General features: G+C 44.1%; 8 protein-coding genes, 3 long non-coding RNA genes and 1 pseudogene across 27 annotated transcripts; 5 read left to right on the top strand and 7 right to left on the bottom strand.

Annotated features, from left to right (window-relative positions):
• Positions 1-35,605: 35,605 nt before the first annotated feature.
• LOC101843204 lies at positions 35,606-36,199 on the bottom strand (annotated as a pseudogene).
• A 17,769-nt stretch (positions 36,200-53,968) lies between these two features.
• Commd4 (COMM domain containing 4) lies at positions 53,969-57,205 on the top strand. Of its 2 annotated transcripts, XM_005088302.4 has the most exons (8): positions 53,969-54,072; positions 55,084-55,155; positions 55,401-55,466; positions 55,664-55,703; positions 55,928-56,047; positions 56,226-56,306; positions 56,654-56,830; positions 56,963-57,205. In XM_005088302.4, exons 1-8 carry the CDS (start codon positions 54,070-54,072, stop codon positions 57,001-57,003), a joined length of 600 nt encoding a protein of 199 aa, XP_005088359.2. In that variant the 5' UTR covers positions 53,969-54,069; the 3' UTR covers positions 57,004-57,205. The 2 variants fall into 2 exon arrangements, with proteins under 2 accessions (XP_005088359.2, XP_040586028.1); XM_040730094.1 differs by lacking the exon at positions 55,401-55,466 and having other exon boundaries at positions 53,985-54,072.
• Positions 57,206-60,482: 3,277 nt separating this feature from the next.
• On the bottom strand, positions 60,483-61,757 carry LOC121133501. Its single transcript, XR_005870359.1, has 2 exons — positions 61,624-61,757; positions 60,483-60,603 (listed from the first exon to the last, which is right to left on the bottom strand). It is a non-coding gene; the product is annotated as an uncharacterized LOC121133501 (long non-coding RNA).
• Positions 61,357-67,180, top strand: Neil1 (nei like DNA glycosylase 1). Of its 7 annotated transcripts, none has more exons than XM_013113033.3 (11): positions 61,360-61,549; positions 62,574-62,694; positions 62,810-63,265; positions 64,932-65,051; positions 65,141-65,204; positions 65,401-65,500; positions 65,866-65,993; positions 66,277-66,304; positions 66,434-66,495; positions 66,712-66,868; positions 67,010-67,180. In XM_013113033.3, exons 3-11 carry the CDS (start codon positions 62,832-62,834, stop codon positions 67,078-67,080), a joined length of 1,164 nt encoding a protein of 387 aa, XP_012968487.1. In that variant the 5' UTR covers positions 61,360-61,549; positions 62,574-62,694; positions 62,810-62,831; the 3' UTR covers positions 67,081-67,180. The 7 variants fall into 7 exon arrangements, with proteins under 7 accessions (XP_021082517.1, XP_012968487.1, XP_005069640.1 ...); XM_013113032.3 differs by lacking the exon at positions 61,360-61,549 and adding an exon at positions 61,698-61,763; XM_013113031.3 differs by lacking the exon at positions 61,360-61,549 and adding an exon at positions 61,838-62,359.
• Positions 67,181-67,958: 778 nt separating this feature from the next.
• On the bottom strand, positions 67,959-78,804 carry Man2c1 (mannosidase alpha class 2C member 1). 3 transcript variants are annotated; one of them, XM_005069580.4, is made up of 26 exons: positions 78,623-78,804; positions 78,224-78,346; positions 77,745-77,868; positions 76,664-76,734; positions 75,180-75,357; positions 74,737-74,926; positions 73,392-73,498; positions 73,114-73,224; positions 72,831-72,923; positions 72,599-72,715; positions 72,293-72,388; positions 72,069-72,214; positions 71,596-71,719; positions 71,147-71,268; positions 70,969-71,054; positions 70,728-70,883; positions 70,422-70,519; positions 70,179-70,273; positions 69,824-69,928; positions 69,583-69,739; positions 69,345-69,488; positions 68,930-69,039; positions 68,760-68,839; positions 68,441-68,589; positions 68,251-68,360; positions 67,959-68,171 (listed from the first exon to the last, which is right to left on the bottom strand). In XM_005069580.4, exons 1-26 carry the CDS (start codon positions 78,802-78,804, stop codon positions 68,045-68,047), a joined length of 3,201 nt encoding a protein of 1,066 aa, XP_005069637.2. In that variant the 3' UTR covers positions 67,959-68,044. The 3 variants fall into 3 exon arrangements, with proteins under 3 accessions (XP_005069637.2, XP_040586100.1, XP_040586099.1); XM_040730166.1 differs by lacking the exons at positions 78,224-78,346; positions 78,623-78,804 and adding an exon at positions 78,045-78,182; XM_040730165.1 differs by lacking the exons at positions 73,392-73,498; positions 74,737-74,926.
• A 16-nt stretch (positions 78,805-78,820) lies between these two features.
• On the top strand, positions 78,821-80,150 carry LOC110340791. The gene is made up of 2 exons (XR_002382608.2): positions 78,821-78,952; positions 79,848-80,150. It is a non-coding gene; the product is annotated as an uncharacterized LOC110340791 (long non-coding RNA).
• Positions 80,151-81,315: 1,165 nt separating this feature from the next.
• Positions 81,316-141,223, bottom strand: Sin3a (SIN3 transcription regulator family member A). Of its 4 annotated transcripts, none has more exons than XM_040730161.1 (21): positions 141,147-141,223; positions 122,730-122,951; positions 120,167-120,343; positions 116,726-116,832; positions 115,721-116,003; positions 114,234-114,485; positions 113,408-113,560; positions 113,124-113,282; positions 111,126-111,215; positions 107,499-107,617; positions 106,771-106,981; positions 105,574-105,690; positions 103,551-103,789; positions 102,143-102,326; positions 100,198-100,771; positions 97,663-97,832; positions 92,378-92,551; positions 89,094-89,186; positions 87,829-87,923; positions 83,978-84,185; positions 81,316-82,387 (listed from the first exon to the last, which is right to left on the bottom strand). In XM_040730161.1, the coding sequence occupies exons 2-21, from the start codon at positions 122,916-122,918 to the stop codon at positions 82,157-82,159; spliced, it is 3,825 nt and encodes a 1,274-aa protein (XP_040586095.1). In that variant the 5' UTR covers positions 122,919-122,951; positions 141,147-141,223; the 3' UTR covers positions 81,316-82,156. The 4 variants fall into 4 exon arrangements, with proteins under 4 accessions (XP_040586095.1, XP_040586097.1, XP_040586094.1 ...); XM_040730163.1 differs by lacking the exon at positions 141,147-141,223 and adding an exon at positions 140,994-141,016; XM_040730160.1 differs by lacking the exon at positions 141,147-141,223 and adding an exon at positions 136,840-137,039.
• LOC110340790 lies at positions 138,969-142,392 on the top strand. The gene is made up of 3 exons (XR_005870358.1): positions 138,969-139,281; positions 141,387-141,583; positions 142,289-142,392. It is a non-coding gene; the product is annotated as an uncharacterized LOC110340790 (long non-coding RNA).
• A 7,997-nt stretch (positions 142,393-150,389) lies between these two features.
• On the bottom strand, positions 150,390-221,130 carry Ptpn9 (protein tyrosine phosphatase non-receptor type 9). Of its 2 annotated transcripts, none has more exons than XM_005069579.4 (13): positions 220,380-221,130; positions 188,996-189,139; positions 185,991-186,080; positions 185,274-185,398; positions 182,470-182,575; positions 176,943-177,053; positions 173,380-173,708; positions 167,439-167,532; positions 164,789-164,855; positions 156,695-156,773; positions 154,993-155,143; positions 153,272-153,479; positions 150,390-152,213 (listed from the first exon to the last, which is right to left on the bottom strand). In XM_005069579.4, exons 1-13 carry the CDS (start codon positions 220,440-220,442, stop codon positions 151,999-152,001), a joined length of 1,782 nt encoding a protein of 593 aa, XP_005069636.1. In that variant the 5' UTR covers positions 220,443-221,130; the 3' UTR covers positions 150,390-151,998. The 2 variants fall into 2 exon arrangements, with proteins under 2 accessions (XP_005069636.1, XP_040585736.1); XM_040729802.1 differs by lacking the exon at positions 220,380-221,130 and adding an exon at positions 220,118-220,264.
• An 8,465-nt stretch (positions 221,131-229,595) lies between these two features.
• Positions 229,596-258,825, bottom strand: Snupn (snurportin 1). Of its 4 annotated transcripts, none has more exons than XM_005069578.4 (9): positions 258,670-258,825; positions 253,656-253,818; positions 248,744-248,888; positions 242,455-242,559; positions 241,955-242,051; positions 237,905-238,002; positions 233,792-233,869; positions 231,933-232,013; positions 229,596-230,148 (listed from the first exon to the last, which is right to left on the bottom strand). In XM_005069578.4, the coding sequence occupies exons 2-9, from the start codon at positions 253,811-253,813 to the stop codon at positions 229,837-229,839; spliced, it is 1,074 nt and encodes a 357-aa protein (XP_005069635.1). In that variant the 5' UTR covers positions 253,814-253,818; positions 258,670-258,825; the 3' UTR covers positions 229,596-229,836. The 4 variants fall into 4 exon arrangements, with proteins under 4 accessions (XP_005069635.1, XP_012968241.1, XP_040585995.1 ...); XM_013112787.3 differs by lacking the exon at positions 258,670-258,825 and adding an exon at positions 258,376-258,647; XM_040730061.1 differs by lacking the exons at positions 231,933-232,013; positions 258,670-258,825.
• Positions 258,826-265,729: 6,904 nt separating this feature from the next.
• Imp3 (IMP U3 small nucleolar ribonucleoprotein 3) lies at positions 265,730-266,732 on the bottom strand. The gene has a single exon (XM_013112804.3). The coding sequence runs from the start codon at positions 266,664-266,666 to the stop codon at positions 266,112-266,114; it is 555 nt and encodes a 184-aa protein (XP_012968258.1). The 5' UTR covers positions 266,667-266,732; the 3' UTR covers positions 265,730-266,111.
• Positions 266,733-275,294: 8,562 nt separating this feature from the next.
• Positions 275,295-287,161, top strand: Snx33 (sorting nexin 33). The gene is made up of 2 exons (XM_005069576.4): positions 275,295-278,772; positions 285,660-287,161. Exons 1-2 carry the CDS (start codon positions 277,302-277,304, stop codon positions 285,911-285,913), a joined length of 1,725 nt encoding a protein of 574 aa, XP_005069633.1. The 5' UTR covers positions 275,295-277,301; the 3' UTR covers positions 285,914-287,161.
• Positions 287,162-288,358: the final 1,197 nt, after the last annotated feature.

Raw genomic sequence — 288,358 nt, 5'->3', positions numbered from 1 at the left:
CCAGTTGGAAAGGAATGAAGAGGGGCCCTTGCTTGATGTACCGGCAGGGCCTAGCATATAGACCTGGCTCTGACAAGGACTTCTCCCCTTCTGGCCATACTCCTATAGTAAATGCATGTCCCCTGGCTACACACACCAGAGGTGAGGAGGACTTCTCTATGACCCTGGGCAAATTAACTCACTATACTTACTTAGACACCATTCATGAGGGGTTATGGACAGGAGTGGCCCTAAAGTAGCCATGCTGGAAGCCTGCAGCCAGCATGGATCATGGCTCCCCTGTGGCTGCATAGATGGAGCTGTTAGGTTAAACTATCCAGCCTATATACTATATATAGGCCCTCTTCATTATCCCTGAGGCCACCTACCACTAAGACTAATTTTTATGCAAACGGCTGGAGGGGTGACTGGATTCTCAGTTGAGAGTTCAATAACTCCTGATGCCCTCACATTCCATGATAACATGTCTCCAAAGCCAGCCTTGATTTCCTCTTACAAACTGGTGATATTGCTGCATAACATGTATCCATTAATAATTATACTACCATCCTTGAGAAATGCTACAAGTGCCAGGCTGCTTGGGACCCGTGGTCAGCAATGCCCATGAGACCAGTGTAGTCATGGTGTCAGTCACAGAGACACTAAGTTGTTCTGATATGGCTGGTGGCAATGACCATCACTGGACGTGAAGGCCACACTGGGAAAGCACAAGACAGATTTGGGGAAAACCAGTACCTTAATAGTTGAAAACTTTTATTGCCTATTAAGCTCAGTGACACCAGAGTCCTAGAAGGCAGGCTATGGTAGCACCGGGCTCTGGAGGGAGACTGACACTGGGAATTGAAAGTGCGGGACTCTGAAATTGCTGATGACAACTGTGGAGGGACCAGGTGCTCTGACTGAGCCACACACAAGCACAGCAAAGTCCACAGACAGCACGGCTTCCCCTAATTCACTGAGAGGAGGAGCGCACACCTCCACGTGTCTCACCCGCTCCCCTGTTCCCTCAGCCTCTGAAGCACAGCGTGACCTGGCTGCTGCTGCTCCCACAGGGGTGCTCTGACTTTACCCCTTTCTCCTCCTCTCCCATCAGGGTCATTAGATCCCAACGTCCCATAACTGTCATCAAAAAAGAACAGGTGCTGGCTCCCCCGTTCCTGCCTGTGCCAGGTGAAGTCACTCAGTTCAACAGCTTTCCTCTGGTTCATGGTTTCCCTCCTGTTTCATCAATATCAACAGACAAAAATTCACTTGTCAAGTGTTTCTCATATTATTACATGTACACACTGTTTTGTTTCTCTGTTTCAAAGAATTAAGATTTTTATGCCTCTGTGAAGATGGTCTCACTCACAGAGGACACACTCAGGCAGCTTTCTAGAAAGCACATGCGTTACAGAAGCTAACAGACATATTCCTGAAGGCTGTGTGCAGAGGAAGTAAAGTTGTAGGCAGTTGATGCAAAGTGTGTGTGTGTGTGTGTGTGTGTGTGTGTGTGTGTGTGTGTGTGTGTCTGGTGCCCATATATGATGCAAGTGCTTGTATGTAGGTCAGGGGGTCACCTTGGGTGTCATTCTTCAGGCATTGTCCCCTATTTTCCCTTTTTTGAGAAAGGTGATCAGTGACCTGGAATATGACAAGTGGTCTATGCTGCCTGACAGAAGGGATTGAAAAGTACAACTGTTGCCATAGTGTGCAGCTTCTCACATGAGCTTGTAGGACTACAATCAGGGTCTCATGCCTGCAAGGCATGTACGTTACTAGCTGAGCTATCTCCCCAATGATACAAAAACATTCAGAGTTTTGGCCAACTGTTGGTTTATGGTGACGCCTGATCTTTTCACACAATGAATGACATTTTTTGCAGTGAATTTCTATGATTTCAGACATACAAATTCTTAAGGGTTCAGATTGTTTGTGTGAAATACTCTCCTTTTTTTCTCAACTGTCCATGTCAAAATATCCTTTTATCTCATGTGTGCTTTTTAAAAAATATGCAACATGTAACAAATGCTTACAAATGAAAGCAGAGGTAAGCAAACAGGCTTTTCTTTGGTTGCCTGAATGATTGGGGGGAAACATGAAAATGCTGAAAAGATGATTTAGCAGTTAAAAGCGCCTGCCAACTGTTGTGGAGCACTGGGGTTCAATGCCAGGCACCAACATAGCGGCTCAGCATCACCTGTAACTCTAGTCTCAGTGCATGCAACGCTCTGTTCTGGGTACCCTGTAAGTCATGATGCACAGATAGATATGAGGCAACACATATATAAAATAATAAATAAATGCTCAAACACATTTTAAACTATCTTAAATAGTTTAAGCAAATGAGGCTCAGTGGTTTAGAGCACTCACTGCTCTTGTCATTGACTTTGGTTCATTTCTGGGCACCCGCATGGTGGTTCACATCTATCTCTACCTCCTGTTCCAGGGCTCTGACACACTCTTCTGACCCCCATCGGGCACAGCCATACAAGTGGTACACTTACATTTACCAGGCAAACCATACACAAATAATATACATTTTTCTTTTATTTATTTCATTTAGAATCAATCTTATTTTACATATCAATCCCAGTTCCCTCTCCCTCCCATCCTCCCATGCCCCTCACCGACTCCCCCATCCCTCCCCTCATCCACTCCCCAGGGAGGGTGAGGCCTTTCATGGGCGATCATCAAAGTCTGTTACATTATTTGGGGGAGGGCGTAGACCCTCCTCTGTGTATCTGGGCTGAGAGACCTCTATGAAGAATGGGTTCCCAAATTCTATTTGTGCACTAGGAGTAAATACTGGTTCTACTGTCAAAAGGTCCCATAGATTTCCCAGGCCTCCTAGCTGGCACCCACATTCAGAGGGCTTGGTTTGGTCCAATGCTGGTTCCCCAGCTTTACGACTAGGGTCTGTGTACTCTCAACTTGGTCAGATCAGATGTTTCTGTGGGTTTCTCCAGCATGGTCTTGACCCCTTTGCTTATCCCTCCTCCCTCTCTATAACTGGATTCCAGGAGTATGGCTCAGTGCTTAGCTGTGGGTCCCTGCTTCTGCTTCCATCAGCTACTGGATGAAGGCTCTAGGATGGCAGTTAAGGTAGTCATCAATCTCATTATAGGGGAAGGGCATTTAAGGTAGTCTCTCCACTATTGCTTAGATTCTTACTTGGGTTCATCCTTGTAGATCTTTGAACACTACCCTAGTGCCAGATTTTTCTTTAACCCTATTATGGCTGCCTCTATTAAGGTATCTCTTTTCTTGCTCTCCTCTAGTCTTCCTCTGACTCAGTCTTCCTGATCCCTCATGTTCTCCTCCTCTTCCTCTTCTCCCCTTTTCTTTTTCCTATGTCCCTCCCGCTCCCTCCATTTTATGTGGAAAGTTTGTTGGGAGAAGGGAATGGAGTAAGAAAGAAAGAGAGAGAGAGAGAGAGAGAGAGAGAGAGAGAGAGAGAGAGAGAGAGAGAGAGAGAGAGAGATGCTTCCTCAGAGAAATGGCAGAAAGAGAGCCAGAGGCAGAAATAATTTTTAAGTTATAAAAAGATAAATATGTCAATTAAATAAGTCCCTGTAGGGTGCTACAAAAGTAAAAAACAAAAACAAAAACTAACAGTGAATACATCTGAGAAGTGAAGCTCATGTCAATTCACTAACTGACAACTTGAAAGCTAACCTTTGCCTTGGGGAAATGTGATAATTTGGAGAATAAGCTGTTGCTCTTTTCAGTTTGTATGGCTTTTGACATGCGAAATAATGGTGATGCCTCTCCTCCCCCAGTTTTACTTTCTTTGATATATGTGCATTCAGTGTGGCTTCCCTGATGCACCAAAAGATTTTGCTTTTCACAGTGTGCTTCCAACTAGATGTAACACACGTGAGATTACTGAAATACTTATTAATAAAAGCACCATGAGGATGAAGAGGCAGTTTGTACTTGAAACATACTCTCCTTTACAATAGAGGAAGGGTGATAAAATGTATCTTCTGAGAAAATAGGTCCTTGCATTTGCACTGAGAACCCATTACATGATGTGGGATGGTCAATCTATACAAGGTCATAGAACACATGGATTATGTTACCTGTAGAAGAGTGGCTCTCCTGAAGAACATGAGAACTGCAGGAAGAGCAGAGGTTAAATGGTGGAGCTTCAGGTCTGTTTGACCTCTGCTTCCTGCGCATGGATGAATTGTGACTACTCTGCTCCCTGGACTTCTTACCACACTTTCTATGCCCAGTGCCATGTCTTCATTGCCATGAAGAAATGACAGCCTGGAAGCACAGTTCAGAATAAATCCCATATAACTCAAATTGTTTCTTGTTGGGTCTTTGGTCATAGAGTCTCACCATTATTCTACCCCAACAATGGGGTCCATATAATTTACTTTCCCACTTCCTCTGCCTCTCTGGGAGGAGGAGACACCCAACTCCTTCTGCACTCTGTCCCACTTATCTGACTTGGATTGCCAGTACCTACTGATAACCCCTTCCTCCCTCTGGAGGCTCCTCACACTTGCCAGATCATCCTGATTATCGTCTTCCATCTTTCTGATGTCCTGCACCTCTTCAAGCTCTGGAAGAAAGTCAGTAGAGAGAATGGATCACATATTGCTGTCTACAGCAGTTGAAGCCACACCCCCTCCTATGAGAACAACCTCAGTTTTCCAATGCTTCTTAGCCTTCAATTAGATGCTAAATGAACATTTAAATGTTTTTGAGAAGATTTTGGTGTTACTATATCAGTGAGCTATGTAAAGTAACACTTTATCATATGGTAAAAAGGAGAGTTAGATATGCAGTACCATATAAAGATACTGTGTATGACTCCTGAGATCACTGCATTTTTAAGAACCTTCTCCAAAAATTCTACCATTAAATTCAAAGCACATATGTTCTTTGCCTTGCTTGATGTTGCTCCACCTACGTTTCCACGGAGGTGGGGCATCACATAAGCTAGGAGTGCTACTCTAGGACTGTTGTTTCACTGTCCTAGTTTGGATAGATCACTCAGCCTCAAAACTGCTTGGACACACTTATCTTGACTCCTAATGTTAATAACAGTCCTCACCATTACAAAAAGGCTTCAGAGCAGGTTTCAGAGATGACTCAGTGCTCACAGAGAATAATCATCCCAAATGCTGAGCATCAATACTGCAATCAGCATGGGTTTTATCTATGGGCTGTCCACATCAGTACTAAGATGAAAACCTAATATCCCAACAGCAACAGTCACACTGGGTTATTATAGCTGGGATTCTCCCTCATTACACGGAATTCAGTGACCTTCAGAAAGTCATCTATTTACACAGAACATGGACTTCCATGTATGTATCATGACTGTACAGGTGAAAATGAAAAATGAACAGAGATCAACGGGTTAGGACCTCAGAATCTTAGTCCAAATATCTGATGCTCAACATGCCCACTTTACCTGAGCATCATGAAATTGGTCTATTTATTGAGGCGTCTGTTTGATGACAACCAGTAAATGTGTATTACAAATAAAGGACACATTTTGTTGTTTCTTAGTGGCTTAATGAACATAAGGCATGTGTTATAAATGTTCAGGAGGTTCAGCTATTGGCAGAAGGTCTGTCATTTGCCTCACAGCTTAGCATTCTTCAAAGAATCACAAACACTCCAGTTTCAAATTTTCAAGCCAATGTTCCTGCTTCTCCTGAATCAATTCCAAAAGAGTCATATAAAGAAATTTAAATGATGTGTATGTTATCCTGTATTCATGCCAGTGTCCACTCCTAAAGTAAGGTCAGTATTATTCTTAAGAATGATCGATTTCCTTACTGTGGTGATATTTTTGTTTGTGCTCTAACAAATAAAGCTTGCCTGAAGATCAGAGGGTGGAGCTAGCCACTAGCTAACCATGGAGGTCTGGAGATTTGTACAGATAGACAGGAAGTGGTATGGTTGGGTGGAGGGAGGGATATAAGGTGAGAGGAGGCAGGCTCAGTGTCTTCAGCTGGGAAGTTGAGGAGGTAAGGTGTGGCTGTGGTTTGCTCTGTTGTCTCTCTGATCTTTCAGGATTTATCCTTATATCTGACCCCAAGCTTTTATTATTAAGACCTCGTGTTACATTTGGCACCCAATGTGTTAAGAGATGCCAATGGAAGATTCTCCCAGAGGGAATGTTAAATAGCCCCACACTGTGCCAATATTTTTAACAGACATTGGAAATGATACATAAGCAATTTCCAGAGTTCTGTGATAAAGACATGTGCCACCACACCCAGCCAATGTTTTCCCTAATAGTGTAAACATTATTTGAGGTAAACTAAAGCCCTGAGAAAAGCAACAGGTTACACATAAGAAATTTTAAGCAAAGTGTCTCAGATCCCTTATGATTCTGTCCAAAGGTCAGAGTTATATGCTATTCTCATGGCATTAATGGATTGTACAGACTCTCTCAACACAGTTACTGATTGGCACTATGCAGAAAGAGTTGTTTTACATATTGAAACCACTGGGTTTATATCAGATGATGCAGAATTGACCTTATTATTTATTCAGTTACAAGAAATGATCAGGAATATACCCTCTAGTACAAGGTAATATTGAAATTGATCAACTATTAATAAGAAATGTTCTGGAGGCTTCAGGATTTCATAAAAAAACATGTCAATAGCAAAGATTTGAAAAAAGATTTCTCCATCACTTGTCAGCAAGTCAAGGAAATCATAAGGAAATGTCCTACTTGTTCTTTACACAACCAAACTCCACTACCTGCAGGAAGTAACCCAAAGGGTACTCAGAGGAATGAAATTTGACAGATGGATGTGTTTCATTGTGTAGAATTTGGAAAATTAAAATATGTACACCACACCATTGATATTTATTCAGGATTTCAATGGGCAACTGCTTTGTGTTCTGAAAAGGCTGATTCTGCAATCACACAAATCACACATTTGTTAGAAGTTATGGCCATCATGGGAATACCTGCACAAATTAAGACTGATAATGCTCACTGGGTGTTGGTGGTGCATGCTTTTAATCCCTGAAATCTGGAGGCAGAGGCAGGTGGATCTCTGTGAGTCTGAAGCCAGCCTGGTCTACAAAGCGAGTTCCAGGACAGGCTGCAAAGCAATACAAAGAAACCCTGTCTCTAAAAACCAAAAAAAATAAAAGACTGGCAATGCTCCATCATGCGTCTCTAGTAAAATGAAACAATTTTTTGCTTATTACAATATAAAGTGTATCACAGGTATACCACACAATCATACAGGGCAGGCAGTTATAGAAAGATCAAATTGAACTCTAAGGGATATGCTAAATAAACAGAAAGGGATAATAAAGACCCCTCCAGAAATAGATTGTAAAATTCTTTATGAGAAGCTGTGCTACACTTTACCATGGTCCTTAGGTCTTGTTTGAAAGAAATGAAACCCGATCACCAACTTGACCATCCTGATCCCTCATGTTCCCATCCTGCCATCCCCTCCACTCCACTCCTGTCCCAGTTTACCTAGGACACCTCATCTATTTTCTCTTCTCAGGCCAAGTTGGGAACAGGAAGAGTAATGAAGGAGATGTCTTGATGTAGGTGGTGATTGTGGGGTTGGGGAGAAGCCTGGTGCCAGGGAAACTCCTGGGAATTCACAGGAATAACTCTAGTTGTGACTACTTGGAGGTACTGTAAAGGGTTCCTAAGCTGACCTTCCCCTGTGGTTAGATTGGTGATTACCCTAATTCTCATTGCAGAGCTTTTATCCAATGACTGGTGGAGGCAGATGCAGAGATCCACACCTAGGCACTGGGCCAACCTCTGGGAGTCCAGTTGAAAAGAGGGAGGCGTGATTATATGTATAAGAGGGCCAAGATCATGACAGGAAGACCTGAGCTTGCGGGAGCTCACAGACACTAGATCAACAGCTTGGGAGCTGGCATGAGATTAATCCAGGCCCTCTGCACCTGGGTGACAGTTATGTAATTTGGTGTTTTGGGGGCCCCTAGCATTGGAACCAGGACCTGTTTCTGATATATGAACCAGATCTTTAGAACCTATTCCCTATGGTGGGATGATTTGCCCAGTCTTGGTGCAAGAGGGAGGAGCTTGGTCCTGCTTGATACGCCATCCTTTGTTGATTCCCATGGGAGGCCCTACCCCATCTGAATGGAGACAGAGGAGAAGTAGTTGGGGGTGGAAGGAGGGTTTGGAGCGGGAATGGGAGAGGAGGAGGGAGGGAAACTGTGGTTTGTAAAATAATTTTAAAAAAGAAAGAAAGAGATGAACCCTAGAATGCTGGGTAGATTATGGCTGGATATTGAACAGCTTAATGAAATTACTGAACTACTTATTAATAAAAGCACTATGAGGGCCGGCCGTTGGTGGTGCATGCCTTTAATCCCAGCACTCGGGAGGCAGAGGCAGGCGGATCTCTGTGAGTTCGAGACCAGCCTGGACTACCAAGCGAGTTCCAGGACAGCCCCCAAAGCCACAGAGAAACCCTGTCTCGAAAAAAAAAAAACCAAAAAAAAAAAAAAAAGCACTACGAGGATAAAGAGGCAGTTTGTACTTGAAACATATTCCCTTCTTCAGTGCAGGAAGGATGATAAAATGTATCACATGAGGATTTGGATAGATATTTACACAGTAAAATTGGCAATTCTGGGAGCAACTTGGGTAAACTCTATGGTAATACATATGCTGATATACCTTTATAGTTTGCTCTAGCAAATATACTGTAACTGTCATTATAATGGCATCAGTTATTTTCTTTCCCTTTGCCAAGACTCCTGGTAATATGTAATGTGACCAAGTATGTGACAAATACCAGGGCTCAGTTCTTTAATTTAAGATGTTTTGCATTAAATGCATGGTATTGTAGATGATAAACTGGCTGAGAAAGAAATCAGAGAAACATCACCCTTCACAATAGCCACAAATAACATAAAATATCTTGAGGTAACTCTAACCAAACAAGTGAAAGACCTGTATGATAAGAACTTTAAGTCTTTCAAGAAAGAAATTAGAGAAGATATCAGAAAATGCAAAGATTTCCCATGTTCTTCAATAGATAGGATCAACATAGTAGAACTGGCAATCCTACTGAAAATAATCTATAGATTCAATGCAATGCCCTATCAAAATCCCGGCACAATTCTTCATAGACCTTGAAAGAACAATACTTAACTTTATATGGAAAAACAAAAAAACCAGGATAGCCAATACAACCCTGTACAATAAAGGGTCATCTGAGGGCATCACCATCCCTGACTTCAAGCTCTACTACAGAGCAATAGTGATGAAACAGCTTAAAACAGACAGGTTGACCAGTAGAATCAAATTGAAGACCCTGATATCACCCCACATACATATGAACACCTGATTTTTTGACAAAGAAGCTAAAATACAAAATGGAAAAAAGAAAGCATATTCAACAAATGGTGCTAGTATAACTGGCTGTTGACATTAGAAGAATGCAAATAGATCTGTATCTATCACAAATAGTCAAAGACTTCAATATAAATTCTTCTAAACTGAACCTCATAGAAGAGAAAGTAGGAAATACTCTTGAACGCATAAGCACCAGAGACCACTTCTGTGGGAACACCAGACCTTGAGCAGAGACCCACTTCCCCTTCTGTCTGGGAGTAGGCAGCTGTAAGACAATGTTTACTAAAAACATGTTTACTAAAAACAATACAATGCCCGGGGGCAATAAGTTCCTGGAAAAGGCCTGCCCATAGAAACCACCCTCGACCTTGTCCAAAGACTAACTGCCTCTTCTGCCACGCCCAGATCAGTTTTTGGTGTCAGAGCAGAACCAGCCAGGGTAGAGGAGAGAGCAGAAGCTTCTCTGGTGGGAGCTTTTCTTAGGAAGTTTTCCTGAACCTTTTTGGGGCCTGCTTAAAGTTTTCTTTACACCGTTGAACGAGTCTCTGTGTTGTCAATCCCCGACACCCTCCACACGTTCTCAGACACAGGCCGCGCAGCAGACACGACACACTTCCTAAATAGAATACCAATAACACAAACACTGAGAGCAACAATTAATAAATGGGACCTCCTGAAAATGAGAAGCTTCTGTAAAGTAAAGAAGACAAAATGGCTCCACACAGAATGGGAAAAGATCTTCATGAACCCCAATCTGACAGAGGGCTGATCTCCAAAACATACAAAGGACACAAGAAGCTAGACATCAAATTACCAAATAACCCAATTTAAAAATGGGGTACATATCTAAACAGAGAATTCTCAACAGAACAATCTCAAATGGCAGAAAGACACTTAAGGAAATGCTCAACATCCTTAGTCATCAGGGAAATGCAAATCAAAACAACTCAGATTCCATCTTATAGTCAATCAAAATGGTTAAGACCAAAAACACTGAGCACAGCTTATGCTGGAAAGGATGTGGAAAAAGGGGAACACTCCACTCCTCCATTGCTGGTAGAAGTTCAAACTTGTACAGCCACTGTGGAAATCAGTATGGCAATCTCTCAGAAAATTAGGGATCAACCTATCTCAAGACCCTACAATACTGCTGTTGGGCATATACCCAAAGGAGGCACATTCACACCACAAGGACATTTGCTCAACTGTGTTCATAGCAACATTATTTGTAATAGCCAGAACTTGGATGCCCCTCAACTGGAGAATGGACAAAGAAAATGTGGTACATTTACACAATGGAGTACTACTCAGCAGTAACAATAATACTCCTGGAGGGTAGGGTGCCATATGTAATGTGCATTCTTCCTGCCAGCTGCCTGGGTCCCATTGATGCTTTAGCCCCCAAATAACACACAAGACACTATGTTAATTATGAAGTTGTTGGCCATGTGCTATTGTTTCTTAATGGCTGGCTCTGACTTAATTATTGACCTATAATTACTAATATATATTTTTACAAGCACTTATCTTTCCAAGGACTCCCTCCTGACATGTCCTTTCCTCCTGGGAGATCACATGGTGACTACTCTCTTCACTATATTTTCCCAGAATCCTCCTAGACTCCTAGTCCCACCTATCTTGCTTCCCTATTGGCCAACAGTGCTTTATTTACATATACAAAGACGGACTTCCCCCATCACTGGAATAAAATCCAAGTGAGAGAAGAGTGATAATATGAATAAAGGAGTCAAGACCATGATGGGAAAACCCTCAGAATCAGCTGACCTGAGCTAGTGAGAGATCATTGACTCTGGTCTGACAAATGGGGAACCTGAATAAGACTGAACTAGACTCCCTTAATATAGGTGACAATGGTGCAGCTGAAGCAGTATATGAGGCCACTGGCAGTGGGTCCAAGATCTAACTCTAATGCACAAACTGACATAGTGGAGCCCATTCTATATGGAGATATACCTTGCTCAGCATAGACACAGGGTTATGAGGATGTACCTTGTTTCTCCTCAACAAGATGATGGGACAGACTTAGTAGACTTCCTAGGGAGGTCTTATCCTCTTCAAAGAGCAGATGGGAGGTGGAGGAGGAGTGGGGGAAGTAAGAGGAGAGGAGGGAGTGGGAACTGGGATTGGAATGTAAAAAATAACTTAATTTTAAAAAGAAAAAAAAGAGCATGATATTGGCTATTGGATTTAGGGAGTCCTTAACCCCTCAAGAATGCCAGCACTCAGCATATTGACTATCAGAAAAGATGCTGACAGGCTCATTTTGACATTCTAGTGGGATTTTAAAGAGTGCCAATAATTCCCCCAATGGTACAGAGGCAATGTTTAGAATTACATACATTTTGTCCTTCTCCCCTTTCTTTGAATTAGTACTCCATATTTTGTCTTATTGGCAACTGGGAAGGCTGTGGTTCCATAGCCTGTGGGCCTGGATGAGGGCATTGAATAACTTGATATATCTATTGGAGTGTTGGGAGCTCCAATTGAATCTTCCTTAGCAATGACAAACCCCAGAAATACAAATAGGGACACTGCTTGAATTTTGTCTGGGGCCACGAACAACTTCAATGAGACCATGTCTCAGAGCATTAATTTACCAATCCTGAATCAGGGTGGACCAGCAACAAGTCATCCATATAAGGTACCATGACAACATCCTCTGGACATTGACCAGAGCTTGTGCCACATATTATTGGCATATACAAGGACTATTCTTCATTATCTGTGGGAAGATGACCCATTGACATCTTTTCACTGATTTGTGCATACTGGACTCCCAGACAGTGAAGGCAAAATGGCCCCAATCTTGAGGTGCCAAGGGAATTTGAAAGAAGCAATCTTTAATGTCTAATATTGTTATGTAGTGGGAGGGAGGAATAGCACTGGGATAAGAGAGGCCTAGCTGCACTGAACTATTTCCTTCCATCTGTTCATTAATTTCACAGAGATCTTGGAATGAGCAGTATTTTCCTGATTTGGGGGTGGATAACAAATACAGGGGTTTTGTGTCTACGGGTGAGTGGTTCTATATGCCCCAGGTGCAATTGTTCTCCCACCAGCTGACTCAGAATGAACAATTTGGGCCACTGTGACACACATACTGCCACCCATACACCTCAATTAGTTAGCCAATTAATTTGAATGGGGTCAGGCTGCTTGATAGTCTCAGATCCCAAGATGGGGGACAGTGGCCCTTAGAATTGGGGGTGTGGCTCTTGTTCAGGATCCCAGCCTGAAACACCCATCTTATCATCAAAAAGGGCCCTGTCACCTCTCATAAGGACAACTCCCATATCTTCCAAGATGTCTCTGCCCCACAGATTTCCAGGCACAGTAGGCCTGCTGCCCTCCTGCTCCACTAATTGGGCATGTTTAAACTTCCAATGTGGGAAGCAGAGAGCCTCAGTGTTGGTTAGTATACTGGCGTCTGTACCCGTGTCTGCCAATCCCATGAAAGGCTGCCCATCAGAAAACGGCCATCATAAGGGAGTGAAGGAAGATGGGCAGTGTCCAGAAACTGTTTGGGTTTGCGGGGGCCCCCTCTGACTTGCGGGGCTGAGGAGTGCCCTGACTACAGTTTAAAGGGCCTCAGTCTCCTCCGGCTGGGAACGGCAGTCCTTGGCCCAGTGAAAACCCTTATTGCATCTCCAGAACCTAGATTTTAGTTTGACCCATGGACAATCCTTTCATAAGTGACCCAGCCTGCTACAGCACCAGCATGTTCTGTTAGCTGCTGTTGCTGGAACATACTCCTTTTTTTTGTCGGTCAGTGAGAAGGGCACCAAGGGAAGCTGTCAGAGCAGCTATGGGGATGTTGCTAGGATCAAAGTCTCTGTTATTATCCATTTATAACTATCTTCACTGTGAACAACAGCCACCACATTATGGATAGGGGCATTAAGCCCCTCCCATGCTAATGATTTAATCAACATTTCCCTTGTAGGGCCTGGGTCCACCCTCAATTCCTCTCCCTCATTAACCCAAGTGAGAAAGTAATGGGGTTGACATTCTGCCCACAGCCTGTGAGCATGTCATGAGTTACCCATAAGGTTATACCGTATATTAATATGAGCCTGTGATTCTGCTTGATCATCAGGCTGCAGCTCTAAGATAGCCTTTATTAAATGATATCAATCCTAATAGGTTTGTAAATGTATGGCCCATTGCTGTAATATCCATTCCAAGTATGGACAATTGGGACCGCACCCTTTGGCCACTTTGTGAATGAGGGAGAGATTTGTTAAAGGAGTGGGTACTCTTGGATGAATGGCTGAGTTAGGGCCTACATTCACTGGAAAGGCCATGGTTAAACCCTATGGTGTCACAGCTGAGATAGTTTGAGATATTGGCAAAGTGTTTGCTATGATGGGCAAACAGTGGTAGGTCCTCCATGGGGACTTCAGGGGAGCATAGCTATGCACAGCACAGAGGGACAGAGGCGAGAACTGACATGGACCAGGGTAGGGTGTTCCTTTCTCCTTTTTTCTATCTTTTGTTCACTCTGCCTCATGCTTCCTCATTTTTCCCCTTTCCTTTTCTTTTCCTTTCTCTTTCCCTGTGGCCTCTGTCCTGCGCTACCGTCTCACCAGCAAGAACGACGCGGCACACTAGGATCCTTCTGCAGAACAGCTTTAATGCGTCTTGAGAGGGAGAGCATAAGCTTACAGAGCGGAGACCCCGGGGGAGCGAAAAACCCAACCCTTATATAGCCCAGCAGTCCCCGCCTCGGACGTGTCATCTCCTGACTGGCTCCTGCTCGTCAGCCCATATGACGCCACGGGAGAGGCAGAGAGTAAGGGATGGAAAAGTAGCAGGCACGTGCGCACTCTACTTGTTTGCAGGGCATAACGGCCGGGTGTCGGCGCCATCTTGTAACGGAGAATGTGGGGGCGGCTCCCCATATCTCCCCCCTTTTTGTTTTAATAGCAAACAGGCTCTCCCAGGACATTAGAGGGTAGAGACAGTGGTTGAACTTCCCAAAGAACAAAATTAGTGAGACGTGTACGAAACCTATCCCTAGATTCATCAAAATCCGGGACGCTTCCGACCTGTCCTCTGCCTTTTTCTGGGAAAAGGGAAAAAATACAGCAGGTAACCCTTATGCAGGACAACATGTGTCTCAGAGGAAAATGACTCTCTGTGCAATGCCTTTGCTCAACACCCCTCTTGGGAGGCCAGACTAAACACTCTACCCTGTGCAATGAACCTAAATTCCGGGTGTGCAGGAGCTGTTCAGTCGGCAGCCTATTGCTTAAGCATAGTCAACCAGATATCGGTTGACGCCCCTTGCTCGAGCACAGTCAGTGCTTGTGCTATGACCACCTTATCTCTTTTGTTTTGGGTTCTGAGCTTGCAGACCAGCCAGAGAATAAACACTATTCCGCAGCATAGGACTGCTCCAAACAATCCCACCCCCACCCATTCTTTGAAATATGAAACAGCTGAAGAAATCCACGAAGACAATCCCTCCGTGAAGGACAGGTCAAGGTGGGTAGAATTAATCTGAACAATGGCAACCCTCAATTCGCGAAGCGTCTGCTCAAATTCATAGGTCCAATTCATTGCAATTAGTGCCATCAATGTCAAGTTGTTCCTCTTTGTCACGGGAATATGTCTCGCCATCCTTTTGCTCCATAACGGTTCTGGTGAGTCGTTCTGGGACCCAAAAGGGATTTTCTTCATTCTGTGGTAAAACACAAACAGCTCCCCTGGATCTTATTAGAATAGGATCCGGGCCTTTCCATTCATTAGTTAGCACATCTTTCCATTTTACAAATTCTTTGGGTCTTTGCGGATCCGAGCAATGCCTTGTCGCTGCATTTTGACCCTTATCATCCAGATTTTAAAAATTCATAGTAAACAATGCCATGGCAATAGCCACTCTTGGTGTTGGACATCGATGTCCCTTGAATAATTTTTGTGAGCTGATTATTTAATTCCCCCTTTTTTGAAAGAGCCTTCCATGCTCTGATGGCTGTATCAGCGATTTGCCGATAGGCACCCCAGTGATAATCTGTCTGATTGGCGGCAAACCGCCCCTGGCCTGTAAGTAAATCAAATGTCCATTGTTGTTGTTCTGGAGTTAATGCTATAGCATTAGCCCTGGCCTGCTCCTGGGCAGCCTCGTACCATAAGGCTTTCCACTCCATGTATTGACCCATGCTTGTTAGTGATGCCTTAGTGACTGTTTGCCAGTCAGCCGGGGTCATGGCCATCATGGCCAACCTATCCAATTGGGCCAGAGTGAAATTAGCTGTAACCCCTTATTTTCTAACTGATTCTGCCAATTCCTTAATTTGAGCATACTCCACAGGGGCATGTACTCGCCCTCCCTCTGCGCCTTCAAAGGCAGGGTAGGCAAGTCGCAATTTCCTCTTTACCTTCTCTGGAAGAAAAGAGAAAGCCTTCGGGCGCATCTCATAAGGGGGAGGTGCCGAAGGTACCTCCTGTGAGGAGGACATACCACGTGTCTTTGTTTGCCTTTTATTATTTTGTGGTAGGTAATCATCAGGATGATATCTCTCTTCCTCATACCTGGCCGCTTCTTCTTCCAAATCATATTCCTCTTCTGGATCTAGATCGTCCCCTTCTGTGTTCTCGCCACTACTAAGATTTAAAGCTTCCAGTTCCTGAAAAGGGTATAAGCCTTCTCCCCTTTTTTGTTTTTCTTTTAATGTCCCTCTTGGGGACTGTAAGGGCTCCCCCCTTATCCTTAGATTTACCGGGGGGGGGGTGTATCTTTCTTAGATACAACCGGTTTCTTTTCATGTGCACCTAACCTCTCACTACGCTCGGTTTCTGACATGCTATCCTGAACTTCTTCAAGGACATCTCGTCCCTCCGCTACAGCCCCTTGACAGTTTTCATCCTCTAGACAATTCTTAACAAGCTTCCAGATTGCCCTGGTCCCTTGTCTCAGGTTCCCTTCGATTAATTTCCTATCCAGATCTTTGCCTAATTTATTCCATGAAGCAATAGTCAAGGACCCTGAGCAGGCAAACCAAGGAGCTACCCGGTCTACCTCTTTAACAAAATTCTTTAATGTCCGGTGACCAATCTTTATGTCTCTTTGTTTAAGTACCGACTCCAGAGCAGTAATGACAGATTGAGAGGAGCCCTGCGGCTTATCTACATCCAACTTATGGGCGCAAATGAAACAAAAGTAACGACCGTGCACAGCTCTTTTATCTACAAGAGACTAAAGCACACAGTCAGGCACTGCCACTTATTTACGTCGGACTTAACGCGCCTAACAATTGTAACGATGAAAACACAGGCTCCCCAAAAGAAAAATCAGAAGCGCTCCCAAAACAAGTACCAAGGCCTCAACACTACCTTCCCAGGGTGGCGAAAGTTCCAATCCAAAGTCCCAGAATGACATACCTCTCCGAGCGTAGTTACCTGCAGTTCTGAATCCTCCTTGAGTCCAAGGGGTCTCCGGCAGTGCTGATGATGTTGAAGTAGTTCCCGGGTTTCAGCACCAGATGTCCCGCGCTACCGTCTCGCCAGCAAGAACGACGCAGCACACTTAGGATCCTTCTGCAGAACAGCTTTAATGCGTCTTGAGAGGGAGAGCATAAGCTTACAGAGCGGAGACCCCGGGGAGCGAAAAACCCAACACTTATATAGCCAAGCAGTCCCCGCCTCGGACATGTCAAATTTACCAGGCACATGCGCACTCTACTTGTTCGCAGGGCATAACGGTCGGATGTCAGCTCCTTCTTGTAATGGAGAATGTAGGGGCAGCTCCCCACAGGCGCCGAGGAGTGTAAGCCCGCCGGATTTATAGGCGGTGGCCTCACATTCATTTTTGTTTTCAGTGGCCGGTGTCTATCAGGGTGATATCTTTCTTCCTCATACCGTGCTGCCTCCTCCTCTAGATCAGCTTCTTCGCTAGAATCCAGAGTGTCAGAATCGGAATTATCTAGCTCCAAGGCTTCTAGCTCTACCGTTAGGGTATAGGCTAGATTCTGGCTTTTTCTTTTCCTTAGATTTGTTAGGGGGTGAATGATCACTCCCTTCTTTCTCTCCCCCTTTCTTAACTTCTTGGGGAGGGCCTTTTTTCTTAGACATGTCTTTCCTTTTGCGAGCTCCCATTCTCTCACTCCGTTCAGTTTCTGACATGCTATCCTGAACTTCCTCTAAGGTTCCCTGACTTTCTACTATAGCAGGGTGACAGGCCTCATCCTCCAAGCAGTTTTTAACTAGCTTCCAAATGGCTTTGGTACCTAAGCGGAGATCTCCTTCTGCATGCTTCCTGTCTAGGTCTTTACCTAGCTTGTTCCACGAGGCCACAGTGAGGGACCCGGAACAAGCATACCATGGTGCCACTCTATCTACCTCCTTCACAAAATTTTGAAGTGTTCGTGGTGCAATTTTAAGATCTCTTTGTTTTAGCACAGTCTGTAGGGCAGTAACCACTGACTGTGACGACCCCATTGCGCTGGCGGCTTATCTAATGGCGCGGCTGGAGGCAAAACAAAAGTAAAAAAAACGGCACTCGACTCCTTTATCAGACTGACGGCACCGTTCTGTTAGCACCAGCCACGATGAAGAAGAAGGACAAACAGGACTAGTACCAAAGCCTCCACTGACACGTCCCACGGTGGTGACAAATTAAGGCCAAAGTCGAAAAAGGGGGGGGTTCAGGATCAAGCATACCTCTCCAAACTTACCTCCCTGCAGTTCTGAATCCGCCCTGTCTTCCGAGGGGTCTCCCGCGGCGCCGGCGATGTTGAAGAGTTTCCGGGTTTCGGCACCAGATGTCCCGCCCCACAGTCTTGCCAGCAAGAACGACACAGGACACTCGGATCCTTCTGCAGTAAAGCTTTAATGCATCTTGAGAGACAGATGATCAGCTTCTGAGAGGGAGACCCCAAGCTAAGAAACCCAGCCCCTTATATAAGCCTAGGAGCTCCGAGTGAGACGTGTAGAGCCAGGATTGGTGGTTTGCTCATCACCCCAGATGACGCCACGGGAGAGGCAGAGCTTAAACGGTGGACTCCAACCGACAATGGATGTCGGCGCCATCTTGTAATGGCCATAGCGATAGCGAGGGCGGCTCCTCACAAATGTGTAGGAGGGATGTGTGTGAGGGAAGAAGTATATGCCTATGTGGAGAAGGTAACTAAGTGGAGAGCCATGTGGCTGTGTAAGTGAGAAGTGTGAACTGTGTACCTGTGAAGAGGATGTGTGGAGAATGTAACAGTGTGAAAATAGATGTAACTATGTATAGAGATGTCTGTCAGCGTAGGAGAGAGGTGTATGTGTGTAAAAAGAGGTGTAGCTGTATGTAAAGAGATGCAACTGTGTAGAGATACGGTCTAGAAGGAGAGATTATTCAAGATGAAGTAATAGAGGTTGCCATCAGAAAGAATAGGTGTTTCCTATTTTACCCTCCAAAAGAGGGGCTAGCCCTCAAATAAAAAAGAAACTTCTCTCAGTCCTCTTGCTCTGGCTGCATTTTTTCCTGCAAAACTGGGTAGAGCCCTGAGAACTGGCACTCAGACCGCAGCAGAGACTCTGTTAGTCTGTGTGATATTATACCAAAATCCTGTGATTGCATATTATGTGATGGCAAAAACTGTAGTTCACACATTTGCCTATCCTACCAGATCATGCAACACTGTGATGCTGGGTGTACCCACAGGTTTTCCCAGAGCTCAGTGAAAAATGACTCTGAAGCAGCTGGTCTTGTGATATGAATCCCTCTAAGGATGCTTCCTTGTCCCAATCATCTACACTAAGCTCCCCTCTTTAAAGGGCTCATGACCACAGTGTTCCACAGGGACACAGAAGTCACTGACTATCTTGACATTTAGGGAACACATCCTAAGTGCCTTATTCTTAGAATTCCACCAGAAGTGGGTTGTGCTCCCCTGCAAAAGAATGTTGTGACCACAGCATTAGACCCTGGAAACTTTATTGCTGGAGGGGGTGAGTATAATTAGATTATCCCATGGTTTGAGAAGCTGGGCTTCAAGGTAGTTGGTATGAAGATGTCCCAGACACCAGACACCAGACAGCAGCCTTGTTGACACTACTGGGACCTGAGGAGCAGGCTGTTTTTCCTAGACCTTACCAGCTACATGGGTCTTAGCCTGAGTTAACTATGGTTTGGTAAGGATGGTACAATGTGGTCCATGTCTTAAAGGCCATATAGGACATACACACTACACCATGTAAAGATTACAGTAGATGTATTTTCTAGGATCAGCAAGATTTTCATTCATGCTAGCGGATTTTGGAAGGAACCAAGGAGACACAGCTGTGGTTCCAGAGTGACAAACTGTTTATCTGACCAGAGAGTGGTCACCCATAGCAGCTGGTATCCAGCCTGGAGGTTAGAGCTGCCTTCTGCCCTCCAGAGTCCACCCAATACCAACTACATCTTCAAACCTGAGGTAAAGTCCACAAACTTCCCATTTCCCATATCCACTCCAGGATGTTAGAGCTCCAAATTCATGTACCTTTTTATATCCTAAGCCAGCACAATATTGGACCATATCCTTCTATACCAAAATCCAAGACTACCTTTGCATCACTGTGAAAGGTGACTCTTCCTGGCCCATATTAGACAGATTAAAATATTCTGCTTAAGATGGAAAAAAGAATAAGAAAAAAATTCCCTTGAGAAGCAAGGGTATTTACAAACAAAAACTTAAAGGTTACTGTTAATGTCCCTGTCAACTCTTGAGTGAAAATCACACACAAGGTTTAGTCAAACAGAAACAGTTGCTTCAGGAGAAAAAAACCAACTGACATGTAGTGTGGACCAGACACTGGCACTTAATATGAGGAGGTATCTATGTCCCGCTACAATTCCATTTCCTCATTGTCCCAAGTAAATATTCCAATGCCCACAGCGTACATTTCCAGCTTGATTCAAACACAACATGCAATGAATAAGGAAGGAGTCACGGGGTCACCTTCCTCTCTAGAAAAGGAGAAGGCCACCTTACCTTCATCACACATGGAGCTGCTCCTTCCTCTTCCCTTGTGCTCTTCACACTCTGTGCTGGCTCAGGGAGCACTAGGATGACACAAGATAACTCTCAGCAGACATTACGCATGGCTGGGATAATGTCTGCTGAGTAAACAGCAGGTTGGGCTACTGTGGACCATCGTCATTGCTAGGGAAAGAAATGTAGTGAAGAACTCGCGATGGACGAGACATGGAACTTCCTACAGGATGAGACTCTAAAGCCAAATAAAACAATGCATCTCTCATTGGGTCAGCCCTGAAAAATGTTATGACAACATTACTGTTATTCTATTCCTCCTGCCTACCATATTACAGTTGTGTAATTTGACTCTTCATTCTCCATAGTTGCCAAACCTATGTGAAATAAAACTGAACAGCATACACAGGTCCTCTATTAACCTTCAGCACAAATGATTTCATCTTGAAAATTTATCATCATTACCATCACCATCATCATCCTGTATCTATCTGTGCACAGGTCCAACTATCATGGCACAGTTCTCTGCACATCACATAACACCTTCATGGACTTGTTTCTATCCTACACTCTTTCCATGAGTTTCAGGAATACAACTTTGTTAAAGTCACAGCCCTGCCAAGGAAGTTCATTTCTAAACTGAATCCTCTCTTGTTCTTGTTCCTGAGAGTATGGACTTTAAGAAAAAGACTCATTCATGTTATATAAGTGTCTATGTGTTTTTGCATGCCAGTATGTATGTGCAACACATGCATGCTTGGTCCTTGAGTCTTTTTTGGTCTCCTAGTGCAGGAGTTAAAGATAACGGTGAGGGGCCACATGCATCCTCAGACACCAACCCAGGTCCCGTGCAAAAGCAAGTGCTTTTACTCGCTGTTGCATGGATCCAGCTCAAGTCTGTGAGATTTGAACCTCTATAATATACATGGATCTGAAGAAGGATTGGCATTGGTAGGTTTTTCCTTGAAATTCAATAACATGGTAGGTAAATGGAAATATCCATCCACATTTAATCTATATCTGCTTCTTATAGCCTTTGTATTCATCGTGTAAAGAAGATCTCCAGGTTCAAGCTTCCTATTCGCATTAAGGTCCATAAAGTAATGCTCATCCCTTGTTGACCACTGAGTTTCTGCACCACAGCTCCACGTGAGTTTCCACAGAGGTGAGGCATCAGGAAAATCCAGGAGCACTACTCTAGGACTCTTGTTTCACTATCCTAGGTTAGATAGATCACTCAGCCTCAAAACTTTTGGACACACTTATTTGACTCATATTGTCAATGATAGACCTCCCTATCATTAGTAGGCTTCAGGGCAGGTTTCATGGATGGCCCTGTTCCCCAGAGAATAGGCATCCCAAACACTTGGCATTAACACTGTGATCAGCATGGGTTATATGTAGGGGCTGTCCACATCGGTACTATGATGAAAACCCGACATCCCAGGAGCCATATTCCTTCTGGGTTATGGTAACTGGGATGGGCTTTAGAAAGTCAGGTATTTACACAGAAGTTGGACCTCCTTGTATGTATCATTGCTGCACAGATGGAATATGAACAGAGACCAGCAGTTTAATACCTCAGAATCTTAGTCCATTCCTCTGAGGCCCATGGAGCCTTTTTCCCTGAACATGATGAAACTGTGTCCACCTTCTTCTGTATCTGATGACAACCAGAAAATATGTATCTCAAGTAAGGTATGCATATTTTTGCTGTTTTTTAATGAATGTAAGTCTTGTGGTATACTTATTCAAAGAGGTTACATTATTGGCAGAAGGTACTGCCATAGACCTCACAGCTCAGCATTCTTCAAAAACCAGGACTGCATTTTCACAATTTCTCCAGCCATTGTTCTTCTATAATATATATGTATGTGCCTTCTCCGGGCTCAGGAACAACTGAATCTCATAAAGGGTTATAAATGATGATAGTGTTAACTTGCATGCACACCCAGTGTCCACTCCTAAAACAAGGTCAGCATTATTTTCAAGAATGTCCATTTCCACCACTAGGGAGGCAGAGGAAGGCAGATCTCTGTGAACCAGCCTGGTCTACAGAGTAGGTTCCAGGACAGGCTCTAAAACAATACAGACAAACTCTGTCTCAAGAAAACAAAAGAAAAAATGTTTTATTTCCAGACCATTGCCCTTAGCTCCTGTTTGAAGCATGAACCCCAGAACCAACACTGGGTAGACTAAGATTGGATATTGAAAGGTCTAGCATTAAAAGACCTACACAACCATCCCATGACTCTGGCATGTCTCTCATCTTAGGGTCTCCAAGGCAATTCAGGCTACTCCTTCACAGCTTCAAACAATGGCCCCTCTGGGCCTCCATTCAGGGACACCCCTGGCACATGCATGGCCTCAGGGTCTTTCCTTAGTCTCTATGATAAACAGACAAAAAGTATAGGCAGTTCAATCAAACTGAGGGTGCTGAGAGAAAGATGGGATTGTCAAAGAAAAGAGACAGAGACAGAGACAGAGATCAGTAAGCTACTGAGGAAGCATGTGTAGAAAAAAAAGGTAACAGGGTTGACATACCTACTGAAGCATAGATAAGAAATATTGGTAAATTTAAGAGGAAGAGTTACCTGATAACCAGTCTGAACAACTGCCCAAGAATTTATAATACATAAAAGCCCCTGTGTGTTAATTTGGAAGCAGCTGACGATATCTAGTAATAGACGCTTGGGACAGGTAAACTCAGCCTACTTCTCTCCTTGATGCTAAAGCAAGAATCACATGGGGGCAAACTGCCAAGTTCTATTGTTTTCTGAGGCTAGAACATGACCCCCTTGTTCAATTATGTCTGTTTTCCATGGTTTCCTTCACTGCCTAAATTGATGGTACTGGAATATGATCTGGAAACCAGTCTGGCCTTGAACTCAGGAGTCTTTCAAGTACATCTGCACCAGCTATCTTTCTGTTTTTGATGGTTTCCTTCACTTCCTAACCTTGGCTGTTCTGGAATTTGCTCTGTACTAGGCTGACCTCAAACTCAGAGATCCAATGTACTCTAATATTAGAGTGCAAGGATTAAGGCATAAACAACCACATCAGGTGACGCCCTTTTCTAACTCCTTTTCACAAGTTGGAAATTTAGCTGGGTGTGATCTTCCCTCAAAGTCACCAAACGTTTTATTCCATTTCTAATTCTGTGAATCTCTTTGAACATGGAATATAGTTCCAGTCTACTTTGCGGTGCTCCGTTTTTCAGCAAATTGTACATTTTGTATTTTTCCTTGCATAACATGTACTTTTCACTGTAAATCTTTATAAGCATGAACACTAGTAGCCACATGAAAGTCTATATCAGGCTCTTCTGAGCTTTCCACTGCCAATGGAATAATCCTTAGATGGACTCTTTGGACAAAGGGCAAAAGTAGGCACATTCTTCACCAAAATATAGCAAGAATGATCTCTAGGCCACATATAATATTCTTTTTCACTGAAGCCCCTTGACTTGCCCCACAGTTCATCAAATCATACTCAACAACACTGTCTTCCACATTCCTACTAGGATGGCCCAACAAGCATCAACTAGAGTGTTCAACTGCTTTTCTAACCCACAGTCCCAAGGTCCATATTCCTTCACACAAAAGCATGTCAGGCCTGTCACAGCAGTACTCCAGTCCTTAGCAACAACTTCTGTCCTACTCAGGAGTTCAATTGCTGTGAATAGACATCATCACCATAGCAATTTTTATACTGGAAAACATTTAATTGGGTGGGTTATACTTTCAGAGATTCATTCTAGTATCATCATGATAGGACATGGTTAAAGGCAGGAAGATACGGTACTGCAGAAGGAGCTGAGAGCTAATACATCTTGATGTGCAGGAAACAGGAAGTGCTGTGAGTGTCAAACTGAGGAAAGTTTGAGCATAGGAGACCTGCAGCCCAACCCCACAGTGACACTCTTCCTGAAACAAGGCCACACCTACTCCACCAAAACTATACCTCCTAACAATGCCACTTCCTATGGCCTTGTGAGGGCCAATTACAATCATACTACCAAACCTCACCAGCATAAGTACCTCTCCATGTAGGCAATGGCCAAGTCATGAAAATGCTTGTACTTGAAAGGCCAGTGTTGGGTGTCAGTGAGGAGGCCTAGGTAATCTATTGAGCCTTGGGCAGTAGATCGTATTTATCCCGGGTAAACAAATGGACTTTGGTCTCCCATCCAACAATGTGAGATGCACTCTCACCCTGAACTCTTGGGGGGAGGGTCTAGGCCCTGCCCTGGATGAAATGACAGACTATGGACACCCCTATGGAGGGCCTCATTCTCCCTGGGGAAATGAGGGGATATTGGGGGGATTTGGGGGAGGGCATGGGAGGAGGGGAGGGAAATGGAGAGGGACCTGGAACTGACTTGTGAAGCAACCTTGTTTCTAATTTAAATTTAAATTTAAAAATAAATAATTAAAAAAGGCCAGTATTGCATTACCTGAGGCTTTCCACCTGGCCTTTCTTGGGGATATAGAGGGAATAGGTTCAAGGGTTTATTGATGAATGCCTAATCTTTTCTCAAAACACAGTTGGAGTTTCCACTCAATTTGTGTGTCATTTAACATACAAAATAATTTTAAACTATCATCCCCATTTTTCTTCCTTTGATATATGTGCATTGTCTGTGGCTTCCCTGATGTTACAAAATATTGTGGATTTTACACTTGTTGTCCAACTAGAATTAACAATTGTGAAAGTAACAAATCACTTATTAATACAAGTGCCATGAGGATGAAAGGGTAGTAAGTACTGGGAATGTACTATCTTCTTCAATGGAAGAAAGATGATAAAAATGCATCCAAGGAGAAAATGATTCCTTGTATTTCTACCAAGATTCCTTTTTTATGATGTGAGATGATCAATACATACAAGGTCATAAAACACATAGCTTACGTTCTGGTTTTGAAGGAAGAGTGTCCCCTACAACCCTTGTGTCTGAACTCAGCTAGTGGTATTGTAAGGACAAGTTTGGAACCTTTAGAAGGTAGAGTCTACAAGAAGGCTAAAACAGTAGGGAAACTAGACGTTAAAGATTTGAGCTCCAGTTCTTTCTACTCTCTGCTTCCTGAATATGGATGCACTGTGACCAGTCTGCTCCTTAGACCTCTTGCCATGCTTTTTCTGCTCACTGCCATGTCTTTGCCACCACCAGGAAATGACAGCCTTAAGGCACAATCCAGAATAAACCCCACCTACCTCACATTGTTTTTTGTTGGCTCTTTGGTCATAGAGTCTCAATATCTCAAACAGGGAGTCCATGTAATTGACTTTCCCACTTCCTATCCCTCTCTGGGAGGAGGAGACATGCAACTCCTCCTACACTCTGTTCCCCTTATCTACTCGGAAGGACAGTACCTACCCTTAAACTCCTCCTCTCTCTGGAGACTCCTCACACTTGCCTGTTCACCCCGATCATCATCTTGGTTTTTGATGTGCTGTATCTTCTCATGGTCTGGAAGAAAGTTGGTAGAGAGAAAGGGGCTCACACACATGATGCTGTCTACAGCAGGTGAAGACAAACAACTTCCTATGAGAGCTCAGTTTTTTCTGCCTCATAGTATTCATTGAGAAGCTAAATGAACATTTAAATGCATTGGACAAGTCTTTGTTTGTTGTTCTATGATGAGCTAGGCAAAGTCACACTTTCATCCAGTGAAGGGCAGTGTTAGACAACATCTGTTTCACATGTGAGATTCAGGGTGCTCTACAACTACTGTGAGTGGCTCACGTGATCATGCCATTTTGAGAGTACCTTCTTCTTCCACGATGCTAAATTGCCGTTTTCTTTCAGGAGGATGTTGTGGTGTAGTGATGGCACGCCGGCTCAGATAATCTTTCCTGATAAGCTGTAGTCTCTTCATCATGGTCCAAACTGGAATGCCATCATAAAGAGAAAAAGTTAGTGGACTGAATCCCCTGAAGAAAAGCAGGAAAACTCACAACTGCTTTTCCTGTCTTTGAACACCGCTGTCATTACTTTCTTGAAGTATACTCATCTGTTTCCAGTGATGCTCTGTAAAATCACACTGTTCAGTGTACAATTCACATATAGGGAAGGGTTCAGTGTATGGGTGGAGCAGTAGACAGGGCAGAGCAGAGTGACTGTGGCTGTGGGCATGGTACCAGGTGACCACATGCAAATAGCTTTAACAGACACTTGAATACAGGTAAATTTGTGCAATTCCTCACTACTGCATCTGTCAAAGATGATACTTCTCCTGAGGACTCATTATTAACCCCAATGAACCAAAAAGACAACAACAGCAAATAAAAACAAAACAACAGAAAAACAGCAACTGAACCCGATGAATGTAAAGCCTTAATTAAAGGAACAAACTCCACAGATGTGCTCTGTGAAATCTGCCAAGTCAGGAAGACCTAAGTGGCAGGACCAGAGACGGTGTTGAGGTAGCGTTGGTGCAGGTCACACTGACTCTTCTCTTCATCCTTTACACAATCATGGTGTTTCCAGTTCAAGGAAAGCACATACTATCAACTGAAGGGAGGGAGAAATGTAGGGTGCTATCTATACCTGCTACTTCTCCCCTCAGGAAACATCCTCTATTAATTGCCTTCCTGCCACCTAACCATCTGACTGGGAAAAAATTAAGATGGGGATGGAGGTCCTATTTTTCCATCCATGACAGGGAAGTGGCTAAGTCCTCCAAAGTCATTGGTGCAAGGGAACTTGGGGAGTCCCATCTTCACACTGTCCGTCAGCTATCTCTCAGTGAATGTGCATAATGGCAATGTGACCACACTGGGAGGAGACCACACAATGACTAGGGCTTCAAGCCTGTTTAAATCAGCTGGCACATGGTGACTGAGACAAAATGACAGTTCCCTTCAGTTGAGAAACCTTGGCCAAACCCTGACAATAATTGAACAAGAGGCATGATGCTCTGGTCATTTAATGAACTGTGTCCTCAAACCTAATTCCTCATGACAATTACCTCAGAGCTGTCTGTGTAGCCTGGCTTGGGCCAGGTGAGAGAACTGCAGAGGCTGTGCCATTCTCTGTGTGTTCCTTCCATGTGTAACACCAGTTGGTTAGGAAATGTTGTCATGTGCCAGACTTTGGTCAGTTCTGAGTGTATGTATACAGTGATTGGATGTAGTTCTATATATCTGCTTCCTTGGCTCACCCTCTTCCAGCCAACACATAACCTGACACTGTGCTGGGAAATGTGTGTAAGCACAAGCCTAGCATGTCTTTGAAATGGTATGACAAAGTGTCCTGAGTGATAATCTGGCATGGACTATAGGCCTTAGTAGACAGGAGGTTTTAACAGAGTGTGTGGTAATGTGTGTGTATAATAACGGCCTTCAAAATGATGAAATACATACAGGATCTTCTGTTTTTAGACGGGACCTAAAATTAGAGAAAACACTCTTAGGCCAACATCTTTTGAATTCTGGTTGCTGATTTCTTTGTTTTCACTGATGATTTCCTTTTTAAAGGCTTATTCATTTGTATTATATATATGTATATATATATATATATATATATATGAACATTTTGCCTACAAGTGTGCAAGTATATCATGTTGTCTGCAAATCCTAGGGAGATAAGAAGCCACCATCTCCCAGGACTGGAATTACAGATTTGTGTGAGCCACCACGTCAGTGCTAGAACCTGAACCCAGGTCCTCTGCCACACCATTCAGTGCTCTTAACACCCAAGCTATCTCTCCAGCCCTCTCTGAAGATTTTGGCAATGGTGAACTATTTGTTAAGACTGCTCAAATTGAGACTCTGTATTACTCTGTTGTGTGATGTGGTCTCAAAGACCTGTGGTTATATACCATGTGAAAACAGAAAGTGCAGTTCACATTTTTGCCCTTCCTTATTGATCATGCAACTCTGTTATTTTGACTGTATTAATGGGTTCCCCCATTAACAAAACTGAAACAACCTGTTCTTGTTCTTGTTGTTAGGAGAGATGAACCCTTCCTAAGGGATGCTCCATGTCCCATTATCTTCTCTGAGCTCCATGCCTTAAAGGGCTCACTACCACCAGACCTTGAAACCACTTACTAGCTTGACATTTGGGGAACACAGCCCAAATGCCTTAATCTTAAAGTCCCCAGAAGAGTGGTGCACTCTAGTTCTGGAGAACCCTATGGCCCCAACAGTAGGCCCTGGCTGCTTTATTACTGAGTGGTTGCAGTAGAAGTTAGTAGGGACTGTTACATAAAGGTTTGAGAAGCTGGACTTCAAGTGGGTGGGGATGAAGATGTCCCAGGCACCAGAGAGCATCCTTGCTGACACTACTAGGACCTGAAGGGGAAGATGTTCTTCCTAGTCCTTACCAGCCACATGGGCTCGTGGCCTATGGTGGCCATGACCTGGGAGGGACAATGTGGTCCAGGTCTCCAGAGCCATGACAGGATATATTCACTAAACTGAGGTAGCCCCTGGGACCATCTGAGGAGATTTTGTGTTTATATCAGTATTGGATTATCATCCATTCTAGAGAATCCATGGAGGGGGCCCAGAAGGAAAACCATTCTGTGGTTCCAGAGTGGTGAACTGTTGATCTGACGAAAGGGGGGATTACCCACAGAAGCTGCTATCTACCCTGGAGGTTTGAACTGTCCTCTGTACTCAGGATCCACCCGAGACCAATTACGTCCGCCAGACAGAACTCAAGCCCACACATTTCTCATCTCCCAAACCATGCCCTGTAGACCTTTACCCAAGTCCACTCAGGATGTTTGAGCTCAACTTCATGTGTCTTTTTGTATCCTAAGCCAGCACAATACTGGACCATATCCTTCAGTACCAAATGCAATACAACCTTTGGGGCCTTTTCAAAATGACTTCACCTGCTCCAAAATAGAGATGTAATGTCTTCTGCTTAAAAATAAAGAAATCCCCTAAGTGGCAAGGGTATTTACAAAAAAATACATTATTGATAATGCGACTGTCAACAGTTGAAAGAAAAAAAAAGTACACAAGTTTTCGTCAAAACCACTTATCCCAGAGCAGGAGAAAACCCCCCTACCATACAGTGTGGACCTGACATCAGCACTTTATATGAGGTGGTATCAATACTCTGGTACAATTCCATTTCACCCCAAGTAAACACTACAATACATGTTCAGTTTGATCACACATAAAATGCAATGAATAAGGAAGGAGTCACAGGGTCACCTTACTCTCTAGAAAAGGAGAAGGCCACCTTACCTTCATCACACATGGAGCTCCTCCTTCCTCTCCCCTTGTGTTCTTCACACTCTGTGCTGGCTCAGGGAGCACTAGGAGGACACAAGATAACTCTCAGGTAGTGACAACCCACTGGGCCCTAACTGAGTCGCATGACTGCCATAATGGCTGCTGCTGAGTAAGCAACAGGGTGGGTTGCTGTGGACCATCGTCACGCTGGGGAAAGAAAAGCAGTGGAAGAGCTCACGACGCATGGGAAAAGCAGTGGAAGAGCTCACGACGCATGGGAAATGCAGTGGAAGAGCTCACGACACATGGGAAATGCAGTGGAAGAGCTCACGACGCATGGGAAAGGGAACATTTGTCCTCAAGCCAAATAAAACGACCCTTCTTTCACTGGGTCAGCATTGAAAAATGTTATGATAAAATGAAGGTTTCAATTCCTGTCAGCCATATTAGAGTCAGGTAATCTGACACTACTTTCTCCATAGCTGCCAAAACTATTTTAAAGAGCCCTGTTCAACAAACACAGATTCTTTATCCTTTTTAAGCATATATGATTTGATCTCGAACTTTTATCATCATCATCATCATCATCATTACAATCACCATCATCATCATGCTGTATCTATTGTGTCCAGGTCCACCTATCGTGGCTCATTTCTCTGCAAGTCAGATAACACCTTGATGGACTTGATTCTATCCTAAACTCTTTCCATGAATTGCAGGAATACAACTTGGAGCCATGCCAAGGAAGCTCGTTTATACACTGAATCACCTCTTGCTCCCTGAGAGTATGAACTTTAAGAAAAGGATTTATTCATTTTGTATAAGTGTCTATGCAGGCCAGTATGTATGTGCAACTCATACATGCCTGGTCCTTGAGTCTTGTTTGGTCTCCTAGTGCAGGAGTTAAAGATAGTGGTGAGAGGCCACCAGCATCCTCAGACACCAACTCAGATCCTGTGCAAAAGCAGCAAATGCTTTTACTTGCTGTTCCATGGATCCAGCTCAAGCTTGTGAGATTTGAACTTCTATAATATACATTGTTTTGAAGAAGGTTTGACATCGATTGGTTTTTCCTTTGACATGCAATAACATGGGTAGATAGATCAGTGGAAGATACTGCTATTATTACATTTTCTAAAAAGCTCCCTCTACATATCTGTATCTGCTTCTGATTTTCCTTTAGTAGACCATCCTTTGTGTTCATCCTGTGACGCGGATGTCCAGGCTCAGAGCATCCTACTTGAATTAAGTCTGTAAAATGATGCTTGTCCCTTGCTGACCACTGAGTTTCTGCACCACAGCTCCACACGAGTTTCTGCAGAGGTGAGCCATCAGGAGAATCCGGAGTGCTGTTCTGGGGTCTTATGTACTGTGATCTTAGGTTTCATAGATCATTCAGCCTTAGGTCTTCCTGGACACACTTGTCTTGACTCCTAATGTCAAAAACAGACCTTCCCATTACTGAAAGGCTTCAGGTCAGGTTTTGGGGATGATCCAGTGCCCACAGAATGTAGGTATCCCAAATGCTAAGCATCAACAGTGCTATCAGCACAGGCTCTATCTATGGGCTGCCCACACCGATAGCTGCCAACACTATTTTAAACTGCATTAATCAGCAAACACAGATTCTATAACCACATTAGACATAGATGATTCATATTTAAAATGCTCTTATGGTTATAGTGTTTGTCTTGGGCCTGAGTCATGTTTACTGTATGAAGCTCTGAATCCTACTTTGTCGTGTTCATTCACCATTTCTATCTCTTCATGAATTCTTCAAATGTATCTCAAATTGCCTGGCTTGGGAGACAAGTTAATTTTCACACTCACCCATCTTTCAACCCTTGCATATAGTTTTTTATCTTGATAACGTATATAATTTATCATAGAAGTAGATTTATTGTCAGAAATAGAATGTAACTACATCCATTTAATCTTTAATCTTATTTTATAATGAAATAGTGTTGTGATATTTTGAATGTGCATTAACTTTTCTCTCTTTTTTATTTACTGTGGTGTCATTTAAATTCATAGTTCAATTCAATTTTAGGCTGGTCTACTATCATTAATCTGGAGGAAGAATGATGATCTGGCCCCTTTGGACCACTTAAGTTTGGTAACACATTTTCACATGCATGTTTCCACTAGGGAGAGGAGTAGTCATGGTTATAAGTAAGACAATACCATGTCACTGTCCCAGAGTGTGAACCTCACAAAGCTCAGACCTTTGGCCATACTGTAGTTAAATATCAGTAAATGGTGCCATGCTTCAGAGCAGGTATGAGTAATGGTCCACTTCTCACGGGGTGTGGGCATCGTCAATGGTCATGATAAAAACTCCCTACAGCACTGTGTTCATCTATATGCTTCCGTAGCTCACATCCTCCCTGGTCATATGTTTTCCACAGGCTGCAAAGGTCAGGGATTTACAAACAAATTGAACCTCGCTGTATGGGGGCTAACAACTACATCCAAATGTTGAGCACAGCTCATAGTTTAAAGCTTCTCAGAAAAAAATCAAGAGTGTGGAAGTACGGTACATCTCATAACCAGTATTCAAGTGGCTTTAAAAGCCATACAAACACAGGGAAATTTGTGCAATTCCACCATTCTTTGTCTTTTTCATGACAATACTAACATTTTGTAATGACTCATTTTTAAGCCTAATTAGTCTTTAAAAAAAAACAAGGAAGTTAAAGTCTTGAGGAAAAGCATACTCGGAACAGAACGACCCTGTGATATTCACCAAGTGCCAGAAGAATCCACTAGATGATAGTGGCTGAATCTAGAGATGGTGTTTGTAGGCCCCATGACACTGCACAATGACGGTTTCTTTCCATTCTCCACCTAACCATCATGTTTATAGCTTATAGACAACATGTGATATCACCTTCAAGGAGGGTGGCAGGAAAGAGGCTATTTGTAGCTCCTACTTCTCATCTCTGAGGACTGCATAATTTATTTTCATGCCACTGTGACCAAATTATCTGGCAGCATAGGACAGTGAGGGATATTCTACTTTCCAATTCTAACACAAAGAAGTGACTGTTTAAAAGAAGTGGTGCTGAGGGGCCTTGCTTAGTTTAAATGTGTGGTCTTTCTCTTCCACTGCCTCAACTCTTTTAGTGAGTGCTTCTAGTAATCAAACAACCATCCTGGAGACCACACTGGCCGAGATTCTGTTCTCACCTACTTTCCACATGATGGTTGGAACAAAATACTTACTTCCTCCTTCAACTGACCTCGTTCTTTAGAGATTTAATGGACTGTGCCTATGCACACCACTTTGGTGGTGACAATTGACTTCAGCACTTGCCGTGCAGGCTGACTTAGGCCTAGCTGAGGGAAGGTGGAAACTGTGCTACCTCTGGGTATGTACCTTCCCTGCTAACTGCTTCATCATCTAAGTCCAGTTTCTAATCTGCAAAGCCTTCTTCATCCTGTGGATAACCTTAAAGTCATTATATCCCTAGGTGTCCCTACAGGCCTATGGGACTGCAAAGCCAAGGAACAAGTCAACCTAGGACCTCCTGCACAGTAGACCAGAATTCCCTGAAGTGACTTAAAAACTGCCAACATAGGTGGGCTTTCTCCTTCACGGTTACGAGGGGCTTCAGATGGAAATACTTATGTTATCTTGAGTTTGGGGCCACTATGGCAGTCATGGTAGTGTTTCAGTGTATGTTGCATTTACTGTGGTTTCTACTGGAAAAATATGACTTTTCCATGGTGAGTCTCATGTCTTAATAGGGTGAAAAGTGGAAGTTATAGGCAAAGCATCATCTTTATACCACGTTTGGTAACATATTTTCCTTTTACAACCTGTAGCTAGCCACTTGGTGATTTATTCGGTGTCCTGGTTGGCTCTTCCATGGTGTGGAATGCTGAGAAATAAATCTGTCATGCATGCCTGTGAATATAGGTAAAGGGTGAACTCTAATTTCTTTCCCTTGAGAAAGCTGATAATGGAAATTGAGTTAGATAATTGCATATCAATTAAAGGAAATACACACATATACCCATTTCCTGAATACAAATTACAAAGGTGAATGTAGAGACTATAGACACATGCCCTCAGTTTGTTACTTGGGGTATTTGTTGTTATTTTAGACTATACTAGATTGCTCATGGACAGCAGGTGGCTCAGAAACTAGGGGTGTACCAGGAAAAAGAGACAGTCAGTATGGGCACGATTCTTGTGCAAAATGTGTGCTAAGAAAGTCACTCCAGAATACATACGGGAGCTGCTCTTCTGAGGCTGCATCTGCAACTAGAGAAAACACTCTTAGGACAAGATCATGCAGAGACTGCTGGCACAGGTTTTGCTCTCCTTTGAATTAGGACTACAGCAAACAGGAGGGGAAGAGTGGTCAAGACAAGATCCAGTATTATTCTGTGTGTGATGCCGATACAAGAAAACAAGCAGTTTTCAGTTTTGCAGCCCATCAGGCAACCCTATCTTTTTGGGCTCTACCAATGGTTCCCTGAAGATATAGAGAAACATGGCAAAGAATGCTTTTTCTATATGCATTCTTACTTTAATTTGATCTGATTCCATTACATTCATGTTGCTTTCAAATCATTCCTCCAAATTAAACACTGTATCTGTATGCATCAAGTGCCTACATAAATTCACTGCAACCTTATTAATAGAATCAAATTAAGTTTCTGAGTTTGCAAATGTAATAGCTTTCAAATTTAAGAACTTAAAACATAGCATGACATTAACACAAACAGGAGTCTATGTACAAGAGTTCAACTCAGCATGGGTTTCTAGTGAGGGTGTCACTGTACATAATGCAGACACACACAGGAAGAGGGGTGGGTTACAAACCCAGCTTTCTTTATGAGATCTCCGATATGAGAACTGAAACTTTATAAAACGTCACAAACAAGCTAGCCTTATATATCCCACCCCATTCGTATGCACGTTGGAAGTGTGTACGGTGAGACAGTAGCACAGCTTTCACTTGTCAACATGGGGAGTGCAACGGTAGCAGCTCAGGGGGTCTGATAAAGTCAAACTATAGACCCCAAGTTGGGCCTAACACTACTGGAAAAGTTGGCTTCATTTTTCAAGTTCTCAAGGATGAATTTGTATCACTGAAAAGCTAAGTGGGGTCCTTTCACTAAGCCTGGAAATACTGTAATCTAAAGCACTTACTCTTTTTGTGAGGGAAATAGAACTGGCAGCCCCGTTTCTACATTTGTTACTTTTATAGGAACAACCTTTAAAAGTGAAGAACTCGAGGGAAACGTTCCCAACCTATGACCTAAGAATGGAACAAAGGACCCTGTTCCTCAGGAGATTTCTCCACCAAACACAGACAAATTTGTCATTAGACAAATTAATTGTGGAGGGTAACAGGGAAACGTAAGAGCCCCATGTGGACAAAAGGGCTCTGGATTGGTAACCATCTTTAAGTCTGGGTAAACCTCATTATCTAAGAACGTTCTAATTCTTCAAAGGGTGGCCATTTTAGCTCCCCATCCTAAAAGGCCAACACAAGCATGTATGTAAGTTCACAGTTAAAGAGGATCCGTGTTCTAACAGTAACAGGAGCTGTGGTGCACCGTAGCAACATGAACAGTCCTGAGACACAAGTGTCATCCTAGGTATTCAGCAAAACCCTGAAGCAAACTTGTTAGTGTTGTAGCGCTGCCACATGCCACCGTGCATGCTTTTCTCGAGGTTTTAGTTTACCTCAAATAATGTTTACACTATCGGGAAAAACATTGGCTGGGCGTGGGGGCACACATCTTTATCGCAGAACTCTGGAGGCTGAGACAGGCAGATCTCTGTGAATTCAAGCCCAGCCCGGTCTGTATAGTGAGATCCAAGTCAGCCAGGACATACATGGAGAGACCCTGTGTCCAACAAAACTAAATTATACCCTTCTTTAAATTTACAGTTAACTAGCTTTACTTACACCAGGGCTGTTTTTATTTTGTTTGTTTTGCAGTCTCCAATGGTGCTTAGACAGCATCATTAAGCAAGAATGCCAGTTTAAAAAAATTATGTAGAATCCTAAAATATTAGGGGTTAGTGCTCCTCAAGAACAGGCAAGTGTGACTAACTAGCAGCATCTCCTGTGCTTTAGTTTCTCAGAGGCCATTCCAATGCAGTCGTTGCATCCCATGATTTTGAAAGCAATGTCACTATTACTGCATTTCTATCAAAGCACATAGCATGTGGGTTTTCTTTATTCTCTTGGTGTATTCTGGACTAGAAACTGGTCCTCCAGCATACATGGGTCCCAACGTCAAACCGATTGAGTCTTTCAGGACTTCGTTTGTACCTACTTGATACTACTGCATCTTGGGGATCATCTGGTTCTGCGACTGCCAATGGTGCTTGCATTGACAATAATTCCCATGACAGAATTGTTGCTGCTGCCCATGTTCTATCAAGATCTTCAAATGAATAGCCCTAGTGATGGACCCACTATTAAGATGCCATAATTTAATGATAAACCACATTTTAGAAGCATTAAATGGATACATTTCTTGTATTTTTTATCTCTAGTTGATATCTCCCATTTTCATATGTTGCGTCTGAAGGTCATGATATTTCTTCTCTTAATTCTGTAAAATTCTCATCTACAAGATCTACTTTAATTGCCTTTGTCTCCTTGTTCTTGAGCCCATCCTTGAACTCTTGAGTAATTCCCTGCACCTCAAAGTTGGCCATATCTCTGTGGGCAGCTGATTCCTACCCACATCCTCTGCCATTACCATGACCACCACCCCTGCTGCTGCCTCTTCCCTCAGTGATTCAGACCCAAGTGCAGCAACATACCATAGTTGCCAATGACAGTGCTTTCCCCCTCAGTGGAGAGACAGGGAATTAAAAAAAAACTGCTTTATGAGTCAAATACCTTCTTAAGCATGTTTCTGTGTTTCAATCATCTACCCTAAGGTTCTTCCTTTACAGGTCTTACTTCTACAGCGTCTCACCAACATTGGGACTTCCCAACATATCCACGTTTGGGGAACCATTTCAACCAGTATTCCCAGTGTTAAACTTAGAATTCCCCAGATCAAAGAAGAGAAAGCCTTGGGGGGAAAATATACGTTTTTTTGGGTTTATTATTTTTTTTGCTTGTTTGTTTGTTTTCGAGACAGGGTTTCTCTGTGGCTTTGGAGGCTGTCCTGGAACTAGCTCTTGTAGAGCAGGCTGGTCTCGAACTCACAGAGATCCACCTGCCTCTTGTCTCCCGAGTGCTGGGATTAAAGGTGTGCGCCACCACTGCCCAGCAAGGTAATGTTGCTGTCAATTTTTGAGTGGAAACCACACAAAGATAATCTAACCTGGAAAACTGGTCAGAAAGAAAAGCCTCATAACAAACACTACGGACGCTGGCACTGGCATTTTCAATACCCTCTTCAGTCAAGGATAACTTGGTACAATTCCATTTCATCAACCTCCTAAATTAACACTCTACTAGCTATAGTGTACTTGATCAGTGTTATCTAAATGTTACATTGCCTAAAACAAAAAGGAATCATGGAAATATCCTACCTTGGGAAAGGGAAAGGCCATCTTACCTTGAAGAATGATGGATCTGCCTCCTCCTCTGGTACACTCAGCTCCTCTTCAGGTAAAACTAGGGAACACAAAGTAACTCAGTTCATGACAGTACTTAGCAAATATAATGGGAGCTCCTGGTTTGCTATGGGCTGTATTTTATGGATTCAATCTATTGGTCTGGCAGCCATGGACATGGTTGATCAGAAGCACATGGGCTGCTTCTGGACCATCCTCCTACTAGGAAAAGATAAGCAAGGGAAGAATCTGAAGACAAGGGGGGAACAGAATCTCTAAATGATGAGGATCTAAAGAGTAGGGAACAATCATCTTTGATTGGCAAGATAGTGAAAAACTGTTATCTTAAAATAACAAGTGTCAAGCGGGCGTTGGTGGTGCACGCCTTTAATCCCAGCACTCGGGAGGCAGAGGCAGGTGGATTTCTGTGAGTTCGAGGCCAGCCTGGTCTACAGAGCGAGTTCCAGGACAGCCTCCAAAGCCACAGAGAAACCCTGTCTCAAAAAACAAACAACAAAAAAAACAGGTGTCTATCATTTCCAACAATGTTTAAATGTTTCCCTTTAAGTCGGGCTCTCTATATGTAGCCCTGGCCATCCTGGAGCTCACTATCTAGACCAGGATGATTTTGAACTCAACAGAGATCCACTGCCTCTGACTCCCTCATGCTGGAATTAAAAGCGTGTGCCACCATGTCTGGCTCTTCCAACAATTTTGAAGTCAGGAAAGTGACACTGATTTCAAACAGTTTGATCCACCACAGATTGTTATGTGAAGATACTGTGTTCATCACAAAAGTAATTTTTAATACTATGTTACTAGTATTGTGTGTAGGTATGTATAATGTATACTGGTCTGCCTGCCATGGAACATTTCCAGAAATTCAGACATGATTTTGTAGAGTTTGATCTCTCCCTTTAACTTTTGTTGGTTCTATGAATCAAATTCAGTTGCCCAACTGAGGCAAGCTCATTTACCCACTCAGTCATCTCGCTGGCCTTACATATAGGTATTTAATTTTGATAATACAATAATTCTAGTAAAATAAATTTAATAAAGATGTAATATAATTATCCACCTTTTGCTATGGCATCATATCTTATTGACAAGTAAAAGCCACTGACGATCACTTTTTATATTTTATTTATCTTGTGTGTATATATATGTGTGTGGGCAGCCACGTGAAGATCAGACTGTCGCAGACAGTCGGTTCTCTCCTTCCACCATGTGGGACCACACGTTGATTAAGCTTAGGTCACCTGTCTTATATGTTGGCACCTTTACTCACTATCTACCCAGCTCCTTATACAAATACATTATTAATTAACCATTACACATTATTTATTTCTTCTTCTGGCTTTCCTTTGCTGTGCAAACTATCCGTGTTCACATTGTGATGTGGCTGTCTGGGTTCAGACCAGCCAACTCATGTTAAGGTGGGAAGAATGCTCATGTGGCCTCTGCAAAGGACTGAGTTTCCATTGGGATGAGCCACCATGGTAACACGGGAGTGCTACTCTGAGTGCTTGTATGTCACCACCCCAGCTTGTAAAGCTCACAGAGCCTCAAAACTTCGAGGTCACACTTATAATACCTTCAAATATCAAGAAAGGAACTTCCCCTCTTTAGTGCAGGTGTCAGGAAAGATCTAGAGCTTACAATATGTGGGTATCCCAGATAGTGAGCATCGATACTCCCTATCAACGCTGTTTCTTTCTATGTGCTGTCTACGTCATGGCAATGATGAACTCTGACATTCCTGTAGCAACCTGCCACAGGCTGTGTTACCATGGTATCTTCTTAAATGGAGTTCTATAGGCTTCAGAGACTCAGGAATTTACACAAAAGGCAATTGATTCCATAGCTGAGTGATGAGCCAAGTTCAACAGTTTAGAGTCTCAGAACAAGGGGTCACACATCAAACTTTCATGTTGGCTCTTTCACCTGAGCTACATTAACTTGGGTCCATTCATTGCCTTATAATTTTTTTAGTCACACTCTGTAGGGAATGTGCATCATAAATAAAGAAGGACACATGTTTGTGTTGTTCCTAAGTAACTTAATGAAAATAATGCTTGTATATGTCTTTGTCGTGTTCTATTGTTGTAAAGAGACACCATAACCACCACAACTCTTATAAAAGAAAACATTTAATTGGGTCTTGCTTACAGTTTTAGAGATTTAGTTCATTTTTAGCATGGCACCATGCAAGCAGACATGGAGAAGCTGAGAATTCTACATCTGGATCCATAGGCACACTAACTCCAACACCACATCTATTCCAACAAGGCCATGCCTCCTGATCCCTCTCAAGTAGTGACACTCCCTGATGGCTAAGCATTCAAACATATGACCTTATGGGAGCATTTGCCTTCAAACTACAACATTCCACTCCTTGGTCCCCATAGGGTTATAGCCATATCATAATGCAAAATGCATTTAGTCCAACTTCAAGAGTCCATATGGTCTGTCAGTCTCAACACTTTTAAAACTGCAAAAATGTAAAGTTCAAAGTCCCTTTTGAGACTCACCCTATCTCTTAACTGTAACCACCTATAAAATTAAAAGCAACATCATATCATATACTTTCAACATACAATGGCACAGAATACACATTACCACATCAAAAGGGAGACAACGGGCAAAGTGAGGAAATACTGGGCCAAAGCAAACATGAAAACCAGCAGGGAAAACTTCTAATTGTGCATCTGTGAGACTATGGACACAAGGCCAAGGATTTGTTACTTGGGCTGTCATTTGCTGTTTCCAATAAAATTGGCAATCATTGTTGCTAGCAATGATGATCATTCATAAAATAGTAGTGCACTGTACAAACCCAACAAGTATTTGCACAATTCTTATATAAAATGTGTCCTAAGAGTCATTCCAGAATACATACGGGATCTTTGTTTTCTCAACTGGACCTGCAATTTAGAGAAAACAGGCTTAAGCTAAGACAGTAATTCTCAACCTGTGGGTCATGACCCTTTTGGGGCTCCAATGACCCTTTCACAGGGGTCCTGTATCAGATATCCTGTATATCAGATATTTACATTAAATTCATGATAGTATCAAATTATAGTTATGAAGTAGCAACAAAAATTTTATGGTTGGAGGTCACCACAGCCTGGGGAACTGTATTAAAGGGTCACGGCATTAGGAATGTTGAGAAGCCCTGGGCTAAGGTCAAGCTGACCTCTGTTTCTGTGTTGTTGCACCCTTCCCCCATGAGGGTCTGCTGACCAGCTTGTGACTAGGAGCTTCTAGCAAATACCTCTTGTCTCCTCCTCCAGGGTAAGCCTGAATGCAAGTTCCTGTTTTCTGCCCATCCTTATTGTCTAAATTCAAGTACCTGTTGTTCCCCCATCCTTTTCTGGAGGACCCTGGGAACCTGAGCTCCTGACCTTGGTAGTTTTCCACCGTGCCCGCTTACTGGTATTTAATGCTCGGCTCTTGTTACAATAAATTCCATTCTCCTAGCAAGAATGAGCCGCTGTCTTTGTCTTCATTTAAATCATCAGCCCCTCGCCCAGATCATTGAGAAATGCTGTAGCCCCGAACCGTTCGATACACTGTGTGTCTCTGGTTCCCCTGCTAATTTATGGCAATGGTAACAGGAAGGGAAAGGGTGCTTAAGTTAAGATTTCATGTTACTCTGTTGTATGATATTGGAACCAAACATCCAATGCTGCATACCATGCCAAGAAAATAAGTACTTTTTACACTTGCTGACTCAGCCCACATCAAACAGCTCTATCTCTTTAGACTGTACTAAGTGTTCCCCCAAAGCCACACTGGAACATGGCAGAGGAACTTTATATCGGCCTGCTCTTGTGAGATGGATCCCTTCTAAGAGATGTGTTCATGTCCTAATCGTGTATCCCAAGTTTCTGGCTTTAAAGCTTTCACTTTAATGGACAGAGGAAACTTCCACCACAACAGCATTTGGGGAACATATTCTATCTGTCTTATCAACTAAAATGTCCCCAGAAGAAAGAGAACAAGACATGAAAAAAATAAAAGTTTTTTATCTATAGTGCTCCTGCTACCTTTGGAATGAAAATCACACAAGTTTTCACCAAAACAGCAAAATGACTGTTAGAAGAAAAGGCCTCCGAACACTGCAATCCTACACTAGCATTTGCATGCCCTCTTCAATAATGGACGGATACAATACATCCTCTTCCACGGTAAAGCCTGTAATTCCTATGACACATGATCAGCCTATTTTACTCAAATGTCATGTCTACTAAAGCATAAATGAATCAAGGAAGTAAGCTTTTCTTGTTTGTTTGTTTTTGTTTTTCGAGACAGGGTTTCTCTGTGGCTTTTGAGGCTGTCCTGGAACTCACTCTGTAGACCAGGCTGGTCTCAAGCTCACAGAGATCCACCTGCCTCTGCCTCCTGAGTGCTGGGATCAAAGGGGTGTGCCACCACCGCCCGGCGAAAGAAAGCTTTTGATCTTAGAAAAGTAAGTGCCATTGTACCTTAGCTAATGATGATGTTGCCTCCTCCTCTTGAGAGGTCTTCATTTGGTCTTCTTCAGATGACACTAAGAGAACACAAGTAACTCTCAACTCTTGATATTGCTTATTAAATACTAAGGGCTCCTGGCTTGAAATGGACAATGTTCTATAGATTTAGTTTGTGTGGCTAGCCTTAGGGGTGAAGATGATTAATAAGCATGGTTGTGTTGCTGCATTGAAGACAAATGAAGAAAAGAACTTTCCTGCTTTCTATACAGTGGGAATATATCTAAAGCAACATAAAACAATCCATCTTGGATTGGCTAAGCACTGGAATAAATGTTAGGTTAAAATGACATATTTCTGTCACTTATTCAGATAATTTTGAGGTCAAGAAAACTGACTCTACTTTGCAGATAGCTGTCAGACCAATTTTAGCCACCACAGATGGATATATGCATAGATTATAATCATTACTAAGCATGTAGGAGGTTTTATAAAATTACATTTATTTATTGTTCTATGTGTATACATTGTTATGTGTGTGGAGTACACACACTATGGCACATGTATAGAGGCCAAAGGACAATTTTGAAAGTTTTCTTTTAATATTTTAGATGTATGTGTATGAGTATTTGGCCTGCATGAATGTATGTGCACCACATGTATGCTGGTGCCCACAGAAGCCAGAAGAAAGCATCAGATCTCCTGGAATTGAAGTTTAGATAATCATGGAGATACTGGGAATTGAACCCAGGTCCTGCCAAAGAGCAGTAAATGCTCTCAACCACTGAGCTGTTGCTAGAGACAGTTGCTAAAGCTCTTGCCTTGAAAGCATAAGGACTTTCCTATGACTTGGCCACCGGCTAAATGGAGAGGTCCTCATGTTTGTGAGGCCTTAACATAAGATGTGTTTTCCAGGTCTTAACAATCAGAGACATCTTAATATAAAAGTGTTTATCAATCCAATGTTGTTCTGAGTCTGCCTGATTCTTTGGGTCTATGGACCATGGTCAGGTACCTGGAACATTCTAGAAAACAATGGCTTCCTTGCTTTAGAAATAGGCACTGAGTGCGCACTTGGGATAACACAGGCATCACTTTTAAACTTAAAGGATTTTTTTGATAACTTATTTTTATTTTGTCCTCATGAATGTTTTACCCTCATGGTAGAGTGTATACCACGTCGTGCTTTGTGCCCACTGAGCCAGAAGATGAAATCGAATCCCCTAGAACTGGAGTTTCAGAGAGTTGTGAACCTCTGTGGGTTGCTATAAATGGAGTCTTGGTCTTCTACAAAACTGCTTTTAACCACCGAGCCATCTTCCCAAACCCCCCACTTAAAACATTTTCATCTGACTCTGTCCAACCTGAGTCTGAAATTAAATCGGTGCACTTTGGATAAGTAGCCCTCCATCCTAGAACAGTGCCTTGTGAATTTAGAATCTAGGGATATGGATGAATCTGGGAAGAAGGCCAAGCTGTGAGTTCCAGGCAGCACAGTCTGCCAGTAACTAAGCTTGATGAGCAATCCCACAGCATTATGTTCATCCCGTCCCATCGATCACTCAGGAACAGCATTGCCATAAGTCCTTCTTCTGGTGCACACTTCCTGGGTATGGTCAAAGAGACACTGTGATGAATGTCTCTAAGCTCACGATTCTCTTAGGTGAACGGACCAAGCAGAGCATCGCACATGTGGCCTCTGATTCTGAGCACCACACTGTTACTTCCACCACTCAAGGGGATCCCTCTTCTGTTTAGGTTTCCGGATCTCTGACACTGATGGAAGTGCAGGTGATTAGGGACAGGCTACACTCCCATAGCCGGAGGGCAGTATTGGTGCAGAAATATCAGACTCCATACATGACTGCGATGAGGTTTGAACTACTCAATTTCTATTTCACTGAGAAAATAAACATCGGAAACTGGGGTTAGCTCTCAGCTTACCTATTTAGGAGAAACAGACAGACATGTCCTGATGTACAAAATCTCACAACCAGCTAAAATGATCACAACAGAATGCGGGAAAGTTATACAAAGGGCCATCAATTGCTACTTGAGATACCACTTTGTGGGCTTTTTTAAAAAATAAAGTCCCACGCCGGGCGTTGGTGGCGCACGCCTTTAATCCCAGCACTCGGGAGGCAGAGGCAGGCGGATCACTGTGAGTTCGAGACCAGCCTGGTCTACCGAGCGAGTTCCAGGACAGCCTCCAAAGCCACAGGGAAACCCTGTCTCGAAAAACCAAAAAAAAAAAAAAAATAAAGTCCCAATCATCATTTCCAACAGGTAGCTGAGACCACAGTGCAGAGAAAAGACAAGCAGGAGTTATACAATTCTAATCCCGAATATATCTTAGGAAGCCGACTCTGTGATACATACAAGTTCTTTTCTTCCTCGACACCACCTACAATTTAGAGAAAAGAAACACTCTTAGGCCCAGAACATGGCAAATCTGTCTGTGTCTTTGTTGGGTGAATTTTATGTTCTTTGGTTGCTGATAGCCATCCTGGATGCTGAGATAAGTGTGGCGGCTGCATGGTCCATGGCAGAGCATGTCTCTGTGGGTCATCAGCTAACAGAGGAGAGGAGGAGGGCTAGGAGGAAAGGCTGAGAGGGAACCTGGGTCTGCAGTGAGGCAGAGTGCCCAGGGAGCTGAGGCGGGTGGGAGGAGGAGGGGCTTCTGTTGGCAGGCTGACAAGATTAATTCTGGAGAGATCAGAACGGAGGACAGGTAGGACGGGAAGCATTGCCTGAGTCTTAGCCCAGTGTGCCCACTGGGGTTTCCTGGCATACTGCTTCTCCTGATACAAGGGGGTGGTATGGACTAGAAAGGAAATTGAGGGGGTTGCAGGGAAAGAACTAAGGGGGCCTTGGGTCCGCACCAAGAAAAACGGAGTCCCCAGGGAATGCAAAATGCAAGTGCTTCAAGAATAATGTCTGTTACTTTTTGACTGAACATTATACAATATTAAATCTAAAGAGGAACACTAATTCAAGAGGAAATGCCCTCCTAAAACACTTCTGAAACTGAATTTTGTATACCTTCGTGAGTCAGAGATGAGTTGGTCTAATTTTTTTTTTTTTTTTGGTTTTTTGAGACAAGATTTCTCTACATTGTTTTAGAGGTTGGTTGTTCTGGAAATTGCTCCGTAGACCAGGCTGGCCTCGAACTCACAGAGATCCGCCTGCCTCTGCCTCCCGAGTGCTGGGATTAAAGGCCTGTGCCACCAACGCCCAGCGAGTTGGTCTAATTTCTCTGCCTCTTCCTAAGTAAACACACTAATACCTATAGTATACACGTTTTTTATTATTCAAATGTGGTACCAATTAGAAATAACAGAATTATGAACGTAGCCTTTCTATCTTAGAAATTGTGATGGCTATCTTACCTTAGATGACTTTGCCTCCTCACCTCCTGAGGCTTTTATCTGGGTGTCACCTGGAAGAACTAGGAGAGCACAAAATAACGGTCAGAGCATGTACTGTTTGTAATTACCCAGAGCTCTTTGCTTCATACAGACAAAGACCTGTGGACTTAATCTATAAGGTTGGACTGAATGAATGTTGTTGATTAGCAAATACGGCTAGCTAGTATTGATGGGAAAAGGACAGTGAGAGTAGACTTGAATGGAAGTGAGGGACAGTATTTTTGGCGTTCTAAGTAATAGAAACCTTAAGCAGTGTAAAGCAATCCATCTCCAACTGGGTAAACACTAAAATAAGTTGTATGTTTAAATGAGAGCTCTAGCATTTTTCAATCATTGTAAAGATCAAGAGAATTGGCAATGCTTCCTAGATATCTTTCAACACATTTCAATACTCACAGACTCTCTGACTTTGTCTGTCTCTCTCTCTCTGGTCTCTCTCTCTCTCACACACAGTCTGTATTTATCATTATATATAGGAATTTAAACTTAATGGTATGCACATTGTAAAAGATGAATAGATTTGGTAGCAGGCAAAAGTTGTAATTATATTCATACACATCCTTTGACATACAATAAGAGATTACTGAATAGTGGAAGGGATTGGAATTCACATACAGAATCCATAACACATTTTGTTCTCTTCTAGTCTTCTTTTGCTATGTCATTCATTTGTGTACATTGTGTGAGTGGGTGTTCAGTTTCTGACCAATGAACTCTCTGAGATGGGTGAGAATGGGGATCTGTACCCCACTAACCACCATAGTTATTTAACCCAACTCTACATCAGACAGGCCATAAATTTGATATACTGTGTTAACAGTGTGGTGCTACTGTGGATTTTTACATATACTGTCATAGACTGTGTACTTATATAGTCTCAGACTTCTGGTATCACTAAAGGACATCCCAATCCAAACTGACTTTAGCACAGATGGGTGAGATGTTCCAAGACTCGTAAAAGTGCATGCCCAACCCCCAGTATATGTGAAATATGTGTGCTTTCTTCATAACTATGACCAAATTTGGCATTCATGTTGTAATACCTGCCCTGGAGCTTGTGAGCATGGGCTCTACCTCATGAAGTGGATACTGTACAGGATCTAAAGGCTGGCAGAGATGTAGACAGTTACACAGATTATAGACTTTCTTCTACAGTGACTAAAGACCCCACAGTTGAATGATGATCCAGGTCCACAGTCTATAGTGTCAGCATCAGGACCACAATCTGGGTTCTCACCTTGGCTCTTCCACAGAAGAGCAGAGGAGTTTGGGTACTTTCATCACTATCTGCTTTGATTCCACCCCTGGAATGTGAACAAACGGTAGACAAGGGCATATGTCTGTGCTGTTGGTGACTTAATGAACATGCAGCATGAAGTGTAAATGCTCAGGAAGGTTGCTTATGGGGAAGATGTACTGCCAAAGTCCTGCCAGCTCAGTCCGAGTCAGACTCATGAGAACCTTCTATTCCAAATTCCCAAGCCATTGTTCTTCTATGACATATGGCTGCTTGGAGTGAAAGCAGCCATTTTCATTTTATCCAGGCTCAGGCTAGTCAGTCAGAAGTTTAACAGGAATGTCTGAGTATATATTCAGTGTCCACTCCTAAAGTAAGGTCAGTATTCGATGTTCCTTGTCTGACTGTGATGGTCAGTGGATTTGTTTCAATGAGGTAAAGCCCAGAACACTGAGTGGATCAGCATTCTATAGTAAGGCATCTAGTATTGTAAGCACCAGAAATCCACTACCTTACATTATTAATGCCTCCCAAATATAAGAGCCTCTACATGTAACTATTGGCTATGAAAACAGGAAGCCTATGGTTCAACTTTTTGAAAGAGCTCAAAAGTGAAGGCTCAGGAGAGCTAAGCCATGTAACACATGAAAACATGTTTAGCCCTTAACATGTTTTCAGTGCTACAAATTTGAAGACTAACACAATTATTTCTGTGGACAGTTTGCATTGGTCATGATAAGACACATGTACATCATTTATTCGTTGCTGAATGTAAGTCATTATTAAGTACATCAATCTCTGTAACTGATCTCAATTCTCTACTTTTGAAATTGAAATAGTTACTTCTCATTGAAAAAGCAATTTCCATTTTTGAAAATGCTTACCTCTGGAGGGGAGATGGAAAATTACCTATAATTGAGATTTCTGGGCATTTACATAAGACCTAGAATGTGTTTTCAGTTCAGTTACATACAAAAAGTACAAATCCCTGTGAACTTTCACACAAATGGAAAACACATGTCCACAAGTCCCTGAATTTAATACTTCTCTCCAGAAGAAGACTATGTTTAAAAAAATAGGATGTAGATACATAATTATTCAAAATACCTCAGAACATCAACATTTTGGATTCCCTCCAGTTTTCTGAGATTAATTTCAATACATATAACCTAAATTATAAAATACATTAGCTGGGTATTGTGACACAAGCCTTTAATCCAAGCACTCAGGCCGCAGAGATGGTGAGATCTCTATGGAAGAACTTGATGAATCAATTAAATAAGTTATAGAATAAATAAATTGAAATTGTATGTATTATAAGGGAAATTTATTTGAACAAAATATGTTGAGAAATGACCAGTACAGTTGAGGGGATGACATTCAAAGATGAGTAGTACCATACCTTCACACGCAACCATTCACCATTTCTTAATCTATCTACTAAATCAATATATGTAATTCTCTACTCTGTGTGTGTATGTTGAGAAATCTCAAATCCCTCTGAAACTCAGGACTGAAGCATGCAATAATATATAATCATACAACCATGGCAACACTATGTCACAGAACTTTCAGAATGAATTCACAGTCCACATTGTGATATCCAGCATCTGCAAGGTCATTGAGCCAGCAATTGACTCAGCTCGTAAGAGCACTTTCCATATAAGCCCATGACTCAAGTTTGGTCTATTGAACCTATGGTGGAAGAAGAGAACCAATTCCCCAAAATACCCCCATCCATGTTCCATGGCATGAATGTGCCACACTAATATATACACCAAGCATGCACATAATAGTAATTTTAAAAGAACAGGTTATTATAAGTGATATTTTATGGATACTATTCAGTCCCCAAGAATATGCCTATCAAAATTACATATTTTGTCTCATCTTTTGATGTTACTATAAAGTTCTTTGAATTGTTGTGCCCAAGTTGCAAAGTCCCCAGAAACCACCAGGAAGACAGACCCACTAAACTGCAAAAGCAAGGTTTAATGATTGTTCATCTACCCATGACAGGGACCCCGTCTGGCTAGCTGTCGCTGCAGTCCCCAGAGGGAGTGAAGTTCCCTGTCTACTGCTAGGTTTTATAGACAAAAGTTTCAGGATTACATCAGTAGGTGTGGGTTGGTTTCTGATTGGTTGACATTTGGGAACAATTAGGAGCATTTCTCAAAGTCATATTTCGGCATGAAATACCTGTGTATCAATTATTTTCATTGGTCAGTGCTGAGAGGGAACATTCTGTGGTTTCTATGGCATTGTCTTGTTACTTGCAGGTGGCCTGTTGTACATAGATACCAGTAGTTTTCAGAACTATATCCTGGAGACGACAGGGGAAGTTTTGGTCCCCCCTGGAGTTTCTTTTGTGGCCAAACAGTTACCAGGAACCAAGCATCTAGGAGGCTTGGGGGTGGGGGTCTGGAGTTTCTTTGTGTGCAGTTTTGGCCCTAGACTCTGGGAGGCCAGAGGATCTGGAGTTTTCTTGTGTCAGAGGCCTACGTGTCTTTTCTGTAGCCTGTCATGCCTACTAAAGCAGGGGGCTGAGTGAGGGTCTGGTCCCTGTATTTCTAAATTATTAGAAGAGAAGCGTTTGAGTTTAGTTTACCCCTTTCATGAATATCACTATGTATTTATGCATTCACTGAGAAAATAGCAGGAAAAGTTGTTGTCTAAGATCCTTGTCCTGGGACATAAGCATAATTTTACTACTCTGTATAAAATTTGAAATAACCTTCAACATGAAGCTCCGCCTATAAAGTCTCATCAACATGGCTGCCTAGACATGAGCCAAACAAGGACAGCACTAATAGACATGCTAAAGTGAACAGGGCAAATTCCACACCCTTAAACCTACACAAAGAACTGTGAAAAACTAAGGAACTCTGACAGGAGAAATAGTCTTCCCCAGGGCAGAGTACACCAACTGAGTATCCAATACCAAGTGGTCAGCTCAGGAGAGCATAATACAATTAAAATGATATAGACCAAGCAGATTATATTTAAGGATGTATGTTTACCTATATGCATACAACAGAAATTAGTGAAAAAAGAGGCTGTGACTTCGAAAAGGAACAAGGAAGGGATGCATACAAGGGTTTGAAGAGAGGGATGGGAAGCAAGAAATGGTGTAATTATAATCTCAGAAATCTTTTTAAAAATCCATTTCAGAGGCAAAGAGGAAAAACGCCCAGCTACACTACTCCCCTGCTCCTCCTCCGCACAGACGCGGATGCAGACGCCTCTTCCATGGCACTGTGCTGATGCGAGCGGCCCCTGGCTCAGGATGCTGGGAAGAGTTTTTATTTCCGGCCTGTTTCATATGTATGTGAGAGGCGTGGTCACCCGTGTGTGTGCTTCTGACTGTTCTGAATGCCTGCATTCTGTATGTGTGTTTTGCAATCATGTGACCTGGTCTGTGGTCAGGTGCCATCTTTACTAAGGGTGAACACGTGAGCTGGCCGCCATCTTTACTAAGGTTAAAGACTACAATTCTTTATGCTAACGAGCTCTCCCTCTGCAGGCTGAGGGCGCTTTAATTCTCTGTGTCTATGTGTACATAACTTAAATTCTACTGTCGTATGTGTACATGCAGCTACAGTTCAGAAAAAGAAATGTTTTAAACAGTCACAATAATCTCTTAAACAGTCCTAATGAGCTGTTCTTTATATTTCCTTCTAAAACTAATAAGTCTCAAATACTTTTAAATTGGTATGTACTCTTATATGGTGATAAAAATTTAAAGTTATAAGGATCTATTCAGGTTAACAAAAGCAAACTTAAAGATTTACACTTAAGTACTTATGCCTTTGCCAAGGGTTCAACACCAAGCTTCTAGAGAATTTAGAAAATAACAATATATATTTGATACCCACAGGATGGCTATCTTGATTTCTTTCCTGAGCTCATTAACAGGTTTTATTTTGACATTAAAGGAGCTTCAACTCAAAATCATTATTTTAAGGCTAAACTTAACAGAAATGCAATGTAAAATCCTAATCTTATAACCTAACCTATTGTAGACTGTTAAGGAATAAAGATTAAGAGTCATCTTATAAATGATCAAGCTCTTTAATTGTGGTCATTCTGGGCAGTGATGCAATTAATTACAGGGATAAAGCCTTACCTAGCCCCCTGTGTGCTTAAGATAAGTAACTAAAGACAACTCAGATATATCCAATAGACATACAGTCTTCAAATGCTCAGAGAGCTGCAGAATATAGCATTTACAATGTTTTATTAAAAACTTTTTTAATAGAGAGACATGTTGGCTCCTGGAAGCACCCCTATTCCCTCCAAAGAAGATGTATGGGCTGAAGAAACTCCACCCAAACCTTGCTTCATAGGTGGCAGCGCTAGCCACTGAGCAAACCTGCCTTTCGCCTCAACTGCTGCAAAGACCTCTTCAAACTGTGGACAACAGGACACTGAAGAATTGATTGCCTGAAGTTGCTTAGGCCAAGGGTAGGCTGGTCTTCCTACAAACTCCTAATCCACAGAGACCCCAGAGCAAGCTGGGTACGGGAAGCTGGGAGATGGTTGAGGAGTATCTGTTTTCCCACCTGAACTACTGCAACCACCTGACAGAGAAGATAGACAAGGAACAGGCTGGGCACTACCTCAGCCTCTTTCTGCCATCTGGTGGCAACAAGGCAGAAAGACATGAGCGTATGACAAGCCATTGCTCCCATCATGTGTGAGTTAAGTTTGGCCACCAAGTGACCCTACCCCACCTCATCTGAGGGAGCCATCCATTCATCCCTTAAGCTCTTGTTTCTGCTCCTGCTCTCTTCCTGGGCAAGGGTTCAACCAGCCCCTCCAACCTGGGCCTAAGTCACCAAGCTGCCAAGATGGAAGGGCTGTGTAAGGCCCAGAGTCACAAGGAACACCATGGTACCACCGAGTCACAAGGGACACCATTGTATGGCAGAGTCCCGGTCTCCATTATGCAACCAGCCTGATCCACCCAGGTGAGCAGAGGGAGGACCGTGGGCTTTGGAGTGAGTAGACAAGGGCAGAGGAAACCTGAGGGACACTGAGACCTCGTTCTAACCATTAGTCTACAGAGCACCCCAAAGAACATGCTGGAGGAAGATAAGACCAAAGCCTGTGCCAGCCAGGAAGCCTGCCTTCCAGGAAGAGATTTCACACAGTTCTCACGACTTATGGGATCACCTTGCAAGAGAGACTGGGGCAGAGACAAGGGTGGGTCAGTGATGGGTGGGACCACACCTGTACCCAGACTGCTTAGTCATGTATACCTCTTACCCTCTTTTTAAAGCATCTTTATGCTAGTGCACTAAAGATGGGCTTAGAGGATTCACTGACCTCTTGCTGTTCCTCTCTCAATGTGGCCACACTGAATAATTCTCTTTTCTCTGCTTTTCATTATTACCCACATCTATAATTGGTGTGTTGGACACCAATGGCCAGGCCTACCGTGCTGGGGCTTCTAAAAACTCTGGTAACCTGATGGAATTAGATGCAGAGATCCACAGTCAAGCACTGAGCCAAGCTCCAGGAGAGGGTGGAGGGATTATATGAGGGGGGGTCCAGATTATAATGGGGAACCCAAAGACAACTGACCAGAGCTTATCCTCTGGACAGACAGCTAGGGAACTGACATGGGACCAAGCTAGGCCCTCTGCATCTGAGTGGCAGTTGTGTAGCTTGGCCTTTTGCGGGCCCTTAGCAGTGGGACCAGGACCTGTCCCTGACACATGAGCTGGTTCTTTGGGACCTATTCCCTATGGTGGATGCCTTGTTTAGCATTGATACAGAGGGGAGGAGCTTGGTCCTGCCTCAACTTGATATGCCATGCTTTGTTGATTCCCATAGGAGGCCCTACCCCATCTGAATGGAGACAGAAGAGGAGTTGGGGGTAGGAAGGAGGTAGGGGAGGAAACAGGAGAGGAGGGAGGGAAACAGTGGTTGGTATGTAAAATAGTTTTTAAATGATTTTTTAAAAAAAAAAGAATTAAAGGCTGGGCAGTGGTGGCACATGCCTTTAATCCCAGCATCCAGGAGTCAGAGGCAAGCAGACCTCTGTGAGTTTGAGGCCAATCTGGTCTACAGAGCCAGTTCCAGGACAGATTCCAAAGCTACAGAGAAACTCTGTTTTGAAAAACGAAAAAAATAAAAATAAAAAGGACAGTTTCTCAATGCCTGCTACATAGTTATGGGCAAGAAAATTCCATTGGTTCAAACAGGGTCTCATGGAGCCCAGGCTGACCTTCAACTTGCAGACATTCTGCCCATCCTCCCTCTTCAAATTGCTTTTCTAAGCCAGGTTAAATATTCTCATCTGAACAAATAGCATAGCAGCGCTTGGGGCACGCACTCTCATAAGTCTCAGGGATTAGGGTTAAAAGCATCTCTTGCTTTTCCAGGGCAACCATATCAGGTGACTTTAATTCCACTTCCAGGGGATTCGAAGCCACCTTCTGGCCTCTGAGAGCTATTGCATGCATGTGGGGCACATACACGAACACAGGCAAATACACACCCACAAAATCAAATACATAATAAGTATTTTTAAATTAAAACTAGTGTCTGGTGTTGGAAAACCTGCAGGAAATCTTTCCTGGGTACATAAAATTCTATGGCCCTCTGTGCTAAGCACTCACGAGTATTCAGGGAATTGAAATCAAATACACAGCCATACTTGAAGGAGATACGGGAGAAGGTATTAGTAACATTCTGTTTCCATTTTGGGGTACTGGTTATATGACTACATGGGGGAGTATAGTTTATGAAGTTCTGCTTTTACACTTATGTGCAATTTCCTGTATGTGCATCATTTTTCAGTAGGGTCTCATTTATTTTCATTAATATATTTTTAGTTTTGGGTATGGATATTTTACTTTGGGGTTTGTTTCGGTTTTTGTTTTTGGTGTGTGTCTGTGCATGCACACATGTATTCGTGAGAATACTCCAGTGTGCACGTGGGGGTCAGAGGTCGACATCTTTCGCCAGATGTCTTCGAACTCCACTTCCTGCCCCCACCTGAGTCTTACTGTACTAGGAGTTCACAGCTTACTTAGGCTAAGGTAGGCTGATGAGCTCTGGGGACCCACCTGTTTCTATACACACACACACACACACACACCCTCTGTCCAGCATTTTACAGGGAGCTGAGTACCTGAGCTTGGTTGGGTCCTCAGGTTTGCCCTGCAGACATTTTACCGACTGAGACATTCTCCCATATCCTGGATTTAGGATTCCTTCCCTTTTCGTTAAATATTTATTTATTTGTTTGTTTGTTTGTTTATTATTGTATTGCATGATGCATGTGTAGGCATACTTGTGCCACAGTAAGTATGTCGAGGACAATTTCTGTGAGTTCCTTCTCTCCTTCCACCTTTATAGGCAGGTTCCAGGATCAAACTTGGGCGCTTCTCTAAGCCATCTGGGCAGCTTTAGGTTTGGGAGAACAAGGTCTCTATAGTCCAGGCTGGCTTGAACCTGTGGTCCTGTTGCCTCAGTCTCTCAGGGGTTGGAATTACAGGTGCGTGCCCTCACGCTCTGGGCATTCAGTAAGATTTTTTAAAACATTTTGTCATGCTCTATAGCTGTTTATAACGGTATTGCTCACAGAGGAAATCGTGGAGCCCGGCTCGTGGGATCCCGCCTCCAACTTAAATTAATGAAATTATTTCCACTCCTTTCTTCCTGCCTTGCTAATCCTGATGAAACTCGGGCAGGATGGTTGTTCCTGGAAGGGGATCTGGAGGTAGAGAAACACCGATTCTCAGTAGACGATTTGTTTTCACCATAACGTCCCGCCCTCCTAGACGTTGCCAGTCGGTGTCACGTGATCGCCGAGTCAGCTGACCTGCGTTGAGCTGGAAGAAGTCTTGGCTTCGGTCTCTTGGCACCATGGTGAGGGATTAATGAAGCTGCGTAGCGGGGTATCGGGCGAGGAGGAGGTTTGGTGGCTCTAGGAGCGTAAGGAGAGAATCTCTACTGGAGCCCGCTGGGTACGGCGGAGCGGCCGAGTCCGCAGGCGCAGCCAGGCATCACGGCATGGGCGCGCGACCGCGTTCATCCCCGGGCCTGGGAGGACCCGGATTCCCACACACTCCCCCAAGGCCACAAGATGACCTCCCGCAGGAGCCCACTTCCTCGGCTGTCGGGTGACCAAGACGAGAACGTGCTTAGGACGGGCCCACACGGTTAGGAAGCCTCTCCGCTTTCCAGAGCCAGGAAGTGGTTCTTGATTGATTGAGCGTTCTGATTCATCCATTCATTGAGCAGATTCGTATTGAGTGTCCAGCCTGCACAGGCATCGGGACTTCAGCTGCACAGGGGGAGGGCAAGTCAGAAACAGGAGTTGACAGGCATGGTTCTTTGTCCACCCGCAGAGACTTTTCCTGAACCTTGAGTCCACCCGGCTCGGTGAAGGGTAGTTTGTATAGTCCTGTTGGGAAGCAGGGGAGACGGAAGGGTGTCCTCAGACAGGGGACGGTTTGCAACCTGTGAAAGAGCTAGGCCCCCGGGAGAGTGCACATCTTGTCTCGCTAGAGCTTGGTGAAGATCAGCCCCAGCCCTGCCAACAACAAGCTCCCAAAAACCTAGGACCAGAAAGGGCCTTAAGTAGACTACTGAATGAGATGGGAGCGTGGTGAATGAGGATAGAGGGTCCAGAAAGAATGAAGACAGGGGTAAGGCTGAGGTGATAGCATCCGGCAAGCTGTTATGGCTAGAGCGTGGTAGAACTGCCACCGATTGATGTTTGCTGAGCAGTGAAAGGACAGGGTCGGACGGCAGTGGGCGGGGAGAGAGTTCTCAGGACAGTCTGGTGATAGGGGAGAACAGATGGCCAGAGAGTGGGTTCTGGTCACCTCAGCCCTTCCTGCAGTCTGACTTCCTACCTTACTTACCCTCTTGCAGAGGTTCCGGTTCTGTGGCGATCTGGACTGTCCTGACTGGGTCCTGGCAGAGATCAGCACACTGGCCAAGATTGTTGAGTGAACTGGTTAACTTAGGGTTGGGAGGAGAAAGGCTTGGATTCGGGGTGGAGGGAAGAGATTGGGACTGGGAGCTGGGGGAGGGCGGCGGGTGGGGTGGGGAGTCTCCCTGAAGGGTATAGGAGCCTCCATGCTATGTGGCCTTGGTGGCAGTCACATGACTGGCCCCCCTTCAGCCAGTCCCCCAGAAGTGAGGGGTAAGGTGGGTCAGTCGGGCTGAAACAGTGGCATCCTTTCCAGTCCTCTGTGAAGCTGCGGCTGCTGTGTAGCCAGGTGCTAAAGGAGCTTCTGGGGCAGGGGATTGATGTGAGTACGGGAGCCAACACCTTACTGTCTAATAGCCTTAGGAGCCCCAGAGAAGTCTGTTCTGCAGCCTCCCAGCCCCCTTGGATGTCCCTTCCCTCCCTCCAGGCCCAGCACATTCCTTACCACAGTCTCAGGTCCAGGGGCAAGGGGCTGGTAACAGGGTTCTGGCACCCCCTGAGGACCTCCTTTCCCCCTAGTATGAGAAGATCCTGAAGCTTACTGCTGATGCCAAGTTTGGTGAGTACCCCAATCAGGAACCATGGCCTTCCTTAACCCTCCTGCTTCAGGGGAGGAGAGGAAGGGAAGAAACATATGGATAGCCCTGTCCCCATCCGCTGCCACCTCCTGCTGACCCAGTAGTAGTGCCCAGGGTTCAAGAATCTCGGGGCCCCAAACTGAAGATAATGGGGCAGGGAGATGGCTGGGGCCACAGTGACACTGCCGCACCTGTGGGCCTCTAGAGTCTGGAGATGTGAAGGCCACAGTCGCAGTGCTGAGTTTCATCCTCTCAAGTGCCGCCAAGCATAGTGTGGACAGCGATTCCTTGTCCAGTGAGCTACAGCAGCTGGGGCTGCCCAGAGGTATGCAGGGTGGACAGGCAGGTGGGAGACCTGTGGGTAACCTGGAGGATACGCTGAGGCCTTGTTGACCCTGAAATGTACCCAGTCCTCTGTGGGTCCTGGATCCTGAGACCCACCAGTGCCAGTCCCCCCCTGCCTCCTCAGCAGAGCGCCACCTCAGAGCTCCATCTCCCCACAGAGCATGCCACCAGCCTGTGCCGCTGTTATGAAGAGAAGCAGAGCCCCCTACAGGAGCACCTTAGGGCCTGCAGCCTGCGTGGTGAGTATGAAAACGGCCTTGGCCGGGTGGGGTGGGGGTGGGGGTGTATGTGGGCTGTACTCTAGAAGGTACAAACACAAGTCAACTGCCATTTCTCCTGGGGAAGCCTTAACCACAATTGTACACAGAAGAGTTTAGAACTGGCCAAGGATTTAATGACTACGGCCTGAGTTTCTTTTTTCTGAGGCCCATGGTAGATATTCAAGCACCTGTCCTACAACAGGCCTGGGTTGGAGGCTTTGTAGGCCATGCAGCCTTGAAGGGTTGTGGATGAGCCCCATTGTGGAGGGAGGTGGAGGACTTCCAGCTTGCTGATGATTGATAGCTGCCTAACTTCTTGCCTGCAGTGAACAGACTGGCCAATGTGGGCTGGCGTGTGGACTACACCCTGAGCTCCAGCCTGCTCCGTTCTGTGGAGGAGCCCATGGTGCACCTGCAGCTAGAGATTGTGCCTGCCCCGGGTGCCCTGGCCCAACCTGTTTCCATGTCCCTCTCAGCAGACAAGTTCCAGGTTCTCCTGGCAGGTAAGGCTGGACCTACAGAGGGTGGGGGCCCTCCTGGGTCTGGCTGTCTTGGAACTGGCTCTAAAGGCCAGGCTGGCCTTAGACTGGCTTCTGTCCCTTACCACTCCCCTTGCACCCCCTTGTCCCCTGCAGAACTGAAGCAGGCCCAGACCCTGATGACCTCTTTGGGCTGAGAAGGGTGTTCCTGGCCTCTGTGACGCTTCCTCAGTGCTCCATACTTCTCTTCCAAGGCTGGCCCTGACCTCTTGGGTCTCTGACTGCCTGGCTTTTTACATAGTGTTCCTGGGTGTCTTGCCCAGAATTCCCTTCTTTCCTTTGAAAGGAAGTACTTGTCAACCATTTTACAGGAAAAAAGAATAAACTTGTGTACAGACAGCAATGTGTACGGGGCTTGCTTGTCTACACACACAGCAAGTGGGATACAGGAGACATCAAAAAGGAAGGAGGAAACGCTGGGGAAGGAGGAGGTCAGCATTTTGTAACTGCCAACCAGACCTGTGGAAAGAGCTGTGCCCAGTGGTGCAAACCTATCATCCCAGATGCTCCAGAGGCTGAAGCAGGTTCATGGGGCCTTCTGGGGAGTGAGACATGGCACTCACTAAGTAGCATTTACCCAGAATGGCTTCAGGCTCCAGCATAAGAAGAAAAGGCTGATTTCCATCGTAACATCTCTGTAGCCTTTTAGCCAGGCAAGTGGCTCACATTTCTAATCTCAGTTCTTAAGAGGCTGAAGCAGACCGGGCGTTGATGGCGCACGCCTTTAATCCCAGCACTTGGGAGGCAGAGGCAGGCAGATCTCTGTGAGTTCGAGGCCAGCCTGGTCTACAAGAGCTAGTTCTAGGACAGCCTCCAAAGCCACAGAGAAACCCTGTCTCGAAAAAAACAAAAAAACAAAACAAAATAAAACTGTTGTCTTGGGCTGGAGAGATGGCTCAGAGGTTAAGAGCACTGGCTGCTCTTTCAGAGGTCCTGAGTTCGGTTCCCAGCAACCACATGGTGGCTCACAACCATCTGTAACGAAATCTGGTGCCCTCTTCTGGTGTGCAGGCAGAACATTGTATACTTAGTAATGAATAAATAAAGTATTAAAAAAAACAAAAACATTTTAAAAACTGTTGTCTTAAATCATTGTTTTTTAAGACTGCTGATATAGTTCAAGGTTAGAGAGTTTGTCCAGCATTCCAGAGGCCCTGGCTTCAATCCTTAATACAAATAAACAAAAATAGATGATTGTGGCAAATCATCAAGAGTTCAAAAACCTCTGGATAATCTTGATGAGGGGTTTCCGTGAGATGGCTCCGTAGGTCACCTGCCCCCAAGACTGGCAACCTGAGTTCAATCCCTGAGGCCTTCATGGGGAAAGGAAGAATGGACTCCAGAAAATTGTCCCCTGACCTTCACAGATACACTCCAAAGCACATGTGAGCCCCCAACCCTTACACAGTAAAACGCAATTCTAAAAAATTAAACTGGGAAATTGAGTGGTGATGGTGTACATTTTTAATCCCAGCATTCAGGAGGCAGAGGCAAGTGGATCTCTATGAGTTCAAGGCCAGCCTGGCCTAAGGAGCAATTTCCAGGACAACTAGGGTTACACAGAGAAACCCTTTCTTGAAAAACAAACAAGTTAAGCTGGGTGTGGTAGTCAGTACTGGTAATCCCAGCACTCCTGTAGCAGAGGCAGGTGACTCTCCGGTGAGTTCAGAGCCAGACTGGTCTATACAGCCGGTTCTAAAAAAAGCCTGTGGCTACATAGTGAGGCCCTCTCTAAAAAAAAAAAAAAAAAAGTTAAATGTTGATGTGAGAGTGGATATTTGCATGGGCTGAAGAAACAATCACTCATAACCCAGATGCCCCCCGGTGGTAACTACATAAACAAAGTGACTTATCTACACAAGAAATTATTTTGGCTTTCAAGAGGAAAGAGCTATAACAGCAGGAACAAATTTGGGAGTAGAAGATAAAATACACTCCCTGAATTGTGATAAGAGCAGTTAACATAGAGGGCTCAGGGGTAAAGGCTCTTGCTTTTTGATCCTGGAAACCCATGTGAAACAGGGGGATGCACTTTAAATCAAGATGGGAGGTGGAGGCAGGAGAATTGCCCAGAAGCCCTGGGGATGAGTAGGCTGGAGCACGGTACAGCAGCAGAAGCGAAAGAGGGCTGCGTCAACTGGCAGGAGAGAACTGACTCCTGTAAGCTGTCCTCTGACCTCCACTAGGCATGAATGTCCCCCCATCAAGTCACAGCAAACAATCTAAAAACAGAGGACAGCATGAGAACCTTCCCAGTAAAGTTTTGTTGTACAGCCATGCTAACTACAGAGCCCATGCTGCACTTACTCATCTTGGGCAACTGAAACTTTACTCCTATTATCAACTTCCTTTTCCTCTTTCTACAACCATCCTACTCACTCCTTTTGTGTGTTTGATTAATTTAGATGCCCCATATAAACAGAATCTCAGTGTTTGTCCTTCTGTGACTGATTCACTACTTAGCAAAATGTCCTCAAGATTGTCTATGCTGCTGCCTGTGGCAGGCAATGAATAATATTCCACTCTGCTTGTATCCCACATGCTGTGTTTCTTAAGATTTATCTTTATAATCTGGGGGAGAGGTGTATGTGTGCACACACTCGATAGTTCAGGCTCTCACATGTGAGTACAACTGCCTGATGAATTCAAAGGTTTCAGATCTGCTTGGAGCTACAGCTGTGAGCTGCCATATGTGGGAGCTGAGAACCAGCCTTGGTCATGGTCTTGGTCTTTGGTCGCTGCAGTAGAAAAGTAACTAAGATCACTAAGATTGACTGAGTATGGGAAGATTAAGTGCTTTAACCACTGAGCTATCTCTCCAGCCCAGTATATATGCCACATGTTTTAAAAGTCTATGTATCCATGGATAGACAGTGAGGTGGTTTCCTCTCTGTGGCTGTTATATGTGTGCTTTCATGGGTATTATCTCCTGAGTGTGGGGAGCAGTTGTGTAATTATGTGTATTTGTGGTATCCAGGTGTGGTAGCACATGCCTTTAGTAGTTCCAGCAGAGGCAGGTGGATCTCTGTGAGTTTGGAGCCAGCCTGGTCTATACAGCAAATTCCAGGTCAACTAGGGCTATATGGTGAGATTCTGTCTCAAAAGCACAAAACAAAACAAAATGCAAAATGCCCCCATACTTCAGGGCTGGAGAGATGGTTCAGCAGATATGAGCACTTGCTGCTCTTTCAAAGGACCCAATTTTGGTTCCTAGCACCCTATGGTAGAAGACAACCATCTATAATTCTAGTTACAGGGATCTGGTGCCTTCTTCATCCTCAGAGTACACCAGACAGGCGCATGGAGCACATACATACATCACATACATACATGTAGACAAACAAACACTTATATACTTAAAAACAAAATAAATCTTTTTAAAAACTCATACTCAGCCGGGCGTTGGTGGCACACGCCTTTAATCCCAGCACTTTGGAGGCAGAGGCAGGCGGATCTCTGTGAGTTCAAAGCCAGCGAGTTCCAGGACAGCCTCCAAAGCCACAGAGAAACCCTGTCTCGAAGAAGGAAAAAAAAAAAAAACTCATACTCAAGCCAGGAATACTAGATGTCTTAATTACCTTCCTATTGCTGTGACAAAACACCATGACCAAGGAAGGCAACTTACAAAAGTTTATTGGAGCTTACAGTTTCAGAGGGTGAGTTCATCATGACCGTCATGGTCAGGAGCATGGCACCTGGATGGCAGGCATGGTGCTGGACAGTAGCTGAGAGCTTACCTGTTAAGACACAAACAGGAGGTGGGGTGCTGGCCAGCTAGGAATGATGTGGACTTTGAAACCTAAAGCCCACCCCCCGTGATACCTTCTACAACAAGGCCACACCTCCTAATTCTTCCCAAACAGTTCCTCGAAGTGGGAACCAACGATTTAAAAATATAAGCCTTTTGGGGTTATTCTCATTCAAACCAGCACAGTGGCCCATACCTATAACCCTGGTTCTTACTGGGGAGTCAGAGGAAGGATTAGAGGAAATTGGAGGCCAGTTTGAGTACCAGGCCAATCAGGAATACATAGCAAGACCCTCTTTTTAACCTGGGGGGGGGGGGCGGGGAGTAAATCATGGCTGTTGGTCAGCATCAGGTAAAAGCACCCTGCAGAGGCTTTCTTTCCCTTTTTAATCCTTCTACTTTCACTTCCCAGGGCTTTTTGAGGCTCATCACTAACAGTACTCTCTTCTCTTGTCCTCAACCCTGTCCCCCAACCCCCTGCCGCAGCCAAACAGAACTTCGTCCGGTTCTGCTCCTGTACTTTGCATTGATCCGCTGTGCCTGGCAAAAAAAGTATCTTTTCTACACTTTTGACCAAGCAAGCTTTTGTGCCTAAATCCTGACTTTACCTAAGACTGCCACAGAGCCCCTCCCTCACAGAAGTCTCTTAGCCGGATTCAATTTAAAAGCCCCTGTTATTGCCTGATGCACTTCCAGTTCCGCATGATGATGTTGTTTGTATGTTACGTCTGACTGCATTGACATTTATGGTCCTCTTGGGTCCCCAGGGATTGTTTATCATGCACCTGTGTGTATCTTGCACACAGGTGTGGGTGGCTCTACACAGCAGGTGGCGTTTCCGGCTTAGGGTGTCAACCCTTGCCAGACTAACTGGCAACTTCAACTGCAAACAGCTGCGACTCCGGGCACCCGTTCTGACCGCGGCTCCGCTCTCGGTAAGACAGGGTCTTTCGCCAGGCCATGCGACTGCCCAAAGCTTCCCCCAACACCCGGGGATCCCATTGCATACTCGCCGCCTGCCCGAAGAACTACACTTCCCAGCAGGGCCCAGGGCGGCTACATCGTCCTCTCCCAGCGTGCTCTGAGGTTCCGCAGTCCACTGTGATTAACCCCTTAGTGGCTGCAGTCTGCGGTAGAGCCTCAATCAGCGTAGGTATCCAGCTTGGATGGAGGCATAACGGGTCCTCAAGGGAACTGAAGATCGAAAATAATCTGGGAGTCTGGGAAGGGAGGGAACTCAAGATGTTGTGGGGAGAGTTGCCATAGAGAACCCCGCCTCCTCGCGAAACTAGGACTCTGAAGGTTTTCCGATAATCGAACCCTTGGGCGTCTGCCCTCGCTAAACCTCCCCGTCTTCCCGACATGTACCTTCACCTCAAATCCTGCAAGTAGCAAAGTTGGTGTGAGGGTGTGAGGGCAAAGAACCAGAGCCCTGTCTCTCCTGGGACTCCCACTATGCCTACCCCTCCACTCCACCCCTGGGGTCTGTGAGGATAGGGTTGTGCATAAATTGGAGCATTCCCTCCTCCTGGTTCTGCTCTCTGCCCCAGACTACAGGGCATCTAGGAGGGAGGGAGAGTCCTGTCTTTGTGGTGATACTAGTCTAGGGCTATTGCTGCTGGCCCAACACGCAGTTGAGTTTTTACCTCTATGGTACTAGACATTCGGGGCCAGTCTAAGGTGTGATTGATGAATGATCAGAGCTTTGCCTTTGGAGTGCCAGCAGGCAGAGGCTGGAACAGATGGTGAGAACCTTTGAACTTTGGGAGCTCTGACGTCAAGATGTGGCTGGGGAGAAAGGAGGTCTCCCTCAAACGTCCTACTGTGTGTGGTGGGGGAACAGTAGGGGCAAAGGCCTGGAGATGGGAGGAACAGGTTTGTGGACGAGTGGGAGGGGGGAGCTCGGAGGACAGAAGGTAACAGGCTCCAGCAAGGATCTGAATGGTATCCTAAAACCAGGTGTGGAAGCCCATGGAAGGGGAGCATTAGTGAGCAAGACAGCCATCCTGCCTTCCGGCTTCAGCTTCCTGGAACGCTGGCCTTGCTAGCACTTTGGATGGGAAACAGGGGCTGTGGCTAGGTCAGTATCCTCCTGCCTGTCTTAGAGAGTCCTCTGTCTCTTTGGCTCTCTGCCTTTTCCTGTCAAACCTTGGTGACAGTTCCTTCTGGCACAACCTGTTCTCTTCCCATTCCAGGGGCTGCCGTCCCTCCTGCAGAATGCCAGAGGGCCCGGAGCTGCACCTGGCCAGCCACTTTGTAAACGAGACGTGTAAGGGGCTGGTGTTTGGTGGGTGTGTGGAGAAGTCCTCCGTCAGCCGCAACCCTGAGGTGCCCTTTGAGAGCAGTGCCTATCACATCTCCGCCTTAGCCCGAGGCAAGGAGCTTCGCCTGACCTTGAGCCCCCTGCCTGGTGCCCAGCCCCCTCAGAAGCCACTGTCCCTTGTCTTCCGCTTTGGTATGTCTGGGTCCTTCCAGCTGGCACCTGCAGGTGCACTGCCGCCCCATGCCCATTTGCGTTTTTACACCGCCCCACCTGCCCCCCGGCTTGCCCTTTGCTTCGTGGACATCCGCCGCTTTGGCCACTGGGACCCTGGGGGTGAATGGCAGCCAGGCCGTGGACCCTGTGTCTTGCTGGAGTATGAACGGTTCAGGTAGGACTGGGAATGTGGAGTACCATCCAGGCCCACAAGAAACAACTCCTAGCCCCTGCTGGGCCTCAGTCCCTGGTCTATAGATTGAGATGATATCAGGGCAGGCCTAAGGGCAGTCAAAGGTCTGAGGACACAGAAACAGCATTAGAGTGAAGCTGGTGCCCGGGATCCCAGTGTGCTTCCTGGTGGTCCTGGGCCATCATGGAAGGTAGAGGGCTTTTGTCGCAGCTTAAGACACAAGTCTGCACAGTGGGGAGAGGGTGGTCTAGTGAGCGGTCTTTACACTCTGCCTGCTCACCCGTCTATGTCCTGGGGTCTCCTCTATGACTGCCCCTGTTACCAGCACTTTCCTCTAGAGGCAATAAGAGTCTCTGCTCCAAGACAGGCTCTGTAGTGTACAGCAGTGATAGGTGAATGTGGTCCCTGCGCTCACTGCGCTGGCGATGTGCAGGTAAGGGAGGGGCCAGGACACACAAGATAAATCCACAGGCCTTTGGGCAAGGGTGGGGAGCACACCAGGAATGGCCACACAAGTGTTTGAGCTAAGATCTGGATAGTGGAGATGGAGCCAGCTGTGTAAGCTTGGAGGAGAGTCTTAGCAGGAAGTGAAGGTGTGCCGGCCTGAGGTGGGCCTGGCACTCTCATTTTCCCTCCTGGGAACAGATTCTGTGCCTCTGTCAAGCCCTAGACTTGGTCACATCTCTGCTGTCACAGAAGCAGTTGACTCCTGGCTGGTCCAGGAGAACGATTGTCCATAGCCCTGAGTTATCATTGCTTCATCTTTCCTGGGGAGTTGAGGGGCATAGGCTGCTTGGCAGCAGGTTCTATTTGGTCTCGATAGACCTCAGAACTGTTTCCACAGCCCTCCAGCTGCATGCCTGGTGGTGGCGGGGATCAGCATCACACAGAGGCATCTTTTTTTTTTTAAGAACTTCTCGTCACACTCACTCATGCCCACCACTCAGCTGGTCCTTCATACTTTGAGGGAGCAGGGGCAAGTTGAGACAGGCTTTCACTCTACCCCAGGGTGGCCTGGTATTTGCTACATACTCATGGCAGTAGGGTTACTGCCTTAGCCTTCCCAGTGTTGTGATTACAGGTGTGGCCACCATACCTTGTGTGTGTGTGTCTTACTATGTAGTCCTGCCTGGCCTGGGATTAGCTATGTTGGTAAGACTGGCCCCAGACTTGCCCCTATCCTTCTGTCTCAGCCTCCCCTAGTATTGGGATTTCAGGTGTGAACCACCATGCCTAGCTGAACATTTTTTATTCTTTTTTTAATGATGAGCAATCTTTTTTTTTAAGATTTATTTATTATGTATAGTTTCTGCATGCCAGAAGAGGGCACCAGATCTCATTATAAGTGGTTGTGAGCCACCATGTGGTTCCTGGGGATTGAACTCAGGACCTCTAGATGTGTAGTCAGTGAGTGCTCTTAACTTCTGAGCCATCTCTCCAGCCCCATTTTTGATTCTTTAACAATAAACAATTCCATATTGTTCCCATGTAACAAACAGGAAAACTGAGGCTCCAGCTGCCCAAATAGTACTGAGACCAGAAGGAGCTGGGACTGTCTCTCCTTGCACTCAGGAACTGCCTCCCCAGCCCTTCATCCCTCTCCCCGGGTGTGGAATGGGTCTCATGCATCTAGCCTGTGCCCCTGTAGGGACAACGTACTTCGGAACCTATCAGACAAAGCCTTTGACCGGCCCATCTGCGAAGCCTTGTTGGATCAGAGATTCTTCAATGGCATTGGCAACTATCTGCGGGCAGAGATCTTGTACCGGTCAGCAGGCAGGCTATGGGCACAGTGGCTGGGGTGGGACGTGGGCAGTCACATCCACTACTTAGCCTGTGCTCTCCTCACCATCCCAGGCTGAAGATACCTCCTTTCGAGAAGGCCCGTACAGTTCTAGAGGCCCTGCAACAGTGCCGGCTGGTGAGGACATGTGTGCCGGTGTGGGCGGCAAGGGTACGGGTAGTCAGGTGTTTCTGCCTTAGCTCACCAAGTGTGTGGAGGGGGTGTGGAGCACATCAAAGGCCTTGCCAAGCTTAGAGAGGAGTCCATTGTCTTCAGTGTGAGGTGGGGTGAGTTCCCTGTGTTAACACCTTGGTTCTGACCACCTACCCTTCAGAGCCCAGAGCTGACCCTGAGCCAGAAGATCAAGGCCAAACTGCAGAACCCAGACCTGCTGGAACTATGTCACCTGGTGCCAAAGGAAGTGGTTGAGCTGGGTGAGGCCTGGGGAAGCCAAGATGGCCAGTGATGTCTGCTTTAGCCTCTGTGAGATGCTGAGCAGCTATCTTCTTGGTCCCAAGGAATGGGGGCTTGCTAAACAGACCAGGTCTCTTGGCAAATTTCCACTTCCTCCCAGCCTCCTATGCAGTAGGAGGGACAAGGATTCACCTTGCTGATGGAGAGGAGCCAGGACCCGGAGTGAGGGGACACCAACCTGTCACAGTGGGAGGAGGGAGTGAGGTGGGGCTGACCCAGTCCGTGAGCTTCTTTAGCTGAGGGCTGAGCCATGCTGAACCACACTCCTTGTTCCTCCCACTCCACAACACCCCCCTCGCCTCTGACTGATTCCTCTGTCCCTCAGGGGGCAAAGGCTATGGGCCAGAGCGCGGAGAGGAGGATTTTGCTGCCTTTCGAGCCTGGCTGCGGTGCTATGGCATGCCAGGCATGAGTTCCCTGCGAGACCGGCATGGCCGTACCATCTGGTTCCAGGTTTGAGCCCTGTTGTTCACATGCAGCTGGTGGGGTAGTAAGATAGGTCTGAGCCAGGTAGAGATGACCTTAGCCTGTGGAGGCCTGCCAAAGATCACGTTGTTCCTAAGTGTATAGTTCTCCAATGTGATGCTCTTCTCCTTGGAGCCCCAGGGTCCAAGCCAGTCAAGGCAGCTAACGTGCGTGCGTGTTGGGGGGTGCTGGCTATATGGATCTGAAAGGATGCAGTCTTGCCTGTTCACCAGACCAGGTTGACTCTAGAATTGTCCTCATTTCGTTTTAGGGTGATCCCGGGCCCTTGGCACCCAAAGGTAAGCAGCTCTTAATGTACAAGATAAAGAGGTGAAAGGCCAGCCATCCTCCCCATCTTGGAGTCACCTAGCAATGAGTCTAGAGGAGGGCTGAAGCCCTAGGGCTAACTCCAGGGCAACATCTGACAGGGGGCAGATCCCGGAAGAGGAAGCCAGAGGGGACTCAGCTGGGGACTGAGGACAGAAGAGAGGTATGAGCACCAGCCCGCCAGCCAGCCGGCCCACCCGCCTCCTCTGCGCTGACTCTTGCCAACTCCACATCTTGGGCCAGGCTCCTGGCCAGCTGTCTCCCTCTCTCCCGGGGGTGTTGGTGCATGGTGGGGAGTGTCAGTGGTGGTTCCTAACGCATGTGCACACACCCGTGAGCTGCTGGGAAGAAAACGATAAGGACCGCCTTCTCTATCCAGGACCTTTCACTTTCAAGCAAGTCCATTTCCAGGACTCGGAGGCCCAGGAAACAGCCCCCTAAGACGATAGCACAACAGTCTGAAGGGACCAGCCTCCAACAAAACCAGGAAACCCCCCCCAAGAAAGGAAAGAAACGGGAGCGACCAGCAACCACAGGTGGACCTTTTTCAACATCCCAGAGCTGGAAAGGGACCCGGGGAGTAGCTCTCCAGGGAGGATAGGAAGTAACACAGGGTGGACAGAGAGGAAGGCCTAGTTCAGGACACACAGTCACTGCCTCACCTGCTCTCCCCACAGGCCGACGCAGACCCCCCAAGAGTAAGGCCAATATCCAATCCAGGGAGGCTGGAGGAGCTTCAGCCTCATAGACGGATGTTTCCTTCTTTGGACTCTATTCCCTGCTGCCTTGCTATGAATCTAGGGGCGTGTCTGAATCCCTGGATTACAGGTGTGAACCACCACACCCTACTGATTTTTTTGTTGTTGTAGTCTTTTCAAGATGGGGTTTCTCAGTGTAGCCCTGGCTGTCCTGTACCTTGCTTTGTAGACCAGGCTGGCCTCTGCCGCCTGAAGGCTGGTATTAAAGGTGTGTGCCACCACCTCCTGGCTTGTGATATTTATAAATACATGCTATCTTCCACATGCTTTTTAAAGCCCATGTGAAAGCATTAACAAACTAGTAAGTTTGAACTTCTTAGGCTGGCTGCATAAGATATAAGAGGGCCAGGTTGGAAAGACATGCTGCATGGCTCTGCCTATTTATAAATGTAATTAACCCCCTTCCACCCCTACCCTCAATCCTTCACCCACTCAAAACTCAATCAGAGGACAGTCTGACTCTGCAGACCTGGGCTCAGGCAGTCCAGCATGCTTTAGGGCCTATGGTTGGATGTACCCAGCCTAACACTTGCCTAAAGCTTTCTTCCCCCTGAGGGTGGTGGGATGAGGAGGTGTGTGTGTGTGTATGTGTGTGTGTGTGTGTGTGTGTGTGTGTGTGTGTGTATGTGTGTGTGTAGGGGGGCTGGCAGACTCCAGGCCTCCTGTCCAGCCCTAGCACCTCTGCTGCTGACACAGGAGGAACACTTTATCTCAAGGTCCCTTGGCTTATGGTCACCTGAGGTCTCCAGTATCTCAGATAGGGCCACAAGCCAGACCCTGCACACAGAGGTAACCTTAGATCTCTCCATCCTCCTTGCAGCCCAAGGAGTGGCCCTAAGAGGAGCAGCAAGGCTGGATTAGACAGGGCTGCTGATGTAAGCATTTATTGCACAAGATGCTCATTTTGGGCTGGGGAGGTGGAAATGAGGACCCAAAGCCTTCCACACACCAGACTCAGTGTGGAGGGGGCTGAAGTACGAGCAGTAGGGACCGCACTTGAAAGGGAGAAAAGGTAAGCTTCAGGCGGTTGTCCCCAAGGGACAAGTGACCAGTGGGGTCTCGCTGCTCCAGCAGGTCACAACTGGATGGAGAAAAGGAGAGGTCATAAGGACTGACAAGGGCAGGGCTCCCACCTCTACGTCTCTCTCATTTCCACTCACAGAATGGCCTCCCGAACGGGCAAGGATGTGTACAGCCAGCAGTCCACGTGGCTGCCATGGGCTTCATACAGCCTCAGAACCAGTGTGCGGTGCTCATGGCTCTTCTCAGCCTGTGAAAGGAAGGAAGGCCAGTGGGCGGGGCCAAGAACCTGTCTATCCCAGGGACCTCCCCAGACTCCCTGGCCCTTGCCTGCTTGATGGTCTCCAACACCACTGCTGGAGAAGACACAGAAAAGGCACTCCAGGTGGTGGCAGGTGCTGGGCCTGGAGCTGGCAGTGCCAGCAGAGGAAAGTTGAGGTTGTAGGCAGCATGGATAACACCAGCCTCTTGAAAGGAGCCTGGGGAAGGACCAGAAAGAAGCACATGTGGACAATGGGACTCCCCGCAGTGCCTCTGGAGGAGATATGGGGATGAGCTGCCTCAGTTTACCACAGTGCCTGCTGGAGATTCAGGAAAGGGCAGAGAGGCGTCAAAAGCAGCAGAAGGGTCCCATCACCCTGGTACTAACCCTTGTGTGGCATCAAGGCATAAGTGAATTCATGGTGCCCGATATCGGCAGTAACATCTGGGGCCTTAGGTGCACGCAATCTGGAGTAGGAGGGGAGAGACGGGAGGGCTGGAGTTCCCGCGCAGGAGGCCCCACACACCCACGCCGGCCCTGGCAGGCACCACACTCACAGTGAGAGGCTGAGGACATTGCCTCGTACTGACGCTCCATACTTGCAGTTGTTGAGCAGGGCCAGCCCAAAGTCACACTCAGACAGATCTATCCAGCGGTGGGCCCACACCTGAAGGCAGACCCAAGGCCTATGGGTGGCTCTTATCCCAAAGCTCTTTTCAGTAGGAGCTATGGTTGCAACTTAGCTGACACCCAAGAAAGCTTTGGGCATGCCATACCACCTGTGTCCCTGCCTCCCGCCTGCCTGGTAACAGAGTCTATAGCATCAAACCAAAGTAAAGGATTTAGCAAATGCCTGGCCTGTGTTAGGAACCACAGGTGTCAGGCACTTTTCTCCTCTGCTCCACAAACTACAAAACCATCGCTCCTCAGTCAGGGATGAGTTCAAGCCCCACCCTTTCCTCCATTTCCCACCTCATATCGAGCCCAGTCCCAGGAGGTGTTATAGTGGGTAGGCCTCTGAAGGTGCCCAAACTGGATCTCATAGGTAGCCTGGGAGCTCCGTACTCGAGCAGGGAACTCCACCTTCAGGAACTTGTGGGCCTCATGCCATTCCACCTGGGAGTGGAATGGAGGGCGGGGACAAGAGAAGGGCATTAGACCTCCTCACCAGGCCCATCTGGGAAGAGGGCCACTACCCTGCCCCTTCTACCTCAGTGTGGAAGCGGACATAGGGACAACCAATGTCCAGCACAACCTCCTGGCTGAGCCGACTGCTGGGGCTGATCTGCAGCAGGAACCAGGCACTGCCCCGAAGGCCACCTTCAGTGCCTACTGCCAGGGTCCCCGCCTGGCCCCGCACAGGCTTCCTATAGGATGAAGGTGGGAGGCACTAAGCCAGAGCAGCATGTATCCACACCCACGACCACCCCCGGGACCTGCCCGGTATGTACCGTGTCTCTAGATGATAGTCCATGACATCCCAGGCATCCCAATACAATGGCACGTCATCAAACAGCACAAACTGGTTCCCCAGGGCACCCTCAGCGATGGCCTCCCTGGAGGGACATAGGGACAGGGGCTTCACAAGGTATGACTTTGCTCTCTCCAGCTATACTCGGTGGGGACAGGTTAAATAGGGCCAGGACCCAAGGGCCTGCTAGCCAGCCTGCCCTGCCCCATGTGTAGGTTCCAGCCCAGAGGCACGGAGACTACTTGGACAGAGTGGGGGCTAGGGAACAGAGGGAAGAGGCAGAGTTTGGGATCTCCTTGCCAGACACAGGGTTAAGAACAATGAAGGGTTGGCACCTGCCAGAAGCCACCAGAACCAGGGAAGTAAGACAGCCAGTTGGGTCCAGTCTCACCCGGATGATGCCATTGTCCAGTGTCACAGAACCGTCAGTCTTGGGTGGGAGAGTGCTCAGCTGAGTTAGCTGTGTTCCCCACCCCCACCCCAGCCCTCTTAAAGTCAGGCATTTCCCCAGAACCTTGCTCAAGACCAAGGAGCACCCCAGAGTAAGCCCCACTCCATCGGGAGCTGCTAGGACTTACCTCCTGCACCACAAACACAGGCTGCTGGGGCAGCAGGGGCTGCAGGGAAGTAGGGGTGGGAGCAGGGGCATAGCCAATACTGGGCACTGTCACCAGGGCTGGGAACAAGACCTGGGCATCAGTGTCACCTCTCTGACCTTCTAGAAAGCTTACTCAGGTTAAGGATATGTTGAATGGGATAAGATGCAGCTACTTCTCTCCAGATTGGGGTACCCCAAGATAGAGATCCCTAGGGAAGTATCCCCGCCACACTGCCTAGCCTTGGCTCCTCCTGCTGCAGGACCATCCTTCCCCTTCAGCTCATACCTAGGCTGTGAGCCCCACCAGGCTTGGGCAGTGCCAACACTTCAGTGCGCTTCCAGGGTAGCGTGTTGATAATGAGGAGGCCCTCAGGACCTGGCTCCCCAGCGCACAAGGCTGCGGCTGCAGCACTGAGCAGCATATTGCCATGGGAACGGATGTCTGAGGAGAGATGCGTTTGATCATGGGTGGGGAATGGGTTCCACTTGACCCTGGGTGGAGAGCAGGAAACTCAGGTCAGCCTCACCGTCATAGTAGCTCATGGCATCTTCTGCCACCAGTTGAATGCAGCTTCCAGTCAACACGTCATGGAACTGGTTGAGGAGTAGGAGCCTGCAGGACCAAATGCAGAGACAGGGAAGGCTGGGAAGGCTGGCCAAAGAGAGGGTGGGAAGTCAGGTGAGCAGCAGGGACATCTGACCGACCTCCAGAGATGCTGCAACTGGGCTGCCGGGTACAGGAACTGGGCACTGCGGGCTAGGGCCAGGCTGCTCAGCAGCTCCACGTCGTGGAGGATTTGCTCACACTCTCGGTTCCTCTTCTTGAGCTGTGCCCAGGGAGGGAGACTCTAAGTCTGCTGTGGTCCAGGATACCTTCCAAAGCTCTCTGTTGCTCAGAACCCTTGACAGCCTCCCAAGGCCTCCTGGACACGGCCTGTCATGGGAAACTTACCCCAAGTGGCCTCCCACCAGAACCCTCCTCCAGAGAGGCTGTCCCACCTCCTGCCTGTGTGCAGGATTAACCCAGCTATTGTACCTCTTCTTCAAACCTCTACTTGGGAGGAGCCACTGAACTCCACCTCTGCCCCCCCTTTCCCCACAGCCCTATACAGACCAAGGCCCTCTGTTTGCTAGGCTGGTAGCCTGGCCCTGACCTGGGCATGGGTGGTGTAGGTGCCATTGTGTAGTTCCAGGAAGAGTTCCCCAACCCACGTGCACAGCTGCACCGAGTCTTTCTCCAGTGCTGTGAAGAGCTGCCCAGGAGAAGACAGCTGCACCCTGAGGAAGACCACAGGCCTGAGTTCCCAGTTGGGAGCCCTATAGTTTGCTCTTCCTCTATAGTGAAGACCAGAGGGCCCCGACAAAAAGGACACGCCCTGGAAAATTCCCTACAGATAGTGCTGCACTCAAGTGGGGTCAAGCCCCTTCCTACATCAGAATTTCCCTCTACCCTATCCCCAGAGTGGGAGTTTGGAAGATAGATGGGCCAGGATATGAGAGATACAGGGTCCAGTGGAGGGGCTGAGCTTGATATATAAACAAAGGGCAGACTCAGGGCGAGGGCTTGAGGGTGGGGCTACATGAAGGTGGCTTGAGAGCCAAGGGCTGATGTTGGCTCAGGCCTGACCTGGGCAGCCCATCAGTGTTGCCCAAACGCTTGAGGCGGTCCAGCATGGTCTGTGTGGGGCCACCACCCCCATCCCCGAAGCCAAAGAGGAAGCCGCTGTGGTTGGTCCGGCCCTTGTCCCGATTGTTGGTCACCGTCTTCAGCACCTAGAAGGATAGGGACAGGTCAGCCTAGGTCAGGACACCCAGCCCTCGCTGACTCCCCAGCATTATACATCGCCTCACCTCTCCCACACTGCCCTGCATTCCGTACGAGTCTCCAGGTGGGAAGTGGACCAGCACTCGGGAGCCATCCAGCCCCTCCCAGAAGAAGGTGTGGTGCTGCCGGCAGAGACAGGCAGGCCAGAGGCCAGAGTGAGGCCTGAGACAATGGGGCCATTCACATTCATGTTAACTGTGATCCAGGCAGAGGCCCACCACAATCTGGATGGGGTTTTGGTGGTCTGTCCAGGCCCCCTCCAGAGCCCAGAAAGGAGTGAATGGGCCAAATGGGATCTAAACCCTGCGACCCTGACCCCGGGGCTTGCTTACTGGGAAAGAGTTGACCAAGTTCCAGCTTAGTTTCTGTGTCAGGAAGCGCCTGATGCCACAGCCACGCATGATCTGGGGGAGCTGGGCTGAGTAACCAAATGTATCTGGCAGCCAGAACTGCAGGGAGAAGCGCTGGGTCCTCAGCGGAGGCACCCGAACCTCGGCCCTCTATAATGTGAGCCAAGGCCCAACGGTCCCTGGGGATAGCCTGGTGTGGCAGCCCCCAGCCTACCTCAGAGCACATCTTCCCAAACTCCTGCAGAAAGAAGTTCTGGCCCTGTAGGAACTGCCTCACCATGGACTCTCCACTGGGAAGGTTCCCATCCTGACAGGGGGAACAGCAAGAGGGCTGGGGTTAGCACCAAACTAGACACAGGTGGGAGCTTGGGCCAGCCTCACTGTCGGGAAGGTGTAAGGGTGCCCTGATACAGGGTTCTAACCCAGGATGAGTCCATCCTGCTATTCCAGGCCCAGCTGACAGCTGCTACAGGATGGTGCCAGGCATGCGCACTTACCATTTCTACCCAGGTGCCTCCCACAGGCACAAACTGTCCGCGGCAGGCAAACTCCTGGAGCCGGGCATGCAGGCCCGGGTAGTGGCTCTTTACCCATTCGAGCTGCTGTGCCTGTGGGGAAAATGGTGTAGACGCTGGGCCAGGAGTGAAAAGGACGCCACTCATGGTTCAGCATCTGGTGGCCCCATGGGTAGCTGAGAGGAAGGAACATTCTCGGCCTTTGAAGTCCCCAGACCTTAGGGGTCTCCAGGCTCTGCTCCACATAGCTGCCCTCTGACCTGAGAGCAGGCAAAGACGAACTCAGTGTTCTGCTCCATGAGCCTCACAGTTGTTGACCAGCTCCGTGCACATTTCCGAACAGTCTCCTTGAAGGGCCAAAGCCAGGCTGGCGGGGAGGCGCAGAGTGGAGAGTCAACAAGCCCCTCTAGCCCACCCCCACTTGTCTTACCCCAAACCTTTTCAGACTCAGCCTAAGGTTCCAGAGAGTCAGCCTTGCCCTCTCCGGGTCTACCCTACTAACCCTTGTGGTGTCCCTCCTGCAAGGCAGGAGGCGAGGATGGGGTAAGATGGATTGGGATCAGCTGCCAGGACACAGGCACCAGGCCCTGGAAGGATGGTTTAAGGCTCAGATTCCCTGAGGCAGAGGTACTAAAACATGGCACAGGATGGGCGTTTGAGCAAGCTCTACTATGGGAGGCACCTCCAGGGTCTCCTGACCTCTAGGCCTCAGGCCCAGCCTTGTTAGCCCAGGACACCACATGGTGGCTCAGCAGACAGAGCCCCTGCTCCATGTTCAGAAACCTTAGCTGAATCAAAATCAATACAGCAAGGGCTTTGTTTAAAACAGACATTTCAGGGCCGGGCGTTGGTGGCGCACGCCTTTAATCCCAGCACTCGGGAGGCAGAGGCAGGCGGATCTCTGTGAGTTCGAGGCCAGCCTGGTCTACAGAGTGAGTTCCAGGACAGCCTCCAAAACAATACAGAGAAACCCTGTCTCGAAAAACCAAAAAAACAAACAAACAAACAAAAAAAAAAAAAACAGGCATTTCAGGGTGTGGTGGCTCACACCTGTAATCCAGCATTCAGGAGGCTGAGGCAGGACTGCTATCAAAACCTGAACATAGCAAACACCTGAACTTAAACACAGTAACAACGGGCAAACAAACACAAACCCAAAACTCTCAAACAAACTGCAAACTAATCAGGTGCAGAGTTTAGTACTTGACCTTCCTGGAAACCTGCCCGTGCTTGGGAGTCCCTGTGTCAACTAATTCCATCTTTGTTTCGTTCTCACTAATTCAAAGTCACTGGACTCCTAATCTAGCTAGGTTAAATACCTCTCCTAACCCCAAGTTCCATATGCAACATCACCATGCCTGGCCACTCTGGGGTCATCAGTCTCCACAGTCTATCCAATGCCTGTCACAGGGCCTCTCAAGGTATCAGGTTTTGTTGTAAGAATAAGCAAGCCATAGCTAGCAGAGCTCATGATCCAATACCCTAACTCATTATACCCATTGGGAAAAAGAAGGCAAAACATTACCAAACATCAGGTGCTTTTCAGGCACAGCCAGGACTTAACGGGCACCCCTGACACCCAACAACCAGTGGTTGGTGCCCTACCTGTATCAATGTGGCAGTGCCCCATGGCATGGATAGTATGTTGACTTTCACCTCCATGTTGGCCAAAGAACTTGGAGGCCAGGGCCTTGGCTGCTGAGTAGGTCTCAGGCTGGGCAGGGTCACACACGTTCACCATCTGATTGGCTGTGTACAGGGCCTGGAAGCTTCGCTGGTTGTCCTCCCCCAGGCCCTGCAGGATTCTGTACTTTAATGGCTTCTCAAGCACTACGACAGAACTAGGCCGCAACAGGTCTCAAGGGTTCTCAGCAAAGCTCCCCTACTTCTAATCCTCTAGTCCCACTGGTGCCCCAACTCAATACCATTCCTGTTTACACAGGAAAACTCTATTCTGACTCTAGACTCCCGGGGTGCCAGTCATCCAACCTAGGAAGCAGTCTGCCTGAAACAGGGCTCCAGATGGGGGGGGTGGGGCACTCCAGTACCTTGGCCACGCCCAGCAGCAGCTCCAGGTCTACCAGGAGCTTGTGGACATCACGATGGAACACAGCCAGCTTAGCCTGGCTCAGTTGAAACATCTTCTCAGGGTCAGGGGCTGCAATCATGCTTCCCTTCCCGGCCCCCAGAAGCCCATTGCAGGCTACTTCCACATAGAGAGTCAAGCTGTAAATGTACAGAGGCAGTCTCAGGCCAGTGGACTGGCAGAAGACTCTAGGAGCTTGAGAAGAGGGCAAGTAGCAAGCATTCAGTTGACTCTTCCCCATTTACTTCCAGGATCCACTTCCCAAAGGAACCCATGGGATGTCAGGTGTATTTGTGGGAGCATCATAGTAGAAATACCAGTTCAAACCCACGTCCTCCGAGGAGTGTTCTACTATGGGCAGAGAAGACAGTGGCTGACCTTGGATTCCTACGAGTTACACTGCTGTTTAGCTTCATATATCTGAAGCTGTCTGTGCAAAGTATTCCTGGTCTCAGAGCCCGCAGTGCACAGTAAACAAGTTTGGCTTTTCCAAAGCTGACTTTCAGCCAGCACAGAACTGGCTATTCCTGGAAGCAGCACCTAGGCTCTGCGAGAGCTAAACTCAACATCATGAGGGAAGCCTTTCTGACTCTTCTCCCAGCCCCTCCTAGTTTGGCAATTCCCATACGGAGTATGTTTTTCCAGAATCTTCAGCAGTTTCATAATTCTATGAATATTTCTGTCTCCCCTTGCTGTCAAGGGCCCTTTACCATATTCCCAGTGTTTGAAAGAATCTGAAACAGTGTACAGTAAAATATGAAATACAATAATATAATCATACATGGTGGCACCTGACTTTAATCCCAGCACTTGGGAGGCAAGAAGCATGTAGATCTATGTGAGTTCAGGGCCAACTGGACTACATCGTGAGTTTTAGGACAGTCAGGGCTACATGATGGGACTGTCTTAAACAAAACAAAACAAAAAAACCCAATCAAACCAATAATATCTTAGCTTCTGAAGGTATCATAATAGATGCCCCCTCAATATGAAAAAAAGAAATGTAAGAGGTTTGAGTGCAAATTATCAAACACGTATATTCTCAACTAGTAAAAGACGTTTTTTGCTGAAAGAAATTTTGAGACTGTGAATACTGGGATGTTAAGAATGGTCATCCCCGAGTGCAAGGATAATGAGTGATTTATTTGTGTTCATTTATATTTACCACAAGGAAATATTATTTTAAGATTTAAGTGTGTGTGTGTGTGAATGAATGTCACATGCATGCAGGTACCCTCAGAATTCAGCTGGAGTTACAGGCAGTTATAAGCTGCCCAATGTGGGTGCTAAGAACCAAATCAGGTCCTCTGGAAGGAAGAGCAGTTAAGTGCTTTACCTGTTAAGTCATCTCTCTATCCCTAGACAGTAAATATTTTTACATCTATAACCAAAGGATGTGAGGGCCTCAGCTCCTCCCAGTTTACTAGTCTCCTGAGACTGGCTCACCTCCGGGGGTCTCCTTCTCCCAGCTTATCAGTCAGGACATAACTGGTCTTTTCACCCTCCTTGGTCAAACCCTGGTAGAGAAAAGACAAGACAGGGCCTGAGGGCTCTGGAAAATTCAAAAGAAGTATAAAGCCAAAGGAGGCCAAGCTCCGCTATCCAGTTGCCCAAACCCGAGTTCTCTCTACCAGGAAAGGCCAGGCTAAACTAATCAGGAACACTTGGTAGCAAGTGCCCCACCTACTCATGACCAGTATATGAGTTTAATGGGAAAGATCCTAAGCAGGGGTTAGGATGTCTGGAATAGTTTCTGATGGCCCTTTTCCTGTGAACATATAAAGAGAAATCCCATGGAATGAGCCAGATATGGTGACACAGGTCTATAATTCTAGCTGCTTGGGCGGTCAATGCAGGAGGCTAACAAGCTCAAAGCTTGGAAACTCAGCAAGACCCTTTCTCAAATTAAATGGGGTGGTGAGTGGATTAACAAAGTGGTAAGAATACTTGCCTAGCATTCATGAGGTCCTGGGTTCAATTAATTAAAAAGAAAAGTTAAAAGAGTTGGAGACAGATTTACTCAGCCCCAGTGTTTAGCAACAGGGAACATCTGTTTAGCCAGTGTAGGGAGGAAGACTGAGTAGGGTTCCGCCTTCTACGACAATTCTCATCACAGACACTGGAATTTGGAATGGAAGTTGTATGAACCACAGAAGAAACCTCTTAGTTTTTTAATCTATAAATGAACATAAAGTTCTATCAAGTACTATAAAGGTTAAACCTGCTATGACATTTAACACAAGCAGTTATATGTCTAGGGAATGAGATGTGGAGATAAGAGATTCATTACTCTTGGGAAGATAATTTAATGCCTTACTTTATACTATTCTAGAATGATCTGAAGTCTCTCCATTAAGTATGTGCTAAATACAATAAAAATAGCTTATGAAAACTGGGGGTTTATAACATTGGTATCCAAATGGCCATGAAACATAAAACCATTCTGGAGACCCAGTCATTCAGCTATGACTTCTCCAAAAACCAGGGCTAATCTGTGGCAGTGTCTGGGTCTGGGGGTGTACCTCACCTGAACAGGTTCCCCATCACGCCAGACAAGGCTTTCACCATCACTTTCCCAGCAAAGATGAACTTCCTGGCCCACCCATGCTTCAGGGATGACCAGGTCTACTCGGAACCAGCAGGTCCACCATCTGTAGTAAGAGAACTATTGTGATGGGCCTAGGAGTGGAAACCCTGTTCTGACATACTTCCTTGAATTAAATGTCAGCAGGGTCTTAAGTATCTGCAGCATTACAAGGTACTCAGTTTTGAGTCACAAGAACAGAGACACGGTGGAGAACTAAGACGAAAGGGAAAAATCATTCACCTAAGGAGGGAAAGGGGCAGAGGCAGCAGGATGAAAATACTCAGGTGAAGATACCAAAGGATCCCAACAGAGGGCGCTACTCTCCGCCATATAGCAGTCTAGGGCTCAAGACAACGAGGTGCGGCCTTTGGTGCTGAGGACTTAGAGGATGGGACTTCACCAAGCTGGGTGTTACCCACGTGGGTCCGAAGCTGTCGCCGACCTGCGCAGGGCTGAAGTCCTGCTGCACCGCCTCCTCGTAGGGCAGCCTTTCCGGCGTTAGGAAGCTGGAGAGTGTCACCGGACAGCTGTCCCCGAAAAGCCTGGGCAGAAACCAATGGGCGCGTGCTTGAAGTTGCCCCCTTTCCACCCCTGAGCCAGACGACGGGTCGGAAAACGCTCTCTCAGCCTAACTCCGTGAGGACTGCCTGGAGGCTCAGCAGCATATACCACCCTCTACCCGCTGCTCCCCAACCCTGGTTGTCCGCGGAGGACACATTGTTCCGCGGCCCAGGTGGCAACAAGCCTGGGTTTCCCTCCGGAAGGGAAGGGATGAGCGCGCGGATGCAGTTTGCAGCTACGCAGACCAGGGGCCACACCTGCCGCGGAGGTTACAGTCAGTGAAGTAGATCGGAGACACGAACTTCTCCACTCGCTCATAAGTGGTACGCCAATGCTTCAAGAAGGGCGCTACCGCCATGGCGATGCGCCCACTTCTCTCCCGGGAAGATCCTTGGTGCTGCCGGCTCGCTGCACCGCCTAGAACCAAAGGTTCCGGCATTCAAGCAGCACCTTCCTGACCCGAGCAGCTTTTCTTGGGACACCAGCGGCTTTTGTAAGTTGCTGGCTTTGGGGAGCCAATCTGGTGAAACCCGGAAGCTGCGCCTTCGCGGTTTAGACAGCTGAGTAAATTGTCCTTAAATAAAATGGTAAGTTTGAGCTATTATGTGGTTCGGTAAGGAGAGGGCTTGCCTAGGATGCAGGAAGTCCTGGGTTCATGGAGGCGGGAGTGTAAATTGAAGGATATCGGCGGCAACACAGCATTTTGAGGAGAGCCTAGGCTACTAAAGACTCTGAAAGGCAAGGAATATGGATGGAATCCCTGGAAGGTCCTGGAAAAAGATGTAGGGCCAATCAAGAGTTAATTTGCTTTCCAGTCGCTTCACTTCAGTCGAGCACTGCATAATAGGAAAGGCGCAAGGCTGCCTCTGGTGTGTTCAAATGGATCAGCAATGCATCGAGATAGGGAAACGGGGCTTTGTACCCCCAATAATCCTCCCTCTATTACATACATCACTGCCATCCATAAGCTAAATGTACTTTTGACCTGATGAAGCAGGTCAACAAGTGCAGAGAAGTTTTAAGCCAACTTCCTGCTTTACCGTTTACCAGAGTATCTGTAAAATCACTACAAGAAAAAAACAAGAGAAATCTAATCAGCCTGTTTTAATGAAAATAACTGGATTTGCATTTCAAATTCAGATTACTTAGAAAAATAACCAAGTGCCAGGTGTGGTGGCACAAGCCTTTAATCCCAGCACTGGTGGGATTAAAGGAGGCACTCAGATCTCTGAGTTCAAGGCCAGCCTGATCTACAAATCGAGTTCCAGGACAGCCAGGGTTGTACAGAGAAACCCTGTCTCGAAAAATCAAAAATAAATAAATGAATGAAAATGGACTATCAATAAATAAAACCTTAAGAAAAAAAGACCGTTTCAAAAAATGGACTTTCAAATGTCATTTAACGTAACTTTCTGCTTTGTGAAACCTTGACCAAAGTTCCCTGGTTTATTGGTCACAAGGACGTTTTCTCCTGACCTGCAGGAAGGTGCTAAGACTTGAGCACTGGTAGCAACAACCAAGGCCGCCTCTACTCTGACCCGTTTTCACTAGGCAGCATGGTCTTGAGGGAGCAGAGGTGAACTGTGGTTGAGGAAATCAGACTCAGTCTTCCGGACATACTGCCTCAGCCGTGGTTCTACAATGCTGTTAATTAGGCATTTTATTGCCTTCAAGAGTGTCTTGCCCTACTGTGACAAAAACACCTGTGTTCCCAGAACTTTGGAGTTTTGAAGCAGCCTGGGCTATGTGTGACCCTGTGTCAGATAAATAAAAGCTCACTCTGTATTTTGAAAACTCAGGAGTCATTTTTTCCCCCTGAAATTTAAAAAACATTGTTACATTTCATTGGGGGGGGGCACAGCTCCCTCCTTCTACCGTATGGGGTCCTGGGGTCCAGGACTCAAACTTAGGTCTTCAGGCAAGAACCTTAACCAGATGAGCCATCTCCCTGGCCCAGGTACCAGGGACTTTTAATCAGAAAATTTAACTAGTTCGTTGATGTTCAGCAAGTCCAGGTCAACCATATTAGAAGATGCCTAACACTCATGTGTCAATTTATGTAACTTTTTAAAAAATGGAGACTATATAGACTGGTGTAGGTGACAAACAGCACAGATAATACTTAAGGCGAGCCTGACAACCCGAGTTCCATCCTTAGAACAGACTCTTAGTTGTTCTGACTTCCACATTTGCACACACACAAATGTATTTTTCTTAATTTCTTTTTTTTTTTTTTGAGACAGGGTTTCTCTGTAGCCCTGGCTGGCAGGCCTTGGACTCACAGAACCCTGTCTGCCTCGTGTGCTGAGATTAAATGCCTGTGTTACCTTTATTTGCTGTTGCTAAGCAGTATATTCAATGCATTCCCTTCCAACTAGATACATTTACTTTGACTTGATATCTTGAGTTGTTACCTCATTCCCAGTAAGGAAAAATAGAAAATTGAGAGAAAAACAGAAACCCTGGGAGTGCCTGTGTGGTGAGTGTACTAGAATACAGATACTCAAGTGCCAGAGGACACTTGTGGAGGCCAAAGGAATCACCTTTCCCTTTCCACTGTGGGGCCCAGAGATCACTCAGGTTGTCAGGCTTGTGTGGCAAACACTTTTACCATTTTCTGATATATGTTGATTTGACACGTGCAAATACCTATTTATTTACAACAAAATCCTATTTGTAACCTGGAAAAGAAACTAAAGCCAGTCCCTACTTTACAATAGCTCTCTGGTGAGGACAAGGGACTTGGGTTACGTATTTCCTTAAGAACCAAGCTTTATTTACATTAAAAAAAAAAAAGGGAAAAGAAAAGGGGGGAGACAAATTTTACATAAAAGTACTACAATGGTATCTCCCTTTGGTAAAAAGTGTAATAAATGTCTTGTACATCTCTTTATAAGTACTAAATCTGAAGCCACATAGTTCTATGGTACACAAGAAGCTAGAGCACTTATGCTAGCACATCAAAGCATATTTCCTTTAATAAAAAATTGACAGTATGTACATTATTTACAAAAAAGAAAATCCAGGTTAAAATTGTGTGTGTGAGAGAGAGAGAGTGTGTGTGTGTGTGTGTGTGTGTGAGAGAGAGAGAGAGAGAGAGAGAGAGAGAGAGAGAGAGAGAGAGAGAGAGAGAACAGCTGGTGGATGGCACTGGGGTAGACTAGTAAAGAAGCAGGTACAAAACAGTCCCACAGGAGCTAAAAAGGAGGACTGGCTGGAACTTGCTGAGGCTGAGAACCAGAAGACGGAGGAAGGTGGGCTGCAAGGACTCAGAAACCAAATCCACAAGGTATCAATCCCAAAGGCAAACAGCAGGTCTCAGATAAAATCTAACAGGGGATCTCAGATGTGCTCAAGTGGAGATGTGGTCCAATCCAGTCTCCCCGTCGCCTCTTCAGGGTAGGGAGAGGAGCAGTGACCTTTAGTTACAGTCCATCTGTTTTTTAAATGCACCTCTATCCGTCCAAATGGTGACAGCATCTGGTTGCCCGTGTAAGGTCAGGTCATAGTTCTAGCTTGAGCTCTGCTGGTGTGTGCAAGCAAGCTGCCTGTCTCTGTGCTTGCATGGACTTCACTCCCTGTTGGGCAGGGTAGTACCCGTGGGGAAAAGTGCCAAGTTCCAGCTTCCTAAGGTGTGCATCCACGGTCCTGCTTGGTGCCAGGTTGCACTGGTGGCTTGAAAGGCATCTTCCCCAGTTCTTCAGTGTGTGAGTACACATGCCTACACACACAGACACACACACACACACAGACACACACACACCTTTGAGCTACCTGCGCTGGCTCTGCAGTTAAGGGGCTTTGAATACTGTGCCGTATTTGACACGATACTTGTTAATGCTTACGAAGTGCAGAGTCTCTGTGTCACAGGTGGTGGTGCAGGGCACCAGGCCCTCTAGCCCCTCACCCATGAGCCACTTGCTGGTCTCTGCTGCCATTTCACGAGGCACATGCTCCTTGGTCCATTTATCTACCCAGGCCTGGAATCGCTGATGCAGACGCTTGCTTACACGTTCATGGGACTAAAATCAAAGTAAAAGAGAGAGAAAAGATAAATAGACAAATCCGTCAAATATGAAAGTCGTTCGTTCGTTCGTTCGTTCATTCATTCATTCATTCATTCATTCATTCATTCATTCATTCATTCATTCAAGACAGAGTCTCACTATGTAGCTCTGGCTGACCTCAAACTCAAGAGGTGGGCTGCCTATGCCTCCTGTGTGTTGAGATTAAATAAATTATGCCACCATGCCTGGCTAATTTTATTACTTTATGTGTACAGTGGGCATTTTGCCTGCATGTGCCTGGTGTTTGTGAAGGCCAGTAGAGCAATGGATCCCCTGGAACTGGAGTTACAAACAGTTGTGAAATGCCATGTGGATGCTGGTAATTGAACCCAAGTCCTACAAGAGAACACAGCCAGTGTTCTTAACCACTGAGCCATCTCTCCAGCCCTGTAGAGTGCCATCTTTTAAAAGAAAAACTAAGATAAGGCAGGTAGGCAAAATAGCTCAGTGGGTAAAGGTACCCGGCACTGAGGATAATGACCTGTATTCCACCTAGCCCATATGGTGAGACGTGACCTACAGCTCATCCTCTGACCTCCACACTCTCACTGTGGCATGCACACTCACAAAAGCACAAGGACACAAAACAAATTTAAACAAAGGGGTCCCAGTAAGTCCAACAAAATGCAAAGCTTGGGCCATTGAGACCACTGTGACGTCGCCTATCCTCACACCTGCACAATGTCTCCTTTCTCTATAGGCCTCACACCCTGAACCACTGTTTTTATTTTCACTAGATGCCAATGCCTTTCCTTCTTCCCAGCCTGGCACCTAACATTTCTGCTGCATAGAAAACGCTTCTCCCTTAATTCTCTTCCTTGTTATTTAGGTCTCAGGTATCCTGTATTGGAGAAGCCGTTAATGAAATCCCACATGTCCGTTCCCTTGACCCTTTTATTTCTTCATTTGCCCTAGTTTGGGACAGTATTCCAGTGCCTGCTGCAACATATGCTAAGTAACAAGTAAGACAGCCCTTGAAAACAGTGTTCCCACAAACAAAAGATGAGAAACTGTCTGAAAGGTAAACACCCAGAGAAGCCTTTTCAGAAAATAACACCAGGTGTTTACCAGCTCTATAGCGCATACTCTGAAGCCTTCACCCCACACATCCATCCTTCAAAATGACATTTATTCAGACAAACAAGAAAAGCCATGAATGACCCAGGAATACTAAGAGTACAGCACCAATGGCTATTCTCCCCCATAGGGGCCTCAAAAGATTCCAACACATTTTGACATATAAGTCTTGGGGTTTTAGGTCTTTCTCAGTACCTCAAGATGCGGAATGTATGTGTGGAAAGCAGGTATTTGGGGACAATGCCAAGAAGACCTTGGGTGTGTTCTACCATGAACAACTATACATCCCCAGCAATTTCTATTCTTTAAGCCATGAAGTCTGTGATACTGTTACAAGATCCTTAGAAACAAACACACCTGCTTACATAACAACTGTGTGCTCCAGGAACAAGTTGGAAAAAAGGGAAATATACCAGGTCGGTGCAGTAGGACTGGGGGAAATGCAGAAAACCCCACCACCACTCTCACCTGATGAGCTCTGAGTAAAGCAGTCCTCCGGTACATGTAGTCCTCTGACTTGATCACATACACCATTTTATAGGAGTTCAGCTTGAACCTACACTCCAGCTTATCCAGGCTCTCTACATTTTCCATGGTCTTCTTGCTGTTTCCTTCTTTCCCTTCTTTCTCCTGTTGCTCTCGACCACGCTGACACTTTCGGATACGTCGCAAATTTCTACAAAGCAGAAAGCCCTTCAGGTTGAGAGACATCTGTTTACAGAGCCCCATGACTCCTATCAAATGTTTCTTTATGTGCCTCAAGAGTTACCTACTATGATTTTAGATACACATACATAAAAATGTGCAGTGGTTTCACTGAATTTACACATATAGTTACTTGAATTCTCAACCTTGATCATGTTATGTGTTATTCTCAATTTTTCATTTAACCTATTTCCAGAGCAGTACACAAATCTGTCTTGTTCTCTTTAACAGCTACAGAGCAAAGTATCCCAATTTATTCCCTCATTGCCTCTAAATTGGAGTTCCTCATCTAAACTAGGTAGCAGAAAGTTACTCGAAGGTCTACGTAACATCTTTCCCAGAGATGTCCTACTGGTATCTATATACTACAAACCACACTTAGAAACCTTTGTATTCTTTTCTGACCATGAATGGACACCAAAGCTGGTTTTACTTTTTTAAAAAATGGACACGATGAAGTTGTCACACTGTTTATGAAATCTTATGTCTTTTTTAAAATGTTTTGTTTTTATTTTATTTTTCTGAGTATTTTAGCTGTGCACCATGTTCGTACACTGTAGTCAAAGCCAGGAGAGGGAACTGAATCCCCTAGAACTAGTTACAGATGATTGTGAAGCATCATGTGGGTTCTGGGAATTGAACCTGGGTTCTGGAAGAGCAGCCAGTGCTCTTAACCACTGAGACATCTCTCCAGCCCCCATCTCCACTTTTTTTTAGTGTGTCCTGTGATAAAATGGGAATCATATGAAGAAGTTACTCAGCCATCTATGAAACAGTTTACTAAAGGCACAAGACAAACCACTGCTAATGCTATACAAAGCTCATAGACACTGCATATTACCATTTGTAAAATGTTTAAAAAAACATAGTGTATGTGCATGCACAAGTGCATACACATATATGTACGGAGTCAGAAGACGACCTTTGAGAATCTGCTCTCCTTCCTTTCACCATGGAATCTGGGTCTATCAGGCATGATCAACAAACACTTTCTACCATCTGGGTCACCCACTTGGAGAATATTCGTCAAAGAACAGGACCCACAACCACCTGCGAAGTCTGAAAATACTCTCTATAGCTCCATGCACAAGCAAGGCCACAATTCTTCATTTATATTAAAAAGGTTTAGAAAATATAAAACATCACCGTGAACATTTTTTTGTTTTAAATCAGCTCTGCAGTGAGATCATGTATTAAAACATAGTGGGCTTAATATCGTGGTTTGTTTGTTTGTGACACTGGTCTCACTTCTGGCCATCCTGCATGAGTGCTGGAATTCAAGCACCACCACACTGATCTATACAGCCTAGGGATCAAACTACGCATGCACTCTAACTGACTTCTGGCCATCCTGCATGAGTGCTGGAATTCAAGCACCACCACACTGATCTATACAGCCTAGGGATCAAACTACGCACGCACTCTAACTGACTTCTGGTCATCCTGCATGAGTGCTGGAATTCAAGCACCACCACACTGATCTATACAGCCTAGGGATCAAACTACGCACGCACTCTAACTGAGTCACATCCTCATTTAATCTCTAACACAGCAACTGTAGCCAGCATGATCACAATGAGTCAAAGTTTTCTTGAGAACTCAAGCACTAAGAATGTATAAAGGCCCAAAGGCAGGGAGTCAGGGCTAGAGGAGGCTTGGCACTTGTTGACAGGCGCATCAAATGGAGTTCAAGCTCTGGAACCACATAGAAGCAAAGCAACTCCCACAGGTTAGCTGCCCTCTGACTTCAACATGTGCTTTGTGACACAAGTACGTATGTACTTGCATATACCTATCTACGTCCTCAGCAGACAGACAAAGCACTGCAAACAAAAATCTAGCTCTATTAAAAAATGCTTTGCTGGGTGTGGTGACATACAGCTTTAAACCCAGTGTCTGGAAGGCAGAGGCAGGTGGATCTCTGAGTTTGAGATTAGCCTGATCTACCTAGTGAGTTCCAGGACAACCAGGACTAGATAGTGAGACCCTGTCTCAAAAACCAAAGTCATGCTTATTCTGATTTTCTTTATAAAAGGGTATCACTGAGGTTAAACCCATCAATGTTTACTTTGTATTTTAAATTAGAAAACAAATTTAATTCATTTTTATATTTTTGCCTATATTGTATACTTATAACAAAGTTCCCCAGTATGATCTGAAAGATTAATGGAAAATTGCTCACTATAACTAATGTTTACCTAAATCTAAAATTCACTTGGTGAGTTCTAAACGTCAAGAGAAAAATGAACAATTACTGTGTTCAAATATTAATTTCAGGTAGAAATATAAACCAGAAGATATAGATAAGACATCTGCTCTCTAGGGAAAAAAAAGCTAAGAAATTACATGAAGGATGAAATGGGGGGGGTATCTGTATGTTTTCTCTTATTGGTTGATGAATAAAGCTGTTTCAGCCAATAGACAGAGGCAGGATGTAACCAGCCAGGAAGTATAGGCAGGCTTATCTGACTAGAATTCTGGGAAGAGGAACGCAGAGAATGAGTCTCAAGAGAGACACCATGTAGCTGCCAAGGAAACAAGAGACCTGGGCATCACTGGGAACCCAAGACCATGTGGAGATTAACAGAAATGGGTTAATGATTAAAAGAGGGCTGGCCAGTAAGAAGCCGGAGCTATTGGCCAAACAGTTTATAATATACAGCCTTGTGTGTTTATTTGGGGCTAAAGGGCTGTGGAACTGGCAAGACAGAACCTTCTGTCTACAGTATGGTGTATGTAGCCCAGGCTAGTCTTGAACTCCCAGCAATGCTTGTGCTGGAACTTTCCTAGTACCACTATTACAGGTATAAACCACATACCTGGCTTATCCAGTTTCTACTTCTAAAATAGTTTTCAAAATCAGAGGATTAGCATTAAACTTGCCTGTATATGGGAAAAAATTTAAAGTTCTATACAGAAAAGAATTACACATCAGCTAAAAGAGATTTGGGGGCCCTTTCTACAATTCCCAAACCACAAAAGTGGTTCATAGAACCTAAATTATTTATTCTTCTGTCTGGAATTTTAGTACAAGCCATGAAGAAAGTCTCTCTTTTCCTCCAAGACAGGAAGACAGCATTTCTATGTGTATCCTTGGCTCTCTTGGAATTTACTCTGTAGACCAGGCCTGCCTCTGCCTCCTCAGTGCTGGGATCAACAGCATGTAATAAAAATCCTGACATTCAGGCTAATGAGCATCTCTGGGAGGCAGCATTCCAAACACAATATTGGTTTGAAGGAACTGTATGACTTGCTTGTATGACTTTGCTGGGAGAGGACTCTTAGAAGCTTGTATCTAGCTCCCTTGAATTCTTCCTTTTGCTAATTCTGTTCTGTATTTTCTTGTGATAACTGTAGTTGCTGAGTCCTGCTAGTCACTGATCATGGATGCACCCTCCATCTAACAGAGTGAGGACTACAGGCTCTCTAGTGCTCTTGCCTCTTGAATGCTGGGGATTTTACAGGTAAGCCAGCAAACAAACTCGCTAACACCATTCTCAGCAGACGTAACAGATAAACAATATAGGAAATCAAGAATCTAAAGCTGCCCTCCACCCCGCCCCACCCTAGCAGTGACCAGTACGTATTACCACCAGAGGTAACTGTGGACTTGCCTTGGGAGAAATACTGGTTTCTGTGCCAGATGCTCTCGAAGTTCAGGAGACGTAGTATCAGAACTCATGTATCGTTCCACGTAGTCTGACCAACGCTAGGAAGAGAAATGTAAGAAAAGGTCATAAAAATAGCTACATCAAGAGTCTAATCCTGCCACAACTGTCCAAAGACTACAGATTTTAAGAACAAAATAGCCTAGTGTTGTGGTATACAAAAGTAATTCTAGCACTTGGGAGACTAAGATAGGAAAACTGCAAATGTGAGGCCAGTGAGAGCCATATGAAAAGATCCTATCCAAAAAAGGGGGGTTACTGAGGTTATAGCTCAGTGGTAAAGGGTTCACCTTTGAACCCCAGAACTGTAAAACTAAAAATTAATGCCCTTTCCCTAAAGAACAAGCTTGTTATTTGGTACTGAAATACATATTTAAATTCTGTTAGCCAGCAAGATAGTACATTTGAGATAGTTATCAAAACTAAATCCTTACAGCCAAGCAGTGATGGTGCACACCTTTAATCCCAGCACTTGGGAGAAAGAGGCAGGCGGATTTCAAGTGAGTTCGAGGCCAGCATGGTCTACAGAGCCAGTTCTAGTACAGTCAGGGCTATACAGAGAAACCTTGTCTTGAAAAACAAAATTAAACAAACAAACAAAAATTTAAAGAAATTCCTGGGTTCATTTATAACTCAATTAAAAAGTAAACATGATACTCTACCAAATGAAGCCCCAAAACAAACAAAAGCACCTCATTTACTATTTATAGTCATTTAGAGGAAAACAAAAACAAGCACAAGAAAAGTTAAGCTGTCAAACATACTTACTGAGGATGGGAGGCACTGACAGCGAATTCCACTGTAGCCTCCAAAGTGAGTACGAACAGACATAGTTGGAATGACCTGCATGCTAAACATGTTCAAACAACCTATGACGGGGCTGGAGATGGCTCAAGGGTTAAGAGCCCTTGGTGCTCTGTTCCCAACACCCAAAACACACAACACACACACAAAATAAATCCTAAACCAGTGGTGGTGGCACAAGCATTTAATCTCAGCACTCAGGAGGCAGATCTGAGTTCGAGGCCAGCCTGGTTTACAGACGAAGTTCCAGGAAAGCCAGGATTATACAAAGAACCTGCCTCAAAAATAAATAAATAAATAAAAAGAAAGTAAATCCTAAAAACATAATCACAGAAACCCTATGGAGCTACAGCCCTGAGAATTCAGGGCAGCCAGGCAAGGTCTATGGGAAATGTACTTGCCCATACCTCTGCTTCCACAGGGTCATCTGAGTTCTCCTCTTCTGTGTCCAGAAGCTCAATTGTCAGCTGAACCTGACCTTGACTCTGAATGAACATTAGCTGAAAATAGAAGTAGAGTTTAAACAAACAAAACAAAATATCCAGGGCAATGAACTTAGATTGTCATACTGGAGGTGGAAAGGTATTAAAATTTTGCTCCAAAGAAAGAAACGAGGATATTGAAAAGCTGCTAAGCCCTGGCTACTCTTTGGATAGAATACCTTGGTTTGACTGACATATGGTAGTAAACTCCAGTTCCAGAGGATACAGCACCTTCTTTTGGCCCCTGAGGGCATTGCATGTAGATGGTAGACAAACATTTTTACACACAAAAATAAATCTAAAAACAATGTTTCGTAAGTTAGTAACTGTTTGCTAAGGTTACACAGCTCACACCCCAGCTCAGCAGGTAAGTGGGACTCTCACTCCTTATCAAAGAGGCTTCTTTTTGCAGCAGGTAGGGACTACTACAAAGATCCACAACTGGTCAAAATGCAGAGAAAAACTGACCGTTGGGTGCTTGATGCAACTGATAGAAAACAAAGATTTTAAGAGCCAGAAGACCAGGACATCTCCTGGATGTAACAGGGAAGTCACATTCACGAAATCTCAAAAATAGAGTTACCTAAACAAGAACCCGCATAATAACATCAGCTGGTATTCTAACATGGAGGGGGACATTTTCACAAAGACCCACCATTAAATGGAAGAGTTACAATGGCTGTTGAGAGAGAGAGAGCCTATTTCTCCAACCCAACCCTGATAGGTTACCCCAGGTGGTGGTATTAAAAATGTATGTATGTATCAGCCAACACCAATGGACTCAGTGGTCGTACACAAACATGACAATGAAAACTAAAAGGGAGGCCATGAGTCTGAGAGCAAGTGAGAAGGGAACACAGGAGAAATAAGAGTGGAAATGATGTAAACACAGTATTCATGTGTAAAATTTTCAAACATGAAAAATGAAAAGAAATTAAAAGAATGTTCTGTTGGGTTAGCAGGATGGCTCAGAGGGTAAAGGTGCTTAAACCCTGAAAGCCACACAGTGGGAGAAGAGACTGACTGACAGACAGACAGACAGACAGACAGACAGACAGACAGACACACACACACACACACACACACACACACACACACACACTTTAGAAGGTACTGTTGAACTAGGTGTGATGGCGCACAAAGGAGGTGAACCAAGAAGACTGCCAACAGTATGGCCCACATAGTTTCAGACGAGCCTGGACTAAAAATAGAGCCACAAACAAGCCAAGTGTTACAATGGCACTAATAATATTTGAACTGATGTTCTGGATGCTAATATTTGGTAATATGTACGTGGCTTTAAAAATATTTCATTTATAAAAGCAATACATTGATAAAGGCAGTCACATGGCATATTTTAGATCTGCCAACAGATGTCCTATTCTGGAGCCTTGGCTCTCTCAATGTCCTAACTCAGTTTACTGCAGATTAGAAAATTACACATATGCTGGACAGTGATGGCACATGCCTTAAATTCCAGCACTGGTGGTGTGGAGGGCATAGGCAGGTGGATTTCTGCAAGTTCAAGGCCAGCCTGATCTACAGAGTAAGTTCCAGCACAGGCTACAAAGCTACAGAGAAACTCTGTCTAATGGGAATAAAAAAGGCAAACTACACATACATGCAGGCAAAGCAACCACATAAAATAAGTAGTTTGAGGACATCCTGAGCTAAATCTGACTGTATGTTAAAAGGTAAAAATAAAAAAGCAAACTTACTATCAATCTTCTTTACATACAGAAAGAACAAGAATTTAGGATACTGTCTGTGAAAGGCCAGGCTACCAATCAGGCAAATGCAACTAGATGAAAGCTGACTGGCTTTTTAGAGAAGCTATTAAAAAAAAAAAAACAAAAAAACCTGTTCCTAAAACTTTATCTACCAAAAATAATATAGCTAACCTAAAACAAATCTAAGGGAGACAAACAAAACCAGTAAGAATAAAAACACGTTACATTATATACTGTGCCAGTAAATCAACACTTCACAGCCCAACCTCAGCTCCCAGAGTACCATAATAAGCTGGGTTTATTTATTTATCTTTTGGAGACAGGGTTCTCCTATGTAGCCCTGGTTGTCCTGGAATTTGTTATGTAGAGAAGGCTGGCCTTGACCTCAAATTTTGGATCTTCCTAATTTAACATCTCGAGTGCTAGGATTACAGATGTGTGATGGGAACAACTCAGGGTTTCACAAAGGCTTTCCAAGTAGTCTACAACTGACTTACATCCCAATGAAATACAGCCAGACACAGAGGTCTTATCTACAATGTAATGCCAGCACGCTGGAGGTTGAGGAAGGAGGATCTATAACTTAAGAATAGCCTGTGTTACATACCTAGACCTTGTCTCAGAAAAAACAGAAGGGAAAAGGGAAGGGAGAAGAGGTAGCTGTAAAAATTATGCTGATTATCCTGGGGAATGAGTAATTAAGCCAACTCTTTCAAAATGTGCATTTAAAAGAATCTGAACAGGCAGCTCAATGGTTGGGAACATCTGCTCTTGCAAAGGACCCAGTGGTCACATGGTGGATCCAGCAGACCCAATGCCTTCTTCCAACCTCAGAGGGATCCAAGCGCACACATAGTACACATTCATACATGCAGACAAACACACATAAAGAAAACAAAAAAAGTACATCCAAAGCCCAGAATATCAAAGTTTATTTCTAGAAAAAAAAAGTAAGTGATTTCTTTATTTTTATCTACTACATGTTTTTAATAGTGATCTGTAGATTTTACACATAAGCAGTTTTCAAGAAATATTTACAAAGCATTATAGTTTTTTTTTAAAGCTCTGAGCCTAACAAAGTTTGTATTTTGCTTATTTTTTTAAATTCAGTAAAAGTAACTGAGCAGCTAGCTCAGTTAGTAAAGTGCTTGCTGCAAAGAAGCATGGGGATCTGGTTTGATTCCCAGTACTCATGTATAACTCTGACTCATAATTACAGCACTGGAGAGACAGCCCACCAAAGGAAAAATCAATGAGCTCCAGGCCAATGATAGCCAGATTATATCAAGAAAAAGGGGTAGGGGGGCACAAAACCTGTAAGGTGTATACCTCCCTGAAGCAGACTTTGTGCACACACATACATACATACCACAAACACACAATAGAAACAGGTGAGTGAGTGTGAATGAATGGCAGGAGACTTATTTTTGGAAACTAATGTCAGCAGCAGCAGCAGCTGGTTACATGAGCAAGTCCTACCTTAAAGCAGTTTTCATCTGACATAAGTTGCTCTGCTTTCCGCTGGTACGTTGACTCCAGAAGGCTCCTTGATGTCTGAGTATTCAGCTGGCCTCCAGTGGCTCCATTATTGTTTTCCGCCAGGTAAAGGTCAGTAACCTGCACACAGACCTCATCACTGACAATGTGTTGCAGCTGGAACAAAGCACAGGCCAGCCATGAGTCAAGAGAGCAGTTCACCCATCCTCTAGTCATTCAACCTAAAACATTTTGTTTTAATTTGCAAAGTTAAGCATTATCGCTTTCATTGAAAATAACCAAGTCAGGATCTCCTGCCTTTATGAACACTTCAAAAGAAAACTCATATTTAAAAGCAAAATCAAGTCTCAGTGGTGTAATGTTTTCCACTCATGTTTCCTAGCTAAGTAAATAAAATGTCATTCTAAATATCTTTAAAAAATGTTTTGCAGTTAACTGGCTTTTGTTTTTGTTTGTAGTCTATGCTGGCTTCAAACTCAGTATGTAGCTAAGGATAATCGTGAAGTACTAATCTTCCTGCCTCCACTTTCCAAGTTTGGGAATTACAGATGTGTACCCCCATGTCAGGTTCCATCATTGTATCCCCACTTGCATGTGTTTTTAAATTGTGCACAATTTTGCTTTTTCACATATACTTCTTATCCAACCCACAAATACTCTGGAAAACAGGCTGGAATGGGAGAGATTTTAAGAAATTTTTCTTTTTTTTTTGTGTTAAATAATAAAACTCATGAGACTTGGGGTGTGGAGAGGTGCCTGAGAGAACTGTGAAAACAAGATCCACGTGATTTTGAAAAAATTTTATTTTTATTTATATTCATTGTGTGTGAGCCTCTAGTGTGTGAGCTATACTATCCATGTTTGTGTGTCTATGGAGGCCAGAAGAGAACACTGGAGTTAGAGGAGGCCATGAGTCACCATGTGGGTTCTGGAAAGAATAGCAAGCACTTGTAACTTCTGAGCCCTTACCTAGGATTCCTAATCGTTGTATAAAACCTGAAACTTAAGAAGGTTGCTGCATAAACCAGAAGTGGTGGCCCATGCCTTTATCCCAGCACTCAGGAGGCAAAGGTACGTGGATCCCTTTGAGTTCAAGACCGATCTGGTCTACATAGTGAGTTCCAGGAAAGCAGAGTTAGGTAGGAACCCTGTCTGCTCATTACCTGTCCCCAGGAGCTCAACTAAAGAACAGTCTGAATTAGAAGTCAAGCTCCTAACCCAGGGTCAACTTCTCACCAGCAAACCACTGATTATTCCATATTTGGCAGAAGTGTAATCCTTAAACAGTGCATATTAATTCTTTTTTTCCCCGAGGCAAGCTTAGAAAAAACCCAGGACCATATAAATGTACATCCTTTGCCTCAATCGTTTATTTTCTAAAGGGGGCTTCAGGAGAATGCCCACATCTTTTTTTAAAAATATTTTTATTTATTTATTGTGTATACAGTCTTCTGCCTGCATGCCAGCAGAGGGCACCAGATCTCATTCAAGGTGGTTGTGAGCCACCATGTGGTTTCTGCGAATTGAACTCATGACCTCTGGAAGAACAGTCAGTGCTCTTAACCGCTGAGCCATCTCTCCAGCCCCCAATCGTTTATTTTCAATATCGGCTAAATGTGGTTGAAAACTGTAAACCCTTTTGTGAGGGGTGGATGGAGGCGGTTGCAGCTGGCTAACTAGACTTGGTGACTTATATTAACAACCCTAGAAAGTTGAACCTTTTATGCACAGGCTACTGGGGGCAACCCCAGGCCATGACATATGCTAGGCAAGTGCTACAGTTGGCACCATCCCCATGCCACGATTTCTGTTTTGATTTTCCTCACTGTTCTTAGGGTAAAGTTGATTGACCTCAAGCCGATGACCTGAGTTTAACCCATGAAATCCACATGGTGGAAGAATGCACACCTGTAAGTTATCCCTGACGTTCATGTGTACACACGGCACACACATGGTGGAAGAATGCACACCCCTAAGTTATCCCTGACGTTCATGTGTACACACGGCACACACACACACGAAATACATAAATGTAAAAACAGCAATTCTCTCAAGTGAAATGAAGCCCTACCTATAAAAATACCAGAAAAAAAAATAAAAGTTAGGACTGGGGTATCCATCTATTTAGCTTAGTGGTAGAGGGCTTGCCTAGTAAGACAGTCTTTTGTTTAGTCCCTAACACCAAACTAATCCTTAAAAACAGGGAAGCAAAAATGCTAATTTCAATATTGATTAATCTATTTTACTTAGTCATTGTTATAGTCTCATAGCCACTAAGCCATTCTACTTTTAGGAAGAAATGATCCTTGTGAAGTAGAAATGATCTAGACATTACCATTAAAATAAGGCTTATTATGACTTGGTAACACAGTAATAGCTTCACTTTAAATGGGGCAGAAAGAGGACAAGATAAAAGTCTATTCAAGACATGAACTCTATACCATGAAGATGCTCCTCCTGACTTATACCTTGTTAAAGTGGAATATGCACCACTGACTTCCTATTCATATCCTCTCTTGTATCTGGCCTCTCTCAGAACCTTTGGAAATGGCAGCACTATAAATCCAGAGACAACTAGGGGGTATGTACACACACACCTATATTAAACCTTTCATCTGGTATGATTAAATGATATAGGGATGGTGTGAGGGATTTTTTTTTTTAATAGAGGAGCACCTGCATTGAAAAGCTGGGTAACACAAGCCAGGCATGATGGCCCACACCTTTAATCCCAGTACTTGGGAGGCAGATCTCTGAGTTCAAGGCCAGTTAGCTGTAACACAGAGAAACCCTGTCTCGAAAAACCAAAAAGAAATGAAAAGAAAAGCTGGGTAATACCAAGGCCAGAGGTTTTGACATCTCAAGAGGGCTGGAGAAGGCAGAGAAGCACGAGAATGGAGATGTCTAGGATGAAGGGATGCTTCCCTTGTCAGGTCCTAACATGATAACATATTTGAGCTCTGTAGCTAAGCTATCTGAGACTGCCTAATGAGAGTTAAACCTCTTTAAGACAAGGTCTTATGTATCAGAGGCTGGCCTTGAACTTCCTATGTAGCTGAAGATAACCTTCAACTTTTGGTCTTCCTGCTTCCTCCTTAAATATGCTGAGATTATATGTATGATACCATACCCATTTTGTGGAGTGTTGGGAGATCCAACACAGGTCTTTATGCATGGCTGGCAATTAACTCATCAACTGAGCTAAACAAAGCCCCAGCCTGAAAAAGTTAAGACAAATATATGGTCTGACCTTGAAACTTGTTCAACCAGAATAGAACTATAGGGGACCACAAGGGAAGGGAAAGGATGAACATGTCTTAAAAACAAATGGATTTGGGTTTTCTGGAGGAAACTCATGTTTTCCAGGTTTTGTAGACCAGGCTGGTCTCGAACTCACAGAGATCCGCCTGCCTCTGCCTCCCGAGTAAAAGTATATTGAGCCGGGTGGTGGTGGCGCACGCCTTTAATCCCAGCACTCGGGAGGCAGAAGCAGGTGGATCTCTGTGAGTTCGAGGCCAGCCTGGTCTACAATAGTTAGTTCCAGGACATCCAAAACAATACAGAGAAACCCTGCCTCGAAAAACCAAAAAGTATGTTGATAGTGTTAACCATACATTCATAACCAGATTCTAAATAAATGAATTCTATTTGAAAAACTAACCAAGGTTTATGAAAAATTCATTTTAAGACTGTTCCTAGCTGTAGCCAATAGTAAGGTTGGATGCATAAACATACATGGGGAAATGGAGCTGGTAATTCATATACATTTAGGGGATCACTAGGGATTTGTCTCTCAAATTATGAGGAAAGCTGACTATCAATCACCACCCAGACCCCTTATGGGAAGGCCTAGTACCTTTCCATCTTTCAGTTATCTGGCTAACAACTTTTGGTAAGATGCAAGATTCAATTACACGCAGCTTTCTTTACAGTACAGCATACAAAGGCATGTTTCCTTCCAAAGCCAAGGAAAAAGCAAGGGTTCTTTGCAAAAGTCAGTATTTTCCTCAAGGGAACTCTAAGCCTTTCCCTGAACAGTGGTAGTGTGGACTCCAGGGTAGAATTTGCACTTTCCATCTATTTAGCTCACAGAATTTGAGTACTCTGATCCTCTAGGAGAGTTCAGAATACTAGTAGGAAGTCTTTGACAACCTCCCTGTCAGAAGGACAATACAATTAGGAAGAATGATATTGGCTGGGTGTGATAGCTCACACCTGTAATCTCAGCAACTCAGGAGACTGGCACAGAAATAACACTAGTTTTAGGTCAGTCAATGAATGCTATATACTGAGTTCCTGTCACAAATAACTCCACATATTTAAAATTTCCAAGAACAAAACGTAAAAGCAACTACAAACCTAACACAGTGAGTATCAGATAAATGAGGTGGGCTGAGCATTATAAAGACTTTAATATTAAACAAGGCGAACAGAATCACCATTCTACAGAAAAGGCAACATTACATCTCTGCTTCCTTCTCAGAAAAGGTTGAGAAGTGGACGCCTGTGTTCTCTATAAGTGGCCATTTAGGACAGGTTCTGAGGAGGGTCACACTACTGCAATGGTACACCGAGAACAACTAAGATCCAATTCCAAGGCTGAAAGAGTCATACTTTGTTCACAGGACAAACACATGTTGTCCAGCTATTTCCTCTGAACAGAAACACCACACTAGGGAAGTAAATAAAATGTACAAGGCTCAGGAGGTAAAGGAAACAGAAAATTCCAGAAGCTCCTGAAAAGTCAGAATTAACATCCCCCAACACACAAGGGGTCTTATGTATCCCAGGCTGGCCTAGAAGGTAGTTGAGGATAACCTTGAATTTCGTACCCTCATATAAAAGTAGTAATAATATCTGGGGAGAAGACACTCCCCCATAGGTCAAGCTGCCTCCTAGCTGTGCAAGAGCTCCAAGGATTCAGCTTCAGTGAATTGTCAGCCAGGCTTGAGTATGTATGGAGGGCTTTTCAATGACGTGGCTGCCTTTGGGTTGGTTACTCATGTTCCTTAAGTGATGCCAATAAGTGTAATGGTTCACTAAGCTAGATTTGATTAGAAATTTTTCTTTGGTTTTCTGTCAGTGTATCATGAAGGGTAAAGAGATATTTGTTCACTGTCTCCCCAGGAAAAGTCACACAACAGACTTCACTTTAACTTGGTCCTTTCCATTTCAGAGACATATATTTATAAACATTGATATATGATTAAGCTGCTGTCCTTGTCCCATAGAAATTTTGCCTTCTCTTGGCAGTCCTACCCCCTCACCTGTCTGACGATGCTCTGGATTAGTTTGTCCATAGTAAAGGCAATGTAGGCATGAATGGTGAACATCTCTCTCAGTGAATCTTCATACTGTGATGAGTCTATGTTGCCATCAAGCAGGCTCCGCACCATGTCCAGGAAAGCTGGGTAATAATCTTCTACATCAACATCCACTATAGGAAAGATGAGACAGGTAAGACCTCACTCTGTTAAGAAAAGCTCAAGAACAAAAAGCAGGGAATCCCATAGCTGGCCTAAACAGCATTTGAAAGGACAAACACCAGATACACAAAACATGTTTGATTCAACCCAATTTAAGCAGAGATGAAATCTGATAGGAGGCTGTAATCACCAGCACTGCCCAGTCAAGAATAAAGTGACTGTAACTTCTTACATTGGCTTCCAAAACAGTTCTACGCCACCCAAGAGCAAAATACCCCAAGAGGGCTCTTCAAGTTGCTGCTCTTCCACTTACACAAGCCATTTCTCAAGGGAGACATTTGCTCAAAAAGCTATTTCAATGAAGACTAATAGAAAGTAAAGGTAGATAGACATAGGTAGATTCTAGCTAACACTTGGAAGCCTATTGGCCACCAAACAGTTAATCACAAATTACATTAAATGATTTGTATTTGTTGCACATGAAGCATTTCAACCAATAGCTGGAATGAATCTTATAAAGAGACAGCAACCAGGAATGGGATCACCTGAACTTATTAAAATAGCACCCATTTATACAGAGTTCAAAAACTAACCTCAACTTGGGCATAGTGGCACATGTCTATACACCAGGGAGGTTAAGGCAAGAGGATTTCTGAGTTTGAAACCAGTCTAGACTACATAACAAGTTCCTGGACAGTGAAAATTTTATAGCAGGAAATCTTCTCTCAAATACTGCCCCACCCCCAAAAGGTAGAAATCAAAATAGTGGCCTAAGAAGGTTACTGGGTCTTAGTGTTATTGCTTTCCTTGTTCTCTTTTTTGACTAAAGTATGCCCACTATAGAAAAATTTATAGAGCCATAAAAATCTATTTGTGGGGCAAGGGCAATGGTATGGTGGGTAAGAACACTTCCTACATAAAAGGGGCCCCAGCACACATATAAAGACCTGGCTGTTACCACCCGTACCCTCAGCAATATGGGGTGGGAGAGAAGCATTAGGGTGTGCTGACGGCTGGCCACTGGCCTAGCTCCAGGTTCAGTGAGATGCTGTCTCAAGGAGTTATGGTAAGATACTAGCAGATACTCCATGTTGTCCTCCAGCCTCTCTGCACACAGACACACACCCCACATAAAAATTCTTCTTTGTGTCCCTTTTTGCATATATGTTGCACTGCAACAAAAAGTTATAAAAAGGTAATTACAAAAGGAACTCTTCCCATTGATTAACTGGCCACCTATCTGTAAGGGGAAACAAAAAAATATCTAGCTAAGCAAAAACTGGGTGGACTTTCAGACAGGCAAAACGAACAATTACTGTTTAAAACAAGCTGCTGGCTGAAGTTTTGTCACAGACTGTCACTTGTCTAAGCCCAGAAGAGAGGCAAGTAGCCTCTAAAATATGCTACAATAAAGCAGAGTTCAAACCACAGATTTGTAGCCACAGCCATGACTGGCATGGTCAATTAAGAACAAACTACTGCAGCCTAAGTCCAGGTTAACAGTTCTCAAGCCCAGATTTGATCACTGTATTTGTAATTTCTCCTGAAACAAGGAATCACCACACTTAAGCCCCAAAGTTGTTTCTTTCAAGCTAGGTCCAATACATATAAAGGCTTTTCAAATAGATTCCTGGTGTCATTAGTTTAACAGATAAGAAACTAGGATTGTACACAAGATTTCCCACAATAGTTATTTACTATTTCATGAACAGCACAGAAAAGAAGCCTGTGAGGAAGCATCTGGATCACAGGTTAAATACCTAGCTAAGAACGAAACTGCTATCTGGAAGCAGGCAGCTCAGTGTGGCATAAAGTATAAAGTATATAGTTCCTTCCATGACCCCTGGGCTTTCCTTTCCTCTTTATCCCTCTGCTGTGTCTCACACCATTTTAAGTCCTAATTCCTTTTCAGAAAATATTAGGATGAACCATAAAGTCTATTAAAGAGAAGCTTGCTAACACATCTAAGAACATTCCTCTTTGTCATAAACATGAATTATGAGGAATTTATATGTTGTGGAATGAACTATGACATTTCTTCTCACCTGAAACACTGTTTATTAACTTAGTCAATGAATCCCCATCCCTCACATGTACACAGTGCTAATGATGGACCCTGTGTGTTCATAAATTGGGTACTACACAAGGTGCTATGTATGCATCTTTCCCCTAAACCCTCAAACAACCCCATAAAGTAACAATTATTGCCTCCATTTTATTGGTTCATGGGTTTAAGGAAGGTTACACAACCAATTAAGTTGTAGAGGCAGGATATGAACCCTAGTTCCAATCTAAAGGAGATGCAAGTTTAATGAGGCCTTGAAACCAGTCATCCACCCTACATACATTCTGAAAGTCAACAGTCTAAGCACTCACTAGGCTCTTTGAGACGTAGCTGTATGGCAGGGCTATCACTTTTGTCTCGCTTTATGCCTAGCACCTCCCGTTCCCACTCTCTCTCGCGGTTTTCTTCTTCAATTTGCCGCTCAGCTTGGGAACAAATCCGCAGCAGCCTCAAGCAGAGAATCTGATGTAGTCGCATAAAGATATACCAGTTATTATTGACATAGAAGAGGTTGTATACTTCATCCATCCCTCTTAACTTCTGAGCTGCTGTATTACTAAATAACAACTTGGACTTAGGGGGACTGCCCCCAACACCATTGTGCTTCTTAGGCGCCCCTGTGGCTTCATCTACATCCATTTCTTCCTCCTCTTCTTCTTCCACATCTGAGAGATCACCTCTCTGAGCAAACAGCAGATCAGGAATGAAATGATGCATGATTTGCTTGATTTTGTACTTGTCCTCTTTTTGAATGCCTGTTTGCCTCTTCACATGATGGATAATTAGAGCAGCAGCATCTTCTAGAATCTGTTTGTCTTCATAGGCAAGCGAGAGGTGTGGGCCAACAGGTACGCCAGCATTCTCTTCTGTAGCCTGTTCTTGTCTCTGATGGAACAGACACAAAAGCATTGTGTGACATGTATACAGTGACAAGCCTACAAGAAGACTACATCAGCAATGCCAGGTGGTGGTGGTACACACCTTTTTTTGAGACAGGGTTTCTCTGTAGCTTTAGAGTCTGACCTGGAACTCGCTCTATAGACCAGACTAGGCTCAACTCACAGAAATACGTCTGCTTCTGCCTCCCAAGTTCTAGGATTAAAGGCGTGCACACTTTAATCTCAACACTTGACAGAGAGGCAAGCAGATCTCTGAATGAGGACGGCCTGGTCTAAAAACGGCAAGTAGAAGTTCTAGATATAGCCAGGGCTATACATAGAAATCCTGTCTCTAGAAAGAAAACTAAACAAACAAAAAAGACTATACCAGCAGCATTTTTTATTATTAACTATAATGGAAACTAGGCACAGTGGTACCTATCTATAATTACAGCCTTTAGGAGGTGAAGCCAGAAAAGATACAAGTTCTAAGCCAGTTTGGGCTTATGTATTTTGATCCCATCTCAAAATAGACAGAGACATAATAGTGATTACCCAATCTGAAACATAGGAATTGACCTTAACAATTTTTGTCTCTCATCCAAATATTCATAGGTACTATGGCAATGTGTTTGATAAAAAAAAAATGAGTACCGTCTAGATATTGATGATTTAAGAAAATTGTATTTAAAATTCTATATTAGGGTAGAGTTTGTCACATGAAGGTTAACATGGTGAAACAGATGATTAAGTGTAAAAGTTCATTCACTATTTTTCTTCTTTAAAACTCAGGACTTTTAGAAAGCTTCCTGGCCGGGCGGTGGTGGCGCACGCCTTTAATCCCAGCACTCGGGAGGCAGAGGCAGGCGGATCTCTGTGAGTTCGAGGCCTGGCTGGACCGACAGCCTTCAAAACAATACAGAGAAACCCTGTCTTGTAAAGGCAAAAAAAAAAAAAAAAAAAAGAAAAAAAAAAAAAAAAAAAAAGAAAAGAAAGAAAGCTTCCTACTTCCTAAGACAGGTCATATTACCTCTGACTCTTGGCACTATTTACACTCCTGGTAAGCATGCAGAGTGACAGGGATTACCAACACTCTGTAAGCTGACGTAGACAAGAGGGTCTCCACAAATACAAGATATTTGTTGGAAGAAGTAGGAGTCAGAAGGAGTAAACTGAAAGCAGAATGATAAATTAGGAAAGAAGAGGAAGAACTAAGTGTAACAGTGAGTCTTAGGTGTTAGATGGTAGACCAGGAATCAAAAGCTATGATGGACTCTAGTCATGAAGCAAGAAGCAGCAGCATTCAGTGACTGCAGAGTCAAAGCCAGGCTGAACATTCACACCAAAGCTGAGGGAGGCGTAGAATCCCCCAGCTCACCTCATCATAGATGCTCTCAATTTCATTGAGTAAGCTCTTGGACCTCAAGACCTTGGTGTCATTCTGTTTGAAGTTGATACCCTGGTGATCCAAAGACTTCAAATAGTACTTCTCGTTTTGCTCTCGCCACACCTTGTTAAATCCTCTCTGAGCTTCTCGCCATTCTTCCTCTTTCATCTTCAACCTTGGCAGGGTGGGAAGGGATGTAAATAACAATGTGAGAACTTAGAGAGTTTAGAAATAGGAAATATTCCAGGTTATTTTACTGGATGAAAACCGAACCTGTGTAAAATCAGGTCAATTGCTGGCACTTGAGATAATAACGTTGATATTACCTAAATGAAGTTTTTTTTCCCAGAAGGGGTTTGCTTTTCTACACAAGTCTTGCTGTGAAGTCTTGCTAAATAGAACACACAAGTCTCAAATTTCTGCCTTCCACCTCCCCAATGCTGACATTAGAGGCAAGAGGAACATCAGGCTTCCTTGAGTACTCAGAAAGTTGAGTGGAAGCCAGATGACACACGCCTTTAATCCCAGCCCTTGGGAGGAAGAGGCAGGTAGATCTTTTCGTGCTCAAAGTCAGCTTGGTTTACAAAAGAGTTCCAGGACAGCCAAAGCTACACAAAGAAACCCTGTCTTGGAAGACAGGAAAAGAGAAAAAGAAGAAAAAAGGAGGAGAGTTTTATGAAGGAGTATGGAGTGGTTTCTGAGACAAGGTCTCACTTTGAAAGCACTGGATGACTTGGAATTCACAACTTACACAATCTTCTTGCCTCTGCCTTCCTAGTGTGAAGACTATATCTGGCTTCAATGAGTATTCTTGAAAAATGAGTTCTCGTTGGCCAAACAAACCAACGGTGAACTTGCTTCTATGTTATAACTCAGAACGTTTACTGAGCTAATGGAAATGCAAAGTCCAAGAGAAGGCATTTGGCGAGAGGGGAGCATTGCAAATTCAACAGCCAGTCTGGATAATATAGGGAGACAAAACAAAGAACACACACACACACACACACACACCACACAGACACACAGTTTGAGATATGGTAAAGCATTTGTCTACCAAGCATGTTACACAAATGGTCCGAAGTCCAATCCCCTCTACTGAGAAACAAAAAAATAAAACACAACCTCAAATATAAATTCAAAGCATGCTATCATACACCAACTCACTTGTTCTCTCTCTATGGCATAGGGAATTGAACTCCAGCACTTATGCATGCTACAAAAGCACTCTACCACTGGATAGTAGTCCTTTAACCACTATAGCATACAAAACCCTAAACTAAGTTCCATCATTCTACTCTGTCCCAAAAGTCTAACAACCAAGAAGAGAGAGAAGTGGAATTCTGATTAGATAACAACGCAGAACATGTCACAAAGCATACAAAAGTCACAAGATACATACCTTTTAAGGACAATTGGAACAGCAATGGAGGGATTCTTCCTCAGACCATCTATGATATCAGCAGCTTTATCAGCGTATATCCTCTGGAGTGCTTTTCGATGAATGACTTCTGATGTGCCCCCAAGGGTGTTATCTAAGCGAAATTTTGCTTGTTCCTCAGCAGACAAGCGGGAAAGTTTTTTCTGTATTGCTTCCAGAACCCGGATTGTTGCAAGATTGGTCTCTAAAACTACATCAAGCTTAAAACAAAACAAAAAAAGGTACTCAGGTAGAAAACCAGAACACAGTAGAGATATGAGAATAAGGAGGACGTCAAATTCCTCGGGACTGGAGTCGTGTGGTTCCTATAAAAGCCATGTAAGGCTCTCTATTAGTAAACTATGAAAATGGCACATACTATTTTCATACGGTTGGTTTTGGAAGAAATGCCACATACAGAGGTCATAAAGTGCATTAACTGCTTAACAGTCATCACCACTACACAGTTTAGCACTGCCGACCACAGGCCACAAGGACCTAAGAAGGCTACTATACTGACACATTTCCTTACAGTTTTGTTTGTACCAAGACAAGATTTCTACTATGGATAACCTGGAACTTGCTATGTATACCAGACTGGCCTTCACTTGTGATAAGTTCTTGTCTCTGCCACCTAAAGTCTAGGATCACAAATGTGAGCCACAATATCTGACCTATCAACTTTTCTAACATTAAGGAAACACATTACAAACAGTAAGAAAACAATCCCAAAAGACAGGTGTGAGATTAAAGGGTTTAGGAGCCTTAACTTAAATGTCTAAAAGATTTAAATATTAAGTTACTACATTATACCCAATGGCAACAAATTCACAATTATTATTCTTTCCTTTTCAAAGATAGCAGCATGTAGACCAGACTGGGGCATCCAATGGTCTATGCAGCTAAGGAGGACTTTTGCCTTCCCCTCCCCTGGGATTATAGTTAAACTACATTACCTGACTTGGAAAAATGTTCTTCACCTTGATTAAAAACTTTCCATAGAAGCCAGGTGTGTGTCACACACATTAATCCCAGCAGAGGCAGAGGCAGATGGATTTCTGAGATAAAGTCCAGCCTGGCCTACAGAGAGAGTTCCAGCATAGCCAGGGCTACACAGAGCCCTGTCGCAAAAACAGCAACAAAACAAAACAAAACTTCCCATAGAAAATAACACTTAATACAATTTAATTTTCTGCAATGACTGACCAGGCCATTAATTCTAGGGGAGTGGTGGTTTGAATGAGGATGGCCCCAAAAGGCTCATATATTTAAACACTTAATCCCTAGTTCAGAAACTGTCTGGGAAGGGAAAGAAGGCATGGTTTTGGTGGAGGAGGTCTATCACTAGGGGTAGGCCTCTAGATTTCAAAGGACTAGTACGACTGTCAAGGCATTCTCTCTGCCTCATTATGGATCAGGATGTGAGCTCTCAGGTAGTTCCTTCCCTCCACCACATGGACTCTCACCATCTCAAACTGTAAAGCAAGTTAAACTCTTTCATAAGTTGTCTTGATATATATCAGTTACAGAAAGTAACTAAGATGGGGAAAAGATAGCAACCACCAGTCAGTGAGGAGACAGCACATGATTCTTGTGAAGAGGGAATGCTGGCAGAGTTTAATTGCTATGAGATCTCTCCCACTGATGTGAAGAAGCAGACTCAGTCAACATAGTATAATAAATATATTAATCAAATACGCACACGCAAAACGCAATTGACTCCCTTTGGTGTGGTATTAGTAAACATCATCTAAATATTGGAGATTTTTGAGTCTAGTTTCAGAAATCCCCTTCCTATAACAAGGGGTCTCTAACAGCTGATTCGTTCATTCTAGATCTTCCCATCCAAGCGCTCACTTTAAAATGTAAGTCTTACAGGCATCTACTACTAGGGTCAGCTCTTTTATATATATATATTTTTAAGCTACCTCATACACAGTATTTAAATACCCCTTCATTTCACATCTTCTTTGTTCCCCTAACTCCAAATAGCAAAGGAGGATACCTCAAATCGTTCATCTTCACAACGATAAATATGTTCTTCATACTGAGTCTTCTTGGAACTAACAAAAGTAGAGTCTTCAGACCATGATGGGAAGGAAACCCAGGTATCATTTAAAACCTTTGGGTGAAAAAAGAGGCAGCAGGAAAGCTTGTTAAAACTTACTGGTAATTAAAAATTCTCAATAAAAAGACAACACTACAGAGATGAAAAAACATTTGGTAAGTGTCCTGGTTAGTTTTTTTTTTTTTTTTTTTTTTTGGTCACCTTGACACAAGCTAGCGTTATCTGAAAGGAGGGAACCTCAGTTGAGAAAATGCCTCCATGAGGTCAGACCATAAGGTCTGAAAAGTTTTCACTTTCTAAAGATTTATTTATATTTAATGTGAGTACCCCATCTGCACATACTCCTTTATGTCAGAAGAAGGCATCAGATCCTACTAGAGATGGTTCTGAGCCACCACATAGTTGCTGGGAATTGAGCTCAGCACCCGTGGAAGAAAAGCTGGTCCTCTTAACTGCTGAGCCATCGCTCCAGCCCCGGGGCATCTTCTTAATTAGTGATTAACAGGAGAGGATCCAGGCCATTGTGGGTAGTTCCATGCCTGGGCTGGTGGTCCTGGGTTCTACAAGAAAGCAGGCTGAGCAAGCCATGAGGAGCAAACCAGTAAGCAGCACCCATCTATGGCCTCTGCATCAGCTCCTGCCTCTAGGTTCCTGCCTTGCTTGAGTTCCTCTCCTGACTTCTTTCAGTGACGAACAATGATATGGAAGCATAAAATAGATGGATTCCCTCCCCCAAGTTGCTTTGGTCATGGTATTGTATCAAGAGCAATAGAAACCCAAATCAAGACAGTTCACAAAAGAATAGAGTAAGGGAAAGTTCTGAATATGAATTTTCTTTTGAAAAAAGGTTCATGATTTCACAATTCATATAAATCCTGGCCTTTCTTGTAAGACAGGGTTCAGCAAATAAATAAGGGCACTTGCTATCAAACCTGAGCACCTGAGATTGATCCTGGGAACCTACATGGTAGCAGCACAGAAGCAACTGACAAGTTGTCTCTGATCTCCACAAGCAGACCACAGCTTATAAGTATATACACATATTAAAAATAAATGCAAACTTTAAAAAACTCTGGCCCTGGTACTATCACCACCCTCTTTTGAAGAAACTGAAGATCCAAGGCTGAGCCTTACCTCTTTACACAGAGGAGTCCGTCCTGTACACTTGGGCTGCTGGTAACTTTTTGGTAGGGCTCGGTAGCTAGAGCCCAGTCGTTTACAAGAGGCGTAGTCTATCTCCATTGCAATGCCTTCTGTAGCTCGCTCCTTTGGAAAGCTTTCTAGATGTACAGACTCCTTATATCCCAGAAAGTTTTTAAACCAATTAAACAATTCAGGGAATTTCCTGAAGAACCAAACCAAAAGCTAGTAAGCAATTTAAGGCAGGATGCAGTTATTATGAGAAACAACATTACAGTTCATAGTTGGGTCACAACTCCACTACCAGAGATAATTATTTTCTACCTGAGAAGCATCCTTTAACTAGTTAAGTTCCATTTTTCCTTATATAACGTTCTACAACAAGATAGTAAGAAGTTAAGAAGCCACTGTTTGGCTAAAGAATATTGCTTCACTGCTCATATAATCCTCAGGTTGGGAAATACAATTAAGATGCTAGAGCCCTGGGAGATCAGTGTCTATAAACATTTAGTGCTGGTCAGATAATCAAGAGACCATGAGTGCTGCATCACAGCTGATACATTGGGGGAGGTCTCTCTGTAAGACAGGTCATTCTGAATTCACCTGCCTCTGCCTCCATGCCTTCTGACACTGTCATTTCTGACAACTCAATTACCTTTGTCTTACAATCTCTGCATCATCATATCAGAAGTACCAGAGGCTGTGCTCCTCAATTCACTTACCCCAGAAAAGGAGAGACTAATTGTACAAGCTCAGCCCGAGAAATCACCTCCTGGTTAAATATAACAAGACAACGCAGAAAGTTTTCATATGCCTCTGCACTCCGAAGAGCCTTTCGGACCTTATGGAAACAATCAGAAGAAAAATGGTTACAAGGAGAGTCAGGGTCATCATTTTTTTAATAGAGTAAATTTAATCTGATATTTACTAAGGAATCAATGTTATTTTGTTTAGACATGATCAAAGAAACCACCTTAAAAAGCAAAAGACACCATAATCTGTCCCTAAACAATCTAAAATGAACACGAATACATATAGAACAAACACATAGACCAAGCAATGGAAATGCTGACACTTGATAGGAGCACAAAGGGTCGTTTTATTATTCTTTTTAGTTTTACATGTGTTTAGAATTTTTAATAACTTAAATGTGAGACCATGCATTACACCTTCTCATATAGCTGCTACTCTAGACCTTGTCAATAACCTTAGCGTCTGTTGTCCATCTTAGGAGATATTGAAAAGAATTTCAACACTGTTTACATATTCGTGTTAATAAAATCTTTTGTATGTTGTTTTGTTTTAGGCATGATGTCATGTACCAGAGACAAACCCTAAACTTGCTATATATATCCAAGGACAGCCTTTAAAAATCTAGATCCTCTTTTTCCTAAATGCTTGGAATCTCAGCATTCTAAGTTCAAGACCAATCTGCTCCTGAGGCCAGCCAGAGATTCAACAAGATCTTGCCTCAAAACACAAAAACAGGCTGGGGAGCAAGGCAGAAAGATGGCTTAAGTATTTAGAAGTGCATCCCAGGATTGTGTGCCAACAAGCATGACCACACCTATATATTTGTGGCATATGGGTGTTCATAAAGGCACCCACATACACATAATAATTAAATCTTAACAACAACAAAACAAAAACAGCCTGAGGATATGGCTCAAATGGCTAAGGGATTCTTTTGCAAGCAGAGGACCAGGGTTTGGATTCCTAGCACCCACATAAAACACTAGGCACAGAAATATAAAACTGTATTTGTAGCTCTTGAGCAGCAGAGACAGAAGACCCCCAGGCCTTCAAACAAGTCAGTGTAGCCAATTCGTGAGCTCTAGGTTCAATGAGTCCTTGTTTCAAAAAATAAGGTAGAGAAGCAACTGAAGACAATACCCAATACTGACTTCTGACCTCCATACATATATATGCGAGTGCACACACGTACACTAAACAGAAAAGGGGCTGAGAGACAGCTCAATGAATAAAACACTTGTCATACAAGTCTGAGAAAAGAGCTGGGATCTCCAGATCACACAAAGTTGAATGCAATAGTGTAAGATTTGTAAATCCAGAACACCTTCATTGAGTTGGGAGGCAGAGAGAGCAAATTCCCTACAAGCTCCAGGGCCAGCTACCTTAAACCGTCAGTGGTGCTGAACAAAAGACCCTGCCGCAAGTAAGGTAAAAGATGAGGACAGACATCTGTTTTGATATGCATGTGCTAACATTCTCTCTATCTCACACAAACAAACAGACACACACACACACACACACACATGCACGCACGCACACACGCACGCATGCTATTATCCTGCTTACAACATTGAAAACTAATGTGCTGTTGTTGTTGATGTTTTCAAAGCAGTGTTTGTAGCTTTGGAGTCTGTTCTGGAACTTGCTTTGTAGACCTGGCTGGCCTCGAACTCACAGATATCCGCCTGTCTCTGCCTCCCAAGTGCTGGGATTAAAGTCATGCGCCACCACCGTCCAGCTTGAAAACTAACTTTAAAAAAAGCATATATTATGTATACAATGTTCTGTCTGTCTGCATATATTCCTGCATGACAGAAGAGGGCACCAGATCTCATTACAGATGGTTGTGAGCCACCATGTGGTTGCCGGGCATTGAACTCAGGAGTCTAGAAGAGCTGCTGGTGCTCCAAACTTCTGAGCCATCTCGCCTGCCTGAAACTAACATTTTAAAGCATCAAAAACTGAAAATATTTAGTAGCTTACAGAAAAAGTAATACTACCAAGCTAGGTAGTAAGTCAGGAGTTTTAGTTTTTAAAAACCAGTTGTTAGCACTGTGAACCCATATACCCTGAACTTATCAACACACCCATCTGATATGTTCAGATTACCTCCTCCTGTGTGGAAGGAGGCACAGAACAGACTAGAATTCACAGGTGCACAATCCCTTAAAATGAAAAACTTTTATTAAAAAACTATTTTTTGAGGCTATTTTTTTTTTTTTTTGCTAACCCAGGCTGGCTGATAATTTGTAGCAAGTCTCCTGCTTCTGTCTCTTAGGTGGATTACAAGTGTGCACCATTATACTCAACTTCTAAATACAAACTTTCAATGCTACTGATTAAAGACTATACTTTTTGTACTGTATACCAGCTATTTGCTTTTAATTTATCAGCTTTTAAACCTAAGAAAAAGCAGAAAGAATATCCAACAGACCATAATCATAGTCACTCAACCTAAATGATAAATACATAGTAAATTCTGTGCCATTTCTTCTTTCAATGAATTTAAAAGAAACTTTGAGATAGTTACTACATATATATACTTTTAATTACACATATGTACATATACATACACATAACTACGAAATATACTCCTAATACCATTATCCTTCATCAGGAAAGCCCCTGAAGGCAAAGAAACAGACAGATATCTGGAACTAACATTAATGGAGCCATTAAATAATGTGTTTTCTGCAAACACCCAGAGGTACAAGATAGGATCCTGTGAGAAACCCATCAGCGGCCCACATTAATGATGGAAAGTGCTTGCAAATCATCAACTCCAAGGACAGAATCAGATACAGAAGTCAAACTAAAATAACAATCATGGTGTCCACCAGAAATTTCAATGCTAGCTACTGCATAAAAACACCTACAGATCTTTTCAGAGCAAGTTTGCTGTAAATGTTGGGGAATTCTCACTCCTGAACCTAAGTCACCTAAGGCATGCAGAGAGCATGGGAGTATGTCTGAGGCACCGACTAGTACCATTAATGAACAAAAAAAGGGCATGGGGGCGTTCACCCTTATTCCTCACACGAGGGAGGCAAAGGCCAGCAGAATTCAATGAATTTGAGGTCAGACTGTTCTACATAGTAAGTCCCAGGCTACAAAGTGAGGTATAGTAAGATTCTCACTTTAAAAAAAAAAAAAAGGGGGGGTGTAAGAAAGAAAAGAAATACTAAAGAGAACAGGCAGGCTACATGTGGTGGCACTCGGGTGGCCAAAGGATGAGCAACTGAAGGCCAGCCTGGGATACAAGGTGAGTTCAAGACCAACCTAAGATGCACATAGAGAGATTCTGTCTCCAAACAAAACAAACCCAAAGAATTAAATAAAAACAATGCCAAAAGCCAGTGGTGGTGGCACACATTTTTAATCCCAGCACTTGGGAGGCAGAGGCAGGCAGATCTCTGAGTTCGAGACCAGCCTGGTCTACAAGAGCTAGTTCCAGGACAGCCTCCACAGCCACAGAGAAACCCTGTCTCGAGAAAAAAACAATGCCAAAAAATTCTAATCAGTTCTCACTTTTGAAACAAAAATTTAGGGATTAGGTGACTGCTCTTAATTAGTATCAAATGTTACTCATTACTTACCTTATCAAAAAATAATGACTCGGTTCCAACACCGTGCTTGCTGGCATCTGCCATTGAAGATTCCTTTAGACTAAGCAGTTTGGGTTTTTTCTGGAAATAAAAAAAGAAAGAAAAAGAACAAAAATAAACAATACAGAGTGAATTTTCTTTAATTTTGCTAAAATGGCTCTACAACTGCTAACTAATAACTTAGAACAAATGGGATATCAGTCTCAATTTTCTATCATAACCTTTAACTCTGGAGTTTTAAAAAACTAAATCTTTAACCTACACGATTTCAACTTAAAAATCCATAGTTCATTGTCTAATAGACAGCATAATCATCTTATCAGCATATCCATTCAGACTAACACTGCTAATGTTTAAATAAACATTATTTATTTATTTAGAGTGTCGCTGTACACTGTCCTCTGGATGGCCTCAAACTCAGAGATCTGACTGCTTTGCTGCCCTGCCCATCACATCAGTGTTGCTAGGACAAGTGTCACTATAACATCTAGCCATATTAATAATTTACCTTGAAAGACAGGTGGTGGTGGCACATGCCTTTAAAGCCCAATACTTTGAAGGCAGAGGCAGGTAAATCTCTGTGAGTTCAAAACCAGCCTGGTCTACAAAGCGAGTTCCAGGACAGCCAAGGCTACATACAGAAATTATGTCTCAAAAGAACAAAAAAACACCACCAACAACCAAAAAAACCCAATGTTTTAAAAGGGGTGGGGGAGCTTGGCACAGTGACACGTCTATGTCCCTTCACTCAGTAGTCTGAGGCAGGAGGGTTGCCATGAGCTGGCAATTAGCCTGGACTACTTCTGAGTACCAGGTCAATGAAGGCGCTACATGGTAAGATCTTTTCCCAAACACACACACACACACACAGACACACACACACACACACAGACACACACACACACACACACACACACACACACACACACACACACAGAGAAATGAAAAGGCCATAATATACCCCACTAGGCAAATTTTACTTTTAAAAACCCACCTCTTACTACCTGTAAAGAAATAACCAACTCAGCCAGCAGCTTGTCTCTATGGGATGTGGAAACTAAGCACTAGCATACTGTTTCTACCTGTGGATTATCAGGTGTAGAAGGAAACAGACCCCAGGGAGCTCTTAGCTATTGAGCTAATTCTTGCGATCCACAGAATACTTGTTGAAGTTAAAAAACAAAACTCTAAACCACTATTATATTCAACCTGATTTCAAAACTGAGAAAACACTGCAAATACCAAAACAACCTTTCAGAGAATGTCAGTCCTTGAAGCCACTTGACACCCACCACCTTCCACTGTCTTTTTTTCCCTTAACCAAAATCTATAGACACCTCTACTCCTTATTACATGGTTTAGAATTCCCAGAGAAATTCAACATCGAATACATTCAGGTTCCTTCTTATCCCAGACATACTAAATCAAGGAGAACAAGCTAGGCTTTCTATTGACAGATCACTAGTGTTCACCGTAGTAGTTACTACCAGTACAGCTCTAGAACACTCTCTACAGCCCTTGAAGACTAAGATAATACAGGTAAGATTTGTCAACCCAAAAAGAACCAAGGACGGACCTCTAGTCAAAGCACCTGAACAAAGCCTCTGCCATAACAGAGGCACTAGGCTCACAAGAGTTGAGTTTCCTCAGAGATCATTCATTTACTTATGATTTATCATTTTAAGAATATTCGTCCTTTAAGGACGAAGGCAATTTAAGGACAAGGCAATTTCAACACATCAAGTCATTAGAGAAATCAGTAAGTCTTGGCAACAAAGTAAAAGAGTGGGAAGTTCATAGCAAAGAACAGATAATATAGGAAAAATACAGACACTGAAGAAACGCACCCTGACTCACATGGTGAGTACGCTTCTGACCTGCCATTTGCAAAGCTGCTAAGAAGCTTTGTAGAGAATTTCTGTGACCTATACTAACTTGCTCTGGAAATACGGGTTCCAACCATCTTCCCACCTATCTGTCTACCCTCACCTTCACTGGCGGCGTGGTGCCCGCTCCAGAGTGTCTGCGGATCTGGCAGCCATTCTGGCTGGGCCTCTGTGGCTTGTTGTTCAGTTGTGGCTTCTTCACAGTGCCCCCGTGGTCATTTCTCACAGAGTCAACCTTCTCAGCAGTTGTTTTGCTTAAAAGCTGATTAAGACACATGAGAGATTAATACTTGGATCAAAGTGTCATCTACAAAGTCCCCTGTAACTGTAGCTTTCAAACTTATAGTGACAATCTTAAATAATTTAGTTTGTCTAAATGAGACTTACCACCGAGCTGTTGGCATCCGGCAAGAACTGTCCAAACTCAGATAACAGATCTTCCTGGTTTTTGAAGAGACGCGCCACCTGGGCATATACCTCCTGTTCAGTCAAAGCTGGAGTATAGTTTCCTCCAGCTTCCTTGGCATTCCGTTGTTCTTTCTGAAGAGTAACACAAGGGGACAAATGATACACACAAAGGGAGCTACTGGTCTGAATCCTACACCACACAGAATAGTTTCTGAAATGTTTAATATGGCTAAAATATGTTATCTACTTAAGTTACATTAAAGGGTGTATTTAATTACTGTTTTGATTGTAGTCTTTTGGGAAAGAAGATGCTGAATGAAGTTCTTTATAAAACTAAGAAGATGTGAATGCTCCTTTAATTAAACTGAGAAAACACAAGACATTAGAAAACTTCCTCCATGTTCTCTTGTAAACCAATCACCATCCAAAAATTACCTCACCATCTTCCACTATGAAACAAACATCCTCTTAACAAGCTAGTGACCTTAAAAAATCCTGACAAGATGCTACTGGGCAAGTAAAGCAGGCAAGTAAAACTGGCTTCATAAACATACATTATGGTTCTAACCAGCTACTGTTTCCAATAAGAACTACTGGGCACAGACATTCTAGCTCTTCTCAGACGAGATACACTCTGAGGCTGACAGTTATGTAAGAGGAACCTAATTTGACCATGACAAAAACAACTATTTCTGAGCTGAGAACAACCAGCATCCCATCTACTCAGGAGGCCAAGGCAAGAGAATCACCAGAGTCCAGGATTACAAGACCTGCCAAAAAAGGGATAAATGAGTAACCCTCTTACCTGGTATGTGTGCAAAATCTCCAAGAATGCTTTGTAGATGTCTGGCTGGCCCTGGAATCTGTTCTTGATCTTATTAACATAGTTGATGGCATGATTAAACTCCACAGGTTGGTTGTTCTGCAAAGATGGGGCCGTTCCCAAGGAGATTGTCACTGGTGTGTGAGGCTGGACCGGTGGAGAACGTGGGGATGCATATGGTGGGAGTGGGGGTGTTTGTTGACTGGCTGGAGTATGTGCTTGTAGTTGAGAAGGCTAAAAAGAAAAAAGTCTTTATTTTCCTCAAGAGTACAGGTGGTTTGATACTGGGGGAGAAAATTCAAACCAAAAAAACAAAACAAAAAAAAAAATCAAGGTATCTGATCAACCCATGTCCTGTATTTACTCATTTAAGCCACTAAGTACTAATTAATCAAGCCAAGCCATTTTGGTTCAATTCAAATCATACACAACAAAGTTTTCACACTCTGACACTAACTAGCATCAATTTACTAAATACAACCTCAAATAAGGAGCCATTTCTGAATACAGGGATAATTATTCTTATGAAATATTTAAGCTCACTAGTTTAACAGGTGCAAATCACAGAGAAACTCATCCTACACGTTTTTAATGTCAAGATTAACAACTCAATTATTCCTGTAATCCAACATGAAATGTTTCTAGACCAGCTCTGTTCAACAGAATGCTCTAAAAGATGGAATCTTTCTTTGTGACATTAGATACAAGAGCCATCAGCTATACAGTGGCTTGAGAACACAAAATTAAGCTAATACAACAAAAACATTGAATTTGCTGAACCAAAATTCAATCCTATGTGGCTAGTGACTATTCTATCATATCTAGATCAAGAATATCTTCCACTTTTTAGTTGCAGTTTTTTGGAGACAGAATTTTATACAATTCAGGATATCCTCAAATTCTTTATCTTCCTGCCTCCACCTTTCAAGAGCTGAGATTTATAGCATGTCATCATGCCTAGCTCTTCAATGATGTTTATAAAATGACAATCATGTAAGCAGAGTCTACGTTGACCATGATCAAAAATCATTTCTGAGCTATGTGTGTTGCCAACACCTAGAGTCCCAGTTACTCAGGACCCCCAAAGTCCAGGATTTTAAGACCAGCCTGGGCAACACACACACACAAACACACATCCCTCAATAACCACCCCCACACACACCTCCACACCTCTTCCTACTGTTCTAGAAACTCCATCTATATTCTACCTGTGGTGTCAAAGAACTACTACAAAGCCAGTGCAAAGGCTGGCTAAACTGAAGCTGAGAACAGAGTCCTACAGTCTGCTGGCATGATCTAAGTGAGTATCTAAATGATGCAGTATATAAACGTGAACTATGTGATAGGGGTAAGATGTCAACATCTTCTCTGATGCCACCATTGTTATAACTTGTGTATCTATCTGACTCTCCTACAGTGCGACATATGAGAAATACTTTCCGGGGATGCAGTGTCTTCTCACAACTCACCTTGCTGACTTTGGCAGGTGTGGGCTGAGGAGCTGGTTGAGCAGGAGCTGGTGCTGATTGGGCTGAAGGCTGGGAAGGATGAGGAGGGGGTGGCTGAGGCTGGGGCTGGATGCCATGGGTGGGGATCTGATGAACCTGCCCGGGAGTTGTCACGTTCACCATGTCATTAGTCTGCACCTCAATTTTGTAGCCAGGAGGCAAGAAGGTATTAAAGCCCATGATCAGGTCAGGGTGGCCTTTAAATAACTGGGATACACGGCTAATCACGCCTGGAGTATCAATGCTGATAAAAACAAGTAAGAGAAAAGAAAAGTGATGAATGACAAGCTTGACAAAAAACCTAGAGGAAAGCTAACTTCTCACTATGTTTGCTCTAAACAGGAAAACACAACAATCAAAGCCAAAGAACTCAAATTCCAAAGTCATTTAACTTTAGAGCTACAGGCTTGGTCACAAATGTAAATAAAATATACATTCAGGGCAACAACTCTATCAAGCAGATGTACAGACAATAGATCTAAAACTATGATTCCCAAGCCAAACCCAACCTTTAATATACCAGCATGAATTGTAATGGGCTTGTGTCTAGACTATTCAGTTGAGTTAATCTTACAATAAGCTATGCCAGAATATCTTACAATTAGAAAAAAATAAATCAAGCATCCAAAAAAATTTACCAGGAACTGACTGAAATAAGCACCAGGAAAGATTTTTAACTAAAATACTAGTACAGACTAAAAATATAGCCTAAGCGCTCTACAATTTCGATCATAAAATCAATACAGTGATGCATAGTTCTATATTCCACCTGAGAGGCTGAGGCAATAATGGATTGCCTAAAGTTCAAGGCCTCCCTGAACTACATGTAGCAAGACTCTAGTCTCAAAAGCACTGCCCAATGAAAATAATAATCCATAAAGGGGGAGTGTGATTGTGTATGTAAATTGTCCCTCTAAAAATCAATGTGTCAATCACAAATTTAAATGCAGCCATATAACCTTTTACCTCTGAGATTTAAATTCCTTCATGATATCAAGGAAATCATTGTAGACCTGAGGTTGACTACCAAACTGCAGCTTCACCTGGTCAAGATAGGACAAGGCATCTTCCACCTGAGGAAGGGATACATTTCAAAGACATAGTAAGTGGAAACTTTAAACAACAGATCATGCAGATTCAAATCAAGACAATAAGTGAATTATATATGAAGTCCTGGAAATTAGTATGAACACTTAAGATGATTTAGATTTAAAACAATGATCAACTCAAAATCTGTACCTTTGCCTTGGATAATTCTGTAGGGAATGATCAGTGACTAGTAATTATATTACCATAATATTCACTTAGACATTTCATAAGTACTTGCTGGGATAAAACATAGCAGAATCAATGCAGGTATTAAAGATTCAATGACAAGTTAAAACTGTAACTCCATAGAAATTTGCTTCTATCTAGTGTAAATCTTAATACAGTAGGTGTAAAATAATCACTGAAAGCTATAATAGTACAGAGACAGCATCACTTTGCCTTCCTTCAAAGTAAGGGAAATCCAAGAGGTGATTTATTAAATGAAACCTAAAGACAAGAACATGTTAGCAACCATGAGGTCCCGTGAGGAATGCAAGCAGCAGCAGCAAAGGCATGTCTCATGTAGTCACCTGCACAACTAAGACCAGGTCAATCTTGCTAAAAGTTAAGCATTGGTAGGAAGAATAAACATGAAAAAGCAGCAGGACCAGATTTTGCAGGAATCCATTAACCTTTGCAAAAATAAACTTTGGTGTTTATCTTCTTCATTTTCATGTAATCCAGCTGACATGACCACGGGATAGATTTAAAGAAGGTATGAAAGGGGCTTTTGAAGATGGCACAATGGGAAAGATGTTCTCCATGTAAGCATGAGGACATGGAGCTTGAAGTGCCAGAACATATATAATATAAAAGTTGATCACAACAGCTTATGTCTGTAATCCCAGTACAGGGGTTACAGGTAGTACCTGGACACAGGTAGATCTGAGTGGCTCACTGACTGGCCAGCTTTTATGGCAGAAATGAGGAGCTCCTGGTTCAGTGAGAGACTCTGCCTCAAAAAATAAGATTGAAAGTCATAGAGAAGATACTCAATATCAACTGCAGGCCTACACAACACGAAAAGGTATACACCCTCTACCTGGGAGACAGACAGACAGACAGACAGACAGACAGACCAAAAAAAAAAAAAACTAGGAAGGAGGGAAGGAAAGGAAGACCAGTTATGCTCTGGGGATAACGGTAACTGATGTGAGAACAGTTTGAATTACAGTGTGGATTTGAGGGCTAAATGAATAAAAGACAAGGGAAAGGGAGCATTCAAAAGTGAGCTACCGCAGACAGGGATGAGTCTGAAGGGCTAGAAACATGAGAATATCTGAGGATAATGTTACTATTACCTAGGAAACAGCCAAGAGAAATACCTATCTCATATTCTGAGGTAATATTTTAAGATGTACAAGATTTCAGGTTTTAGAAAAATCTGATTTGGTATAAGCTGCAATTTTTGATGTACCATGAAACAAAATGTCTTTTCTCTATAAATTGCCTTGGGCACGGCATCTCCTCACAGCAATAGAACAGTAAATAAGACACATACATATAAATACAAACACTGGCCCAAAAATTGACAGGGAAGGTCCTGGACTATAGCTTACTGGTAGAGGACTTGCCAGGACGTGTGAGGCCCCAGGGTTAATGTCCAGTATTGATAGGGGAAAAAAGGGAAGAAGCTAGCTAGTTAGGTGGTTGTGCACACCTTTAAAACCAGCACTCGGGAGGCAGAGGCAAGCAGATCTCTATGAGTTCAAGGCCAGCCTGGTCTACAGAGTGAATTCCAGGACAGCCAGGGCTACACAGAAAAACCCTGTCTGGAAAAAACAAAAAAAATTTTAATTAATTAAATTGTTGGATGGTGGTGGCACATGCCTTTAATCCCAGCATCTGGGAGGCAGAGATAGGTGGATCTCTGAATTCCTGGCCAGCCTGGTCTACAGAGAGTTCCAGGACAGGCTCCAAAGCTACAGAGAAACCCTGTCTCAAAAAATAAAAATAAAAAAATAAAAAGGCAAGCAATCTGAGTAGTTAAATTATGTGGAGACACAAAAAACATTCCCTTCCCATTAAAAAGAATATTCAAAGGTACTTGCATGTGCGCGCGCACACACACACACACACACACACACACACACACACACACACACACACACACACACACACGGTTAAAAGTCCCAAGGCAAAATGTACAAGAGAAATAGGTAAACGAAGTTGTAACAGCTAGTGAGACAAACCTAAAGTAAGGCCAAGCATTCATAACCAACGATAAGTCTCCATGTCATGATTTGAGAGCTTCTTGATGGCCCAAAAGAAAACCTGTCACAGAATGTGAAAAGGTTTGAAGAACACCAAATTTTCGCAAATGGCACAAATAACTTGTATTTTTCACAGACTATTCCTCAGTAAACTCTGAAATAACTTAAAACAAGTTAGATAACAAATTTCATGAAATTCATCTACATCATTGAACTTTGGTGTTCATTATGCTGTTTACATAATATTTAGTGTCCTTAGGCCAATATTAAATTCCTTAGATCAGAATTTTAGGGAAAACAGACAGAGCAGACATTTTTAACACAGAGATGCACTTTGGGGTATACTGTTCACTCCCACATGTATTTGGTTGTAATAGACTATTACAACCAAATGAAGATAAAGCATCATCACTTCAGTTTTAATTTATTTTTTTGCACTTGGTTTGAAACTGATTTACCTAAGTATAAATGAGAAATACTGAAAACTAAGCAATTGCCACAAAAATCATACACAAAATAATACTCAAACAAAAGTAAGAAGACAAAAAGGTTAGCCAGGAAGACAAGTTTCAACCAGTCCTCCACAGGTGCCTCATGCATTTCAAAGCACCACAATGTATGTATTCATCAGGGCATATGAAAATACTGACACTTCATTCACAAACTTTATTATAAAAGATTCCTCAAAAGCAGCATGTTTTACTAAGCACAGATTTAAAGATGCCCACAAATTTAGCTGTTCAGAGTGAGAATAAGAAGATTAAATCTGAGCTCTTTTATGGTGCTAATTTGCTATTCCCAAATTGTGGAATTGCTCCCAGACATGTGTGTACTCAATAAGTATCTTATAATACTAAGACCTCTGTGTCTAATAGAAAACACCTCAAATTCAGACTTCATTTTCTATGGCAATAACCGTCCAATTCTGGTGTTTGAGTATCATGTATTTATACAGCCAACATTGTTTTCAGTATGTTTCTCTGGATCAGGGACTGTTGACAAAGAAACAAAGCAAAACTTCTTGTAATTCAAACCTTCCACTCTTAGGCTAAGGCATTAGTTCCTGCTAAGATACAATGATCCAAGAGAAGAAACAGAATACCACCTTAAGCCTCTGAAACTGCTGCTGTCCCTGCACTGGGGCAACTGGTGGGGCTGGATGGGCATGGCTCTGGACCACCTGACCTCCATGAGGCTGGACAGCCGTTGGGTGATGATGACTGCCATGAACTGCTGCTATGGTGGGCCCATGACTGCCAGAACTTTGTGGCACAGCTGAAACCTGGGGTGAGCAAAATACAGACAAATTAAGGTTCGTGTATTCTCTCTCAATGCATCTAGAGAAATAACACAAACGCACAGATCATGCCTGTGTACTTCTGTATGCACAAAGACACTAAGAAAACAAAATGTCCCAGAAGAAAAAAAAAAGAATTACTGATGTTACAGCCCACCTATATTTCATGTTTTACAGATGATAAAAATCATTCAATTTCAGCATTGCATGGTGGCACACGTCTTTAATCCCAGCACTAGGGAGGCAGAGGCAGGCTGATCTCTGTGAGTTTGAGGTAAGCCTGAGGTATGTAGGGAGTTCTAGAACAGACAGGGCTCTGATGTGCTCATGCGCACGCGCACTCTAGAAAGGTAGGTAGGTAGGTAGGTAGATAGACAGACTGACTCTCAAAATGTAATAATAATGATAGTAATAATAATTTTCCTAAACACTTCTCCTATTTCAAAACTATTAATCAAAGCCAAAAATGGGAGCTCATGCTTGTAATCTCAACACTTAAAAAGCTAACGAAGCAGCCAGGCATTGGTGGCGCACACCTTTAATTCCATCACTCGGGAAGCAGAGGCAGGTGGATATCAGTGAGTTCGAGGCCAGCCTGGTATACAGAGTAAGTTCCAGGACAGCCTCCAAAACAATACAGAGAAGCCATGTCTGGAAAAACAAAACAAACAAAAGCAAACAAAACAAAAAAGCTAATGAAAGAGGCAGTCCTATATAGTGAATTCCAAGTCAACCTGAGCTACAGAGGGAGATCCTGTCTCTAAAGTCAAGAACAAGTAAATACTAAGGGTGGGGGAGGCAGCTTTAATGTCAGCAGAGCTGACTACTTCATCTCGAAATAAGGAGATTGAGCAACATAAAATTTACTTTCAGAAGTATAAATTTTACACCTCATCTTAGTAAACAACACAGCTTTTCACAAATTCATAAAAATTACTGAGCAGGGGAGAGAAAGAAATAAAACAACTGTATAAAGTCACAAATATAAAGTTTATTAAGAGAATGGGTAAGAAAATATGTATGTAAGAGGCTGGAGATACGGCCCAGCTGACAGAATGCTTGTCGAGTACTCGGGAAGCCTTGGGCTCTATCTCCAGCACTCAGACTTGATGTGCGGGTGATTGCCTGCAATCTGAGCAATTAGAAGAGAGAGGCAGGAAGACCAGAGGTCTTCCTCAGATACATAGCAAATTCAAGGTCAGTCTGGGCTGTAAGAGACCTTATCTCAAAAAAGAAAGAAGGGGGCCGGGGGGATTAAATACACTCTACAAACTGTAATACATGTCTTTCATAAGGGCTATCAATCTGAGCTATTTCAATATATATTTTATAGGTTTTCATAAAACATAATTATATGGACTGAAGATTTGAGCTCAGTGGCACACTGCTTACCCAGAAAGCAAGAGCTATGGATTGGGCCCCTAGATCTTGGAGGGAATGACATAGCAGCATTAATTATTCTTATAAAGGTTTGAAACAGTTGCCTTTCCTATACGTACATACCACTGAGGATACACACAATTGTATCTAACACAGGGCATACCTGTAAATCTATCTGGAAAATAAAAATAATCCCACAAGCAAAACACCTTTGTCTTCTAGTCCTAACTTAATAATCAGCCTCATGTGCAAGCAGTACATTTACTTCACAGGAGATTCCTGAGAAAGTGACACTCAAGTGCTTGCTGGCACACATAAGGGCCTGAGTTCAGTCTCTATCACTGAAAAATTAAATTAAATTAAAAAAAATTCAAGTCATGTGTGGTAGCATACACCTTTAATTACAGCACTTGAAGACAGAGACAGGTAGCCTGGTCTATACCAAGACCTCCAGGCCAGCCAGGGCTACATAGTGAGACCTTGCTTCAAGATGAAAAAGAAAAGAAAAGAAAAAACAGAAAAGGTAGAAGGATTAGGGATGTGTGTTAGTGGTAGAACGCTTGTCTGACATGCACAAGGTACTGGAATCAATCTCAACGAACACAAAATAAGGCAAAGTGACACAAGCCTATAATCTCCCAACTGAGAAGCTGAAGAAGGACAGAAGTCCAAGGCTAGTCTGAGCTATGCAATGAGATCCTGTTTCATAAAGAGAGAAAAGGTCTTGAGGACCGAACAAGAAAGAGAAGAGAAGGCTTAAGGGTTACCTATAGAGGGGAGGACGAGGGGCCAGCAGGTAATAAACAGAGAACTTCAGAGGTCATGGCATGACTTATCTGGTGGTTTTTATACTACCATAAGCATACATTTTAAAACATCTCCATACATATTTCATGAAAAGTTTTTCTTAGTTCTATGCTTTATAAAAATCAGTGTCAATGAATGAAACTACCACCCTCACCCTTTACTCCTTCACCTGGTTCCAGCTTACCTGGTAGTTGGGTGCCACTGAGTACTGAATTCCTGTAGCTGACTGCATGGTCTCAGACACTGCTTCATACACAGGAGGGGCGGGGGCAAGTACCCGGTGCTGATGAGAAAAAGCCTCTGTGCTTCCAGGAACCCTTCGCTGCTGGGCTGCATACACCGGTGACTCCTGGTCATCCAAGCGTCGCTTCATTCTGCACTCATGCTCAGAGATGCACTACAAAACCTGCAAAAACCATAAAATAACACAAAAATAAAATCTCTCCAGTATGATGCAGTTGCCCAAGATTAACGTAAGCCTGATTTTCAGAACTCATCTACCTCATCTTAGAGATGATCACTCAACAGTTTACACACCTTACAGCAAGCAAGTTAGAATGGGAAGACAGGCCCGGGGGTGGTGGCGCACGCCTTTAATCCCAGCACTCGGGAGGCAGAGGCAGGCGGAGCTCTGTGAGTTTGAGACCAGCCTGGTATACAGAGCGAGTTCCAGGACAGCCTCCAAAACAATACAGAGAAACCCTATATGGGGGGGGGAAGAGTGGGAAGACCGAAGCTTAAGGGACAGAGTTTTAATGAATTTGGTAACTAAAACTAAGTTGAAAACAATCTTACAATTAAAAATGCAAAGTTTTAAAATCTCCTTTTCTATTCTCCTGTGGTGGTTTCAATGATAGTGATCATATTTGAATGTTTGGATCCTAGTTGGTGGAATGTTTACAAAGAATTAGGAGGCATGGCCTAGTGGGAGGAGGTGTGTCACTGGGGGGTTCCAAAAGCCCACACTGTTCCCAGTTAGTCCACTCTCTACTCCCTCTCTGCCTCCTAGTCGTATCTCAACATGTAAGCTCTCAGCTACTGCTCCAGCCCCATGCCTGCCCACCTGCTCCTGGCCATGATAATCCTCTGAGCCATAAGCAAGCCTCCAATTAAAATGCTTTTTCCTTTAAATTGTCCTGCTTATGGTGTTTCTTCATACCAATAGAACAGTACCCTAAGGCAGTTTCTAAAATACTGTTATAGCTAATACTAGTAACATACTCACATGCTGCAAATACAACTCTCAAAATTTATGCGTATTATGAGGTGAAACGGGGGAACAGTATTAGATGGGTTTAGTTTCACAAACACCAACTGTTACAACTAAAGCTATCACATAAAGAGTGATGATATACTAGAAGCATGAGGGCAAAGGTCACCTTAAAAAATAATGTACACTTTAAGGGCTGGAGAGATGGCTCACAGGTTAAGAGCACTAAATGGTCTTCCAGAGGTCCTGAGTTCAACCCCAGCAACCACATGGTGGCTCACAGCTATCTGTAATGAGATCTGATGCCCTCTGCAGGCCTGCAGGCATACCTGCAGGCAGAACACTGTATACATAGTAAATCAAAAAAAAATGTACATTTTAAAACCTTCCTGTTTTCAAGTAATTTTCAGCACCTCAAACTAAAAGAGAATGACAGAATTGATAACTTGACTTCCAAGCTTCCTAGTTTCTTTTCTCACATTCTTCACATACAAGAAGTTTCTTCAGCTTAATAATACCTTTGTAGGGGGCATTCTTGTCCAAGAGTATACAGTCTAAATGCACTGTGCCCAGGAACTCACTTGAGTTTTTCCCGAGCATTTCTGACATCAGTATCATTAACACAAATATACTACACTTAAGAAGGAATACTTGGCAGAGGCAGGTGGATCGCTGTGAGTTCGAGGCCGGGCTGGACCGACAGCCTCCAAAACAATACAGTGTCTCGAAACCCTGTCTCGAAAAACCAAAAAAAGAAAAAAGAAAAAAAGAAAAAAGAAGAAGGAGGAATACTTGGAAGCCAGCAAGATGGCTCAGTGAGTAAAAGTGCTTGCTGCCAAGACCGACAATCTAAACTCAGTCCCTGAAGCCAACATTATGGCAAAGGAAAGGCAAACTGCAATTGTCCTCTGACCTTCACACATACACACACCTTGGCATGCGAAAATGTGTGCACAGAAGAAATACTACACAAATGGAAGAGGGGCTGGAGAAAGATGTTTCAGTGGTTAAGAGTGCTTACTGCTCCATCACGAGGTCCAATCACAACCCCATACCTCTTAGGTCACAGTTCCCTGTAAACCCCTCCTAGACAGCATACAGCCTCTGCAGAAACTGCACACTTGAGTGTACACAGACACAGTCCCTACCCCGCCCCCAAACACACACAAACACACACCCACACTTAAAAATAAAACAAATCAACAGGCAGGCAGACAGTATACTCGGGCTAAGGAATGCTCAATCAGGAATGCACTTGCTATGCAAACATGAGGATCTAAGTGTAACCTCCAGAATTCATAAAACAAACTGGGGGCAGGGGAGGTGGCTCACCGGTTAAGAGCACTGGCCCGTTCAGAGGGCTCAGGTTTGAGTTCCAGCACCCACACATCAGCTTACAACAGTAACTCTGGTGCCAGGGGGTCTGACACCTGCTAAGGGCCTCCAGGGGCACCAAGCATGCAAGTAGTGCACAGACATGCATGCAAAAACCACCCATATGTACAAAGAAAGTTAATGTATAAAAAACTTAAAAGACATCAACCCTATTTAAAGAAGACAAAAATTATAGTTATGGCCAGACTTGGTATTGGGGGCAGCCTGCAGGAGAATTGCAATTTCAAAGTTCAAAGCCACTTAATGTGACTATTTCACAACCAATTTCTTTAAAGGGCGGGGCAGCTAGCATCTGTAAGTCTGATGCAGAAGTAGTGGGTGGGCCAGAGATAGACAGAATCTCTAGAGCTCGCTGGCCAGCTAGTCTAGCCAAGTTGGAGTGTTCCAGATTCAGGAACAGACTTTGCACATGTACGTACACACACACACACACACACACACACACACACACACACACACACACACACACACACACGAATTAAATGAAGGGGAAATTCAGTAATGGCTAAGATTTAGTAAATTATTCCCCATATCTGAAAACTCTTTTAATAAAATAATAAAAGCCATTATATCTAATTTGAGTCTATTCATCCTTCTCTTCACACAAGTCTAAAAAAGAAGCAGCCCTCCCAAGGACCCTTGCCCCACCAAGACCACTTCTATTGTCTGTTACCATCACTCACAACCTACCTGTCATTCTTTTTCTTTTTTTGTCAGAGTTTCTCTGGGTAGCTTTGTAGACCAGGCTGGTCTTGAACTCACAGAGATCTGCCTGACTCTGCCTCCCGAGTGCTGGGATTAAAGGCGTGCGCCACCAACGCCCGACTCTACCAGTCATTCTTACACTCATCTTTGAAACAAGACCTCGGACTTTTCTGACCAGCACAAACCTATGCTGGGCTCTCAAACAGTAACACCTTGCAAGCTATTTTTTAATATTATCTTTTCAAAAACTTCAAACTACAGATATACCCTGGTCTTTAACTTTAGATACAAGAATTATTCCCCAAGTTTGTGTGTGATGTAGTACGTCCAACTTAGTTAACTACAGTTGAACAGATACTACATTTAAAAATCATTTAAAATGCCTTACTGGTTATGTTTCCCTATGAAAAACTAACTTACTTAGTAAAACATTAAAAAAAAACCAACCTTATACACATTAAAAGATTATAAACACACATTTACACACGCTATTTTAGAGCTAGAGAAATAACTCAGAGGACCCAGGTTCAGTTCCCAGTACCCACATAGTGGCTCACATGCTATTTCACAACCAAAGTGTCACAGGTCACTAAACCTCAACCCATTTGGGGAAGAGAAACCAGGTCTAATAAATGGATAGATTACAAAGTCCTTAAGAATCACTGGCTGCAGGCCAGGTGTTGGTGGCGCACACCTTTAACCCCAGCACTCAGGAGGCAGAGGCAGGTGGATTTCTGTGAGTTCAAGGCCAGCCTGGTCTACAGAGCAATTTCCAGGACAGCCTCCAAACAATACAGAGAAACCCTGTCTCAAAAAACCAACCAACCAACCAACCAACCAACCAAACAAACAAACAAAATCACTGGCTGCTACTTACAGCCACAAATGAAACCAGAGTTTGGATTTAGTTAGTTAATCTTTTAAGATTAATCTCTACCAAAAGCCAATATTTTATAAATGATAAACCAAACCAAGTGTGTATGAAGAACACAGCACCGAACTATGAAAAAATTGAGTATTTGTCATACACTAGATTCTAGCCAAACTCTTGAAATTTTGTAGCTTTGGTCCTATTTTAAGTTTTTGTGAAGCTCAAATGCTAGTCTACGAGCCAGTTTATAGAAAAATGAAAAAATAAGATAAAGATTATAGTGACTTTTTCACTGGTTAAGTATTAAAAACACTTTAATTTGTGAGATCATGTTTTTAACCTTTGTTTTATTGTATTTTCTTTTACATTTAAATTTTTTAAATGTGTGTGGGTGTTTTACCTCTATGTATATCTGTGTATAACATGTGCCTGGTGCCTGATTAGTACAAACAAGAGTCAAGCCAGGAGGTGGTGGCCCACACCTTTTGATCCCATCAGATTAAAGGCAGATGAATCCCTGTGTTTGAGGCAAGACTGATCTGCAGAGCCAAGTTCCAGGACAGTCAGTGCTACACAGAAATCCTGTGTCAAAGAAGCAAACAAACAAAAAGTAAAAGTAACTGTAATATGTGGGGTTCTGGGCTGGATCAAACCCAGGACCTTGTGCAGGCTAAGCAAGTACCATTAAGTTACTTCACTAGTCAGTAAATAATTTTATGACTCCAAGAGATCCAACACCCTCTTCTGTCATTCCCAAGATGCACATACATACACAGAGGCAAAACATCCCTACACACAAATAATCTCAAGTTTGATTTTTAAAATATAAACCAAATTTCTAAAATTCCTTAGTCTAGAAAATTATTCCCAGGCCGGGTGTTGGTGGCACACACCTTTAATCCCAGCACTCGGAAGGCAGAGGCAGGTTGATCTCTGTTGAGTTCAAGGCTAGCCTGGTCTACAGAGTGAGTGCCAGGACAGGTATTACACACAGAGAAACCCTGTCAGGAAAAACAAAAACAAAGACTTTCACTGAAGTCAGAATGCTTATGACCTCCTCATGACCTCCTCAGCACTCAGGAGGTAGAAGCAAGTTGCAGATCAGCAGGCCTACATAGAAGTTCTAGACCAGCTAGTGCTTTACATGACTCTGCTTCAGAAAACAGCACCCAAAACAAAACACATACACTCAAAATTAAAACCACAACCAAACAAAAGCCCCTTCTTTAAGTCAGGTGTGTCTGGAGGGAAGGAATCTTCCTTTACCTTCCAGAACCCATTCCTTCCTTCATCTAGTCTAGCAATTTCTGGGGCGGTGGATAACACCAATGTTGGGGTTAATTTAATTTGATGCCAAGTGTTAGAATTAAGCTACAATCCCAGTCACCCCATTTTTGTTTTTGAAACAAGTTACTCAGGCTGGCCTCAAGCTCATCCTTACTTTTAGGAAGACTCTGTCTTCTGAAGAGCTGGGATTAAGGCTTGAGTCATAAGACTCTTTGTAGACACTCCTCATACTATAGAAAACTGGTTCTAATATATGTACCACCCCTCCCATGAATACTAAAATCCATGGACATTCAAGTCTTTTATACAAAATGTAATATTTGCACATAATCTATGTATCTTCCAGCATATTCTCCCATATACTTCAATGTCTAGGCAATTTGCCACACTCTGCAAACACTTGTTAAACTGTATTTTCTAAAGAACAGAAAGTCTGTATGTAATCAGTATCAATGTGTTTTTTTCCTCCAAATATTTTTGATCTTAGGTTGGCTGAAGCCATCAATGTGGAACTTATAGAAATGAAGGTTGAATGTTCTAAATTCACAGAAGAAAAATGACAGTAATAGTTAATATACATGGAATAACAGATACTACTCTACAGAGTTTACAAACATTAACAACCCTTCCAACAATACTGTAAGTTCTGCCATTCTCCATTTCATTTCTTACTTTCTGCTCTTGAGACAAGATGTTGATATATAACAGCAATCTGGTTTCTACCTCATAATCCCTCTGCCTTTGCCTCCAGTACTGGGATTACAGGCATGCAGCACTTAACTTGGATCTATTCTCTACTTTATAAATGAGGAAAACTCAAACACAAAGATTAGAAAGACTGGAGATAATGTTTTGCCCCCCAAAAGCTTCAAAACTAGCTGGGATGTCTGATTAATCAAAGACATGAGAAATAATATGCTACCTAAAGTAAAAACTAAAAGAAAACGTCAGTCCTGTGGACAAGAATATATGGAATACTGTTGGGGGCCTTCCCCTTATAGTTTATTACAGTGTCTAACTGAGTGCTTGCACAATAGCATTGTGGCACAAGTACAAAGGTCCGAGGACAACTTTTGGAGTCATTCTCACCTTCCACCTGGCTGAGACAGGGTTTTTCTTGTTTTCTGCCTTGAAGTTTACTTTAGGCTAGTTGGTTCATGAGATTCCAGAAGATTATCCTGTCTCCACCTCCCACCTATAGGAGTTCTCTGGGACCGCAAGTGCATACTACCATGTCCTGCTTTTCACTTGGATTCCAGACTGAACTCAGGTTGTCAGGCCTGTGTTGGAAAGAGCTTTTACTCATGTCTCACTGGGTTGGAAGCTTTTAAAAGAACAGTCTAAGCTGGGCAGTGGTGATGCACATCTTTAGTCCCAGCATTCTGGAGGCAGAGGCAGGCCAATCTGTGTTTTAAGGCCAGCCTGGTCTACACAGCAAATTCCAAGATAGCCAGGGCTACACAGAGAAACTCTGTCTCAATATCTATCTGTCTGTCTGTCTGTGTCTCTGTTTCTCTGCCCCCCCCCACAATTTAGTTGTCAAGTAATTTATGAAAATTTAAAATGAGCTCTATGAAAATTTAAAATGTGCACACTATTTAACCTACCCAATTCACTCTGGGTCTCTGGCCTACACATCTGTCAAATCTAACTACTAAAGCAGAGTATGAAAAGCAAAGTGCCTGGCATTAGCTAACCAACCTCCACCCATAATTCGAGAAATTGAACAACTATTATGGAAATCAGTGCTTACCCTCAAGACATATTAAGTGAAAATAGGCCACAGAAAATGTACACCATGAACAGATGTATATGCACATGTGTGCACACACACACCCCACACTCACATACACCCCACACTCAATACTTGTATATTCTACTATATATAAATTCTATATCAAAAGGAAAAATACTGACTGGCAAGATTTGCTGTCAAGCCTAACAACCTGAGCCTGATCCCTAGAAACCATAGCTGGAAGGAGAGACTGACGTCTTCAAGTTGTCCAATTTCCACAAAAGTGCTGTGGAACATACATACACACTATGGAACACACTAATAGTCAAGTGGAAAACTACTATCAACAAATATCGGGATATACATGTTTGTCAAGTACTTACATAAGTGTCTACAATATTACTGAGAAATAAATCAAGAAAAACTTCAGGGGCTGGAGAAACGGCTTGGCAGTTAACAGTGCATATGCATACTTCTCTTGCAGAGAACCTGAGTTCAATTCCTAACAGCCATGTTAGGTAGCTCACAAGCAGCTGTAACTCCAGTTCCAGGGAATCCAACTTCTGGCTTCACTGAGCACCTGTATTTACACACACATACACACACACACACACACACACACACACACACACACACACACTTAAAACAAAAAAGCCTCATAAGGGCTGGAGAGATAGCTCAGCAGGTAAGAGCACTTGCTTCTATGAGGACGACTTAGAACAAGAGAATTTGATTTCACAATGATGCTATATCCTCCATCATCAGAATTACCGTTAAGATACCTAAGGACATTCAACAGTTCAGAGTAGGCACATGGTTGTCTTGTGTCTCTCCTGTAGTGTCTCCTCTTCCTTCACTTCCAAGTGCAACATCCCTCCTCTACACCTCCTACAGCAAGCACGCTGTAGCTGATTCTGGTCTACACAGAACGAGTTCCAGGACAGCCAGGGTCACTTATCTCCAAAAACAAATAAACGAAACAAAAAAGATGTATTTGTTTTGCCTGCATATCTGCCTGGTGCCCACTAGACCAGAAGAAGACATCAAATCACCTGAACTGGAATTAAAGATGGTTGTGAGTCACCATGGTGCTAAGAATTCAACCTTGGGTCCTCTGGAATAGTCAATGCTCTTGTAACTACTGAACCATCTCTCCAGCCTCCCCAACCCCAATCTCTTTTCTCAAAGTCAAAAGTACACAGATAGCACCTCAAAATAAATAACACAATCACTACAATTCCACCTCTGGATATGGATCCAAGAACTAAAATCAAGAACTGTAACAATATCTGAACACCATATTCTCTGAGAATTATTCATAAAAAGCTCAGTGGTGAAGCACACTAACTGCTCTTCCAGAGGACCAGAGTTCTGTAACTCTAATTACAGATGCCCTCCCTCTTCTGGCCTTTTTGGGCACCAGGTATGCACATACATACTTGTAGGTAAAACATAAGTAGAAAATGAAAATAGACAAATTCACAAAGTAGAAAAAAACATGTCAACTGAAAGAATGACTGTGGTATGTACATATATGAGAATAGTACGGTTCTTAAACAGGAGGGAAATTCTGGCATATACTACGACATCAAATGAATTGGGAGGACAAAAACTTGATAAAAGAAGCCAATCACAAAAGATAAAATGAGTGTGCCAAGTATGGTGGCACAGGCCTTTAACTCCAGCACTCAAGAGGCAGGGGCAGGTAAAAACTCTCTGAGTTCCAGGCAAGCCAGGGATATGTGAGACCCTGCCTCAATCAATCAATCAATCAATCAATCAATCAATCAATCAATCAATCAATCAATCAGGGGTAGGGACTAGAGAAGAGAGCTCAGCAATTAAGCATTCACTGTTCTTGCAGAGGATCAGAGTTTGGCCCCTAGCAACAGTATCAAGCAGTTCATAACCATCTTAACCACAACTTCAGGAGATCCACTATCCCTGGTACCTGCATCCACATGTATACTTACCGGTGAGGAGAAGTGGACTGGGGGTGGGCTGGGGGAAGGTGTGGGCTAGGAGGAGGTGAGAGGGAAGGGGAAGAAGGGTGGAAGGGAGAACTGTGGTTGGAATGTAAAATGAAATAAGAAAAAAAGACTTACTGTTTCATGTGTGTAAGCTTCAACAGTGGAGGATGAGCAAGTTCTGGAGGTGATGGCAGTGAAGGCTACACCAGAGTGTGAATGTACTTAATGCCAAAGTAGACTAAAAATACCAAGAAAGTTAAATCATAACAGCAATGTTTATGCCTTATATATTTTGAATTCATTCATTTTGGGGGGGAAACGTGCATATCAGGTGGGGTGTTGTGTGTGTGTATGTGTCAGAGGTCTACTTATAGGAGTGAGTCTTAGGGATCAAACTCAAGGCTATCAGGCTTGACAACAATTATTTTTATGTGCTGAGCCATCTTGGCTGGCCCACATTTGTTTCTTTATGAGTTAGGCTCTCTCCCATGTGCATAGGCTGGCCACAAACTCACTATGTAGTTCAAACTGCCCTTCCAACTTACCTCCCAAGTACTAGGATTGTAGGCTTGTCCCCATACTTGGTCTCATGAAATCTTGGAGGCTGAACCCAGGGTTCAGGCACAGGAAGCAAACTCACATCCCTCTCACACACAACTAGTTTTTTTAAGTACACACACTACTCTATCATTAAAGCAGAGGACCTCTACGTGGCTGAGGGGACTGGGGGCAAGCTACCTGAATTCAGATCCTGTCTAAACCTCTCCCCTTAGTCACTCATTCTGTGTTTCTGAGGCCCAGGCTGATTTAATCCCCCTAAGTAGCCAAGGACTGCCTTGAATACCTGATCTTCCTGCCTCCATCTCCCAAGTGCTGAGATTATAGTCTTTTTTCACTTAAAAAATTAACCATTTAAATGTGTATGATTTGTAAGTGTGCACTCACACAAAAGTCAAAGAATAGCTTGTGGCACTGTTTTCTCCATCTACTTTTATATGGGTTCCAGGGATCAAACTCAGGTCTTCAAGCCCTGGTAACAAGTGTTGTACCTGTTGAGCCATACTGTTGCCCCTATTTAGTTTGCATGTGTGCATGTGCAAGCCTGAAGTCAACTTCAGCTATCACTCCTGTAAGTCCATCTTGATTTCTGAAACAGGTTCCTTTACTGGCTTGGGGTTGGCTAGTCCCAGGGATCCTCCTACAATCTACTCCTCCCCCCAGTATTAGAAGCTCAAGCCCAGGCTACCACACACTTCAGATTTCTATGGTCAGTTTTTCAAGTATGTTCCAGGAATAGGACAAGTCCTTTGCTTGCATAGCATCTTTACTGACAGGCATTTCCCCAGCTCCATGCCTTAATGTATTTATCATTGTTGGGAGGTGGCAGAGCTGTGATGGTCAGAAGACAACTTTCAGGAGTCTATGCTCTTCTTCTACAACAGGTTCCTGGGATCTAACCCAGTCATAAGAGTTTGCATGGCACCAGGCAGTGGTGACACACACCTTTAATGCCAGAACTCGGCAGGCAGAGACAGGTGGATGGATGACTGTGAGCTCCAGGCCAGCCTGGTCTACAGAGTGACTTGCAGGATAGCCTTCAAAACAACAGAGAAACCCTGTGTGTGTGGGGGGGGGGGGGGGGATTGCATGGCAAGTGTCTTTACCTACTGAAGCCACATCATCAGACAGCTTTAACTTTTAAAACACAAACTTCAAGTCAAAGATGTAATCCTAGTGAAGGCAGCCTGGGCTACAGAGTGAATGTAGCTAAATGAATAGCCCTTTTCACCATTCCACAATTCAAAGCTGCCATAAAACTTAAATTACATGTGTGTACACCACTCACACAGACATTTATATATACACACACACACCCCTTAAACACATTAGCAAAAGTACAGTGCCAGGAGCAGAGTCATAGTTCAATAAATGTAAATCCTTACTATAAGACAGAAGCTACTGTTTGACAATACATGTACTATAGAGAACATACAAAGATAAAATTTAACATACTTTTTTAGCTGGGGGAATTATCTGAAACTAGAAAGCACTACACTAGATTACTAAAGGCCATGAACACAACCCCTGAACTTTAAAAGAAATTACCAGACTAAAGCTGACCTGGATAGCTTTTCAGTATATTGGCTGCTTTGTCAAGAGGATTGCGTTTTGCCAGAAATCTTGCCAAATTAATACCCATTTTGATTCTTAAAAAAGAAAAAAATTCTTTAGGTGAACTACTTAAGGCCTGAATTTTAAAAACAATTAATACTTTATTTTTAGATATATTTCTATTACTTTTAACTATGTGTATGGATGTGGGGAACATAGGCACCTATGTTCAGGTATCCACTGAGGCCCCAGAGCTCCAGTTACAGGTTGACATGGGTACTGAAAATGAATTCAGGCTCTCTGCAAGAGCTTAGCCATCTGTCCAGGCTCTCAAATGCTATTTTAACCTTGAATAAAACTAAAGCATATAATACTGATGTATGGGAAAGTACAAAGAACCATAAGCAGGTTCTTACTTTAATCTTTTTAAATTTTATGTGCATTGGTGTTTTGCCTGAATGTGTATATGTGTGAGGATACTGGATCCCCTCGAACTAGAGTTAGACAGTTGTGAGATGTCATGTGGTTGCTGGGAATTGAACTCAGGTCCTCTGGAAGAACAGCCACTGCTCTTAAGCACTGAACCATCTCTCCAGTTCCTCTTACTTGAATTTTTAAAACCTACTACTTGTGACTCCAGCATACTATCTAGACTACACATTCTGTAAGAATATATCTTATGCCTGGTTGTGGTGGCACATGCCTTTAATCCTGGCCCTTGGAAGGCAGAGACAGGTAGAACTCGTTGAGTTCCAGGCCAATATGGTCTACAGTTCCAGGACAGCCAGAGCAACAAAGAGAAACCCTGTCACAAACAAACAACCCCCCCAAAATATGAATTAGGTCATTAGTATTTCCCAGACTGCACTTGAAATGATAGAATTAACTATGGGTTGGCAAAAAGTTCCTAAAAAGGAACGTATTCTCTACTACCTTTTTAAGTTTATACATCTGTAAAACATCCAAGTTCCTATTTTTTAACCTCCACATCAATTCTCTTATTATTGCTGTTGTTACGTCTTTAGCTGAAAAGTAAATACTTAACCTCTCCATTAAGTACTGCACAGTGCATGATTTTCAGGCTGTACTGAATAATGGATAAATGTCAAACTTTTTTTTTAAATCTAGAATTTAACTGCAGTATGACTAAGCACAGACTATGAGTTGGAAAGATGGCTCAGTACAGAGGACCTGAGTTGATTCCCAGGCCCTTGTCAGGTGGCTTACAACCACCTGTTAACTCCAGCTATAGGGGATCTGACACCCTATTTTGACCTTTGCAAGCATATGCACATGTTTGAGCACACATGAGCGTCCCCCCCAACACACACCCCACACTTTAAACATTCTTATTCAGACACAGGTGCATAGGAATTCAATGTTTACTTTTCATCAAAAGTTATTTCTTCAATAGCCAACGATATCCCATCTAATACGGTTGCCTATGCAATAAATTCATAATTGCCAAAGTAATTCTCCAGCACAGGTTGGTAGGCTATGCTACACAGGTTTCATCAGAAGTTCAACCTACTTTGTATCTAAAAAGAGCAACATTAAGCTTTATGGACTAACCATTACAGGAAAATCAAAAGAACAAAAGAATACTAAATTCTAGTTTACGTTTGTGGAACTAAGCTTATGTAACAAAACCTTCAGTAGAGAAATTAAGAGTATCTTACTTAACTTAAAAAAAGTTTTTGAAGCCAGCCAGGGATACAGAGTGAAAGCCCTAACTTAGAAAGAGAAAAAAGACCTGGTGTATAGCCTAGTGTCCCTAGTGTCTCAGATAAACTCCAACACGCGCAACCATTAAAAAAAAAATCTTTGTCAGAGACCTGTTTTGAGATTAAAATGTAAATTTAAACATTTCAGTAAAAAATAAAATCTCACCTTTGTGAGCAGCTCCAAGGGCAAAACTAAGTTTAAAGTCCTAAAGTACCAAAATAGTCGAAAATTTTAGCTGTCTACCCACTACTCCTCTGATGCGGATCGCAAATTTTAGGCATCTGCCCAATACTCTTCTGATGCGAAGTCTCCACCTGGTAAAGCCACAGTAGCTGAACATCAAGAGAAGTCCAGGAAAGGTTGGCGCCCTCCACATTTCCAGCCCCTGATGATTCTGCCCCTCCCCCACCAGTCACTGCCGCGGAAGCATGGGCACAACACCAGCCGCACCCCACCGCAGGCACTCCTGAGGACGCTGAGCATCTCCTCCCAATAATTACGCCTAAGAGGAGCAGCTGACCACGCTTGTACTCTCTTAGCTGTTACGGCACCATCCACGATGCTAACAGCAAAGTAGAGAAGAGTGCAGCTCTGGGCCCCGATGCCCTAGGCAGAATAGATGGAGAAGCCACAGCATGAAGTCCGAACACCTCCACCGCTCCCGGTCTACAAGAGCCCCTCCCACCCAAAGGGACGGAAGGCGGGGCAGACGCAGAGCCCCAACTCCAGGCCAGACGCGACAGCGGGCTTTCCCCAGCGCCGCTTCATTGCCAAGGAGGCGGAAACCCCGGCGGGGGCGGTACCGGAGGGGCGTGGCATCGCAGCCCCGAACGCGCCTTCCGGCCAACCGGATCCCACGAAGGCGGGGGAACACGGGCTTCACGCCCCCTCGCCGCCGCGCCCTAAAAGCAGCACGCGGCAGACCCCCTTCCTGTCCCGCACACCCCGCGGCCCAAAGCAATGCAGTCCAAGGCCCCACCCACACGGAGGGGAGAAGGGGCGGGGCCGCAACAGCGGGCATTAAGCGCCAGCCCGTCCCGCCCCTTTCTCCACCACCGCACGCGCGCCGGCCCCGCCTCTGATCGGCGGGACGAGGGCCCGCCCCTCCGTGCGCACCGGGACTACGCTCTCCTCCCCCCTCCCGCACGGAGTGCGGCCCCGCTCCGCCCCCCATAGCCACGCACGGGAAGCCGAGGTCAGCCCCCCCCCGAAAACACACGCCCTCCAGTCCCAGGTTACCCGCCACCCAGATGCCGGGTGGACCGCGACGCGGCGTGCTCTCACCGCAAAAGCTCCAGCCACTCAGCCTGCGCGTCGCTCCCGGCGTGAGCCTCGCACCCAGCACGGAGGCCCCGGAACGGCGCGGGCACAGGCCCGCAAAAGCGGACTGGCAACCTCCTTTGCGCTCACGAAGCGGTCACAGGCCTGGGTGCCCAGACTGGGAAGGAGGGAGGGAGGGAGGGAAACTCTAAGGGGGGAAGGGGAGGGGGGAAGATGGAGAAACCGTCTCTGCCGCCTCTACCGCCGCGGCCGCTTCTCTGTTACCCGGGAAATCCCGCCCACTCCCAGCCCGCCCCGCCGAGGGAAGGCTTAACCTCGCACCGTCACGGGATATTTTAGCCATCGGTCAAAGGTTTAGCCAATCACCGCACCGTACAAACCTACACCCGCCTCCTTCCATCGCTGGGAGGGGAGGGCGAGGCGCTCACCTTCTCCACGCCCCTATTGGCGGGGAGCGTCCCTAGCTCAACCCCGCCTATTGGAGACTGATTGTCGAATCCCTCCCCCCGGGCTGCAATATTATTGGAGGAAGAAAAGCACCTTGTCACATCTCATTGGAGAGTCCCACATATCCCTCCCCATTACCGCCCCAGCCACAGGCCTAACAAATCGGCTCCCGCCTCCGCCGGTCACCGCATTGGAAGGCTACCTTTGGTTCTCTCGCAGCCTCAGGAAGGTAAGTAACCAATGTGCGGTAAAAATGTCCGTAAGTGAGACTGACTCCACCCACCCCACTGCTGGGCCAGGCCTCGCCTCCAACAATCTGATTGGATTATCTTGGCGCCGGTAGGAGCCGCCATTGGACACGGCGCCGGTCCAGGAAGGAGCCCATTCTGCCCTGCGCGAGGATGCTGAACCTTAGCAGTCCTTTTGTGGAATGTTTACACTAGACACTGAGGCTCAAGAGTTCCAACGCCCGAACTGGAGATGGCTAGGAGCTCATCAGTCGAAACCCGAGGCTTTAGGATTTTGAAGACGAAAAGACAGTATTACCACCTTGGAGGACTTACCAAAACAATGACAGAGGACCTTATCCTTCCTACCCACTTATTTTTACACTTTTCACTATCTCCTAAATACAGCCATGTGGACTGTATTTAGAAGACCCAAATTAAGGTCTTGAGCTCTAAACTGATACACAAACCTAGAGATTACAAGCCAGTCGCTAGAGCTGGCTGCAAACTGTGACACTCCTACTACACGACTATGCAGCCCTCAGGGGGCGGAGACAACCCAGCGGAGGCCTTTAAATGTCACCGCCTGGGCAAGCCTCCGGAAGGCGGAGCAAGAGGCAAAATGTATTCCCTATTGGCAAGGTAGATCCAGAGACATTTTAGGCCAGGGAAACCGAGAGACAGAAAAACTCAAACAGACCTCGGTATAAATAAACCTTGAGGATGCATTCATATTCAGAGGATGAGCAAAAATTCCAGAGTGTGTGTGAGGGTTGGTCTTGAGAATGGATGTTCAAAGCGAAGAAGCTGTAATCCCAACTATTTGGGAGCAAGACTATTGCTTGAATTTAAGAACTCTAGACCAGCCTCTTTTTAAAAAATGAGAGGGCACACATTGCCTACTTGAATGCCTGAAGCACACAAGTGCTTTTAGATACCTAGTTTTTTCATTTATTCATAAATAAGGCGAGGACACAACGCCGACGTTGCTTTGGGGGTGCTTTTGCTGCGCCATGAGGAACAGTTGCTGGACTAGCCTATCAGAGCTCTACAGTTAAAAAAAAAAGTCTTCTCCCTAGAGTTAAGTGTGTGTTTCCCCAAGTGATTACTGCACGGGGAAACGTTTCGCAAACCCAGTGCTGCCCTCCAGTAATCCTGCGGAGACTGCCATAAATAAGCGTTGGCAACAGGTGGGTCTGACTCCTAGGATGGCTCCATGCCGCGAGACCATGAGTTGTGAACCACAAGAGTGGCCGACAGGAGGGAGCAGTCACACCGGTAACCAAGCCAAACCCTGGCCCTGGCTAGGGCTCTAAAAATAAGAAAATCAGAGTCAAACCGTCCAGAGGTTGAGAAAGCAGTACTCCAGAACTGACAGATTCCTACCGTGCGATGAACCGCCGCACCCACTAGACTGGATACCTACCATACAGCACTCCCACCATGGTGTCAACAAACACCCCACCCACCCCCGAATCCTTGCCAGAAATAGACCTTCTAGACTTCCCCTGACCGCAAGAGATCGAAGTATCGCAGATCTTGCCTAGGGTTCCATCACTAGGTTGTCATAATCAGATTCCGCCGACTAAGGACCACGACTGCCTTGCCCAGGGAATTAAGGATGCGGCCAATGTTCAAGCTTTCTCAAGCTTAAATTTAAGGAAGTTAAGGGGCACGGAGAAAAACAGCAACGGCTGACCCGAATTCATTCCCTCCCCTCAATTCGGCAGACCCGGAGCTACACTTTCCAGAACAACAGCGCCAGTCAATTGTAAGGCTTCACCTCGAGGGCTAGCTACCAGATCTCTAGACTCCCAAGAATCTTTGTGTGCCTCCAAGGCTTTCCCCGCCCCCCTTACTAAGGGCGCGGAGCCTGAGACTTCCGGGCGGGAGGGAAGTTGCAGGGAGCTAGGCGGGCCGCAAACATGTGCCGAGCGCGCTCACGAAGGGGGGTGCAGGGAGGAGGAGGACGTCCCCTCCTAGCTTGTCCTAGAAGGGGAAGGCCTATCCAATTCACCAATCAGAAGCAGGGGCGGGGGATTGCACCTAGCATAAACCCCAGGAATCCTCCCTCCGCCCTTCGAAGAAAAAAAAATTTAGCAACTTAAACTGCAGTCCAGCCTCCCGATAGGCGGAGCTCTAGAGAATGTCATCCAATCTAAACACAAGAAGGGGGAAAAGGGACTTGCATTCAACCAGTGGAAGACAAGAGAAGGCGGAGCCTCAGAGAGGCTGAAGTAGGTGGAAGAGGAAATGGCCCCGCCCCTCTCGGGTCCCCTCCAGGCCGGTTGCACAAGCTCCCCGCAGGAGATAGTAAACAATCTGGGCCAGGCAGCAGAGACTGAGGTGGCCGCTCACTCTGAGAACTGCGCCTGGGCCTCTCTTCCCCTCGCTACACCGCCACTGCCCGCACTTTGCGCCGGCGCCCCGCCTCTAGGCCCGCAGCCGCCATCCGGCTGACAGGCGCGCCCCTCCCCTCCCGCTGATGCATTTCCTTTTCCCTATTCCAAGCGTGGAGTCTGTTTTCCCAGTTTCCGACCTTCACTGCCCCTTTCAGGCCACCCCTTCGTGAGCGCGCGCGCACGGCTGCCCCCACCCGGTACGCGGCCCTGTGGCACGCAGCGGCACCTCGCGGAAAGAGGGAGCCCAGGCAGCGCACTACGCGGGAAGGGGGAGCAGTCGCCGCCGCCGTAAGGTGGGCGGGGAAGGAGGCAGCTCCATGTTTGCAAGGGGATCAGCTGGGGCTGCGAATCGAATCCGCCGAGTTCCTGGAGCTTTTCGACACTCAGCCAGAATCACAGCCTTTCCGGCTTTGGCGCCGAATACTTGCTAGATTGCCACGGTTCAGGAGTTCGGAGACACCGGCGGCTCCCGTGGTTAGTGGCCAGATCCCCTCCCGCCCCCAGTCTCCTCCTGCAAATACAGCATTGCTCCCGCCCCCAGAGTCCTTAACAACCGCGGGTCCATGGGGGCGCGCCTCCCCAGCGCTCGCCCACCGACCCCTCCAAGTTAGGCGACAGAAACAAACCCTCTGGGCGGCTGCTACACTCGCCCAGCGTGGTTAGTGGAGAAAGACCGCCGGCCCCGGCTTACTCTAAACTCCAGCAGTCACCAACTCCGGACACCGTGAGCTCGGTGGGCCCGACCCACCAGGCTGCGGCCGCCGCCCCCTGCCGAGCCCGCGCGCCGCAGCCCGGGCCCTGTTCCATTCACTGTACAGAAATCCCTTTTTCTTCTTTATGAGATTTTTCTTTTAAATATTTTTAAAGCATTACAAGAGCAGTTGGTCTCCGGTCGGCCCATTCCCCAATTCGCTGCCGTGACCTACCGAAACCGACTGCTTGATGAAATTAACTGGGTGGCGCGGCCGACAGACGGGCGACCCCAGGCCAGGCCGCCCCCTCCCCACGGCTCCAGTCCGGCTTGGAAACACACTATGAGCGGGCGGCGCCAAGCGCTCTTCCTGGCCTGCCCCTAGCCTACCTCGGCCGCGGGACTCCGAGCCTCCTCGCAGCTCGGTCTTGGAGACCGCGGCACCCACACAGCCTTAGGCCAGGCAAAGCAAGCAGCCAAGGAACTAGCCCCCCAAAAGACCGAAATTGGGGAGACCAAATTAAAAGCAGCTGTTTAACATACCTTCGGAACCAGGCGAGGAGTCCTGAATGGGAGGGAACGCCCCCCACTAGCCATTGGCTCTCCTGCGCATACGTCAACACTCTGGGTCCGCCTTCTCCCTCTCCCCGCCCCTTCCCCTTCATTGATCGCCCCCTGCCTCCACAAAAATAGGGATAAATAAATTAAACTAGCCAGGAGTTGGAGTCGCATCCGAAGCAGAGGTTCTTACATCTCCCACACTGCCTCTTGAAATTTTTCAAGGACTTCGGACTAGGCCTTTTGGATTCGGGAGTTCCGCAACGTGGAAACTAAAGGAGAAGCATCTTAACTACCCGGCCCCAATTTCCTTCACACATACAATCCATTTGGTGCTGGGCCAGGAGAAATGTGTAGCAAACAGTCTGTGATCCTACCACCTGGACGCGTCAGATCTCAGAAGCGAAGCAGGGTCCAACCTGGTTAGTATTTGGATTAGAGGCAGGCTGGCTGCAACATCTAGGCTTTACTGTTTGATTGAACCATGTGTCCAGCCTACATTTTTAGGTGCCTTTCCGCTATGAAATCTGGCACTTCTCTGAGTATCTACCGGGGACAGGGGCGGTGGGGGGACGGCAGGAGGAGTGAATCGGACATTTCACTGTATCTACTACAGAGTGCAATAGTAAACTGGCTGAGATGTCCACCATACCCTCCAAACATTTCAGATGCAGATAGGTGCTGCAGGAGGTCAGGCAAGGTGGTGTGTGTGTGTGTGTGTGTGTGTGTGTGTGTGTGTGTGTGTGTGTGTGTGTGGCGTGTAGATCCAATCACTCCAACATGGGGAATTCCGTTTAGCTAGCAGCTAAACAGATTCTGAAAGGAGGCTGAACAAAAAGGGTGCCAACAGGCAAGGAGGGAGGCACAAAGGCTGTAATGTGGGTTCACAGCGTTCAGAGGTGTATCTTGGGTCGGGACATAGATTGGATAAAGCAAAGGACAATTATCCTCCTCCTCATCACCCAGTCCAGAAAACTCTCCTCACTTTCAACAGCCTTCAGTTGAAGCTCCTTACCTGCCTCATTTGCTATTTATCATTAACTATTTATTTACAAGAGCTGAGCAAAGCCATGGCACACAGCGTGAGCAAGAAACAATTTTGTTGTTTCCTTTTGTTTGTTTTGCAGACAGGATCTCATGGAGTCCAGACTGATCTTAAACTCAACGCATATAACATTAACTTCTTCTGCCTCAACCTCCCCAAGTACTTGGATTATAGCTGTGAACAACATGGGTTTTGTTTGTTTGTCTGTTTGTTTTTTGTGGTGCTGGAAATCAAATGAAGGACTTCATGCATGCTGGGCAAGCACTCTTCCAACTGAGTGCTTGGTACAGCCCAGCCCCCAAGAAACACTTGTTTTAGGTCATTGAAGAAAGGGAGTTAACTGGGATATCGGGTAGGGTATGAACAGGAAAGGATGCTCTGTCAGATGACTTCCAGTAACCTGAGTTACTTAAAAGAACTTAACCAAGTTTGATATGGCAAACGCTTGTCATTGCATCAGTTTGGAGGCAAAGGAAAGACCTTGAGTTCAAAGCCAGCTAAGGCTACATAGTAGACCTGGTATCATTTAAAGAGACCCTTATTTGAGGAAACCTCAAGGAAGAGTAGATCAATGGTACACTGTAAGTAATAGAAGAGGTAACCGGTGGCCTTCTGTGGTTACTGGAGGAGAGAGGGCTTGGATAGCCAATCATTGGTGGTGTTATAATCAAGTGAATCTCTTCTAGTTTCGGGACTTCAGTGCCCAGGAAAATAAAGGTGAAAGTGAGTATATAGAGGAGTCCATGAAGATGATGTAAGGATTCCTCCCTTACTCAGAGTCCATGTGGGAAGCTGTCATTGAGGGAGATGGGGCACGCAGGAAGAAGTACCTATTTCAGAAGGGCAGTGGTCATTCCATCTGATATATGGGGACTGGAATGTGAGTGGTAACTGGAAAGAACCAAGTAGAGGGGAAAGGCCAGGAGATTAGAACAATGGGTTCAGTATGAGGCCTGACCGCCATAGAAGTCACTGCTCATTTTTCCAAGGATGAGGGTCAACTTTTAGCTGAAGATAGAAACAAATACTATATTAATGAGTTGAAGCACAGTGGTACTACAGAGAGAACACTAGGCAGAAAGTCCCATTTATGTTGGCTTCCATTTAGTCCTTATCTGTGGGTACACTTCCTCTAAGGATAGCAATTCTGGTATGAGGATCAATATAATTACTGCCTAGTAAGGTTCTGAATCTCTGTGAAGGCCAGAAGCCTAGGCATTTACTATTATCCTGAACAGCAAGTGGCATACCGTAGTTAATTTGTCTTGCACACATATGTATATGTACCCTGTATGTGACCATAGACGGGTGTATACACCAGTGCATATTTGAAGGATGTCAAGTGTCCTGCTATTAGCCTCTGCCTTATTACCTTGAGGCAAGGTCTGCCCTGAATCTGGAGCTAGGCTGGTGGACAGAAAGCCCCAGTGATTCACCTGCCTTCTCATCTCCTACTCCCCAGCTCTTGGGTTATAGGTATACATGCTTAAAAAAAAAAATACTGGGCTGGGTGTTTTGCTTTGAGAGACAGGATTTCTCTATGTAGCCCTACCTGTCCTGGAACTCACTCTGTAGATGAAGGTGGCCTTGAACTCAGAGATCTGCCTGCATCTTCCTTCCCAGTGTTGAGATTAAAGTTGTGCACCACCACTGCCCAACCATATTGGACTTTTTACATGGGAAGTTTAATTCGAGTCCTCCTGCTTGTGCAGCAAATGCTTTTACCCACTGAGCCCTCTGTCCACCTTCATTATGGAGAAACACCCCTTAGATTGAACTCTTTGAAAGGACAACCACTTTATCTAATTCACATTTGGGGGTCTCAGTATTCAGTGCAGTCAAGGGGCCCCAGGAAGAGACCCAATGACTGTTTCTGACTCAGTATTGTGTGGACATTATCCACTGACTGTACCAAAGATGCTTCCCATTTCTCATTCCCCTAGTAGTGAAGGTAGAATTGAATGGATCTGGGCGAGTATCCTTCGAAAAAACCACATCAGGATGTGTTTGTGTGAAATACTCTGGATATTTCCCTTGGTTTTTTTTTTGTTTGTTTGTTTGTTTTTCAAGACAGGGTTTCTCTGTATTGTTTTGGAGGCTGTCCTAGAACTCGATCTGTAGACCAGGCTGGCCTCAAACTCACAGAGATCCGCCTGCCTCTACCTCCCAAGTGCTGGGATTAAAGGCGTGTGCCACCAACGCCCGGCCACTCTGGATATTTTCTGTTGGACACTATTATGCTTAATTAAAGATGAGCACACTGAGGCCTCAGCCAGTAGAGGTACTTGCCTAAGTCCAAATCCTGAGTTTGTTCACTCCCCCATATACTGTTTCTGCATCCATTCAGGCTACCATCCAAGTTGGGACCTTTAGAGAAAACACCCCGCCTTTGCTTCTGATGCACAAACCTTACTTCCTGATTCTAACAGTACTTTGTCATCAGATAGCTGAGAAAAATTGTATTCAAAGAAACAAGATTTGCCTCCTAGCCACATACACACATGGTCTTCAAATTCATAACATGCATGTTCAAAACTGTCACCCTCCATCTACTTCATGAATATGACATACCCATCCTCATTCACAAACAGGAACTCATTCACACACCAGAGTGTCTCTGGCCTATCTTCTCTTCCCCAGTACTGGAATTAAAAGCATCTGTAACCCATGTTGATTTCCATGGGCGCATGAAATAGAACTCTGGTCTCCATTCTTGTGAGGCAAAAACTTGACTGTCAGAACTACCTGTCTCTCAAGCCCCTGCCCTCCTGCCACAACATACTTTTTTTTTTTTTTTGAGACATCATTTCACATAGCCCAGACTGGCCTCAGTGCTAGTAATACAAATGTGAGCACTTGCAACACAAATGTATTTAGCTCTTTTTAACTTTAGAGACAAATTTGAGCTAGGATCTTGCTAGCTGTCTAGCCTGGACTTTGAACTCCCTTTGCTTGTGATCTTCTGCCTTAAGAGTCAGTTAGGCGGAGCTGGAGAGATGGCTCAGTGGTAAGAACACTGCTTTTCCAGGGGACCCACGTGGCAGCTCACAACTGTAATTCCAGTTCCAGAGAATCTGACACCCATGGAAAAACACCAATGCACAGAAAATAATTTTTTTAAAAAAGTCAATTAGGGCCTTTACTACAGTAAATGATGACAGAACCTCTAACAATTACAGGTGATCAGCACCCTCAGCTCAGTCCTATCAAACAGGAGACTCTTGAGCTCTCTACCCTAACTCCTAGGGTTTTTTTTTTTTTTTAAGACAAGGTCTCTCAAACCCCAGGCTAACCTAGAACTTGCTTTATAGACAAGGATGACCTTGAACTTTTGATCCTTTAACTATCCCTAGATTCAAGCTAGGAGATTGGGGGGGGCACACCCTCAAAACTATTGATCAGAATCTTCTAGGTAGATTGCTTAACCAAATCATTTATATCAGATTGGTAGGATTCTGTAGTACAGTGGGCTATAGTAATTTAGGAAATTTAAAATAAAATGTCTACCATACAGTCAAGGGTCCTAAACTTTTTTTTTTTTTTCCTTTTCCAGTTACCATACTCCTTGCCTGGCCATTTTTTAAAAATTCCCTGGCAGTGCAGACCTCAAAGAAAAAACTCAACTCTAGCTAGCTTCAGTGACATATACTACAATATGTTTTATTAGAAGGTTAGAATTTCATAGTGGGCTTAAAGAGGTTACTCATTACCTGGAAATGTCTTCTCACTCAACAATGGCTTACCTAGGGTCACTACATACTTAAATCAGGAAGACAGATATAATAATAGTATTTTCCCCAGTTTATCTGGCGTTCTCTTATAGACAGACTGGTGGTTCCTACATTCAAATCTAATTGAGAAGCCCACTATCAAAAAGATAAAGGTATCCCTTATTTAGGTAGAAGTGAAGGCAGCCTGAGAACTGTCCATACTCCTTCCCCATTTCCTCAAGCTTCCACCCAAGACAGCCCCTGCTGGATATGTACTTAAGTTGGGAAGTAAATGAAGAGATGCTACTAGATACGGCTGACCTTTGCTCTGCTTTGTATCTGGCTGGACTTGCAGGTTTTAAGACAAAACTCTGCAGTAGCTTAGAAAACAACAAGATCCTAAGACTGTATACTGGTACAGGGAAGTCAGCCTGGAGTGAGATAGCCTTCAGTGCTCTAGTCATCAGAGTCCAAGTAACAATAAGGAACATATTACCCAGTTTAAATTGTTCTTTAATTCTCTGGCTCTCAGACACCTGTCAGGCCACAGGGAGCAATAGGAAAGACAAAAAGACTGATGGAGATTCAAGGGTACCTCTTTCTTCCTACTTCTTTGGTTTTGTTTTATATTTAGAGACAGGGTCTCTCTATGTAATCTTGGCTGTCTCGGAACTTGCAGTGTATGCCAGGCTGGCCTCAAACTCAGAGATCAGCCTGCCTCTGCCTTCCTGGTGCTAGGATAAAGATACCACCACACCTGACCCTTAACCTACATTCTAGTTGGTGGCCAAGTAGAAAAGAACTGAGGGAATGTTTAAAAAAAAAATGGCAAGAGTTTGAAAATGAGATAAAATTGAGAAACTAAAGTGGGAGCTAATACAGCCTAAGAAAGAGCCTGATAATTCCAACAAACTAGGCCCTTAGGGTCAGTGTACCCATAGTATGACTGTTTAAAGTAGCCCCATTTAAAAAAGGCAGCTAGGACTTAGTTAAATTGAGTAGGTTAAAACCTCAGAACCAGCCAGGCGTTGGTGGCACACACCTTTAATCCCAGCACTCAGGAGACAGAGGCAGGAAGATCTCTGTGAGTTCAAGTTCAAGGCCAGCCTGGTCTACAGAGTTCCAGGACAGCCTCCAAAGCAATACTAAGAAACTCTGTCCTGAAAAAACAAACAAACAAAAACAAAAAACCTCAGAACCACTTAAGGCCTCAGTCATTCTAGGATAACCTTTCTGTCCTGCCAATGCATCCACATTAGTCTCATAGCTCATCTCCATCAGGTCACATCAATTTGCAAGTTCCTCTACCTAGGACTGCCTCAGGAGTTAGATGCATCCTTTTATGATCAAGAGCATTCTCCCTAGGGTCATGATACTACACTGTCCACCTGCCACACACACCCCAGCCTCTTCCATGCCCACACTCATACTCTTGCCATTGACTAGTACATTGTAAGAGACACTGGCGATGGCAGCTCTCCTAGCCTGAGTATGTTGGGGGTCGATTCACATGCCGTTCTACCTGCATGAAGGAAGCAATACAGAGCACAGAAACCATCCTTTCTACCTGAACAATTAGAAACCATAGGAATGTTGTTGGGGGCTGGGGAGACTATCCAATCAGAGACAGAAGTCTGCATAGGACCACAGTGTTCTTCACTCCATGAACACAGTTCCCTAGCTTTATTCCCTGTCTCCTGTGTGATGATCCTCACATCTTGAACATCATGAACTTTTTCCTTAGGCTTCATTGATTCCTATCACTAAGCAAGGTGTGTTGCATACTCTTTTAATCCCAGCATTTGGGAGGCAGGCAGATGGATCTGAGTTCCAGGCCAGCATGGTCTATATAGAGAAACCCTGTCTTAAATAAACAATACCTCAACAACAAAATCACTACCAAGGTAGGATCACACTGGCAAAACCTACAAACAGCTGGGTGTGGTAGCAAGTGTGCTATAATCCCAGTTGCATAGGAAGTTCAGATAGTAGGATCACTTGAGTCCAGAAATTTGAGACCAATATAGATAACATAGTAAGACTCAGTCTAAAAATAACAGGCAAAGTGGCACGTATCTGTGATCTCAGTACTCAGAAGACTGAGCCAAGAGTATGTCCATAATCTCTTAGAAAATAAATATATAGCTGGGCGGTGGTGGCTCACGCCTTTAGTTCCAGCACTCAGGAGGCAGAAGCAGGCGGATCTCTGTGAGTTCGAGACCAGCCTGGTCTACAAGAGCTAGTTCCAGGACAACCTCCAAAGCCACAGAGAAACCCTGTATCGAAAAACAAAAATAAAAAAAGAAAAGAAATATATAAAAATGTATGTATATATAAAGTTTAAGCAAATTTGAACAGGGGATATGGCTCAATGGGTGAAGATGCTAGCTAGCCTAGAAAATCTGACCACCTCAATTTGACCCCTGGAACCTATATAAAATGCTAGCATGCATCTGTAATCCCAACACTCATGGGATAGATGAGAGGTGGAGAAAGGAGAAGCACCTGGAAGCCAACCAGTCATCTCACCTGGGATATACAGCATGACAGGCATAGAGAGACAAAACCTATCAACAAGGTACAAGGTGAGATTGTCCTCTGTCCTCTCCTTGTGCACCATAGCAGTCAAGTACTCATATATGTACTAAATTATTTTCTAAAAGTAAAAAATTATAAAAACCATTTTTTCATTTCAATACTAATAAAGATAGCACTATGCATAAAAGCAGTTTAGCGAAAACTACTGAACCCTTTTTTCTCAGGGGTTTTACTTGAATATTTAGGAGATATCATTGGTTGTGGCCAGAATCTGAGACATGAGTTTAACAATTCAAAAGTCTAGGTCATCCTGTACTCACTCAACCACCAACTGTGGGCCCAGGAACGTGCACCTAGCAGGTAGTGCACAATTTTGAATTGAGCAATTTACAGGGCAAAGTTACAGCATGTTTGAACAAAGAACAGTTTGAATTACCTCTTCCAGGCTTTTAATGCTTGCTTCCTGTATATATTTCACCAAACCTAAGTATTTCTGTAATCTAATTTCAAATTTCAGAGGTTCTGTCTTAATCGTCTACCATTTTTTTTCCTTCGGACAAGGGCCTCATGTAGCCCAGGCTGGGCTCCTACTATCAGTATAGCCATCACTGGCCTTGAACTCCTGACCCTCTTGCCTCTTCCTCTCCAATACTGAGATCATAGTCGCATTCCATAACATCCAAGTTTAGTCTTTGGTTAAGGTAAAAACATCAAGAAAAATGTGCTGGCAGATGAAGAAACAGGTCCTCAGAAACTTCTAATGTAAAAGTAGGGTCCTTGAGATACATCTTAGCAAATTAGCATTATGGTATTTCAATTGTTTTCTTTGCTCAGTACCTATTTTCAAGTAGTTGTTGAGAGTGAATGTATTAATATCTATAGAGTACTCTGGATAGGACCTAGAATATGGTGGGTTTCCATTAACTGTTGTTAATGGAACACCCTAATATTTGCATATTGCAGGTCATAGCTGTTCTAATGGGGTAGGTTGTCACTTGTTAACAGGTAGAAAGCATGTAATATGAAGATTGTCCCTACAAGGCCAATGCTTCTTAGTCCACACTGAGAGAAAGACTAGCAGGACAGCATTTGTGGCATTTCTCTGGAAGCATGACCCTTTTGGTACTGTGCAGACCTGAGGATACACTAAGAGATCCCATCCCCATCTGGAAGAATGTCACCAATTCTCTGATCTTCCAAGTCCACTACAAGGAACATGAACTTAAGGCCAATTTACCTAAGCCCAGTCCTTGGGAGACTAAGGTAGAATTGCCTTGAATTCAAGGACAGCCTAGGCTATATGGTAAGATCCTGTCTCAAACAAACAAAGAAAACACACAAAACAAAACCATGAACTGTCCTAGAGTTTTAAAACCAATTATACTCTAAAGGGAGAACAATAACAACAAAAACACTAACCTAACAGTCCATCCCTGATACTGTCAGGAGATGTTATAAGCAGATCATTTTGGGTTACAGTTTCAGAGCAAATCACTATATTCCTCTGGACCTCATCTTTCTCATTTATACATTATATTATTAAATAATTATACATATGTTTCTCATTTATAATTAGGTGAATTACCCCTGATGGAAGTAGCATGTGTCTGTAATCCCAACACTAGAGAAATGGGAGAAGGATTTGTAGAAGGTACAGGATATTCACGAGAATTGTCAGGTTTCAGTGAAGTAACTAACGTAAGAGACAAAGCACTTAGCGCTAAGACTGTCATACAACAAGCATTCAGTTGGTACTGGTACCTTTGTCCAAAGCTAAAGCAATAGCCACAGACATGGCAGGTGCCTCTCAGAACTTGAGTCTCAGACTTTCAAGCTTTGAATCCCTCCCTGCCGCCCCATCTGTCCAGAACCAGGTCCTGGACTCCCTCCTCATGTTCCCAATCCCAGACTGCTAAATTGATGAAGCTAAAAGGATTTAATCATGTTGGTATATTTATATGTAAATACAAAACTGTACCACTATAAGATATTGAATATGAACATTACAATTATTTACTGAATCGGACTCAGTCCATTGATGTTAAATACAAAATGAAATGATTGTAAAAAATAAGAATATACACATTCAAAGATCTTATTACAGTATAAAATTATTGGGTCTGACCAGCTGCCAACCTCATCATCTGGAGTGGGGAAAGATTTAGGGTTTAGTGGGGTTTTGCAGGAACATTTGAGTGTTGGCAATTCTTGATTCCATTTCTGGTGAATCAGACTGGGAAAAGACAGGAACAAGTTGGATGGGCAGGGGACCAGTGATTGCAAGGAACTACCTCATCCATCCAAGGTGCTTATGTTTTATACAGACATAGAACCCATCCAGTTTGAGGTCTAGAATTTGACAGGCTAGCAGGCAGGAAGAACTGGGCATCTCAGTAGACAAAGGAGAACTGCATAAAGAAATGAGTCTTCCAACAAAAGAAAAAGGGGCCCCATTTTGTTCTCCCAAGAATGGAATCTCATAGTAGGTTCCTCTCATGTACTCCAGAATTCTCCTTTCTTTTGAGACTTCGTACCGATTACCTTTGGTTCTGGCAGCTCTGTAAATTCATCTCTAGCCTTGGACCCCATCACTGGGGTAATAGGACTGAGTCTGGAATCACAGTGGAGGTCTGTTCCCCAAATCAGCAAAGTAAACAGAATTTGTTAGATGAAGGACAACCCATGCTAAATTGAACCAGTGTTACCATAAGTCAGTATTTTTGGCTCCAAGAAGCATAGAGTCCAGAGGGAAGGATGTTATTAAAGAAGAGGGCCTGTGGCCCAGGAAAAAAGTATGTGTTGTCTTCTATCACTCTGCTGTCTGACAACATGAGCATGATCCCCAACCCTAGCTAGTCCAGACTAATCAGCAGCATCCAAGAAGCAAAGAATGCTGAACTGCAACATGAAGCCCCAGGAAACTTCTACAGAGTATCTGTGTGTATATGTATTTATAGAATACAACCATATCATCACATACAGTATATAGTATATACACACATACATATGGATCCATACACAGAAGTGCACATACGTACACGCGCACACACACAGAATGACAGAAAAGACTGGAATACACGCCCTATGTATAAACGTGCTTGGCACTCGGGACATTCTCTAGAATATGTAACTTGGTCAAGCTCTCTGGGCAGGAAGGTGAACGCTCACCAAACCTCCCTGTCAAATCCTAGCAAAGGGAAGGAGGAGACTTCTAGAAGAAGAATGGCATTGGGAGATGGGGGTTCCTTCCCCCACTTACCTCAGGGACCCTGGCAAAAATCAATAGCCACAATTTGGTTTTAATAAGGCACAGTTCAATAGCAGGTGCTAGGAATTAAGAACACATTGCTGCTGGCCCTTTCTAGTGGCAATTTCACCACATTTATCTAGCCAAAGGGAAAGGCTGCCTTGCGTGCACATGTGCGCTGGGAGACACAAAGAGTTTGATCCATGGCTTCAGCATAACTGATGGCAACCTATAGGCTCAGCGGTGTCCAGGGTAATTTAAGGAAGGCTGGCCAGCAGGTGGAAATTCATGGAACAGTTATTGACCCTCCATGGCCAACAGGCTGTGACCAGAGGGAACCATGCCTTCCTTCTCTGCAAATTCCAGAATGGCCTTGTAGCAAAAGTAGTACTGCTCGGGGGTCTGGATACTGAAGGCTCTCTGTGTCCTCATACGAGACACTGTCTGGAACACATTAAGGGTGCCAAGCTCCTCCAGCTGTGCCAGGCAGATGTCCAATGAACAGAAGGTACCTGAAGAAAGAAGGAAATAGGCACATGAGTGTACCTTCCCATATTCCTCCTTTAACCAAATCACCTTGCAAGACTAGATAATTTAATTCAAAGGCAAAGGGTCTGATGGACTTGAGCCTAAAAGTATCTATCACAGAGAAATGACATAGTCTCCTGTTTCTCAGGATATACATGGAAGTAACAAGAAGAGTAAGTAGGTAGAGGACGCAGAGGAACTTCCTGCTTCAACACCAAAAAGAGCAACAGTACTTCCACACCCAATTTCTAGAGCTTATACTCTCCAGAGGTTTACAACAAATCAATTTTTCCTGATTTTCCCCTCCAAGGGACCTCTGAACTAGTAAAGTCAGCAGCTCACACAGCACACACCCCATTAAGTCAAAGTTGTTAACCATAATGAAGAACACAGAAGCCATGAAAGATGGTATAAACTCATAATCCCATGAATTTTGGGAGGCTGAGGCAAAAGAATTGCTATGAATTCCAGGTCAGACTGGACCTCATAGTAAGTCTTAGTCTAAAAAAAGAAACGAAAGAGAGAAGGAGGGGAGAGGAGAGGAGGGCAGGGCAGAGAAAGGGAGGAGAAAGACAAAACCAGAGCAAGGAGAAGAGGCCCTCAGGAAAGGGACCACAACACAGTGATGACAGAGTTAACAAGGTCAGAAGACCATGACAATGAAATGTATAAAACAAAACCAAGAACTTGGCTTATAAATTATATACTTTGGCAAGCAGTATCCCCAGCCTAAGTAATACAAAAGGAGATTAAAGAGTGATTATTGCAGGACAGTGGTGGTGTACGCCTTTAATCCCAGAACTCAGGAGGCAGAGGCAGGTGGATCTCTGTAAGTTTGAGACCAGCCTGGTCTACAAGAGCGAGTTCCAGGACAGTCTCCAAAGCCACAGAGAAACCTTGTCTCGGGGGGGAAAAAAAAAGTGATTACCATAGCAGTTTGTAACCAAGGGATTGAATGAGTTCTTTCTCCAATCACAGACATGCCCCAAGCATTCAGTTCCTCCTCTCCACCCTACTGCCACCAGTATAAAAGGTACAGTACCTGTCCTGCCGATGCCTGCACTGCAATGTACCACAATGGGTGGCTCTGGGCATTGCCCTTTGGACCGTGCTCCCAAGCTGCTGACAGCCAGGCTCTGCTGGTTTCTGACCACTCTCAGGAAGTCAATGAGGGAAGCTGCTGAGGAAGGGACACCATAATCTGGCCAGCTTAGGAACTGGAAGTGGGTCACCTGGCGTTTCTGCCGCTCCTTACATTAAAAAAAGAAGCAAAAGTTAATGCGGTCATTCCTGTCTAATCTGACTACCCTGGGCTTTTGAAGGTTCTTAACACCTTAGCACTTGTACCAACAAGGCTCCTGTCCTCTGCTCTAACCTTTTACCACAATTGGTTCTCTACCTCAAACCCGAAGGAAGGGCTAAATGTCTTGGGAATCTGCAATCTGCTATATTATAGGACTCACATTTCTTCTTTATTTTTGTAGTTTTAAAAAAAAAAGGATGTTTTTGTTTTGTTTTTTGCCAGAGAAGTGGCCTTCCCCAGAAAGAGCACACATAAACACACAAATAAGTATTTGCATATAACGACAACTAGTGAAAAAAGAAGCTATGCATTTGAAGAACAGGGGAGGTTTGGAGGGAAGGAAAGGGAGAAATGCTGTAATTAAATTGAAATATCAAAAAAAAATCCTGCTTAAAAAAATTTCCAGGCATGGTGGGGCACACCTCTAAACTCCAGAATGTAGGAGGCAGAGGCAGGCAGATGGATTCCTGAGTTTGAGCCCAGCCTGGTTCTTTATATAGTGAGCTCCAGGTCAACCAAAGCTTCATAGTGAGAGGTGTTGTCTCAAAATAAAGCAATAATGTATTTATCTACTTACTGACTCCATTTGTGTGTACATATATATTTATGTGTATGAGTGTACGTACATATGTACATGTGCAAGCCTGAGGAGGACATCAGGGCCTGTTCCTTTGAGGAACTCTCTCTGAGCCTGGAGCTCATGTATCGTCAGCTAGGCTATAGGCCAGAAAGCCCAGGAATCCTCTTGCCTCTGCCTCCATCAGAGTTGTTTACAGGCATGCATAGACTCCCAGCTGATGCATGGGTGCTGTGATCTGAACTCTCATTCTCATAATTGAGTAGCAAGGACTCTAACAGCTAAGCCATCATCTCTCTTGCCCTTATTGTAGTTTTCTGAGACAAGATCCATATTTTGCAGTCCAGGCTTTTTTCAAACTTGTAATCCTGCATCAGCCTCCAGCTTAATAACCATGGCAAGACCCAGATTCCCAATGTTGAACGTTTTCTCTCAGGGTTTCTCTGTGTAACTTTGGAGCCTGTCCTGAAACTTGCTCTGTAGACCAGGCTAGCCTCAAACTCACAGAGATCTACCTGCCTCTATCTCCTGAATGCTGGGATTAAAGACGTGCACCACATAACTGGCTTTTCAGTTGAGTATCTTTAGCTTGTTTACAAAAAAAACAAAACAACAACAACAACAACAAAAAACAAAAGCAGTTTATAACCTCCCTCAAATCCTGCCTACTCCCTATAGAAATTTTATTTCTATGTTTTTGTTTATGTAGCCCTGGATGGCCTGGAACTCACTACATAGGCCAGGATGACTTTGAACTCACAGATATCTACCTGCCTTTTCTTGCTGAATGCTGGGATTAAAAGTATGTATCACCACCATCAATGAGAATCTCTAAAAGAATTCCTAGTTTAAAGAAAATGAGAAAATAGAAAGCTTCATTTACCTCTGTGTTGTGAATTTCTAGAGTCGTTTTCTTATAATGGTTCATGTTCTCCACTCCTAGATTAGTCACCGTGAGGAAGCCAAATCGGATCCGAGAGTCTTTTTCTAAAGGCCAGTACTGGCCACATTTTCTCCTGCCACCTTCTTCAAAGCTGAAGACAAACAGAGCAAGTTAAACCTTCGCTCTTCAACCAGCAATAAACTGCTTCCCACTACAAACTTCTGAGCTCGTAGGCAGCAATGTTATCTCACTGCTCCTGAAGTCTACCACTGATGCTCAGGGGAAAAAGGAAACCCCTCCATTCTAACGTTCATACATGTGTTCAATTGGTAGACATGCATGGTGCATGGACTATATCATCTCATTTACCTAAGATAATACAGCAGCAAAAAACATAGTGGGAACCAGACCTAAGTCACTGCTCAATTTCTTCTCCACTAAAGGACCTTGGTTGATACAGAACTGAGAAAGACAACTCCTGGATATGACTTCATCTCACCATCTCTCTCAGTGGCCTCAGAACACTTGGAGTAGGTACTTCTCATAACTACAGGTGGCTATTAACAGTGCCCTGAGGAAGGGAACTGAGCAAACACTCTGCTTTCATTCATTCTTTCCTTCCTTCCTTCCTTCCTTCCTTCCTTCCTTCCTTCCTTCCTTCCTTCCTCCCTTCCTCCCTCCCTCCCTTCCTTTCTTTCTTGATTTGACACAGGGTTTCTCTGTGTAGCCCTGGCCATCCCAGAACTCACTCTGTAGACGAGACTGGCCTTAAACACAGAGTTCTGGGCTTAAAGGCATGCACTATCACTGCTCAGCCATTATCTTTTCTTTCTTCCACATTAAAATAAGTTATAATTAATGATGAAACTAATAAAAAAATTAAATTCCTTGGCCGGGCGTTGGTGGCGCACGCCTTTAATCCCAGCACTCGGGAGGCAGAGGCAGGCGGATCACTGTGAGTTCGAGACCAGCCTGGTCTACCGAGTGAGTTCCAGGACAGCCTCCAAAGCCACAGAGAAACCCTGTCTCGAAAAACCAAAAAAAAAAAAAAAAAATTAAATTCCTTAAATTTGGCAAGATGGCCAAATTTCAGAAACATTCAGAAAAATTCATTCAGAATTTCCTGGCTATGTTTCAACCCTCTTTTTTCTGTTCACTTAAAGTAGAGAAACGAATGAAGAGGAAAGCAGACAAAGAAAGCAGGAAATGAAAAGCAATGGGAACTGGTAATTCAGCAGCCAGGAACATATTTCCTCTTGAGACAAGAGCCAGCATTAGCCGGTGTTGGTGGCACATGCCTTTAATCCCAGCACTCGGGAGGCAGAGGCAGGTGGGTCTCTGTAAGTTCGAGACCACTCTGGTCTACAGAGCAGGTTCCAGGACAGGCTCCAAAACAACACAGAGAAACCCTGTCTCGAAAAACCAAAAAAAAAAAAAAAAAAAAAAAAAAAAAGAGCCAGCTTTAAGGTAAGCTGCTTCTGCTTCACTGCATTTCCTTTAGTGAATAAGGGCTAGAACCCCAGGGTAAGCTTTACATAGCACTGGGTCCCTAGAATTAGGAATTAAATATCTGCAATGCTAGCCCTTTCTCCACCATGCCTTAGCATGTTCACTAGAGATGTGTCATGGCTTTCCTAGTTACTCAAGCTTAGGGTCAGGGTAGAGGCAGGGAGTCTATGGAAAAAAAAGAAGACTAACTTACCGGGTGGTCATTACAATCACCAAAACTTTTTGCTCCCAAACCATGAGCCAGAAGTCACGATATGTATTCTCCAAAGGGCCTGGAATGAAAGGAGAAGAAAAAGAACAGGCCCCTCAGAAACACGTCTGTCTTTCTTACAAACAGTAACTCCAAAGCATAGATGTGAGCTCCTTGCTTCTTGTATTTTTTCTGTTGATACTGTTTTTCTGAGATAGTGTCTCTCATAGACTCACACTCACTATGTACTCAAGCATGACCCTGCACTCCTGTCCCTCTAGTCTCCACCTCCCAAGTGCTGCAATTTCAAGTATTCATATGAGTCACCACAGAGTCCCTGTTCTTGTTTCTGCTTATGCAGACAGGTTCTCAGACCAACCATAATATCTCTGCATGAGTGAGTATTAGAAACACAGAATGATAAAGCTGGAGAGGTGGCTCACACTGCTCTTGCAGAGGACCTGAATTCAGTTCCCAGCACCTTTATCAGGTGTCTCACAGTCTGCAACTCCACCTCCAAGGGACCCAATGACCTCTTCTAGCATCCACAGGAACCTGCATTCACATGCATATACCCACACACAAACACACACACATAATTAAAAATAAAATAAGGCAGAGCTGTAGAGACCAGCAGTTAAGACCACTTGTTGATCTTGCAAAGGAACTGGGTTGAATTCCAAGCACCCACGGCCCCTTAAAAGCAATTGTAACACTAGTTCCAGAGGTTCTGATGCCCTCTTCTGTTCTCTGTGGGCACTGCATGCATGTGGTGCTAGGCATACAAGCAGGCAAAACACCTATACACATAAAAGAAAAATAAAATTTTAAAGGTAAGTAAAATGAATCTTCACCGAAAATAAAAGGAAACAGAATGTTCACATTACAAATATGTCCCAGTGAGCCATAGGAGCATTGTTAAATACCCACACAGCACCTGAGCCACAAAGCCTCAGCTACCCCATCTATGGTAAAGGTTTCTGAACCTATCTGTTTTTACCTCATCCAACACTCGGCCTCATAACACATTAACTACTAAACCATGGCTCACATCCCTTATGACTGGGTCCTAGTCTTCTTCGAAATTCATTTTATCCTCCAACTTACTTATACACTGACCCTCCCTCCTTCCCTTTCCTTTTTGAGACAGGGTCTTACTGTATAGCTAGGACAGACCTCAAACTTAGGATCCTTTTGCCTCAGCTGCCATTGTGCAGAGAGTAAGCATGTGTCACCCTGCCCAGCTTTCTCTGTCCATTTTCTTATCTCTAATATGACTTCTAGTATTCTTTGTTAAAAGTATTATCACCACTATTGTTTTTGTTAGTAACTGGGGGAGGGGTACCATGGTGCTCATGTGGATGTCACAGGACCCTAATGCTAAGAACTTATATTTTAAGTCTGTTTTCTCTTCCCACCTTATAGGGGTCCAGGAGATTTGACTCAGGTCACCAGGCCTGTACCATAAGCACCTTTACTGTATGAACCATCTCACCCACCCCAATACTGGTGTTTTAAAATCATTTATTCTTCTAAAGAGTTGGAGTCAACTTTAACACACCCATTTTCATCTTTCCCAGAAGTTGTCAAGTGGAGTCTAGCAATTTTTTGCCCTTGGAATGTTTTTGTTTTTATCCTTTAACCCTTGCCATCTCCCCTGTTCTTTATATTGTTTCACTCCCATAAGGATTTTATCCCTTTTTCTAAGTTACTAACACCATTCTAATGTATTTTTTCTGAGTCTCTTTCCCCTTATAGTCGAATCCTAAACAATTGCTTCATCATAACATAGCACTGTATCTCTCTGACGCCGTTCCTTTCTACTGTCTCCCTCTCCTATAATACCATTCTATTTTTATCCATTTTTTAAGATTTATTTTATTTTTATGTGTATGTGTGTGCTTGTCTGTAGGAGTGATTCCAAGCATGGGTGGGTACCTGCATGGGTCAGGAGAAGGGGAGTCACAGCCCCTAGACCTGGAGTTACAAGAAGTTAGAAGCCTGCCATCTTGTTACTAGGAACTGAACTCTGTTCCTCTGGGAGAGCAGCAAATGCTGAACCATCTCTCCAGCCCCCACCCCCTTTATTTTTCCAGTTTGTTGAGACAGGATTTCTCTGTGTGACAGCCCTAGCTGTCCTGGAACTCGCTCAGTAGACCAGACTGGCCTCAAACTCAAAGAGACCCACCTGCCTCTGTCTCCCAAGTGCTGGGATTAAAGGGTGAGGCAAACCCCTCTATTTTTAAGTGCTGAATTTTTCTCCAGGCTCTCTTTGACCAGGACACTCAAGGGATTTCCTCTCCTCTAAGCTCTGGATGACATGGCTGGTCCTAAATACTTTTAACCATTTAAATTAGAGCCTCTTACATCAAACATTTAAGAAAATCCCCGGACTGGAGAGGTGGCTCAGTGGTTAAGTATACTGACTGCTCTTCCAAAGGTCTTGAGTTCAATTCCCAGCAACCACATGGTGGCTCACAACCATCTGTAATGAGACCTGGTGTCCTCCTCTGACCTTCAGGCAGACGTGCAGACAGAACACCATATACATAATAAATAAATCTTTTAAAAAAAAGAATTAAAGGGTGTGTCACCACGACACACCTGATTTAGGGCTGGAGAGATGGCTCAGAAGTTAACAGCACTGCTTGCTCTAGCAGAGGTCCTGAGTTCAATTCCCAGAAACCACATGGTGGCTTACAACCATCTATAATGAGACATGGTGCCCTCTTATGGCATGTGGGCAGAACACTGTATACATAATAAATAAAAATAAACCTTAAAAAAAAACCCAACATTCTACCACTTTCCCACACACACTCTCATATACTTTATATTCTATGTTCAGATCATTAACAGTGGCTAAATAAGGATGATACTAGCTGGAGACAGAGGTGGTAGGATCATAAGTTCAAGACCTCCTAAAACCAAAACTGGGACAGTTAAGCAGTCAGAATATCCAAGAAACCAGATAAAAAAATCCAAGGTAGGTAGAGAGAGGCATTTAACTTCCTTAAAGGCACAAGAGAAAGATTTAGAAGTTAAGGGTAAATTTCCCCCAAATTAGGATCTCCCTTCATGCTTTTGAATCTGGCAATTGAATCCAGAGCTTTGGGTACGCTAAGCATAAGTTCTACCACTAAGCTATACTGCCTCCTATCTGTCCTGAGATGAGATCACTTAACTTCTTTTCCTTCTTATCTTTAGTGTGTGTGTGTGTGTGTGTGTGTGTGTGTGTGTGTGTGCTCTATTTTTAGTATATGTATTTTGCCTGCATTTATGTGTGTGCATCACATATATGCACTGCCTACAGAAGTCAGAAGAGGGCATCAGATCCTCTGGAATTGCAGTGGTTGTGAGCCACTGTGTGGGTACCAGGAGCCAAATCTGGATCCTCTGAATGAGAGCAGCTAGTGCTCTTAACCACTGAGCATCTCTCCAGCCCAGCCCTGAAATAATATTCTTTTACCCATGTCTCTATATCTGCAAATAAGAAATTCTTTTTTTTTCCTTTTTTTAAAGTACTAGGTTTTTCCCTTTTGTCTTTTTTTGTTTAAATTTATTTATTATGTATGAGGGCTCTGTCTGCATGTACATGTGCATACCAGAAGAGGGCATCAGATCCCATTTTAGGTGCTTGTGAGCCACCATGTAGTTACTGAGAAATGAACTCATGACCCCTAGAAGAGCAGCCAGTGCTCTAACCACTAAGCCATCTCACCTGCCCATAATGGACATGCCCATAATCCCAGTACTTGGGAAGAGGCAGCAAACATCAGGAATTCAAATTCATTCTCAACTACATAAGGAGTTCCAGGCCAGCCTTGGTTACATAAGACCCCTTTGCAAACCACAAAATCAAAATAAAAGATGTTAGTGAAGTTGGACATGGTGGATCATGCCTATAACCTCTAAGAGGAGATTATAATTAGTACTTGGGAGACTAGGGCAGGAGGATAACTATCTCAAAACAAACAAAAACACCAAGGGGTGGCTGGAGAGATGGCTCAGAGGTTAAGAGCACTGACTGCTCTTCCAGAGGTCCTGAGTTTAATTCCCAGTAACCACATGGTGGCTCACAACCATCCATAATGAGATCTGGTGTCCTCTTCTGGCATGCAGACAGACATGGAGTAAGGATGCTGTATTCATAATAAATAAATAAATCTTTAAAAAAAAAAAGGCTAGGGATTGCTTAGTTGGCAAGGTGCTTACTGTGTGAGGACCTGAGCTGATTCCTAGTACCCAATATTTCCACAGTGCCATGCCTCTGCTACAGTCACAGATATTTAACACACATTCAACAAGTTCAAAACGAACAAGGGCTTCACAGTAAATCCTGTGGGGGTGGGACAAAGACAGGGGTTGGGGAAATGGCTCATTGGGTTCTTGCCACACAAGCATGAGGACCTCAAATCAAATCCCAGGAACTCACATAAAAACATAGGCAAAGATGTACATTATACCTCCAGCACTTGGGGGAAAGGGAAGGCTCTCTAGAGCTTGCTGACTACCAACCTAGCTCCAAGTTCAGTGAGAGACCCGGTCTCAAATGAATAAAGTGGAGGGAGATAGAGCAAGTCACCTGACACCCTCCTATAGATCTGCCCCCACACAAAAATACACGTCCCCATACATATCCATACACCACACACATAGAAGCAAACATCTATAGAGGTGAAGTTAGTGGTTTATTTGACACAGAAGGCCAACCCATTGAGATGGGTGTGAGAATTCTGAGCGGGACATGGATTCACAATCTGGTTCTGCCACTAGCAGGTTATATTCAACGTCACATTTCCAACTAAGCCTCAGTTTGCTCAACTAAACTAAACACACACATTAAATAAAAAAACATCTTCATAGATTCACTTTAATAATTAGAGATTATGCACCTAGAATATAATACATATCCTTAACAGATGACTTATTAGAAATATTACTAGTGGGCATATATGTGTATATAAGAACCGGACCACTAGAGTAATGTCTGGTAGTTCATGCATGTAATCCCAGAAACTGGAAGATAAGGGCAGAAGGATCAGGAGTTCAAAGTCATCCTTAGCTATATAGCAAGCATGAAAGAGCCTAAGGCAGATGAGACCCTGCCCCACCTCACGTGTGTGTGTGTGTGTGTGTGTGTGTGTGTGTGTATGTATGTAAAAGTGAACCTATTTATGCACATGCGTATGAATGTGCTCATTCCCTTTCTATATCATCATATGTCATTACAGTTCCACCCAATGGAACACAGACATAACCTTACCTGATAGGAAGTCTACAATTGTCCCAGTAATTTGTCCTTAATGCCACTTTCTCCATATAGAGGACACATCATAAGTCCCATATTACCTTTAATTCTTTCTTTAGTAATCTTGAACAGTCTCCTCCCTTTTCATTTTTCATGACATTAACTTGAAAGAATTTGAGTCACACTTTTTCTTTTCCTATGTAACCCAGGTTTGCCTCCAATTAACTATGCAGAAGAGGTAGACTTTGAACTTGGGATCCTCTGAGACATGGGATTACAAGCATGTACATATCAGCATGCCTATCTAGTCTGACTATGTTTTCTTGTACTCTTGTACTGTGCTAAACAATCTGAATTTGACTGATTTGTTACTTCTAACTAGATTCAGATTTCTTTTGATTATTATTACTATTTTCTTGAGATGGTAGAGATCAAATTCAAACCTTTTATGCATGTGCTATATCACTAAATTACATATTCAGCCTGACTCAGATTTTTATTGTGTGTGTGCATGCCAACTACTGACTTCTGAGGCCCTACATTCTTGGATTACTATACTAAAACACAGTACAAGGGAAAAAAAACTTGGGAGCAAGCAGTAACATTATAGATTTATATCTCTAGTTTTTCTCTTTGTTGTGAATTCCCATGCATGTATGGAACTGAAACTCCAAACTTATCTGTTCTCTTCAACTACTAAACTTTATGAAAAACCAGGATTTTAGTGGTGACAACACATTTCCTTAAGAAATGATGCCATCTTCACCTATCCCACATCTGACAGAGGGTGATCTCCAAAATATACAAAGAACTCAGGAAACTAGACATCAGACTACCAAATAACCCAATTAAAAAATGGATACAGACAGCCTGGCGTTGGTGGCGCACGCCTTTAATCCCAGCACTCGGGAGACAGAGGCAGGCAGATCTCTGTAAGTTCAAGACCAGCCTGGACTACCAAGCAAGTTCCAGGACAGCCTCCAAAGCCATAAAGAAACCCTGTCTCGAAAAACAAAACAAAACAAAACAAAAAAAAAATGGATACAGACATAAACAGAGAATTCTCAACAGAACAATCCAAATGGCTGAAAGACACTTAAGGAGATGCTCAACATCCTTAGCCATCAGTGAAAATGCAAATCAAAACAACTCTGAGATTCCATCTTAAGATCAAAAACACCAATGACAGCTTATGCTGGAGAGGATGTGGGTAAAGAGAAACATTCCTCCATTGCTGGAGGATGTGCCACTATGGAAATCAGTATGGCGATTTTTCAGAAAATTAGACATCAACCTACCTGAAGACCCTGCAATACCACTTTTGGCCATATACCTAAAGAAGGCACACTCACACCACAAGACATTTGCTGGACTATGTTGAGATGCCCCTCAACCAAAGAATGGATAAAGAAAATGTAGTACATTTACACAATGAGTACTACTCAGGGGTAAGAAACAATGACATCCTAAAATTTGCAGGCAAATGAACAGAAAAAGACCATTGAGAGTGAGGTAACCCTGACCCAGAAAGACAAATAGTATGTACTCACTCATAACTGGATACCAGACATAAAGCAAGATACCCAGCCTACAATCCATAACCCCAGAGAGTTAGAACCCTCTCCAGAAATAGATGGAAGCAGAAATCCACAACTAACCATCGGGCCAAGCTCCTGGATTACAATCAAAGTGAGGAAGGAGTGATAATATGAACAAAGGAGTCAAGACCATGATGGGGAAACCTACAGAATCAGCTGACCTGAGCTAGTGAGAGATCACTGACTCAGGTCTGACAAATGGGGAACCTGTATAAGACCAAACTAGACTCCCTTAATATAGGGACAATGGTGTGGCTGGGACAATATGTGAGTAAAAGATCTATCACTAATGCACAAACTGACTTAGTGGAACCCATTCTATATGGGCTCAGCCTAGACACAGGTGTCGGGGGTGGAGAGGTGCCTTGGTCCTGCCTCAATGAGATGATGGGACAGACTTAGTAGACTTCCTAGGGAAGACCTTATCCTCTCTGAGGAGAGGAACGGGAGGAGAAGAGGGAGGAGGAACTGGGATTGGAATGCAAAAAATAATTTTTAAAAAATGCCATCTGAACTGTGTGGTAGTGCACACCTTTAATCCCAGCACTGGGAAGGCAGAAAATGGGGAGATCTCTAAGTTCAAGACCAGCCTCATCTACAGAACAAGTTCCAGAACAGCTAGGTAGGGCTACACTGTGAAACACTCCCTCACAAAAAAGGGAAGGGGAGGAAAAAAAATCATTTGGAAGCTGTAAAGATGGCTCAACAGTAAAGAATGCTTGCTACTCAGTTCTGAGGACTAGATTTTGGATATTAGCACCTACATAAAAGCTGGACATAGGGACTGGAAAGAGAGCTCAGTGGTGAAGAACACTTGCTGCCTTTCCCAAGCACCCAGGTGTGATTCCCAGCACCCATATAGCAGCTTACAACCATCTGTGACTCCAGATCCAGGTCCACCTCGGATACCCTCTTCTGATCTCTGCATACACCAGGCATACACATGGTATACAGACTTACATTCAGACCAAACACTCACACAAATATTAGTTTAAAAAAAAAAAACGCCAGGCAGTGGTGGCGCACACCTTTAATCTCAGCACTTGAGAGGCAGAGGCAGGCAGATCTCTGTGATTTTGAGACCAGCCTGGTCTATAGAGAGTTCCAGGACAGGCTCCAAAGCAATACAGAGAAACCCTGTCTCAAAAACAAAAACAAAACAAAACAAAAACATTTTTTAAATCATCTGAAATAAGTAACCACATGCAGGTGGCACAAAAATCAACATGTAAGGCTAAAACAGCTTACCTTGAGTACCAATATAAGCATTCTTCTGCTTGTAGCCATCCATGAAACTGGCATTGATGTAATCTGTCTAATAATAAAAGGGAGACATTATTGCAAGTGCATGAATTCAAGGTGTGGATATTCTTCTCTTCCTGTCAAGCAGAAAATGAAAAGTAACAGAGCCTGGGCTGGAGAGATTGCTGAGTGGTTAAGAGCACTCACTGGTTTTCCAGAGGATCCAGGTTCAATTCCTAGCACCCACATGGCAGCTCACAACTATCTGTAACTCCAGATCCAGGGGACCCAATACCCATGACAAAACACCAATGTATATAAAATAAAAATTAATATTTCAAAAAAGTAACAGGGCCAATTTAGCATTGGGGGAAAAATCATGAGTTACCTTAATTGTTAATCAAAGGGAATAAAGAGGCCGGGTATAGCTGAGTGGAACAGTGCTTCTGTGGGCTATTGGTTTCACTGCAGCAAATGTATTAGAACTAGACAGAGATAGACAGATAGATAGACAGATAGACAGACAGACAGACAGACAGAAAGAAATCATAGAAGCCCTTTCATCAAATCATACACAAAAATTAAGTCCTACGTAGTATCATGTCTGTAATCCCAGCACTCAAGAGGCAGAGGCTAGAGGATCACTACAAGTTCAAAGGCCACCCTTGTCTACAATGCTAAATTCTAAGCCAACATAACTACATAGTGAGATCCTGTCTTTAAAAATAAAAACTGATGTCGGGCGGTGGTGGCGCACGCCTTTAATCCCAGCACTCGGGAGGCAGAGGCAGGTGGATCTCTGTGAGTTTGAGGCTGGGCTGGACCGATAGCCTCCAAAACAATTCAGAGAAACCCTGTCTCGAAAAACAAAAAACAAAAACAAAACAAAAAAAAATAAATAAAAACTGATGCTGGGCGGTGGTGGAGCATGCCTTCAGTCCCAGCATTCAGGAGGCAGAGGCAGGCAGATCTCTGTGAATTCGATACCAGCCTGGGCTAAAATATCAAGCCTTTATAATGTAAGTCTTGTTAAATGGATGCCGTTAGTTTCCTTTACCTTGAAACTATAATCAATGCTAATTTGTGGAGAGGGAGGAATTGTTTGATTACGTTTTCTTTCTTCCCATTTATTTATTATCTCTCTATGTGTGCGCATAAACAGCACATATAAGAAGGGAAAACAACTCAAGAGAAGTCATTTTCTTTTCTTTTCTTTTCTTTTTTTTTTTTTTTTTTTTTTGGCTTTTTTCGAGACAGGGTTTCTCTGTGGCTTTGGAGGCTGTCCTGGAACTCACTTTGTAGACCAGGCTGGCCTCGAACTCACAGAGATCCGCCTGCCTCTGCCTCCCGAGTGCTGGGATTAAAGGCGTGCGCCACCACCGCCCGGCCGAGAAGTCATTTTCTACTTCTACCATAAAGTGAGATTGTTGGGCTTGGCAACAAATGCTGTGACCTGCTGAACCATCTAGCCAGCCCAGAGTTGGGTTGATTTTACTCTACATTTTATTTTCTTTGAGAGGGTCTTGCTATGCAGCCCAAGTTGGCTACAAACTTTCTCTAGTTCAAGCTGGTAAAGAAGTTGCCACACTCCTGCTTCAGCCTTCCAATTATACAATGAATGCTATGTTTACAATTACAGAGATTAACAGAAAAAGGTAGTTAAATAGAAAAAATAGAGTAGCAAAGACCTTAACACCAGATATGATCACCTGAGTTTGATCCCCAGAACCCACCCAGTGCGGAAAAAAATAACTCCTTCATGTGCACACACATACATAACTAAATAAATATTCAAAAAAAAAAAAAGATTTAGCCACACATGGTGGCACATGCCTTTAATCCCAGCACTCTGAAGAGGCAGAGCAAACACACCTCTGCACATTCAAGACCAGCCTGGTCTACAAAGCAAGTTCCAGGCCAGAGAAAGCTAAGTAAGACACTGACTCAAAGAAACAAAACCAAAAGTCTGTAACTGGGCTATCGAGATAGCGTATCAGGTAACTGCAGTTGCCACAAGGCCTAAGGAGGAATTCAACCCAGAGAACCAACTCTCAAAAGCTGTCCTCTGACTTCCTCATAGGCACTGTCACACATGTACCCATGTAGACATACACAAACTTTAAATAACAGCATGATGGTATACACCTCTTTTTTTTTTCTTCTCAGACAGGTTCTCTCTACATAGCCCTGGCTGTCTTAGAACTCACAAGGATCTGCCTGCCTCTGCCTCCAAAGTGCTGTCATTAAAGGCATGCGCCAACCGCCCCTGGCTGATGGCAAACACCTTTAATGTCGGGAGGCTGAGACAGGTCAATTTTTGAAAGTTAAAGGCCAACGTGGTCTATATAACAAGTTCCAAGACAGACAGAGCTATATAGTAAGATCCTGCCTTAAAAGAGAAAGAGGAGGGGGAGGGGGACGCATAATATACCAGAGTGCCAGCATTCACAAAATTTTATTTCTTCTCTTTAGTATGGTAACACAGACATTTAAAGACCGTCCCCGGTCACTACTACATCACAAAAATCAGAATCAGAACTCATCTCTCTGGCTATGGAGTCCGTGCCATGTACCTACAGCTAAGTACTAAGTTTTATCTTTGGAAGAGCCTTAATTTCCTAGGGTGCTGAGAAAACAATGGCATCTATCTGTCTACCTGAGTATGGCCACTTCGTTTTGTCAGTTTCACTCTTGTTTGGTCCAGGCAGGGGACATCTCCATATCGGTTTTTCTCCAGGTTTCCAGGAGACCTGAAGAAAATAAGAGGCAAGTTAAAATAAGGAAAAGTGTGAGGATCAGGAGTTCAAGGTCATTCTTAGGTACATGGAGAATGTCAAGACAGCCAGGTCTACACAAGACTCCTTCTGTAAAAGAGTGTTTGTATATCCTCAACTCTCATTGCTTTTTGCTTTGTACTATTTGGCTCTAAAAAACATTATTTAGATGATATAAACTTACCAAGACCATCCACATACAATAATAGCCTATATTGTTGGAGGGCTCAGTTGGAATCGCTTGCTTACCATGCACAAAACACTGGTTGGATCTTCAGTCATTGCATAAGCTGGATGTTAGCACTACATACCCATAAGGTCAGCACTCAGGTGGTAGAGCCAGAAGGATCAGAAGTTCAATGTCAAATTTACTTCATACAGAGTTTGAGACCAGCCAGGGTTACACAAGACCCTGACTCAAAAGAATAAAGTATTCTATATTACTGGACACACACGTATATATAATGGTATCATTAAAATGACTAGAAACACACCATGTTTATACAAGGTGTAGCTGCTTGTAAGAAGAAGAAAGAACTCAGGGTGAAGACTGGAAGTGATTTCAGCTTCATAATGAATTCTTCTATGTAATAACAAAAAGATAAATATGACAGAACAGTATCAGATTTGATCATAGGAACTGGAGGTTTTTATAGTTTGTACTTACATATATTTTTTCCTTCAAATTTGTATTTACTTGGTATGTATATGGGGGAGGGGGTACTTGTAGAAGTCAGAGAGACAGAAATTGCAGAACTCAGTTCTCTCCTTCCATTAAGTAAGTTCCAAGGATTAAACTCAGGTCCTTAGGCTTAGCAGTAAGTGTGATTATCCACAGAACCATCTCAATGGCTGCTTTATTAGTGTTTGGTTTTTTGTTTTGTTTTGAGATAGGCTCTCACACTATAGCCAGGGTTGGCAGCAAACTCTTGGCAACTCTCCTGCAGACTCCCAAGTATTGGGATGACATTTTAAACCACTATACCTGGTTCTTTTCTACATCTTAAAAACTCCTCTTTGGGGCTAGAAAGATAGCTTGGCAGTTAAGAACACTTAGAACCACCTATGAGTCAAGATCTAGGGATCTAATATCCCTCTGATTTCTGCAGGTACCTGTATACATAACATACATGCACATTCCCATATATACTTATAAGTAAAAAGCCAGGTATTCAAGGAGCTGGAGAGATGGCTCACAGGTTGAGAGCACTGGCTGCTCATTCAAAGGACACAGGTTCAACTCCCAACACCCATATGGCAGCTCACAACTGGCTATAACTCCAGTTCCAAGGGATCTGACACCCTCGTACAGATAAACATGCAGGCAAAAAAAAAAAAAAAAAAAAAAAACCCAATGAACATTAAATAATATATCTTTAAAAATAAATGTCAGGCATACTAATTAAAGGACAGTAAGGGAGCTGGGGAGATGGCTCAGTAGTTGAGAGCACTGGCTACCCTTCCAGAGGACATAGACTGGATTCCTGGCACCCACTTAACTGCCAGCACTGTCTCTAACTCCATTCCTTGGGGATCCACTGCCCTCTTCTGACCACCAAGGGCACTGCACACACATGGCACAAAGACATATACACAGGCAAAAATACCCATATGTACATAATAAAAAAAATATCTTGGCCAGGCAGTGGTGGCTCACACCTTTAATCCCAGCACTCGGGAGGCAGAGGCAGGCCGATATCTGTGAGTTCGAGGCCAGCCTGGTCTTCAAAGAGAGTTCTAGGACAGCCTCCAAAGTCACAGAAAAACCTTGTCTAAAAAAACAAACAAAAAATAAATTTAAAAAATCTTTAAAAAAAAAAAAGAAGAATTTGCATTTGGAACCCTGAAAACATGGCTCAGAAGTTAAGAGCACTGGCTGTCCTCCAGGAACCACATGGTGGCTCACAACCATCTATAATGGGACTCGATGCCTTCTTCTGGCATAAAGGTATACATGCATGCACAGCACTCATGCCAAAAAAAAATACATAAATAAAATAAAAAAAAAGAATTTGCATTTGGTATTGTCCCTTTAGGCTGCTTAGATAAGGGGTTTTAGATATGGGAAACTGACTTGCTAAAAGTGTAAAATGGAAAACAATAAAAGAGCCCTTGGCTAAGGGAGGGTGTCTTAGCCCAGTCTGTGTACCCCTATAGCTGGAAAGGTTAAAATTGTCCTTAGAGTGCTCTTTGTCTTCTTCCATGGACCAGAGTGAACCCACACCCATTACACAACTCCTTTTAACTGCTGAGACATCTCTCTTGCCCCAAAGGATTTATTTTTATTTTATGTGTATGTGTCTGTGTGATTATATGCCATATATGTATGGGTGCTTGCTTGCCCATACCAGAAAGGAGTACTGGAACCCCTGGAGCTGGAATTATGGGCTATTGTATGTGAACTGACCAATATGGGTTCTAGGAACTGAACAGTGATCCTCTGTAAGAGTAGCATGCTTTTAATTGCTAATTCATTTACACACACACACACACACAAAGGGAGAGAATTGCCTCTTCTCAGTTACTAACACATTATTTTCCCTCTTCCAAAATTCTTTCAGAAACTGGGCATGGTGGTGCACAACTTTAATCCCAGCACTCAGGAAGCAGAGGAAGGTAGATCTTTACGGATTCAAGACCAGCTTATTCTACATAGTGAATTCCAAGACAGCAAGTAAAGTAAAGTGACCCTGTCTGTCTTAGTGTCTTTTCTATTACTATGATAAAAAATTATAATCAAGACAACTTATAAAGGTCCTAGTTTAATTAATTGGGTTTATACTTTCAGAGGGTTAGAGTCAATGATGATGGAACAAAGGCATGTGGTAGAAATAGCTGAGAGCTCACATGTCAAATGACAAGTAGAGGCAAAAAGACACACTAGCAATGGCAAAAGTCTTCTGAGACCTCAAAGCTCATCCCCAGTGACACACATCCTCAAACAAGGCCATGCTCCCTAATCCTTCCCAAACAGTTCCACAAACTGGGGGCTAAGTCTTCAAAAACAAGCGTATGGAGGACATTTCTCAGGCAAATAACCACACTGTCTTAAATAAAATTAGTTTTAAAACTAAAAATTAAGTATTTTAATTAAAATTTTTTAAAATTGAAAATACTTTTAATTAAAAAATACTATGGAAGCTTTGAGCAACTATGAATACTCTGGTATTTACTTCACAATCCAGAATTCCAAGAAAGATACAGTTTGCTCTGTGTAGGTAGTTTTACTAGAACCTGGTTGAAAAGGGGAAGGTCATGAGCTAATAAGGTTTATGGGTTCTAGATCTTAAAGCAAGGGCTCCACAGTTCAATAAAAAGGCAACACTGTGAAGTTCTCTCATCAAACTAGATTCTAAAATAGCAGCTGGTTTGAATGGTAAGAGCAGACAACCAAAACCTACTCTTTCAAGGCAATTACTTGCAGCAACAAGAAACGCAGGGGCACCTACATCAATTTTTTTTTTGTTTGTTTTTTGTTTTTGGAGACAGGGTTTCTCTGTTTAGCCCTGGCTGTCTTGGAACTCTCACTGTAGGCAAGGCTGGACTTGAACTCAGAGAGATGCACCTGCCTCTGCCTCCTGAGTGCTGAGATCAAAGATGTGACCCATCACCGCCCACCCTCTATCAAAATCTTAAATTCCCCCAAAGTATATTACTCTTCTCTGCTCCCAAGCTATTTCCTTGATTCCTAAAGAGGAAACTGAAGACAGTGGTGCACACCTTATCCCAGCATACAGGAAGTAGAGGCAGGAATATCAGAAGTTCAGGGTCATCCTTAGCTACAGAACAAGTCTTAGGGCAGCCTGGGCTAAGAATGAGAAGGGTGGATGCAGTGGCTATGGGGAAAGTCATGCATGGTAGTTTTTAAGAGAGATTCAGCACTTGGGAGATTGGACAGGAGCATCACCATTTTAGGCTAGCTTGAGATATACAGTATGTTCAAGGACACGTAGGGGGGAAAACTGTATAAACAAAGATCTTCAGCACATAGAAAGAAAAAGAAGTTGTTAGAGAAAATAGTGTTTCCCCCTCTTAATACACACCCTGCTTTCCCTTGGTTTCCTCTTACTTCTAAACAGTGCTGAGACTCAAACCCAGGGCCTCACCAATTCCAGAGAGAGCTCAACCATGAAACTACAGCCCAGCTTCGCTTTTTCTTTCTTTTACATTTATTTTATCTAGTATTGATGCTATTGTAGGGTGGGAAAAGAAAGAGAGGGGTTACACATATGCCACAGTGCATCGTGTGCATGTGTGAAAGTCAGAGGACAACTTACAGAAGTCAGTTTTCTCCTTCTACCATGTGGGTCTCAGGAATCAAACTCAGGTCATCAGGCTTGACTGCAAACAACTTTACCTGCTGACCACCCCACTATTCTTTAGTATTCTTACTCTACTTACTGGCTTCTTTCTCAATGCTTTCTCCTCGGTTCACTAACACATTATTTTCCCTCTATCTTTGGCATTTTATACACAGACTATGACTAAACTGAACAAGAATTCTGAGGGGAATTGTGAATTCCTAAAACATTTCAGGGAAGGTAAACATCCAACAGCCACATATTATGCACAAAAAAACTAAGGTATAGAGAAGGAAAAAAAATGTCATTCACAGAAGGGACTTCTAACTAACTTGGAATTTAAGCCAAGAGCTCACTGAAACAGCAGGGTTAATTTTCAACAAACAGAGCTCACTAGTAGGAGAAAACAGCCAATTACCATTGTAAGAGGTCTGATGAGATGGTTCAGCAGTTAATAGCACTAGTTGCTTTTCCAGAGAACCCAGGTTCAAACAGCACTCTCATGATGGCTCACATTTGTCTATAACTCCAGTCCCAGGGGATCCAATGCCCTCTACTTGCTTCTGTGAGCACTTCATGCATGAGGTATACAAACACATACAAGCAAAATGCTCATCACATAAATACAATAATTTAAAAAATTAAAACATGGTAAGACTATATAGGTATGGTGGTTCACACCTTTAATCCCAGGCAGAGGTAGAGGGATCTCTGTTTGGCCACCCTGTTTTGGTTAATTCCAGGCCAGCCAAGGCTACATACTAGGGTCTTGTCTCAAAACAAAAACAAAACAACTAGATTATTTAAAGTAAATAAATGAGGAAAACACCCAATATCAAATTTTGACCTTCACAGATATACAGATACAGCTATACACAAATACACACATAAAAAATGGTTACCCACTTAACCAACCATCTCCCCATGAAGCTTTTTATTTGTTTGTTTTAAATGTTAACCTAGCCGGGCGTTGGTGGCGCACGCCTTTAATCCCAGCACTCGGGAGGCAGAGGCAGGCGATCTCTGTGATCTACAGAGCCTGGTCTACAGAGCGAGTTCCAGGACAGCCTTCAAAACAACACAGAGAAACCCTGTCTCGAAAAATTAAAAAAAAAAAAAAAGTTAACCTAGCCAGCCTGGAGTTCACTGTATAGACCAGCTCACAGATTCATGTTCCAGCACCCGAGTTGGTTGGCTCCTCACTATAACTGCAATTCCAGGGACCCAGTGCCCTCTTCTGGCCTCCCATCACCTGCATGTGTTATACACTTACACACACACATACAGGCATCCCTTCCCCCCAACACATACACACCATTTAAAAAATAAACTTGGCTTCATTTTCATCTGTCTTCCAAATACTATGATTAAAGGCACGCACTACCATGTTTGGCCTTCCCGTGAAGCCTCTTAACACCAGGGAAATCCTCTATAAAGGAACTGAAGTATTAAAGCAGCTGCAATCATCACTTGCCAGAAGCACCTTGTTAACTGATTGTTGACCCAAACCTCTCCTACTTACATGGAACAGTGGAAAGTGCCAACAGGGTTCTCACGACGGATGTCTTCATACTCCTCATATATGCCCCGCTTTTGCCTGGTATTAACATAGTCTACCAACTCTTGGATAGTCATAGCATGGGGACCTGGAACATGTACTGAGTCCCAGTCTAAGGCAGGAGGTAGGGAAAACAGGATGATCTCATCGAAGGGATCTGGGTGGCCATTCACTTGGGGCAGGAACTGGAAATTCCAAGTGGCGAGGTCAATTTTGACGTACCCACCCAGATTTTCTGGAAGGCACTCCCTAGGCAGGTGCTGGGTAACTTCAGATGTCTTTAATATCTGAATCTGTAAAGACACAAAGAGCTACACTGAATACTGGGGCCATAGGTCAGAAAGCATACAGACAAGATAAAAAACAAATGTGCTATGTTAGCCTTGAAAAATCAGATGTCTATTTGAAAAGAAACAGAGTGAATTTTATCTACTTTGGATTTAAAACCCTATGAATTTCTGGGATAGTTAAGTTTGAACCCCCAGAATGTATCTCAACTTCACTCTAGGATTAGAGTCCACCCTATCTCTCTTCTGTAATGAAGGGACAGTGAACAGAGGCTTCACACTGTCAACCAGGCTTTCAGCACCATGCTCTTAACCATTAAGGCACCATTCCAGCTGTCCCTTTCCTCCTCTACCTCTTAAAGAACCAGCTCCTAAGAGCTGGAGAGATGTTAAGTAGTTAAGATGCAGTTCAATTCCCAGCATCCACATGCCTTAACTCCAGTCCCAAGGCATCCAATGCCCTCTTCTGCCTTCTGATGACACCATACACACGCATGATACAAAGACACACATGTGGGCAAAACACCCATACAGGTAAAATTGAAAAATAAGAACCAATCTTAGCCGCACAGTAGTGACTTACACCTTTAATCCCAGAATTTAGGAGGCAGAGACAGGCAGATCTCTATGAGTTCAAGGCCAGACTAGTCTACAAAACAAATTCCAAGACAGCCAACGCTACATAGAGAAACCCTGTCTAGGGGGAAAAATAATAACAGTAATTTTGGACATTTTAAAACTGGAAGCAAGGGGGGAATGGAGAGATGGCTCAGAGGTTAAGAGCACTGACTGCTCTTCCTGAGGTCCTGAGTTCAATTTCCAGCAACCACATGGTGGCTCACAAGCATCTACAATTCAATCTGGTGCCCTCTTCTGGTATGTAGGCAGAACACTGTATATGTAATAAATAAATAAATCTTAAAAAAAAATGGAAGCAAGGCTGGAGAGATGGCTCAGCAGTTAAGAGCACTGCCTGCTCTTCCAAAGGTGCTGAGTTCAATTCTCAGCAACCACAAGGTAATGAGATCTGGAGCCTTCTGGCTTGCAGGCATACATGCACACAGAACACTGTATACATAATAAATAAATCTTTAAAAAAATAAATTAAAATTAAAAATGGAAGCAATAAGAAAAAAACAAGCTGGGCATTGGTGGCGCATATCTTTAATCCCAGCACTCGGGAGGCAGAGGCAGGTGGATCTCTGTGAGTTTGAGGCCAGCCTGGTCTACAGAGCGAGTTCCAGGACAACCTCCAAAGCTACAGAGAAACCCTGTCTCAAAAAACCAAAAGAGAAAAAAACAATACCCAGAGATTTGCATGGTGGTAGACTCTTACAATCCCAGTACTTCACAGCTGAGACAGGAAGACTGCCAAGAATGTGATGCCTGCTACAACATAGTGAGTAGCTATAGGCCAGCCTCGGGTACAGAATGAAACCCCAGGCCGGGCGTTGGTGGCGCACGCCTTTAATCCCAGCACTCAGGAGGCAGAGGCAGGCGGATCCCTGCGAGTTCGAGGCCAGGCTGGACGGACAGCCTCCAAAACAGAGAAACCCTGTCTCGTAAAACCAAAAAAAAAAAAAAAAAAAAAAAAGAATGAAACCCCGTCTCGAATAATAATAATAATAATAATAAATTTAAAAAGAGAGAGAGTGAAAAAGTGTCCTCCCACACAGGGACTTAATAGTACTTTCCAGTAAATAAACCTGTCTGTCTCTCTCCAATCGTTCTCCTCCCTCCCTCCCTCCCTGCCCCTACCTCTCTCCCTCTCTCCCTCTCTCCCTCCCTCCCTCCCTCCCTCTCCCTCCCTCCCTCCCTCTCTCTCTCCCTCCCTCTCTCTCTCTCTCTCTCTCTCTCTCTCTCTCTCTCTCTCTCTCTCTCTCTCTCTCTCCTCCCTCCCTCCCTCCCTCCCTCCCTCCCTCCCCCCCCCTCTCTCCTGGAGACAGACTCTAAGGGCCTTTTATAAGCTAGGCAAATATTCTACCATTAAGCTACATGATCAGCCCCAGATAAATCCCAATACCAGCTCAGATAGCATAATTATATTAAATGCTGGGTTTTGGTCTTAATTGGGTTTAGGGTGTTGGGAACTATATCCAGTCCCTTAGGCATGCTCTGAATGCACTCTGACACTGAGTTACACCCCCAACCTTTAAATACTATTAAACATTAACAGTGCCTTACACAGCACTAAATTGACTTTGGAAATCATAGAATCCTCAAAATACTTCTGGGGGGCTAGTCAGTGGTAGCACATACCTTTAATCCCAGCACTCAGGAGGCAGAGGCAGAGGCAGAGGCAGAGAGGCAAAGAGGCAGAGGAGAGAGAGAGGCAGAGGAGAGAGAGGCAGAGGAGAGAGAGGCAGAGAGGCAGAGGAGAGAGGCAGAGGAGAGAGAGAGGCAGAGGAGAGAGAAAGGCAGAGGAGAGAGAGGCAGAGGAGAGAGAGGCAGAGGAGAGAGAGGCAGAGAGGCAGAGGCAGAGGCAGAGAGGCAGAGGCAGAGGCAATCTCTGTGAGTCCTAGGTCAACCAGGTCTATAGAGAGACAGGCAGGATTGTTTCACAGAGAACACCTGTCTCTTAAAAGCAAAAAAACAAAAAACAAACAAACAAACAAAAAAAAAACCACAAACTTCTCAGGAGGCTGGAGAGATGGCTCAGTGGTTGGGGATACTGGCTACTCTTCCAGAGGATCCAGGTTCAATTACCAGCACCCACATGGTAGCTTACAGCCATCTGGAGCTCACAGTTCCAGGGGATCTGATACCTTCACACCAATGTACATAAAATAAAGTTGAATGAATTACTAAAATAAATAAAAATAAAACACTTCTGGAATACATTGGTTCAATATTGTTTTACTCAAAGTGTTGTGAAGAAAGAATCAGCTGGCGTTTTGTTACCCACAACAAGTTTGTGGACAGTCAAGGAGGTATTCTGTCCCAAGCTAATGACTAAATGGAAAATGTGAGTAAATATAAAAAGAGAAGAAAACATTCTGGGAGATAAGCCAGGATTCTTTGAAGACAGAAGACTAACTGGCTAGAGTTCACCAGCGGAGACTAGAATGTATTTATCTACCACCAATAAGAAAGGGCTGTGAGTTCAAGACCAGCCTGGTCTACAAGAGCGAGTTCCAGGATAGCCTCCAAAGCCACAGAGAAACCCTATCTCGAAAACCAAAATAAATAAATAAATAAATAAATAAATAAATAAATAAATAAATGGCTGGCTTGCCTTACCCTCTCCCGGACTTTGTCCTTCAAGAGCAGGCTGATGATAGAATAGGGCACTCGGAACCATATGGGTGCTCCTACAATCAGCACCTTCTTCAAGCGAGCCGGAAATGCTCCCTGTGGAGAAAATGTATGAGGAGTTAAAACCCAACAATACTTCCAGGGCCCAAAGTATGGCTTCTTTTCACTCTTCCTCATTCATAGTCAACAGAGGAGCCTGATAGCTTAATTTAGACAAATAAGTAGGTTGAAAGTGATTAAAAGTAACAAAAAAATTAGAAGCTGATCTACCTTTAAAATGTTACATTCATGTTACCTATACACTTCATGCATCAAAAATTATTCCTTTATTTTTGTATTATTGGTGAGTGGGTGCACAAATGCCAGTGTCCATATGGAGATTAGTTTCCAGCTTTCACCTTTGTATGGATTCTGCGTATGGAACACAAGTCACCAGGCTTTCACAGCGAGTCCCTTTACCCACTGAGCCAACTCAAAGCCCTGACTTTTCTGCTTTTCTGTTTACACTATGCATACCACACAATAGCACATACAAATGCATCCTACAAAAATGTGGCTTATTAAAACTTAGATTTTAATAAACTGAAGATAAAATAAACATTTTGCTTATAATCTTCATTCAGTTCAATATCTATGTGTGTATATATATATATATATAAAATTTCTATTTTTAATCTTTTCTCCACTTGTTTATTTGTTAAACTAACATATACAATTTAGGTTGCAGGTATATCTCAGTGACAGTGTATGCTTGGCATGCACATGTCCTAGGTTTGATACCCAAACCACAAAATAAATAGATAGATAAATAAATAAATAATGAGATCTAGTGTATACAAGTACAAATGAGGTCTCAGAAAAGGAATAGTCTAAACTATTCTTAGAGGGAAAAACAAGATAATCCTGTGTACACAAGACATAAAGATGGCACATCATTGTTAAGCCATAATGTTTGGTTTCATTTCACTTTTTAACATTACAGCCCATGTAACAAGAAATCAGGAAGCTGGAGGGATGGCTCAGTCAGTAAAGGACATACCATACTAGTATGGAGGACCTGAATTCAATCTCCAGTACACACATAAAAAACCAGGCATGTGAGCCAGGCGGTAGTGGTGATGCCTGCCTTTAATCCCAGCACTTGGGAGGCAGAGGCAGAGGAATCTGTGATTTCGAGACCAGCCTGGTCTACAAAGCTAGTTCCAGGACAGTCAGGGTTATTACACAGAGAAACCCTGTCTCAAAAAACCAAGAGAAAAACAAACAAAACAAAACAAAAACAAACAAACAAACAAAAAAAACACCCAAGGCCTGTAATACCAGCACAAATCAGACGCAGATGGATCCCGGGCTCACTGCCAGCATCCTAGCCTAATAATCAGTGGGCCCCAAGTCCCTAGGAAAGACCCAATCTCAAAAAACAACACAGTCCTAAGAATGGCACCTAGGGTTGATCCCTGGCCTTCACATATACACACATGAATGCACACACCCAAAATAAATAAATAGTTCCCAGTAACTGGCTAAAAAAAAAGGGCAACTGTAGCTTTAAAAATCTCTTACCCTAATTTTTCTTCCATTGTGACTCTCTGTCTTTCCAGTTAGTGTTTGTTTGTTTGTTTGTTTGTTTGTTTGTTTGTTTGTTTGAGATAGGGTTTCTCCATGTAGCCCCAGTTGTCCTGGAGCTTTTGCTGAAGACTGGCTTTAAACTCACAGAGGGCCTCCTGCCTCTGCCCTGGGTCTACTAAATTTGAGGACTTTACCAACACTTCCTGCAAAGACTACACAACATCCACAACAAAGTTCTCCAAAGACTTCTTCATTCTGAATTAAAAACTTTTTATCCCTTCCCCAGACAAGAATTTATTTCAGGATCTATATACCCAAAGCCACTTTAACTGCCCAATCAATTTGGAGAAATACATTGATTTCAATAAAATGATGGATAACAGAAACCATTACACTACATCATCTTTATCAGGGCAAAAAGATAAGAGACCCAGGCATAGTCCACTGAAATAACTGTCCTGTACCAGCACTTGGGAATCCTGGGCTACACAAGTGCCTATACTATGTAGGGACCCTGCCTAATGATAAGACCAAACAAAAAAAAGAAGCTACCTCATGAAGTATTGGAAGACCTGTTCATTGATGGTGTCTTCAGGAGGCTTCTTCCATTACATAGCCTTTTTAATTTTTTTTAAATTATGTTATGTGAATTGGTACAAGGATGTTTGATCCCCTGGAACTGGAACTGGAGCTACAGACAGTTGTGAGCTGCCTTGTGGGTGCTGGGGAATGAACAGCCAGTGCTTGTAACACCTGAGCCATCTCTCCAGCTCCCTGTTATATATTCTTTAAAATGTACATATACCCTTAGGCAATTCAATTTCTGAAAAGCTATCTTAGAAACACAATGCCTTCCCTGCCCCACCACCCCCAGAAAGGGTCTCACTACACTGTCCTGACTGACTTGGATATAGTCTAGGCTGACCTTGAACTCACAGAGATCCACCTGCCTCTGCTTTTCTCCCACATTTGGACAACCTGGTCCAGATACATTTTTTGTTTTGTTATTTTACCTTAGTTGAGGACAGGGTCTTGTCTATAGCCAGCCTGGGTTGGGGTGGGCTGGTACTCATATTTAGCCCAATCTGACCCTAAACTTTTGGCAGTCTTTCTGCCTTAGCTTCCCAACTATTAGTATTACAATCCCAAGACAACACACCTCACAAATGCCAAGTGCATACTCTCAACTGAGCTGCACTCCCAGCTCCTGAACATTTATGTTATTTCACTTGATTATTTTTATATTTTTTCTGAGACAAAGGATCTGGTTATATAGTCATATTGCTCACATGATCCTCCTACCATGAGTGCTAAGATTACAAGCACGTGCTACCATAGCTGGTGTGTACAATCTATTTTATGTCATTCAACCTTCCCTAGTCATACTGAATAGTTATACATTGTAATGAAGTTTTGTGTGTGTGTGTGTGTGTGTGTGTGTCTGTCCATCCGTCCGTGTGTGGTGGGGCTGTTGTTTGAGACATAGTCTCTCTCATGTAGCCCATTCTAGTAGTGTGAATGACAATGGCCCACATAGGCTCATATATTTGAATACTTGGTCCCATTTTCGTGGAACTGTTTTGGGAATGATTAGGAAGTGTAGCCTTGTTAGAGGTCAGTTCCTGGGGGCAAGCTTTGAAGTTTAAAAACACTGGTACAGCTCCCAGTGTGCTCTCCCTCCAGCTAATGGATCAAGATGAGAGTTCTCAGCTGTTACTACTGATATACTTTTACTCCACCATCATGGACTCTAACCCTCTGAAACCAGAAACCCAATTAAATGCTTTCTCTTTCTTTCTTTCTTTCTTTCTTTCTTTCTTTCTTTCTTTTTCTTTTAATTTTTTAGACAGGGTTTCTCTGTAACTTTGGAGGTTGTCCTGGAAACAGCTCTTGTAGACCAGACTGGTCTTGAACTCACAGAGATCCACCTGCCTCTGCCTCCCGAGTGTTGGGACTAAAGGCATGCACCATCAAAGCCCAGACATATGTTTTCTTTTATACATGCTTTGGCCATGGTGCTTTGTGACAGCAATAGGAAAAAAAGCCTCTGCTGGCACAGAACTTGCTATGTAGCCTTGAGTTTCTAGTCCTCCTGCTCCCACCTCCTGATGGAAGGCCTTCTGGATGCTGCCAGCTGAACTACATGCTCAGCCCTACCTCAGTATCTTTTACAATACAAGGAGTAAAAATACCTTTATAGCTAGGGATGATAGCTAAAGTGGTAATGTACTTGTCCCACAAACACAAGGATTTGAATTCATTTTCTAGAACTAGTGCAAAATTGCTAATCATGGTGTCTTGCATTTGTAATCCTAGGAGGTGAAGCCAAAACAGGAGGATCCCTGGGGCATGTTAGAAAGCTAGTCTAGCCTAACAGACATTGAATGACAGACTTTGTCTCAAAACAGTGGATGACATGCCTGAAGATGACACCTAAGGTTGTCTCTTCTCCTCCATAAACACAAGCACACACGTGCCCCTGTATACACACAAACACATATATGTACACATACATTTACAAGTCACTAGGTCTAAGATTTAGGGATAAGAAACTATGAAGTGCCGGGCGTTGTTGGCGCATGTCTTTAATCCCAGCATTTGGGAGGCAGAGGCAGGCGGATCTCTGTTGGGCCCCAGCCCCATGGGGTCTCTGTGAGTTGCTGGTCAGCCTACAAGTGCAACTTGTTTTCCAGTCCAAGTGCTTTCTGTTTTCTAGTCCTGGCTTACTGCCCTGGCCTTGACCCTCTGACATCAACATCCAGCAGGAGGAAAACAACAATCTCTTCTACCTGGGTTTTTTTCCACTGTGCTATAAACTTGTATAAAAAGCTCCTCCCTCCTACAAGGGAAAGACCTCTTAGCACTTGCAATGAAGACACACACACACTCTCCTGGCAATAAAGGCAGCCCATGCATTCTCTTAGGACAAACAAATGGACGTCTTGTCTCTCTTTCCCTGATACCTTGGAGTTGCTTGTGGCGCTGGCGCCACAGATCTCTGTGAGTTTGAGGCCAGCCTGGTCTACAGAGCAAGTTCCAGGACAGCCTCCAAAGCCACAAAGAAACCCTGTCTCGAAAAACCAAAAAAAGAAAAAAAAAGAAACTATGAAGCTATGTGTATAGGACTTATACACACTTACCTATGTGATAATTTTACATGAATATTAATAGACCAAATGAACTTACATGCACTAAAGTAAAATGCAAAACACATTTCATCCTGAGTTCAGTCGATACATGTCTAGAAAGTCATGAACCAGATGGCATTTTTCACAGTTGCCATAGGTAGGCAACTGGAAAAGAGACACTTTTATAACTAAGAATTTGCCTGTGACTTTTCATATTCACTATTTCTTTTTTAGTGTTCTATTTGGGTTTTTTTTTTTGGTTTTTCGAGACAGGGTTTCTCTGTAGCTTTGTCCTGGAGACTGTCCTGGAACTCACTTTGTAGACCAGGCTGGCCTCGAACTCACAGAGATCCGCCTGCCTCTGCCTCCCGAGTGCTGGGATTAAAGGCGTGCGCCACCAACGCCCGGCTGGGTTTTTTTTCTTATTGTTGTTATTTTGGTTTGTGTGTGTGTGTGTGTGTGTGTAAGGATCTCACTCTTTATGTAGCTCAGGCTGGTCTGAGTCTTACTTTGTAGCCAATGCTGAAGCTCAGGCTAGCTCAAATCCATGGCATTACTCTTGCCTTGGCTTCCTAAGTGTTTGGATTACTAGTATGAGCCACTAGGCCATCTCAAATCTTTCAACGTCACTCTTTTTTTTTTCAAGACAGAATTTAAGACCACTTTTTGTTCTAAGGAAGCAGATATTAATTGTAATATATAGGTGATCCTCAAAATAGAACATAATGTCTGAAGTTTATATTTTTCCTAAGTATTTCCCCAAAGAATAAAAAGAAAAAAGGAGGCTCAAAATGATTTCCCCTCTATAACCTTACCTTCAGCAGGTTTAGGACTTTCTTGCCAAGATCTAGCTCGAAGTTGGCATAATTAGAACCACACATGTCATAAATAAACACCAATCCATTCCTTTGAGTTTCAAAGCTGTAATTATTAAACAAATGTTTAATTCAATACAAATGTTCCATTCAAAGTTAAGCAAGATCCTTACATGCTTTTAATTGGCACGTGCTAAGGTTATTAGAATTATCATTATCATCATTTGGGGGGCTGCCACAGCAACTGTGAGGATCAGAAGACAACTTCCAAGAGCTGGCCCCCTCCTTTCCTTCCACCGTGAGATGTTCCAGGGATTAAGGTCAGGTTCTTGGGTTTGTAGGGAAAGTGCTTTGAAATACTCAGTCAGCTTGCCAGTCCAGAAATGAGTTATTTGATTGTACTACTATTTCTAGATAGCAAGTTTTTACACTTACTTGTTTTAGTTTTCTTCAAAGAGAATTTCATGTGGCCCGGGCCAGTTTTGAACTCACTGTGTAACTCTGGCTTGCCTCAAACTCAAAGCAATCCCCCTAAGTCACTCTCGTCAGTGATAGGACTGTAGGTATGAGTCACCTCAAGGTGATTACTTTGTGTCCTCATCTTTGCATTCCACCCTGTAAGGCCTCATACCACCATACTTCTACAAAATCTATGAAGGAAGGAAGTACTGACTCGGAGTTAACATTTGAAATTTCAAATCCGGGCTGGGAGAGATGGTTCAGAGGTTAAGGGCACTGGCTGCTGTTCCAGAGGACCTGAGTTCAATTCCCAGCAACCACATGGTGGCTCACAACCATATGTAATGAGATCTGGTGCTCTCTTCTGACTTGCAGGCACACATGCAAATAGAACGCTGTATACATAATAAATGAATAAATCTTTTAAAAAAACTCAAATCCTGCCAGGTGGTGTGACATAACAGCCGTAATACCAGCACTCGGGAGGCAGAGGCAGATGGATCTCTGAGTTCAAGACCAGCCTGAGCTACAGAGCAAGTGCCAGGACAGGCTCCAAAGCTACACAGAGAAATCCTGTCTCAAAAAACAAAACAAACAAAAAAAAAAGTATCCACAATCTTCAAAGTATCCCTAAAGGTTGGAGGGCTGAGAAATTCCAAACTGCTACTTAGGGAGTACAAGACTACTGCCTTTGCTTGTCCTCACTCAGCTCAGCTGCTTCTCCTTTCCAGAGTAGCAGCTTATGTAGGGTTTTCATTTTATCCCCCACTGAGCATCAACAGCAGTAGATGAATGCTTTAAAAGTAACAAGTAGGACAGTAACTAGTTAACTATTCAGAGAGCCCCATTTCAGACAATCTCTTGGCTACTCTCAATTTGTAAATCCATAACCTAGGACAGTTAAAGTTATATGAAACCCTGTCTCAAAACAAAGCACCTGGCCTTTAATCCCAGCACTAGAGAGGCAAAGGGAGGCAGATCTCTGTGAGTTCCGAGCGCTAAGATACAATTACCAGGCCTGGCTTGGTTTTTGTTTATTTGGTTAGTTGGTTTGGGGTTTTTTGTTTTGTTTTCTTTTTCTTTTTTCTTTCTTTTTTTTAAAATAATTTATTTATTTTTAGTTTGTATGCATTGGTGTTTTGCCTGCATTTAAGTCTGTGAGAGGGCAGTGGATCCGGGAGTTACAGACAGTTGTAAGCTGCCATATGGGTGCTGGGAATTGAACTCAGGTCCTCTGGAATAGCAGCCAGTACTCTTTAACAACTGAGTCATCTCTCCAGCCCCTTCTATTGTTTTTTCAAGTCAGGCTTTCTCTGTGTTGCCTGGCTATCCTTGAGCTAGCTCTACAGACCAGGCTGGCCTTGAAATCAGAGGTCCACCTGGGCCTGGCTTGTTTTATCTTTGCTTTTCCACACTAGAGAAAGAACCTGGTGTCTTCCACAAGTTAGGCAAGCAGCTACCCCTGTATATCCCCAGGTTATCCCAGGTTTTTTGCTTTTTTTTTTTTTTTTAAATGTGTATGAGTGTTTCACCTACAGGAGTATCTATACAATGGGCATGCCTGGTGCCCACAAATGCTAGAAGAGGCCACCAGATGTACTAGGACTGGAGTTACAGATGGTTATTAGCCACCATGTGGGTGCTGGGAATTGAACCTGGGTGCTTTAGAAGAGAATCCAGTGTTCTTAACTTCTGAGTCATTTCTCCAACCCACAGAGGGTTTTAATATGAATAAAACCAACATACAGATGACCTGGACCTGGTAATACAGGCCCATACTCTCTGCTGTTTGAGATGCTGAAGCAGGAAAATAGTAAATTCATATCTGGACTGAACTTTAAAATGATTTCTTTTTTTTTAATATCCCTATCTTCTTATCTATTTATAAATGTCAGAGTTCTCGGTCAGACTTGGAAACACTTTTTAACAAGTCCTTGGCAATCTCAAATTGTTTTTGGTGACTTTGGTAACCCTTTGATCAAAACTGAGGTCAGAGGGCATATAAAAAAGTCGCCTCACTTTAAAATGATTTCAAGCCTGGCTTGTGCAACTAAGTCAGACTATATCTCAAAGTTAAAGGTTAATAGAATAAATAAAAAGAGGGATTAGGATATAGCCTAATGATAAAGTTCATGCTTTAGCAAATGGATGCCTTATATTAACACACACACAAAAGGAATCAAAAGAGTTCCTTTCCTCCTCACTCTTTTCAAATATATCATTCTCAGTGTTTTAACAACTGTTAGGAATTGCCTTTCTCAGCTTCTGTTAACCCTAAAATAGGTGAGATGAAGCACACACTTTCCTAGTGGTATAGACACCTACAAGCCAGTCTCAGGGCTCACCTGTCCACAGCTCTGTCGAGCAAGTAAAACAGGGCCTGCAGCACCACGTGCTGGACGGACTTGTGAGGGTGATGCAGCCTGGCAGTGAAAAGAGCAATGGAGGCTCCGGTTGGGTCTCGAACATTCTAAAGCAAACAGACAAGAGACATTTAGAAATCAAATTTTAAAAATCACAGCAATCTTTCAGACTTATTTTCCTGGATAAAGATTTGACACATGAAGAGAACAGCTACTAACAGAACTTCCTTGATTTGCATCCATTCTTCCATAAAGGGAGATATATTATCATTATCCATGCCTGATTTTCTCAGCATTCCCTTGAACCATATTCTTATGTTTTGTTTTGTTTTTTAAAAAAAGAATCACATTTTTCTTCAAATGAGGAACAATCTAAGGGTAATTCTGCCCTAGCTTTATGTTTCTATAAATGGAGTTTCCATTAAGTCAGGATATGTTCTGACACATTATTAAACCTTTCCAAGATGCTGACCAACAACTTCAATAGATCAGTGGAGAAGAAATTTTAAGTCTACTGCTCCGTCACTCAATAATTCAAGTATTATTAATAACTAGTAATTTTTAATTCATAACAATTCAATTATTATTAGAATAATTTAATAGCAAAATGCAATGGTAAGGAACTGAGGCACAAAAATCCAAATAGGACAACAGCTGCAATGGGAAGTAAGCAAGCACACAGGGCTTCTAAAGACTCACCAAGATGGTAAATTTCCCACTGAGGATCTCAGAGCGGAGAGGTTCTTCATGGGGTTTCAACTTCACGATGCCTTCCTTCCTTCTTGTTTCCTAAAAAGGAAACAAGAAAGACATGAATTAAAATAAAAATACAATACATCCAAGGGCAACTTTATGTAGCCATTAAATCTCAAAGCTAAGTTGATTTAGAAATCAACTAAATGAATTGTGAATTCCTTTGTAATATGCCCTAGCATTCCAGGGCAGCTAACTATTATCAAAATTCCTGTCCAAAACTCCTTATCAGGACCATCTGTTCTGATGCCTCCAATGTCAGCTCTAGTTTGGTCTCTTAGAAATCTCTACTTCTACTGTAGATTTCTTTTCTGTACCTCACACTCAGAGTCTAGCTGCTTACCAGACATGTCTATGTGGATATCCCAAAAGCACAGACAAACTAAATTTACGTCCTTCTTTCTACATGAACCCGCCCCACTTCAATGTCTCCTAAATTAATGAATGCCAGCATTGATCTTGACTCACTAGTCCAACCCAGAATAACCAATTCCTGTTCCTCATATACCAGTGTAAGTAGTTCCTACCCATTTAAATTCTAGAACTTGTCCACTTTTCTCCTTCTCCCCTAACATTACATGCTTAATAATACTGTCATTATCTCTCCTTGTAAGAATAAAATCTTCAAACTGATCTTTTCTGCTCCAGTACAATAGTTGAGATACACTCTCCAAAAACTACTGTGCTAAAATCTTTCTGGAATGCAAATATGGAAAAATCTATCACATTGCTTATATCATTAATGGATTTCTGAGGCCTTAATGATCTGGTTTTATTTATCTGTGCTCTCAATCTCTTACCATGCCTTGACTCCCACTAAACACTCTGGCTTAGCTAAATTTTCCATCCCAGCACTGGACATCTGAATTTACTGTCTCTTGTAGTTTGGGCTGTAAACTTCTAACAGCTGAGCTACCTCTCCAGCCCACACTTGGGGCTTTCTTTACCACACTTCACCAGTGCTTGATTCCCACACATCCTTTAGGTGTTGGGGGGGGGGGGGTTGTGTTGTTTGTTTTCAACATGATGCCACTATGTAGCCCTGACTGGCCTAGACCTCACTACATAAAACAGTCTTGGCCTGGAACTCAAAATGAACTGTCTCTGCCTCCTGCGTGCTAGGATTAAGGAGTGAGCCACTATGTGCAGCTACAGGTTATTTCTTGCCGGGCAGTGGTGGCGCATGCCTTTAATCCCAGCACGCGGGAGGCAGAGGCAGGCGGATCTCTGTGAGTTTGAGGCCGGGCTAGACCGACAGCCTCCAAAACAATACAGAGAAACCCTGTCTTGTAAAAAAAAAAAAAGTTATTTCTTTAGGAATGGTTTCTTTTCTTCATTAAATGATCTTCTCTAATACTACTGTCTTATCAGAACATGTCTATAATTGTTTGTTTACTCTCTCTCCTAAGTAGCAATCATGGCACTATAAATACTGTAGCTATGTAGCCAGACATTGTGGCACATGCCTTTAGTTCCAACACTCGGGAGGCAGAAGCAGATCTCTGTGAGTTTGAGGCCAGCTTGGACTACCCAACAAATTTCAAGACAACTAGGGCTGTCACAGAGAGAAATCCTGTCTCTAAAAAAAGAAACAACAACAAAAAAGAGGAAGGAAAGAAGGAAGAGAGAGAGAGAGAAAGAAAAGAAGGAATACCTCTTCAAAGCAATTTTCTAACCACAGAGTAACATAACATACACTATTTCTTTTTTTTTTTTTTTTTTCTTTTTTGGTTTTACGAGACAGGGTTTCTCTGTATTGTTTTGGAGGCTGTCGGTCCAGCCCGGCCTCAAACTCACAGAGATCCGCCTGCCTCTGCCTCCCGAGTGCTGGGATTAAAGGCGTGCGCTATCAAAGATGCTATTAATAAAAAAGTAAACATAACACAAAAATCAGTCGTGAACTCCCTTTAAAAAAGATTATAGCTGGAATCCCAGGCATTAGCCTGGGAAGCCAGCATGAGACTGATCAAGACCCCCTGAATCTGGGTGTCAGTGAAGAGGCCTAGGGAATCTATTGAGCCTTGGGCAGCAGATCAGTACCCATCCCAAGTATACACACGGACTTTGGACTCCAATAGAACAATGTGAGGTGCACTCTCACCCTGAACTCTTGGGAAAGGGTCTAGGCCCTGCCCTATATGAAATGACACACTATGGACACCCCCATGGAGGGCCTCACCCTCCCTGGAGAAATGAGGGGATAACGGGGGGGGGGGAGGACACAGGAGGAAGGGAGGGAATGGGAGAGGGACCTGGAACTGACTTGTGAAGCAACCTTGATTCTTATCTAAATTTAAACTGGAAAATAAAATTAAAAAAAAAAAAAGATTATAGCTGGTGGTGGCACAGGCCTTTAATCTCAGCACTCAGGAGGCAGAGGTAGGCAAATCTCTGAGTTTGAGTCCAGCCTGGTCTACAGATTAGAGTTTCAGGACACAGAGAAAACTTGTCTCAAAAACAAAAAACAAATAAAAAAGATACTTCTAAAGACAGAAACTAGCTAATATAGCTATTTTTTTCAAGAGCTAACATTCCTCTACCCTTTTTCTTGAATGGCTCTCTAGACACAGCATTTATCAGAATGGCAGCTTTTCTAAAATTTCAAAGAACCTTAAACACCTGTGAGGTATACCAAATAAGTTAGTCATAAGGCAGAGAAGAGAGCAAGGACTCAAACGACAAGAACGAGCTGTCACAGAATGACATCCAGGTATTTCGTTAGCCTCAACCATCATAGCATGCTAGTCTACAAGCAAACTCTGGGTACATAAGTAGTGTTTCCAGGAACTGGCTAGCTCAACCTCAGCTCTCACACAACTGGCAGACACTAATCCACTTTTAACAGGTATGGGAGGGAGCTAGAAAAAAAATCAATGTGTGTGAAGCACAGCAGAAAGAAGAGCAATACTTAGCTCAACCATCACAGCGCTGTCTAACCCTGGTCCACGTACTCTGTAGGCGTGAAACAGCTCTATGGCACGGAGCACATCGAACTTCCTGGCCATGAGGAACTTGACAGCCACATTCCAAGACAGTGGAGAAACATTGTACTGAACTGTCCACTTGTTGATCTCCTCAAGAAACTGCTTGGTAGCCTGTTTAACAAACAAAGTGAAAATAATTAGTGAAAAAAGAACATATTTTGGAAACATGAAAGAAACAAGCAGGCAACAATTATTATTTGTTCCCCAAACAAGACTAAGGCACATATAGAATATTAGGCCAGTCGGGGTAACATGAGGCCCTATCTCAAAAAAAGGAGGTGAGGAGCAGCTAGAAAGACGGCTCAGCAGGAAAAGGCACCTGCCACTAGTTCAATCAGCAGGTCCCACATGGCAGAAAGAAGAGAACAGATCCCTGCAAATTGTTCCCTGACCTCCACATGCATGAACGTATACACATGCACACACACAAATAAATACATAAAAGAATTTTTTTATTTTTGTTTTTGTTTTTCCAAACAGGGTTTCTCTGTATTGTTTTGGAGGCTGTCCTGGAACTCACTCTATAGACCAGGCTGGCCTCAAACTCACAGAGATCCGCCTGCCTCTGCCTCCCGAGTGCTGAGATTAAAGGCGTGCACCACCAACGCCCAGCTAAATAAAAAAAATTAATTTTAATTTTAAAATATTTTTATTCTTTATATTTTAGGCCAAAAAGTAGTGTCAGTTCAGAAGTAGGAAACAGGTCTGGGACACATGAAGAAATAACAAGAAATAATCATCCTAGTAGCTGGGATTTGAGCACTCGGCAAGTTCCCTTGGCTTTAGCCAAAACAGCTATTTCTTCATTTTAGAATTAATTGAATTGAAATTTCTGTGCATATATATTTTGACTGGCTGAAAAAATTACTGCATTGTGATTCAGTTCTATCCATTTAAAAACTTTTCTTGGCTATTAGTTCAGAAAATGATGAAATTTCTGAATTGTAACTATACCCACATTATCAATCAGTCAACTCAGAATTATGATATATCTACGCAACAGGGCATAGTAACATATGCCTTTAACACACAGCACTCAGGAGTTCAAGGTCAGCCTGATATACACAGTGAGTTCCAGGACAACCACAGCTGCTTAGTGAGACCTTGTCTCGAAAATATAAAACATCAACAAAAAAGGTGTATCTACTCAAACTAAGGCATACTTCTTTCTTAAACTACCACCAATGCCAAGGAAAAATACTAACATGAAGCTGCTTCAAAGGCATGAGACCTAACCTACTATGTGACTATGGACTAGGGAAATCTCTCTTCGCTAATTTTTCTTGAAAAATAAGGGGGCATAGTGGCACATGCTTCTAATTCCAGCATAGAAACAGGCAGATCTGAGAGTTTAAATGATGTTAGCCTGTTCTAAATATCAAGTAGAATGACTATATAATTGAGACCTTTCCTCAAAGGAGGAGGGGGAGGTCCAGAAAGAAAAATAAAGGTTATACATGCCTGTAATTTCAACACTCAAGAAGCAAAGAAAGGCAGAAAAATTGGCCTGAGGTTCTAGGTCACCCTGATCTACACAGCCAGCCTAAGAGCTACATAGAGAAATTCCCATCTCAAAGGCAGGGTAGGGAAAGGGGAAAGACAGGAAAGAAAAGGAGACTCATATCCATAATCCCAGCACTTGGGGAGGGGAGACAAGAGGATCAGGAGTTTGAAGCCGTCCTCTGCTTATGAAAGTTAAGCCTGGGCCATATGAGACCCTATCAAACAAACAAAATGAAAATAAGGGGGAAGGCTAAGGGCAATGGCCTACTTCACAGACTTGGCAACAATCCTCCCCTGCAAATCCAATCCAAATTGCTACATACTGTTTAAACAACTATCAGACTAGAATTCCAGGAGGGTCAGCATACCTTACAACATAGCACCTGATTCTCGCCAATTTTCGAGGAAAGCACAAAAGACCTTTACAGACCAGGGGAAAGTCCAAGGCCTGGAGCACAGTTGAGTTTTAGAGCCTTGTAACTGAGGCAATGTAACTTATACCACTATGAAAAGAGAAGCGGAAAAACTAACCATGCACAGGTCATGAAAGTAGTCAAGAAACAGACATCAAGAAAAGCTTTCAGAAGATCACACTGTCCCACAATCAGCTCAAGCCAGACCACAGAATTGAGTCTCAGAGAAGACAACAGAACAAATTTAGAATGCTCCCCAATAAAACCATTTGTGTTCCATCTGTAAAGTGAGTGGCCAGCATCAGAATGAGGAAAGAAAGACGAAAAGCAGGCACAGACGCACAAACAAAGCTCCCAGCACTAGGGAGGCAGAAGCAGGTGGATCTCTGTGAGTTTGAGGCCAGCCTGGTCTACAGAGCTAGTTCCAGGATAGCCAGAGCTGTTACACTGCTACTGTTATGAATTTTAATGTAAATATGATATATAGCCCTAAAGGAGTTGTGACCCACAGATTGAGAACTGCTACTTTAGAATGAAATGTTTGAACTCCCAGGCAACTGCTACAAAACAAAGACGGATGTAATGTCTCACATATAATACTAGTGCTCAAGAGGCAGAGGCAGAAGGATCTCCACAGGTTCCAAGCCAGCCTAGTCTACACAGGTCAGCCAGAGCAGCAGTTTCACACAACTTTCATATACATAAGTACATCTTACCTTTTTTCCCTTCTTTTTTTGAGACATAATCTCACTATGACACCATGGCTGGCTTGGAATTCTTTGTTGTTTTTTGTTTGTTTGCTTTTTTAAAGAGGATGCGGACTTTACTGATTATGTATACAGTGTTCTGCCAGCATGTATGCCTGCACACCAGAAAAGGGCACCAGATCTCATTATAGATGGCTGTGAGCCACCATGCGGTTGCTGGGATTTGAACTCAGGACCTCTAGAAAAGCAGCCAGTGCTCTTAACCTCTGAGCCATCTCTCCAGTCCTTGGAACTCTTTGTATACCAGGCTGGCTTTAACTCCATACAGATCCACCTGCCTCTGCCCCACTCCCTCTCACTCCCCACCTTCCCTGCCAGTGCTGGGATTAAAGGCATAGGACACCACATCCAGGGTGTAGTTTTTTTGTTGGTTTTTTAACTCACTGCACAGATGTTTCATGTTTTTAATTTGTATTGTTTTCATGTGTACTGACAAATGGTATGTTTATGGAGAACAGCAATATGTTTTTATACCTACATATATATACATATACAATGTAGAATAATTACATCAAGCAAATTACCTATCTATTAATTGAAATAATTATTTTTTCTGATGTAAACATTTGAAATGTGTTCTTAGCAATTTTAAAGTATACAGCACCTTACTATTATCTATAATCACCACCCTATGCAGAAGATATAACTGAAGCTTGACACATTTTGACTATCATCTCTCCATTCTCCTCACATTCCAGTTCTGGTGCTCACCCTATTCTATTCTCTGTTTCTATGACTGAATATTTTAAATTCCAGAGATACATGTTATAGCGTTGGCCCTTCTCTAATCACTTCTTAGCCTTTTGGCTAAAACCAAGTGTTCTTTTCTACACTCTTTTTAATCAACTCAGTCCCTCCAAAGGTTTTTTTTTTTTTCCGAGACAAGGTTTCTCTATGAAACATCCTCTGAAGTTCTTAATGTCCTGGAGCTCCCTCCCAATAGTTGCCTTGAGCTGACCTCTGTCCCCCTGCCGGTCAGGATGTTGTTCTTGGCTTTAAGCACGAGAACAATTCCTCCTGGTTTGGCTTGTACAAGGCCCTACATGAAGAGAAACCAATGTTCTGTAAACAGTGATGGGATATTTACAGAGACAAACACACACACCACCTTCTCTATTCAGCCTCAGCTTCCCACATTCCATCCCTCTGGTGAAATAGATGAACTCCTGAAAGCAGTCAAGAAGGATAACCTCATCTTCACAGTCTTCCTAGACAGACATATATCTTCTTACGTGTGGATTATGCATAACCAATGAGCACATATACTCTTGGTGGCCTGCTGATTACCAAGAAAGTAAGTCTTAGCAACTCTGACAAGCAACATATTCTTTAGAGAGGGATAATGAAATTCTTTGGATTAATACTTAGTGTATTTCCTGGTGAAAGAAAGAACAAACCAAAAGATGAGTCACAGCTTAGAAACTATTTCAACTCAAGGTAAATGTTGGAATATATCTAGGATTCTAAGTAGCTATAAGAAGGCACAGTTCAAACAGCATTGGTACTCCTTTGGGAGAAGATCTGAATTAATGTACCAAAAAAAAGAACAGTATCACTTAGAATCCTCTTCAGCTTACTCTTCCAGTAAAGTAGATTTGTTCCAGTACAATCAACAGATTGAGAATATAGTCACACTCCCAAAATCATGTTTATTTAGTTTTTGGGACTTATTTTGAGGTGGGTTTTGTTTGTTAGAGGGTCTCACTCTATAGTGCTAACTGGCCAACAACACCTATATAGATTAGGCTGGTCTTGAACTTCTAGAGATGCCCCAACTCTGCCTCCCAAGGGCTGGTATTAAAGGCCACAATCATGTTTAGATTAAAAAGCAACAACAACAAAGTTCCTGACTATGGCAACAAGACCAAAGATATTTGAGAACCTGCCGTAAAACAGCTAGGAAATGTGGAAATAAAGCAGATGACACTCTGGAAATTATCCACTGATGTTGAAATAATAGTATCAGAAAGAAGAAAACCACCAAGACCGGATGTTAGTGGCACACACCTCTAATCCCAGCACTCATAGAGGTTTACCATTAGTTCAAGGTGAGTCAAAGACAGTGATTTCAAAGCCAGTCCGAGCTATGTGAGGCCCTATCTCAATAAATACAACTGGAGAGGTAGCTCAGTTGGTAGAGTGATTGCCTAGAGTACCCAAGGCCCTGGGTTCAATTGCTAGTTGCACATAAACTGGGTATGGGAGTACATGCCAAAAAGGAACACAGACAATTCCAAGTCAACTAGGGTACATGAGACCCTCTCTGTTTCAAAACAAACAAATAAAACTAATTTTTAAAGAAAAAAACAAAACAAAACAAAATACTGTTGAAACCAGACATGGTATAACAAATCTGGAAACAGTGAGGCAGGAAGCACAGCAGAAGGCTTGCCTTAGGTCTGTCTGTAGGGCAGGTTGGACTATATAGCAAGACATTCTTTGAGACAAGAAAAAAAAAAGTTAGCATTTCAGTCTTTCTGGTCTACCTCCAATTGTTGTCAGTTCCCAGATGATTATTACAGCAGCTTAAAACACAAACAGGAGAAATACACGGGGTTAAAGGCTTAAGCAAGAATGTATGAGGACACCTGGGAGAGGAGAGAATGGGAATTTAGCCAAAAATAAGGATCTACAAAGCCAATATAAAAACCTACTACTTTGTAAACTACTGAAAACAATGTAATTTTTAAAAAGTAATTTGAACACAGTAGATGGACATCACTTCCACCAGAAAATATGGGTTATTAAATGAATAACATGGGTTATCTCCTGTTCTGGTTGGTTTTTGTCAACTTGACACAAACCTAGACATCTAGAAAGAGGCCCCTCAAATAAGAAAATGCCTCCATCAGATGGGGCATTTTCTTAGTTAGTGATTGATGTGAGATGGCCCAGTCTACTGTGGGTGGTCCTGGGTGATAAAAGAAAGCAAGGTGAGCAAGCTAATGAGGAACAGCCTAGTAAGCTGTCTTCCTCTACAGCCTCTGCTTCAGTTCCTGTCTCCAGGTTCCTGCCTAAAGTTCCTAACCCGACTTCCCTTCATGACAGAATATAACTATATACACAGAGAGATAAACCCTTTCTTCCCCAAGGTGTTACTGGTCATGGTCTTTACCACAGCAACATAAAACAAAGACTGCCATTTCAATTATTGGCCAGGGAGGATCCAGACGCCCACAAACAACACACGCTCCTGCCATTATTCTTGGTTGCTGTGGTTTTCTGTTTGTCTGTTTGTTTAAGACAGGATCTCACTATGTACTCCTGTCTGGCCTGTAATTCACTCTGTAGACCAGGCTGACCTCAAACTCAGAGATGCCTTTGCCTCTCTGCCCCTCTGCCCCTCTGCCTTTGCCTCTGCCTTTGCCTCTGCCTTTGCCTCTGCCTTTGCCGTGCTGAGATTAAAGGCATAAACCACCTCCACAGTCTATTGTGGTCGTATGAGTGAGTAATGTCCAACACAGACTCATGTATTTGAACACTTGGTTCCCTTTGGGGTTATGGATCTTTAGGAGGTGCAGCCTTACAGGAGGAAACATGTCCCTGGGGTTTATAACATCACCACACTTCCATTTCTTTTTCTCTGCTTCCAACCTTGCTGTGTATTTGGTTGAATGTGACCTCTCAGCTTCCTGCTCCTGCCACCATGTCTTCCTGCCACAATGGACATCCAGCTCTCTAGAACACAAAATTGAGGGAAACTCTTCCTTCAATTGCTTTGGGTCGTGGTATTTTACTACAACAACAGAAAAGTAATTAATACAGCTATCTATCAGGCTGGCTGGTAAGACCCTGCAGCTGATGATACAATACTCTTTGTTATAGGACAGTGAGAAACCAAGCTGGAACTGACATGAAAACTTTCTCCTTGCTAGCTACCTTTCACAGTGCTGGAAGATACTATGAGCTGCTGGGGGGAAAAGATTTATAAATGGTATTAGCTATTGGTGTTAGGATAGATGGCTAACTGGGTGCCTATTTAACATATCAAAGCAGATACTGGCCACCATGTTCTCCCAGCAGCTCTCAGAATCACAAGTATCTGTTACTAAGTCACCTGGCTGGCATACCCAGTCCCTACCCTAAACCTCCATCCCAACCCAAGCTTCACTTCCCTTCTCCCAGCTTCTCTGATTACTATATGACCTCAACAGTTTCTGCTCTGCAGTCTCTTGGTTCTCTTGCCCTCTTGGTCTCCTGGCTCACTCCTGTCTCTTGGTCCTTGGTCCCCTCTCCCGCCCTCTCTGCTTTCCCCACTTTTCCTTCTTGACTCTCTCCCTTTATCTTCTCATAAGCAGTTCGGTCTGCTGGCCCTTCCAGATGCCTCTGGCTATACCCCTCATATCTACAATAAACCTTTTCCTCAACCACATCTAAGAACCCTCATGTCCTCCTTTTTTTTTTAATTCAGTAGGTGAACTCTGAATGCTACAGTACCAACCTACAAGGCAAGATGTACCCACCAGTAAAATATTGACACAAAGGTTATGATGACAACTAATTGCTTTTGAACTGGATATGAAACCTGCTCCAAAGAGGGACTGTAAACCTGGTCAAAAGCTCATGGTTCTAGAAGTCTTAAACCATAACGAGAACCTACTACTATCTTTTTTCATTCTTTTCTTTTCTTTTTCTTTTTGTTTTTTTCTCGAGACAGGGTTTCTCTGTGTAACAGCCCTGGCTGGAACTCACTTTGTTGATCAGGCTGGCCTCGAATTCACTGAGATCCACCTGCCTCTGCCTCCTGAGTGCTGAGATTAAATGCGTGCGACACTGTCTTATTAGGTATGTTGACAAACAGGCTCCTAAATATTTGTGTTTAGGCCGTAGATCAGTGCTGCCCTCAATCTTTTTTTTTTTTTTTTTTTGGTTTTTCGAGACAGGGTTTCTCTGTATTGTTTTGGAGGCTGTCCTGGAACTCACTCTGTAGACCAGGTGCTGCCCTCAATCTTGACCACAGAGGAGCAACCATTAGTGCAGAGATGTCAAGAATCTGCAAGTGCTAAGCCCTAAACAGGACCATATCAACACCACAAAGGCCCAGGGAGCATCCTGGAAGGTGCTGGGACATGTTGTGCAATGCTGTCTTCTGGCATGGCATGGCAGGGCACTCATCAATTCACTGCAGCTACAGTTACCAGCACAAGGCCAGTCAGCATCCCTTTAGTAGGCACTCCTGGAACTGAAAGAGTTAAAGAAAAGACATACTGCAGGGCATGTTGAGGGTTCCTGGGCAAATAGGAGGGGATGAACTGAGGGGTAGAAATGATCAAAACACATTGTTTATATGTATTAAATTGACAAAGAATAAACAGAACATTGTTTTTTTTTAAATATAAGCAGAAATACAGCAGGTACACTATTTTTAAGAAAATATATTAAGCTGATTCCTATTCGCTTTTCCTTGAAGGTATTTATTTGCTCTATTTCCATGAACCAAACTTCTATTTTAGCTGTTTGTTTGTTTTTTTTTTCTCAAGACAGGGTTTCTCTAGCTTTGAAGGCTATCTTGGAACTCACTCAGTAGACTAGGCTGGCCTCAACTCTCAGAGATCTGCCTGTCTCTGCCTCCCAAGTGCTAAAATTAAAGGGTGTGCACCATCACCCTGCAGCTGTTACTGTTTTGATCAGAGTCTCACTTTGTAGCTCAGGCTGGCTTTGAATGTTCCATCCTCTTGTCTTGATCTCTCAAGACAGGTGCATACTCTCTTGATCAAACTATTTTTAAAAGTCAGTTTCAGTTGTTTTTATTTCTGATGCTCTTCTTCAAAAGCAAAGAAACTGCAGTATTTCAATGTGTGTGTTTTTTAAATGATGCCTTATGTAGGACTGAGCTACAATAAATTTTATGTTTCCCAATTCATAGTAAATAAAGCAGGACATATAATTTACTACAATTTCATCTATCCAAAGAGGATATATTCTTACCTTTCTCAGTTAAGTCTTCTATGTTCAAATAGCAAGACCCGCCCACCAGAAAGGATATGGCAAATATAATTGGTTTATAAATCCTTAATGAGACTACTCTCAACAATCTGGACAATAACATTTCTAGAACTCAGAATCAACTGCTTAAAACAACATTTAGGTCTTAGTGAGCCTTAACTCACAAGCCTAAAAAGGACCTGATTTCAATCCATGGAAGCCATGTCAAAAGCCAGATGTAACAGTGAGCATCTGTAACTCCATCACCACTAAGCAGGGAGGCAAAGACAGGAGGAATGCCCAGAAACTTGAGGTCAGATGACTTGATGTACAACTACAGAACAAGACATCTGTCAGGCGCTGGTGGCACACACCTTTAATCCCAGCACTCAAGGCATGGGCAGGAGGATCTCTGAGTTCCAGAACAGTGTGGTCTACAGAATGAGTGAGTTCCAGGACAAGCTCCAAAGCTACAGAGAAACCCTGTCTTGAAAAACCAAAAAAAGAAAGCATCTGCCTCAGATACAAGTTGGAAGGAGCCGGGTGTTGGTGGTGCACGCCTTTAATCCCCGCACTTAGGAGGCAGAGGCAAGCGGATCTCTGTGAGTTCGAGGCCAGCCCGGTCTACAAGAGCTAGTTCCAGGATAGCCTCCAAAACAATAGAGAAACCCTGTCTTGAAAAACCAAAAAAAAAAAAAAAAAAACCAAGTTGGAAGGAGAGAACAGACTTCTAACTTCTACACAGACACAGTGGCACACATGTGCCTGCTCTCTCTCTCTCTCTCTCTCTCTCTCTCTCTCTCTCTCTCTCTCTCTCTCACACACACACACACACACACACACACACAACACACTAAATAAATAGGAACATCTAGCACACGGAATCTTACATAGTGAGTATTCACTTTTTTCTTTGACTAGCAGGAGTTACTGGGTTTAATTCCCAGTACCCAAAAACAAACAAACAAACAACAACAACAAAAAAAACAGAAACAAAAAATTATGTTCTCTTTCTTTAGAAGACATCAGCCTATGGCACATGGATGATCAGGCAGTCAAGGCCAGTCCAAGCTACACAGTAAGTTTTTTTTTTTTTTTTTTTTGGGTTTTTCGAGACAGGGTTTCTCTGTGGCTTTGGAGGCTGTCCTGGAACTCACTCTGTAAACCAGGCTGGCCTCGAACTCACAGAGATCCGCCTGCCTCTGCCTCCCGAGTGCTGGGATTAAAGGTGTGCGCCACCAACGCCCGGCCGCTACACAGTAAGTTAATGAAGGCCATACTGTGTTATAAAAAATAAAAAGGACAGCAGTAACTTACTAACAAATATTCTATTCTAATATCAATGGGTTGTAAATAGAAAATCTTTTGCCCACTAACAGAAATGAACTTCAAACTCAAAGCCCTGCAAATCTTAAGGTCAAAAACTGTGAAGAAAACAAATGGAATGGTTCTGAAATTCAGTACTCTCCCATCTATTACATCAAACACCATACAAGAAGCAAAAGGAAAAAAGCTAAGTACAATTAAACGATTTACATCACACTGAGAACTGAACAATAGGAAACCAAGGCTGAACAAATACAGCTCCCCAAAGCTTCATACTACAAGGAAAGGCCAGAGTTAATTAGGCTATTAAACATGAAAAGCTCTTTAGTATTAATGACTTCCTTCCAGTGGAAGGAAGAGAGTAAGGCTTATCAACACTCCAACAGCCAAGTGTTAAAGGCCCAATGCATCTCCAACAGCCGACAAACAGAGAATGTTCTATTCCCTTAGAAATACTAAATTTGGGCTGGGGATGCGGATCAGTGGTAGAGTGCCTGTGGCATGTGTAAAGTCCTAGATTTAATTCCTAGTACCTCCCATCCCTACACAACCTACCCTACCCCAAAACACACAAAATGTCTTGTCTTTAGGAGAGATGGGAGTTAGACTCCCGATAGGCAGACAGAAGGGAGAACGGCCATGTCTAGGTAACAACAGTGGTTAGTTTCCAAGACTGCCAGCATCTTCCTCACCCTCCTGATTGGAAACAAAAGCCTGGCAGCTTCTGTCTCCACCAGTAGGTCCTGCTGATGGACTGGCTCAACAAGTCCAAGGCCTGCTCAGTGCAAGTCACACAGCTGCTGACCAATCAACCGTCCATCTTCAACTGGCCAACCTAAAGCAGGGAAGGGAGTGCTTCAGAGGATTCTAACACCAGCCCTCGAGAAGGCACTGGATTTCTTGGCTTGCAAAGTCCTTCTGTTTTATGGAGGGTCTTTTTCTCTGCATGTTTCCTCAGCCTCAATAAACACCTTCCGTCAACTGCTGCTTCTGTCTGTGGTGCTTGAGATTTCCCTGCTGTGATGTGTTGTAGTTCTGATTTTTCCTACCTTTTAATTCTTTAACTGGCAGAGAAAACAAACGTGATTCTGCTGTGCAGTGCAAGCCTTTAATCCCAGCACTGTGAGTTCGAGGCCAGCCTAGTCTACAAAGCCAGTTCCAAGACAGCCAGGGCTACACAGAAAAACCATGCATCGAAAAACAACAACAAAAAAAGAACATGATCCAAACCCCTAGACTGCATCATTTTGGGGGCTCATCTGGGATTTCTGTTAAAGACTGCAGACTAACCAAGGTAAGAAATCAGGCCAAATCCTAAAAGGATAGAAAGCTGTGTATAGTAATATGGAGGCACCCTCTCCCACCCTGGAAGTGGGCTGGTAATTTAATTTCTTCTAATTAGAAGGTCCACTCAGACAGACCTCCTACCTCCACTGTCTGTGTACTCTAGGAAGACAGTTAAAATGTTTAGTGATAGCTGGGCTGTGACAGTGCAAGCCTTTGATTCCACCACTCAGAAGGCAGAGGCAGGAGAATCTCAGAGTAAGAAGCCAGCTTGATCTGTAGAGCAAGTTCCAGAACTCAGAACAGCCAGGGCTACACAAGAAACTCTGTCTCAAAAAACAAAACAAACAAACAAAGAAAAACAGAAAAAGAAAGAAGAGTTTGGTGACTAGAGATCTGTAAACAGGCACTAAAATGGCACTATTAATCAAATGTCTGATGGTGTTACCTCCATCAGGCCAGGGTAAACCTGACCCCATTGCCTTAAGAAGAGACATTCCTAGGGACATTTTAGAAGTTATTCTTTACCTGGATACCTTTGGGTTTTTCAAAGTGCTTGTATCTCTTCCTCCTCTGAGATGCCAAGAAACAGCCCAACTACTATTTCAAACTAAAACTGGATGATGGTAGATCTCTTCTCTCCTTCTCCCTAAAAGCTACAAAGAGACTTCAAACTGGTGACAGTTACTCTGTCAAATTCCTCCCTCTGGTTTCTTTTTTTAAACTTGTTTCATTTTATGTGCATTGATATGAAGGTGTCATATCTCCTGGAACTGGAGTTATAGACAATTATGAGCTGTCTTGTGGGTGCTGGGAACTGAACCTGGGTCCTCTGGAAGAGCAGTCAGTGCTCTTAAGCACTGAGCCATCTATCCAACCACACCTCCCCCAAAATTTCCTTATTTTGCTCTTTTCCGCCTACCTCCTTTATCCATGCTAAGTAACTAAGGAGTCTGTTTAAACAAAAGGGTACAAAAGTCCATATTTAATCTGTAGGATAGGTGGATCCTATAGGGACTCCTGCCTGATGGGAGCTGGGCTCACCTTGAGAAAAAAAAAGAGATTGTTAACATTTGCTAAGTTAGAGGAAAGCTGGTGTGAGAGACCTAGAAACAAAGGAGTATTTTCTTCCTTCCCTCCTGTACCTTCATTTCTCTGGCTTCCAAATGCCTATTCAAATGATCCTCTAGAGTAGTTGAGATATACTTAAAGCTATATACCCTGTACCTTTTTCTAAGTAAAAGCCATGAGATCTACTTAAAAAGTAAAAATAAAGAATATTCCCAGCACTTGGAAGGCAGAGGCAGGAAGATCTCTGTGATTTCGAGACCAGCCTGATCTATAGAGCAAGTTCCAGGACAGGCTACAAAGATAAAAAAAGAAACGCTGTCTCAAGAAAAAAGGAAAAAAAAGAATATTACTTTTCTATAACTTTAACTAGGAATTTCTGGGCATCATTTTATTTTATTTTAATTTATTTTTTTGTTTTTGGAGACAGGGTTTCTCTGTGACTTTGGAGGCTACCCTGGAACTAGCTCTGCAGACCAGGCTGGTCTTGAATTCACAGAGATCCACCTGCCTCTGCCTCCCGAGTGCTGGGACTAAAGGCATGCCCCACCACCACCTGACCTGGAGATTATTTTATTTATGGTGAATGTACATGACTGAGGAGAGCATGTCACAGCACACATATGGAGGACAGAAGAAAACCTTGTGGAGTTGGCTCTTTCCTTCCAGCTTTATGTAGCATTCTTGGGATCAAACTCAGGTCTGTAAGCTTACAAGGCAGGTGCCTTTTACCCACTGAGTCATCTTGCCAGTCTTCTTTATTATTTATTTTATTTTATTTATTTTGAGGTACTGTTGCATTATATAGCTTAGTTGGCTTATAACTTTCTGAGATCTTCCTCTAGCTCAGCTCCTAAATGCCTGGGCTACCATAGTCAACTGAACATACTATTATAAAAGAATTCCAGAGGTTGAAGAGACAGCTCAATAAACACAAGGATCCAAGTTTGTGCCCCAGCTAGGGCTACACAAGCCAAACACAGCAGCAGGCATGTGCAATCCTAGCATTGAAGGTAGAGACAAGAAGATCTAGGCTCACCTAGCCAGCTTAGCTCAAGCAGCAGACACAAGATCAGAAGGAGACCCTGTTTCAAAATTAATGTGGAAAGCAATAGAAGGCTACATGTACTCATGACTGACCCTCCCCTACCCACACACGCTAATTTTAAACTAAGTCAAGCAGGGTAGGTGGAACATGCCTATAAACCCAAAACTTTGAGTCAGTGAAGGATGGGAAGAGGTTCAAGTGTATTTTAGCTACTTAGCGAAATTAAGCACAATCTGAGTTATCTGAGAAGAGAGAGAGAGAGAGAGAGAGAGAGAGAGAGAGAGAGAGAGAGAGAGAGAGAGAGAGAGAGAGAGAGAGAGATTCTTTTAAAACTATTCTACTGGGTTAGAGAGCTGGCTCAGCAGTTAAGACAACTGGCTGAGGACCAGAGTTCAGTTCCCAGCACCCACATGGCAGCTCACCACTGTCTGCAACTCCAGCTCCAGGAGTTCTAACACCTCCACACAGACATGCATAAAGACAAAACACCAATGTGCATAAAGTAAAAATAAATAAGAAAAAAATTTTAATTATTCTACCAACTAATAATGACTTTTGACAGTCTTCAATACAAGGCCAAAAGACCTTGAGCCTCTACTCTAGTCTTAGACAGGAACCATCTACATAAGCATACTCACTTTCCTTCTAGAGGCATCTGCTAATGCTAAACACAAACGCCATCCCTTCCTCTCAGACTTTAAAACTACTCTCTGATTCAGGCCTGGTGGTATAAGTCTGCAATTACAGTTACTCAGAAGGTTAAGGCAGGAGGATCATATTTTGAAGGTCAACCTGGGCAACTTAAAAGAAAGCCTTGCCTCAAAAACATTTTAAGTAAAATAAACAGAATAGGGAGTGGGGTGTTACGGAACTAAAACCCATAGGTAGAGTGCTAGTCTAGAAGGCAAAAGGCCCTAGCCTAGCACAAAGCAAAAAAAACTTCTCCAACAAAGGTTGCCAAAATGTATAAAGAACTCCCAGAGAAAACAGGAAAAAATAATTCAACTACAACAAAAACTTTAAATTGTCTTAAGAGAAAATTCGTGTCAAGAGGTTGAGGCTAAAGACTGTAAAGAGCATTTGAAGAACAGGAAGCTCCTAACCGTTCAGCAAGAGCAAAGTCCACTGGTCACTTCACATGAGGAAAAAACTTGTGGGCAGTTTCCAACTGCTGCTCATGGTTGCTGGGTGAGAGAGAATGAACTGCACAACCAAAGGAAACCTGGACAGTCATTCTCACAGGAGAAAAGAAAATCTCAAAGCTAGACTATGGAATAAGAGGAGCCTTTAGTAGCAACTACTTTTCCCCTGAGACAGGGTTTCTCTGTGTAGCCCTGGCTGTCTTGGAACTCACTCTGTAGACCAGGTTGTCCTCAAACGAAGAGTCCACCTGCCTCTGCCTTCCGAGCACTGCGTGGCATGCGCCACCACTACCCAGCTAAATTTTTTAAATTACTTTATTTCATGTATGTGAGGTTTTGCCTACATGTATGTCTGTGTACACTATTCTGGTAAGTAAATATGTAAATGATGATTCTCTTGTCCTGGGATCCTATTTGGTTTAAGTTAGGCAAACTCCCACTCCCTCCTGTAATAATACACTTGCAGTCTAGTTCCGGTGTCTGACTGTGCTGTGCATACGTGTCCCTCTTCAATGGGCCTAGCAACCTCAGAATCCCCTTGGACATACACATGCATGGAACTGTACATACATCTCTCTCTCTGAACAGTATAGATTTCTTCACCCTTAGCAATAACCAAATTTACAGTTTCCATAAAAATAAAAGGGATTTTATTTTTAATAAGTATATATGTGTGTGTCTGTGTAGGGGTGTACATGTGAGTGCAGTTGCCTGTGGAGTCCAGAAGACAGCAATAGATCCCCCTAGAGCTGGAGTTAGACAGTTTTAAGTCTCCTGATGAGGGTGCTCCAAACTGAACTTGGGCCCTCTGCAAGAGCAGTGTACGCTCATTATCACTCAAACGTAACTCCAGGCCAAATCTAGGTAGTTTCTATTCAAGTACATTCCCAATGTAATCAGACAAAGAACAGTAGGACTGAAACAGCTCAAAGTAGTTTGGGGTACATGAACACTAAGGCAAGCTGTGTTCTTCAAGTGAACTTTTAAGGAATTTACCACTTTATGCCTATGCATATTAAAATCAAATGCATCATGGGAAGGAACATTTGCAGCAGGAAAAGTTAATGCATGATCTAACATATTAAACAAACTACCCTCACTATGCCCTTAGTAACTAAAGTCTTCCTGAACTCTATATAACAAAGCCACCAACAATAATCAGGGCTGGCTGGGCAGGTTTGTCACTGGGGTTGGGCTTTGAGGTTCTAAAAGCTCACACCAGGTTCATCTCTTCCTCTGCTTGTAGATCAGGATGGAGGTCTCAGCTCCTGCTCCAGGACCATGCTGTCTGCCATGATGATCATGGACTAAGCCTCTGAAACTGTAAGCAAGCCCCCAATTAAATGCTTTCTTTTATAAGAGTTGCCTTGGTCTTGGTTTCTCTTCACAGCAATAAAAAGGACAGTTACTAAGTCAAGTACTTTCACTTGTGTACACTGCTGTTTTCCTGCTTTACACTCTTATGTTTTCTATCATTTTGCTCTGCTTATATTTTCGTTTCCTTGCCAGCATGTTCAAGTATTTGGATTAGAGGTCAAGAACCAGGAAACACATCCACCCATATGGTGGAAGTGGAGAGCAGGAACACACACACAGACACACAGACACATCACACACACACGGACACACCACACACAGACACACACACCCCCACACACACAGACACACACGCCACACACTCACAGACCCATACCCCACACACATACCACACACACCACACCACACACACACACACCACTACCACTACCACCACCACCACCAAAAATAAGTGTGATACATCTAAGAAAATAAACCAGAGTTCAAAGTCATTTTCTGTTATACAGTAAACTCTACCTTGAGGACAGCCTGGACTACATGAAGCCCTCTCTCAAAAGTAACAAGTCAAAAAATAAAGGGGAGAAGAGAGTAGGCTCAGAGGTCAAAATGCTCTTGCAGAGAACCCATAAGTTTGTTTCTAAGCATCCGTATTGGGTAACTCACTACAACCTGTTAACTACAGCTCCAGGGGGCCTGATGCCTGTGACCTCTTGTGCATCCCCACTCATGCACACACACCCTCCTGTGCATCCCCACTCATGCACACACACCCTCCTGTGCATCCCCACTCATGCACACACCCCTCCTGTGCATCCACACTCATGCACACACCCTCCTGTACATCCACACTCATGCACACACCCCTCCTGTGCATCCGCACTCATGCACACACCCTCTTGTGCATCTGCACTCATACACACACTCTTGTGCATCTGCACTCATGCACACACCCCTCCTGTGCATCCGCACTCATGCACACACCCTCTTGTGCATCCACACTCATGCACACACCCCCTCCTGTGCATCACACTCATGCACACACCCTCCTGTGCATCCACACTCATGCACACACCCCTCCTGTGCATCCGCACTCGTGCACACACCCCTCCTGTGCATCCACACTCATGCACACACCCCTCCTGTGCATCACACTCATGCACACACCCCTCCTGTGCATCCACACTCATGCACACACACCCTCCTGTGCATCCACACTCATGCATACACGCTCTTGTGCATCCCCACTCATGCACACACCCCTCCTGTGCATCCACACTCATGCACACACACCCTCCTGTGCATCCACACTCATGCATACACGCTCTTGTGCATCCCCACTCATGCACACACCCCTCCTGTGCATCCCCACTCATGTACACACCCTCTTGTGCATCCCCACTCATGCACACACCCCTCCTGTGCATCCCCACTCATGCACACACACCCTCCTGTGCATCCACACTCATGCATACACGCTCTTGTGCATCCCCACTCATGCACACACCCCTCCTGTGCATCCCCACTCATGCACACACCCTCTTGTGCATCCACACTCATGCACACACCCCTCCTGTGCATCCGCACTCGTGCACACACCCCTCCTGTGCATCCACACTCATGCACACACCCCTCCTGTGCATCCACACTCATGCACACACCTCTCCTGTGCATCACACTCATGCACACACCCCTCCTGTGCATCACACTCATGCACACACCCCTCCTGTGCATCCACACTCATGCACACACCCTCTTGTGCATCCACACTCGTGCACACACCCCCTCCTGTGCATCCACACTCGTGCACACACCCCTCCTGTGCATCCGCACTCGTGCACACACCCCTCCTGTGCATCCGCACTCGTGCACACACCCCTCCTGTGCATCCGCACTCATGCACACACCCCTCCTGTGCATCCGCACTCATGCACACACACCCTCCTGTGCATCTGCACTCATGCACACACATGAGTTTTGCCTCAAATTCAAGGCAATCCTCTTGGTCAGTCTCTGGAATCCTAGCGCTGTAAGCACAAGGCCATATTCAACTTCTCTCAAGTGACTGAGTGTTCTATGAAGTGGCTCTTCCACTGAGGGACAGGAAAAGCAGTCTTTCAAGTTAATGGAACAGAAATGATTTTTTAAGGCAGGATCAGGGTCTCCTACTGCCCAGGCTGGCTTTGAACGTGAGTTGTACCTGAGGATGACCTAGAGCTTCTGTGACCCTCCTGTGTCTACAGAATACTCTAATCATAAACATGGGCCATCGAGAGGTCATTTTTTTTAAAGACCATGATAACTAAACTGAGAGTAATGGGTCATGCGAGGGCCATAACCAACACTTAGGAAACTTATCTGAATGAAGGCTAAACCTGTTAAGCAAAGACTTCTGTTTGGCTTAAAGTCAGAAATGACAACTGTTCCTAACTACAAAATTCTTCAGTGACAAAATCATGACTGTTTATCAATAGACTACTAACATTTCAGCCAGAACGCTTTGTTGACAGGATATGTTCCATGCAAAAGATGACATTTAGTAGCATTCAGAACCTGTGCCAACTAGATGCCAGTAGCATCCGCAGGTTCTGCCAACCAAAAATACCTCGAGATATTGACAAACATATCTTGAAAAATTATGTCACCTGCCGGGCAGTGGTGGCTCATGCCTTTAATCCCAGCACTCGGGAGGCAGAGGCAGGCGGATCTCTGTGAGTTCGAGACCACACTGGTCTACAAGAGCTAGTTCCAGGACAGCCTCCAAAGCCACAGAGAAACCCTGTCTTGAAACCCCCCCCCAAAAAAATAAGTCACCCAAATTGGGAATAAATAAGATACTAGAATGAAAATTTTTATAAACTCTATTTTAATTATCTATAAGAGAGGATACAACGCTTTTAATCCCAGCACTCGGGAGGCAGAGGCAGGCGGATCTCTGTGAGTTCGAGACCAGCCTGGACTACGAGTTCCAGGACAGCCTCCAAAGCCAAAGCCACAGAGAAACCCTGTCTCGAAAAACCAAAAAAAAAAAAAAAAAGAGAGGATACCAACTGCCATTCATTAAAAGTATGATTTGAATTTTTACACTATCAGATGACCTTTGTAGAGTTTTATACAAGCTGGGTAGGGCTCAGTGGCAGAAACATGTTTTATCATGCACAAGGACCTAGCACTGAGACAGTGACTGAGTCAAAATCAGTTGTATCTAATAAGCAGCAGAAAAGACCACCACCAGTCACCACCAATGAATGTACCTAAGCAATCTATGAAGAAATAAACTAATAAATAGGGAGAACCCCTAGAGAGACGCAGCTGTCTTGCTTCTGGAGTGTTGGCACCTAGCCTTAATCTGCCTTTATCTTCAGAGCCTAATGTTTGAAGTATGTAAATCGTGTCTAGAGTTTCCCAAAGGTGCAAAGCCTATGCAAAACTTGGTTGGGAAAAACCCTGCCCATGGTGGTACTCCTTACTGGAGAATTTGCATTTGGCACTGTCCCTTTGAGAAGCTTAGGCAAGATGTTTGGGATATGGAAATCGACTTGCTGAAAATGTAAATTGGAGAACAATAAATAAGCCCTTGGTAGCACTTGGGCGGCAGAGGCAGACAGATTTCTGTGAGTTGGAGCTCAGTCTGGTCTAGATTGTGTTCTGGGACAGCCAAGGCAACACAGAGAAACCCTGTCTCCCCCTGCAGCTGGAAAGACTAAACTCCTGAAGATGCTTCTTCCTGCTTTCCATGGATGCTTGTGAACCCACACTCAATCTACAACAAATAAGCCAACAGACAGTACAAAACTCTGCACTGAGCAGAACAAGGTACAAGTAGCTCCCCTGTCACTACCACCTTCTATATACATTACTAATATATACATGGTACAGTGTGGAAATTTTTCTTTTCCCTGCTTCCAGAGGAAGAACCTAGGGCCATATTCATGCCAGGTAAGTACTCTACCACTGAGTTCTATCTCCCAGCCCAGTGACTGTTAGAATTTCTTGAGGAGTGGAGTTGGGCGGGGGGAACAGGGTCTCCAACCCAAGCTACCTTCAACTCACCGTGTAGCCCAGGAAAACTCTGAACTTCTGATCTTCCTGCCTGCCTCCATCTCACAAGTGCTGAAAACTTAGGCTTGTATTACCATGCCTAGTTGAATTAGTCTTAAATCCCGAATCTGTGTACTTAGTACTATAATAGTGTATGTACCACATAAGTATACAGTACTTTTTATCAAATAGTTTCAGTTTTAAAAGAAACTTACAGATGACTCAGGGGGTAAGAGAGTTTATCACACAACTCTGATGACCTTGTTCAACCCGGGAACCCACAGTGAAAGGAGAGCCACCTGCCTGAAAGCTCGTCCACTGACCTCCACATGTGTGCCTCCACATGGCACACACACACCCATACTCACACACAATAACAAAGTATAAAGTAGGGGAGAAGAGAGAGCTCAGGGGTCAAGAGCACTTACTGCTCTTACAGAAGACTTGGCTTTGGTTGCCAGTGCCCACATGGCAGCTCACAACCATCTATAACTCAGTCCCAGGAGATCCAACAGCCTCTTCTGGTTCCCATGGGCACCAGACATGTAAGGGATACAACAGATGTGCATGCAGGCAAAACACCCACTCATGTAAAATGTATTTATTTAGGTTTCTCAAGACAACACTTACACTCTGAAATTTGAGTAAAATTCTTACTTTATTCTTATACCCAAATATACTTAAACCAAGTAACAAATCACCTACTTGTTAATTACATATTAATAGCTGCAGTAATGAAACTAAGAATTTTTCACCTTTCCATTTCTCTCCTTCTCTGATCTACATAGATTTCTCAGAAAAGCCTCAACTTAACATCATGAATCATTTGGTCCTTGACGTCTGGTCACTTCCAGGGGAACAGATGACATTTAGCACAGAACTTAGAAGACTCTGGGAAAGAAAAGTTCTTAGTCAAAACTCCTGCCCTTGGGAAAAGGGCCAAAAATATTTGAAGTCCTCTTTATAGCAGTTAAATACTTAACTTTAACCAGGCTGTGGTAGTACACACCTTTAATCCCAGCACCTGGGAGGCAGAGGCAGGAGGATCTATGTGAGTTCCAGGCCAGTCTGGTCTTCAAGGAGAGTTCCAGGACAGTCTCCAAACATACAGAGAAACCCTGTCTCGAAAAACCAAATAAACAAACAAATAAAAAAAAAATAGGGTTGGAGAGTTGGCTCAGTGGTTGACAGCCCTTGGTTTATCTTGCAGAGGACCCAAGTTCCATTCCCAGCACCCAGGTAATTAATGGCTCAAAATGGGCTGAAGCCTTCTTCTGGCTTCCTCAGACACAAATTATAGACATGGTACACATACACACATGTAGGCAAGATACTCATAAGCATAAAATAATAAAATTAATCTTTAAAAAAATAAAATAAGCAGGGCAGTGGGGGCTTATGTCTTTAATCCCAGCACTTGGGAGGCAGAGGCAGTCAGATCTCTGTGTCTACAAGACCTAGTTCCAGAACAGCCTCCAAAGCCACAGAGAAACTGTCTCAGAGAGAGAGAGAGAGAGAGAGAGAGAGAGAGAGAGAGAGAGAGAGAGAGAGAGAGAGAGAGAGAGAGACAAAGAGAGAAAGAGGTGGATGACTAGAGCTGGGCCATGGTGGTACATGTGTACATGGCTTTAATTCCAGAATTTGGAAGGCAGAAGCAAGCAGATCTCTGTGATTCAAGGCCAGCCTGGTCTACAGAGTGAATTCCAGAACAGCCAGGGATCTTACAAGAGAGAAACTCTGTCTTGGAAAAGTATAGATTAATATTAAAGTACATGTTTAGCATTCATTGGGTTCAGGGTTCAGTCCCTAGCACTAAGATTAAAAATAAAATGAACTAAATCATATGCTGGACATGGTAGCTCACAGAGATCCACCTGCCTCTGTCTCCCAAGTGCTGGGATTAAGAGTTGTGCCACCATTGCCCTTCTGTATGACATTTTTACTTAGTGTGTTTGTATGTGTATGTGTGTATGCACATGTGAAGGCTAGAGGACAGCTTGCAGAAGATGGGCTCTTCCCTTCCACCATGTGGTCCTGGACACTAAACACAGGTAATTCAGTCTGGGGCAAGAACCTTCGCCCACTGAGCTATCTTGCAGCTCCTTCCTTTTTTGAGACCGTATTATACTATATCCTGGCCTGGCCTCAAATTCTCTATTTTCTGCCTCAACCTCCCAAATGCTAAGATTTTATAGGCTTGTTATCATCACACCGGGAATTAAAAGACTGGATTTCTCTATGTAGCCCTGGCTGTCCTGGAATTCACTTTGTAGATCACATTGGCCTGGAACTCAGATCTACCTGCCTCTGCCTCCAGAATGCTGGGATTAAAGGTATGCACCACCACCAAGAAGCTGAATTAATTTCTTTTTTTGGTTTTTCGAAACAGGGTTTCTCTGTGGCTTTGGAGACTGTCCTGGAACTATCTCTTATAGAACAGGCTGGTCTTGAACCCACAGAGATCCAACTGCTTCTGCCTCCCAAGTTCTGGGATTAAAGGCATGCCCAGCTGAATTAATTTCTTCTAATGTGAAATAATTTAAATTACTAGCCAGGCAGTGGTGGCACACACCTTTAATCCCAGCACTCAGAAGGCAGACGCAGGTGGATCTCTGAGTTTGAGACCAGCCTAGTCTAGTTCCAGAAGAGCTGTTACACAGAAAAACCCTGTCTCAAAACAAAACAAAATTATTCAAACCACTGTTAGTTGAAAATGAATAGAATTATAAATACTTAGAAGATTTACTGTATTTACCACCACTATCAACTGCTACAGGAATAACCATGTGAGACCTTAAACAGCTATAATTACTGAATTTAAATATCTTTATACAATTCTAGTTGAGTCACTATTTATGGTTTATTCCTTTTTTTAGTGTGTGTGTATGTGTACCTATGTCTTGTTGATCCCAGACTCAACAATTAGACCAGGCTGTCTGAGCATGGAGCCGGAGATCCTCCTGTCTCCATCTCCCTAGCTCAGTGACTATAAGTGAATACCACCACACTCAGCATTTCTTTATGAGTTCCGAGGAGCAAATCAGGCCCTCATACTTACAAGGTAAATATGAACTATTTCCCCAACCCCACCCCCTCTTTGTAAGACAGAATCTCACTATTTAGTCCAGGTTGACCTCAAACTTGTGGAAATCCTCCAACTTCAACTTCCCAGGTGCCAGCATTACAGTGTGAACCACCATGACCTTCAGTTTATTTCAAAGACAATTTAACGTGTCCTTTCAAACAAAAACTGTAACTAAACAAAGCCCATTTAACTTCTGTAGGTTACACAAAATGAGAATAAAGGTTAACAGTAATGTATAGAAATTACCCTTTAGGGGGCTGGAGAGATGACTCAGCAGTTAAGAGCACCGTTCTTAACTTACAGAGGACCTGTTAGATTCTTAGCATCCACATCACAACTGACTCTAGTTCCAGACGATCTGACACCCTTGGCCAGGTCCTCTAGAAAGGCAGAGCCATATCTCCAGCCCTTCTCTTTTTGGTTTGTTTGTTTTTGTTTTTAAATAGTGTCCCATCATGTTCCCCAAGACGATCTCAAGCAATCTTTCTACCTTAGCCTGTCATATACTAAGATTAAAGGTATGAGTCATTATACCCAGGCCATTGTCAGAACTTCATAAAACTTGTTTTAAGGTAGGGACTTATTATATAGCCTAAGCTGGCCTTGACCTCAAGGCAAAACATCCTACCTCAGTCTCCCAAGTCCTGAGATCACAGGCAGGTGCTACTTGAAAGGGGTAAACTAAACTCAAAGGTTTCACTTCTAATAATTTAGAAATAAAAGGACGAGACCCTCACTCAGCCCCCTGCATTAGCAGCCATGACAGGCTACAGAAAAGACATGTAGGTCTCCGACACAAGGAAACTCCAGATCCTCTGGCCTCCCAGAGCCTAGGGCGAACTGAACACAAAGAAACTCCAGACTCCCTTCCCCCTTGATACTGTCCAGGATATAGTTCTAAAAACTATTGGTGTCTATGTACAACAGGCCACCTACAAATAACAAGACAAAGCCATAGCAATCACAGAATGTTCTCTCTCAGCACTGGCCAATGAGAATAATTGGTACACAGGTATTTTATACCAAACTATGACTTTGAGAAATTCTCCTAATTGTTCCCAAATGTCAACCAATCAGAAACCAACGGGTACCTACTGATATAATCCTGTAACTTTTGCCTTTAAAATCTAGCAGTAGACAGGGAACTCACTCCCTCTGGAGACTGCTGTGATAGCTAGCCAGAGGGGGTCTCTGTCATGGTTGGATGAACAATCATTAAAACCTTACTTTTTGCAGTTGGTGGGTCTGTCTTCCTGGTAGTCTTTGGGGATATTTGCAACTTGGGCTAAATCTACAAGAGCTAGTTCCAGGACAGCTTCCAAAGCCACAGAGAAACACTGTCTTGAAAAACCAAGTTTGCAACACTACTGTGATCAATTTTATAAAACTATTTTTTTGAGGGGGAGGAGGATGGTGGACAAGGTCTTACTATACAGCCTTAGCTGTCCTAGAGCTCTAATGTAGACTAGTCTAGCCTCATCTTACAGAGATCTGCCTGCTTCTACCTCTCCAACACTGGGATTAAAGGTATGCAGAACCAGAGTCTACAATAAAACCAGTCTGGGGGTTGCTTGTTTGTTTTGAGATAGGGTCTTTCTATGTAGACCTAGCTGATCTGGAGCTTGCTATATAGATCAGGCTGGCTTGAACTCACAGAGATTCTCCTGCCTCTCCTTCCCAACTGCTAGGATTAAAAGTGTACCCACCACTGTCCAGCAATAAGACCATATTTTAAGAAGCATTATCAAGGGGGCTGGAAATGGCTCAATGAGTAATAATACTTGTTACTCAAGCCCAAGAACCTCAGTTTGGATCCTAACACATAAAAATCTGGTCATGGCAAGCTAGGTGGTGGTGGCACACACCTTTAATTACAGAACTCAAGGAGGCAGGTGGATCTCTGTGAGTTCGAGGTCAGCCTGATCTACAAGAGCTAGTTCCAGGACAGCTTCCAAAGCCACAGAGAAACACTGTCTTGAAAAACCAAAAAAATGGGGATGAATGAAGATAGAAGGATCTCTGAAAGTTATTTGATACCAGACTAGATCCGAATTCAGGAAGAGATCCTGTCTCAAAGAATAAATGAAGAATGATAGAGCAGGATATCCTCCCCTGGCTTCCCAGTGTATACACTTAGGCATGTACATACATACCACACACACATGTACATATACCACATACATACATACATACTTACACATGTACACAGACACACACACATGCATTATCAAAACCAAACAAATATACCAATACATAAACTCCCAAAATTAGCTGTTTTATATATTGCCCACTAGGGTATCTGAATAAACTAACCACTTGCTTCATAATAAATAATGAAGTTAAATAGAATGAATAATGACAGTAGAAACAAATTAACATAGACATGGGTAGAAATTATAGTTCATCTTTTTAAAAAATATTTATTTATTTATTTATTATGTATATAGTGTTCTGTCTGCATGAATCCCTGAAGGCCAGAAAAGGGCACCAGATCTTATTACAGATGGTTGTGAGCCATCATGTGGTTGCTGGGAATTGAACTCAGTACCTCTGGAAGACCAGCTAGAATTCTTAACCACTGAGTCATCTGTCCAGCCCCAATATAGTCCTTCATTTGCTAAACTGACCTTGGGCAATTTTCCTTCTAGTCTGAATTTTGTTTGCAAAATGACAAGATTTAATTCCAGTTTCCACCAGGAGGATTAACTGTATGAGAAACACCTAACACACACAGCTTTTCTGTCTTTCAGGTAAGATCAAACGGAAAAATATTCAACAGAGTCTGACTCAAAGCAGAAGCTCAGAAAGTTACTCATTATTTTGCTGTTATTCACATAAACTCCCAAAAGATGTGTTTTCTTATAACCTCACTATAGGCTCGTTATTGAGGAACTGAAAAAATAAATGCTTGAAATAGAGGCAGGGAAGTAGCTCAGGACAGGCCCTGAATTCCACCTGTGGGCAGCAAACCCAAGTATCAAGAGTACTGAGAGGGATGCAAGATGAAGCCACTCACTGTCATGCCTGACAGCCTAGTTTGGATTCCCAGACTTATAAAAGCCAGGCACAGCAGCAAATGCAGCTGTAATGCCTGTGCAACAAAGGGCAGATCGAAGGCAGACAGGAGGATCCTCGAAGTTCTGGGGCCTATGCAGTTTGCGGCCAAGTAATCCTGTCTCAAACACTCCAAGAGAGTGAGGAATGATGACCTGAAGTTGTCTCCAGCCACCATATAAGTGACATGGCACATACCCCACAGAACATGCATTCCCTTACTCACATACACGCATACTACATATACACAATACAAAATACACACATAATAACTGTTTTTCTAGACAGGGTTTCTCTGTGTAATAGTTCTGGCTGTCCTGGAACTCACTTTGTAGACCAGGCTGATCTTGAACTCAGAGATCTGCTTGCCTCTGCCTCCCAAGTACAGGGATAAAAGGCATGTGCCATCACCAACCAGCTAAATACTGTCTTTTATAAGCTGCTTTGAATAGTGTTTTATTACAGCAAAAGGAAAATGAGTAAGACAGATGGCATTCCTAAAGATGACACCAGAGGTTATCCTCTGGCCTCCATGTACACACATGTACACACACACACACACACACACACACACACACACACACACACACACACACACATTTCCTCAGTTTGTTTGAGATAGGGTCTGTCTACATAACCCTGACTGTCCTAGAATTGACCTAAATTCAAGGAGCTCTACCTACCTCTGTTTCCCAAATGATGGAATTAAAACCATTTGCCAGCACACCAGCACTATTTTGATAATTTAATTAAAAATTTTTGGCTAGCTGGGCAGTGGTGGCACATGCCTTTAATCCCAGCACTTCAGCAGAGGCAGGAGGATCTCTGTGAGTTCGAGGTTAGCATGGTCTACAGAGCAAGTTCCTGGACAGCCAGGGCTTCACAGAAAAACCTTGTCTTGAGAAAAAAAATATTTTGGGGGGCTGGTCTTGAACTCCCTTCATAGACCACACTGGCTTCAGACTTATAGGAATCCACCTGCCTCTGACTCCCAAGTGCTAGAATTAAAGGCATGTGCTATCACCCCTGGTTTAAGTTTATAAAAACAAAAGAAATGAAGTTTTATCAAAATAGATATAAAAAATGTATTGTCTTGTTTGTTTTTTTTGAAACAGGGTCTCACTACCTAGCCCAGACTTGCCTCAAATCAATCTTCTACCTCAATTTCCACAGTGCTGGGATCACAAGTCTGTACCACTATCCCTGATGGGCAGTGAACAAATGATTCTAAAAGGACTACGTACTTTTCTTTCATTCCACAAGTATTTCCTGACCATTAACTCTTAGCCTTGCTAGGCAATTTGATATGATGGTGAACAAAAACAAAATGTTTCAACTATTGTGAAGTTCATAGTCATGAAATCAGGGAAGTGCAAATTTATGATAAACAACATCAAGTACAGAGAGGTAAGCAAGAGCCAGTTAAGGGGTTTAACCTAATTGAGATCTAAAACTATCTTCCACAAGGAGTTAAAAACTCAAAAGGTAAAGGATAAGGACTGAGGTCAAAATGAGAGATATTTCTAGAAGCAAAGAGCAGCTTGTACAGATGCCATAGCAGGAGGAAACAGCAAGACTGGAGGGCAGTGTGACTAGTATCTCTGCAGTGGAAACAGCATGAAGGGCCAAGGAGATGGCTCAGCATTTAACAGTGCTTTCTGCTCTTGCAAAGGATTTGCGTTTCATCCCTAGCATCTGCACTGGACAGCATATAACCAACCCAAACTCTAGTTCCAGCGGATCTAATTCCCTCTTCTAACCTCTGAAGTACATGTGCACACATGGCATACAAACATACATATAAATAAAAACACATCTTTAAAAAGTAAAAGAAATAAGTGGAGAGCTGGCTCAGTCATTAAGAGCACTTGACTGCTCTTCCAGAGATCCAGGGTTCAATTTCCAGCAACCACATGGTGGCTCACAACATCTGTAATGGAATCAGATTCCTTTTTCTGGTGTACCTGAAGACAGAGTACTCATATACATAAAATATAAGAATAATTTTTTAAAGTAAAAGAAATAAGGTAGTTAAGGCTGTATAAAATCTGAAGAAAAAGGAAAAGCTCTTAAAATCAAGGCTACAGTACATGCTTTTCCCATACAAGGGCCCGGATTCAATCATCAGAGCCATCAAAACAAACACTCCCTTCAGTGCTTATCTGGGAGGTAGGCAGGTTGAGGAGAAGATGCAATCAGACGTACAATTTGGCTTTAGCTTCTTAAATATAGATGGATCCAACAGGGAAGTAAATGTTCAAAGAAATTTTAAATAAACTCTTATTAGAATACTGACAGTAGTTTGACAAGGGGGATTGTGATCCCAGTGAGAGTGACAGGCTGAAGCTGATAAATTCAAGAGATACTAAAGAAAACCTGATGATACATTCTATACAAGAGATAAGAGCAACAAAGTGTTCAAGATTGTGATTGGCATGACTACAGAAAGACATACTCAGGAGGCAGTAGTCCTCAAGTAGCTGTGAAGCAGTTGAAACACTTCAAAAAGACTAATACCACCACCACCCACCTGACACCCCCCAGAATATACTACTGCAGTGCATCTCCTGTTTCCTTACATGACAGCACAAGACTCTGAGTTCTATTCCCCTTTCCACAAAAAAAAAAAAAATTGAGAAAACAAATAGAAATAAAAATAAGGGTACTGGAGAGATGGCTCAGAGATTAAGAGCACTGGCTGCTCTTCAAAGGTCCTGAGTTCAATTCCCAGCAACCACATGATGGCTCACACCATCTGTAGTGAGATCTGGTGCCCTCTTCTGACAAGCAGGCAGAACACTGTATACTAAATTAAACAAACAAACAAACAAAAAACCAACCAACTCAAGCAATTTTCTTTTTCTAAATCCCTTTTTATTTTTTAGAACATGGCCTCACTATGTAGCCCTGGCTGGACTCAAACTCAAAGAGATCCTCTGTCGCTGGACCATAGGGATGTACAACTTTAATCCAAGCATTGAGGAGGTAGAGAAAGGCAGATCTCTGTGAGTTCAAGGCCAGCCTGTTCTACAGATGGAGTGCCAAGACAGGCTCCAAACCACACACAGAAATCCTGTGTGTGTGGGGATAAATAAATGAATATTAAAAACAAATCACTAAATAAACTGGGGACGACCTTGAGCTCCTGATCTTGCCTCTTGCCAAGTGCTGGGGTCACAGGTGTTTATGTACCCCACCACACCTCACTGAAGCATTGAAACTTCAAATCTGATGGACCCCAAAGGGAATAAGAAAATTGGCCCTCTAAAAGTAATCTTTTTTTTTTTAATCTAATAGGAAGACCCAAGTTTGTAGGTCAGAGTGAGAACTTGTCTCAAAAAGCTAAAAGTTAACTTGGACAAGGCCAACCCACTGTTAGCTCTCATTTCTGCTTCCTTCCACTTTTTAAAACCAAACTCTCCTCAGCCCAGAGTGGCATTGTCCTATTTTATGAATGAAGACTTGTCTGAGTCTAAAATCTAATAAAGCCAATTAAAAACTAAAAAGGAAGCTGGGCGTTGGTGGCGCACGCCTTTAATCCCAGCACTCGGGAGGCAGAGGCAGGTGGATCTCTGTGAGTTCAAGGCCAACAGCCTCCAAAGCTACAGAGAAACCCTGTCTCAAAAAAAAAAAAAAAATGGTTGTCTCTGGGTTTCTAAGAGCTAATCAGTATCCAGTTTTAAAAATGCTTCTTTGGTCAACAGGATTTTCTCTTTTTTAAAATCAAGAATGGAAAGACAATAACAAAAAATGGGTATTGGATTTTAAGCTTTTCCTGAATATACTGTGTGCATAACACAAGTTCATAAAGATAAAGACACAGTCCCATCCTCGATGAGCCTACAATCTTGTAAGGGAAAGGAAATGGCAATACAGCCCTGGATTCAATCCTGAGAAATGAAGAGAAAACCGGAGGGTACTATAAGGCGGGATCTGTCATGTGACAGAAGCATACTCATCCTTAAGACCATTTTGGGAATGAAAGAAAAATAACGAAAGTATTGAAAAGAAGCAGTCATTTAGGGAATAAAAAAATAAATCAACCTAGGGCATTAGTACTGAGACATTTCCCCCAGTTCTGGCAGAGTGGGCTCCTTGGCCACCTGCTTGCACCAATGTCTTGATAGCATTTTAAAACCACTGGGTGGCATGAGCCGGGCGTGGTGGTGCACGCCTTTAATCCCAACACTCGGGAGGCAGAGGCAAGTCGATCTCTGTGAGTTCAAGGCCAGCCTGGTCTACAGAGCGGGAGTTTAAGGACAGCCAAGAACCCTGTCTCGAATCCCTTCGCCCAAAATCAGGTCTTAAATAAGTCCATTAACCCAATATTAATTTGTCAAGAGGCTGGTCTCCCCTCTACAGACTGCTAGCAAATGTGGGCCTTGTGAACAAAGGCTTAGAGCATGAAATGTGTTTCCAGCATTGCCTCACCTTTTCCTCTCTCGTTTATTATTTTTTTTAAGGTACAACAGACTGGCCATATTTGAGCACAGCTATGTTTGGGTATGAGCAGTGCCAAGGAGAGAGAAGCAAGAGCCCAGCCCGCAGGGTTCCGAATCTCATCTAAGCGGACTTTTCTACTCCGTGTTTCCACAGCTGAAATATGGGGGTGGAAAGTTCCAAGAGCGCTAGGCTTCGCCCTCACCGAATCCCCTCAAATGATAATGCAAACCACTCCTTCATGGGAACTTAAGGTCATGAGCTTTAAAAAGGGACAATGGAACTCCGATGTGGGCTTCAGAAAGATGGAGACAGTCAGATGAGGTGGGGGCAGGGAAGTGAGGATGAGGGGAAGAGCCCAGCCTGGGAAAGCAGAAGAGGGAGGTCAAGGCCAGGGAACTGGGGAGCTAGAGAAGAGGCGGATCTTTCAGGATCTGTCCAAGTAGGCCTGTCACAGCAGTCTCGAAAGCATGAAGGGCTCCTTTGAGAAACTGGGGCACCTATTTACCAGCGCCACCTCCCCACTTACTGGGAACGGAGATAACCACTTAAGGATCCTCCCCCAAATGGCTTTTCTTGCCCTTGAAAACCACTGACCCTCAAGAAAAGAAACAAAACCTTCGTAAGAGAGAAGGGTAGGGGGCAAGGTGCTCTTCAATCCTGCCGTGGGGGAGCCTACCCCAGTTCGGAGAACTTTAATATCCACTGGAATGGAGCGTGGGGGAGGGGGCGGAAGCCTCGGAGTATTAGGATCTCAGAGCGAGGGGTCCCGCGGCTCCCAGGATGGGCGGGCGGCGGCCTGGGGCGCGGTCTCCGGAGGGCCGGGGAGGCCAACCCGCAGGCCTGAACGTGAGCAGGAGCGCCGAGGGCCCGGGACGAGGAGCGGAGGCCGGCCTAGGCCTCGGAGGCTCGGACACACCCACCGCAGGGGCCGCGCTTACCTGCTCCTCCTCGGGGGTCAGCTCCGGCGCCATGTCCGGCCGGGGCGCGGTCGCCGGCTCCATCCCGCCGCCGCCGCCGCCGCCGCCGCCGCCGGGGAGGACAGGACTGGTGTGCGAGCGCCGGCGCCCGCCGCACTGGAACTCGGCGTCTGCGGCCCGGTGCTCAGCAGCTCTCGGCCGGCTCACGCATGGTGAGACCGGCGCGGCCCGGCGCCCGCGGCGGCTGCCAACGCCGCTCCTGCTGGCCGCGGAGACCCGGCCGCTGCTCCCCGCGGGGAGGAAATGCCTCTTATTTTCTTCACTGCTTCCCTCACACCACCCCTCCTCTCCAGAGGAGGGAAAAGTGCAGGCGAGGAACCAGCAGCGGCTCGGTAGCTTTTTTTTTTTTTTTAATAAGGAAATACGAGACCGACAACTTTTAGAGCCGCCCGCGAAGGCTCCGGGCGGTGATTTCACAAGGCCGCCGGCCTCCCGAGCGCCTTGACTCCCGGCAAAGCTCGCACCGCCCAGCCGGGCGTGCTCCGGGATGCGGGCCCTGCGACCTGCGCGGCGGCCTCGCGGCCCAGTTCCTCAAAAGCCGCCGCGGCGGCGAGACGGAGGGCGGGCGCGAGCGAGCGAGGAAAAGGCGTCCCCCTCCCGGCTCAGGGCCAGCGCTGCGGCCTGCGCCGCGTCCGCCCGAGCCCCCCGCGGCTCCATTGAGAAACTGAGCATCTCATTCACAAACAGGCGCCGGGGAGGGCCGGGCGGAACGGGGACGCCGTCCGAGAGGGGGAGACAGAGAGAAGCTGGGAGGAGGGGAGGCCGGGCGGAGTGGCGGGGGAGGGGCTGCAGGCAACTGGAGGCGACTCCCCTAGGGGAAGGAGAGGAAGACCCCGACTGAGAGTTCAAAGAACCCAGAATTTTGGGATGACGGGCGCCCTTCCCGGCCTTCACAGGCCGCTACCACTTAATCCGTGAGGAACCCGCATTCTTAGGGTCCTAAAGGTTGTCTACGAGGTCCGAGAAGTTCCGATGCCAGGGATGTAACAGATAAGCAAGGCCCACATTTCTTTGCTCAGTGTTATCCTGTATTCCAGCATCATTGTAGCTAATTTTAATCACGTACAAGAAAAAGACACCCTATGTCAGAATTCATTCAGAAACTCCACAGCCTTTTTGACTTTACTCTGGGGCAAGCGCAGCAGTGTTTGGGCCTCTCGGGATAGGGTCAAGGCTAAGGGAGGGCTGGGCCTGCTGTGATTTTTCATCACTTTGATTTTAGACCAAGTATTCCAGAAGGATCTCAACAAACCAGAGTGCCACAGCTAGTCCCCCCGGACTGACGCCCAGAAAGAACCAGGGGAAGTATCTTGAGAAAAAGTGCTGTCGGTTTTGATGCTCATCTTGGAGAACTATTTAAAAACAAGATGGGCCGGGCGTTGGTGGCGCACGCCTTTAATCCCAGCACGCGGGAGGCAGAGGCAGGCGGATCTCTGTGAGTTCGAGACCAGCCTGGACTACCAAGCGAGTTCCAGGACAGCCTCCAAAGCCACAGAGAAACCCTGTCTCGAAAAAAAAAAAAAAAAAAAAAACCAGGATGGAGTCTGGTCACCCTCAGGCTTGTTTTGACTTTTTTTTTTTTTTTTTGGTTTTTCAAGACACAGTATCTATGTGGCTTTAGAGGCTGTAGACCAGGTTGGTCTCGAACTCACAGAGATCTGCCTGTCTCTGCCTCCGGAGTTCTGGGATTAAAGGCATGCGCCACCAACGCCCAGCTAGTTTTGACCTTTTCCGTTCAAGTGATCCAGGAAACTGGGACTCCAGCACTTGACCCTGCAACAACTGTAGGGCTTGAAAAATAATGCTCGACCTATTTGTTTTGTTTTTGTTTTTTGTTTTTCGAGACAGGGCTTCTCTGTAGCTTTTGGAGGCTATCCTGGAACTTGCCCTGTAGACCAGGCTGGCCTCAAACTCAGAGATCAGCCTGCCTGTGCTGGGATTAAAGGCATGTACCACCACCACCCAGCTAGTTTGTTTTTTGAGACAGGGTTTCTGTGTGTATCGCTTGCTAACTTAGAATGTAGAACTCCACCAAACTGGATTCAAACTCACAGAGATCCACCTTCCTTCTGAGTGCTAGCTCAAGGTGTGTGCCAGCAACCTGACCTTAAATTTGAAAATTTTTTGTCTTACAATATATTCTTAACCTCATTTTTGCACTGGTGTAGTAGCAGCTCCAGGTTACCTTTGCTAAGATTTTTGCTTGCTTGCTTGCTTGTTTTTGAGAAATGACCTCTCTGCATAGCCCTATCTTACGTAGTCCTGGCTGTTCTGGAACTGGCTATATAGATCAGGCTGGCCGGGAATTCACAGAGATCTACATCTTAAGAGATAAGATTAAAAGCATGCCCATCCCTCCTGGCCCCTTCAAATAGGTTAGTCAGCCTTCTGCCACCAGGAAGATGGACTCTAGGTTGGACTGAGGAATCCAATCAAAAGCTGGTTTCAGTTCTGTAACTGGAAGACAGCCTGTGTAACAAGTGTATTTACACGCCAGTTTGTTGTTTAATATTTTAACTGAGCAAACCTGTTACATTTGTTTAAGCTGTATTTGTTAAACAATGTAAGGATGTGTGTTTAATTATGTAAAGATATGTTGTATCTGTTTCACCTTGCCTGCCTAAAGCACATAATTGGTCTAATTAAGAGCTGACTGACCAATAGCTAGGCAGAGAAAGGATAGGCAGGGCTAGCAAGCATAGAGAATAAATAGGAGAGGAAGAAAAACAGGAAGAAAGGAGAGAATGAGGGAGATGCCTGGTGCTCTTAGAAGCAAGGCAGCCACTAGCCAGACGTACAGAAGCAATTAAAGTAAAATATACAGAAGTAAGAGAGATAATAAGCCCCAAAGCAAAAGCTAGATAAAGAGAAACATATCAATTTAAGTTAAAAGAGCTAGACAGAAACATGCCTAAACTAGAAGCATTCAAAACTAGTAAATCTCTGTGTCATGCTGTGGGAGCTGGTTGGTGGTGCAAAAGGAAAAGCCTGATACACTAGGCACTACAGTATGCACTGGGATAAAACAAAACAGTACAATATCATGGAAGATGTAACATGAAGTAAAAAATGAAAACTGGGGCTGGATTGATGATAGGTCAGAGGTTGAGAATACTGCTGGTGCTGGGCCGTGGTGGCACATGCCTTTAATCCCAGCACTCCTGAGGCAGAGGCAGCATGATCCCTGTGAGTTCAGGCTAGCCTGGTCTACAACTAGTTCCTGGACAAGAAACCCTGCCTCAACAAAACAAAACAAAAATGCATTGGCTGACCTTAAGACCTGGGTTTAATTCCTAATACCAACAAGGCAGCTGAAAACATTAGGTAACTCCAGTCCCAAGGGATCCAACACCCTCTTCTGGCCTCTGAGGGAGTATGTGATGAATAGACATACATGCAGGACAAGACACCCATATACACATAAAAAATAAAGATAAAACTTGTAAAAAAAATTCAGGACTTCAAATAGTATGCATAACATACTATCTTTTATATAAAGAAAAAAGTATAAGCTCATTTATACATAGAAAAGCTTTGGAAGAATACACGAATGTAACTGGTTTTCTCTTCAGAGAGAAACTAGGAATCTTGGGAAGTACAACTGAAAGGAAGACATTAATATGCAACTTGCTTACCTTTTTTAATTAAGGTACAATATACACAAATAGAAAGTGAAAATGCAAATATACAGCCATGTGAGTTTTTATAAACTGAATAGTAATAAAGCCAACAAATCAAGAAATAGAACTTGAGGCCTAGCAGTGGTGGCACACTAATCCAAACACTCTGGAGGCAAAGGCAGGCAGATCTCTGAGTTAAAGGCCAGCCTGGTCTACAGAGGGAGTTCCAGGACAACCAGGGGTACAAACCCTGCTATAAAAATGGAAGGAAGGACTGGAGAGATGGCTCAGTGGTTAAGAGCACTGACTGGCTGCTTTTCCAGAGGTCCTGAGTTCAATTCCCAGCAACTACATGGTGGCTCACAACCATCTGTAATGAGATCTGGTGCCCTCTTCTGGTATGGATGAAAAAAAAAGCATTCATATATATAAAATAATAAAGAAATAAATATTTTGCCGGGCGTTGGTGGCGCACGCCTTTAATCCCAGCACGCGGGAGGCAGAGGCAAGCGGATCTCTGTGAGTTCGAGACCAGCCTGGACTACCAAGCGAGTTCCAGGACAGCCTCCAAAGCCACAGAGAAACCCTGTCTCGAAAAACCAAAAAAAAAAAAAAAAAAAAAAAAAAAAATGGAAGGAAGGAAGGAAACTTGGAGCTGGAGAGGGTGAGTCACCAGTTAAGAGCACTTGCTGCTCTTCCAGAGAAGTCAAATTTGGTTCCCAAAACCCTTATCAGGCAGCTCACAACTGTCCATAATTCCAGCTCCAGGATATGCAACACCCTCTTCTGGCCTCTTCAGGTACCTGTGAATATATCTGCAGACATACACATAAAATAATAAAAATAAATCTTAAACCAAGCAGTAGTGAGGGTGTTGGTACACACCTTTAATCCCAGAACGAGGCACACAGAGGCAGACTACAGAGTTCCAGAACAGCCAGGACTACACAGAGAAACCCTGTCTCAGAAAACAAACTAATTAAATAAATAAATAAAATCTTTTAAAAAAAAAACACTCCTATTTTGTTCGGTTGGTTGTTTTTCTGTGTTCCGAGGACAGGGTTTCTCTGTGGGACAGTCCTGGAACTTGTTTTGTAGATCAGGCTGGCCTTGAACTCACTGAGATCCACCTGTTTTAAAGTGACTGTCTTGGCTCTAACAGTATAACTTCACTAATGTATGTTTAAAGAGTCATTTAGCCAGGGTAATGGTGGTACACACCTTTAATCTCGGCAGTCAGGAGGCAGAGAGAGGCAGGTGATCTCTGTTAATTTGAGTCCATCCAGGTCTATACAACCTAGGTCAGCCAAGGTTACATAGTGAAACCCTGTCTCCAAAACTAAATAAAACAAAACAGTCATTTATACAAATACATGCTTTCTACCTAATAAGGAAAAGGCTCTAGAACTAAGTTGAGGAGTTAGGAGGCAACAATGGAGCAAAGCAGTGAGAAATTACAGAACACAAGAGAGGTAACCAAGACTACAGATTGATCGAGGCCCCTGCTCCTGTGTGCCAATGTGAGATGAAGAAATAACCCTTCCCTGCTTCCAGAATGTGTAGCTGGAACTTTGAGCTCACTCTGAGATAGTGAAGAGTCAGGTAAAAAGCAAACTATTGTACTAAAACAGATTAAACACAAAATTTAATGATTTGGTCCTTTGGCCCTCCAGCCCAATGTTCTGCAAGTCTAACTGAGTATGACATGTTTCATTGGCAAACCACTATGGGCTCTGATAACAGTCCCAATCCAGGTGATGCTTTTGTTTTTAGTGATTTATTATCCTACAGATTCCTCCTAAGAATTTATCATCTAAATATTAACAGTAATGGTAGCATGTATAATATTATTAGTCGGAATGGTGTTCTGCTTTAACTATTTCTAAAGCTTTTCTTTTTTTCCTTTTGGCTTTTTGAGACAGGGTTTCTCTGTGTAGCCTGGCTATCCTGACTCTGTAGACCAGATCAACCTGCCTCTGTCTCTTGAGTGCTGGGATTAAAGGTGCCCCACCATGCCTGGCTCTAAAGTTCTTTTGGTTGTTAATTTCTATTTTATTTTATTTTATTTTATTTTATTTTATTTTATGTACATTGGTGTTTTGCCATAGGTGTCAGGTACCCTGGAACTGGAGTTAAAGACATTTGTGAGCTGCTATGTGGGTGCTGGGAATTGAACTAGTGCTTTTTTTTTTTTTTTTTTTTTTTTTTGGTTTTTCAAAACAGGATTTCTTTGTATTGCTTTGGAGGCTGTCCTGGAACTCACTCTGTAGACCAGGATGGCCTTGAACTCACAGAGATCCACCTGCCTATGACTCCTAAGTGTTGGGATCGAAGGTGTGTGTCACCAAACCTGGTCCAAACTGCAGTCTTGAACTAACAAAATCAAGTATGGTATAGCTATCCTGCTCAGACAGATCTTAGACTACAGAATAGATTAAAGACCAAAGACTGGGAGCAACATAGTAACCCTCAATTGACTTAGTAATAAATCATACTGTACATACACTGGAATAAGTTGACATTAGCTGTATACTTACCATATTTCCCTTAGACACTGTCCTAAATTATTTTGTATGTTGTCATAGTATGCAACTGAGATCAGCATTCAGAAGGCAGAGGCAGGCAGAATTCTGAGTTCAAGACCAGTCTGGTCTACATCATGAGTTGTAGGCCAATGAGGGCTACATAGAGAGATCCTGTTTCAAGAAAAACAAAAACTGCCTGGCAGTAGTAGTGGTGTATGCCTTTAACCTCAGCACTCTGGAGGAGACAGAGGTTGGATCTCTGTGAGTTTCAGGCCTGGTCTACATAGTGAGGTCCAGGACAGCGAGGACTACTACAAACAGAGAAACCCTGTTTCAAAAAGAAAACAACAACAAAAAACAAAAAGCAACAACAACAACAACAAAAGAAACACAAAACAACCTAAAATTAAAATAAATAATTTTTATTCATCTAATCTCACCATAAACACTAAAAGAAAGGCAAAATCACAAATTTCACCTTATAAAAGATGTATATGGTTGAATGTGTGTATATACATATAGCAACACACACATATATATATGTAGAAGAACCATATTACCAATATAGACCCTCCTATCTAAACCATAAAAATGGAAACCTACTGAGGAAGATGCCCAGCATTGACCTTTGGCTTCCAGATGCATGCATATGCACACACACAAAAACATCACCAGTGCCAAACATGTTGGTGCACATCTGTAGACCCGTCCAACACAAGAAGACCTCAAGTTTGAGTCTCATACCCCGGCAAAAGGAGGAGGGTGGGGAAGAGAGGCTGGTTATGTATGTCAGTTGGTAGAGTGCTTGCCTGGCATGCACAGTGGCCCAGAGTTAGATTTTGGTCCCCAGCACTTGTAGCAGATTCAGGAGCAGAGGCAGGAGTATCAAAAATGCAAGGTTGAAACTGACATGGTCTCCTTTTTCCTTTTTCTTTTTTTGTTTTTCAAAACAGAGTGTTTGTGTAGCCTTGCCTCTGCTGGAACTCACTCTGTAGACTAGGCTGGCCTCCAACTCTCAGAGATCCTCTTGCCTCTGCCTCCCAAGTGCTGGGATAAAAGGTGTACCACCACCAGGCTGAAATTCTAGGTTTTTATTTTCTTTTCAGCCAGGTGTTGGTGGTGCCTTTAATCCCAGCACTGGGGAGGCAGAGGCAGGCGGATCTCTATGGGTTCGAGACCAGCCTGGTCTATACAGCAAGTGCCAGGACAGCCTCCAAAACAATACAGAGAAACCCTGTCTTCAAAAAAAAACAAAAACAAAAAAAAAAAACTTTCAAGATTTTATTTTTATGTACATTGGTATTTTGCCTGAATGTACTTCAGAGTGTACACTGGAATTTGAACTGCAGACTGTTGTGAGCTGCCATGTGGGTGCTGGGAATTGAACCCCGGTTCTTTGGAAGAGCAGCCAGTGCTCTGAACAGCATGCTGAGCCATCTCTCCAGCCCAAATTGTACAATTCCCCAATTGATAAAGATGGCTGCTCAAAGAAAACTGAGGAATTCAGAAAACTATCCAACAAGTGAGGGAGGGTGGCAAAGCTGAGACTTAAAAATGAAAATTCAAGGCTTTGCTTGGGCTGAAAGGTTAGTTCAAGGTCAGCCTGCAAAAATGTTCCTTAATGCCGGGCATTGGTGATGCATGCCTTTGATCCCAACACTTGGGAGGCAGAGGCAGATGGATCTCTGTGAGTTTGAGGCCAGCCTGGTCTCCAGAGCAAGTTCCAGGATAGCCTCAAAAACAATACAGAGAAACCCTGTCTCGAAAAACCAAAAAAAAAAAAAAAAAAAGTTCCTTAACATAAGGAACAGTACTATATTTATATAGCAAATCTGACCTAAATACAGAACGAGTGTATATAGGCAAATGCCTAAATCTGTAGTCAGTGGGCTTTGTCACTAGGTAAGAGGAAAAGCAGAGTTTCTTCCTGTCTGATTAGAGAGCAGATGCCTCTCTGAGTTCCACTGGATGTGCTGAACTGTGTAACCAGGCTCTGCCTAACCACTGCTTCTGAACAGAGCCACCACATCTGTTCTCAGAACTAATTAACTCAAGGGGAGTTAAGTCATGATCTGACCTGGATTCATTGAAAGGGGACATTTTCTGTTGAAGAGAATGGTGATGTCAGTTTGTCCAGTAAGAGGAGTCCTAACAATGTGGAAAGCAGAGTGGGCTGCAGATTGAGGCCAAAGGATCTGGAATATGCTTTCTGAACAGAGTAAAACTAACTGGTTAATTCTAAACACTTCTACTTTCCTTGCTGATGAGGAATTTTGCCCCAGGGCCTTTTCTTAACTCCTTTTCACTAGGAGAAAAATCTCTTAAGTCCCCTAGGCCTTCCAGCCTCCTCTCCCTAACTCTCCATTCCTATTTTGTACTTGAGCTATGCTGGACCTACTTGATTCCAGACCAAGTCCCACCCTGCTCTAGAGGAGTGCTGCTACATAACATCTAACTCTTTGAGGACCTACTTTCTTCCTGGTCTGCAGAGTACTCTAGGTTCCTCCCCAGAGCCTTAGCCCAGCTCCATCCTCCTCTGTGAAATATCCTGCTCTTCCTTTGGCCCTAAGCTCTAGATAATTTTCTGCACTACAGCAATCATTTCACCATGCTCTACATACTATGGAGTTTATTTTCTCACTGGATGGCACACCCCTCAAGGTCTTGTCCACCTCTATGACACACATCTCAGAGGCATAGCATGAGGTTTATCTCCTGATAGGGGCTCTAACATTTCTTAAAGTAAATGAACCCTATTAGCATTTTATCTCTGGGAAGGTCTAAACCGTAGAAAATCACACTTGTTTTCTCAGAAGAAGGAACACATTCAAATACCAAGAATTGCAGTTCCTGGTAAGACCTTTCAGAAAATGGCATTACCAACAGCAGCAACTGGAAACTCAGCAGAATGTTTGAGTGCTAAAAAGGGTGAAAAGGCCCAAGATTTGAACAGCCATGCCATAAATATCCTAGGGAGGAAGGGGAAGGTGGAGGAAATATTTAAGTCTTAATAATCACAAGCAAGCTTTTTCTTAAGAATTGCATATATTTACATTGTGGACCTGGGATATACATACCACAGCAAAGAGATAATCAAATCTATCTGGATTCCAACTCTACCCAATAGGGACCCATACCCCAAGTCCGAGCCAACATCCCATACAGGGGCCAAGCTGTTTCTAGTGGGGTGTGTTTGGAAAGTGCACTCTGAAATAAGGTCTCCTATTGCTATCCCCACTGTCCTCTTCCCCAGTCTTTTGTGGGCTGTCCTCTTTAGTTGTCCATGAGGTTCCCAGGGCTGTGGGGGGCACTCTTCAACTTGGGAGTAGACAGGTGCTCCAGTTCATAGTGTCCATTCTCAGAAGCCTTGTGTGTGAGTTTATCCTTCATGTCCTCCTGGCTCCTCTTGTGCTCAATAATCTGTTGGAGCTGGTGACCAGCATATTCTGGCTTGGTGGTCAGTGGACCAGCTGGCACTGCTACACCTAGAATATCTGACACCATGTAGGGGCGCAGCCAGCCCACTAAGGGAGTACTCCCAGGGCTATAGTGTGTCTGTTTATGGTAGAAGAGAAGTCCATCTACCTATAGAAGGAAAAATCAAGAATGATAATGACTGTGGGCCACATATTTTCAAGATAGCTACACAGAGGACGCTCTTGTGGGTCCTCTGTTTGGGTAAACAAGGTTTCTCTATTATACAGCCCATCTATCCTGATGTACAGGCCAGGCTGGCCTTGAATTCATAGAGATCCACCAGCATCTGCCTTCTAAGTGATGGGGATTAAAGGAGTGTGCCACCATGCCCAGCCAATTTTTCTTTTTTTATTCTAAGTCACTGCCAGAGGAAAAAGCTCCTTGCTTCCCATATAAATACCGTGCACTAACCAATTGCACCACTGGAGCTCCAGTAATTTATTTTATTTTGTTTTTGTTTTTTTGTTTTTCGAGACAGGGTGTGTGTCTTTGGAGGCTGTCCTGGAACTAGCTCTTGTAGACCAGGCTGGCCTCAAACTCACAGAGATCCACCTGCTCCTGCCTCCCAGGTGCTGGAACTAAAGGTGTGAGCCACCACCACCTGGCCTCCTTGCTTCTCATATGCAGGTTCTTAAAGAAAGGTCTGGGGCTGGAGATGACAGTAGATACCTATAACCCCAGGACTTTGCAGGATGAAGCAGGAAAGATCTCAAGAGCAGCCAGACTGAGTTATATAATGAAACCTTGTCCAAAAGAAGGGGGAGGAGATCTAGTAATAAAAACATTTTTTTAAAAAAGTTTGATTTGCAGAAAGCTTTTCTATCCACTGTTTTACTTTCTTACCCTCCCCCCATCCCCGTCCCCATCCCCAGGGCATTTGAGAGAGGGGGGTTTCTCCACATGGAAATTTTTAGACACCTCTGTGAATATGAAAAGTCTGAAGCAGGGATTCAACCTGAGTCCATGTTTCATGTCTTCTGTCCCTAAGTTGTGAGCACTTTCTACCACCAGAAAGTCTCAATAGTAAGCTGAGCTCTCACATGGGATGAAGGCAAGAGATCCAGGTAGCCCCACTGAGGCACTAGACTAAGCTTGGAGCAGTCCTGTTCAGAGGCCCTGCTGCCCAAGCTACTGTGACTGCCTAAACCTCCTCCTAGACTGTCTGGAGCCATATTCTGGGAAACTCAGTTTTTCTAAATGGGAAAACCTCCTACAGCCCCACACTTTTCTCTTCCGTGATCCAGTGACTCACTCTTAAAAAGCATTTCTTGCCACTGGGATATAAGAGTTATAAATAAAGATAGTGTTCTCACCACCTTCTTAATTGACTCCCAGAAATGAAGCAACTTAGTCTTTGCCATTGCCTTATCCAGGAAGCTGTTATCTTTTACAAAATTAAATATACTTCAAGAAAAAACTTGACAGTGACTAGGCAGAAATTTAAAAGAGATGATGGGTAAGCCAAGAGAGACTATGCAGGCTCTGAAGATGATAAAAGAGTATCCCAGACTTGGGAGTTCCTGGGGACAGGAGATTTTCAGTACTAACACATGACAAGTATGAGCAAAGTAAATGAGTTGGCCCTACCACCATGCCACTGATTAGTAAACACTGTTATCCCAGGAACCATCTGTGCTTTGACCATCTGTTGGGGTCAGTCAACCAACGTATGCCCGAATGCCTTTACAACCAGCCACGGCAGTCAAACAAGGCACACAATGATGGCCTAGGATGGCAGGATTCTTTCTTGGCTCTTCTCTAGGTCTGTTTCCCAGAGGTGCTAGGGGCCTATTCAGTTTTGATGCTTAGACACAGAAAAATCAGATTTCATGTACCCCCAGTCTTTCTGTATCCTACAATCATGTCAGAACAATAGACAATGGTTTCATTACCTCAAAAGGAAAATCCATAGACAGCACCTTACACAGGCTCTCAGGGGTACACGGGAAATTCTTTAACCCCACAAATTTAAACTGAAATGTAAATGAGAACAAAGAATTAGTACATGTTTCAGATGATACTGGCTCTTTGATTGAAGAGCTTTACCAAATAAGTTTTCCTTTCCAGCACTCAGGAAGCTGAGGCAAGAAAATCACTGTGAGTTTCGAGTTTCAAGGTCAATTTAAGCTATCAACCCAATCTTTAAAAATGGGGGGAGGGTGCCTGGCGGTGGTGGCGCACACCTTGAATCCCAGCACTCCTGAGGCAGACACAGATCTCTGTGAGTTTGAGACCAGCCTGGTCTACAAGAGCTAATTCCAGGACAGACTCTAAAGACACAGAGAAACTCTGTCTCGAAAAACAAAACAAAACAAAACAAAAAAAGGGGGGGGGACAAAGAAAAAAGCTTTTCTTCCCAAGAAAAGTTTTGTCACACAACAGGGGTACAGCTTAGTGGTAGAATGCTGGCTGAGCATGCATGAGGCCCTGGTTCAATTACTCATGCCCCCCCCACAGCATGTTATAGTAAGCATCATTTACTAAATGCTTTACCAGAAGGGTTAAGCTATGAGGAGTTGCATATATATATACACACACACAAAGTGTGTGTGTGTGTATAATTTTGTTCTTACAACTCTTGACAGACAGTATCCTTTTTTGGAGATGGGATCTCACTCTATAACTATATTGTCCAGGCTAATGTCAAAAATGAGCTCCTCCTTCCTAAGCCTCCTGTGTGCTAGGACTACAAGTATGTACTACCTCTCCTGGCTTATTAGTGCCATTTGCAGATTAAAAAACCTAAAGCAAGTGAGGCTATTATCCTAATAATTATAATTATTATTTTTAATGGTGCTAGGGATGAACTTAGGTCTTTACACATTCTAAACAAGTTCTATAAACTGAGTCACGCCTCCAGCCCTTACACTAGTTTTAAACTCACAAACAGAATTCAGATGTGGATATCCATGAAACTCAGTCTTACCATTTTACTATTATAAGTTGCCTTGAAAGATAAACTCATTCATCAAGAGTAGTAAGCTCTAGGGCTAGAGGAATGGCTCAGTGTTTAAGAGCACTGGCTGCTTTTCCAGAGGATCTGGCTTTGATTCCTAGGAGCCACATGGTGGTCCCAATCCCTTTGAGAAGATCCGATACCTTCTTCTCAACTTGGTGGGCACCACACAGTGCAGACATATAGGTAGGCAAAACATATATACACACAAAATTATAAAATAGTTTTCGGCCAGGTATGATGGCACACACACCTTTAGTCCCAGCACTCAGGAGTCAGAGGCAGGCAGATCTCTGTGAGTTTGAGACTGGCCTGGTTTATAAGATAGCCAGGACTATGTATAGAAACTCTGTTTAAAAAGAGAAAGGGGCTAGAGAAATAGCTCAGTGGTTGGGAGCATTGGCTGCTGTTCAGAGGACCTAGGTTCAATTCCCAGCAGCCACATGGCAGCTCACAACTGTCTGTAACTGCAGTTCCAGGGGTCCAACACCCTCCAAAGACATGCAGGTCAAACACCAATCCTTATAAAAAATAAATGAATGAATTTTTTTTTTAAAAAGAGAAAGGGAAGGAAGGGAAGGAGGGAGGAAAGAAAAGAAGAAAATGAGGAACAAGTACAGGGAATTGGGGCTCATGCTTGTAATCCCAACACTTGGGAAGCTGAGGGAGGAAGATCCAGAGTCTAAGGTCATAGCTACAGAGCCAGTTCAAGGCTAGCTTGGGCCATATGAAACCTTGTCTCAAAACTAAACAACAATAATAAAAAGAACTCTGTACTCCTAACAACAGCCTTACAGGATTAATCTTGGTTTTCTCTCCAAGTCCTTCTTCTTCTGGTAACTTTGAGTGCATCCAGTAGAATCGGAAATCGGTCTGCCAAAGAGAAGGTTGAAAAAACAAAGTTCATCTCAAACCCTTTATTTTTTTGTTTTGTTTTTTTTTTTGGTTTTATAAGACAGGGTTTCTCTGTATTGTTTTGGAGGCTGTCTGTCCAGCCTGGCCTCGTCCAGCCTGGCCTCGAACTCACAGAGATCCGCCTGCCTCTGCCTCCCTAGTGCTGGGATTAAAGGTGTGCGCCACCACCGCCCGGCTCATCTCAAACTCTTATATGAATGAAACACTTCATTCTAATAGCCATGTGCCTCATATAGACCTAAGCCCTGCTGGTGCTATCCCTATTTCCATTTAGAACCATAAATTTATCAAAATTTTCAAGATTTTGCCAGGCAGTGGTGGTGCACGCCTTTAATCCCAGCACTCCTGAGGCATGCACAGTCAGATCTCTGTGAGTTCGAGGCCAGCCTGCTCTATAAGAGCTAGTTCCAGGACAGCCTCCAAAGCTACAGAGAAACCCTGTCTCGAAAAACTAAAAAAAAATAACAAAAAAAGATATTTTTTCAAGATTTTACCAGTGTATGGGGTGTATTTCAGACGGCAACATAGACCAGTGACTAAAGGTGCTTGCCATGCAAATTTGCAACCTGAATTTGATCTTTACAACCCACACTTGGAAGATGAAAACCTTCATCCATCCATCCATTCTTTGACTTCCATGTACTTGCTTTTACATCATACACACACAATAATGATAAAATTCTAAAATATATTTTCATTGTTTATATTATACAAAGATTATACTACATAAAAGCATTTTCATACAAGTATAAGTTGTAAGATTTTTTTTCTTTGAAAATTTAGCAAGCTGCCAGTCATAGTGGCTCAAACCTGCACAAATACCAGCATTTAGGAGATAGAGACAGGTTATCCTGACCACATAGTGAAATCAGCCTACGCTATATAATATATGTCTTGATTCCACTGGCGGCTGGGCATGGTAGCTCATACTTGCAATCCCAGCAGCAATCAGAGGTCTGAAGCAGAAGGACCACGAGTTGAAGGTTATCCTGACCTAAACAGCAAGATCTTATATTTATTTTTTATTTAGGCTTGTTGGTGTTTTTTTGGTTTTATTTGTTTGGTTTTGGTTTTGCAATGTAACAGTCTGGAACTCACTCTATAGACCAGGCTAGCCTCGAACTTACAGAAATCTGCCTGCCTCCCGAGTGCTGGGATTCAAGGTGTGCACCACCAATGTTCAGCAGTCTTCAGCCTCTTATATAGGGTGAGCCAGCTTCAAACAATAACAACACAATGTCCACTCATATAAACAGGATCATGCCTATGACTCTAGCATTTGGAAAACTACAGCAGGAAGACCACAAGACTTAGGCTAACCTGGGCTACATAGTTAGTTCTTAGCCATCCTCAGCTACAGAATAAGACGCTGTCTTTAAATAAATAAATATATAAACAAATAGCTGGGCCATGGTGTCACACATCTTTAATCCCAGCACTCAGGAAGCAAAGGCAGGAAGATCTTTGTGAGTTTTAGTCCAGCTTGACCTTACAGAGCAAGGTCCAGGACAGCCATGGCTACACAAGAGAAACTCTGTCTGGAAAAACAAACAAACAAATAAATAAATAGATGAATGAATGAGTAACTTCAACCACCCTCTAGGAACTATATTACCATCATTGCTATTTTACATGTTAAAGACTCTGAAAACCAGAAAGGAGAAGTCACTTGCCTGAGTGAACAAAGAAAATATTGTGGGATTCCTCCATTTCAAAGCACATTACACTACAGCCCTTGCTTCATTTTAATCTGGCTATTAAATACTACACAGCTGAATCTTTTCCTAAGTGCTTGATTCTCTGAATTATTAATGTACATTTTTCTATGAGATACTCCTTGTTCTTTTACTTTGCTTCTGGAAATTTGAAACAATAAAAGTAATTTATTTTTCTTCTGTGTTTTTGTTGAGACAGGGTTTTGTACAGCTCAGGCTGGCCTCAAACTTGCTATATATCAGAGGGTGGCCTTGAACTTCTGGTCCTCTGGAGGCTACAGGCATGACTAGTTTATGAAGTGCTGGGGCTGAACCCAGAGTTTTGTGTATACTAGGTAAGCGTTCTACCAACTGAGCTGAGTTGCATCCTCATTTCCTTGATTAGTTTGTTTTATTGAGACAGGAAAGGTCTTGCTATACAGCTCAGGCTGGGCTTGAAATTCATGACATTCATTCAGCTTCAGCCTGTAATAAAGGGACCACAGGCATGAGCTACCATGCTGCACTTGCCTTTTCCTTGTAGTATAACTATATATTATAATATGTATGTGGTTTTAATTACCAAATCTATAAGTTCTGGATATCTTTAAAAAAAAAAAAAAAACTAAAGAGAGGGCTGGGCAGTGGTGGCGCACATCTTTAATCCCAGCACTCAGGAGGCAGAGGCAGGTGGATATCTGTGAGTTCGAGGCCAGCCTGGTCTACAGAGCTAGTTCCAGGACAGCCTCCAAAACAATACAGAGAAACCCTGTCTCGAAAAAAAAAAAATCAATAAAGGAAAAGACCAAAAGCAAATAAAGCAAAAACAAAAACTAAAGGAAAACATGAACCAGAAATGATGAGAAAAATCTATAATTTCAGCCTCTTGAAGAGACTGAGACAAGAGGAGGATCATAGGTTTGTTTTTTCGAGACAGGGTTTCTCTGTGTAGCTTTGGAGGTTGCCCTGGCACTTGCTCTGTAGACCAGGCTGGCCTTGAACTCACAGAGATCCACCTGCCTCTGCCTCCTGAGTGCTGGGATCGATCAAAGGCATGCACCAACCCAAACCAGCTCTACATAATGACTTCATGTCTCAAAAACAAAGCTGCGTGTGGGCTATTTAATGAGTTCCAGGCCACCTAAGACTAGATAGCAAAATTCTATCCCAAATAAATCAAAGCACCACTAGCTGGCATTTCCTGCAACCCACCAGAAAGAAACAGTCTAGCAGGCTATCCCAGTGTGGTGGTACACACTTTTGATCCCAGAACTCAGGAGGCAGAGGCAGGTGCATCTGTGAATTTCAGGCCAGAAGGGCTACAGAGTGAGACCTTGTCTCAAAAAAAAAAAAAAAAAAAAAAAAAAGAAAGAAAGAAAGAAGTCAATAGAACTAGGCACATTGGTTCATGCCTGTAATCTCAAGAAAGAAAGAAAGAAAGAAAGAAAGAAAGAAAGAAAGAAAGAAAGAAAGAAAGAAAGAAAGAAAGAAAGAAAGAAAGAAAGGAAGGAAGGAAGGAAGGAAGGAAGGAAGGAAGGAAGGAAGGAAGAAGTCAATGGAACTAGGCACATTGGTTCGTGCCTATAATCTCTTCCTAGAGAAAGCTTTGAGATTTGATGGGGGCTGGAGAGATGGCTGAGTGGTTAAGAGCGCTTCACTGCCTGCTCTTCCAGAGGTCCTGAGTTCAATTCCCAGCCACCACAAGGTGGCTCACAACAATCTGTAATGAGATCTGGTGCCCTCTTCTGACCTGCACAGATACATGCGGGCAGAACACTGTTATACATAATAAATAAATAAATAAATAAATAAATAAATAAATAAATAAATGAATGAATGAATGAATAAGAGATTTGAGGCTCTGTATCATATCAAGGATGACCTGGCATTTTCAGGGTCAGGATGTGGTGGGTGAAGAAGGGAGGGCACATGAGTTTGTTTGATGGTGTTGTCTGCATAAGATGCCACACTTCTTACCCTTCAATCATCCTTACAACAATCCTCACATTCTCTGGATCGAGGTGAGGGAGTGACCACAGCTGCTAACATAGCTCCAGCCTGCACCTCTGCTGTTTCTTCTTCCTTAAGAAATGCTATTATTTCCCTTAGTTCCTCATACTTATTTTTAAAACTAAGCTAATTCAAACACCTTCAAAGATGCAGGGAGCATTAGATAATGTTCTTGATTACCACATCCTGTATTTACCAAGAAGTTGATCATGTACCAAACCCACATGCTGAACCACCTTCCCAGGAGGAAAGAAGACAGGAAAAACATGAGGAGATTATCACTCCTTACCTGACAGTCATAAACAGGGTGTCCACGCCAGCACATCACATCCAAGACATAGTAGGTCTGGTTCACCTCACTGTAAATGCAGTCCAGAATGGTGTAGTCTACAGATACAAGGAAGAAAGTCAACACAAGGCTCAACTTCCAGCCAGGGTTCTATCCACCGTGATATAAGGAGCTCCATCCTAACAGGCTCAAGTCAACAATCCTCATGGCTTGTGGCAACTGTCAGTACTAAAGATGATAAATTCATCAAGAAGAAAGTTCTACATACCCATTCTAGCTACCTGACATAGCTGAAGGATGCAAGATAGTATGAGAGATCCCACTTTAGTCAGTGGGAAGTCTAAACAAGTTGGGACATTTATTTACTTTCAAAGAAGTTCAGGTTTTAATTTTGCTTTTATTGTTGTTTTAAGACAAGCTAGCCTGACTGGGTGGTGGTGGCACACATCTTTAATCCCAGCACTCAGGAAGCAGAGGCAGGCGGATCTCTGTGAGTTCAAGACAGCCTGGTCTACAAGAGCTAGTTCCAGGACAGCCTCCAAAGCCACAGAGAAACTCTGTCTCGAAAAACCAAAAAAAAAAAAAAAAAAAAAAAAAAATACACTATGGACCCGAGGATGATTTTGAATTCCTGATCTTGCTTCCATCTCCCAATTGCTAAGATTATAGACAGGCACCATCAAATCTGCTATTATATTGTTTTAAGACAGGACTTCACTTTGTAGCCCACACTGGCCTCAAGCTTTTGGCAATCCTACTGTCCTTGACTTCCTGAATGCTGGGATCATGAGGCACCTGCTACCACTCTAGGCTATTTTTATTCTATGTGTATGTGAAAAGTTTTGCTCTGTTACACAAGTCACATTGCATTCTGAGGGACTGGACATAACCACATCTGGCTTACAATTACTTTCTTATTATGAGTGTTGTGCCATGTGAGGAATATCACATACAACTTCCTCACTTTCTTCAAGGAAATAGATATAAGATGATCACAGAGACAAGAGCTAAGTTACACAATGTGAACTATGAACAGCAGGAGTTCTAGGAGAAAGCTGGGGTAAAGGAGGCGGGCTACAGTGCTTCCTGCCTGTATTCCCTGTACGTGGTAGACTGAGGCAAGAGGATCAGGATTGTTTTTCCTTCCCTCCTTCCTTCCTTCTCTCCTTCCTTCCTTCCATTCTTTCTTTCTTCCTTCCTTCCTTTCTTGTGTGTGTGTGTGTGTGTGTGTTTGAGACAGGGTTTCTCTGTGTAGCCTTGACTATCCCAGAACTCACTTTGTAGATTAGGCTGACCTCATACTCACAGAGATCTGCCTGCCTCTCCCTCCCAACAGCTGGGATTAAAGGTGTGTGGCACCACACCTGGTAAAGATCAGGAATTTAAAGTCATCTTTAGTATATGACCAGTCTGATCCCTACATGAACCTCTGTCTCAAAAAAAAAAAAAAAAAAAAAAAAAAAAGAGCAAAGCCAACAGAGAAAGCTAGCCTTACTACAGAACACAGAAGAAATCTTCAATGAACCTGAGCAGGAAGAGAATAGAGCAGGTTTAGGCCTCAGCTTTGCCCATTCCACTCACAAAACAACCAAGAATACATTGTTTAATGCTTACAACCCTAGTCCACTTACTGAGGCCAGGTAGGAGGAAAGCTAAGGTAGGAAAATGACAAAGGAGAAAGAAAATTGGACTGGGAAACCCCAGAAATAGCTCACTGTGTTGTTACACTTGACATTCTCTCAGGGACCTTTATGGAAAAAACTGCATGTCATTTTGTAATAAGTGGCCCAATGCATGAGTGATGATCTTCATTCAGAGATATACTACCTAGCAGGCCTCACAGGACTGCATATATCATAGAACTGAGGAGACCTGATCCTGAAGGGAGGATGCTATCAAAGTGGGTCATTACAATAACTAACCAAGTCTGCTTGCATAGTGAAGTTGCAGTATCACTCTGAGGCCTCAGGAAAAGGTTGGTTTCTCCCTGACTCCTAAAGCCCAATTCCTTCCCCTGTTGATTTCCAGCATTAACCAGGGTGCAAGATGTGGCCTCGTCCTTGAAGAGTAACAGGGATCAACCAGAAAACCAACAGCAGTTGGCCCTGAGACTATCAAAATCAATGACAGCCAGGCCATGGTGGCCTACACCTTTAATCCCAGCACTTGGGAGGCAAAGACAGGTGGATCTCTGTGAGTTCAAGGGCAACCTGGTCTACAGAGCTAGTTCTAGGACAGCTAAGGCTACACAAAGAAACCCTGTCTTTTAAGACTATAAATAAATAGATAGTTCATATTTTATAGAAAATCACCTAGGATTTTTATAAATGTAAACTCTGCCTGGTTCTATACAACAAGGAATGGAGCTGCTGCACCTGCATCTAAGGGCAAAAGCATCATACAATTTGAACCAGGGAGCCCCCGTGGAAGCTAAAGAGGTCCTGCCCTGCTAACTTCCAGAGAAGGGCCAAGGTGGAAAGGAAGAAGTTTATGAAGATCAGCAGTCTGGGATACAAAGCAACAGAGGTGCATAGAAGAGATGGACCAACAGAGTTTCCTGCTCTACACGGACAACCTTGAGATCACCAGGACCAACATGTCCTTTCCACTAGTTTCTGTTTGCCTATAGCTGGAGGATTGGGGCACTAGACCAGTACAATGTAACTGCTTATGGACCAAACCTTACAGTCCATTGTCTTCTAGGTGCTGAGCAAAGGAGACTAATAAGGCCAAAGACAAGTTCTTAGGTCTACTGGAATTGAAAACTAATTAGTAGTGTTTACTCCAATTCCACATTATATTCAGGAGCACCCAGCCTCATCCAGTGTCTCTGCAAGACCCAGAGAATGTGAATCAGCCCTGGCTCTCACTTTGCTTAGTCTGCTCTAAACCCATGCCCCTTACCTCTCCAGCTGGGCTGGCTAGCTCCTAGGGTCCCACCTTAACACTGGGTGTCCAATTCCCAGATCCATGTATCCACCCACCATCCCCGATATTTATTTATTTATTTTTTTTTTGGTTTTTCGAGACAGGGTTTCTCTGTGGCTTTGGAGGCTGTCCTGGAACTCGCTCTGTAGACCAGGCTGGCCTCGAACTCACAGAGATCCGCCTGCCTCTGCCTCCCGAGTGCTGGGATTAAAGGCGTGTGCCACCAACGCCCGGCTCATCCCCGATATTTATTCATTTTATTGTCTAACCTTCAGAGCCTGGAAATATACACATCTGTTCCTGCAATCCATGTCCAGGCTCAAAGGGCACATCCACTAGACCTGGGAATTCACTCCAACATGTCAGAGGCTCACCTCCAACTTCCTTGGGTTCACTCAACACTCATGGCCCCCACACTAAGGCATCAGAAACACCCCACTCTTCCCACCATCAGCTGAAATGCTAACTACTATGTCTGGTGTGTATTCTGCTTTTCCCTATGGAGAATATTTGCAAAGTTTTGAACTTTGTTATATCCCAGAACCTGTTGAACAAATTCCCTGTTAAAAACAACAGTAAACCAAGCCGGGCGTTGGTGGCAAACACCTTTAATCCCAGCACTCGAGAGGCAGAGGCAGGCGGATCTCTGAGAGTTCGAGGCCAGCCTGGTCTACAGAGCAGCCTCCAAAACAATACAAAGAAACCCTCTCTCAAAAAGAACAAAAAACAAAAACAAAAAACAAAACAGTAAACCATGGAGTCATATCTCCTGACCTGGCTTCCTTAAATGATGAACTACAATGCAGAAGTGTAAGGCAAATAAGCCCTTTCTCTTGAACTTGCTTTTAGAGGTGGTGTTTCATTTTAATTTAAAGTTTTATTATGATGTATGCTGCATGCACATGGGCATGTGCTATGACACATGCTGGAGATCACAACTCTTAGGAGTTAGCTCTCTAACTTTCCCTGTGGGCTCAGACTCAGGTCATGTGGACTTCACAAAAAGCACTTGTATCTACTGAATTGGCTGGCTGATATCCTTTGTGATTGAGCCCCAGTACTGAAGGGGTAATGGGGGAGGAAGAACAAAAATCATAGTATATAGATATTATATCTAGGTACCTTTGGCTGTTGTTGAGTTTCTCCTGTTGCCCCCTGGCAGAAGGGATGAAAACCTATTGACACAGTAGCCACTCTTGGTGTAGGCACTGGTTGAACCCTGTGGGGAGAAAGCTACCATTCTCATTAGGCATTCACAGGTATTCTTGACTCTTGCTTCTTTATCCTACAGGATTATCATTAGGCAAAAATTCTTCCAGCAGGAAAGCACTTTGGGGGCTGGAGAGATGGCTCAGAGGTTAAGAGCACTGGCTGCTCTTCCAGAGGTCCTGAGTTCAATTCCCAGCAACCACATGATGGCTCACAACCATCTATAATAAGACCTGGTGCCCTCTTCTGGCCTGCAGGGTTACATGCAGACAGAACACTGTATACATAATAAATAAATAAATTAGTTCAAGAAACTCCAGGCACAGTTGTGTGGCAGGTGAAAATGGGAGACAAACATCCCTTTTATCACTTACTAGGCTTGCTGGTATTAGAGGCAGGAAGCAGTTACTCACCCTGGAGGCTACGATAAGAGCTCTTTTCCCAACAGGACACACAACCACAATCCATTCTTGCCCCAGATCTGAAGGGACATCAATTAACCACTCAGAAAGCATCAACTAGGAACACAAAATGGTGTTAGAAGATCAGCAGGATTGTATCATTCAAACATTACAAGAACAAAACATTAACACCCTATATCTATGTATAATACAAATACAGCTAAAAGTGGAGGGCAGACGTACTTCCACCCCAGGTCTCTAAGGAAGCAAGCTGGTCTCCAGCATAGCCAAAAGACGAAAGGCATTCACTGGTGACTTGGCATCTGCCCTTATTATCACTATCCTCATCCTACTCACTCCCTTACCTCAAGACCTACGGGGATTGTCTTTTCCTTTCCTTGTTTGCCTACTGACTACCAGGATAACTATTATATGCTGGGTTTACACCCCAGGAATGAATACTCATCCTGAGTCATGCTCAGACTTGACCATCATTTCCCAAATTGACATGCCACACATTATGATAAAAGGTTTTAGGAGGCAGGCCTGGTGGTATAAGCATATAATCTCAGCTACTTGGGAAGCTCAGGTGGGAGGAGTGCCAAATTCACAGCTTGCCTGGACAACTTAATGAGATGCTGTTTCTAGGTTTTTGGCCTTTGTTTGTTTGGTTGGTTTTTTTTTTTGGGGGGGGGGAGTTTCAAGATGCAGTTTCTCTGTAGCTTTGGAGCCTGTTCTCGAACTAGCTCTGTAGACCAGGTTGGCCTCAAACTCATAGAGATCCACCTGCCTCTGCCTCCTGAGTTCTGGTATTAAAGGTCTGTCACACCACCGACCAGCTGTTTCAAGTTTTTGTTTCTTTTAATAAGTTATTTTAACTTTATTTTATGTGCATTGGTGTGAAGGTATCAGATCCTGAGGAACTGGCGTTACAGACAGTTGTGATCTGCCATATGGGTGCTGAAAACTGAACCCAGGTCCTCTAGAAGTGCAGTCAGTGCTCTTAACCGTTGAGCCATGTCTCAGCCCCGTTTTTAATGCTGGCCTTAACTCACTATGTACATGAAAATGGCTCTCTAAACTTATGATCCTCCTGGCTCCAACTCCTACATGTTAATCCCAGCACTCGGGAGACAGACGCAGGTGGTTCTCTGAACTATAGAACTAGTTCCAGGACAGTCAGGGCTACAGAGAAACTCAGTCTGGGAGAGGGGGAAGAATTTTAACGTATTACATGCATGTGATACACAGAAACTCATGCAGGCATAGACACAGTCGCATTAAAAAAAATAATTCGAGCATGATCACCAATATTTGCCCTAAGAGCTATTGATCCATAGAAAGCATTTTAAAAGACAGGTATGGTGACATATGCCTTTAATCCCAGCACTAGGGAGGCAGGAACAGGAGAATCTCTGATGAGGGATGTCCTTCTGTATATATGTTTCCCTTGATGAATAAAACACTGTTGGCCAATAAGGCAGGAAGATAAGCAGGGTGAGGAGACGAGGAGAATTCTGGGAAAGGTAGGCAGAGGGAGCTCACAAAAAAGTCACCATGTAAGGACTGGAAAGGACGCACCAGGCATTCTCTATGTGGAAATACATATATTAATAGAAATGGTATAATAATTAAGTCAGAGCTAGCCAATAAGAAGCCCTAGCATTCGCCCAATAGTTTTATAATTAATATAGCATCCCTGTGTTTATTTGGGGCTAAAGCAGCAGCGGGACTAGGCTGGAAAGAACCTTTAACAACAAATCTCTGAGTTTGAGGCCAGCCTGGTCTATAGAGTGAGTTCCGGGACAGAGTATACACAGAGAAATCCTGTTTCAAAAAACAAACAAACAAACAAACAAACAAGGTATTTTCACTTAAGAATGTTAACAATAAATCAGGATACTGTGGTTGGATATGACCTTACTCTTCTTCTGAATATATTCTGGGACTCTTACAAACAAGACTATTAAGCTTTATTTACAGTGACAATATCCTAACTTCCTGTATCCCTGTGATCTACAGTTCTGTTTACAAAGTATAATCCTGTTCTATATGCCTTAGGAATTACCCTGTGATCTCATTTAAATTTCCTGGCAACTTTTTAAAACTCTACTTTAGGTATATGGGCATTTATCTGCATGTATGTCTGGACTCCACATGCATGCCTGGTGCTCAAGGAGGTTAGAAAAGGGTATCAAATCCCTCAGACTGAAGTCACAAACTGTTGTGAACCATCATGAGTGTGCTAGGAATTGAATTCAGGTCCTCTGGAAGAGCAGCTAGTGCTCTTAACCACTGAGCCATCTCTCTAGCTCCTCCTAGCAATTTTTCAAGACAACATCAAAATCCTATTCTGACTATCATAAAGGAAATGAAGGGCACCTCTGTTTTGAGCAGTCCACATCTAGACTCTTGGTGTACCATACCCTTTCCTTTAGTTCCTCTCTTTCTGTTAACTCCTATAAGGAAGTCCATGTTAAAAATATCTTTTATGAGGGCTGCAGAGATGGCTCAACAGTTAAGAATACTTATTGCTCTTGCAGAACACTCAGGTTCACTTTCCAGCACCCATACAGTGGCTCATAATGATCCCTAACTCCAGTTTCAGGGAATCTGACACCCTCTTTTGACCTCCACAGGTACACATGCATTCATGTAGGCAAAATACTGGTGTACATAAAATAAAATAAATAATAAGATAGTAAAAAATCAGCCGGGCGTTGGTGGCGCACGCCTTTAATCCCAGCACTTGGGAGGCAGAGGCAGGCGGATCTCTGTGAGTTCGAGGCCAGCCTGGTCTACAGAGCGAGTTCCAGGACAGCCTCCAAAGCCACAGAGAAACCCTGTCTCGAAAAACCAAAAAAATAAAAAAAAAAATAAAGATAGTAAAAAATCAGATAGCTTTATAAACATAAACATATGCGTGTGTGCCTACACACACACACACACACACACACACACACACAACACTATGGGTTAGCAAGATAATTCAGTAGGACCAAGCCTGATAACCTGAATTCAATATCAGGGAATCACATGGTAGAGAGTTAAAACTGACTCCCATGGGTTTTCCTTGTTTTACACACATCCCATGGCAGATGCATCTTTACACACTTCTTGGTTATAATTTCTATTGCTGTGATAAAATACTGTGACCAAAAGCAACTTGGGAAAAAAAGAGTTTTGGTTTTTTTTTTTTTAATTGCAATTCCATTAAGTCAGGGCAGGAACCCAAAGCACAGCAAGAACCTGGAGGCAGAAACTGATGCAGAGGCCATGGAGGATGCTGCTCTTCATGGCTTGCTCAGATGCTTTCAGTTATTTGTCTTTTTTCTTTTTTCCTTCCTTTCTTCCTTCCTTCCTTCCTTCCTTCCTTCCTTCCTTCCTTCCTCCCTTCCTTTTTTCCTCTCTCCTTCCTTTTTCAAGATAGGGTTTCTCTGTAGCTTTGGAGCCTATCCTGGAACTTGTTCTGTAGACCAAGCTGGCCTTGAACTTCACAGAGATCTGCCTGTCTCTACCTCCTGAGTGCTGGTATTAAAGGCGTGTGCAACTGGCTTTGAGGGTCTGCCTGCCTCTGCTTCCCAAATACTGGGATCAAATGAGCGCACTACATATCCGTCTCCATTCAGGTTTTTGGTTTTGGTTTTTTGAGACAGGGTTTCTCTGTGGCTTTGGAGGCTGTCCTGGAACTAGCTCTTGCAGACCACGTTGGTCTTGAACTCACAGAGATCCGCCTGCCTCTGCCTCTCGAGTGCTGGGATTAAAGGCGTGAGCCACCACTGCCTGGCTTCCATTCTAGGTTTTAAAGGGAAGCCTCTCTTTTCCTTTAAGGCCCTATCATGCTGCCTCTGATGATGACAGACTGTCTTTTTGATGGTTTACCTCGAGGTCCAATCATAGCCCCCAGAGTCTCTGGTCTCTCTTTGCTAATAAGGCTTATTTCTGAAGGGTCTCAGTTTCTTCTTCTACCAAACCCAAAATTCTTCATTTTTCCCTTACACCTACAACACTCTTTGCTAATAAGGCTTATTTCTGAAGGGTCTCAGTTTCTTCTTCTACCAAACCCAAAATTCTTCATTTTTCCCTTACACCTACAACACCAACCTGCCAGGAATGATGTGCCCATTTGTGCAAATACTAGAGGATATGGATAGATGCTAAGAGGGGGGAATCAATGTCTTAGATACATAACCACTAGTGAGTCCATCAAGCTCTAATGTATCATTCCAAGTATAGACACAGGGATGACCCTGGTTAAATGCAGCAGGCCACAAAACAAAAAGACATAAATCTGGGATAAAATTTGTAGGGAGGAGGGGAGATATAAACAAAGGGTGATGGGTGAGTAAGAAGAATGCATTATATATACATATGAAATTATAAACAAATAAATACAGAAAATAAAAATATTTCAAAACAGAAAGATAATGTCCTAGAATTGAGTAATGCTGATAGTTGCCCATACCTATGACTATGCTAAAAAAACAGAATTGTGGTATTCTTTCTCTCTGTCTCTCTCTTGAATTTAAATTTCATATTGTAGATCAGGCTGATCTGGGATTTATTATATAGCCTAGGCTAGCTTTCAACCTCTCACAATCCTTGGCTAAGGCCTTAACCTCTTAACTAAATATTAGAATTTACAGATAATTGCTACCAGACCTGGATCAAGATTTTTATTTTCTTATAGCAAAAGATATATTCTATAATTACTCTAAGAGTATAAGGGCACTGGGCAGTGGAGGGGTACACCGTTAAACCCAGCACTCAGGAGGCAGAGGCAAGTGTATCTCTGAGTTCAAGGCCAGTCTGGTCTACAGAGCAAGTTCCAGGACACCCAGGGCTACACAGAGAATCCTTGTCTCAAAAAACAAAAAAATTAAAAAAAAAAATGAAAATAAGAGTTTAAGGGCTATTTATGGTTATGTCTATCATGTTTTTCATTTTTCCTCAACAGAACTGAATTGTATGAGGCAGAAGAATCATGAGTTCAAAGCCAGCTTGAGCTACATAGCCAAACCTTGTTGCAAATAAACAAAAATTGAAGTACATTTGTCACAGAAGGTATTATATGTATGTATTTGGGGCAGAGAAACAGGTGGATGGGTATTCCCAAGAAGTGTATTGTAAAGGCAAGAGGATTCTACAAAGTAGTATACCACAGCAGAGAAGACCCCTGCTTTAACTCAGACCTACACCCTTTCTTCTTCTGGAACACTAGGACTTCCTGGGACAGTGTCTTTCCTGTTTCTCCTGTAGCACCACCAGCCATAATAGAGCATTTTGTTGAGTGTGGCAAAGTGATTGGTTGTTTCATAGTTCAACATTACCTTGGTAAACTGGATGTCCTGTGCAGGATCTCTTTAAGGTCAGATGTACTTCCTCCTGCCCGCCACCACCTCAGTATACAATACCAAGAGTGGCCTCCTAATACTCTAACTGGAACAGACTACTCACCAAAGAAGGATGAGGATACTGGGATAGCCAGTAGGCTCCATACAAACCAACCATGTAATGATTATTCATCAAAACAAAAACAAAATACAACAAAACAAAAACTAAAAAAAAAAAAAAGGAAAAGGAAAAGAAAAAAAAAAAAAGGCCAGGAATGATAGTGCATGCCTATAATTACAGCAAAAGAGGGGAGTACTGCAAATTCAAGACCAGCCTGGTAATTCTAGGCCAGCCAGCACTACACAGAAAGACATTATCTCAAAAAAAAAAAAAAAAAAAAAAGATGACAAGGAGTCTGGGGTTCCAGTTCAATAATAACAAAACATTTTCCTAGCATATATAAACCCTGAGTTATATTCCCTGCCCAAAAGAATGAGGATGATGAGGACATGGTATCTGTTACTGGAATAATAACTTGGGAGCTTTCTTTATGATCTGGTAGCCTCTGGTTAACAGTGTGGGCTAGATGGGCTAGTAACTCCAAGTCACTATCCACAGACTTCATCAGTGATTTTGTTTTTGTTTTTGTTTTGAGACAGTTTTTCTATATATCCCTGACTGTCCTGGAACTCACTCACTATGTACATCAGGCTGGCCTTCAACTCATAGAAATCCACCTGCCTCTGCCTCCCAAGTGCTGGATTAAAGGTGTGTACCACTATATTCAGCTTCATCAGTGCTTCTGGTCAGTCAGCAGAACTATAAATCAGCTCTGCTACCATCCATTCTCTCTATAAATACACTAGCAATTCCAATTTATTAGCTTTGCCTGTCCTCTTTTTATAGCAGCATTTATTTTGGTGGGTTTTGACTGCATGTGGAGGGTGCAAAACTCTGGACCACTCACTTGATTAGCATAGCGTTTTGGTAGCTTCTTGCCAGGGTCAATGTCCATTTCTTCTTCATCTTTCTTATCTTCTTCCCCACTCTCCATCCCTGTCCAGTCATCTTCAGCCAGTCTTCTGGCATGGTTCACATAATCCAACCGCTTGCTGAAGGAGAAGAAGAAGAGAAGGTCAGGTATACACATACTATACAAAGATGTCTCAAAATGTACAGATGTCATTCAATTCAAGGATGACAAATTTAGAAGCAACTAGAGGATTCTAGGGGGAGTAAGAGATCATGAAATTTGCTTTGCAAGTTTAAACTTGTCTCCTTATAGTTCATAATCAGGGAACTCCCTCTGAACACATTCTGCATTCCTTGGTTTCTTAAGAATGTTCAAAGTAAGCCAGGCATTGGTGAAGCACGCCTTTAATTCCAGCACTCAGGAGACAGAGACAGGCGGATCTATGTGAGTTTGAGACCAGCCTGGTCTACCGAGTGAGTTCCAGGACAGCCTCCAAAGCCACAGAGAAACCCTGTCTCCAAAAAAAAAAAAAAATGCTCAAAGTAGGGACTGCAACAGACGTTGGTGGTGCACACCTTTAACCCCAGCACTCGGGAGGCAGAGGCAGGAGGATCTCTGTGAGTTCAAGACCAGCCTGGTCTACAAGAGTTGGTTCCAGGACTGCCTCCTGAGTGCTGGGATTAAAGGTGTGTGCCACCAACATCCAGCTTACATTTATTTATTTATTAAAAACAGCATATTCTAATAAATTGGAAATGAAGGGATAAGGTAGAGCCTAATTGCTACAGATTAATTTGGAATATCATATATCTTACAACTTCGACAAAGCTAAGGCAAGAAATCAGACACTAACACCTACATGGTTTCTTCATCTTTTTTTCTTAAGTACATGTGTGGGCATAGATATGGCACAGCATGTGTGTGGAAGAAGACAACTTGCAGGAGTCGGTTCTCTGCTTCCTCCATATGGGTACCAGAGATTGAAATCAGTCCTCAGGCTTGGCAGTAATCACCTGTAAAGCAATCTTGCCAGCTCACTTTGTTTCTTCTTTTTTTTTTATTATTTGATTTTTTAATTAGGACAGGGTCTTAATATGTACTAGCCTGGAGCTCACTATACAGACCAATCTGATCCTGTACTCAGAGAGATAGTCCTGCCTTTGTTTCCTGAGTACTGTTATTAAAAGTGTACACTATTATGCCCACCTCTAGCTTTTTTCTTAAAAGTACATGCTCATATATATTCCCACAAAATTGCATACTAGCGAGGATATATGAAAGCACAATGGCTTTCTATTTAAAGAATGAACGAACACAGACACACAGACACACAGACACAGACACAGACACACACACACACACACACACACACACACACACGCAGAAGAATATATGCTGTAGTTACTGCCCATCACTATTTATCATTGTATAAGATGGAAACTACCCATGTGCTGGGGACTGCTTAGGCTATATTATGAACCATCCATTTAATGAACTACCCGGCACCATAAAAAAGAAATGATGTATCTGGGGACATAGATCAGCTAGCTAGTAGAGTGCTTGCCTAGCATGCAAGAGGCGCTATGTTTGATCTCCAGCTCTGCATCAAATAGGCATGGTAGAGCATACTTGTAATCCCAGTATGAAGGGTACATGGTAATTTTTTTCCCCCACTGGGTTTCTCTGTATTGTTTTGGAGACTTTCCTGGAAATCGCTCTATAGACCAGGCTGGCCTCGAACTCACAGAGATTCACTTGCCTCTGCCTCCCGAGTGCTGGGATTAAAGGTGTATGCCACCAACACCCAGCGATAGATAGTAATTTTAAAGCCAGCCTAGGCTTTAAAAAAAGTATGTGTGTATGTGCACACATGTGTGCAAATGCATGAAAGTGAGTGTATGTAGGCCAAAGGCTAACATCAGGAGTCTATCTCCATCTTTTCTTTCCTTCCTTCCTTCTTTCTTTCTTTCTTTCTTTCTTTCTTTCTTTCTTCCTTTCTTTCTTCCTTTCTTTCTTTCCTTTTCTTTTAGTTTTTCAGGACAAGATTTTTCTGTGTAACAGCTCTGACTGATCTGAAACTATTTGTAGACTAGGCTGGCCTCAAACTCAGAGATCCACCTGCCTCTGCCTCCTAAGTGCTAAGATTAAAGGCGTGCACCACCATGCCCAGCTGTCTATTTTTTTCTTTTTCATTTTTTTTTTAAACAGAGTGTCTCATTTAGAGATTGCTGTTTCAGCTAGACTAGTAGACCAGAGACCACCTATCTCTGCCCTACACAGCACTTAAGTTACAGACACTCACTGCCACAGCCATGTTTTATTTGGGTGTTGGTAATCTAAACTGAGGTCTCTTTACTCACTTGAGTCTTTTCTCAAGTCCTGAGACTTGATCTCTCTCTCTCTCTTTTTTTTTTTTTTTTTGGTTTTTACGAGACAGGGTTTCTCTGTATTGTTTTGGAGGCTATCAGTCCAACCTGGCCTTGAACTCACAGAGATTCACCTGCCTCTGCCTCCCGAGTGCTGGGATTAAAGGCGTGCGCCACCACTGCCCAGCGAGACTTGATCTCAAATAAATAAAAGAATAAAAAAGACAGGAACAACAAAACACTATTAAGCTAACATGCAGATATAATAGGCAAAATAAACTGCAACCAGAATATTATTAAATTACTACATTTTAGCTATTTGTTACGTGTGGATAACTTGTGTGTGTGTGTGTGTGTGTGCAGCATGCGCATGCATGCATGCGAGTCAGAGGATAACCTGTAAGGACCTAAAATGTGGGTCCTAGGGATAAAACTCAGATGAACAGGTCAGGCAGCAGGCATCTTTACCAACTGAGACATTTAATTGGCCTGAATTGGCTGTTTTGTTTGTTTGGTGTTTTGAGACAGGGTTTTTCTATGTAGCTTTGCAGCTTATCCTGGACCTCACTCTGTAGACCAGGCCGGCCTCAAACTCACAGAAATCCACCTGCCTCTGCCTCTGCCTCCTGAGTGCTGGGATTAAAGACATGTGCCACTACCACCTGGCTCTGAATTGGTTTTTTAAAAGCTCAGAAGCTAGGCAGTGTCATAAGCCTATAATACTGATACTCAGGAAGCTAAGGTAAGAAGGCCACAAGTTTAATACCAGCCTGAGCCACACAATGAGACCCTGTGTCAAACAAAGATCAGGTGTAGGACAATGAATTTAGCTTAGTTGACAGAGTACTTGACTGGCATGCACAGAGCCCCAGGCTCAATTTCTAGCTCTGCAAAACATAGGGTTTCTTTTTGTTTTGTTTTGTTTTGTTTTTGGAGACAAGTTTCTCTGTAACTTTGGAGCCTGTCCTGGAACTCGCTCTGTAGGCCCAGCTGGCCTCAAACTCTGTCTTCTGAGTAATTAAAGGCATGTGCCACTATTGCCCAGCAAGATAGGTTCCTATTGCTGTGAAGAGATACCATGACCACAGCAACTCTTGTAAAGGAAAACATTTAACTAGTTGGCTTAAAGTTCAGTGGTTTAGTCCATTATCATCAGGACAGGACATGATGGCATACAGACTGACATGATGCTGGAGAGGTAGCTAAGAGTGCTATATCTTGTGCAGGAAGCCGAAAGTGATGTCTCACTGAACCTGGCATGAGCATATGAGACCTAAAAACCTGCCTCCACAGTGACACACTTCTTCCAAGACCACACCTAACCCTAATAGTGCCACTTCTTCTGGGGGTCATTTTCTTTCAAACCACTATATCCATGTATTGAGTGCCATATGAATGTGTAACTTACTTGAAAATAATAAATTAAGCTGGGTTGTGATGGTGCACGCCTTTAATCCCAGCACTCAGGAAGCAGAGGCAGGTGGATCTCTGTGAATTTGAGGCCAGCCTGGTCTACAGAGCAAGTTCAAGGACAGCCAGGGCTACTCGGAGAAACCCTGTCTCAAAAAACAAAAATGGAAGGAAGGAAGGAAGGAAGGAAGGAAGGAAGGAAGGAAGGAAGGAAGGAAGGAAGGGAAAGAAAGAAAACAGGGAAGGAAAGGAGAATCAGCAAACAACTCAGAACTAATCAGGAACTGTCTGTGTTAAACTCATCCACTGACGCTGGGCGTTGGTGGCACGAGCCTTTAATCCCAGCACTCGGGAGGCAGAGGCAGGCAGATCTCTGTGAGTTCGAGGCCAGCCCGAGTTCCAGGAGAGCCTCCAAAGCCACAGAGAAACCCTGTCTCGAAAAAAAAAAAAACCAAAAAAAAAAGAAAAAAAAAAAAAAACCTCATCCACTGACATGGTACTGTGCAAAACACAAACGCTATGCAAATGGCACAGCTGTGGCTAGTTTCTTCTAATTCCCGGTTCCTTAGTTTCTGCCTCTAAAGAGGCCGAAGATGCACTGAGAACAAAAGGACAGGCCTTGACTGTAGAGAGGGCAGCCTAAAACACACCTATCTTGATCTTTTCCTGTTTGTTCATTTTGGCATTTAGGATTAAGTGTACAGAAAACATTTCCACGGATTCTCTGCAGAATTAACTTGAATTCCCAAGGACACTACAAAAACATTTGGGCCAAAGGGAGATGTGAAGCCCATCATCATAGTGAGTGAGAAGCCACACATAAGCAATCGGGAATGCAGGGAGGGGAAGTCTGAATTGAAAAGTTCAATAATATTGCCAGGAAAAAATAGAAAAATTTAACCAAATATCTGAGCTCTTGCTTCAAAAGTTCAGTTTTTCCTTCCTTTTTATTTTCCTAAAATGTATGGACAAAAGATAATTACCTGTGACAGAGTTTACCCACCCAATATTGTGGACAGGAAATAATGTTCTTCTGTGAAGGGAGATCTATGGAGACAAGTCTAAAAGCCTATGAATGATCTACAGCTTCTAGCATAAAGAAGCCAAGGAGTTAAATAAAGCACCCTTACGATTTCTGTAGTTCTAGCAACTGGCGGCGCCGCTCACTTTGTTCCAAGGAACAGTACTTGGACTTGTACTGGGATAGGCGAGGGTGTGGGGCAGCTGTGCTATTCAGTTCTTGAGACACAGAAAAGCTACCAGCTAGGGCTTGACTCAGTTCTTCCATCTTCTCTATAAAGAAAAACATAAAAAAATGGTTTATTAATTTACTTCATCCCATGATGATAAGGCAGTTATGATGCTATTTAAAAGAAAAAACTCAAGCCAGGCGTTGGTGGCGCATGCCTTTAATCCCAGCACTCGGGAGGCAGAGGCAGGCGGATCTCTGTGAGTTCGAGACCAGCCTGGACTACCAAGTGAGTTCCAGGACAGCCTCCAAAGCCACAGAGAAACCCTGTCTCGAAAAACCAAAAAAAAAAAAAGAAAAAACTCACTTAACCAAAATTAGTTATTTCTATGGAGAGAGTTATATATTAGTTATATATAATGATAAATGAATTATATATTAGTAATAATAATGTTATTTTCTACTAGTACTTCAATAATGTTAAGAGCCAACGGAATAAACCTAAACACCAATCATTATAAAGTCTCTCTTTGATTGACTTTTTTCTGTTTTTCATCACAACGAGCCACCTCTGACAACCAGTTATGAGACTAAGTATCTTAACTTTTTCCTAAATAGTTCTAAAGATCCATCACTCAATAACAAACCTCTGAGCCATCTCTCCAGCCCAACTAGGGATGTTTCTAAAAAAGTTAAAAATAGAACTTCAGTATGACCCAGGAATACCATTTGTACTGGCTAATTTTATGTCAACTATGACAAAAGCTAGAGTCATTTTGGAACAAAGGACCTCAATAAAGAAAATGTCCCATTCTGGAGAGATGGTTCAGTGGTTAAGAACACTGTCTGCTCTTACAGAGGTCCTGAGTTCAATTCCCAGCAACCACATGATGGCTCACAACCATCTGTAATGAGATCTGGTGCCCTCTTCTGGACTGCCTGCAGGGACACATGCAGTCAGAACACTGTATACTAAATAAATAAATCTTAAAAAAAAATACTCAAATGAAAAAAAAGAAAAAAGAAAAAAAGCAGGCTGAAGCCAGACAGTGGTGGCACATGACTTTCATCCCAGCACTGGGGGTGGGGGGCAGAGGCAGGCAGATCTCTGTAAATTCAAGGCCAGCCTAATCTGCAGATCCAGGACAGTCAGGGCTACACAGAGAAACCCTGTTTGGAGGGGGCGGAAAGAAGCAAGCAGGCTATGTAAGACATGAAACAAGCAGGCTATGTAAGACATGAAGAGCAAGCCAATAAGGAAACTTCCTCCGTGGCCTCTGCATCAGTTTGTGCCTCCAGGTTTCTGCCCTGTTTGAGCTCTTGCCCTGACTTCCTCAGTGATAGACTGGAATTGTAAACTCTTTTTTTTCTCCTTAAATTGCTTCTGGTCATAATATTTTATCATTGAAATAAAAAGCTAACTGAGACACTACTCCTTCGTACATACCCAAAGGACTATGCCCTACCACAGAGAAACATGTACACCCATGTTTTATTGCTGCATTAGACACAATAGCAAGGAATGGACCTAGTTTAGATAGTCAACAGAAGAGATAATGAAAATATGTCATACAAACAACCAGGTGTGGCACATCTTTAAGCCCAGCATTTAGGAGACAGATCTCTTGTGAGTTTTAGTTCAGCCAGGGCTAACAAGAGACCACGTCTCAAAATAGAAAGAAAGAGGAAGAGGGGGGAGGGAGGGTTTGGCATACATACTCAGTTATAAAGGCAGAAATCTGAAGGAAAACAGATGCATCTGTAAAGTATAATTTTAAGTGAGGCAATGAGGGCTTAGAAATATAAAGTTTGCATGTTTTCTCTCATGTGTGAAACCTAACATTTAATGTTTTTATATAAGTAAATAAAAGGGTATGGAGAGGGGTATAGGTAATTGAACTAGGCAAGAGTTCACAAGAGTTCACAAGATGTACTGAAAAAGGTGTTCGGGAGGAGGCTACAAAAATGGTTCAGTAGTTAAGAGTACTGGCAGCATGTGGAGCATGGTGGTGCATACCTTTGGTCCCAGCATTTGGGAGGCAAAAGCGGGTGAATCAGCCAGGCATTGGTGGCACACGCCTCTAATCCCAGCACTTGGGAGGCAGACGCAGGCAGACAGATCTCTGTGAATTCGAGGTCAGCCTGGTCTACAGATCAAGTTCCAAGACAGCCTCCAAACAATACAGAGAAACCCTGCCTTGGAAAAAAAAAAAAAAAAAAAAGCGGGTGAATCTCTGTGAATTCAAAGACAGTCCAGTCTACAAAGTGAGTTTTAAGATAGACAGACCCTGTCTCAAAAAATAAAAATTAACTAACAAAAAAACAAAAACTGGCTGTTCTTCTAAAGGACCTAAATTCAGTTCCTAGCATCCACATGGCAACTCACAGACATCTGTAACTCCACTTCCAGGGATCTAATGCCCTCTTCTGGCCTCTGAGGGCAAAACATTCATACACAGGGAATGGGAAATAAAAAAATATTTTTAAAGGGGGAGAAAACAAGCAAAAGAACATATATGTCATGAGTACAGAAAGAAGACGGGGAGAAAGGCAGGAAGAGAAACAACAAAAACAGATTTTTGCCGGGTGTTGGTGGCATACGCCTTTAATCCCAGCACTGGAGAGGCAGAGGCAAGTAGATCTCTGAGTTTGAAGCCAAGCTGGTCTACAGCGAGAGTTCCAGGACAGACTCCAAAACAATACAGAGAAACCCTGTCTCGAAAAAAACAAACAAACAAACAAAAACCAAAAGAACAACAAAAACAAATTTTGTCTGAATATGTCACAATGACACCTAATTCTTTGGTTGTTAATAACAAGAGGCAGGCGGATCTCTGTGAGTTCAAGACCAGCCTGGTCTACAAGAGCTAGTTCCAGGATAGCCTCCAGAGCCACAGAGAAACCCTATCTCGAAAAACCAAAATAAATAAATAAATAAAATTAACAAGTGAATAAAACATAAATGATTAAGATGTGGTCACCAGGCGCAGAAGTGCACATCTATAACCACCGCACCCACATTCAAGGCCAGGCTGGTCTACACAGTGAGTTCCCAGCCAGCCAGGAACACATTAAGGAAGTCCTATTCCAAACCAAAAAACAAATAACCTCAGCTATTCCACAGGGTAAGGGAGGAGGATGTCAAGTTAAAGGCCTGGCTAGGCTATGGAATAGGCTCACAACCAGCCTGGGTATCCTGGTAAAACCCTATCTTTGGAAAAAGAAAGAAGAGGAAAGAAGAGAAAACCAGAGGGGAGCAGGCTCTAAAAATCCCAGCACTAGGGGAAGAAGGCAGGAAAGGAGGAGCAACAGTTCAAGGACTGCCTCAAATCCACAGGGAATGCTAAACAAGGACGGGCCTATTGAGACCTTGCCTCACAAATGGGCTGTAGAGATATCTCAGGGTTAGGAGCACTTGACATTCCTGCAGAAGAATTGGCCTCCATTCCTAGCACCAATACACTGGCTCACAATGAATTTGACACCCTCTTCTAGCCTCTCCAGGCAAGCACATGGTGTACTTACACCTAATTAGGTGCATAAATAATAAATAAATAAATACATCTTTTAAAGAGGAGTACCTGGAATCATAGCTCAATAGAGAAATGTTCCCATTGTATGTGTAATGCTCCTAGGTTCAATTCTAAGTTCTTCACTCCAGTCAATCAATGTTATCTAAGCAGCTGGCTTTGTAACTCAGTGTCAGTGTTCGGTTTTGATAGGCTGGGATGTTAATACACATGGATTCACCATTTTAAGCATTTAAGTACACAGTTCTGCAGTGGGAAGTATCTTTACATTGTTATCAACTGTTTCCATCTTGCGAAATTAATTTTCTAACTGGTTGTGGTAGTTTTCCCGTTGTTATCCAAAACCTGGAAGGTTGAGACAGGAGAATTTCACTAAGTTCCAATCATCCTGAGCTACAGAATGAAATGATCTCATGCTTTTGATCCCAGCACTTGGGAGGCAAAGGCAGGCGGATCTCAGTGAGTTTGAGGCCAGCCTGGTCTACAAAGCTACACGGAGAAACCCTGTCTCAAAAAATGAAAAAAAAAAAAAAAAAAGGGTTGGAGGGGGAGTCAGGATGTAGGGTGGGAGGGTACTGGAGAGATGGCTCAGCTGTTAGGTTGAGTACTGGCTGCTCTTCCACAGAACCTGGGTTCTCCATGGTGGCTCATGACCATCTGTAGAGCAGCTCCAGGTAACTGGAGCCCTCGTTTTTACCCTAACACTGCACCTATGTGTGCACAGACGTGCAGGCAAAACGCCTACACATGAAAATAAACACAAAGAAAAGGCAATGGAATACACCTCAGCTGGTAGAATATCTGCCGAGTATACACCAAATTCGCACCAGGCCTTGGGTTTGAGATGGGGGAGGGGAGCAAGCTACATTCCAATATCCTTAATACAGTAAGGGTGCTTTTTTTTTTTTTTAGAAAATTTGCTAAGTGACATTATTATCAGTGTGAGTTTAAGGTGTGTATCAAAGTATCTGCAATACAACCGGGAGTATCCGGATAATTACTGAGCTCCCCGCTAGGTATCCTCAGTAATATGCCACTGAAACTGTCCCTAACGGTACACCTGAGGATGGCACACGCCTACAGCGGCAGCAAGGCTGAGGAAGGAAGCGAACTCCCAAGTGTCAGGCCCACCGAAGCCTCTTTCCCAGCCGTAGACTTTGCCGTCCTCCCCGTCGCTATCCCCGACTGTCTCCTCTTAGTGATGGATGATGGGTTCATCTGTCTCTCGCTCGCCAGGCCATACAATAATGTTCCTCACGAGTCCTGGTCAGACTGCCCGGCACACAACGGCAGAAACATGGCCAAACGCGACACTATAGATCGACTGGCCTCTCCAGGTAGCGAATGGAGACCAGGAGTCCCGGGCCGTCGGGGGAAGCTACAGCTACGCTGGAAGAAGCAAACCGGGGCAAACTCGAGACTTACCGCACCAAGGTGCCAGTCACGCACGCCACCGCCGCCTCCACGAACTGACCAATTAGCTGCCCGAGAGGAGCTGGGCCTGCCCCCTCATGATTGCCATACGAAACTTCCGGTTCCGCCTACCGTGGTGCATCGCGGGAGTCGCGGCAGGATATTACTTCCGTCCTGAGTGGCGGGGCTGGTTACATTGACCAGGAGGCCGTCTAGATTTGGCTTGGGTTTCTTTTCTCCAGACTCTGGCTACCTGGTGAGCATTGCGGAGGCTTCACACCTGAGCACAAGCTTGTCCCGGCTCCGTTCACCTTCAAAACCGTGACTTCGTGGCCGTCACCTTCCCAAGCACTAGGGCTGTGCCGACAGCTTGCCTTTGTCTCGTCTGTGCGGTTTTTTGAATGGTTTTCAAGTTTCGAAATAATAAACGTCCTTTGCCCATTCTCCCTTTTAACACTGTGCAGAACGGACCTGGTTCGATTCTTGGTAGTTTGCATTCAGAGTCCCTAATCATAACCCACAAGCAGGATAAGATTGCTAGCGTGTAAAATAAAAACACGACTTGCTACTTACTGAATACTTACAATGAACCAAATGTGTTGCTTTACTTTATTTCCTCTTCAGTGAACAAGAGTCTGCGCCTGGGGATGTAGCTCAGTAGGGTGTTTTCCTAGCATGCCTTAACTCCCACACTCTACCCCCAAGACCACGTAACTTGTAGTGGCACCTCCCTGTAACCTCAGCAGCAAGAGCTGGAAGCAGGACTATCGGACGTTTAGGTTCATCCTCCACTACACAGCACAGCAATCTAGAGGCCAGCCTGGGCTACATGAGACACACTTTTTTTTTTTTTTTTTTTTTTGAGACAGGGTTTCTGTGTAACAGTCCTGGCACTTACCTATGTAAACGAGGCTGGTCTCAATCTGCCCACTTCTGCCTCCCAAGTGCTGGGATTACAAGCATGTGCCACCATACCAGGTGAGACCCACTCTTTAAAAAAAAACAAGAAAGGGGCTGCAGAGATGGCTCAGAGGTTAAGAGCGCTGGCTGCTCTTCCAGAGGTCCTGAGCACCACCACTGCCTGGCTCCAGCCTTAGCCTTTTTATTTTTACTTCGACATGGGTCTGGTTCTGTGGCCAGGACTGCTTGTACAGCCCAAGCTGTCCTCAAATCCTCAGCAGCCCTCCTGCTTTCACTACCCAATAACCTGGATTGCAGATGTGTGCTACCACACCTGGCTTCCGCTTCAACTCTGACATTGCTGTTGGGTATTCACTAGAGTAGACTGCCCCAACATGGGTTTAAGCCAACAGAAAGTCTTTATTAGTGAGTACACTGGGTGTTTGGGATCCCAGTACAGCCCCAAGCCTTTCTCAGAGTGAGCTTTTAAGCACAAAAATCATGTTCTGGGTTGACAATACTTCAGTTGACAAGAACAGTTGGCCAGAAGCAGAACTACAGAAGCCAAAAAGCAAGGTTAGTACAATTAGAGACTAACCCAGAACTATGGGCTTTGATAGATTCGGCCTTTTCGTTTTGCTATGTGGTACTGTCCACATGCTGAGTTTTACAGCCTGAACGGTACACTTCCATCATGGAGGCAGTTGTGCTAAGGTCTCAAAGGCTTACTAAGTCTGAGACCCTGCTATAGACATATATAAAATTGGGAAGATAATCTGTAATATGTAGTCTAGAGCCTACCACAACAGCCAGACTCCCTTCCCTATTCCATACTTTGCATTTCAAGTGAGCCTGACCTACCCAGTTTTGTACTTGGGGATTAGGAAGACTGAAGGAAACTAAAATCACCTGCCTGCCTGAGATGACCCAATAAGTGCCTCCTGAAAAATAATAATAATAATAATAATAAAGTTAGTGATTTCCATCAAAGTCATATGCACTGCTCTTTCAGAATTCAGATATCTGCACTTGAATTTGCCTTAGCAGATTGGGGGTAGACCAGAATCCCTGCTTTTCATGATCCCAAGCCTTTCATTCTAAGCCTTAGGGTTTAGAATTAGGACAGTGATTAGTAATCAAAGAAAAGAAAATACCAGCCAGGAATGGTGCATGCCTTTAATTCCAGTAGTTGGGAGGCAGAGGCAGGCAGATCTGAGTTCAAGGCCAGCCTGGTCTATAGAGTAAATTCCAGGGTAGTCAAGGCTACACAGAGAAACCCTGTTTTGAAAAATCAAAAAAAAAAAAAAAAAAAAAAAGAAAAAGAAAAAGACATGGTCTTACCACGTAGGCTTAACTGTCCTGCAATTTACCAGGCTGGCCCTGAACTTAACAGAGAATTACAGAGATCTTCCTGCCTGTCTCCTGAGTGCTGGGATTAAAGGAGTGTGCCACCATCACCCCAGATGGAGATAGTGTCTCAAAAAGTAAAAATGAGAAGAATAGAAAATGCCAGCAGCCCAGAGTCAGTGAATGCTGAAAAAGCGAACTGTCAGAACCCAAAATAGGTCAGACATCAGAGGTCCCAAGACAAAAAACATGACCATAACCAGGACTAAGAAGGGAGCAGCAGAGAAGGGCAGATATAAGTCCTTCCCTACAGCCCAGTCTAATGGAGGCATGTTCTCAATTGAGGATCCTCCTCTCCAGTAACTCCAGCTTGTGTCAAGGTGACATAAAACTAGTTAGCACAGCAGGTTAGAGAATATACTGGTCTTCAGAGGATGAAGCACCCATTATCAGGTAGCCTCAAACACCCAGTAACACCAGCTCCAGGGGCATCCAATGCTCCTGGCCTCTGAAGGCACTTGCATTCATATGCAAGTACACATATATAAATAATAATAATGTCTTTCTTAAAAAAACAACTTTTGAACTGAAGATGGTAACACACATTTGTAGTCCATGCTACTTAGGAGGCTGGATCACCGATTAGGTTCCAGAATTCTAAATCGGCCTAGACAAAATAGACAAGTTTCAGAAATTAAATTAAGCTGGGGCTGGGCGTTGGTGGCGCACGCCTTTAATCCCAGCACTTGGGAGGCAGAGGCAGGCGGATCTCTGTGAGTTCGAGGCCAGCCTGGTCTACAAGAGCTAGTTCCAGGACAGCCTCCAAAGCCATAGAGAAACCCTGTCTCGAAAAACCAAAATTAATTAATTAATTAATTAAGCTGGGTATGGTGGCTCAGGCCTTTAATCTCAGCACTTGGGAGAGAGAGGCAGGCGGATCTCTTGAGTTCAAGGCCAGGCTGGTCTACGTAGTGAGCTTCCAAAAACCAAAAAGTTATGAACTGGGCATGATGATGTACACTTTCATCCCAGTACCCAGGACAGGCAGGAGGAGCTCTGTAAACCCAAGACCAGCTGGTAGAAACAATGAGTTCCAGGACAGACCCTATAAAATTAAAAAAAAAAAAAAAAAAAGGAAAAGGAAAAAGGTGGTGGTGGCTCAGGCCTTTAATCCTAGGACTAGAGAGGATCTTTTGAGTTTGAGGCCAGCCTTGTCTAGAGTGAGTTCCAGGATGGCCAGGGCTGTTACACAGAGAAACCCTGTCTGGAAAAGCAAACAAACAAGTACAAGGAACAGGCTATAACTTAGTGGTACAGTGTTTGTATAGCATGCATAAAAAAAAAAAAGACATAAATGAATTCACTACTGCTGCTAGGAAATGCCATAAACACCTCTGAGTCAAGCTGCCATAACTATTTTTTTGTCTTGTTTTATGTGTACGAGTGTTTGCCTGAATGTATGTGTCCCATCTGCACGGCTGTTGCCCACAGAGTTCAGATGCAGGAACTGAATCCTTGGAGCTGGAAATATAGATGTTTATAAGCTACAGTATGGGTGCTGAGAGCCAAACCCCGGTTCTCTGCAAGAAAAACAAGTGCTCTGAACTGCTGAGCTCTAACACTATGCCATGGTTATATAACATGGTAACCTAGCTTAGCAGGCCACCAGACCTTAGCACAACTGACTCCATGGTGGAAATACGATTCATGCTATAAAATAGCACATGGTACCACTAGCCAAAATAAAAACAAAGACCTAGTTCATCAAAATCCATCATTGTGGAAAAATTTAAATGTATTAACCTTGCTTTTTGGCTTCTGAAGATCTGCTTCTGTAGCTGTTCTTGTTAACTGAAGTATGTCAACCCAGGACATGGTTTTTGTGTGTTGTGTATACATATGAAAGTGAAGATGCCTGAAGAAGCTAGAGGTATTTCATGCCCCTGGAGCTAGCATTACGAGTAGTTGTAAGTCTGACAAACTGAGATGAAGAAAATAGGCTTCTAGAATCTGCGCCATTTCTGTCCTCACTTTCAGCCATTGTCTAATTTTTGGGGGTGGTGAGGGGTATGTGTGTTGAAATGGGGTTTCTCAATGTAACCGTCTTGGAACTTGCTCTGTAAACCAGGCTAGGCTTGAACTCAAGAGGTCCATCTGCCTCTACTTCCCCAAGTGCTAGGATTAAAGGCATGTGCCAACTGCCTGGCTGCTTTTTAATTGTGATTGTGTGTGTGTGTGTGTGTGTGTGTGTGTGTGTGTGTGTGTGTGTGTATACACGCTTCCAGACAGGGTCTCTATGTGTAGCCCTAGCTATCCTGGACCTCTCTTGTAGACCAGGCTGGCCTGGGATTCAAGAGATCTGCCTGCCTCTGCCTCCTGAGTCCAGTTCTGTTTCTTCACACTACTTACCAGGTCTTACCTTGAGTATCATCACTTTGTTATACCACTCCCCAGAGGCTTGTCTCGTTGACACTTGATCTTGCCTCTGCCTCTCCAGGGCTGGGATCAGAAGCTTACCACCACCTCTCTCTACCACTTTGTTTTGAAATGGTTTTATGTAAACCAGACTGGGCTCAAATTCCTGATCTTCCATCCTCCACTTCCCAGATGGTTGTACTTAAAGGCACGTGCCAATACACCAATCTCTCTCTCATGTGTCATGTGTGCTTTGCTTGCATGTATATCTATGTGCCATGTGCATGCCCTTTGAGACAGTCTGGCTGAGTAATCTTGGCTGACCCCACCCAAACTTTTGAGTGTTCCTCCTATCATTACCCCCCAAATACTTTATGTACATCACACCAGCTCTGCCTCTTTTTAAAAAATATATTTTAAAAGGAGTTATTTATTTATTTTTGGTTTTTCGAGACAGGGTCTCTGTATTGTTTTGGAGGCCGTCCTGGAACTCTCTCTGTAGACCAGGCTGGCCTCCAACTCACAGAGATCCACCTGCCTCTATGCCTTTTTATATAGCATCCTGTTGAGAGCAACCATTGCCTAGTGTTGCTACTGGCTTGGAAAGTCAGGCTGAGACTGACACACCTTCTAAGGGCTGGCTGTGCTGACACTGGCAGTCTCTTAAAAGGGAGTATCCTAATCCATTAACCATGCAATTAAATATTCTGACCCATCTTCCATTTTCAACTGAAAAGTAGAGAGTAATGGGTCCACCTATTTAAGTGGGCTTGTTGAGAGGATTAAATAGGTCAATACATATTACCTACTTAAAACTGGGTCTACATAGCATCACTGGTGTAGTGGTATCATGCAAGATTCCCATTATCGCCGGGCGTTGGTGGCGCACGCCTTTAATCCCAGCACTCGGGAGGCAGAGGCAGGCGGATCTCTGTAAGTTCGAGACCAGCCTGGACTACCAAGCGAGTTCCAGGACAGCCTCCAAAGCCACAGAGAAACCCTGCCTCCAAAAAAAAAAAAAAAAAGATTCCCATTATCAAGACGGGAGGTGGTGGCACACACCTTTAATCCCAGGACTCAGGAGGCAGAAACTGGAGGTCAGCCTGGTCTACACAGCTAGTTCTAGGACAGGTTCCAAAGCTACACAGAGAAACCCTGTCTCAACCGCCCCCCCCAAAAAGGGGTCTAATATTTGGAAGCATTATCAGGGTCTTTCCTGGCTTTTGACCTTTGCTTATTTTCTGTGAACGCATACACCATACCACAAACATGGAGGAGTCAGCGCTTCCCTTCCACCATGAGGGCCCTGGGATTTAACTCAGGGTGTCAGGCTGAGCAGCAAGTGCCTTTCCCCATTGGGCCATCTTGCCCGGCACATTAATGCCTCCACCTAGTGAAGTAGAGAAAGCACATAAAACCTAAACCTTGCAGGGGGGTGGTGGCACATAACTTTCTTTTTTCTTTTTTTTTTTTTTTTTTTTGGTTTTTACAAGACAGGGTTTCTCTGTATTGTTTTGGAGGCTGTCGTATCGGTCCAGCCCGGCCTCGAACTCACAGAGATCCGCCTGCCTCTGCCTCCCGAGTGCTGGGATTAAAGGCATGCGCCACCACCGCCTGGTGGCACACAACTTTCATTCAAGCACTTGGGACAGCCAAGGATACACAGTTAAACTGTTTCCAAGAAATAAAAACAACAACCAAAAGAAAAAAGAAAAAAAAAGGAAAAAAAAACTCCACAAATCCCAAACTTTATCAGGGCACACTGTAATCTCAGCACTGGAAGGCTGGAAGGCTGGGACAGAAGGATCACTCCAAATTCCAGACCAGCCTGGGCTATATATCAAAACCTGTCAAAAAGATTTGAAAATAACACTCCCCCAAAAACCTAATATGCTGGGTTCTGTATTCTATTTTGTTTGTGGTAAAACCTGATGCTCTCTTGGCCAATTCTATCACTTTATTTTGTCGTTTTTGCCTCTTCTTTTTGGAGTAGGAGTTCTTAACACTGAAGCCATGATCTTGCACATAAGACTAAGCACACATTTTACCACTCCTAAGAACATCTGTTTTCAGGAACCTCCTGGGTCACTTCTAACCACGAGCTGGCCAAGCCAGAGTGATCATTTCCTTAGGCAAGCAAACACTCCAGGCCTTTAATATGGTATTTCCTGGGGCTGGAATATCAACAGGAAGTCTTGTGGATAAAAGCTCTGCCAAAACATTCATTCCGAGAAAAGGACTGGTAAAGTGACAAATCTGCCCAGCTTGTACAACATCCTGCAGCCTCCACGTGAGGCTGCGGCAGACCTCACGTCTACAATCCTATTCCGATTCTTAGGGTTCATGAGCTAGCAAGGTCAACAGATAGAAACCTAGATAAGAGTGTCGACCAAACAAAACTTGCACTTAATAAGACGGTCGGGACATTTATTGGCATAAAGAAAATGTTTCTTTAAAAGAGGGAGTCACACTTAACATTCCCGTAGCCCAGTTTTACATATAAAAACAAAACAACAAAAATCGTCTAAACCCAAATTCTCCATCTATACCAGTCAATCCTAGTTCAAGACGATAAAGCAAAGGAGAAAAGGGGTAACGTCCCTGTTTCTACACCACAAAGTGACAACAACCTAACAATCGCCAGTGCAGTACAAAACTGCTTCCCACTGACTCGCAAGACAGTCATTTAGTTATCAGTCCAAATTCTAAAAAGTCCCGGAACTCAGGGGCGATTTTCCCCATCCCGGGCTCAGTGACCTGTGGTTGTGGAAGCCACGGGTAGAAAGGACTCTCTAGGCATCCAGATCAAAGTCATCGCGCTCCTCGTTGTACTCCAGCACGTGCCGCTTGATCTTGGACGAGTCCACCCAAGTGACAAAGTCCTCCATGCTGCGAGTGACGAGAAAGGCGGGATCGGTGACCACGTCTGGGCCCACGCGGACGTGACCCTGCTCCACAAAGGCCACAGCAGCCTGAAGGTGCTGAGCCATGCGCAGCTTGAGGAGCAAAGTTGGCAGGCGGCGGCGGCAGAAGGAGGAGGCTGTGACCAAGTCGCAGAGCTCTAGTGAGCCGCGCGTGGGTACCAGGCCGAGAGCGTACAGCTTGTCCAACAGCGCCGCCGAGGCGCGCACTCGGAAAGGGTCGCGTTCGGGCAGGTCGCGCAGGCGCCGCGCCAGTTCGCGCACCGCGCGGCTCAGCTGGTTGTAGCGCGTGTATTCCTCCCGCCGCTGGAGCCCGTACCGCCGCAGCACGCGCAGCTCGTGAAGGTTGTGGTCCGTGACCTCCCAGTTTAAGAAGTCCACCTGCTTCAGCAGCTTCTGCTCATGGAACTTCAGCTTCCGCACCATGATGGAGCCGGCCAGAGAAAACGGAGAGCACGCTGAGAACGCAGCACAACTTCCGCCTCGCCGCCGGAAGACCCCTGGGCCAATAGAAAGGAAGCTATGACCACGCCCCCGTTTTTTATTGGTCAGACTTAGGAGCTTCCTGTAGGGGGAGGCGAGCGGGTTGGAAGGGCGTGTCCTGCGAAGACTGCACCAGCGTGTTAACCCCCGAGGGGGAGTCATATAGTGGTTCAGTAATTTTACGTTAGGTTTCTCTTTGGTGACCCTGACGAGAGTTCCCCTCCAGAACTGCAGACCTCAGTTTCGGGAGAGAGGAGTAACCGCTAAAAGATAGAGCCGAGCGTTGGTGGCTCACGCCTTTAATCCCAGCACTCAGGAGGCAGAGGCAGGCGGAGCTCTGTGAGTTCGAGACAAGCCTGGTCTACAGAGTGAGTTCCAGGACAGCCTCCAAAGCCACAGAGAAACTCTGTCTCGAAAAAAAAAATGTAGTTAGAACTGTGCGAATTTCTTCGCTCCAGTGGTGTCTAGAGCTGGCGAATAGTCCCACCCCAGTAAGCAACAGGTCTGTCACTCGACTGGGTAAAGGGATTCTCCTTCCCAAGCAGTACTGAGCAGCACTAAACCTATGGCCTGCCGGTTTCCCAGCCGATTCCTAAACTCACCTAATCAGGATGAGAAACAGCCTGACATCTGACTTTTACTTTTTTGAGACAGTGTGCCTTCCTAGGTAGCACGAATTCGCTGTAATCCAACCCACCTGTCTTCCAGAATGCTGAGTTTACGAGTATGAGCTGCTACGGTCGTCAATTCTTTATTTTGTTTTATTGAAACAGAGTCTCTCTATGTGACTCTGGCTGTGGTGGTACTCTATGTTGACCATCACCTCTACCTCCCAAAAGCTGGAATTAGCTTGTTTCACTACTCCCGGCTCTTATTTTAGAGGCGATTCCATGTTACTTTGGTCAGTCTGGAGAGGCTTGTGTTTCGGCAATCCTCAGTGGTTCATGATACCCACCCAATATATTGAAAATATATTGTCTGGCAAACTCTTGTCCAGAAACCCCCCAATCTCAAGGATATCTTCCAGCACAGTTCCTGTCTGAAATCACAGAAGCAGAACTGAGGTCAGAAAAATTTCTACTGAACCTCACCCTGGTAGGCCCTTCCCCCTTCAAATCCCACCAAACCTCAAGCTCCTGGTACCATGGCACACAATCCCCATTTCCAAAGTGAGGTTGTTTTCCCCAGTTGTGTTTTATCAAAGGAGAGTCTGCTTCTGTTGAGGTCAAAGAGTACTGATCTTGTTTCCAGATCTGCTCAGATAGAACACCTCTGGTACTGAAACCTGAAAGGGGTTTCATTGGGGTTATGCCAGCCCCTTCCCTGGTCTCTCTTCTCTTCTCCCTTCCCCTTCTCTCTTCTCTCTCTCTCTCTCTCTCCAAATCCCTGAACTTGCTACCTGCTACCAGCTAAACAGCAATGGATTGACTCCATTTGATATCTTTCTAGATGATTCATGGGAAGTAAGTTCCACTGACAGAACAGTTCCCTATTTTTGTAGCCAGAGAGACACTCACTGCCTTCTTTCCTTTTTATCATCCTCAGGGTTTGGAATAAAGGGCACTGCACAAATGTGGTACATACATGTACATCAAGGCTGTATACACTGTTTGTTTGAGACAGGGTTTCTCTGTGTAACAGCTCTGGCTGTTCTGGAACTGGCTACATAGACCAGGCTGGCCTTGAACTCAGAGAGCTCCACCTACCTCTGCCTCTAGTGTGCCACCACCGCCTGGCTAAGCATACACTCCTTTTTTTTTTTTTTTTTTTTTTTTGGTTTTATGAGACAGGGTTTCTCTGTATTGTTTTGGAGGCTGTCGGTCCAGCCTGGCCTCGAACTCACAGAGATCCGACTGCCTCTGCCTCCCAAGTGCTGGGATTAAAGGCGTGCGCCACCAACGCCCGGCTTAGTATACACTCTTAACTGCTGAGCTTTCACCATCTACATTCATCCCAGCCTTAACAAGGAAATACATTTCAAGCTTTTTATAGACTCTAAAGGGAGCTGAGGCAAGACAGGTTAGCAGTTAAAAACAATTGTTGTTCCAGGCAGTGGTGGTGCTCACCTTTTGCCTGTAATCCTAACACTGGGGAGGCAGAGGCAGGCAGATCTCTGTGTGTTCCAGGACAACCTGGTCTACAGAGTGAGTTCCAGGACAGCCAGGGCTACACAGAAAAACCCTGTCCCAGGAAAAACAGCAACAAAAACAAAACATTGAAGTCTGATCTGAGATTAGTCCCTAGGATCCACATGGTGAAAGGAGGAAACTGAGTCTCACAAGTTGTCTTCTGACCTCCAAGATAACACGCTGTGACATACACAAAAGTAATACAGAAGTTTTTTTTTTTTAAAGATTTATTTATTATGTATACAGTGTTCTGCCTCCAGGTCAGAAGAGGGCGCCAGATCTCATTATGGATGGTTGTGAGCCACCATGTGGTTGCTGGGAATTGAACTCAGGACCTCTAGAAGATCAGTCAGTGCTCTTAACCTCTGAGCCATCTCTCCAGCCCCCCAGAAGTTTTAATCTGAAAAAAAAAAGGATCATCTTGATTGCTATATTGAGAACAATGGTGTGTGTGTGTGCGCCTGTGCTTGCACACAGAAACCATAAGGAGGCTATTGGAGCCATCCAGGTCAGATCAGAAAGAAGGTAACTGAAGCCAGAAAAGCTGTACTGAAATGCTTGTAAAAGAGGAATGACAAAAGGATGAGAAGAGTCAAGAGTGATTTTATTTTTTTATCCCAACAGTTTTGCTACGTATACATACGGCATTACATGAGATGGGGAAAGAAGATACAAGTAAAGAACAGATCTGGGGATGGGAAAGATCAGAAATTCCATTTTGTTGATGGTAGATAGGAGACACCTCTTAAAAATCCAAATAGTGCCGAATGCCTTTAATTCCAGCACTGGGGAGACAAGTGCAGGCACATCTCTGTGAGTTCAAGACCAGTTTGATCTATATAGTTTCAGGGAGGCCTATATAGAGAAGCCCTGTCTTTGTTTTGGTGTGTGTATGTTTTTGTTTTGCTTTTAAGTAGTGAGGGCTTACACCTTTAATCCCAACACTTGGGAGGCAAAGGCAGGTGGATCTTTCTTAGTTTGGGGCTAACCTGGTCTACATAGTGAGTTCTAGGTTAGCCAGGGCTACGTAGTGAGACTCTGTTTAAATAAAGAAAGGTCTTAGGGGAATTGGCAGCATCAAGAAATAACTTGGTTGGCCGGGCGGTGGTGGCGCACGCCTTTAATCCCAGCACTCGGGAGGCAGAGGCAGGCGGATCTCTGTGAGTTCGAGGCCAGCCTGGTCTACAAAGTGAGTTCCAGGACAGCATCCAAAGCCACAGAGAAACCCTGTCTCGAAAAACCAAAAAAAAAAAAAAGAAAAGAAATAACTTGGTTTATAAAGATGCTAAGCCTGTGGCGCACGCCTTTAATCCCAGCACTTGGGAGGCAGAGGCAGGTGGATCTCTGTGAGTTCGAGGCCAGCCTGGTCTACAAGAGCTAGTTCCAGGACAGCCTCCAAAGCCACAGAGAAACCCTGTCTTGAAAAACAAACAAACAAACAAAAAAAAAAAAAAAAAAAAAAGATGCTAAGCCTGACCACCTGGGTTCCATGTTGGAGGAAAAGAACACACAAACACACAATAAATATGCATGATAAAAAAGTCCCAATTTCACTCGGGAGGCAGAGGCAGGCGGATCTCTGTGAGTTCGAGGCCAACCTGGTCTACAGAGCAAGTTCCAGGACAGCCTCCAAAGCCACAGAGAAACCCTGTCTCGAAAAACCAAAAAAAAAAAAAAAAAAAAAAAAAAGAAGTCCCAATTTCCTAAATGGCATTCAGAGTCATCTTTTCAAGCAGGAATGATGAGACTAGGAGATAAAAATGGGACAGGCAATTTAGAGATAGGACCTCAATGCATGTCCTGAGTCATGAGCCAAAAATATCCTGACTGGAGGCCAAAGAAATACCAAAATTGTTTGTGGGCTCTGATCCCTGGTCTGTTGTAAATGATTTTAGGTTTTCAAAGGAGAGAATGGTGAGAACAGATAAAACTTTCTCAGGTGGGGTAAAAGCCTAGGGCAGCAGTTCAGAGAATGCCTTAATTGGAGACTGCAAATATCAGAGGAGTTCTGCTTCTTGTTTTTGTTATTTTCTAGGTGGTACCTCTACTTAATGGTTATAGGGATTCTTGCTATGTGACTATATGGTTGAAACTAAGAGGAGGCAATCAGGCCAGCTGAACTGACCTACTCTTCCTTCCCCATGCCTCATGCTAATTTCTGTCATTTAAACTCCTGTTTGTTTGTTTTGAGACAGGCACTTACTCACCCCATTGTCCTGTCTGGCCTTGAACTCAATCTGTAGACCAGGCTAGCCTCCAGAGTGCTAGGAGTAAAGGCGCATGCACCAAGCCTGGTCATTTTAACTCTGTTGATACTGCTGCCTCAGCCTCTCAGATTCTGGGATTACAGGCATTCACCACCATGCCCAGCTTTTGAGAAAATATTTTCAAATATGTGATCATCATTCTAGTGTAGTCTGCCTCCAAAAGGCCCCCCAGGTTTACTTTGCCCCAGCCTTCGTCCCCCTACAGGCCCTCATTATTGCTTCCTGTGTTACTAAAGTAGCAGTGTGCCTTCCTAAACAACAGCAACCCATCTCAAACCTAAGTAGGGAGGGGCCCTAGTAGGAAAGATAACATGCTCAATTAAAGGGAAGAAAGGACAGAGCATTGTGGTGCATGCCCTTAATCCCAGCACTCAGGAGGCAGAGGCAGGCAGATCTCTGTGAGTTCGAGGCCGGGCTGGACCGATAGCCTCCAAAACAATACAGAGAAACCCTGTCTCATAAAACCAAAAAAAAAAAAAAAAAAAAAAAAAAGAAAAAAAGAAAAAAAGAAAAGAAAAATAAGAAAGAGGGCCAGAGAACTTGCTTGGCAAGTCAAGAGCTTTGTGGCTCAATTTTGAGGACCAGAGTTCAGATCCCATTGTGTGGCAGCATTCCTGCTGGGCTATACCTGGTCTGGCTCCAGAGTGCTAGTACCAAGCCCTAATCCATCTTTTGTTTACTAGTTATCTTTTCTTTCTTGTTTCTTTTGTTGCCCTCTGTATGAATCTTGCCTGAGAGTTTCCCAAGGGAAACTGTGCAAAACTTGGTTGGGGGACAACTGCAGCACTTCCTTATTTGCGAGGATTTGCACTTGGCATTGTCCCTTCCTCAGGATGTTTTGAGGATATGGAAATCAATTTGATAAAGTGTAAACTGGAGAACAATAAAATAAATCTTGAGCAAAAGAAAAAAGGTTCAGTGCTTAGGACAGATCCACCCTGCAGCTGAGAAAGGCTACATTCATTCATCAGTAATCTCAGGATGTATGGAAGGCAGAGGCTGGACTAGCTGGAATCTGTAATCTTTGAGCAGAGTGCAGGGAATCCTAAGGGTTAGTGCACTTTACTAGTAACCATGAGGCTGTTACCCTTAGACCTGAAGAGGATCCCTGGGATTTAGTGAGTAGAAGGAGGTTCTGAAAATCTCTGAAGGCCAAAACACTTGTTTTTCCTAAGAGTCTGGAAATGAGAGTAGCCCATAAGAATCAGAAAAACTATACCAAGAGCATACAATAAATCCAAGATGGCTGTGTGACTGGAGTGTTTGGATGCAAAGTAAAGACAATATAGGAAGCAAGCCTGTTGTCACAGTTACTCAGGAGACTGAGGCAGAAGGACTACAAAAAGGTGTGCCCGGATTACAGAGCCTTCATTATATACAAACTGGAGGGGCAGACTGGACCACTTGAGACAAAAACAAAGCTGGGTATTATGGTACATTCCTGCATCCCAAGCACTTGGAACAAAACATTGCAAGTCCCAGCTCTGTTTTGTCTCATAGTGAGACCCTGCTTCAAAAAGAAAAGAAGGGAGAAAGGGAAGGGAGCAAAGGAGGGAGGGAGGGAGGGAAGGAAAAGAAAGGCGAGAAGGAAAAGAAAGAAGAGTGCACAAACTCTAGAATCTGGGTTGTATTACTCAGGAGAAAACAGCTGTAAAACAAAACTGAATTTTCACATCAGTAGGTCAAGAGTTGGGCTTGTTCCTTAGGAAACTCAGTGCCCAGGTTAGCCCATGTGCCTGACACCCCCCCCCGTGTGCACCTTTGTCCCCTGCCATACTGTAGCATGAATAATAAAAACCTAGAGACAGATATTGGGGTTTAAGCTGAAGATCAGGAAAGCAAAGCAGGGGACTGGGAGATGGCTCAGTGGTTAAGAACACTGACTGTTCTTCCAGAGGACCTGGGTTCAATTCCCAGCACCCATGTCTGTAGTCACAGTTCCAAGGGATCCAAACCCTCATACAGACAAACCAATGTACATGAAATAAAAATAACTAGTCATTAAAAAAAAAAAAAGAGCCGGGCGTTGGTGGCACATGCCTTTAATCCCAGCACTCAGGAGGCAGAGGCAGGCGGATCTCTGTGAGTTCGAGACCAGCCTGGACTACCAAGCGAGTTCCAGGACATCCTCCAAAGCCACAGAGAAACCCTGTCTCGAAAAAAAAAAAAAAAAAAAAAAAAGAGAGAAAAGAAAAGAAAAGCAGCCAAGCTGCTAGAGAGTTCTTACCTCTACCGAGGCTGAGACCAAAGGGGAGTGACCCTGTCCTTGGAGTGACTGCTAACTGCAATGTTCTCCATCAAACCTCAGACTGCACTGAGCTCCTGCCTTGTATTCCCCCTAGTGCTGGGATCAAAGGTATGAGCTCTGTTTTTCTTTTAGACTGATTCACTCTCATGTAGCCCAGGGCGGCCTTGAACCCACAGAGGTCCATTTGCCTCTGTCTCCTGAGTGTTGGGATTAAAGGTTTGGCCAGCACTGCCTGTCTGTCCCCTATGTCTAACTAGTGGCTTATCTCCTTTTTTTTTTTTTTTTTTTTTTTTGAGACAGGGTTTCTCTGTGTAGCTTTGAAGACTGACCTGGAACTCTTTGTAGACCAGGCTGGTGCTGGGGTTGAAGGTGTGTGCCACTAACGCCCAGCCGTGGCTTACCTCTTAACTCTGTGTGTGGTGAGCTAGCATTCTGATCTTCAGGCAAGCTTTATTTGTTATTACAATGTATGACTACACATATGGACAGCCTTGACCTTAAAGACTCAGTTGTATTACCTCTCAGCTGCTCTCTTTTGTTTGTTTTGAAAGGGTCCTGCTATGTATGTAGCCCTAACTGGACCTTCCTAGAACTTCCTAGATAGACCAGGCTGGCCTCAAACTTGTAAAATCTCCCCACCTCCACCGGAGGCATTCCCCTCCCTGCTTGAGAGTATCTTCTTGTTCCTATGATCACCTGTTCACAGACCTTTCTCCCAGTTGAGGCTAACAATAACAACTATTTCTTTAATGGTTGCTGGGTACTAGTCACTGCTGTAGACACTGCTGTAAAGCCCCAGTATGAGTTTAGTTAACACAGTTGATAGGCTTTCAGAAGAATGGGCCCATCCTACCTGCCCCTGTCTCCCAAGTTCTAGGATAAATGCGTCTACCACCACACCCGGCTAGTTTTTTGTTGTTTTGTTTGAGAAAAGGTTTTACACTGTAGCCCAGACTCCAACTCATGGTAGCTCTGTTTCAGCTCCTGCCTCAGTTTGTTTTTAACTTTTGATAAGATCTTGCTTTGTGGCCCAGGCTGGCCTGACACTCACTATGATGGCCATCCTGCCTCAGCCTCCCGTGTGTGTCACTAGGACCAGCTATTTATTAATCTTCATAGAGAGTCAAATCCAGATTGTACCAATGAAAATGAGTTTTGGAGCCAGAGGTCTGGGAATCGTATCCTTCAAAACAGCCAAAGATCCCAATTTTAGCAGCACTAACTTAAACTAGTAAATTTGCAGTAAGCAAGACGAGGAATGGGAGGCGGGAAGCTCTAGCCAGGGGGCGGGGCTCAGAATGGAAAGGAGTCTGGGCTAAATCTTTGTGTAACCTCAGACATCTCCGAGGAAAAGAGAAGGTCCTTGGTATGTGTTCCACTCAGGCTGTGCCCTCCCATGCATTTTCCACAGCACTGGCTACACTAGGCAGGAACATCTTGTCCACCTGTTAAGATGCTTATGAGCTTCCAGAAGAGAAGCACAGTTTCTTACTTTGTTGTCTTTCCAAGGTTTGGGCAAATTATCGGTACTCGGTTAACTTGTTGTTTGGAATATACAATTTAATGAATGAGGCAGATTGGGTGAATTAAAGACCAGAGGGGCACGGCAGGAATCCAACCATTGTGCTATTTGCTCCAGAGTTTAGCACAATTCCTCTCCTAATCCGTTCACCGCGTTTTGCATAAACTGGAGGGTCAAATCCTGGAAGCCTAGAGGCTATCTACCAGATTATGCCCTCTCCTTGGTGTTGAGGGCCTGAATGGAAAATCCAGTTGGAAAGAAAGGAAAAGGCAACCCAGAACCCGCCTGTGCCTAAATTCCTTGCCACTGCAAAAGTTTACTCTTGCATCCCTACCCCCACTCCCACAGAAGGAAGCTGCCTAGGGCTGGAGTGCTCCTGGCCCAATCAGGCTCGCAGCATCCGGTATCCCATGTGGGACACCAGGGTCGCACAGTTTGCTGCCTTCCCCTCTGAGAACAATCCCATATCTGTGCTAGTCCCCAGACTGATTGGAGCAAGCGAGACGGGTAAGGAGACTGGGAAAGGGTCCTCCACAGCTCTGCTCCCCTGCAGCCGGCGCGGTTCTCCTAGCCCTTAGCTCCCTCCTTGCCACTCGGCGCTCGGCAAACTTTCCGAGTTTTCCTGCAATTGCGTCACGGAAAAGGCAAGCGGGTGATCGAGTCCAGGAGACGAGGCCCCGCGGCGGCTGGCGAGCTCCACAGCGCGGCGCTCCAACCGGGGCGAGAGGTGGCTCTCGGCACCGGCAACTCGGCTGCTGAAAGCTGGCAGCACCCCGACTCCCAGGTGTACTTCCCGAATCCCAGCCACCCGGACTGAACCTGAGAGTGGGAGGGCGCCCGCCAGAAGGAAAGAGGACAGAGAGCGGGTGGTGGCACCCTGGCCTCGGGAGGGCGGAGCTGCGCGGTCCTTGCTCCGCCAGGACGCGCGGAAGTGCTGTGGAGTTTGCTCAATTCCCTAGCCTGATTTTCCTCCCTCATACCTCCCTCCCTCTCTCTCCCCACCCCTCACCTCCCCTACTGCTTTCTCCTCCTTCTTCGGGACGCCACCTCCTGGAGTCCTTTTTCTTCTTTTTTTGGATTTTTGTTTTGTTTTGTTTTGGACGTGACTTCCCGCTGGCAGCGCTTAGGGGTAGCAAGTGCGGTGGAAAGAGGCTCTAAGAGACTGGGACTCAACTCATCCCTCTCGGGCGGCATCCACAGGGCATCGCGGAGAAAGAACCGGCGGCCGGCCGGACAAACAGCCGGTCGAGCCATCTATTCTACGGAACTCCATCTACCAACTACTGTTGAGTGTTTCCTGGCACACCAGTGGTGGGGGGCGGGTGATGGTGAAGGTTTCACTAGTGTTACTTCTCGACAGGGGTTCTGGGACTCCGATAAGGGTCAGCTTAGGTACTCCGAGAAACTGCTGAGGAATTAAGCAAACAAAAGAAGTACAGAGAGAGAGAGAGAGAGAGAGAGAGAGAGAGAGAGAGAGAGAGAGAGAGAGAGAGAGAGAGAGAGAGACAGAGAGACAGAGAGAGACAGAGAGAGACAGAGAGAGAGAGAGAGACAGAGACAGAGAGAGACAGAGACAGAGACAGAGAGAGACAGAGACAGAGAGACAGAGAGAGAGAGAGAGACCTCTGAGAGGCATGTCGCCCCCCTTGTTCTCTGGGGGTAGGGGCTAAGCCACTTGCAGGGCGGGAAAAGGGCACCAGAGCGGGCGAGGAGGGGTCGCACCCCCTAGGTCTTGCCGGTTGTGCAAGCTTTGGCTGTTGTTTTCCCGGCCTGGCTCGTTTGGAGGCCGGACACATCCACCCTTGGAATTGGTTCAGGACTCTGTTATTCTCCTTGCCCCTCTTGGATTTTCTGGATTCTTGAAGACGCGGTGGCCCGGGAGGAGAGGGGAAGAAGGAAGGAATAGATCTTCAGAGGAATGTGAGAGCCTCCCAAAGCCGGAGCTGGGAGCTGGGGAGGCAGAAACTTGCCTGCGTTCCTGGGATTGTGGTCCGGGGCTGATTCTTGTCTGTTGTACAACATTGTTCTAGTGGAAATGTCTGTCGCATTCTTGTTCTAGCAGACCTGGTTTCTTCAGGCTATTTGACTTTTCTACTTGATGTGAGAGGAGGGAGAGACTCCCTCCCTCTCAGGGGCTGCCAAGGGAGAGAAGAAAAACTGTGGTCATGACCAGCCCCTCCCTGCTTACAGGCAGATACCCCAAGGCTGGATAAGTCAGTTTCTGGACCATGGACATTTCTTTGAAGAGAAAGCAGCTAGGCAGCATCTTGTTTATGCTGCGACCTTGCCTGGGGGTCTGAGTAAGGTTTACTAGACTTTGAGCTGCAAGTGCAGTTTTAGACACCCTGCTGAGCATCCTGGGTCTAAGCAAGGCATTTTCCTTCCAGTCTTGACCTGTCAGGTAGCCTAACCATGGCACTGAAAGGCCGAGCCCTCTATGATTTCCACAGTGAGAACAAAGAGGAAATCAGCATCCAGCAGGATGAAGACCTGGTTATCTTCAGTGAGACCTCACTGGATGGCTGGCTGCAGGGGCAGAACAGCCGTGGGGAGACAGGGCTCTTCCCGGCTTCTTACGTTGAGATTGTCCGTCCTGGCGTCGGCACCAACCACGTGGACTACCCCAGCAACCTCGCAAGCTCCCTGGGTACCCAAGTGAGTTTGTATAACAGCCCTAGTATGGCCAACCCAGCCAGGAGTGGCGGGGGCAGTGGCTTCCTCTCAAACCAAGGAAGCTTTGAGGATGATGATGATGATGACTGGGATGACTGGGATGATGGCTGCACAGTGGTAGAAGAGCCCAGGGCTGGTGGCCTAGGTACCAACGGGCACCCTCCACTCAACCTCTCCTACCCGGGTGCCTACCCCAGTCAGCATATGGCTTTCCGTCCCAAGGCACCCTTGGAAAGGCAGGACAGTATGGCATCTGCCAAGCGGGGCAGTGTGGTGGGACGAAACCTCAATCGTTTCTCGTGCTTCGTGCGCTCTGGAGTGGAGGCCTTCATCCTTGGTGACGTACCCATGATGGCCAAGATTGCTGAGACATACTCCATTGAGATGGGCCCTCGGGGCCCTCAATGGAAGGCCAACCCCCACCCATTTGCCTGCTCCGTAGAGGACCCCACCAAGCAGACCAAGTTCAAAGGCATCAAAAGTTACATCTCCTACAAGCTCACACCCACCCACGCTGGCTCACCCGTTTACCGGCGCTACAAACACTTTGATTGGCTCTACAACCGCCTTCTACACAAGTTCACTGTCATCTCCGTGCCCCATCTGCCTGAGAAGCAGGCCACTGGCCGCTTCGAGGAGGACTTCATTGAGAAGCGCAAGCGACGACTCATTCTCTGGATGGACCACATGACGAGTCACCCAGTGCTGTCTCAGTATGAGGGCTTCCAGCATTTCCTCAGCTGCCTAGATGACAAGCAGTGGAAGATGGGTAAGCGCCGGGCAGAGAAGGATGAGATGGTGGGTGCTAGCTTTCTGCTCACCTTTCAGATCCCCACAGAGCACCAGGATCTGCAGGATGTAGAGGACCGTGTGGATACATTCAAGGCTTTCAGTAAGAAGATGGATGACAGCGTCCTGCAGCTTAGCACCGTGGCATCAGAGCTGGTGCGGAAGCATGTGGGAGGCTTCCGCAAGGAATTCCAGAAGCTGGGAAGTGCCTTCCAGGCCATTAGCCATGCCTTCCAGATGGATCCTCCCTTTAGCTCTGAGGCCCTCAACAATGCCATTTCTCACACCGGCCGGACCTATGAAACTGTTGGTGAGATGTTTGCTGAACAGCCCAAGAATGACCTCTTCCAAATGCTTGACACTCTGTCTCTCTACCAGGGCCTGCTCTCCAACTTTCCTGACATTATCCACCTGCAAAAAGGTAAGCCCTTCCTAAGTGTGGTGGTTCTGCTGGTCCCTGGGACTCTGGGGACAGCCTATGCCATGATGAACAGCTTCTCACATTTTCCTGTCTCCATCTCCATCGCAGGCTCAACAAATGTATTGAGATGATTCTGTAGAGAGTGCTGTTGTGGACAGGTTTGGATTTTGTTCTCCCTGAGCTCTGTGCATACTTCTTGGCCACTCTGGTTTTTCTGTGTCTCATCTACTCCATCATACATGGAACCATAGGTATAGCCCTGGGTTCTGGGAACACAGAGATAACCAGATCCCAGACTGTGCCCTATATGAACCCCTGGTTCAAGGGGGATCAAGACACAGACCCAGGTTGCCTTACCCTCTCATAGGCTCAGCTTCTACCTTTGAGGCATTTGAGCCTAGACTCCCCCTCTCCCCGTCTGCTAGTCCCTTTCTGTGCAGGAGGGTCTCTGTTCTCATTCTGCAGATGAAGTCTGTGTCCACAGCAGGGTGGTTGTGTCTCTATCCTTTCCTCCTTCCAGCTCCCCAAGGACATATCCATATTGGCCCGCCTCCCAGCCCCATCATGTTTTCACTTCTCATGGCCCCCTGTGGGGGAGGGACAGGATGAGCCCCTGCCTGTTGCTGCTGTTAAGGAACTGCCAGCGGAGTGACTCATCCTGGGTCACGTGGAGCACTAAGCTGGGCACAGGGGAATAGAACCAGAGGTCCAGGGCTCTGTTCACATGGGCCAGTGTATCTTCCCTTCCCAAGCTGGGCTTCTCTTGCATAAGAGTTCAGTCAGGGGCTGACCTAACAGGTGCCTGAGTCCAGACTTAGGGAAGGCAGATGTCAAGAGAGAGGCGTGGTCCTCCCCGGGGCTGGTAACTCAGGAAGAATATATGCAGGGCGTAGGGCTGGCTCCCAGGACCCTAGGCCCTGAGGTCGAGGAGTTTTACTCTGGGCCACCCCTCTGGTTTGAGTGTAGGGAACAGCGAATATGTTGCCCCTACTGCCAGGCCCCTGTCCTAATCATGAAGATGGCTGTCAGAACTCTAGCTGTCAGGCAGCTTTCCCCTTCACCTCCTCCTTTACCTCTTTTGTTTGCCGAACCCTCACATCTCCCCCTTCCTTTCTTTACCTTTCAGCCCCAGGAAGTCAAAGGCTGAGTTCTAGCTCGGCTTGGCACCTAGCTTTCCTTGTGTCCCTAACTGGAAAGGGTCTTTGTCTTCCTGGACCTTAGTTTCTTAGGCCTTTGAGGCAGAGACTGGGGAAAGCCTGCCCTGTGCCTCAGGTTGGTCCCATAGGTCTGCCTTTGCACTCAGAGAGGGGGCCCAGCCTGGCAGAGGCAGACGCCTCCCTGTGCGGAAGTGGGGCCACACACTGTGCTGGGCCTGGGAAAGCTGGTTCAACCAGCTCCTTGGATGGCATGTTTTTGTGTGGGCAGCAAGAGGCTGGGCACAGTGATTAAAGAGCTACTCCGACGCAGTCGCTGGAGACTCTCGCTTAGGGCAGAGCTGGGCAAGAGGGACAATCACATGTCCACACACTGAGTGTTCCCAGACTCTCATCAAAGAAGGGGGGAAAACTACATTGTCCTTTCTATCTCAGATAGACAGACAGATAGGAGAGGCCATGTTTCCTAGAGTCAGGGGCTTCTGCCCTCTGGGGAGACCAGAAGCAGATGCTACCTGGGGTCATTTCCCTGTATCTGCCCCCTGAAGTGCAAGCCCAGCTTACTCTAGGTTCTGAGTTCTAGCCTGAGTCTAGAGTGAGTATGAGAGGCGGGATTGGAGTTAGCCTAAGAGACAGAACTGGGCAGGCTTTGGGAACTGCAGCTGGAGAACATCCTGTACTAGCCTTGTAGATAGAGACTCTCCTCGGAGAAAGTAACAGGATGTTTGATCATGCGGCACAGGAATCTGTCTGTCCCATCTAGACGTTTGAACAAATGGTGAGCATGTGAGGGAACAGTTGGGGGAGGCCCAGCCAGGCTGGGGAGTCAGAAAACAGGGCCTGTGGCTGGTATGGTCCCTTCAATTTCACAGATAAGCAACACTGAGGTGATCTCATGGCAGAGTAGGTATAGGGCCAAGTATGTTGGAATCTACTGCTTTAGGCAGATGGAGGAGGGACTGTCCCAAGGGCTGGACAATTGGGGTTGATGGTACAGAAGGAAAAGGAGGAAGGAAGGCGGCTTGGACTTCATATTCTAGGACCACCTCAGTCCCTTGAGGGACCTTGGAGCTTGTGGCTTACCCAAAGTTCCTGTAGGTACAAGCTCCTGACTAGGGGACAGATAGGTTCAGCCTTATGTAATCCTTTCTTCACGTAAGCAGCGACTGCTGCTGCTCTCCTCCTTTAGCTTTGTTTTTAATCATGTGTCTGTGTTTGGAGCTACATATGTGAACATGAGTGAGGGCACCACAGAGGCCGGAAGAGGGTGCATCCCCTGGGGTTGTGAGCTGCCAACTAAACTCTGGTCCTTTGCAAGGGCAGCAAGTATGTTTAAGCATCTTTCCCGCTCCAATAGCTGCAGTTGCTCCTCTTCCTTCTGTTTTGAAACAGGGTTTGCTTTGTACTCCAGGCTAGTCTTAACTCTTGTTTGTTTGTGTTTTACATGAGACAGGGTTTCTCCGTGTAGCCCTGGCTGTCCTGGAACTCACTCCATAGACCAGGCTGGCCTTGAACTCACAGAGATCCACCTGCCTCTGCCTCAGATGCTGGGATTAAAGGTGTGCACCATCTCTGCCTGGCCTCAAACTTTGATCTTCCTGCTTCAGTCTACTGAGTACTAGAACAACAGGCATGTTCTTCTGTTCTTGATCTGCCTAGGCTATTTTATTTTTTTTTAATATTTTATTCTTTGAGAATTTTATACAGTATAATTTGATAATATTCACCACTCATTCTTTCCTCTAATTCTTCCCAGATGCATTCACCTCCCTACTCCCCCACTTGTGTATGTTTGTTTATTTGAGACAAGGTCTTATTAAGCCATAGCCAAGCCTGGAACTCTCAATGTAGACCAGGCTGGTCTCAAATTCTGTCTCCCGAGAACTGGGATTAAAGATATGTACCACCACCTCTTATTATTATTTTTTAAAATAACCTGTTGAGTTCAATTTGAGCTGTCCATATACTCATGTTAGGTGTGGGGCCATCCACCATCTACTACAACATAGGTGGCCCACTTTTTGTTTTTGTTTTGCTTTTTTTTTTTTTAGAAAGATTCTCATATAGCTATAAGCCAAGAATGACCTTGAACTTCTGAAATTCTCTTGTTCTAGGATTAGAACAGGATTCTAGGGGCTAGAGAGATGGCTCAGAGGTTAAGAACATCGATTGTTCTTCCAGGGGTCCTGAGTTCAATTCCCAGCAACCACATGAATCTACAATTCAATCTGGTGCCCTCTTCTGGCATGTAGGCAGAACCCTGTATATGGGATAAATAAGTCTAAAAAAAAAAAAAGAACAGGGTTCTAATCTACCTTCAAAGTACTAGAATTATAGATGTATGTTATCCCACCCAGTCCTTGTATGCTTTCTAATTTTGTTTTGTTTGAGACAGAGTCTCATTACATAGCCTTGGCTGGTCTGGAACTTGACCTGGCTTTCAGCTCATAGAAACCTGCTTGCCTCTGCCTCCTGAGTGCTGGAGCTAAAGGTGTGCTCCATACCTTCTAAGCTTTTATGGCAGACAATTGTGTTGCCATGAGTCACCATGAGCAGGTAATTGCTGTGAGTCCTTGGACAGAAAAACAGTTTGCAGCCTGGGGAGATGGCTCAATGGGTAAATCCCACACAAAAGCCAGGCTCAGTAGTTAAACAGTGTTTTTTGTTGTTGGTGTTGGTTTTTTGCTTTTTTTTTTTTTTTTTTTGGTTTTTTGAGACAGGGTTTCTCTGTGGCTTTGGAGACTGCCCTGGAACTAGCTCTTGTAGACCATGCTGGGCCGAACTCACAGAGATCCGCCTGCCTCTGCCTCCCGAGTGCTGGGATTAAAGGTGTGCACCACCACTGCCCGGCATAAACAGTGTTTTTTTTGATGCAAGGGAAAGTGAAGACGGGGGATCACCCAGATATTTGTGCTTGGCATATACAGCATCGAACAACAAAGAGCAAACTCTGTCTTAAACAGAGTAGAAGGTGGTGACTGACACCCAAGATTGCCCTCTGACTGCCACATGTGTACCATGGCACGTGCATTCCCTCACACACACGAACATGCATGCATACATGCATGCATAAACACATATGTCATACACACATACTTGAAGGCAGTTTGCGCACCAAAGCATAATGCCTCATATGTCCACATTTATGGCAGGTTCAGGCTTTGGCATTTTATGCATATTAGTTCAATTAGTCCTCAGTTACTATAGAGCTAGTGCTGTTATTGTCCCTTTTTACAGATGTGGAAACTTGTAAGGCACTTGGTTGTTATGAGCAGTCTTCAGCAACATCACATCTACTTCCATCTGTCTCCTTTAACAGAGGAGACACTTGCAGCCCAGCCCAGCAGTGGTTTTCTGGACTTGTAACAGCTGGTACTAGGACTCAGACCTCCTGCCCCCAAATTTAGAGCAGGTAGTTTTAAGTGGAGGAGGGTTGGTAATATGCCGGGGGTCCTGGGGTCTGCAGCTGATAGGCTGCAAGTCCTCACTCCTCATTCCTGGGATCTAGTGTGCCAGGACAGGAGGCAACCCTGAGGGAATCTCACACTGAGTCCTAAGTGGAATGTAGAAGTGTTCTTGACAGGCATAATCCAGCCTGCTCTGGTGGGACTCCTTAGCTGTCACTGGTCTCTGTCCCAGACTGAGTCACCAGGTGGGGAAATGATGGTGTCTTAGTTACCTTTCTATTGCTGTGAAGACACACCATGACCAAGACGACTTATAAAAGAATTTACTGGGGCTCACAGTCTCAGAGGGTTAGAGGTCATGATCATGGTGGACAGCATGGCAGCAGGTGGGCAGGCATTGTGCTGGAGCCGGAGCTGAGAGTCCACATCTCATCCATAGGCATGAGGAAGAGAGAGTGTATACTAACTGGGAATGTGGACTTCTGAAACCGCAAAGCCCACCCACATGACACACGTCCTGCAATGAGGCCACACCTCCCAATCTTTCCCAAACAGTTCCACCAACTGGAGAAGCAGCATATGGGGCCATCCTCATTCACAGTTGGGGCTTCTGCCTCTCTTTCCCCCTCCTGAAGCCTTGGCTCCTAGCTCTGCCTGTCTCTGGGTACCTAGTGATTGCAGGAGACTCATTCTTGCCACTTGGGCCATTATCTCATCAACAAAAGGGGCTTGAATCTTCCATCAAGGCCATGGGCATACATATCTTTATTTGCTGAGTATAATGATGTGTGCCTTTAATCACAGCACTTGGGAGACAGAGGCAGGTGGATCTCTGTGAGTTGGAGGCCAGCCTGGGGTACAAAGTAAGTTCCAGGATAGCCAGGGTTACACAGAGAAACCCTGTCTCAAAAAACTCACCAAATCTTTCTTTAAAAAATCTTTTTAGCCGGGTGTGATGGTGCATGCCTTTAATTCCAGCACTCGGGAGGCAGAGGCAGGCAGATCTCTGAGTTTGAGGCCAGCCTGGTCTACAGAGCGAGCGAGTTCCAGGACAGCCTCCAAAACAATACAGAGAAACCCTGTGTCAAAAAAAAAAAACAACTAAAGAAGGGCTGGAGAAATGGCTCAGTGGCTGCAAGTGTGTGCTGCTCTTACAGAGTAGCCAAGTTCAGTTCTCAGCACCCACGGCAGGCAGGCAGGCAGCTCGCTCCAGCGGGTGGGGACGCTCCAGAGAGAGCTAATGTCTCTGTCCTCCATGGCCACTCTCATGCCTGTACTCTCCTTCCCAACATGCAAGTAACTAAAGAAGTCAACAAAAGAAGTGTGAGGGTTCCCTTGCACTGGGGACTCCCTTTGGTCCTTTGAAAGGGAGCGCCAGGCACCCACACTACCTCCTCTTCTTGACAACTGACTTAAAGGCAAAGTTAGTCACCTGCCTTTTATTCAAAACTGAATTCATTAACTGTTGGTTGATTCAGTCCAATTCTTCCAGATTAAGGCCCCAGCCCATGTTTATCCCTTGCTATTGCCATCTGTCACCTGTTCATTATAACAGTCTCCCCTGGTTCTATGGGGACAGGGGTGAGGAATGGGTGGGGCTTGTATGTAAGAGAAGACTTACCAGGTGGCCTTACCGTCTGCATGATAGCAGGCAGGGGACAGGTGCACTGGGAGGCATCCTGCCTGGGGCACTGGGGAGACTTTGGTGTAGAAGTAGAACCTGATCTAGGCCTTGAATTATGGATAGAGATCCAGCAGGCAGGGGTAAGATAGGAAAGAACTGGGAGGGTTGGATGGACATGGTGTCACTGTGGAAGTCACTTGTATAAGAGCCAACTCCCTGAGGCCTCCTAGCCAGGGGAATGGGTGTGGACTGTCATCTGCAGGCAGTGAAGAGCCAGGCATGGCATCTTTGGATACTATGAGATAGACTCTCAAATGAAGGAGATGTCGTTGTCATAGCAGTCTGGGAATGAGATGAGTCAGTTCAGCAGACGTGTCCACATTTGCCTGGGCCAGGCCTTGGGGGACCTGGGCAGCAGAGGAACATGGCAGTCCCTGAACTCACCCAGCTCACAGCTCAGGGGAAGCCAGCCAGCCAGCCAGAGTGTGACAGCTAAGATACGAGATGTTGGGAAGCCTCAGATGCCATGGGAAACAGTGGGGCCTGTGATGTCCTGATGGAGACAGTCAGGTGGGTTCAGGAGGAAGTCTGGGCGGAGCCATTTGGGGTGTCATTCGCCTCCTTGAGACTAGAGGGATGTACAGGAAGTGAGTAGGGGAGGTGCAAGCCCTAACCTGCCTGTTCTGCGCTCTGTCCTGTCAGGTGCCTTTGCCAAAGTGAAGGAAAGCCAGCGCATGAGTGATGAGGGCCGCATGGCTCAGGAGGAGGCTGACGGCATTCGCAGGCGCTGCCGTGTGGTAGGCTTCGCCCTGCAGGCCGAGATGAACCACTTCCACCAGCGCCGTGAGCTTGACTTCAAGCATATGATGCAAAGCTACCTGCGCCAGCAGATCCTTTTCTACCAGCGGGTGGGCCAGCAACTGGAGAAGGCCCTTCGCATGTATGACCATCTCTGACTGACTCTGGCCACACATGCAGATCCTCTTCCCACCTGGGCCTGGCCACTGCAGTGGCTCAGGTGCTCAGGAGTGGGTGAGCTGAGTGGCCCGTTAGAAGTCCTGGTGCCCCTGGAGAAGTCTTCCCTCACTTTAGAGATGGGTGGATGGAGATAGGTGTTCTCTGAGCCAAAGCCTGGACTGCTGGTCAGTCCCTAGAGAGCAGGCTTCTCTGGAGCCTACAGTGCACGCTCACCTGGCCACCACACCCTGTTTATTCCCTGGACTCCACTGACTCCTGTGGCCGTGGCTGAGACACTGGTGACCAAGGCTGGAACATTGCCTGTCCTGGAAGAGCCACCTTTCAAGATGGATATCAGATAATGCAGTATGACAGTGACACTTAAGAATTCAGGGAAACTCCTTGAAGGACCACAGAATTCTGCTAGTCAGGGGCCACTCCATGGAGTAGGTGACATTCCAGAAATATCTTGAAGAATTACAAGGACCTAAAAGACAGTAAATGGAGTGAAAGACATTTTGGGGAGAGGGCCGATGTCTCTCCTCTTCCTTACCTTTCCCAGCCAAGTTTGGTGTCCTCTTCGTGGGTTCTGATCTTTATGACAGAGGGAGGGCTCATACTTGCTCCATGGTCCCTGGCTTTCCCTGCCCTACCCATACTTCTGCAGGAGGGACTGCTGGCCAACTCCTCCTATATGTCTTGGACTCCCTTCTACCATGGTTGGGAACCCCCTACACACACACACACACACACACACACACACACACACACACACACACACACACACTTCCTTGATTAGGGGGACTATGCATCGACTTTCCCTTCTCTGGGCTCAAGGTGCTCAAGCCATGAAGCACTGGCCCCGGAGTTGCCCTTCTGGAGGAACCAAAAGTTACCAGCAGTAACTCCCCATTCTAGCAAGTTCAGGGCCCAAGCTCCCAGGCATCTTTGCTTCTGTGGGCTGGTCTTCTCAAGTCCTTCTAATTGCACAGTGGAAAATCTGAAAGAAACTGGGAACTTTAGACCCTCTGCTCCTGGCCAGACTCACTTGTCTAGATGTGCCGCCACCAACCTGTTTACATTCTCCAGGAGTTGCTGCCCCTTTACCCTTCAGGCCAGGATGTGGCCAGCAGCATGTTGTTGGGAAGTGACCTTGTCCCCTCTTGCCTTCCTGGAAAGCCATGGTCTGCTCCTGGGTCCTTCTGCTTGACTCTTTTTTTCTTGATAAACTTTTTACAATACTGTAACAGAGGCACGGCCTTTTCTTTTTGCATCCTGGAAGCAGTGAGAGTTGGAGAGAACAGAATCCAAACTGCCCCACTGGACTGGATTCAATGATCTTGGTGGGTCTAAAAATTAATTTATAACTTCAAAACACAGGAGCAAGGCTATGCTGGTCAGAGGCAGTAAAAGGCTCCATACCCCAGCTGGCTTCATGGGCCTCCTCAGATCTGGGCCTCATTGTTTGCCCGCACCTCTGTGTGTGTGTGTGTGTGTGTGTGTGTGTGTGTGTGTGTGTGTGTGTGTGTGTGTGTGTGTGTGTGTGTGTGTTTTGGGGAGGCGCTCATGGAGGCTCATGTTGGGTGTCTTCAGTTGCTTTCTACTTTGTTTTTGAGCTTCTCATTGGTCTGAAACTTACTAATTAGGTTAGGCTGACTGGCTAGTAAACTCTAGGGATCCTCCTGTCCCTGTCTCTCCAGTGCTGGGATTATAGGCAACTGGCATGTATGTATAGTCTTGGCTGGCCTGAAAGTGCCAGGGCTGCGATTGAAGACATGTGCAGTCATGTCTGAGTTCTGGCTTTTTGCTTATGTAGATGGTAGGGATTTGAACTCATGTCCTCATGCTTATGCTATAAGCACTTTACTGACTGAGCCATATTGCTAGCCGTTCCTTTATCTCCAAAATGGGTGAAGTCCTGTATGGGGTTCCAGGTGTCATAGTTTTTGTGCTGAGGACTGTAGGAGAGTGTGAGAGTGTGCCCAGCATAGTCCCAGGTGATGCCTGTCCTAAGGAGCTGTCCCTAGAAAGCCCCAGTCCAGTCAGTCTTGGGTGCCTGCCCTGCCCTGCAGTGGCTCCCATTTTAGAATTTAAAGAAGACTCATCCCCATGCCCTTGGGAGTGCCCTGGTGACCGGGAAGAATTCTTTCACATATGGAAAGAGCAGATTAGCTGAAGACACCCAACTTCAGAGGCAGTGGGGATTTTCCAGGGTCAGGTTCACTAGGGAGGGTTTTGGTTAGGTCACAGTCTGAGGAGCTCATGGCAGGGGGTAAGGAATGGGCCTCATTTAGGCCTTAGTGTCCTTACAAGAACTTTTGGAATGGAGCCTTGGCTCTGGGTCAAAATTAGGTCAGTTTTGGGACTTTCTGAGGAATTCTCCCCTCCCTGCCTGCCTTCATTTTCCCACTACCGAAGGAACTAACTTCTTGTTTGTAGCCTCT

The sequence above is a fragment of the Mesocricetus auratus genome, unplaced genomic scaffold (genome assembly GCF_017639785.1).
Source record: "Mesocricetus auratus isolate SY011 unplaced genomic scaffold, BCM_Maur_2.0 Super-Scaffold_100022, whole genome shotgun sequence".
Taxonomy (NCBI): Eukaryota; Metazoa; Chordata; class Mammalia; order Rodentia; family Cricetidae; genus Mesocricetus; species Mesocricetus auratus.
The sequence above is the reverse complement of the archived record's forward strand: the minus strand, read 5'-3'. Positions and strand labels throughout refer to the sequence as shown.

Bases quoted from the DNA above. Each gene is read 5' to 3' on its own strand.
- Man2c1 (XM_005069580.4), bottom strand. From the start codon at position 78,804: ATGCCGGAACCTTTGGTTCTAGGCGGTGCAGCGAGCCGGCAGCACCAA. The intron at 69,489-69,582 runs GTAGAAGGGGCA...TTCCACTCCCAG, and splicing joins ATGTCCGCTTCCACACTGAG to GTGGAATGGCATGAGGCCCA. The intron at 68,172-68,250 runs GTGAGTGGAAAT...TTCTCCATCCAG, and splicing joins CCCGTTCGGGAGGCCATTCT to TTGTGACCTGCTGGAGCAGC.
- Ptpn9 (XM_005069579.4), bottom strand. From the start codon at position 220,442: ATGGAGCCGGCGACCGCGCCCCGGCCGGACATGGCGCCGGAGCTGACC. The intron at 156,774-164,788 runs GTAAGCTGTTTT...CTTTCATTCCAG, and splicing joins TGCTTATATTGGTACTCAAG to GCCCTTTGGAGAATACATAT. The intron at 155,144-156,694 runs GTAAGTTAGTCT...GTTTGTCTTCAG, and splicing joins GTGATTGTAATGACCACCCG to CTTTGAAGAAGGTGGCAGGA.
- Snx33 (XM_005069576.4), top strand. From the start codon at position 277,302: ATGGCACTGAAAGGCCGAGCCCTCTATGATTTCCACAGTGAGAACAAA. The intron at 278,773-285,659 runs GTAAGCCCTTCC...CTGTCCTGTCAG, and splicing joins CATTATCCACCTGCAAAAAG to GTGCCTTTGCCAAAGTGAAG.
- Neil1 (XM_021226858.2), top strand. From the start codon at position 62,832: ATGCCAGAGGGCCCGGAGCTGCACCTGGCCAGCCACTTTGTAAACGAG. The intron at 65,052-65,140 runs GTCAGCAGGCAG...TCACCATCCCAG, and splicing joins CGGGCAGAGATCTTGTACCG to GCTGAAGATACCTCCTTTCG. The intron at 65,205-65,400 runs GTGAGGACATGT...CCTACCCTTCAG, and splicing joins CCCTGCAACAGTGCCGGCTG to AGCCCAGAGCTGACCCTGAG.
- Imp3 (XM_013112804.3), bottom strand. From the start codon at position 266,666: ATGGTGCGGAAGCTGAAGTTCCATGAGCAGAAGCTGCTGAAGCAGGTG.
- Commd4 (XM_005088302.4), top strand. The intron at 56,307-56,653 runs GTGAGTATGAAA...TCTTGCCTGCAG, and splicing joins TAGGGCCTGCAGCCTGCGTG to TGAACAGACTGGCCAATGTG. The intron at 56,831-56,962 runs GTAAGGCTGGAC...TGTCCCCTGCAG, and splicing joins GTTCCAGGTTCTCCTGGCAG to AACTGAAGCAGGCCCAGACC.
- Sin3a (XM_040730161.1), bottom strand. From the start codon at position 122,918: ATGAAGCGACGCTTGGATGACCAGGAGTCACCGGTGTATGCAGCCCAG. The intron at 114,486-115,720 runs GTGAGTTGTGAG...TTTTCTTTTTAG, and splicing joins CACCTGCCAAAGTCAGCAAG to CCTTCTCAACTACAAGCACA. The intron at 87,924-89,093 runs GTATGGGCAAGT...TTCTCTTCCTAG, and splicing joins ATGACCCTGTGGAAGCAGAG to CGTTGGTCAGACTACGTGGA.
- Snupn (XM_005069578.4), bottom strand. From the start codon at position 253,813: ATGGAAGAACTGAGTCAAGCCCTAGCTGGTAGCTTTTCTGTGTCTCAA. The intron at 248,889-253,655 runs GTAAGGGTGCTT...CTTCTCCTTCAG, and splicing joins TTGCTAGAACTACAGAAATC to CAAGCGGTTGGATTATGTGA. The intron at 233,870-237,904 runs GTAAGGAGTGAT...TCTCTTTGGCAG, and splicing joins ACCCTGTTTATGACTGTCAG to ACCGATTTCCGATTCTACTG.